The 288,358-nt window shown below is 41.7% G+C and overlaps 2 protein-coding genes across 3 annotated transcripts; both read left to right on the forward strand.

The window, feature by feature from the left end:
- The first annotated feature begins 37,997 nt into the window (after positions 1-37,997).
- EXOC2 (exocyst complex component 2) lies at positions 37,998-235,581 on the forward strand. Of its 2 annotated transcripts, XM_069493556.1 has the most exons (28): positions 37,998-38,015; positions 81,871-82,034; positions 86,894-87,070; positions 89,663-89,789; positions 100,147-100,260; positions 101,798-101,922; positions 111,861-111,941; positions 120,274-120,419; positions 120,538-120,619; positions 121,402-121,504; positions 126,049-126,167; positions 142,862-142,987; positions 149,435-149,559; positions 156,894-156,959; positions 157,117-157,274; positions 157,686-157,807; positions 159,006-159,067; positions 164,039-164,119; positions 164,586-164,645; positions 165,285-165,346; positions 167,388-167,454; positions 172,456-172,572; positions 184,603-184,744; positions 222,027-222,082; positions 224,265-224,387; positions 229,812-229,873; positions 232,088-232,147; positions 233,974-235,581. In XM_069493556.1, exons 2-28 carry the CDS (start codon positions 81,917-81,919, stop codon positions 234,065-234,067), a joined length of 2,775 nt encoding a protein of 924 aa, XP_069349657.1. In that variant the 5' UTR covers positions 37,998-38,015; positions 81,871-81,916; the 3' UTR covers positions 234,068-235,581. The 2 variants fall into 2 exon arrangements, with proteins under 2 accessions (XP_069349657.1, XP_069349658.1); XM_069493557.1 differs by lacking the exon at positions 164,586-164,645.
- Positions 68,295-69,108, forward strand: HUS1B (HUS1 checkpoint clamp component B). Its single transcript, XM_069493275.1, is given in 7 exon segments — positions 68,295-68,439; positions 68,442-68,636; positions 68,639-68,693; positions 68,695-68,763; positions 68,765-68,798; positions 68,801-68,968; positions 68,971-69,108. Coding segments are annotated over 7 exon segments (804 nt in total).
- Positions 235,582-288,358: the final 52,777 nt, after the last annotated feature.

Raw genomic sequence — 288,358 nt, forward strand, 5'->3', positions numbered from 1 at the left:
CCAGAGGGGACCCCAGCCCCACGCGCCGCCACCCCCGGAGAACCGGATGACTCACTGCTCGGCACCACCCTTTCCTGACATGCTCAATGACAAAATCCTAGTGCAGATCCTCAGCACTGGAAAGCAAATTGTTGTGGTTTTTCCTCCTCTGTGTGTAACTTTTGAAGAAATAAAGTTCAGTGGCATTTTTCAGACTGAAAATCCTTTTCTTGTGCTCCAACATCTATCCACAACTCCGTTTTTATGGCAGGCTGGACAGTAAAATAAATATAAATACAACAACCAGTATTTTCTCTTTTAACACACTGGTCTCTTGGCGGTATTCCATCCAGCTATCAATCCAACACACTTTACTGAATTTATGGATGTTGATAGGATATGGACCTGTTTGTGTGGATCTAGGAAATTTCTGTCAGGGGTTAGTTTTTCATCCAGAGTTTGAGTAACTAGCATTATTACATAAACTGGGAAAAGTTCTTCTCTTCTCTTCTGGATTTCCCAGGACAGATGACATTAACCATCACATACTGATCTGCAGAGAGCAGGAAAGCTCTTCTTGCCATTTCTGTCTGATTGGGAAACTGAGCAGTGGTTGGTTAGAAACATCATTTTGTTTTCATTCCACTATGTGTGAATGCCACCCAATACCTGTTCAAACTTGAGGCATTCTCATCCCCCTTTCGTGATTTTTGTCATTTCCATCACATCTATGGACTTGCATTTCTCAACAGTGCTCTTTAAATTCCCTCAATATTTTCCTTTGTAAACCTCCTTTTATTTTTATTGCAAGTAATAAAATCATCAATTTGAGTCATTCATTCATTTAACAAGTATTTAATTGAGCATATACTTTGTGACACATTTTTGGGAGCTGGATACAGCTATGAACAAAGACAAAGACCTTGTCTCAGAGAGGTTTCACTTCAAGGGAGCAAAAAGAGTCAGTAAACAAATATTAATAAATATATAACATTTCTACAAATACAATGTCAGCTAAATGCCATAAAGAAAAGAAAAAAAAAAACAGAGGGAGGTGAAGAGGAAAAAGAAAATGCCATGGACCTAGTGGCCCTCTGAGGGAATGATATTTGAGCAGAGACTTGGGTGCAAGCCCAGGCAGGCCTCGGCTGGGAGCCTGGGAGGGGAAATGCCTCCATGTGAGAATGAGTCCACCATGCCCAGGGAATGGTGGTAGGTGTAGATGGGCCCTGTTGTGGCTGGGCCAGGGGACAGAAGGGCCTGGGGACAAAGCTTCAGAGCCAGGCAGGGACCAGACGAGGTAGGGCTCCTGGGAAGGAGCTTGGACTTCCTCTTGAGTGCAGTGAGAGACCATGGGGAGTTGTCAGCAAGGCCGGCTACAGAGTGTTTTCCAGCTGCCATCATCACTCAGGCCTCTGCGGGAAGAACTGGCCTCAGACTAGCAGTTCTGGAAACCTCGTGGAGGTCCCTGCGGAGATCTGGGGGAGGCAGGTGCTGGCGGCAGTGGAGTTGAAAGAAGGGGATGGACTGGCTGGTTTTCTGTTTTCTAATACACATCAAAATAAATACCAACTATTAAAAACATCTTAAAGTTCCTCCATGTTCTATCTGAAAGCATCGCACACACAGTGTTCTGGGCTGCGTTGTTGATGAGACGCTGGTTCAGTGGTTTGAACTCAGGCTCCAGAGCTGGATGATTTGGTTTGAGTCTGACGCAAACCCAGGCAGTAGCCTGGCAGAACTTTTGCAAGTTATTTCACATTCCAAAGTTTCTCAGTCTTTGTCTAGGCAAGGAGAATGCTGATGGCTCTCTCACAGAATTATTGTAAGTATTCAGTAGGATAATGCATGTGTAGTACTTAGCACAGTATCTGTTGTATAATAATTAATAATCACTATATATCTGTAATCAATACAATTAACGGAGACATCCAATTCTTATTTTGGCTTTTCAGTAACCACAACCAGCACCATGTTAACCTTATAAATATGTTTGCTCATTTTTAGTTACTGCTGTTATTATCCTTAAGAAGAATCAATGTTTTCTTTTTTGTTGGGCATTTAGTAAACAGAATTAATATGTTGCAATCAATATCTATCTATTGTTTTCCAACTAATTGGTGGTGGCAGTGGTGTTTTCCAAATAACTTTAGTGTGTCAGATTGAAAGTTCTAGGAAGTTTTCTCTTTCCTTGCACTCCTACAGGTGAAATAACAGCTGGAAATTACCAGAATTCTACTCGTCAAAGAGTCTGCATGGAGTGGCATAAACCTAACCCAGGTGCCCCAGCGTGCTGACAAAGCATAAATAGAAAGGCATGTTCTAAAAGGCCCACAGCAGTTCACTTCTCAGAATACCACTTACAAAACGTGGCCAGCTTTGTTCTGCAAATTGGCTGACATCTACCACCAAGGAGCTGCTGGTGCCACCTGGATTCCCTTATCTCGTTTATTATTATTAACCATTTCAAAAACACTTTGGAGATTTTAAAGAAAGGGATAGATTGTGATCTCTGCTCTGAGTGTGGTCCTGCTGGGAGGCCAAATGACTTTTTAAAGGTCTCTTTAGTGACATGGTTTGTCTTAACTGATATTTTCCTTTTAAAAACAACCATCCTTTTGGGGGATGCCCAGAAAGGATATTAGGGATTATATTTGAATAAAAATATTGGAACTTGCTTTCCTATCCCAGCCCTTTTTTTCCCAGGGAAGAAATTCTCCTGGAATGTGGAGAAGAAATGAGTTAGCGCATACTAAATCCAAATAACCCAATGTCGATCTCTCTTAGCCTCAAGTCAATACGATAGCAAAAGCCCCAATAATGTTAGACTCGCCTCAGGGACAAGCACGGTGACTGCTGTGCCTGCGTGAGATGGATGGGTGGTCTGGAGGAGGTGGCCCTCCCGTAAAACCGAGGGCATGTACACACACGCTTATAAAACCTTCTTACAGGAGGCCTTCCAAGGAATCTCCATGCCACCCCTCCCCATTCCTCCAACTACAATCTAAGAGTCCTCCAACTGATTTCTCCAAACTTTCACACAGAAATACCAAGTTTCAGGCTTCCCTGTACTTCCCTGACTGCAGACTCACTTGGCTGGCCTAATCAACCCCTATCTGAGAATAGCCTCCCCAGCCTAATACTCCACTTTCTTCCAACCGGTGAAGCTTGGGATGGCCTCCACCCACCGAGGCTCCGGTGTGAATGCCAAGGGCCAAATTTCAGAACAGAGCTGAGCCTGCTGATGGAGTAACCCAGATGACTGGCAAAATCACACACTGCAGCCCAAATCTATGCGAGAGTTCTTGCGAAGTGCAGGCCGAGGTTGACGATGTGCAGCTCTGCAGGGCTGGGCCACGATGAACCCGACAGCTCACACAGGGAGTGAAAGTGCTAGAGAAACCCTAAGGACGGTGCGTCCCACAGCCTTCCAAACACAACAGGAATGTTCCGGGAATCGGTAAAAAGCTAGATTTCTCTACCTGGAGTATTTTCTCTTCTAGACTACTAAGTGAATCATTCTACATATTAAAAAAATGTAATAAGTGCCCTATTTATGGAGAATTTTACAGCTAAAATGTAGAAATAGCATGGTCCGACTATTTTATGAAAGAGAGCCAGAACACAGTAAATTAAGATTGATTTGCATGAAATTTTGCAGACACCCAGATGATAATATTAAAAAAGGAAACAAACTTTGTTTGAACTCTGTAGCTGTTATATTAGATTATCCCCCTTGTCTGTACTCTACTTCTGTTCCTAATTTAACACCTGTAAATTGCCATGGAAATTGTGTATAAAATGTACATTTCATATTGCAAAGGTAGGAAGTTCAAAATTATTAGAAGTTTTTTAGCTCATGCCTTTCCCGAGCCTTGAAAATGTGGGCAATCCATTTTCTATCTTTTTTTGTATCTTGTAGCGTTTGGCAGAATCAACAAAGGTGGTCAGGAGGGCCCAGAGGGCTTGCGGGGCCCATAAACCATGGCAGGGAGATGGAACAGATTGAATTTGGACTTAATAGTCTTCTAATTCACTTTTTCAAAATTAATTTCTTGCCCTTAAACATTCTCCATATGTTTCTGTTGAACAAATGGAAAAATCGGAGCAGGCCCTGGTGCCTCCACTGGTTCTAAACCCTGGAGACAGAGGCAGGGCAAGGCCAGGGAGGGGGCTGGCTCCACCCTAGAGTAATGAGGGGGCTCTGCTGGGATCGTGCTTTGATCACTCATCATATCAGCTTTCTTCTTCCACAAATGGGACTGGCTGATTCACTGCTAAAAGGATCTACAAGCTAAGGTGCCAATCAGAGAAATTCTTTCCTAGGGACACTTACATGTAAATCCCTCTGAAATGTTTCAGAAACTGGTATTTTTCAGCAGGAGTGATAGGTCATATTTTATATCATTCTTGCCAAAGTGCCTTTGATATTTTCTACTTTCTTTCCTGATATCTCTCTCTCTCCCTCTCTCTCTCTCTCCCTCTGCTGATTTGCAAAAGCACAGAATCAGAGTCCCACAAATTGCAGAGGCATGTTTAGGAGTGTTACAAAAAGCTGGCCGGGCAGAGCGGGAGCCTTGAGCCGGGACCCGTGGGGACCCTCCGTGCATCCGGAGAGCAGTCCCTTCACCTGCTCCCTAGTCCTGTGTCTCAGGCTCTGTGATACAGGGGCGGCCCAAGAGAAAACTGTCACTGCCAGACTCCAGGACACACTGTCCTCATTTTCATAAATGCAAGCAATTAACCATGATTTAAATTGGTACCATGGTGAGAGGGCATTCCCTCAGCATATGTGCCAAGCATGCTGTGCCGTTTTTCATCAGTGGACACAGGACTTCACCTTCCTCCTCTCCAAAATTGGCTCTCACTCCAATTCAGCATCTACTGTTACCCTCTTTGTCTCCCTACTGTATCAGTTTGTAGCAGGTTAAGGAGGAGCATAGCACATAATTCACATGAATGTGTTTCGAAAGCTAAATACAATGGAAAGTATTATCATTATTATTATACAAAGTCCCTGTAGCAAAATATACAGTATCTTTCTTCAAAAAATATTGTGAATCTGTTGCTAAGCTAGAGTTAGGATCTAGACTTTCTTAAAACTCCTTGCATCTACATCATAAACTTCCTTGGGTATGAAAGCACTTAAGTTTTCTTTTCTCCGGAGTGCCCCAGGCAGTCAGCAGGTGTGTCATGACGTCAACAGGCAGGTGGGCAACAAAGACTCTGGATAGGTGTGTTTTTGTGAGACTCCAGATGGTGGATTCCTGTATGACACCCTTCCCCATAAATGTGAACTCTCATTCTTTCTTAATTAAAAAAAAAAAATCACAATTTAAATAACAAAACTTTAAGTTCAACCATTATTTTAAAGATCACTTTAAAAATAACTCTTAAGAAGTGAAGGCAGAAATTCTAACTAATTTTTACCTTTTCTTCTATTTTTCTACCAAATGGACCTTCAGTTCAAAACTCTTTTTTCTGGCAATTTGTTGCATCTGTTTGAGCTTCCTGATACCACCTCTCATTGATCAACTCCACTCTGTCTTAGCAGCCATGGGCTGCTCAAAGCTTACTCCGGCTTAAGCTGTTCACCTGGAAGTTCTCAGGTGACTGGAAGGTTGGTTTACATCCTCACAGGCATAGGATTAGAAAGGACAGAAGAAACTGACAAAGGCATCCCATTGAATCAGTCCTCCTTTCTCTAGTTAAAAAGTAGTCATTTCCACCCTACTCTCCTGAGTTCTCACCACTTGTTACTAAACTTTACTAGGCAGCTCTAGGTGCAGCCTGATTTATGTATTTGTGCACAACTTGAACTCACAAACTGCTTAACAAAGAAAAGTCAACCGAAATGTAAACAGCTCTTTAGGACAGGTCTTTATGCACAATTTATCACACGATTCATTAACTGATGCTAATCTTTAACTGAAAATCACCTGGTCTTCCAGAATAAGGTTCTGGTAATATAGTATAGTTTTGGCATAACTTCAGGACGAGAAATCCCAGTGGATCACAGCTATCTACTTATAAATTATAATTTTCCCCTATGTAGAAGAAAATATTCAAGACCTATATAAATCACATACTTAGAAATGAAAACAACTTATTTTTTTTCCCTTTCTCGAATTGCTTGGAGGTGAAAAAAATGTTAAACGGATAATATCTTTCCACACTGAATTGATTTCTCAGCTTAATTTAAGCATAGAAATTATGTGCCAGATGGCATAATCAACATGTTCTGTTGAAAGATTGCAATTTATTCTTATAAGCAAAAATAAAATAAGCGTTTTTCCACGTGGTCTACTCAGCAGGGAAGAGAGTTTATATATGCTCACTCCAACAATGCCATCTTTGAGGAGGAAAAAGACAATAGTGTTGAATGTATCCATGGAACCATTTTGAAGGCAGAAATGGAACTTTGTTTCACGTTGCCACATGTATCACATAAGACCCAGGGTGAATAACTGGAAAGAGATATATTAAAATTAATAGTCATGAATATAGTAAAATTTATCTTTGTGCAGTTGGACATTTAAAGATTTTATGAAGTGCATTTCATTTTCAATCATGAAATAACTATATTCATTCAATATCCTGAACCATGGTGCTATAAAATTTGAATATGCCCTCAGCTCCCTCCTCCCAGGGAGGTCATTAAAAGATCTGCCTATCTTGGGGGAGATGGGAACTGCCTGTTTTCACAACTCATTACATTTTTATGTGACATTTCTATTCCCTACACTTCCATAAAGCACTTTGCCAAAGAACTTGGTCATGAGCTACAGAGAAAAGCACGATGTTTATAAGAGGGAAGAGCCCAAATAGTTAACTGATACAAATATTTGAGTGCTCAGAGTCCCAAGGAGAGACAGGAAAGGAGAGGAGGGGAGGGGGTGGAGAAAGAATGAGCAAGAAACACGAGAGGGCAGGGAGCCACTGGATAACAGAGGAAGACAAACAATGAACTAATGAAATAATGAACTAGTGACCTCGCTCCTGAAAAATGAAGAAGGCCCTCCCTATGACAGACAAGTTACAGATAGCAAAGATGGAGATAATTCTGGTTACTGTAGAACAAAAATTTTAAATGATTATTAAAATAGATACCTTGGAATGAAACAAGTATTCCAGTAAAGTAATAACCTCTCACTCTATACTTTTTGTAAAACAAGAGTAATAATCGTGTTGCTGTGGCAAATATTTTTATTTTCAACTCTAGGTTGAAATGATATCCTCTAGGCTTTAAAAATATCAGTATTTTCAGTCTTAGATATTTCTGGCCCCCAAATGACAAGCCTGCTTGGCAGTATGATGTTAAAATATATTTCTTAACCTCCTCGTATAGAAATACCATTGTTGAAGATGTATACACTCATAATATCAGATAAATTTCAGAAGAATCATACTATAATTTTCAGAAGTCCTCTAAGTCTGGGGTTTTGAATAATCTTTCCAGTATTATTTCCATGATTAAATGCACTTTATTATAATTTCTTACACTGGATTATGCCATGCAATCCTCCTATGTGAAATTCACTGGGAGTCACACAGGTAGCTGTTTATATGTGGTTCAAAATGATAAATCATATTAGTTTGACACATTAATCACTTATTCTGCACTTGGGGTATTGCAAGAAGTGCCACAGCATGTCTGGGGTCAAGGATGAATTTTATAGGTATTCCAGATCTTACTTGTATTCTGATACAAGTGGAAACAATATGAATTAAGAACATTTATTTTTAAATGGTTTGCCTTTTGATTTTTATTCTAAAATAAGGCAACTGAAGATAAATAGCCCAAATAGGTGTAACATGAAAAAAAAAAAAAAGCATTTATAAGAGAAAGTGAAAAGAAAAGTCAAAATTTAGGGGATTTAAGCAAGAAAAAGAAGAATGGTCCCAGAGGTAAAAGAGAGACCACAATGTGTATGTAGGATCAATCAGAATCCAGAGAGAAGCAAGTTTGAGGGAGACATGGGCATTGTCATCAAGTGCAGGACAGATGTCTAGTAAATAAAACTCAAAACGTCCACTGGGTTTGGCCATTCAGAAGTTACCGATCAGGGCTTTCAGTGAAGCAATGGGGTCTGAAGGCAAATCGCAGAGATTTGAGGTATGAACATTCAGTAAGTAAAGAGACTGCAAATAGAGAATCTTCTTTAGAACTTAGAGCAATTGTTTTTCAATTATTTTCATGGAAGGAAAAGTGAATGCTTAGTATACCATTACAACCCTGCCCCATACTTTAAACACTAGTGTGCATCTTGAAATGTTGTGTGAACTTTGCACTCTACTTATTTTACAGTTGTGTGATACTGAATTTTCTGTGTCCTAACTTTGAATTTTCCCCAATGTTGCAGAGCCTAAGAAAAGACTTGGGTGCAGGCAGTTTATCTGAGAGAGAGGGAGCTGGCAGCACGAACAGGGAAGGAAGGAAAGCCATTAGGAGGGTCTAGTTGAGCAGGCTGCCACTGTGGGTGACTGGAGCTGGTCTCTCCAGGAGAACCAAGCGGAATGCACTGCAGAGAACTGTCCCTTGGGAGGACTGGCAGGTGGGGAACTTGTGTACACCAACCAAGAGTTGCTCCCAGGGGCATCAATACTATGGTGGCTCACTGCTGGCTGAGAAGGAACGTCTGCTTTGGAGAAAGGCCCATGGTAGAGGCACCAAGAGACGCCTGGAGCCCCCAGGGAGAGGCACGCATGGAGACTGTCCACCGTGATGCTACAGAGGTGGCATGGGGCAGCACACAGACAGCGTACTAGCTCCACCAACACCTCCAGCTTCGGTAATCCTGGACCCACTGCTCCAGGAAGTGCCAAGCTGGTCCTGTGCCTTCTCATATCCCCTAGCACATGGCAGGGAACACACACACCTGCGTGAGAAGCATAAGTTTAGAGCCACTCAAACAGGTGCGACAAGTCCAGACCTTCTGTGGAAGCTGATTCAGTCCGGGCTCAGCTCCCAAGAGCACAGGCTGAGTGAGAATGAGGCCAGGTGGACTCCACCCGCAGGTGGCCAGCGTAGGTTGCCGCCTGGAGACCGGCACGTGACCACCAGGCCCACCAATCTGTTTTCGTCATGGTCCCTGGTTGCTATTCCAAAGCCAGGACCACACCCACACCTCCAAAAATGAGTAGAGAAATGAACGCTTCCATTGTAGACGTCATTGAGGCAAATACTTTCTTCGTTAAATAGCACAAGTAGTTGATAATTCACACTTTAAACACTGTCGTAGTATTAATAGCACAGGCGATCAGTGAGAAGTGATGCTATACTCGGTTCCAAACAAACGACTTGGCTGTCTCCACACCATCCTCTCTCCACGCCCACGGGTCCTGTTCAATTGACAGGTGTTATGTGTTTTCCTTGCCTCAAAGTGACAGAATGCCCCTCGCCAGGGCTCTCTTTCCATAAGTAGACTGGCCAAAAGGTGACACAGCCACACAGCCGTGTCAGCTCCTCCAGTCTGAATGGAACTCTGCAACAATGCATGTCATTTTCTCCTTTGTGATGCAACTCCTGAGGTTCCAAACCCTGGGGGGGTCTCAAAACTTGGCCCCCAGACCAAGAACATCAGCATCACCTGGAAACTTGTTAGAAATACAGATTCTCCCCCATTCCTCAGACACACTGAATCAGAAGCTCTGGGGGTGGGGCCCAAGGATCTGTATCTTATGGAGCCATCCGTCCGGCAGATTCTGCTGCATGGTGAAGTGTGAGACCCGCTGCTCTGAATGAGACCCTGAGGAGGGGTTCAGACATGGTACAAAGGCAAGGGACTGTACAATGGGGCAGGACAAGAACACAAGGAAAGGCCGGACCTCAACCTCATGACCTCACATCCTAGCGAGGACATTTGTGAGAACGGCACACACCACCGTTCAGAGAACCTGGAGAAGACTGACTAGGGTCTTCAGAGAAACTGCGAACATTTCAGCATCAGATGGTAGCGATTTAAAGATCTGGATTTAAAGTATGGAGTCTATTGTGGCTCTGAAAATCCCACAGGACAGTGGCTAAAATTCTAATTGTCAGGATCAGTTCTGTGGTTCTGAACTGACCTGTGGTTTCACATGAGAAATACCCACAGCTGTAGAGGAAACCACAGAGGTCTGGGAACTGCAGGCAGAGGTAAACAGAACCACAGTATACGCTACAGATGATCACAAGGAACCACAGAAAAGCATCAAAAGGAAGAAAAATGCATTCCTTGGCTGGGAACTTATTGAATGTTTGAAATCAGGGAACAGAGTCGTAAGAAAGGGAGGGAGATCTCCTTGGCTTCCTTTCACAAAGAAATGGCAGTTAGAGGCTTTATATTCGTTTCCCATTGAGGCTGGTTACTGCAGAATATCGCAGAGGGGTTTATTTCAGAATACGTCATTATTCCATTTTGTATTTTGATTTCATTTTTTAATCGCTACAGACTTCAGGAACTTATATGTCTCTGCAAAAGTTTTAAAATAGTCAATTTTTTTTTTAACAGACATGCTTTTGGAAGAGAAATATTCAAATAAGGAGAAAAATTCCATTCTCCAACTTTAGCTTTTTCATCATTACTTTTAAATCCGCTGCCTAGGAGATAAGTAGCAACAAGTAAGCAATAATTGTTACGAAGCAAAATTTGTTTAAATTTCGGTTAACGTTCCCCTGCACAGGAGGAAGGTTCCCTCGCCGGCCTGCACACCCCCTCTGGTGGTGGCTCCTTGGAGCTCAAGAGCAGCAGGTCGTTTCCAAAGTCTGTACAAGAGAATCTAATGCTACTGTTCCAATCCAAAAATTGGTCTATTGCTAATCCCCCCCAAAAAGGACATTTTTCTTAATCTGATATAGGTATATAGCAAAGAGGTGCTACTTTGTGGTAAATTTCTAGTGTAATATTTGAATCGTCATTAAATTCATTAAATTATTCTTTAAAATTATAATTATAATGTTAGTACTTACAGTACATGTCATTTTTATATGTCAATACCAAAGACTGTTTAATATTCAGATTCATAGCATAAAAGATAAAAGCTAATTCTTTTATTATGAATTGTTCATTCTACCAAAATTAGTAGACTATCCACAGACTTAGAAACATATACATTTTTGGAAAGGGTTAAAACATAGTCACCTTTTTAAACAGACATGTTCTTTGCAAGAGAATTTTTAATAATAGGGGAAAATTTCCTCCTATTATCATTAGGAAAAAAACTTCTTTTGATATAATGAGGGGGAAACCCTAATTCTCCAGCTCGGGCGTTTTCAGCATAGTGATTTCCGCTCTGGGCGCCGTCTCGCTCAGCCGTGAAGACCGGGCTCCTCAGGCGGTCCTGCCGCAGCCCCAGCACCAGGCAGACGACTCCTGCCTTTACCCACAGCCCTTCCTCCGACCCTACCCCATTGCTTTACTCCTCTTCCTCAGAAAACTTTCCACTTTCTCGCCTCACATTCTTTCTCTCTCTCTCCCTTTTTTTTTTTTTTTTTTAAGAGTCAGGGTCTTGTTCTGTTGCCCAGGCTGGAGTGCAGTGGTGCAATCAGGGCTCGCTGCAGCCTCAAACTCCTGGGCTCAAGCGATCCTCCCACCTCAGCCCCCCGAGTAGGTGGGACCACAGGCGCATGCCGGCACAAATGGCTAATTTTTCGCATAGATAAGGTATTGCTATGTTGCCCAGGCTGGTCTCAAACTCCTGGGCTCATGTGTTCCTCCTGCCTCGGCCCCCCGAAGTGCTGGGCTCATGGGCGGGAGCCGCCACTGTGCCCGCCTCGCTCCTGAAGGTGCTCCGTGGAAGCAGTTTTCACCCCGTGACTCAGCTAAACTAGCTCTTACCAAAAGCACCAACTCTGTGCAGCTGGCCAAAACCAGTGGTCCCTCTGGGCTCTTTTCTTATTTCCTAAGTGGTATCTGTGGACACATCTGACCTGTCTCCTTTTCTGTAATATCTAATAAAATACAATCATGTGCTGCATAATGAAATTTTGGTTAACAACAGATAGAACATGCATGGCGGTCCCTTAAGATGATAATACCATATTTTTACAGTACTTTTCTACGTTTAGAAACACAAATACTTACGATCGTGTTACAATTGCCTGCAGTCTTCAGTACAGGGCGTGCTGTACAGGTGTGTGTCCCAAGAGCAAGAGGCCACACCACACAGCCCGGGTGTGCATGCAGGTCGGTGCGTGCGCGCAGCGCGTAGGCGGCTCCACGCAGGTCGGTGCGTGCGCGCAGCGCGTAGGCGGCTCCACGCAGGTCTGTGCGTGTGCCCATTGCGTAGGCGGCTCCACGCAGGTCTGTGCGTGTGCCCATTGCGTAGGCGGCTCCATGCAGGTCTGTGCGTGCGCGCAGTGCGTAGGCGGCTCCATGCAGGTCTGTGCGTGTGCCCATTGCGTAGGCGGCTCCATGCGGGTCGGTGCGTGCGCGCAGCGCGTAGGCGGCTCCATGCGGGTCGGTGCGTGCGCGCAGCGCGTAGGCGGCTCCATGCGGGTCTGTGCGTGCGCGCAGTGCGTAGGCGGCTCCATGCGGGTCTGTGCGTGCGCGCAGTGCGTAGGCGGCTCCATGCAGGTCGGTGCACTCTGTGATGCTCGCACACGACAAAATCATCTGTGACGCATTTCTCAGATTCCAGCCCCCTTGCTAAGCGACACGCAGCTGCACCTCAAACTTATCCCAGCTAAATCTTGGCTCTAGGATGATGTCCCAACCTGCTTTTCCCAGTGCAAGGCACCACCATTCCCCAGGGCACTCAGCTCCTCTCTTCCGCTCACAAACATATCCCACCTGACAGCAAGTCCTGGCGGCTGGACCCCTAGAATAAATCCTGGGCCTTCCACCCCCTCACAGCTTGTACTGTGAGCACCCTGGAACCGTCCCCAACACCCCCGCCCTGCGCAGCCTCCGAGCGGCTCCTCATGCGCCGCCTGGCCTGCCCTCTGCAGGCCACCTCCTCACCTCTTCAGATAGAGCCAGAACCCGTCAGCTGCCCTTTCACACCCTCCAGAGGCTGCCAGTCTAAACAGGGTAAAACACAACCCCGCACGGCCAACAAGGCACCGCGTCATCTGGCGTGTCCCAGACCACGACCCCTAAGCACCCTCCGCCCCTGCCCTCGGGCTCCATCCTCAGCCACTTTCACGGGAGCGGTTTCCTTTCTGTCCCCTGCGTTGCCAGCGCCTCTCATCTTTCATGTTCCAGGGGTGCTGTTGCTTCCTCTGTCCACTTCTCTGACCATTCTACTGAAAGTGTCCCTTTCCCGGTCCCACTGCCTTTGCGTGGTCGCCACACACCTCTCCCTCTCTGAAACCATCTCACCGATTCACGTGTGTGTTATGCGTCCCCACCCACCAGGACATACGCTCAACGCAGTCACGGAACTTCTGCTTATTCACCATTAAATGCTGGGAGCCAGGTGCTCATTACATCACCTGTTCGCTGAGCAGACAATGAGTAAGCTGGCGTGCTGCCACGCCCAGTGCCCGTCACCGCCTGGCTGCTGTGGGTCGCTCCTCCCAGGGCGTCTCTGGGCCGATGGCTTGTTTCTGCTTCGCAGGACTCTTGTGGGCTTCAGAGCCTGCACCCCTGGCCAGCACCCTCTTCAGGTTTTCTCCAGGGTTCCGCCGGAGCGGTGCGTTAGAGGGAAGCTCCAACTCCGATTCTGTTCTAGGCTCTGGTCCCGAGACAGATGAATCGGACAGAGCACGGAGGACGACTGATGAGGACGGGAACAAGACCAGTACGGAGACTTTTCAGTCGTCTTAGGAAACGAGCAGTGGGCTTGCTGGACAGGGAGGAGAGCCAAGAGGTTTCGTAGCACTAGCACTGATCGACCAGGCATGTGAGGATGGGAAAGGGATCAGTCAGCACGAGCTGCCGTAACAAAGTCCCACAGGCCAGGCCGCTTAAATGACACAGTCCTGGAGGCTGGACGTCAGAGATCAAGGTGTCAGCAGGTTTGGTTTCTCCTGAGGCTGCTCTCCTCGGCTGGGCCTCCTGCTGTGCTCCCTGCCTTTTCTCTGGGAGTGCATACCAGCACTTACTCACCTGCCTCTCACTCCTTGTGAGGACACTGGTCCTGTCGGAGGATCAACACCCCCGGCCTCATTTAACCGTAACCACCTCCTTACAGGCCCTGTCCCCACACACGGTCACATCGGGGGCTAGGGCTTCAAGGTGTGATGTGGGGAGACAATTCAGTCCATAGCAGGAAGGAGACAGGTTTAGAAGCATCAGCGATGACTTCCACAATTGCATGATTTGTCTAATTGTTCCATTACAGATGTCTTGTTTACTTTGCATATTCATATTAAGCTCTTTATGATCATTTTAGAGGGCAGGAAAGCTTCCTATTACCTGAAGACCATAATCTATAGATTGGTTTTAGGACACAGAATATCTCATTTTCCAAGTTACACTCATACATCTCTTTGTGCCAGTTTGCGCACATTCAGTGAGAGTGTCAGGCAGCATCGCCAGTCGTAAGCAGCAGGACTGTCATGCTGATTCCCAGCCTTCTGGAAAGGACTGGGAGGGAACTGAGAGCCCCACAGGCCTTATGGCAAAGCCAACACGAAAATTAATGGTTTGAAAAGCTCAAACCTGTGTGCACCCAGGCAGACGGACAAGGGGCTGGCGGCTGCCTTTCTCAGGGACTGCTGCACTTCCTCACCTCCCCGCCCTCCAAGGCTCAAGCCATGCAGGTTCTGACCTCACCGCAACACGGAAGCCCTCTTGCCCAAGCTGCCAGAGACCTCCAGCCCACTTGCCTTGACTTCTCAACAGGATCAAACACACTTGGCTGTGGCTCTTTCTCAAAACCCTTCAAAAATGGACTCCTATTTCCCTCCAGTGCAGACGGCTCCTCTGTAACTCCTTTGCTGACTCTTGCCCCTTTGCCCGACCTCTCAGTGCCCGGGATCTCTTCCTGAACCCTGCTTTGAAGGCCCAATCTTATCTCCAGTTCCGACTTTCCCCTCCGACCTCCAGATTCCTATATCCAGCTCCACACCTCTGCTTACAAGTCTAAGAAACATCTTAAACTTAACACTTCCAGAGTAGCATTCCTATTACTTTCCCTAAAACTCACTCCTTCTCCAGTCTTGCCCATCTCAGCAAATGGCACTGAATTCATCTAGTTGCTTAATTCACTAATAATAATAATTAATACATTCAGCTTATGGGAGGCCAAATTCTGTTCTAAGCACATTGTGTGTGTGTATCTCCCGCCTAACCCTCACAATACCCCAGTTGAAGGAGATACTATTATTATCCCCATTTTACAAATGAGCGCAGACAGATTAAATAATTGCCCAAGGTCACACAGCTAGTAAGGAGCAAAGACGGGCTTTAAGTGTATATAGATTGGCTTTAGAGTCTCTGCTGTTAAGCACTACACCGTAATAATTTGTCTTTTCCCTCACCTTCCCCACATGCACTCCATCAGCAAGGCCCCTCAGTCCGACCTGCAAAGTGGGACTCAGATGCAGCCACTTGTCCCATTTGCTCTGCTGCCCTCCTTTCCAAGCCATCACCGTCACATGCCTAGGCTGCAGGGAATTAACTACGCTACCTGCAAAATTTTGGGTCCCTCAGACAGGGGTCATCGCAAAGGAGAGGAAAATAGTAGGAAACAGAAATAAAAATAATACACAGAGCCAAAGAAATAGTTTATAAAGTAAAGATTTACGAAGACAGATAAGGAGGGTGCCCGGAGGATTACATCTCTTCCCGCCAAGACTGAAGTTTTACACAGATATTTATGGTGTACAGAGTTTCGGTTGCCAGGGGTAACAGGGTTTACATAATAACAGGTAGTTTGGTTTAGGGTCAAAGTCTTCTAAAAGGCTTTTACAGATTCCTTAACTAACTCTATCGAGGTGAACAATGGGTTATAAAATCTTTTTAGGGCAAACTTCTAAGTTTTAAGATAAAGCTATCACTTTAGCAAAAACAGAGATATCGTGGCTCTGGTTATTGTGTATTAGAACAGAGATTTCAGAAGTCAAGCATGAGCTGTCCCTTATGCTATTTACTTTAACCGCACGGTTCCATCTGGGCCCGGCTCGGGCTGCATATCTTATGATCAGCTCTCATCTCTGGGGCCTGCCTTTGTTGATCAGCTCTGGCATCCCGTGGCTCTAGGCAAGACCTGCTTTGTCTTTCAAAGCAGGTGAGAGCCACAAGCCTGGACTGCAGCATCACCTTGGAATGCAGCTGCTACTGACCATTGAGATGCTCTCCTGAGGTGAGGCAGCTTTTGATATGTGAACTAACATGTTTACATTTTCCTTCAGGGCAAAGCCTTGCAAGACTCCTGAAATCATTTCTGTCTCTAAAAATATAGGGGGCATTTCTATAAATCAATATTTCTTAGGCTCAACATAGGCCATCACAAAAGCCTCTGAGTTATTCTCCCTGTTTTGGACCCTGGCAACCTTATAATCAATTCTTTATAAACATAAACCACATGACGCCACTCCCCTGCCCACCATCTTCTATGGCTCCCCATCATCCTCAACATGCCATCCAGACTCCTCTCCGCACAGCCCACGGGGCCCAGCAGGACCTGCCTCCTGCACACCTCAGCAACCTCTGCCCCAGCACTCTTGACGGCTCTCATTTGGTGACTGCCAGCAGGACCACTTTGCTCTCCCTGCACCATGCTCATTTATGCCTCAGGGCCTTTGCACTTGCTGCTCTTGTCTGCTTAGAACACTTCCCTCTGCCCCTGCAATTCTCTTGGCTTACTCCCTCACTTCATTTGGTCTTTCTCAAATGCCATCTCTTTGAGAGGTTCCCCTGACCACTCCATGCAAAAGCGCCATCCCCACCTGTCAATTTTTACCTTCTTCCCTTGTTTTCCATTTTCCTGGTAGAATGTGTCCCTATTTGGCAGTACGTTCAATATGTGTGTGTTAGTTATTGCTGTCTCCCTCTAGAACGTCTGCAGTCGGCGGGGGTTGGGGGGGCTTTGGCCTGATTGTTGCTCATCTCCAGAGCCCAGAACTGTGTCAAGCACATAGTTAGAACTCAATAAATACTTACTGGATGAATGAATGTGGTATTAATGCTCAGGGGACCTACTTATTTCTAAGGTTTCACATTTTCTATGTTGGGCTTCCTTTTTGCATCAGTTTCTTAGGAGAGTTTCTCGTGCATGCTGAAAGCACATATTTGAGCTACGTGGTCACTAGCTCTCTGGATCCTGGACTCCCAACCATTCCAGGTGAGACTGTGGATGCTGTACATCCACCTCCTGGCTTCGACAACCCGTAACAACCTTCTCCTCCCAAGCAGATGCCGTGCTGTCTTTTGTGTAGTGAGTATTAGCTAATGATAATAATTATCATGGCTATTGTACAACTAGGATAAAAAGAATTCATGCAGAAGATGTTGCCTTTTAAAATTATAACAAGACAAAGTATTAAAAAGCATGACCACAAGAAAATTGTTTTTCTAAAACCAGAGAGCCTCAAGGTAACGCTAGTACAAGCGGGGCTTCACAATACTCCCGACTACTGCTTCACGTCACCTCCTATTAGCCGTGAAAAGCATACTCTGAAAGACGCCACATTCTCGAGTCAGTCAAGGCATATAACGATTATGGTGAACATGCCCCCGGTGCCTCAGATTTTGGTGGCCATCTCTCACTGAAGGGCTCGGGGCGTGCGGCTCAGTTTCATAAGCAATCCTGAGTCTGGGTAAACATGCTTGACTGATTGATGATAACAGCTCTTAAAACACCACAGACGTTTCCAGCGCCCAGAAATGTTTATTTTTTATACTAAATTAAATTCATTTTCCCTCTCATTCCCTCTAAGGAAAATGGTGACAAATTTAAATTCAGAGTGGACTGCTATATTGAAGATGGCCATGTGCCACAGCCTCTGACTGGGCTATGGTTTCGGGGTGCACTTCATCAGCAGGGTGGTGGGAAGTGGGGGATTTGAGGGCTGGGAAGGAAAAAGGAAGGCCCTAGATGAGCGTTGTGCTGGTTAGCACCGAGCCAACTGCCTTGCTCACGGAAGGAAAGATACATATTTCCCAATTACCCAATGCAGGAATAATCAAAAGCAGTAATAATTTAGCATATTACATCACATGATAAATCCTTATTTATGATCAAAAAAGAGAAGGAAGCAAATACTGAAGGAGTATATCTGCTTGTGCCAGGCACTGCAATGCAGAGAAGTAGAAAACATTACCTCCACTAGACACATTAAAATACTGAAGTTTAGAGGAGTTAGTTTGCCCAAGGTGACACAGGTCAGAGCAGTACATAAGCATCAGCCTCTTGGATTCCAGAGCCCATTTTCTCTCTGTTTATGCATATCTACACTGCCTCCACTGATGAGATCAGCAATAGTAGAACTTATTTATACACAGCATCTATTTATTTTGTTTATATAAACAATTCTGGCCATTTTTATGCTAATGAATTAGTTACCACCTAACAAACGCTATATTAGACTAGACAGTCTTAGCATCCAACTGGTGCAGGGATTTTTTCCATGTTCCCATAATCCTGGTAAATCCCACCAGCTCCATATTACCCAGTGGACACGTTCAGAAGAGCATGTCCTTCCAAGGGACAGCTGTCCGTGGTTTCTAAGGATCACAGCTCTGTAAGAGAAATCCAGATTATGGCAAATATCATTTGAAAACCCTGAGCTGACATAAACAATGGTTTATAAATCAATTTCAAAGGACAATTACACATTGCTTTTTCTAATTTTTAAAAAGTTTCAGTCACAGAGGGATTTATAAAGGCACACGGTCATAGCTGAAACAGGAGGGTGCACAGCACAGCTGTGACCGTCATCCAAAGGGAGACTCTGACTTGCTGTTCAACAAAGGCCATCACACGTGTTGGGCAAATCTGGACGATGATTCTGACTGTTTTTCTACATGTTAAAGACAGGCACATAATTTCTTCACTTCAGAAAGTGGGTGTATTTTCTACACAGTGAGACTGGGGAAGGCTGACAGTGTTTATTCGACAAGTGTTTGTTGCATGCTCGTTTGCGTCAGGAGCTGTGCTGGTCTCAGGATAACAGTTCAGCACGACGCTACCCTTACCCTTGAGTGGCGCAGGGTTCAGGGCAGGGAACACAAAAATAAGCAAATTATCCTAATACATGATTAGGGCCAAAATGTCAGCAAAGTGCCATAAGACATTAGAGAATAAGTAGGCGTGTGTGTGGTGATCAGAGCAACCTCCTCTCCCCTTAAAAAACCAAAACCAAAACCAAAATATTTGACCTAATCTAGTAAATATAATTGTATAGTTAACAGTTAAATCCTTTGGGTTAAGGCTGTGTTCATCTGTTAAAAGGAACATGTTTCTGGAAGAAGTAATAAAAACTGAACTACAAACTTTCTGAAACATTCTAGGTCTTTCTATCATAATGTCTCTGATCACAATGAACCTTTACCGCAAATGGCCATTTCCTGCTATTTCCGAATGGCGAATTCCTATTCATTCTTCAAAGTCCGAGAGAAAAGTCATCTCCAAGAAGACTTTCAGGATGTCCTAAGCTCATATGCTCTGGGCCTACTTTACTGCTTTCTTATAAATACATTCCTTTCTAACCCATGTCATGGTTATTTTTTCTGATTTTTTTTTTTTTTTTTTCCTTTAAGAACACGAGGCTCAGGTTGAGGCCATCTGAAGTTACCAGAGAGAAAGCACACCTTCTTCCTCCTGTTCTGGGGACTCTCTCCCTCCCTCTCGGGCAGCTAACCTGGCGCTGCTGAAACTCAGTTGAACGAAAGCACCGCCAGGTGGGTGTGGACGTGGCTACCATTGGACAGCAGAGGCCGTGGTCTTCAGGGCATGTCCTTTTCCACCCAGGCCCAGCCTCTGAAGAGACCAAAGTGTCCCACGGGGCCCTGGAGCAGAGAAAGTAGAGGTCTTCCCTCCATGAATACACTTTTTGATCTTAGCGTAAAAAATTAGGTCTGCGATGCACAGAAGGACCCTACTGAAGGGTCAACTGTGCAGAATGAGTGGCTGTTCTGTTACATCATAATGCACCAGCCTGCTGAGGCTGTGTTATGCTGCGATAACAAACAACTCTCCAACCTCAGGGGCTCACTGCAGCAGAGTGTGCTCTCTCACTCCTGTCACTTCATCTTGGCTATGGCTTTGCTGTGTGTATTCTCTATCCCAGGGTGTCAGCTGAAGAAGTGGCCTTTGTCCGGAGTGATGCGAATGTCCGGAAGAGGGGAAATGAAGGCGATGGCTTTTGCAGTGAGGTGGGGCACAGGCCACTTCTGCTCCTACTCCATTGCCACAACAAGCCCATGGCCAGGGCTAGTGTCAGTGGAAGAAGCCTGTAGAAGTGGCAGTGAATATTGTAAGGGCCATTTCACCTGCCACAACCAGAGGAAGATCTGGATATTGAAGGAACAGAAAGAGCACTAGATGGACCAGTAGGTTTCTATTGAGTTTTTGTGGAAATATGATCGTGTCAGTTGGCTGGTTCTAGGTCTCAACTTTCTCATCTATGAAATCAGAGGATTGGTCTGCATGCTGGCAGGGTCCCTTCCAGCTCTGGCATTGAGCCCAAAGCCTTGCAGGATGGTGATCTATTTTGGTGTCTTATCCAAAAGGCAAGTGCCAGCATCATTTCTATATTTCTCTGAGACCTCACCAAATATGGTGCTTGGAAACATTTGTTGAATAAATAAGTTAAACCTCAGGAATAACTTACACTTTGATGGGAATTCATTAGGTAATTTTCTGGAAGTAGGTTCAGTGGATGGAATTTGCTAGCAAGTGCCAAGAGCCACGAGGGTGGTGAAGGGGCAGAGAGAAGCCGAGCGACACCCCAGTGGCCAGAGGAGGGCACCCGGGAAGCTGCGGCTGAGCAGTCCCCTCTGGGGACCCCACCTGGGGCCGGCTCTGGGCTGATATTACAGCAGGATATAGTTCTTGATGTCCCTGTGGCTGAAAATTGCTTAACTTACTAAATCCAGAGGCATGTATATTTTGAAACTATTGCAAATGGCAAGAGGCACTTTTTTTCCTATTCCTTATTTTGTATAGAAAAACTAGGTAAAGAACACACTCCCAGACCGATAGAATTCAATTACAGGAAATGCTGCCGTAGTGTACAAAAATGAAATTCCTGATTTCACTGTGAAAAGGAAATTATAGCCTTTTAAACCTAACAACATAGTTGATTTGCCAAGAAAATGCTCTCAACTGGAAGAAACCAGCTAAGGAGAAATAGCTTTTGTTCCCATTTATTCTCTCGTGGTGAGGTGATAAGCCTTTAGGGAAAAACTCCCCTGTGATTACCACAAATACACAGCATTGTTATTTAAATAATTACAATGCACAGTTTGGATTTCATATTTAATCAAGGGGAGTGATGGGTATTTACCTTCTACTTACCCAGACCATTCTTCCTGCCCACATGATTGTAGCTTAGAAAGATCACTTGTGAGTTCTCGTCCTTAACAACTGTGGTCCATGATACCTAGTCAATTATTCCACAGCTTGATTGTGAAAATAAGTAGAATGTGTAGATTCATTTTTGTTTATCTATGCAGTGTGAGGGGGATCAAAAATTAGCCTAGTGTTAGAAATTAATAATTAGACCCATAGCAGATAAAACTCATCCAAAATAACAGTGGCTGCCTGTTTTGAAACAACACCAACCCTTTTTCCACCCTTCCTCTGTTAACTAACTTCAACATGATGAGTTGCAAAATTCCAAATGCTGTAGTGACAATCTGAGAAGTGAAAGAGAAAGCACGTAACAGAATGGGAAAGCCGTGGTCTGGTGTGTGGATCCCTGAAGAATCCATTGTTTTCATCTTTCCTTGTTGACTCTCAAGTGCTACCTTCAAAGTAGCGATTTGAACAGTTCAGAGAAGCAGTCAAGGAAAGGGGTCTCTGCGCCCTGACTCTCAGCTCCCTGGGTACCCTCGCCCCTTCCCTCTCTGGCTGGCCCAGGGCAGGACTGGCGTGCACTCTGGCGACAGAAGACACCTCCTGAGCCTCTTTGCCTCGTGCAAAGTGGCTTCCCTGGTTGGCTACAGCATGTTAATAAGCAATAGCCACTAAGCAGGAAACAATCAGTTCTTAGCTGTGACACTTTAATATCAAAAGCATTTTACACTTTTCACCCACCAGCCAGCATGTTGCCATTTCAGGGGGCTAATGTTCCACACCTGGGGGCACTGGGAATGTTTCTCAAGCTCGTAAGATGGAATGGGAAGTGTCACTAGGACTTTCAAGTGTTACTTCACCACGAAGCATCCAGTCCTGAGGCGCAGCAGTACCCTGGGTCGGAATGTGCAGCCCGCTGGTCTGCTCCAGGAAGCCCCCACCGGCCTGTTAACAGGCAGTTTTCCTTGGAGACGGGCCATCTTCACGCTGGGCCTGCCCCCCTCCCAGCCTCCGTCCCTGCTTCCTACCCATGACCCGGCCTAGGGTGCCTTGGACGGATCTCTTGCCATTTCCTGCATTCTGCAGGAGCACTAATTGAAAATTTGGGTGGCCTTGCTTATTTATTTTCCTGGAATGCAGTGGGTTATATTTTTATGGAATTTTCTCAGCAGTGCAGCATTTCAACTTCAAACTATAACAACGAAGAAAAGCCAGTCCCCATCAGCACGCAAACACACAACAGAAAAAGGCCATCCGGGTGTGACTCACAGTCCTGCCTGTATAAATTGTAACTAAATATAAGCCATCAGAGACGCCTGCTTCTTTCATGAAACTAAAAAGACAAGTTTATTTCTTTGTTGAAAAGGAGAATACACAAGATGTGCTCAGTGCCTGTGAAAAGCAAAAGATAAGTAGGAGGTACCATTAAAAATGATCTGCTACAATTCAGCAATTGACTGTCTTGTGTCTAAATCATCATAAAATACACTAGCTCTAATTTTCTATCAGATTAATATTAAAAAAAGAAATCTACAGAAAAGAACTTGCTTCACCAAGCTGTTGCACTGGGGTTTCATACAAACTACGGAATGCACATGCTTCACAAGCATCTTGCTTCAGGAGTATGACGATGGACTGTGAAATATTTTATTCTCTCAGGATGCTATATACCTACCATGTTGTTTTAATAATCGACCCCTGCTGTAAATTTATTGCCCAACATTCAAAGAGAACTATTTCAATGGATTTGTGTAAAAACATAATTTTGGCAAAAATTAAATATATACACATGGCTTAGAAAATTTACACCTTAAAACTGTCTTTTGATTTCATCCTGGATGTGTGCATCTTTAATTTATAAACAAAAAGAAAGGATCAAGAGTGGATTTTTAACATCTGATACATTTTGCATGAAATATATTAAAGATTGAGAATGGTTAAAAGTATGTACATATGTTTAATGTATTTAGTTATCAAAGATAATAACTTGAATTCAACTTCCTGGAAGAGTGTTCATTGAGGGGTGAATACGTTTCCATCTTTCTTCCTTTAAAATGAGACTGAGTCTAAGTCTACTTTCTTAATCTTGAGAGCTACCTGCCCTTGGTTCATGTGCATTTCTGCCATCGGTGTAATTGATGGGCATGCTAATTGTACATTGATTTACCTCAAAATGGAAAATGACAAGTCCTTTCTGTAGAGCTAAGAGTGGCTGTATTTATGAGCTGGAAGTAAAATTTTAAAAAAACATTGAATTTGTTTTAATTTGGACACATGATTTGATAAATTAAAAAAAACACTTCATATGTACATTTTAATAAAAAATTAATAGTATGAAATCATTGTTCTGAGTTACTTTTTATAAATTGAGATAACACTAAATTGTCAGAAAATCAAATCCTATCTTTACATAAAAAATAAGTATATAAAGGTATCTGACTTTTTAGGTGAAAAAAACTTATGAATGCCTTGCTGTAGTTCATAAATAGAATTTCTTTTTCATATATATATTGTCTTAAAATTAAAGATCTTAAAGAGGGAAAAAAATCTGCTCGAACTATACAAATATTGTCAGCTAAAGTACTTATTTCGAATATACATATGTGAACTAAATAACATAATTATGGTTTTTCACATGATACTGATTATATACTTAAAACTCAATTATAAGAAATGCTGTGAACACAATGGTAACACTTGAAATTTATATAGCTCTTCATAGACTATGAAAGTATTTTTCAACATATATAATTGAGATTCACAATAATTCTCTGAAATTCAGTTTAACAAGTACATTAAACTCAATAAAAAAATGTAAAGGAAACTAAGTCCATATTTATCAAAAATATACACATACTAATAGAACCAAATGTGACAATTAGGAGACATATTTCAGTTTAAGTAGAGAAGGCACTTACCCTCAGAACAGCCACAGTGAATATTTAATCCAGCACAAAACAGGATTATTACCATTCTTTCACTCTTCTGAGAAGTTTAGAAAAAAACAAACTAGAAAACATTCATTAACTTGGTAAATTAAAATATATTTTATTTAGCAGTTTCTCTTTTCATTGGCTTTTTTAAAATAAAAAGTTAAAGGCAAATGACACTATTAGTGTTGGTATCATTTTTTTCCCTAGTAGTGGGCCTCTCACTGCGTCAGCCTCATTATGTTAAATTATATCTTAAGAAAATAAACGATGCCTGGGTTACAGTCCATTCAGATTCTTGTGCTTTTGGAGGTAAGCCTGAACAGATATGGGGAAAGGCACACTTCACGATTTGTATGAAGTCTCAAAATATAAAAATTATACATCTTTAATATTTCCCACCATCATTTCCACTGCACTAGGATTAACAATAAATTTTAGCATGGCTGATGGTTCCCCCACTGCGGTGTCAAACGGCAAAACTTTTTCAGAGAAATGTATGTCACAGAATAAACAAGAGCAAAACCACTTCTTGTGACTTACCCTTTCCTGGGTATAGCAAAGAGCTGCCACGCCATTTCCTTTTAACTAGAGATGAATGACTCCAGAGTATATTTTACAATTTGTGCACAGACACCATTCCCAGCTGAATTTAGGCATTGCCCCAAAGCAATTAATTCCTAAAATTTCAAAACTGTTCGTAATAAAAATACGAAGCCTGGGCTGGAGGGTTTCTGTGACAGAGGACGGGCCCATCCACTGCGGAGCACACAGAGGAGGGACAAGGCTGCTAAGTGGTCTGCAAAAACCAAAACAAAACAGGGGAGCCTAAGCATGAGCAATCTTCTCGTCTTTGCTTGCTCTTGAAACTTAATGACTCAGACAGAAAATTGGAGTATATGTACAATGTCGGATAATGGAATTATTGGATCTATGTATCAGCTTTCTGCGTCTGACATTCAGCTGTAAACAACTGGCGGCTCACCTGATTTGGATTAGTGTATCCAAAGCATAAGGCAAAATACACCAGGCTCTTGATTTTTTTTTCTTGAGGAAATAAGTTGGCTCTTCTGAACACTTTCTTGCAATAGAGTAAAAAGAGGTGCCATGACTGAGAGAGCAGGGCGGCTGACAGCACGCGGGGCCTGTGGCTCAGCCAGGCCAGAGCTGGTCCGCTCGCGCCAAGGCAGGAAAGAAGACCCCTTGTGGCCAGGAAGCCCAGGCTCCCAAACACGGCTCTCCAGTTACTCCACGGATGATCTGAAGAGCTGCTGAAAGCAAAGGACTAGTTAACAATCTTCCTAGGATAAGTGGTCTGGCCACAAAAGAGAAATATGTTAATCAGAGAATTTTTTAAAAATTAGAAGGCCGCTGTCAGCATTCCTTTTACATGGAATTCTGTCAAACTCCTCAATTTACAGAAAAGATCAAAGAGATGTGGGGAAAATAAATATTTAAACTATGATTGATGAGACAGGACGATCCCAGGTGGGTCCAAGTGAGGCTGAGGCACAATGGAATCTAAACATCCCAAAGGCCTGGAGCCCTCACAGCCACTTTCCCCAGGTTCCTGACCCGCATTGTCACTTCCAGCAGGGCCTGTCCCTATGAATCCCACTGCTGAGCTTATCAGTAGTTATGCCTCCAAATTTGCTTTCAGTTTTCAATCTTTTCTGTGGGTCTGGTGTGTGTAGATGTGTGCCTGTGTGTACATATGTATGTGCATGTGTACACATGTGGGTATGTGTATGCATGTGTGCATGTGGATGTGTGTGCATGTGTACACATGCGGGTATGTGTATGCATGTGTGCATGTGGATGTGTGTGCATCTGTGCACATGTGCATGTAAGCATGGGGTGGGGTGTGTGCATGTGTGTCCCCATGCATGTGCATGTGTACATAGGTATGTGGATGTATGCGTGTGTGTGTGTATGTGGGTGAGTATGCATGTGTGCATCTGTGCATGTGTACATGGGAGCGTGGATGTGTATGTATGGGGGGTGTGGGGTGTGCATTTATACGTGTGTGCTTGGATCTGTGCATGGGCATGTGTGTGGTGACCTGCAGAGACTTCTGCTGGCCTGACCACAGCCATCCTTTGGTCTACCTACCAGGCCAGGCTTGCCCATAGACAAGGTGGGAGGCCCCTTCAGCAGAAGACAGTCACCTGCCATTGCAAGAGGCTTGCTTTAATCTGCCACTGCCTTTAGCTTCACCAAATGACAAAGTCATAGGAGTTACTTGCTTGAGAAAAAAGAACTTCTAATTTCTTAGGAAAATTTGTCCTGTTGAAAAACAACAACAACAACAACAAAAAAAAAAAAAATGGAAGGAAGGAGGGATGCAAAGAAAAGGAGAGGGAGTAATTTGTAATCCGTTTACAGACAGCTTTCTTCTCTGTCCACTTCCACTCTTTTTTTTTTGGATCAGTTAACAGTTCTCATTTTCTTGCTGCCAGCCGTTATCGGTTTGACAACGTTTTTCTCCTTGATACCGAAGTGTGACTTTCAGGAAATAAAAGGGCACAGGAGTAATAGTCAATTTCTGTGAATTGAGGCTGAATGTCTCATGCAAAAGGAGTTGTTTAATTAAAGTCAGTTTCTTAATTGACATCTGTCACTACCCTCATCTGCAGACTGAAGCGCTTGCGTCAACCTTGCAGAATGTTCCAGCCACAACCATCTACTGACCACTCCTGAAGTGCGGGCCCTCCTGGGTGAGCCATTAGGATCTCTGTGCAGTATGTTTCCATGGCCTGAGAAGAACTTGGGGTGTGTCCACAATCAAAACAAGATGAGGATTTTAGCACCTGAACTCCCATAAATTTTATACACCAAAGAAAGCTTTTATCTCTAAGTGTTTCTCAGTAATTGAAGACTATTATTAATTATAAATATTATTAGCAATACTATTAATAGTATTATAGATGTACAGAAGGGATAAGTCAGCATAAATTCATTGATCAGAATTACTAAATTTTTTATATTTAGTTATTAAATATTTAAATAAGTTGATGGCTAAGACTTTGTGGAAGTACTTCATTAAATGCTATATGTTTATATGTCACAAAATGCTTCTATAATGAGAAATGTTCTAATTTCCTCTTAAAAATGTAAGAGCTCTTAGGTTTATAAAAGTTCATTTGATCTTGCTATTACTTTATATGCTAAGAAAATACGAAATCTCACTGGATAAAGTAGAAAGCCTTGATTCCATGAAAGAACTATCTGCATTCTATAATTACATTTTACCAAGAAGGTCAGTATTCTAAATTATTTGTGCTCATTAAATGTTGTGAAATATATAACATTTCTAATCATTTGAAACTGTTTAATATGAGGTTATTAGATTCCTAACCAGGCTGTGCATATAGTTTTAAAACAAGTTTGAATCATTTGTTATTGTCATTTTTCAAAAATAATCATTATAATGTGTACTTAATTGTATACTTCTCATTTGAGGCTTACAAATGCCTACACAGTATTTCTATATTTCCAATAGAGGTCTCAATAATGTGCATGTGAATGTACACATATAATGTAAATTATTATATACATATTTTCCAATATGAATAAGTCCACATTAAAAATGGGAATATTGATAAGGTATGGGGCACTTAACATTTTAAAGTAGCGAGTTTATTCATCCTTACATTGTAAAAATTTTAGGTGTGACAACAGCCTGTGTACTGGGACCATTTCTGCCCTCAAAATACTGCTTATGTAACTGTGTTTACACATAAGCCTGACCAATAGAAAAGTCTTTTATTTGGTTCTACTTGAAATTTGCTGATTTAAATATGTTAGAGTGTGCTTGAAAAAATAAGCAGGAAAGACAGATTCTTCAGAATCTTAGTGGCTATTTTCTCCAACAGATTTTCTTATGCAACTGGTTTGCATCAGCCCTAATTTAAACGAGCAAACAAGATCTGAGAACAAAAAATAAAAAGAAGACAAACCTGGATTTTCCATTTATTCTCCTCACCTCTCACCATCCCATGTATGTTTTTCTTACATTGCTTTTGGAAAATTAATATTGCAATAACAATAAAAATCATTTTGATGTCTTTGCCTTAATGGCAGATTAGCTTAAATTTATAGAAAGCAAGAGAGAACATGTAGAAAAATGAACAATGCATTGAGTATAAGAGGCATTATGTCAATATTTGTTGATGTGAAAAAAGTTGAGCTTGAATTACTGCAAGGTACATGTACCGGAGATCTCTCTGCATTAGTGGCTAGTTTGTGCAGAAAATAAACCTTTTTTGTAAGTGCTTTCTAGAATTGCACTGCCTCTAGGATCAACTAAACACAGATTTCTCAGACATCTTTAAAGGAAAGCATTGTTGAATTGTTGTAAACCAAGAAAGGAAAGCAACGTGAAAATTCTATAAATACAGAAGATCGACTAAATATGCAGAAGATTCTCCTCTCTTTTTGATGTGGGAAGCTGACTCGTCTCTTTCTGGAAGAACATCCTAAATTCTTTGAGGATTAATTTATATTTTATTTCTCTGAAAGCATGCCAAAACCCATCTGGGGGGGCAAGGGTTGATACAGCCATGCATTTCATTCCCTTTTCCTGTGGGTGATATCCTATTTTATATTATAGAGTTTCTAGCCTGAAATTATATTTACTAGAAAAAGTGCTGCCAAATTTATAGAGGCAGTAGTTACCAGCATATTTATGTAAAGTAAGAGTTTAGAAAGCTCGATGGTGTTTAATATTTTTCCTGGATATTAATCAGCACGGTGCGTGTCACACCGTGGCTAGTCATCTTCCCATTTGGTGGCGGAAGAGGGTTGGCAATTTGAAGCAAGCCAGAATTACAACCGAGGAAAATGCGGTCTATAAGTTCTAGTTCAAAACTGATTTCCCTAAAGAATGAAACCTCCTTCTAAATGTGTTTTAACAAATTCATGCTTGCAAACAGGAGGCCACTGCACAGCAGTAACAATTACATTTAAACATATCCAAACACAAAGCAACGTGAAGGAGTAAACGGCTGTCACTAACTGCTTTCACAAAACGAAATCTGCAAAAAGATCTCATAACTTTCTACGATTTAGTTCTAATTACATAATCGGAGAGAGAATCTCCATTTGTTCTCAAATAAAACTTTGTTAGGAATCCTCACAAGTCTACAGAGTCCTGAAAAGCTATTATTTATCAGAAAAAAAGCATACATGTGTTTAAATCTATCCTCTGTGTCTGAGCATCCATCTGGGTTCTAATCTACGGCAGTGGAATGACTACGCATCGTGGTAAATATATGTAAAACACAATAATATTGCATATCAGCACAGACATCTAGGATTGGAAAAAGTGTGGCCAAACTTAGGAAGAATTACTTTATGGAAAAGTAGGAATTCAATAAAAATGCAAAATTGAAAATGCAACCCACATATTTAACATCATATTGTTTTTCTCTTTATCACTTCACATTTAAACTACTATGGCTTAGCTTTCTATGACAGACCCCTAGTCCGGGACAAAAAAGCAAAGTAATTAGTTCACAGGGCAAGGGAACCGCTGGGCACCTATGGATGTGATTCAGAACAGAGGAGCAAACAGTTACAGAAACAGAAACGGACCAAGAAGCTGCTTGAAAGTCAGAGAAAGCAACCAAGTTCTCACTTTAAAATGGATTGTCTTATAGGTAACAAATTCAAAGAATGAAGCCTCTGGGGGAAAAAAATCCCTTGAATTGAATAGCAGAACAATTAGCGTGATCCACTCCCGCTGGCACATGGAGTTATTTGGGAAAACTCCATTAACACCACCCATATGTCCGGCTCTACGCAGATGGCCAGATAAAGTCGCCAGAAGAGAAGGCCCCGCAGCACAGCCGAAACTCACTGCAGAAGAATTGTTTATTGAAAAGTGCAGTCATGGGATTTTAGAGCTTACAGGGAATTTAGGCTCTCTCCTATCCAACCATCTTATTTTAAAAATGAGATAACTGGAACTGTCGAGAGGTCAAACAATCAGGGTCAATATCTAGCAGGATCTAGAATGTGCGTTTTTGGATTTTCAATGTAATTTTTTTAACCAACAGTACTATAGTCAACTCTTGAGTTTTCAGGGGCTGTGGATATTTTTGTTTCTTTATTTTGAGTATGTCACTGCAAAAAACTTTTATCCTTCATGAGAGGTAAAAAAAAATATGATTCAAATCAACTGGCAATGCTCTATGTTCTTGTCTTTGTTCCAAGGGTTCGGTCAGGAAAAACAAAGGCTCAGACTGTTAGCTAAAGTGTGGCCTGGAAATTTTCTTTGGCTTTTAATTCTGCATGTACTGCTTATCCCTTAGTGCCATGAAAAAGTATAAAGATGGACTCACAGGAGGCAGGCACCTGAAGGCAGCAGGTCAAGTGCCTGAGGACACACACCTCCTCTCGGCCCGGTCACACCTGTGCTGGGTGAGCAGAGCCGGGCCCTGCACATCCATGCTTGTATTCACCTTTGGAACCCGTGGTCCACACTCTTAGGGGGGAGTGCATCCAAGTTAACAACTTTGGGGAAAGCTACCAAACACAGAGGGCAAGAAACCTGCCTTTATTAAGGAGTTTAAAATAGTTTATTGGGTGTGTGAGAAACCCAGGAGCAATGAAAACAACTCAGGTAAAATTCGTGTCATATTAGAATGAAAAGAAACGAGATATGAAGACAGGCTGGCAAATCATATGCAAGGCAATCCTAAACTTCTGGGAGGCGGGAGGCTTCATAAAAGCGTGTTGGTAGGACCCAGATCCTACATGCAAGTCACGAGGGCAGTGCCACGTGTCCGGCCTGCATGAAGCTGTAGCTGGTACTTTGCTCCCAATGAGGGGACATTCCTCGACAATAGAGGTACAGAGTGACAACCCAGACGACGGCTGCCCTAAGCCTTGGTCTCTACGGGGTACCATCAGATCTGTGGAATAAACTGGGGGTATGGCGCTATTTTTCATGTTTTTTCTATGACTTCTGACCTTACAGACAGAATGGAAATTAGCCCCGTCCCCACTGATTATAGAGGACCTTCAAGTGGACAATTTTAAAAGACAAACCAAACAAGCAAACAAACAAAAAAAACCCTCCGAAACAAAAAAACCACTCACCCACTCCTAGCTAGCAATTTAAAATAAATTAAAATGCTATCTTGTGTTCTGTTATAAATCCTTCATTTAGAACATACAGTGGTCTAAATTCTTCTTCACAGAAAAATCACAGAATCAGGTTATTCCTGCCCTCTGCACACATGGCTGGGTGAGCAGGGACCGGTGAGGCCCTTGTCGGTCACCAAGGGCCACTGCTTTCCCATTCTGACCTGGGGCTTCGCTGTCTCCAGGTTACGTGGCTGTCATTTCTCTCTGGCAGTGAGAGCCTTTCCTCAATTTCTCCTTTCCCTTCTGGACCACCTACAGACACAACTTACTGCCAGAGACGCCCGGATGTAAACACAGGTGTTTGGCACGTCTGCGTTGCTGGGCTGTGTGGCAGCGGGGCCACGTGGTCGGAGTAACACTATTGTAACATCCTGCTATGGAACCAGCTCCATTTACAATTTTCCTATTAAAATATGCAAACAGCAAGTACATAGAAAGCCACAGAGCTCTGTTTTGCAGTAAAATTGATTGGAGGCATTTGACTGTTTTAAGGACTTTTCATATAAAGAGCTCTGAAACTGACAGGAAACGCAGGCGGTTAAGTGCACATAGAGGCGTTTGCGAGGAGCACACAATAGTAAGATAAAGCTAAAACCAAAATGACGCAAGGGGATCGAATCCAGGCATTGCCGAAACAGAGTTGAAAGCTCTTGGGGCCTTGCAGGATTTCAAATTGTCCTGTGATCTCGACACACATAAGACTCCAGGAAAGGATGACAACGCTTGATGATATTTACTGAAATATCTCAATTATCCATTGTCAAGATGGACCTATCAAATTTTCCTGATCTTTTTGTGCCTTTAAGGGGCCATTCAGCATATTTTGAAATAGACAATTGGAAACAGACATCTGTCCCAACTCTGCTACTATAATAACGTCCTGTATTCTTATTTTAATTTTATTTTTTATTTTATTACACACATTTATTGAGCATCTATCATGTGTGAGGTCTGGGTGAACAATACAATGTCTTTACCCTCAAGCTGATGTTCTTGTGGGAAGAGACAACCGAAAAAGTAAACAAATAGATAATAATCTATTTACAGGTTGTGGTTCATGCTGTTCTTGCACAGTCAGCCTGGTGTACCCTGTAACTGTGACATCTACATCAGAGAGTAAAGCAGGAACCTGCCAGCAAGGGGCAGAGTTGGTGAATTAACAGACGATTCTCAGTCTTTGGTAAAAAGGATCAGCAAGGCCTGGCAAACTGCAATTGTTTGAGTTAGGTCCTGCACTAATTCTGGTCCCTTGCAAACTGATGTGCCATGCAGCACAGAACACGTGAAGTATTGATTTAATGTCAAAAAGTATCTAAAGAACAGGGAATGTGTCTCTCCCACTGCTTCCTAAGACTGTTTCCAAAGGGATTTCATGCTTCAAAGTTAGTTATTCTTTCTCTCCAAGTCAAATGAAATCTGAAGCAGAATTGAAAACATACAGCTATACAACGATATTTAATTGCCCTGGTGGCTACTACTGCAATTTTAGGTTTAATGATTTTATTTGCTGCCAACTTCTGCATATACAGCACTAATGCATGCTAGCTGGCTTCAGAATTAGGACCAGAAATTTAAGGAAAAAAGAAAGAAAACAACACCAGTATTCTTTATATTAACAAAAGAGTCTCTTTCCTCTTTTGAGTGTTTTTGTTTCAGGAATACAGTGTTATTTGTTATTTTTTGATCCAGGAAAAATCTGTGAGTTCTCAAGACCCATACGTCCTGGCTTAATGGCAGGATCTAACCTGGGAAACGGCATGTCGCCGAGACCCGCAGGGTTCAGTTTCACTGTGATGGGGGTGTACCGCTGCCAGGGATTTCTCTTTCTTTCCTTTTGACCGCGGCTGCCAAGTCTCTGACTCACATTTCCCAGCTCTCCCCTTGTGCTTTAAAATCGATAACGCCGAGGACTGTCACGTTAGTGCGCAACTAGAGCAGCACTTTGGCACATCCTCTGACGAAAAGGAGAGAAAAATGAAGTCCTGCTAAGTGCCACAACTTAAAGCATCCGTACAAAAATCACCTTCCACCCCCAAGATGTATTTCCCTAAGAAGTATGCGATTCAGCACATTAAGATATTTGAATCACATGTGTAGGCTGTTTTTGGTCTATGGTAATGACAATCTTGGCTGGATTCCCCCAGAAGCCAACCGTGAGATAAGGTTTCCAGGGCTAGCATTTTACATGGGAGGTGATGGTAGGAAACGGCAGGAGAGGAGTGGGGAGGCCAGTAAAGGTGTGTCATGACCACTTCACTGAGGAAGATGGAGCACAGCTCCCTGGGGACTCTGCACGGCCACGGACCACTCGCCTCCAGCTATCCCAGCCAGGCGCTACCACGCCGGGGTCCTTACACACCACCTCCTTGTCTGCTGCGGGTTGAGGCCTGCTTCTGGGGAAATTAACTCTCCAGTGCTTCCAGCTCGTCCTGCTCCAGAAAGAAGGCCCCTTAGGTACAAAGACAGGTGCAGGTGTTCCCAGAAAGCAGCCTCCAGGTGAGGGGATCTGGCTGGGGCACTGGCAGCCTCTGCTGCTGCCCCTTCCCCGCTTGGCTCAGATCACTGGTACCAGTCCCGTCTCTGATGCCTTCTGGTGGTGTCCAGTCACGCTTTACTGGTGCAGCGGGGGGAGGACCCACAGGAGCGCTGGCAGGTCGGGCTGTGGTGTCCACTGCTGCAGCTGGTCCTGAGGCCATGGCGATTCTCACCGTTGTCTTTTTTGATTCTTCTTACTTGCAAGTAGCACTTCCATGGCCCACTTGCTTGTTCCACAATGTGACCCAGACCTTCTTCCCCGTGTGGTCTGACACCCTGGTGGCCATGTCCTTGTTGGGCCAGTGTTGCTGACCCGGGTCAAATTTTGTTGCCTGTATGAGGATCCCAAAGGCGGACCTTTAGATTTAGTGGAACCTTGTGTCTCCTGGGGGAGCACCTTCTGCTCACCCCAGAAGCCAGGACTCTAGCCACTGGGGACGCAGCACCATATCCTGGTATCAGGTTCCAAGTGTATACTGCGTCCCACAGCACAGCGTTCCCACCCCACACACTGCCTTCCCCAGCCAGAGCCTTTGCTGTGGCTTTTTGGGGCATGCTGACATGTTGTCAGGGTGGCAGTTCTGGGTGTGTGATCTATAATGGATCCTGTGGATCCAGTGGTCATGGCCCCTTTGCCTACCTCTTTCACTCTTAGAAGGGTCCCTGGTCCCAGGTGGTATTAAGGGAAAGCCCATGATGATGAAGCATGACACTCTGTAAGCAACTGGGTAGTCTTTCTGCTAGGGCCCTGCAGCCAGGGAGGGCAAACCCAAGCCCAGGATATGCATCTGGGCCTGCAGAGATCACCTCACCACGACCTGGCGGCCTGGTTCCTCGAGGGATGGCACCACACCCTAGGCTGTGCATGGGCCTCTGCAGCTGCCTTGTCACGGGGTCCCTGCAGCCTGCATCCCTCCTGCCTGCCTGCGCTGGTCAGATCAGCCCAGGTGCTTGGCCCCCACTGTGGATGCTGTCTGATGGGTGTTCACACGAGGCACACGGATGGGCCACAGACTGAGTCTGTGTGAGGGGCATATCTGAGTTCTCTGGGTGAGAGGCTGCAAAGTCCACAGCCTGGCCACTCTCCTCTCCACCGTGGTTAGAAGATTCTCCAGCACATCTCCCACCTTTGGGAATTTCTACACACTCTTGGTCACATACAGTTCCGAGGGCAGCCCAGCTCTGCCGAGAACTCCGCCCCATGCTTAGCTCCATCCTGACAGCACCAAGCACAGGCCCACAGACCCTTCAGGTTGGCAACTACTAACCCAGATTAGAACCAGTAATGTGAATCCCCTGAGGGCCTCAAGAGGTGTCTCACCTCACTGGGGGCTTTCTTTATAAGTGGGCAGACTCTAGGGTGACCATATATTACCTAAAAGGAACACTTTTGGCAGTGAAGGGGACACTGTTAATCATTAAGCCAGGATAACAGACACAAACCAGAGTTATCCCAGGCAAAGTGGGACATACGACCACCTAGTCAGCAGCCCTCTTTCTTGCTCCAGGTGGCCAATTTCAGGACAACCAGAAAAAAATCTATCTAAGTACCCTGTCACACCGGCTTAAACGTGCTTCACGGTCCTGTCCAACGTTATTTCTTCGCACAGATTCTCAACTATCTTGCTCCCTCCTCCTGCTGCTGTGTCAAACTACAACCTCAGCTACAACTAATTTCTACTAACTCCCCACTATCCCAGAGCAGCCAAAACACACACAAGCAGGCTGACTGGTTCCATCTTAAATGTAGGGCCACACATCCCACACGGGCTTTCCACCCTGCCTGGCAATCATTACATTTCCTTAGTAAATGCATCTCACAGTATCCAAGATAGCAATCTCACCTCTCGCTCTCAACCCTCCCGTGCCCCATCCCCTGTGCTCACAGATGATCTTGCTAGTTCTTTTGCTAATAAAATAGAAGCAACCAGAAGAGTATTTTCTCATTTTCTCCTTACCATGTCTACCAAACCAGCATGGTAGCCTCATGTTCCCACTCCTCCCGTGATGGCTGAGCTCTGTGGGCTCTTTCCCAGGGATAACTTCTGACCTTGTGCAACAGGGACTTTGTTCTGAATGTGCCCCTGTCTCTCCTGCATCAGCAGTTTCCTCTTTAGCAAATAATTGCTCCCACCTTAAAATAAAATTTTCCAGTGACACCATGTTCCAACAGCAACGACCCCACATCTCTGCTCCCTTTATTGAAAAATTCCTCAAAGTGGTTGTCAAAATTGTCAGATAAAGATACAGAACATCCACTTAAATTTGAATTTAGACAAACAACAAATATTATTATGAGTATGTCCCGTGCAATATTTGGGACATACACTAAAAAAGTACTAAAACAATGTTTTAGTATACATATATCCCAGGCAATGTTAGTATAGGGATATATCTATGCTAAAATCTATGTGGTGTTTATCTGAAATTCAACCTTAACTGGGCATCTTGTATTTTTATTTGCTAAATCTCCCAACCTAGGTTGTCTAAACTTACGTTCTTCCATTTCACTTGATTTTCTCTTCTGCGTCCACTCCGATGAGACTTTGGTACTCCATATTCCTTCGAAACTGCTCTTGTCAAGGATGTCAATGACGGCTGTGTGGCAAACTCAGTTGTCTCCGGAGTCTTGGCCTCGCAGTACTTTTTGGCTTGGTCAATCAGTTCGTCCTTTCTGAAACTCCCCCTTTGGCCCTCATGCACGCCCACTTCCCTGGTTGTCCTTCCTCACTGGCTTCTCTGTCTTGGTTCCTTCCTCTTCCTGAAGTCTCTGACACCCCAGCTCTCAGTCCCAGACCTCTTCTGTCTTCTCTCTATATCCACTCCCCAGATCTCACACACCCACAGCATAAACACCAGCCACCAACTTCTAACTTACAAAGGTATATGTCCAGTGCAGACCTCTCCCCTGAGCTATGGGCCCATATTCCCAAGGGCCTACCCAACAGCTCCACCGGAGTGCTAACTTCATTTTACATTTTAAAAGAGAACTTCCAGCCCTCTTCTCTCACTCTTTTCTATTTTAGTTAGTAGAAGCACCACTCCCCTAATACTTAGATCACTACCTTAAGTCATTTTTCTCTCACAGCTGCGGCAAGTCCTGCCAATTCAAACTGTCAACCCACCCAACTCAGTTTGGTCACTGTCACTGGCTCCCCTTCTGATCGTCCCTAGTGCAGGCCTCGGTCCTTTCCTGGCCAGACTGCTGCAGTCACTCCCCAGTACAGCTCCGATTTCCACTGTGGCTGTGGCTGTCCCAGGCCAGCCAGCTGAGGGTGACTGATCTTGATTCACCTTGTTACCTTCAGAGCCTGCACAGCACCCAGCTGATGGATGTGTTCACTCAATGGCCACCAACACTCAGGGTCCCAGGCAGGAGATACTAGCCACCTCTGAAAGTTCCATGTGCCTGTGGTCTCTGTGTGTCACCTAACTTCCGAGGGCCTCCAAAGGAGCCACAGCGCCCTGACCTGGTGCACGCCCCCCGGACTTGGTGCATGCCTCTGACTCCAATGCACCCCCCTGACCCCAATGCATCCTCCTGACCCAGTGCGGCCACCTGACCAGGTACATCGTCCTGATCCGGTGCGGCCCCTGACGCAGAGCAGTTGTGAATTGTGACCTCACAAACGCACCGGGACCCTGCGGCCTCTTTGAGACGACCCAAGGGCACGGGGATGGACAGTGCACACGGCGCAGCCCCGAGGTTGTATCTTTCTCCACCTCACCCCCCACCCCACGCGAAGCCCTCTCAGCTAAATGCGTTTACTCGCGTGGACGCGCGCAGACGGTCGCTGCCAACCCGAGGCCGACCCGCGCACACCGCGCGAGGACTCCGCCTTCCGCCCGCCGCCCCGCCCTCCCGGACAGGCCCGCCCATCCAGGGCTCGGCGCTCGACTGTCCGGCGGATCGACGCGCTCGGCGCTCGCGGCGGGCGGAAGTAGGGCGCCGACCGCTGGGCGTCAGCGGCCCTGGTTTTCCGCGAGCCTTTCCGGACCCCGTCTGAGGCGGCGGCAGGCAGGCTGAAGGTGAGTGCGGGAGCCCGGGGGTCCCGGCCGAGGGCGAGCGGGCACGCACGTCCCCAGGCCTGGGCCGCGAGGGCAGGAGGCGCGCCGTCCCAGCCCGGCCGCGGGCACCTGCGGGGCGAGGGCTCCGGGGCTGTCCCCGCCGTCCGGGTTGCGGCTGGGCCCTCGCGCCTTGCACCCCCGCGTAGTTGTCACCCTGTCAGGTTTGGGAATTTACTCGCGAAGGGCGCGCGCGAGGCGTCGTTGCCTGCGTGCCTGGGTGGGCACCCTCGCGCGGCGCCGCGCTTGCTGGCGCCCGTCGCTGGTTCCCGGCGTCCCGGTGCCCCGCCGGGTGCTGCTGTGGTAGCCCGTGTTGCGGGCGGGTCGGCGGCTTGGGTGCTTGGCTAGGTGCAGCGCGCGGGTGGTCGTGTCACAGCTGCCGCGCAGAGCGCGCGGACGGCTCCAGGCCTGCACACCTGGCCGCCTCGAAGCCTGGCGATGCGTGACCCTGGACCCTAAGGTTTTGTAAAGAGACGCTTTCTTAGTTCCAATAAGCACTTCTTGAAAGAAGTCGTCCTTAAATGGAAACAAGCAATTTTTAATCTGCTAAAGATCAATGTGCTAATAAATCTGGGAAAATTTAAGTTTGATACCTTTATGAATCTGTGAGTAAACTTACAAGGAAAACTTTGAAAAATATTTTTAAGTCAGCCACACTTAAATTATTTGGGTGCACTGTGCACGGTGGCAATAGAGAATGTGTGCCTGGTACTTAAATGTTCTCTTCTGTTCGATTAAGTAGAAACTTAGTAAATTTAATCAGGGAAGCAGAGAATCCCCCTCTGTAATTTGGGAGCAACTCTTGGAAGTTTTAGAAAATTATTTCTTTTTTCTCATCAAGCATTTAATTTCCTGTACTGAATACTATTTTGAACTACAGTTGACTCTTGAACACCACCAGGGTTAGGGGTGCTGACTTCCAGTAAAGGCAGAAATTTGCATACAGCTTTTGACTTCCCTAAAACTTTACTAATAGCCTACTGTTGACTGGAAGCCTTACAGATAACATAAACAGTCAATTAACATGTATTTTGTATGTTATATGTATTATATATTACAACAATTTGTATTCTTACAATGAAGCTAGAGAAAAATGTTAAGAAAATTGTAAGGCAGAGAAAATATATTTACTGTTCATTAAGTAGAAGTGGATCATCATGAAGGTCTTCATCCTTGCTGTCTTCATCTTGAGCAGGCTGAGGAGGAGGAGGAAGAGGAGGGTTGGTCTTTCTGTCTCAGGAGTGGCAGAAGCAGAAGAGGTGGAAGGGGAGGCAGAGAGGCAGGCATGCTCAGTGTAACTTTTATTGAAAAAATTCCATGTATAAGTGAACCTGCACAGTTCAAACCCACGTTGCACAAGGGTCAACTGTATTACCTTTCTAAAAGATAGTTATTAACCTGCTAGGTAAATTTTCATTCATTCTGCAAATATTTGAGAGCCTATTATATATGACTCTTATGGGAAATGAAATTGGTACTCTAAAAATTTTTGCAAAGGCAATCTTCTAGTAAAGGACTTTGAACTATTTCTAGTGTCAGGAAGCAGCAAGATTAGGCCATATAGGAAATGCTAGTTGCAGAGTTATTCTCGCAATTACTTTTTCACTCGTTCTCCAGTTTACCCAGTTTAATCTAGCCAAGATTCCTAGTACGGCACTTCCCAAATCGTAGATGCCTATATGTTTATTGAATGGATGAGTTTTAGGTTAGTGTTGAGTAGAGAGGATTTTGAAATTGACTGGAACAGGAAATAACACTGATCACTCTGCTAAGCAGTGTGCTAGAATGTTGATTATTCTTAAACCCTGGGCTATGTTCATGTACCCTCTGGACTATCTGCTGAAATCACATGGTAGTAGTGTTTGTTTATAATCATATGCTTTAGAGTATGTTTATGTTTAAAATAATTATTACTAATATGAGTACACAAACTTAAAGTAATTGATGAGACATTGTGAATTTTGAAGTTGTGGACATACCCATAAGGTATCTTTGGATCTCAATTTGAAAATTGCAGAGTTAAGAGGTATTTTTTTTTGGCTTAGGCCTCAAAGCAACCGTTACTGGTCCTCGGGCCACCACTGTCCTGCTACATAGCACTGGCTGAGTGGCTTAGCTGCTTTGGACTGTTTCCTTTTTATGTATTCTGAGAGCACATGAAATTAGACTATTTCTAAAAATCCTTCCTGCTTTGAAATTTTCCAGCTTACTGAATCCTATAACCCCTTAGCACTTGTCTTATCCCTGTGTTGTGTTAGGGGCTATAACTATTATTGGTATTTACATACTAGTCAAAAGACTAAGCTCAGGCTGGATAGGGATTAGTTTTAATAATTTTTGTATCTCCCAGTCTTAGCATGTGCCTGACATACACATTAAAAATGAAATAATATTAGCCTGAATTCAGAAGGGACATTTTTGCCCTATCAATTAAAGAATAGCTAAGAACTAAACTCTGTAGTATTGAATGTAAGTACAGCAGGAGTTCAGAGGAGGGAAGGATCTGCTGGGGTAGAGTGATTGGGAAGCTTCACGGAGGTGAGAGCATGATGAGGGAAGGCATGTGAACACCTGGGCTGCACACCAGGAGCGAAGGCCCAGAGGCCAGGAAGTGAGTGCATTTTGGATTATGGAGTGGCTTGAAGGAGAGACAGAGGAGTTAGGAACTGATTTGTTAGGCAATTTTTTTTTTCTGGAAAATTGCATTAGGGAAGCTCAAGCGCTTTCTGAACGTTCTTTTAACTTAATATTATTGGTAGCATTTACCATTAAAAATAAAACATTCAGTTTGCTTTATTTTTGTTTTTGGGTTTAGCAATTCCTTCTACTTATTATTGCCCTCTTCCAGTAAGTCTTGGTGCTACTAATGGGAAAAAAACAAAACTGGACACCTGGACTTGGGCAGTCTGGATTTCAGGTTCTGAAGTTGTGAGCTGCACGAGGTAGATCCAGGGAGCACCTGGAATAGTGCCCTGCACACAGTGAGCACTCAGTGGTGAGAGTGCGGTGGTGAAGTCTCTCCCTTTGCTACGTGCAAGGCTGGCCCTTAGGTTCATCTCTAAGCTTGGATGAATTTTTAAAGGCCTTTTTCAGTTTTAAAGTTCTGTGATTTTGGAGGGTATATGATTTAACTTTCATCGTATTATAATTTTACTGAAAGACAAAAGAAAACAAACAAAACAAAAATCCAGTAATATTTGGTTTTAGTTTAACTTTAATGTAAGCCCTGTGTGAGTGATATGTATGTCTGTGTAAGTCAGGGTCTCAGCAGGAGTCAGAAGTCATGCCAGATGGTTCAGATGAAGACTTTAATAAAGGGATTACTCGCAGAGGTGTGGGCAGGGTAAGGGAATAGACAAGGGGTGATGAGGCGCAAAGATAGGCTAACAACAATGGGAAGGGACAAAAGGAGAAAGAAGAGCCCGCTGGGAGCTGGGCCGTGGAGGAGGGTGCAGCTGCTGCCAGAGAAGTGGTGCTGGGGGCTGGGAGAGCAGCGCTGAAATGCCCAACCTCGACACTGGTCCACTTCTGAAATCCACAGCTCAGGCCACCCACTATGTGCTTACAGTCTGTCCTCTCTCCCACTCTCACTCACCTCCACTACACCTGCTCTTTTACCTCGTCAGGAGATTTCATGATCATCATCACTCTCATGCCAGTGAGGCTGGTTGTATCCTTGTCTTTCTGTAGTATTTGGCTGACAAATTCTCAGCCCTGGATGATCTCAATGCTTTACCTTCTGTAATGCTTGACCTGGGTTGCTGGGACCAGCTGGGTAAACCACAGTATCCAGATTTGTGCCCCCGTGCGTCTGTTTTCATCAGTCTTATTGGGTCATCAAGGAATCTTCTGGAGTTTTCCTCATTAGCACCTGCTTCTGCTCTCTGCAGAATCTATTTTTAGCATTTTTCACACTTGTCAAACACCTCATCCTTTCACTTCACCTACACTCTTAGCACATGATCTTGTCACCTATTTCATAAATGATAGAGCTGTCTGAGGAGAATCCCATGGTCTTTTCTGCCAAAAAATGTTTCCTCTTTCCTCAGCTCAGTGGAGGAGATTGTGTTTACACTGAGACTAATCCTTGTACCTTGGCTCTGGATCCCATCCACCCCTGCCTTTGTGAGGACTTCACTCAGTGTTCATGTCTTGCTGAAGGCTCCTTCCTGCTGGCCTTTACATATGCTTAGATGCAGACAACAGGAAAGTGAAACAGAGAAACAACAATGAAAAGAGTAGAATCCTCCTTTATTTCACATTCCCTGCTTCTTCCCTTCCCAGCCAAATTTCTTGAAATAGTTGTTTGTAGTCACCTTCTGGTCGCCTATCCCACTGCTCTCTGGTTTCAGCACTCATCAGGCTCCTCAAGGCCAGGGTCATCTGTGATCTCTTTGTTAGGAAGTCTTGTTCCTGTCATTTCCTCAGTGTAGTGCCTGAAACATAGCAAGTGCTTAAATATTTATTTTGACTGAACAAGTCTGAGGGTATTTCCTTTTCTCAATCCTAGTTTCTCTGTATCTCTGTTTGTCTGAGGTATAGGAGTCCAGCATTGTCATCTTTTGAGGTTTTGGTGACTATTCTCTGTATATACCCCAAATCTTCTTGATGGACTGAGAAGATAGAAAGGAACTTTATTTGATAATAACTTATTCAATCTTCTGGGGGAAAAAAAAAGAAACACCTAGACGTTTTTTTCTGAAAAATTACATTTCTTGAAATACCAAAAATTAATGTTTTGTCTATCTGTGTGGATCTGATAAAGGGGGAGTACTAAGGACTTTGGGTACAGCTGGCAATAGGTTCATGAATGAATAATGCTGTGCTTTTATATGAAACTACTTTCTATTAATAGTGTATCTTTGAGGTTTTTGTTTTGTTTGTCGGGGATGGGGATGGATTTGCGCTGGCCTATTTCATTTTTGACATGTCATCAGTTTCCAGTGGCGTCAGTTAGAGGACTGGCCACCTATAGACCTGCAGCTTTTTGCTGTGCAATGTAGTGAAGGTCATTGTCCTCTAGGAGGAGATTTAGCGTGCTGAGGCAGAGGGCTTTGTAGTTCCTGGGGAATAAACGAGTCTTCTAAGTAACTCTTCCAGCTGAGATAGAACCCAGTGCTCGTTTTACGAGAGTAGCTGAGTACTCCAGTATTTATGTAACATCTGTCGTGTGGGGGCTCTGAGAGCCAGGTTGCCAGGCTTTCGTTGTATCCCATCTTGCTTCCAGCATTGATTCTTGGTCACCTCGTGTACTTTCTCTTCGCCTTAACATCTTACCTCCAAACATTGTAGCAGGACGGAAGGTCTTTGTTTCCCATCCCCCAAATGAATGAATGAATCAGTGAATAAAAATTAAGTTCCATTTATCAGTTATTTTGTTTAAATCATTGGATTTTTTCCCCAAAGAATTAAAATACAAACATCTGTGCTTTCATTTAAAACCATAGACAGTATTGTTCAATTATTTATTCTTTGGAAAGGTAAAGAAGGAAAAGAAATACAAAAAGGCCAGGAAAACAGGGTTGTATTATCTCTTATCAAGTGTGTCCTTCCTTTCTGCAAGTGTCCCTTCTGAGACCCAATGAATCTTCTTAGTTAGGGCCTCTTATCAGGCCTTAACCCTATACAATTTGGACCCCATGGGTTCTTTCAGATTTGTGTATGGTTATATTCTTGTTAACCATGATTTTGAGGGGGAGCAGCAGGAGAAAGATAATTAATTAAGAAAACTGGACCACAGAGTTCATGACTCGTTTTAGACTTGTCCCACTCTTTGCTGTTAGGTGGTAAAACTTATGGTCATGCTGATCTACCTTGACGTTTACTCAGGAAGAGTGGAGTGTGAGTTTACAGAGAACTGAGGAAGGAAATTACCATTCTCACAAACTCTTTTCCCAATATCTCTGGGAGATCTTTGAGTCCAGCCCAGCCAGCCTAGTGGGGACCAGTCTGTCCTAGAGTACATTGGGCGCAACTCAAGAAAGGTGTGGTGAATTCTACACTTTGGTTCTGTTGCAGGGTGGCCTGAGAGTCTGGCTGAGTATAATTTTACTGTTGATACTCACTAGGTAGGCAGCTCTGAAACCAGATTTTTTTGGGGTCCTTTAGATCCAGGATGGTTCTGGACTGGGTAAGGCTACCAGTGCTTCTCAAGATGTCAGTGTGCACACCGAGTGCTACAGTGCACTTTCTTATTTGGTAGAGTTGAGCTGGGGTCTGAGACTCTGCTTTTCTGATTTGTTCCCTTGTGATGCTGAGGCTGCTAGCTTGAGTTGTATGTATGTGGAGAAGGATAGACATTTGGGAGGTTTTGTTTGTTTGTTTGTGGGTTTTTCTTTTCTTTTTTTTTTTTTTTTGGAGAAAACATTCACTTTTCTATGGCCTGATCTATTGAGAAAATAGTGCTTTACCATCTTGGGGCTTTTCTTGGGCTGTGTAGTAAAGATTCTCCAAGCCTTCAGTGAGTGGGACTTATAATTTCCAGTTCCTGGTGTTCTCCCTTTAGCTGAGCCGGGTGTCTGGGGATGTGACAGGGTGAGACCTGGGATCACTCAATTTGTTCAGATTTTTTGTGTGTTATTGAAATCAGCAAAACTGTTCTTTACTAAATAGTAAGAAATATTGCTTTTGTAATTTTAAAACTCCTTCTTGGTTGTGGTTTTATATTCTGATTTTTTTCTTCATATTATTGCTACCAGTTAATTTTTTCTGTGTATTTTTAGTCTGAAGTTCTGTAAAAAATTACAAGTTACTGTCTTTTGTTCTACCAGTAAATATTTTGGAAAATTAAGATCGTGGGTAAATTAAAATTTTCTGACCCCTGTTGCAAAAACACTTGAGATCTATCCCCATGTGCTTCATTAAAGGAAAAGAGGCAGATGGGTTAAAACTAATATAGAATATCTATAAAGAAAATGTGGCCTTTTGTCTTTATTTTAATGAAATGCTTTTGTAATAGTAATTTTCTCTTTTGACCTGTGATGGATAGGAGGTTAATAGATGTTAAATGGATGCTTCGTTAATCCTTCATCAGCTCCTAAATTGATGTGTGGGGGAGTACAGGTCAGGACTGCACAAGGCCATGACCAGCTTGTTTTGTCAGGAAGGTGTGTGGGTTCTATCCCTCCCCCTTCTGCAAACCACACAGCACTTTCCAGCTGTACAGAGAAGACCCTCCTGCTCCCATCCCCCCTTGCCTCCCCCCCCATCCCCTCGTCCTCCATCTCTGCTGCTGCCGAGTGACAGCTTGTAGATGTTGCGTGCGAGTGTTCAGCTGGCTCTGTGTGGTCTGAGTGTGTGGTCTCTAGCTCAGCCTGCGAACAGGGTGGATGAGGGAGAGCAATACTGTTTACTTTAATTTATTTCGGATGCCGGAATTGTGCCCAGAGTTTCTCCTAAGCTTGATTCCATAGCTAGCAGCTTCAATCCCTCCCAGCTGTGTGCAGTCTGAACTCTGGGCTGTCCTCTCCCAACAGGCAATTTCCATAGCATCTGCCTGTTTAATCCCTCGTGGCTCAGAAATGTTAAAGGCACTGTTGAGTGCTGTGATTATTTTGCTTTCACTATGTCAAGATTTATGGCCTTCAAAAAGTTTCTTTTGAGATAGAGCTAGAGAAGTAAAGCAGAAATTCTAACTGACATAGTTAGACATCAAGTCTTTTTAGAAATTGGAAAACTATTATACAAAATTTGGATCAAATTAATCCAACTTTGCTCATGTAAAGGAACCTGGGAGTTGGTGACATCCTGTCATATTTAACAATTTTAATGAAATTAAGCAGTTTAAGCTGACAGTGATTTCGTGACCTTTTCTGAAAATCTACATTATCTGGCATGCCTGTTTACTATATTGGCTCATTGCATCCTAACGATTTGACAAGTTGAGACAAATGAAAGTTTGTTTTTATATAATGGTATAAATTTAGGACAGTATCTTTTTATCTAACTCTTTCATTATAAATAGCTTAGTAATATTTTCTTGATTTTGTTCCTGTCTCATTCTTGAACATTCTTGTTGAGATGGTCAAGTACTTTGTTATTTGAATAAACATATGTAGACTCTTGATATCACTTGGGATTTTGCATTGTTTAGCTTCTCATTCCCATCCTCCCGGCAGTCTTGCTGGGATGGGGTAGGTGGTGTTGATATTTGTCGAGGACTGGAAGGGCTAGGTCCCTGACATCTTCCAGAGACGTTGATTTATGGGGCTTGTAGTTCTGCTGCTCTTTTGCTACTCTTAGCTCTGGGTTTCAAAACATGAACTCCGTTTCCAACATCGGGAGGGTAAAGCCTTCTCCCATCCCTCTTCAGTCCTGGCCGTGGTTCTGAAGACTTAAGGAATTTGGTAATGTTGGGTACCTTTTAAAAAACGATATCATCTTATATTTCCTTTTGTGTTCATTTTTTTTGGAATGCTTTGTCTGTGGTGCTCACAGGAATTCTGAAGCACATTATATTCACAAAGTTTTATAACTGTCACCACTAAGTCCGGAACGTTTTCATCACCTGGAAAGAAAACCCCAAATCCATTATCAATCCTTTCCCATACTCCTCCCTCCATCCACCACTAATCTACTTTCTGTGTCTATGGATTTACCTATTCTGAAATTTATATAGGTGAAATCATACAATATAGTGTCAATTATGGCAAAAAAATATGCCTGGTATTAGTCATTACACTATGACTTTCACTAGGAAGTGAAAATTCTACATATAGACACATATATAGAGAAAAAATATTGATAGATAATGGTTATAGTCAAGTAGTTATAAATGGAAATGAACTTGTATTTTGGAAACTCAGAAATATTTAACAGGAACTGTGAAGTACTGTTGGCTTGTATTTGACAGAAATGCCATATGTGTGACTGTCTGTTAGTCACTTGGCACTTTACTGCAGCAGTTGACCCTCCAGGTACCTATTACAAACCGATCTTAAGTTTTACCAATGTCGGTGCTAATCACTTGTTTAAAATTTAGTATAGAACTCTGAATACCTAAATCCCAATTGAACTGAATCCCTCTATTCCTGTTTTAGGAATAAGACTTATACTGGGGTGAATGCTCTGGGAATGAACAGTGAGCAGGAAAAGGACCAAGGTTTTGCTCTGTGGTAACTAAAGTGGGAATTGTCCTAAAGAGCAGTTGATTCTCTTGCAAGGACAGAGCAACAAAGTGTCTGTAGAACTACAGTACCTTGGCAGCATTTTAAACAATAACATTTCGAAATACATTCCTGTTGAAGACATGTTCATCTTTAAATCTAAGAAAAAGATTACCACCTTTATTTGGACTTTTTGTTATTTAGAACTGAAAAGTTGGAATCTTTTTATATATTTTCAGTACTGTCCCACCCTGTTTTATGGGTGAATTTTTTAAATTGAAAAATCAAACTTAAATCCGTTTTGGCCTAGTTTTTGTAGGAATAAAGGATGGTTGAAAAATAAGTTTTTCTTATATAAAGTTTTATAAGAGGTAAAATTGATTTTGGTTTAAACATTTAAAATGTTTTAGGGGAGGAAAAAGGGGACCCAGCATCAAAGATCTGAACCTACAAGTTAGAATTTCTGGTTTTCAGGTAATTCTGCATGAAAGTGGTAATAGAATGTCAAACTTTTCACTTCTTAGGCCTTACAATTGAAGGTCAGGTTTGAAGTGGACCAGTGGTTACCCAGAGGTAACAGATCTCTGTGGCTAATTTGTATTCATCTGACTGTACTGCAGATCAAGAGGAGCTGTCATGGGTTGATTGAGAAACCTTGCAGGTTGTATTTAGGGGACGCTAGTTTCCATTGTAGTTTTTGGTGATTTGCGGCAGAGATTTATTGGCTCAGAAAACAGCGCATGGGACACAGTACAGAATCTGAATGGCACCTGTCATGTCATAGAACAAATCTGGCTGCCACCCTCCTGGAAGGTCTCATCTCATGGTTTCTCATGGCTGGCGTTTCACGTGGCTTTGAGGTCTCTGCTGCTGTCATTTAGGAGCTGAAAGAAGAACCACTCCAGGGAGCCCATGTGTCCCCAGATCTGTTCAGCTCAGCCACCATTTTACTGACTGTCTGGCACTGGGCTGGCTCTGGGCGTGCAAGAAAGAATGTGATGACAGTCCTAGCCAAGCTCGTTGAGGATGACTCTTTATTGTGGATCTTGGTACAATAATTTTTTCTCCCTTTTTCTTTAATGGAGAGGATATTATTAATATTTGCTATAATCACTTTCTTAAGATAGTTGATTTGTAGGAGAAATGAACAGGTCTGAAGATTGAAAAGAGCTTATGAGGCAGAGCTGCAGAGAGGAAACCTCTCAAAGTCACTGTTCCCAAGGAGGCCGTCTGCTGCCTTGGGTCCCTTCTAGGGGACTGTCTGCAGTGGTCTGGAATTGGACTTTTCTGTATGTTCTAAGGCCTAACTACATTTCTAAAATGATTATATGCATGCTTCTTGCCATGTATTTAAAATCATGATTTCCTGACCCCTCCACCCTTCCCAATCTCATTCTCCCCATAATATCAGTCCCAGTGTGCCTCCTTCCCACCCTTTCTCTACATTCACACAGGCTCATACACCTGCACACAGGTAGCTTTTGTTCTGTTCTTCATCTTCTTCTTCTTCTTTTTTTTTTTTTTTAAATAGAACATTGATTTTAACACATCAATTGTAAAATAATTTTTGAGACAATATGGAAAAATTGAACTTGGACTGGGTATAAAGTCCTTTTTAGATAGAGATACAAACTAAGTTATTTATGGATGAAATGATCCAATGTCTGGGGTTTGCTTTAAAACAATGGGTCTGCAGCCTTTTTGGCACCAGGGACCGATTTCATGGAAGACAATTTTTCCACGAATGATGGGGGTAGGGATGGTGGGGTGGTTTGGGGATGATTCAAGCACATTACATTTATTGTGCACTTTATTTCTATTATTACATTGTAACATGTAATTAAGTAATTATACAACTCACCATAATGCAGAATCTAATGCTGCCACAGATCTGACAGAAGAAGGCAGAGCTCAGGCACTGATGCCAGCAATGAGGAGTGGCTGTAAATGCAGGTCTAGCTTCTCTCCCTCACTGGCTCACCTGCCATGCGCCCTAACAGGCCGCAGACCGGTACTGGTAGGCAGCCTGGGGGTTAGGGACCACTGCTTTAAAGTACTCTCTCAAAACATCATAAAAGTGTGTTGAGGAGGAGAATTAGTTGGAACAAGAGATAAAATGTTGAAGCTGGGTCGTAGGAATATGGAGCTTCATTCTGCTAGTCTCTCTTCTGTTTTGTATGATTTCCATAAATAAAAAGTAAAAAAAAAAAAGTCATTGAAAGAATCAGAATAGCATAGAGCTAGGGTCTGGTTTTGAATCCCAGCTCTGCCACTTAGAAGCTGTGACTTTGGATGAGCTGTTTAATCTCTAATAATCCTGCCCCAGTTGGTAAAACCACTTGGCATTTTGTAATACTTCTTTCCAAGAACTTTTTCTATACATCTATCTGTCTATGTGTGTCTGTCTATCTATATAAATTTATGTTTGTTTGTTTTTTTTTACTAATTCATTGTGTTTAGTCTTTCATATTTTTCATAATGTTTCACTTGCTGCATAGTACTTCCTTCACTGGACCATTACATTTTGCTGAAGTCGTTTTCTCAGTTGTTTGGGATGTTTCTCTTTTTCCCCTTGTTGCTATAATAAATTTTTGAAGTTATAGGAATCTTCATGCCTAGTAACAGTCAATCCCTATGGTTTATATTTTTGTCATTGTTCACCTTTCAAGAATATATTCTGAGTCAAAGTATAGAAGTGTAGCTAAAGCTTTAACACATTTTGCCAAATTAGTTTTCAGAGTGCTGGAATGTTTGGACTGCTACCAGCAATGCTTGGGAGAACTACACAGATTCAGTGCACAATCATGGCCTTCTGCATTGTCTTAAATATCTTGTGTTAATAGGCCAAAAGTGGAATCTCAAAGTTTTACTTTGTGTTTCTCTGAGCTAAATTTTTTCCACTTGTTTGTTTTTTGGTTGCATCTCCTCTGTCATGAATTGTCTGCTTATGTCCTTTTCTGTTGTTTTTCGAGGCTCTTAGCGTTCTCTTTATGATCTTTGTGAGCTGTTTGTATCATAAAGCTATTAACATTTTGTCCTTTTGAATATTATCTCAAACTTTGTTTGGCTTTTAAATTTGGTTGTCTTTTTAAAAAAATTTTTTTATTAACCTAAATAAGAAGTACTTTCCTGTATGGCTGAGAAATTAGTGTACTCACTGTTTTGATTCTTCCATCAAGTCCAAATGTAGTCCTCCTGCCCCAACAGTTGTAATGTACACTTACTTTATGTTCCTCTAGTTTTTTTTTTGGTTTAATAAAAATTATATTTATATTTGTCTTTTTAAATAACCAAGAATTGTTTAAGTCTGTAGATTTTTGAAGTAATATAAGCAGGAACATTGTAACATTTTTAGGATTGGAGTTAATATGCTAAAAATTAAGAGACAATAAAATAAAGCAGTTGTTTGTTTAGAATGAAATTAGGCTTAATCTTTGGCTATCCTGACCATGTCTCATAGTCAGCATTCAGAATTTTCCCATCATATTAATATTATGAAGTGCAATACGGCAGCTTTAAAGAAGTAGTGTCCCCATTGGCTGCGTAGTCCATGCACCGTAGTTCCTGGGAGATGATCACAGTTGCATACAGTTGCTATATGGCATCTAACCCTCTCTGCCTTGCTTAAGTTATACAGCATGAATCCCATAATGTTTCCATATTCTGGCTCTTCTTTTTTTTTTTTTTTTGAGACACAGTTTTGCTCTGTCCCCAGGCTAGAGTGTAGTGGCGTCATCATAGCTCACTGCAACCTCAACCTCAAACTTCTGAGCTCAAGCAATCCTCCTGCCTCAACCTTGTGAGTAGCTGGGACTACAGGTGCATGCCACCACACCTGGCTAATTTTTCTAGAGACAAGGGTCTCGAATTCCTGGCCTCAAGCAATCCTCCTGCTTTGGCCTGTCAAAGTGCTAGGATTACAGGTGTGAGCCACCATGTCCGGCCTCTGTTCTCTCTGAATGAAATATTTTGTCTTAAAACAGGTTAAGGCTGTTCTACTGTAAGGTTGCCAACCCAGTCCTCACCATGAGGGCACACTTAATGACCTGCCTAATCCTTTCAGTTGGCTTTTGACGCATGCCTGTAGCAGTGCTTTTATATTAGGCTTTAAAGTTTGCAGAGATCTCATATACACGATTCCATTTAATCCTCTCAGTATACCTGTGAAGTTAGCAATTATTCCTATTTGAAGATTAAAGGGACTTGAATAAATCATATAGTTAGGATTTGAATTTATGTCTTCCGACTCCTAATTGAGTGTGTTTTCTACCACTTTTGTACCTCACCATAGCTGAACAGTTGGTTTGTCTGGTGAAAGTGTGGTGTTAATGATACCGGTGTTCTTTACCCCACAGAAGTCAATTCACTTTGTACTGATCAAAAACTGTTGGGGGTACCCTTAATACTAGTCAGCCTCTCTCCTCGCATGCTCCTGGTCACACTGGAGAGTGAGTCAGGAGGGTAAGCACTTCTGGGAAAACAGTTCTTTTTGGGGGCCCTTTTCATATATGAAGGACAGTATGAAGTGTTCGAATGTGTGTATGTGAGATGTGAGATTACAAGCCACTAGAGCCAAACTGCCCAGGTGTGATTCCTGCTCTGATAAGTATTTGTTGTGGGTTATTGGACAAAATGTTAATGGGCCACTCTCATAGGGGAGTTGTGAGAATTAGAAGTTATTACATGGGGAAAACATAGAAAAGTGCCTGGACACAGTAAGCACTCAATAAATGTGACTTTTGTTACTATTAATTGATGTTTGCTTAATTTCTAAGATATATCATCTGTTGCTTAATAGCTAGTTTCATCTTTTACTAATGTTATTTGTATTATTTCTTATTTTATGTTAAAAATATCTTAAAGGCAAAAGCCATGTTTATTCCTAAATACATGCCTCAAATGCTAACTCTGCACTATACATGAAAACTTCAACCTACTAATTAAGAAGTCAAAAGCCCTCTGATATATAGTATGAGAAAGCACAAAATCACCAGGGGAACCTGTCTTTTCCAGAGTTCAGGAGGCGTGAAGCAATGGGTGATGTGATGCCCATTTTCCTTGGAATGAAGACTGCACCTCATGCACTCCGGAGCAGTCAGGGGTTGGGTGTGCTGTCCATGCGGGAATCCTCCTGTCTGTCCTCTATCACTAACTGTTTTGGATAGATGACCCTAAAAAGCAAAAAACCAAAAAAAAAAACCCCCACAAGAAACCCCCCAAAACCCTCAAACAATGTTACTACTGTGGCCAGATCCCCCTAAAACACTTAAAGTAGTTAAGGATTTCTAAATATTCTTGGCTTGCTTTCTTCCTCCCTGAGCCTGAGAGCCTCTTTCCTTGGTGAATAGGGAGGATTAGCATCAACTTGCAGTGACTCAGAAAAGGTTGAAAGGGGAAGACTGTTTTAAAATGTAGGTTTTGTTATTATCCAGGTATGGTAAGGCCAACAGAGCAGATGATTGCAACTGAAAAGATGGTTTGTTACTCACAGTCCCCTGGAGGGGCACGCCAGGCCACGTGGGGCCCCTCAGGGAGCACTGGGGTAGGTCAGAGGGGAGAAGGAGCGAGGGGAAAACATGGGCCAGAGCCTCTGTTGTGGTTTTCATGGGAAGGAATGGGCTGGGCAGTGTAGGCAAGCTGAACAAGTTTAGGATTGGATAGTTTGAATGATTTTGGAGTGCTCTGGACGATAGGATTGGCCTCTGGTTGTCTGGCACCTAAGGTATGTAGGGCAGAGAGACAGTGTCCTAACTGTAGCAGCTTGATTGAAGATGGGTATGTATGGACGCCCGGTGGGCTGGTTTGTATATCAGAGGTGTGCTCCCAGACAAGGAGTCTGAGATCTCTGGGCATTAGCTAACCCTTAGGGGGGCAAGTTCCTTCTGGTCCACAAGGCCCAAAGTTTAGGGGTCAAAGCATCATAAAGTACTGAAGATAAAAAACACGATTAGTACCAGGACTAGGACTTTGTACCGCAGCTTCAGGATTTGGTAGCAGCGTGGAGAAAAAGGTCAGCAGAGCAGTGACTTTTACTGCTGCTGAGAAGAGGCATAAATTTGACCTAGATAAGAATGTGAATGAAAGCCTTCACAATAGCTAACTTGTTTCTCCCAACTATTTTTGAAATTATCCTTGTTTTACAGATTTTCTTTCTTTCCACCATGGCATAGCCCAGCCTTGTTCTCACTGTTAGGCTTTGAGAAGTGTTCACAGTTCACATTTTGTACAAGGTAATTTTTTTATGCAAGGTATGTGAACTCTTCTGAGGAAACATGACCCAAATGCTAGCTAGCTAAAAGAATAAATAAATAAGTCACTTCCAAGGCTAAACAAAGTCTGTCTTTATTGTTTACAGAATTATTGAGGGAAAGGAAGTAATCATGTCAGCAACCTTTATCATTCATTTGGAACTGCTTGTTCTGTAATTGTCATGGCAATAAAAAACTCATTTTGACCTTAGAGTTATCTATTTGGGTGTAATGATTCAAATGTGGCCAATTACATGTGAATTATGATCAATTTAGTATTTTTGCTTAATTTCTAGGTCAGACTTTGTTAGCTCTGTTACTCTGAACCCGGCGTAGCAATATAAAATTTGATTAAAAGTGATGATAGTGACTCCAGTTTTCTGTTTTTGGATTTTGGAGAGTATGGGCAAACCCTGTTTTATTGCACTTTGCATTATTGTGACTTGCAGATATTGTGTTTTGCAGATACTGTGTTTTTTGCAAATGGGAGGTTTCTGTTGGCACCATTTTTCCAACAGCATGTGCCCACTTCATGTCTCTGTATCACGGTTTGGTAATTCTCACAATATTTTAAGTTCTTTTCTTATATTTTTTAAGCTAAATTATGTTCTCTATATATGTTCTCTATATTGAGAAGGCAATAAAGATTAGAAATATCCCTGCCAAAATAGTAAAAAGTTATATATTTTTTTAAATTTTAAAGTGTAAACCTACCTTATTTGGAAACTTCCTTTAGGCTGAACACGTCATTACTAATGACATCTAGTAAATGAGGCCTTGCTACATTATGTTGTACTTTTGAAAACACAGCTCTCGGTTGGGCACAGTGTCTCACCCCTATGATCCCAGCACTTTGGGGGGCTGAGGTGAGAGGATCACTTGAGCCCAGGAGTTTGAGACCAGCCCGGGCAACATAGCAAGACCCTTGTCTCTACAAATAATTAAAAATTAGCTGGAAGTGGTGGTGTGTGCCTGTAGTCCCAGCTATTTGGGTAGCTGAGGCAGGAGTTGGAGGCTGCAGTAAGCTATGATCATGCCACTGCTCTCCAGCCTGGGTGACAGAGCAAGACCCCATCTCTAAAAAAAAAAAAAAAAAAGAAGAAGAAAGAAAGAAAAAGAAAACACAGCTCTCAAAATCTGTACCACTAGAAAAGTTTCAGCTCCTCCTCACCTCATGGGTTCTGTGAATCCAAGAAATATAAATCTTTTCTGCTTCTAGCAGAAAATTGCATTTTACGCTTCTGAATAAATAAATGTATGACAATACACCTCTGCAGTTTCGTAGATTAACTCTTGTGTTGGCTAAAGCCTTGCATTGTTGAGGCTTAAGTGTACTGATTTAATAGAAAACTAACCAGTACACATAAAAGATAGTTATCTTTTAATTTTTCTTTGATAATTGTGAATTTTAAAACAGAGTCTACAGACTTCTGAATTTTACCATAACTTATAATTTTTATATCACTGTTTATATACCACAGCTCTGAGTAAATTAAGAGATATTTCTTTAATTTTGGGCCAGGTGTGGTGGCTCATGCCTGTAATTCTAGCACTCTGGGAGGCCAAGGTGGGAGGATTCCTTGAGCTCAGGAGTTTGAGACCAGCCTGAGCAAGAGTGAGATCCCATCTGTACTAAAAAAAAAAATAGAAAAAATGAGCTGGGCATGGTGGCGCACCCCTGAAGTCCCCCCTACTCAGGAGGCTGAGACAGGAGGATAGCCTAAGCGCAGGAGATGGAAATTGCAGTGAGCTCCAGTGATGCCACTGTGCTTTAGCCAGGGTGACAGAGCAAGATTCTGTCTCCAAAAAATAAAAAAAATTATTTATTTAATTTTATAATAATGCAATTTTTTAGTAATGTAAATACTAAAACAGATCTCTTAGGGTTTCTGGTCTAACATATAAGGAACTTGGAGGTCACCACCCCTATCCTCACAATAAGAAAAATACTGAACAAACTAAAAATTAACATCTCTTCTTATATCCATTAGAGAATTTTTTTTTTTTTTTTTTTTTTTGAGACAGAGTCTCACTCTGTTGCCCAGGCTAGAGTGAGTGCCGTGGCGTCAGCCTAGCTCACAGCAACCTCAAACTCCTGGGCTCAAGCGATCCTCCTGTCTCAGCCTCCCGAGTAGCTGGGACTACAGGCATGCACCACCATGCCCGGCTAATTTTTTATGTATATATTTTTAGCTGTCCATATAATTTCTTTCTATTTTTAGTAGAGATGGGGTCTCGCTCTTGCTCAGGCTGGTCTCGAACTCCTGAGCTCAAACGATCCGCCCACCTCGGCCTCCCAGAGAGCTAGGATTACAGGCGTGAGCCACCGCGCCCGGCCTCCATTAGAGAATTGAGGTCACAGAGCAGACTGCTGTCCCTCAAATTGAAGAAACAAACAGGCATATACAGAGCATCCCAACGCATTAGCGCAGAAGCTCAGGAACGGAAGTCTCTGTGGGAACCCAATATTGGGCTGCTTAAACCAGTGCGTCATGTCCAGCTTTGAACAAAAAATCACAAGGCGTACTGAAAGACAAAAAACACAGTTTGAAGAAACAGAACAAGCATTAGATCCAGACTCAGATGTGGTGGGGTTGTTAGGATTTAAGACTATATTTATATGCTAAGGGCCCTAATGGAAAAATTGGATAACATGCAACACATGAGTAATGTAAACAGAGAGGTGGAAACTTTAAGAAAGAGTAAAAAAGCAATGGTAGAAATAAAAAAAAAAAAAAAACACTAACAGAAATGAAGAAGAATACCTTTGATGGGCACATCAGTAGACTGGACAAGGCTGGGGAAAGAATCAGTGAACTTAGAAGGAATGTCCATAGAAACTTCAAAAACTAGAATGGAAAAAGAAAAAAGATCGAAGAAAATGGAACAGAACGTTCAAAGTTGTGGGACAGTTACACAAAGCATAACATGTATAATAGGAATATGAGGAGGAGAAGAAAGAGAGAAAGGAACAGAACAAATATGTGTGATAGTAATGGATGGCTGAGAGTTTTCCATAATTAATGATAGACACCAAACCACAGATACAGGAAGCTCCGAGAACAGTAGGCAGGCAAATACCAAAAAAATCTAATACTTTGATATCTCATATTCAAGCTGCGGAAAAATCAAAGACAATCTTGAAAGAAGCTTGTATAAAGAGGGGAAAAGGTGAAAATTACATTAGACTTTTCTTCAGAAACCATGGAAGCAAGGAAAAAAACCAACATAGAATTCCATATCCAGTGAAATTATCCTTCAAAAGTGAAGAAGAAATAAAGATTTTTTTCTTAGGCAAACAACATTGAGGGAATTTGTTGCCAAGACATTTGCCTTAAATATTAAAAAAGTTAAAATGTTCAAAGAAGTTCTTTAGAGAAATAGAAAGTGATATAGGTCAGAAACTTGGATTTAGATAGTGAAAAGAAGAGTGTTAGGGAAGGAATAAATGAAGGGGCTTCTTGGTTTCCTCCCCCGGTGTCCTGGCAGTGTGCCCAGCACCCGCAGCCACGTTCATGCTTAATAGCGTGGACATGGAACACGATGCACTGCTGGCCTGAAAGAGAAATGGAAGACTTATTTTTCTTGTTTTTGAGACTGGGTTTCACTATGTTGCCCAGGCTGGTCTTGAACTGCCGTCCTCAAGTGGTCCCCCAGCGCCTGCCTTCCAAGTCGCTGGGACTGCAGGGCGCACCGCTGCACCCTGCTGAAGAAGGCTTACTTCTTCGGCCCCACAGTTGCAGCCTCTACATTTAAAAGATACCACATGGACTTAGCAAGTTCTCTGGCTCATGGAAGGGAAGAATCTACTCCACAGACTAGGAAGAACTGTAAATAAGAAATGAAAATATGATGAAAGGTGTCTCCCCCTAAACTCTAAAGATGTTAAAAATTGCCTTATTGTGTCTTATGCAATAGAACATTTTCTTACAGTATTGTGATGCCCATTAAGATGTGGCATAATTTTGAGACCTGTCATTCAGAGATCAAAAAGAAAGGAACCAAATATTTTAAGTGTAAAGACATGAGCTCTTTAAATGTCAAAAATTTTTGCAGATTTTCAAACTGGAACTGAAGGGGCCACTGAAATATCCTATGGTTTTTTGTTTTTTACTTTCTTGGTATATATTGATCACTATAACCCATATAAACAAAAAATGTCTATGTCCCTCCTCACTTTTTTTTTTTATTACTAAAAGAGTAAAGAGTTCTTGAGTCCACAAATGAGAAAACCACTCTGGATTTTCCTCAGCTATAATTGGTCCATTTCTTGCTATGACATAAGGAGCCATTGTTGGAGAATTCTAAGCACCTATTTAAGTCCCTAAGCACCTATTTAAGCTTTTTGGCCTTTGGTAAATTCTAGCAGATACTACTACCACCCGAAGGGTATTGTCCACAGGAAACTAAAACACAAAAAAGCGAGACCTAAAGCCAGAGAACCTGCTTTGGATTCTGACATGAATGTCAAGGTTGCAGACTTTGGCATCAGCAGTGAGTTCGCCTTTGGAAACAAGCTAGACACCTTCTGTGGCAGTCCTCTGTATGCTGCCCTGGAACTCTCCAAGGCCAAAAGTACCATGGCCTCACAGTGGATGTGTGGAGCCTGGGAGGCACTGGGTCCCTGCCTTTTAACAGACAAAATTTTGCAGAGCTGCCGAAGCAAGTGTTGAGAGAAATAAGCAGGTGTTGAGAGAAATACGCCACATTCCCTTTTACGTGTCTGTGGAGTATGGAAAACCTCAAGAAATTCTCCATCCTCAACCCCAGAGAGAGAGGCACTTGAGAGGAAATCCCGAGGGACCCGTTACATCAGATAGCCATTCCTGACTGCAAGGACCCCGGCACAGTGACTGGGGCTGTGCGTGGGCTGTGCGTGGGCTGTGCGTGGGCTGTGTGTGGGCTGTGCGTGGGCTGTGCGTGGGCTGTGCGGGCTGTGCGTGGAAGGAATGCTGGTCTCACTAACGGGCTGCGAGATGCCTCAGCTGGAGGCTGCAGCATCACTGGGAAGCCCCTGCCTTAGCTGTCCCCCAACTGTTGTAGTCTTCCTCCATCCTCCCAGGTAAAGCCTAGGGGCTCTGTCGGCCCAAAGCAGCAAGCCTGCCATTTGCACCCTGATTTTGGTCTTTAACACAGAAATTTAGCAGCTTGAGGAAGACAAGGAGTCAGGCCAGAAGGCTGGCAGAACAGTAGAACTGCCTGCCAGTACCTCACAGGCCTGGCAATGAAGACCACCATCACCTCCCCCCATCCCCAACACTGCTCCTGGCATGGCCCTGGGGCCTCCCCCTTCACCCCACAGCTGCCGGCGCAGGGTGGAGTCCCAGACTGAACCAGCTGCCCCCAAGTTGTATTCTCCAAAGGAAACTCCCTCCACCCTGGACAGCTTTGGTTGGGACCAGCAGAATTTGCTGGAAGGTTTGACCCCACCCTCTCCCTCTAGCAAAAGTCAGGGCCAGCAGGGGGCCTCTGGGATGTTCCTCATCTGTATTTGCAGATACCTGTGTTTCAGGTCAGCTGGAAAGATCTGCCATGTAGCTAGAACATGGGAGTTCAAGCCATACTCCCTGCACTTCACATGGAGCAGGAAGATCTTGAGCTCATGGAGCCCAGGGACTTGGTACAGGAAGTCAGCCAGGTGTAGGACGCAGATAGCTGAGGATGAGAGCAGCGGCACAGGCACACACTGCTACTTTCTGTGCACAGCACGCTCAGCCCAGAGGACTTTGTGCAGTGGAAGATGGAGGTTGCAAACTGCCTTGTTTTCTCCATGGGTTCAAATTAAGAGGCTCTCTGGCACCTCATGGCATTCAAACCCATCATGGACGAAAGAGCTGCTGGGCTTAAGTTTAAAGCACTGCCAGGAGTCACCTGGGGGCTAGGAGGGGAGGTGGCAGGTCCTAGCTGTAGGCCAGTCCCTATGCCCTGACCCAGGTGAAACTTTGGACACCAGGCTGTTTTTCCTGGGGCACTTCCCCCTCCCCTGCTATCTTCTCTTCTTCTGTGTTTGTGGGGAGGGGAGACTGCGGGAGGTGACTACTGATTTGAGTGGTTCTCCTTTATGTTTGTCTTAGAGAACACAAGGATGTCACTTCCCTTATTGGTCTGATGACAGTGATGTTAACACCGACAATGACAATGGCATTTACTGTTGATCAGAGACTTTCTATACCATTCCAGTTCATTTTAGCCACACATGCCCATTTAACAGATTGAGAGATGACACTGGAGGCGGTGAGTGGTCTGTTGAGAGTCCTGGAGCTGCTGAGTGCAGAGCTCATGCTCTGAGCGTGTGATCTCACCCCAGCCTCCCTCGGTGCAGGCCTCTGGGCCTCTAGAGTCCTGCTGTTGGCATCCTTCTGGGGTTGGTTATAATGTGTCTCTTAAATGGATGATTCAGAGTCATAGGAGGGATGAGACAGTTGACCGGTTTGTGTGTCACTTTTCAGGGGTCCCGGTAAAGTAATTTGTCTGCAGTCTCCAAAGTCCTTCTCTCCATGAGCAGTTCACAGTCCTGAAGTACAAATTCTGCCTCGAGACTGTGAAAGGAACATGAAGGTTCCAGAGTGCTGGGAACACTGAGGGTGCGTGGGCCGTATTTAGTTGGCAGGATGGAGCCTTGCAGGCCCTATCTTTGGTGCGCAAGTTGACCGCATGATGTTGCAGCTCTAGGAGGAGCCTAACCCAGAGCTAACCTGGAGGGCGGGGGCTGGCAGAGTGGCCTCCCTGTGCTCCCCTGCCTCATGTCAAAATCTTACAAGACAGGTAGCGAATGTGGAGTGATGGATGCCTTCAGGATGACTATCTCTTTTATATTTAAAATTCACTTATTAAACTGGAAGAGCCCCTTTCCCTATCCCAATCAATTTCTATTAATGTACAAGTTAATTCATCCAAGTAGTTGATATTTCAACCCCAGAGGAGATGTTAGGAGCTGGATTTGTACATAATATGTATAAGAAGTATTTGTCAAACAAATGTGTCTATTGGGCAGCTATTAGATGCTTGCATGGTGCTAGAGATAGAAAGATTGAGTAAAATATAATACTTGCCCTTGAGGAACAAACATACATACTGGTTGGAGATTCATTTGTAAGTATTTATTTGGTGCCATTATGTGCCTAACACCAAGCAGGTAATAAAGAAGTCAGCCTTCCATGTCCGTGGGTTCCACATGCACAGATTCAACCAACTATGGATAGAAAATATTTGAAAAAAAATCAAACAATGCAACAATAAAAAATAGTACAAATAAAAAACCAGTGCAGTATAACAGCTCTTTACATTGTATAGAATTTACATTGTGTTAGGTGTTATAAATAAACTAGAGGTGATTTAAAGTATGCAGGAGGATGTGCGTGGGTTATATGCAAATATTATGCCATTTTATGTAAGGAACTTGAGCATCGCATATTTTGGTATTGCTGGGATGTCCTGGACCCAATTTCTCACAGATACTAAGAGACCACCGATTGTCTTTACTTACTGAATGGTGGAGATAAGTACAGAGGGGCAATTAATCCAGCCTGGCAGGAAGTGAGTTGAGGGAAGGGGAGGCTTCCTACAGAAAGTGACAACCGAGTGGGTGGTTGGTGCAAGTTAGCTGGCGAAGGAAGAGCTTGGGACCGGCCTTCAGAGACCTGGCACTAAGGATGACAGCAGAATGCACATTTCAGCAGTGAGCGCAGGGCTGTGTGGATGGTGAAAGAGCACTCCTTTCACCTGGAAAGGTCGAGCAGAGTAATTAAGTTCCAGAGTTGGAGACCAGAGGCAGAAATCATGGTTTACCTACTGTACTGGGTTGTCTGCGGCATACACCCGAATCAAAAAGATCTCAGATACGCAAAGTCAACACTTTTCAGAAGATGTTCTGTAGGATACAAGATGCCTGGTATATTAATAAATGCTGTTGATAAGTAGGTCCCAAGGTTAAATTGATTCAGAAGATACAGATGTCTATTGTGAGCATTAAGAGGGAGAAAGTACACAGTTTTCCAGAACATCTGGGCAGCTTTTCATCTGATCATCTGTAGGAACTAGTGCGGAAAGAAAACCTTGGAAAATGCTGTATCGGCACTCATGTGACCTGGATGCCCCTTGGCTGGTCTAACAGGTCTGAATCTCTCTGAAGATGCGTTAATGATGGGGAGATGCAAAAATAGAGGGTGAAATAAGTTGTCCAGTTGACTGGCTCACAACAGGGACAGTGAGGGGGACAGTTTGGGGCTGCAGGAGACATGATGGAGGCACGGTGTAGGCAAGTCTCCATTGTCCTGTGAATGAGAAGAACATGGAGTAGGATCAAGAGCAAAAAAATCTACCCTCAGATATATCCTGTTCAAACTGCAGGAAATGAGAAACAAAGAGAAACTCTTGAAAGAAGCCAGAGGAAAAAACTAGGGGAGCAAGGATTAGAATTATATGAGATTTCTCTTCAGAAACCATACATGAAAGAGTAGAATGGAGCGAAATATTTGAATTGTGTAAATTAGGGTTCTCCAGAGAAAGAGAACCAGTAGAATATAGAAAGACAGATAGATGGGAGAGTATTTATTAGGGGAGTTGGCTCAGGTGATTATGGAAGCTGAGGAGTCCCCTGGTGTGCTTGCTGTCTGCACGCTGGAGAACCTGAGAAGCCAGTAGCATGCTCAGTCTGAGTCTGAAGGCCTCAGATCCTGGGGGGCTGCTGATGCAGTCTTGGAGTCCAGTGCCACAGAACCTGGGAGTTCTGATATCCCAGGGCAGGAGAAGGTGGGTGTCCCAGCTCCAGAAGAAAGAGAATTCACATTTTCTCTGCCATTTTCTTCCAACTGGGCCCTCAACCAATTGGATGGTACCTGCTTGCAATGAGTAAGGGCAGATTATCCTTACTTATTCAGTCTACTGATTCAAATGCCAATCTCTTCCCAAAACACCTTCACAGACACACTCAGAAATAACACTAGGCTGGGCATAGTGGCGCACACCTGTAATCAGCACTTTGGGAGACCAAGGCAGGTGGATTGCTTGAGGCCAGGAGTTCAAGACCAGTTTGAGCAAGAGGGAGACCCTGTCTCTAAAAGAAATAGAAAAATTATTGGGCATGGTGGTGCATGCCTATAGTCCCAGCAACTTGGGAGGCTGAGGCAGGAGGATCACTTGAGTCCAGGAGTTTGAGGTTGTAGTGAGCTAGGATGACACCACCACACTCTAACCTGGGTGACAGAGTGAGACTCTGTCTCAAAAAAAAAAAAAAGAAAAAAAAAGAAAAGAAAAATGCTTTACCAGTTATCTGGATATCTCTTATTCCAGTCAAGTTGACACACCTGAAATTAACCATCATACCCATCACCATCAAATTTTGTATACCAATTATCCTTCAAAAGTGAATGAGAAATACTTTCTCAGACAAAAAAAAAAAAAAAAAATTGAGACAATTCATCACCTGTAAATCTGTTGTGCAAGAAACACTAAAAAAAATTCTTCAAAAACAGCAACAGAGCAATGATAATGATGTAGGTCAGAAACTCAGATCTGTGTGAAGAAAAGAGGATCATTAGAGAAGAATAAATGAAGGTAAAATACAATTCTTAGTTTTTCTTATTAATTTATTAAAATTGTTCAAAATAATAACAGCAAAAAATATTAGGTGATTATAGCTGATCGATAAGTAAGATGAATGACAGTAATATTGTAAGGATTGGAAGGAGAAAGTGGGAATACTGTTATAAGGTTCTTTCACTACCCATGAAGTGGGATAGTGTTGTTTGAAAGTGAACTTGGTTTAGTTATAAATGTATATTGCAAACTCTAGGATAACCACTGGAAGAAGGTTGAAAAAAAAAAAAGCATAATTGATATGCTAAGAGAGGAGAAAAAGTGGGATTTTTAAGGCAGTAAAAGTATTCTGTATGATACTGTAATGGTAGATACATGAGTTACACATTTGTCAAAACTTAGAATATATAATACAAAGAGCCCTGATGTAAATCAAAAACTATTGGAAATTAGTCAATAATGTACCTATATTGGCTCATCAGTTGTAAACAATGTACCACATCAATGCAAGGTACTAATAACAGAGGAAACTGGGGGGAGGGCTGGTGGTGAAGGAGCATGTGAGGACTCTCTCTACTTCTGACTCATTTTTTCTGTAAACCTAATAAAACTCAAAAAAAAGGAAAAAAAAAAAACCCTGTAAAGTGCCAAAACAAAACAGCAGAGCACCAAATTTCTCAATTCTATACGATAATGTGATTTAATAGACCTTAATTTTTTGAAAGGGATGCTGAAATGATTTTTGAAATTTCCATTGTAAGCGTGAATAATATTTGCATCACTTAGTTTTGCATCCGTGTGACTTCCAGGGGGCAGATGCCTTTATGTATACGAACCAGTGGTTCTGACGTTCTCTCCTGAATATGTATCATGTGAGAATGGTGTCGGGAGAGAGGTTGACCTGCCATCACCTAACAAGGATTGACATACTTTTTCTGCAAAGGGCCAGATAGTATTTAGGCTTTTTTTGGCCATGAGGTCTCTGTTGCTTCTACTCAACTCTGCTGTTACAATGAGAAAATAGCCATACGTGACTTGGAATGGAATGAGCCTGGCTGTGTTTCAATACAACTGTATTTACAGGAACAGGCGCAGACTGGATTTGCCTTGATAGCTGTATTTTGCTGATTGTTGATCTAAAATGTGTATCAGGGAGCTCACTGAGTAAGTAAATATAGGGATTCTACAAAAGAAACCTCAATACATTCCTCAAATTAGGACATTTACAGACCACATTCTTTGACCGCAGTGCCAAAAATGAAGTAAATAACCAATAACCAGGATATAGTAATAAATAAAAACTAGAATTAAATAGCAGAAGTTCAATAACGAACTTAACCATGGGGAATTCTTTAAAGTTTTCTAAAGTTAATCTTGAGTAAAAGGAGCTACCAGAACTGCATTTACAGATCGTTCAGAAATGAACAAACTATTGCATATCAACATCTATAGTATCAAAGAACAAAATTTCAACAAACTGAGTTTTAAAGATCTAATTGGCTTTTATTAGCAGAGCATCCAGTATACAGAATAGACAGGCACCCCACCAGGCAGGCGTAGCAGAATAGTAGCTTTTTGTAAGGCACCTTGAGTAGGAACAAGGAAACAGCATAGTGAAGAAAGTGAACTACTTGACCTCTGGCTGCTTCAGGCTCCTTTCCTTTGTATGGGTTATAGCAGAGGGGACTTTATCACACTCATTCAGGTTGACTTGGCCCCTTCTGATTGGATTGCTGCGACTCTCCTGCTCCTCTTCCTTCCAACACACATCTGGCCTGTTTGGGGATTTAACTACCATCTTACTCCTGGTTTGTTGGAAGGCCCCACAAGTATAAAGCTTAGGTTTTGATTTGGGGACCTGGAAACCTAGCATTTCCATTTTTGGTTGGTCTGTTGGGCCTAGTGCAGGAGCTCAGGCCAAATAATGGCTTCCTGTAAATTGCATTTAACAATGGTACATGACCAATGTTACAGGTAGGAAAAATAGTGGCTTTAAATGTTATTATAAAATGAGAAAGACTGAAACAAATGAACTTAAGTATTCAATCCAGAGAGGTAGAAAGAAATCAGCAAAATGCAAGGAAGAGGAGTTAAGCTGGAAGTGGAGGAAGCTGAAAGTGATGAATTTGATAATGCTTCTGAACAAAGAAGGTAGAATCGACAACTTACATCAAGGACTGTTATTTTAAAGGATCAATAAAACAGTCATCAACAAGCCTAACCTTGAGAAAATAGTTAAACAAGTACTCAAGACAGAATTAAAGGTGATAAAACCACAGTGATGGGAAAAAATAGTATATTCAATTTTGAAATCACGATGAAGTATCTGGTTTTCTCAAAAAATACTAAAATTGTCTTAAGATTTGTAAAATATGGACATATAACCATGAAAGAATTCCTAAATACTCATGCCCAAGAAGGCACTGGAAATAGATGGTTTTATAAGCCACTTACAGGAAACCTACAATACTCCTGAATATTATAGAATATTCCTGTACTATTTAAACTACTATAAGATGACAAGTATAGAAAACTTCAGTCTTTTTTTAAGGTGAGCATACTGCTGTAGATGTAGGAAGTGCTCAGTAACCTTTGTGAACTGCTGAATCCTTCTGGACACCAGCAGCAAAGAATATAATTCTACACCAATTATAAATAAAATTAAAGATATAGAATTCCTAAATAAAATGTTAACAAAGCAAATCCAGAAATTTTAGAGAACTAGAAAATGAAACCAAGTAATGCTTATTTCTATAATATAGACTAATTCAATAATTGGACATTTATTGCCTTTGCTATGTTAATAGATGAAAAATATCTTGAAAGATGCTGAAAACTAATTGTATAAAATTTGATATCCATTCCTAATTTTAAAAATTTACTCCTCATACACAAAGAGAAATATTTTGTGTGTCATAATAAAATGCCAGCTTAATAACAGATGTTATGTTAATGGTGAAATGTTAAAGCATGTGTTCTCAACTGGGAGAATAATTGAAAATTAGTTCTTGAGGGGTCAAAAATCTGAGTGTATAAAGATATACATATAGTACATAATACAGCTATGCAATATATTTATGGTATTAAAATTTCGTGGGTGGTGATTAGGAAAATAAGAACCTAAGAAGACTTCTCAGGGGGCACTAATGACAAACAGTTTGGGAAACATTGCTCTACAGGATTTCCCATTAGTAACAAGACAAAGATGCTTGCTAAATACCACTATCATTCAAAGGTGTTTTGGAAGTTACAGCAAATGCAGTAAGGCAGTTAAAATAAAAGGCATATAAACACTGAAGAGTGAGAGCCAAAATTATAGTATATGAAGGTAGTAAGATTTTCTATGTAAAAACCATAAAAGATCAGTTGAAAAATGATTTCAAGTGAGAGAAGCTTAGTGAATGGACTGACTTCAAGATAATGTGTTACATGAACTTCCCTTGTGAACAGAGCTGAACAATTTACTGACAGTCATAAAAAACGATTTAAGTGGGAAGAGTCAGTGTAAATATTTTAAATATCCTGAAATTATCTAGCAACTTAGACATTTCATACAATTCATAAATTCATTTAGCAAATGTGTATTGAGCATCAGTTATATGCCAGATACATTTCTAAATACTGGGTGTACAGGAGTGTATGGAACAGACAAAAACACCTTCTCTCCTGACACTTATATTCTAGTGGCTAGAGACAGACAATAAACAAACAAGTCTAAGTACGGTATGTCAAGGTAGTGGTAATAATTTCCATCAGACTTCCAGGGGGATTATTTTTAGGATCCGACAAAATATTTTAAAGTTCTGGAATGATACCTGTGAGAGAATGACTAAGAGAACTTGTGAATGCTTAATTGTCCTATCAGGTATTTAAATATAATACAGAAATTAAATCACTGTTACAGGTGCAAGATAGGGCAGTGGGATAAATTACAGGGGTTCCAGAAACAGACTCAGGCAAAAATGGTAAATATTGTTGAAGATAAAAATGACATTTCAGATCAGTGGAGAAAAGTGGACTGTTGAGTGAAATGGCAGTGTGTGTCAACTAGCTAGTCAGCACTCCAAAATGGAGTCCACGAGTCAAATAATTACATTGATAAAAACATAACATTAAGTACCAGAAACATGACTTTGAAACACCCTTGAAGTAGCAAAAAAAAGGTCAATAGTTTTGACATTAAAAGATTCAATATTTCCTAAGGGCAAAGAGCACCATAAACAATGTGAAAAGTCAAATGATAAACTGGAGAAGATATTTTACAGTATATGTAATGGACAAAGTGTTAAATGTTCTTACTAGAGATGTTAAAATCAAGAAAAATAAACCCAATAAAAAGATGCAAAGCCCATGAAAATAGAATTTACACATAATGCAGATTGAAACCATTTATTTTATTTTGCCTATCAGATTGCTACAGATACAAGAGATTACTAATACCCAATGTTGCTCGTGGCTGGAGTGTTGATGCAGCTTTCTGCAGGCCAGTTTGGTGATGCGTACAAGGATTTTAAATGTGCATTCTTTGACCACCACTTCCTCTTTGAATTTAAGGAAAGGAAATAGTTGGGTAAATGGGCAAAAGTATGGTATACAAAAATGTTCATAGTTGTGTTCAAAATAGCAAAAACTGAGAAGTCACCTAAATGTCAATTTTGTTATTAAGTAAATAATTATACATTCATACAGTAGAAAACCAAGCAGCCATGAAAATGATGTAGATTTGTTTGTATTTACCAACATGAAAGATGTCCATTATACAGGGTGTTCCAAAAGTTGCCATACATAGGGAAAATGGGAAATTGTAGCTAAATGTACCTTTATTTACTAAATACTCATTACAAAATTTTTCCTTTGTATGGAGACTTTTGGGATACCCTGTATTATATGTATTGTGTATGTGTAAAAATCAGGTTGTAAAACATGCCTAGTATGCTACAATTTTATAAAGCACGTGTAACTATGCATGTATGTCCTGACTGAAGAAGACATTATCAGTGTATATACCAAAGAGATTATAAGTGATTAGTTATGAGTGATGATTTTAATTGTCTTCATACTGTTTAGAATATTCAGAAGTTTCTGCAGTGGTTTAATGCCTATCCTTCTTATAACCAGAGTGGAAACAGTGAAGCCTTTTAAAGAGAGGGGTGGAGGGAAGGTGAGAATAAGGTGTAGGCCGGCCTTTCTTGGCCCCAGCCAGAGGCGGGCCTGAGGGCAGGTGGAACCCTAGTGCTCTGCTGGGGCCAGAGGGAGGGTGGAGAGGGCAGCACCGCCTAGACCGGAAGGGTGCGCTGCATGCGTTTGCGTTTTCTTCCCTGGGACCGCACCGGAGCTGCCATTGTCGCGGCAGGATGAAGTTTTGTGCCAAGATCACCAGCAAGAGCTTCCTACAGCTCTTCATCCACATCGGCGGCGCCATAGCGAGGCTGGCGAGTCTGCGCGCTCCGTTGTGCTTCCGCCCCGCGGGCTCCGGGGCCGTCCGCGATGCCGGGCTGGGGGCGAGGTGAGGCTGGGAGCCGCCTTCTGCCAGTTTTGCGTGGAAGGCATTTCGGACGAGCTCAGTGAGATTTATCTGGAGCTGACTTCGGAGCACTTGTCCAGAGCAGTGAGAAGTGCGGGGGACGCTGCCCTGAAGCTCCAGCCGACCAACGGGGGTCGGCCCTGCCTCACATTGGCGATGGAGCTGGCGTCGTGCGCAGGTCACATGTGGCAGTCCACGACCTGCCTGTGAGGGTGCTTCCCAGAAGACTGCAAAGATTGCGCAGAGCCCAGCGTCCGAACCTCGGATGTGAGTGTTCGTCTGCCAGCTTTGAAGACCCTGAATTGTGGAAAGGATGGCAAACATGGGTGATCACGTGTGCTGGTGGAAGCAAATCTAAATGGCCAAATGAACTTGAGTATAGAAACTGATGTAGTGTGTATTAAAAGTTATTTAAAAAATCTTGGAAACCCTCCAAAGTCTGCTTTGGATATGCCTCAAAACCAAGACTGGGAGAACATGGTGCAAGTATGGGTAGATAATAGGAAACGAAGCTTCTGTAGTTTTTCCAGGGACAGCAAATAAATCCTACAACGGCCTTTTGTAATATTTTGAGCAAAACTCTTCTTCATCTTGTTTTGGTTCATGAAGCTGTCTCTCTTCAGTATTTCATTCCTGCCTCATAAAAATTCAGCCAACCTGGATTTTTTTTTTTTAAAGCTTATGATCTTTTCAAAACTGAAACAGACCCTGAGTTTATTGGGTTGAAAGTTTACACCCTCGCTGATTTACGCAGGGCATGTATTTTGTTGAGCCTTTCTTCCTTTGCAAAAATTATATTAAAACATCATTGGTGAAATAGTTGGATAGTTCAGCTTTTTGTTTATAGGATTTATTAATATTTTTCAAGCTGTTTAAGATTTCAACAAGATTATTTTCAATGCCTTTTTTTGGGAAAAAGAATTATAACTAAATAAAAATATCTTCAAATACTGAAACAATTGCACTAGTATTTCATTATAAAATGCTACTGTGTAAAGTGGGAAATTTCTCCTTTTAAAATAGATAAAAACATTTTCTGATAGGGCTTTTCTTAATTTAGAAAGCTCAGTATATCTGAAAGATGTAAGATATTTACTTAGCATTTGTGTGTATCACATATTCTTTGTTAAGCTGTGTGTGTTTCCTCAAAGGACATAATGAAGAATATATAAGAGTACATAGTTTTAGACTTACCATCTACAAAGTTTGAATTGATTATTAGGTTCATTTTCATGTGTATCATACTCACATAAGGAGTCAAGGAAATACAGGCATACCCTGGAGATATTGTGGGTTCAGTTCCAGACCATCACAATAAAGCAAATATTGCAATAAAGCCAGTCACACAAATTTTTTGGTTTCCCAGTACATATAAAAGTTGTTTGCACTATACTGTAGTCTGTTAAGTGCGGAATAGCATTATGGTTAACAAAAATGTACACATTCTCATTAAAAAATATTGCCAGAAAATGCTACTGATCATTGGAGTCCTCAGTGAGTGTTGGTGGAGGGTCTTGCCTCACTGTTGATGAATGCTGACTGATCAGGGTGGCTGTGGCAGTTCTTAAAATAAGACAATAATGACGTTTGCTGCATCAGTTGACTCTTCCTTTCTGAAAGATTTCCCTGTAGCATGGGATGTTGTGGGTATTTTACTCACAGTGGAACTTATTTTGAAATGGAGTCAATCCTCTCAAACTCTACTGCTGCTCTATCAACCAAGTTTATATAACAAGTTTATATGATAATCTTTGTTGTTACTTCAACAGTGTTCACAGCATCTTCAACAAGAGTAGACTCCATCTCAAGAAACCACTGTCTTTGTTCATCCCTAAGAAGCAACTCCTCATTTGTTCAAGTTTGATCATGAGATTCTAGCAATTCAGTCACATCTTCAGGCTCCACTTCTAATTCTACTTCTCTTGCTATTTCTACCACTTCTGCAGTTAACTTCCTCCGCTGAAGTCTTGAACCCCTCAAAGTCATCCAGAAGGGTTGAAAATAAACTTCCAAAACCCTGTTAATGTTGATATTTTGACTTCCCATGAATGGCATCTAGAATATCAAATCCTTTGCCTATATCAGAGGAATCACTGTGGAAGCTATACCTATATGAAATGTATTTCTGAAGTAATAAGATTTAAAAGTCTAAATTGCTCCTTGATCCATGGGCTGCAGAATAGTTGTTGTGTTAGCAGGCATCAAAACATTTCATTGCGTATCTCCATCAGAGTTCTTAGGTAACCAGGTGCATTGTTCATGAACAGTAATATTTTGAAAGAAATCTTTTTTCTGAGCAGTAGGTTTCAATAATGGGCATAAAATATTCAGTAAACATGTTGTAAACAGATGTGCTGTCCTCCAGGCTTTTCTTCCCCCCCCCCCCCCCCCATTTCTAGAGCACAGGAAGAGGAGATTTAGCATAATTCTTAAGGGCCCTAGGATTTTCAGAATGGCAAATGAACATTGGCTTCACCTTAAAGTTACCAGCTATATTATCCCCTAATAAGAGAGTCAGCCTGTTCTTTGAAGCTTTGAAGCCAGGCATTGCCTTTTCTCTAGCCATGAAAGTTCTAGATGGCATCTTCTTCCAATAGAGGCCTGTTTTGTCTACACTGAAAATCTTTTGTTTAGTGTAGCCACCTTCATTAATGATCTTAGATCTTTTGGATAACTTGCTACAGCTTCCACGTCAGCACTTGCTGTTCCACCTTGCACCTTTATGTTACAGAAACAGCTTTTTTCCATAAACTTTGTGAATCATCCTCTGCTAGCTTTGACCTTTTCTTCTGCAGCTTCCTCACCTGTCTCAGCCTTCACAGATTGAAGAGAGTTAGAGCCTTGTTCTGGATTAGGCACTGGCTTAAGGAAATGTTGTGGTTGGTTTGATCATCCATCCAGATCACTCAAACTTTCTCCATGTTAGCAATAAGGCTGTTTTGCTTTCTTATCTCTCTCAGGTTCTCTGGAGTAGCACTTTTAATTCTTTCAGGAGATTTTCCTTTGCATTCGCAGTTTGGCTAACTGTTTGGCACAAGAGGCCTATCTGGACATTTGACATGTCTTTCTCACTGAGCTCAGTTATTTCTAGCTTTTGATTTAGAGAGATGTGTGACTCTTCCTTAAGATTATTAATTGGCCTGATTTTAATATTGTTTTTGTGTCTCAGGGAATAGGGAGGTCTGAGGAATGGCAGGTGGGTGGAGCAGTCAGCACCCATTACTGACCAAGTTCACTGTCTTATATGGTCGTGGTTTGTGGTGCCCCAACACCATTATAATAGTGACATCAAAGATCCCTGATCACAGATCCCTATAACAGATATAAATTTGAGACAATGCAAGAATTACCAAAATGTGACACAGGGATGTGAAGCAAGCACATGCTGTTGGAAAAATGGTGTCAGTAGACTTGTTGGACATAGGGTTGCCAAAAACCTTCAGTTTGTAAAAACTGTAATATCTGTGAAGTGCAATAAAAGGAGATAATCTGTGGTCAAATTTAGGTTGATGAAAATGTTCCTTATGGGTAATTGTTGGATAAACTAGGTTTCTGTTTTTTGCCTCCCCCAATATTCCTTTCCTCCACTTAGAAAATAATTCTTAATCTCATTATTTTGAGAAAAAGGATGTATAGATGTACCAAAAGATGGTACAGTGATGAACAATCTCAGGGCGAAAAGTAAGTTCATTTTCTTTCATACCAAATTTTAGTTTAGTTTTTTAATGGCGTGTGCAGTAAGATAAGCCATTAACTTGAAAACCTTTATATTTGCATTCCTAGTAAATTCTCCTAACTACATTTTTATCAGTAATGAATAATTTCCTACTAGATTTTGTGATAAAACACTTAAACTTGTTAATTTATTTTGTTTTGCTGACTTTTAAATTCCATCTCTGGTGATGTGGAAAGAACACACAAACATTGGACCTACGCAAGTCGCTTGAACTCTCTGGCTTGTTAAGATCTCTTTCAGTTTGAATAGATTCTGACTTAATATTATTAAAGTTATAATATGGCAAGATTAAACAGTTGTTTTCAAAAGTATTTTAAATGCAGCCTTTTAAAATTATTAATGGATAACCACTTTGGAGTTAATTGTTTAAGCTTTGCGGAACTATTTACTAACTTCTGAGTTACATACAAAAATGTATGTATATTTTGTTTGGTGAATATTTTCAAAGTGTTTTGTGCAGGTTTCTTAAAAAGCTATTTTTTTGGTTCATTTTATAAATATTTTGCTCTCATCAGCATTTTTGCAGACTTTAAATGCAAGATAAATATGGAAAATGCATGCCTTACCACACTGAGGAAATTATAAGATCTGTAGGCTTTGTTTCTGTGGTATAACACAAAAAAATGCCTTATCATGTTTGTTTTAGGCATCTCTTCCAAATTTTTTGTTTTTGTTTTTAATTAAATGAGAAGTTTCAAGCTATTAAACAAGAATTTTTACCTGTTGTATCCTTTCTCCTCTTCCTCTTTCTCCCCGTCATCTGTCTCTAGTTCTGTTTCTTCCTTTTTATATATTTAATAAAATGAGGGGAAATGAAAAATCTTATGGTTTGCTTTGGAACATAAATAATTGTGCAGTTTCATTTTGGCGAATTATCATGGTTTGCTTTAGGTAATTCATTAACAAAGATTTTTATCTGTCAAAAGTTTTATAGCTTAGTTTTTGTAGTATAACTTTTGAAAATGAGAAGGATAATTTATTCCTCTACTTAGATTATTCACTAATCTGTAGATATATTGCCTATGATAGTGAAGAAAAATCAGTAGGCCAGGAAAATGTCTTAATTGAGACTCTTCTAATGGTAGAATAGAAACATTTTATAATAAATACAGAAATTTTACAATGAATAACATGCTTTTATTATAGTTTTCAGTTTAATTATGAAAAGCTAGGGCGTGCCACGTTCTATAGTTGTAACAAAGTTACTGAATTTAAAAACTTTATTCTATAGGACTCTCCTAGAAATGAGAACTAAAAGGTGCCTGAGAGATGATTTCATCCAACCACCTTGTTTGTACATGAGAAAACAGTTTCAGGGAGGATCTGAGTAAATAAGCATTTTTATTTGTCAATGCCAGACCAAATTTAGATCTCAGATTCCAAACTATTCATAAATTTTAAGTTTTTGAGCTTGTTCTATCAAGGCCTAATTCAGAGCCTTATAGCCTGGATATACTTTTGTTCATTAAAATAAATCCAGAGTACCATGTGAATGCATTACTTAAAAAACTAAAATTTAAATTAAAAAAAATCTAAAACTTTGTTAAAAGTCATTGTCATTGTCCTTGTTTGAAGATGTCCTTTGTTCTTGCAGGTAGAAAGGAATTTATTTATTTCTAACAAAATGATAATTTTTTGAAAGCCAAGCCTCACTTTGAAAAAATCAAGGCAGCAAGTTAATGAGACAGGTTAATCATCCAAATTTTTCTTAGTATTTGTTTTCCCTGCAGTGTTATGGTATCTTTGGGGCAATATGGTGTCTGTTTATTAAAGCAGTTGTAGGAACTTTGTGTTGAAATATGTCTTTGCTTCCCTGTAAGTTTTTATTAATATGTATTACCATACTAAATTTTATGTTATCAATTTATAATAGTTTTCACTCACATTCTCAAAATAAGCTTTCTACTCTTATCTGCATGTAGAAGCATGTCTAAAGAGCTAACAGTGGTCTGTTCCATGTAATTTTATGTAAATTTAACTATTAAATCACCTAGGGTGTCTATTTAATATCAGTTTATTTATTGCTCATTTGTATGTTTTGCAAATGTCAGATGTGAAAATAAATATTTATCTTTTGATTTTGACTAACAGTGGGCCTTATCTATTGATAAGCAGGAGAATGTTCGTGTGATGTATTTGTGCTTTATTTCAAAATATTATCAGAGCATTATATTTGATAACTTTTTATTTTGATATAACTTCAAACCTACAGAAAACTTTCAAGAATAGTAAAAGTAACTCCTGTAAATCTCTTGCTTTTTCATTTTGGTCAGTAACAAATCCTGTAAACCCTTCAGCCATACCCACCAGTGACTTGCTTTTTGCCCTGTTTGCTTTATCATTCTGTCCATCTGTCTGTGTATTTTTTGAACCCTGTGAAAATAAGATGCAATATCATTCCTTTACTCCTAAAAAATTCCCCGTGTGTAGTTATGCAGAGGAAGGGCATTCTCTTGTATTACCACAGTACAGTTATCAAAACCAGAAGATTTAACATTAATACCGTGCTGTCTAATCCAAAGTTCAAATACAGATGGAGACAATTTTTCCAAGTATGTACATTCTAGAAACATTTTTTTCTGTTCTAGAATCCATCCAGTATCATATATTACATTTAGTTGTAAGTGTCCTTTAATATAGAATAGTTATAAGGCCTTTTTAAAATTTTTCTTGATCTTGATATTTTCAGAGTACAGGTTATTTTGTAGAATGTCTATTAATTTAGTTTTGTCTGATGATTCTTACTGATTTATGTATTTTTGACAGGGCCTTCACAGACATGATGTTAGATCCTTCTCAGTGTATCATATCAAGAAACATTCGTATTTGTCTTATCATTGGTGACTTCAGTTGTGTTCATATGGTTAAGGTGATGTCTGTCAGTTATTTCCTTTATAAAATTACTGTTATCCCCTTTGTAGTTAATTACCTACAGGAAGATGCTTTGAGACTGTGTTAATATTCTTGTTTTTAAATCAGACACTCACTAGTTTTAGCACCCATTGATAATTTCTAGTGGTATAATTATTTCTGTATATATTAGTTGACATTCTATAGTAAGGGAGAGCTTTTTCTCCCTTACATATTTGTTCATTGACTTATTAGGATAGACTCCTTTTTTTTAAATGAATATATTATGATCTATTACCGTCATTAATTTTTTGGTGTTCAAATTGTCTCAGATGTGAAGAGTGGAAGCCCCTCCAGCCTGGTCCCCTGTACCCTTTTGACGTGCACCCACCCTTCTTTGAGTACTTCCTTGCTGGGGCAGCAGAGTGTTTCCGGCTTATCTTGTCTTTGTCCTGCCTCAGCCCTAGAGTCAGCTGCAGTCAGGTCAGCCAAGGATGTCAGGGATACTCTTCCTTCCTTTGTGACTTTCCCCTCTCCAGGATTTTGTTCCCCTCTCTCTAGCCACTCTGTTAGCCCCAGGCTCCATCCTCTGACCCCCAGGCTGTAAGTCTGTGGCTTTCTGACTGTGTAGCTGCCCTGCGCCGGTGGCCTGGGGTGTTCTCTCAGATGAAACCGAGTGTTCACTGCTGAGCCAGCGATTTTGAAGTTCTCTAAAATAGAGTTTTAAAGTATCGTAACTTTTACATTCCTCTCTAAACGTATTTAAAGGATTTTTTTCAAGTCAGCTTTTTTTTAAACAGCTTTATTCACAGACCGTACAATTTGCTCATTTAAAGCATACAATTCAGGGTTTTCCAGTGTTTTCACATAGTTGTGCAGCCATCACCACAATCAGTTTTAGAGCTTTCATCATGACAGAAAGATCCTGTACTCAATACCAGTCACTCTCCATTTCCTCCCAACCTCCACTCCACTTGCTTCAGTCCTTGGCAACCACGAATCTACTTTCTGTTTGTAGATTTGCCTATTCTAGACTTTTATATGTAAATGGATTATACAGGATGTGGTCCTTTCTGACTGGCTTTTTTCATTTAGCATAATGTTTTCAAGGTTCATCCATTGTGTAGCATGTGTCAGTTCAGTACTTCATCCCTTTTTAATGCCAAATAATTTTCCATTTTATGGATATATCACATTTTATTTATCATTCATCAGTTGATGGACCGTTGGGTTGGTCTCACTTTTTGGTTATTACTAATACTGCTATGAACATTCATGGACAAGTTTTATGTGGTCATATATTTTCATTTCTCTTGGTTGTATGCCTGGGCGTGGAATTGATGGATCATATAGTATCTCTATGTTTAACCTTTTAAGGAACTGCCACACTGTTTCCTAAAGTAGTTGCACCTTTTACATTCCCATCAGCAATGTATAAGGTTCCAATTTTTCCATATCCTTGCCAACACACTACTATTTGCCTTTTTGATTATTGCCAGCCTAGTGGATATGAAATGGTATCTCATTGTGGTTTTGATTTGCATGTCCTTGACTGTCAATAATATTTGGCATCTTTTCATGTACCTTTTGTCCATTTCTTTATCTTCTTTGGAGAAATGTCTATTCAAATCCTTTGCCCGTTTTTACATTGGGTTATTTGTTTTTACTACTGAATTATTGAGTTATAAAAGTTCATTATATATTCTGAATTCAAGTGTCTCATATATGATTCACAAATATTTTCTCTTATTCTGTGGTTTATCTTTTTACTTTCTAAGTGGTAGCCTTTGAAGCACAGAAGTTTTAAATTTTGATCAAGTGCAATTATGTTTTTTCTTTTGTTACCGTACTTTTGGTGGTGTATTTAAGAAGGGTTTGCCTAACCAAGATTAGACAGATTTACCCCATGTCTTTGAAGAGTTTTAAGTTTTAGCTTCCATGCTTAGATTAATTTTTGTGAGTGGTATAAGGAGGAGTTCCAGCACCAATCTTTTGCATGTGAATATTGAGTTGTCCTGGCACCATTTGTTGAAAAGTTATGTTTTTCTGTTGTTCAAAAATCTATTGACTTTGCATGTCATTAAAATAAATGGGTTCATTTCTGGACTCTCAGTTTTATGCCATTGATCTGTGTCTGTCCTTATGCCAGGGCCATGCTTTCTTGATTATATAGCTTAGTAGTAAATTTTGAAATTGGGAAGGGTGAATCCTCCAACTTTGTTTCTCTTTCTCAAGATGATTCTAGCTATTCTGTATCCTTCTCATTTCCATAGAATTTTAGGAATAGCTTGTCAATTTCTACAAAAGGCAGCTGGAAATTTGATAGGAATTGCATTGAATCTGTAAATCAACGTGGGAGTAGAGCCATCTTAGCAATATTTAAGTCTTCCTGTCCACATCTATCCATTTATTGGGCCCTCTATAATGTCTTTCAACATATTTTGTAGTTTTCAAAGTACAAGTTTTGCACTTCTTTTGTAAAATTTAATCTTAAGTATTTTATTTGTTTTGATGCTGTAGCATTCACTTGTCTTTTATTCATGACTGTTTCTTGCATGTCTATCCCGATCCCACTCCTTTTCCCATCGCTACTCCCCATCCATTCCTCTACATCTGTACTGTCACCTGTGCTCTTTATCCTATTTTAATTCCAGTGTTCCTTTGGCACCGTGAAACATTCAGAAAGCATTTGTCTGGCTTCTCTCAGCAGTCATATGGCGTGCTTATTTTGTGTCACATACTGTACAACAGGTGCTGGGAATAGAGAATTGATTAAACAACTATTTCGAAAGAGGAAACACAAACACAATATCAAAAATTTAACACGGGGAATATTAAAATTATGTAGTGGAAGCTCAATAGAAGGAGGGATCAGGGAAATTTACTAGGGAAGGTAATATTTAAGCTTGATTTGAAATATTGGCAAAGATTTAACAAACTTGGAAAGACTTTGTATTTTGTGGAAAGAGGGTAAATGATATGGTTAAAAGTATTTGGCAGATTCATAAGAGGTAAATGGGGGCTTATGAGGTGAGTGTCAGGTGAGTGAGTGGAAGTGAGATGAAGTAGGAAGTGTAGAAGAGTCTAGTTTTGACAGATTTTGAGCACGATGCTAAGGAGTATGTGAGCAGTGGATGTCATAAAAGATTTTTTTAAAAAGCAGGGACGATATTGATTAGATCTGTATTTTGGAGAACTAACTCCAATGTTTGCTGAGGGTGGATTGCAGCGAGGAGATAACAGAGTAGCATAACCAGGTGAAGTCTGTTGCAGTGTCCAGGGGGAGAAGATGAAGGTCTTAACTGGAAGAGCAATAATAGAATTCAGAGGAATAGTTGACTTCTGATTCTGACAGAAAGATTCTGATTGTGTAATTCAGGGCTGCCGTGGGGAAGGAGAGGAATGAATGCAGGATAACTTTTGCATTGTCTCATTGGGTTTGTTGGATGGGTGATAATGTCTTTCTGGACCTTCTTTTGTTTTGTCATTTCATTTGTATTAAATAATGATGTAGGCATGATGAATTAAATAATTGCCCAGGTGATTCAATTCCATCTCTAGCCCCTCTCCGGAGGAGGTTGGTTTGATAGAGCTTTGCTCAGGCCCCCGCCCTCTAATCATTTGGTCTTTCTGGCATGGCCAGTCCTGATACTGGGTCATCCTGTTGGCTAACCTCAGGTATGGTCTGGAGGCTCATGAATAACAAAGACACTCCTGTTACTGGGGAATTTCCAAGGATTTAGGAGTCTCTTTCCTAGAAACCAGGGATAGAGGCCAGTCTGATACTTCATTGTACAATATACTCGAGACTAATTTAGCTCTCTCCTGCCATCTGCCTCCATGTTTCCAGATTCTTCATCTCATCTGACATTTCCTGATAGTCAGTTTTAGACATTAGCTATCAATCTCCCATTATGGGAGATAAAAGGTGATCATTCCCCTTTTCACCCCCCTCCTCTGCTCCCCAAACACATATCCGCCTTTTGTGGCCTTATTGCAGCTTTGGTTCAACCAATGGTCAGTTCCTACTTTATTAGGACTATATAAATCTTGTTTCTTTTGACATTTAGAAACTTTCAAGAGCTTTTATTCTGGCATCCAGTTCTTTTAGGGGTAAAAAATTTCTCTCTGTGTACATATTAATTTGGGATCAAAGTTTGTAAGACTGTTGAAGTTTTTTTTCTGTTACTTGTTGTATTTCCTAGGGGTGCCATGCCAAAGTACCCTAGACTGTGTGGCTTAAACCACAGAAACTTATTTTTTATGATTCTGGAGGCTGGAAGTGTGAGATCAAGATGTCAGCAGGCTGGTATCTTTTGAGGGCCATGAGGGAAGGATCTGTTCCAAGCCTTTCTCTCTGGCTCGTAGGTGGCCGTCTTCTCCCTGTGTCTCCATGTGGCCTTCCCTCTGGGGATATCTGTGTCCAAATACCTCTTCTAATAAGGACACTAGTCAGATTAGGGCCCACCCATATGACCTCATTTTACCTTTACCTCTTTAAAGCCCTATCTCCAAATAGAGTCACATTCTGAGGTCCTGGGGGTGAGGACTTCAACATATGAAATTTGGCAGCTGGAGAGGGGCAGGGCATAATTCAACCGATATAATACCTGGAATATCTCTTTATTCTGGATTTTCTTCTTGTTTGTCTGTCTTCCATCTCTGTCTTACATATTTTTTTTTTTTTACTCTTTTTGGCTGTCCAGTGTTGGGGTTCAGAAAATGATACTCTAATACGGTTTTTAACATGCTGAACTAAAGAAGCAGCCCCAAGGTCTCTCTGACCTCCCCCACCCCTCCTGTCTCTCTCAAAGCACAGGATGAGGCTGCTCTCTGAAGTCTCCTTACCTGCCTAGAGACTGGACCTATCAAAGAGGAACACTATTGCCTTTGATCTCTTCCCTGAAATTTCATTAACCAGAGAAGATTAAAACTCATATCACAAAGAAAGAGATTGAAAATCAAGCTCCACCGCGGGAGCCCATATGGACTTTGTCCAAACAGTTGTCTATTTGCAGATCCCATTCAACTAAAGAGGATTACTTACTATTATCTGAGCAAAGGGCCCATTTTTCCCTCTTAAAAATTATTTACTACCTCTCACAATAGCCACATTCCCCCATCCGCCCTTCCCCTGTCAAGCAGGGGATATAAGCATCTGGACCTCACTGGGTTATTATTAGGCAATCATCCTTCTGCGATTCCCCCACGCTTATGCACGTTAAATCAATTTGTATGCCTTTTTCTCCTATTAGTCTGCCTCGGGTCACTTTCAGAGAGCCTTTAGAAAGTAGCAGGGAAGCTTTCGCACATGCCCCTACCCCTTCTGCGGTTTAGCATGGGGCTTTGAAGGCGGATCTGATTTAGTTTGTGTGTGGGCAGAGTTTGCCTCTATGTAGCTTTTCCAGCCGGTGGTATGAGGGCCAGCAGCCCTTCCTTTTTGGGGGGACACTTACGTATCAGGATCTTTGGGCCTTTTTCCCCTAGGACTCTTTGGTTCCTCTGGAGGTAACGTTGTAGTTGTCTGGACAGTGTGGTGTAGGCTGGCAGTGCTGTGAGGGCAGGAGGGGTGGAGGCCTGAGGGGCCCTGGGGCTCGCTGCCCAGGTTTACCCGGAGTCCCTGTGTTTAGCCAGCCCCCAGCCCTCCAACACCCCTGCTGTGTGAGGCTCTCTGAGGCCTGGTCCTCTTGTTTGGTTTCTTCAGAGATAAAACATTTTTTTTTGGAACGGAGTCTCGCTCTGTCACCTGGGCTAGAGTACCGTGGCGTCAGCCTAGCTCACAGCAACCTCAGAGTGCTAGGATTACAGGTGTGAGCCACGTGCCAGGCCCAGAGACTAAACTTCTGATCTCCCGCCTGACTGTTGAAGGTGGAGGTGGGGCCCAGGTGTCTGACTTCATGGTCTGTAAGATTCTCACTGTTCTGCTCTGAGCCTCACTGCTGCCTTCTGGGGCACCTGAATCCCTGAGCACTTGGGCTCTGCAGGGCTTATTAGTGAGGTTTTATTGTTTATTGGTTGCCTACTCTATGCTAGGTACTGTGCTTTCCAAGGATTATCCTACATAATCTTTACAATAACCTTATGAAATGGGTGCTATTGTTAACACTGTTTTACATACAAAAAGGCAGATATTTAGTCTAGTATTAGTAAATTGGAGCATCAGTATTTGAACACAAGTCTGTTGACCTTAGAAACTACACTTTTACCCACTCTGCTATACTCACAACAGTGAGCAAATTCATGCTGGTGTCTGTACATCTACATTCTAGGTTTTGTAGAAATATCATTGTACTGCACTGATTCGAGCATATTAAAAAGAAGAGTTGCTATACTACATAAATACAATGTGAGGTGAGATTCAATACACCTATGGGAATATAAATGTATTTTAATTTTTCGGCATACAGTTAATCAGAGTATCTTCCTTAAATTACTTTGAGAGTAGAATAGTAAAATATTAATAGTTCCTAGTATCTATTTAGGATTCAGCAGAGGTAGGCATGAAGCTAAATGGTGACATTAGGTCGTATCTGCCATTATACAGAAAGTTTTTAGAACCAAGGGCTTAGTTTTCTGTTATTCTTTTATATTTCTCCCAACACTAACTAGAGTGTTAGTACTTAACACTTAGTAACTTAAGTAACTTAGTAACCTAATGTTCAGCAGATATTGGCTGATTGGCTAAATGACAGCTAAAAAATTCAGAACTATGTGTTTAAGCATACTCTTTATATTTAGGTACTGAATGTCTAGCATTCTTATATTTTTAGTCCATGTTTATCTCAGCTGGCATTAATCCTTTTTTTCCTTTCTTTTTTAGCAGGTTACTTCTATAACTGGATTATCAGTTTGTTCCGGGAAGCACAATGTCTCGATTACGGCAACCCCCCCTTGTGACAGGCATCTCTCCAAATGAAGGAATACCATGGACGAAGGTCACAATCAGAGGAGAAAACCTGGGCACTGGCCCCACCGACCTCATAGGTAAGGGCAAGGACTCTGCCATGCATCCTGGCAAACGTATTTTTATGTTGGGCAAGTGAGACAAGATATCTTACTTTGAAATAGTGAAGTGCCTTTTAAGTCCTTTAGAAAAACATAATTGTGATCAATACAGAACAATCTGAAAAAAAAAAATGAAGGAATTATGTGGTTGTCTGATTTTTTTCTTTTATCAAATCTTATCTATATTGCTTTTTTTTTTTTTTGAGACAAGGTCTCACTCTGTCGCCCTGGGTAGAGTGCAGTAGCATCACACTGCAACCTCTCACTGCTGGGCTTAAGCCATCCTCCTGCCTCAGCCTCCTGAGTAGCTGGGACTACAGGCATGTGCCACCATGCCCGGCTAATTTTTAGTAGAGATGAGGTCTCGCTCTTGCTCAGGCTGATCTCGAACTCCAGAACTCAAGCGATCCTCCCATCTCAGCCTCCCAGAGTGCTGGGATTATAGGTGTGAGCCACCGCGCCCAGCCTATATTGCCTTTTAAGTCCTTTGGAAAGTTTCTCATGGCTGAGATTCACCTCCGATTCCTCAGGTTGGATCCCTTACATTGCCAAAACAGCCACCTCTGTATTTTTGCTCTCTTTGGTTTTCCTTCCCGTATACAATTGTTTTTTCTCGAGTGTTCTGTGAATTATGCCTCTTCTGTTCCTTATTGCCCCTCAAAGCAAATCTGAACCCCATCTCTTGGTGAGGTGGGCGCCACTTGGCTCTTATCTTTGTGCCACTTGCCAGGAGATCTTCACTGTGACCTGTGCATCCCATTTATAGCAAACCATAGTTAGTTTTTAGGATCAGTTTGTGTTTTTTATCTTTTCTAGTAGAGTTTAAGCTCAAGGACATGGGTGATAGAACACCATGTATCCAGTTGGCACGGTGTAAATGTTTTTAGATGTTGGCTTGCATGGCGTGCTTCCCCCCGCTCCGTGACTTGGGGACCTTTGCTGCCGGCCTGTTCTTGAAGCATTCATGTCTGTCAGTGCTTCTCAGCCCTGGCTTGTCTGAATCTCTCCAGTACTTTAAAAATAAATTTTCTGGCCTGCTTAGTCTTAGTCTCTGAAGATGGAACCTAAACATTGCTTTCTAAAATGTAAATGGGCATCAGGGACACCCAGGGTGGAGAACAAATTTTAAATGTGATTTTATGGTCAGTTAGGATTGTATGCCTGTGAACTCCCCCTGTGGATATACCGGTGCATTCGGATCGGGAAGGGAAGAACTCATGTGTGCTACTGAATGCATAGTCCGGGTTCCCATGTAAATTTATTCTGGACTCATTTCTGAACTGATGAGGGACCCATTGGTAGAGTACTTGAGATTATGAGTTGGAACTTGCTTTTCCTGAATTATAGCTGCTGGTTGATAGATTGGGTTTTGGCTATCCAGAAAACCCTTTAAAAAAAAAATGAATTGGGTCTCAGAACTATGTTTGGTAATTGAGTTTTGCACTTCCCAGCTATTTCTTTTTGCTAGTGTTAAGTACATCTCATTTTATATTGTTTTCTCTAACTATGGTTTTTGATTCTTTAGTAAACATTGCTCAAATTTATTCTTGCAAATGTAGTCTATATAATCCTATGTCTTAGTTTTTGACATAGCTCATTCCAGATGTTTCTTTACCCAAGTGGAAAAATTCCCCAGAATTCATGGAAATCTATTATACAGGTGGAGGTTAGGTCCAAAATTTTTTTTTTATTTCTGCATATTATGGGGGTACAAATGTTTAGGTTACGTATGTTGCCCTTGCCTCCCCCCCCACCCCCGACCCCGAGTCAGGGCTTCAAGCGTGTTCATCCCCCAGATGGTGTGCATTGCACTCGTTATGTGTGAATATACCCATCCCCTCCCCCCGTCCCATCTGCCCAACGCCCGATAAATGTTACTCCTATGTGTGCACTTAGGTGTTGATCAGTGAAACCAATTTGATGTTGAGTACATGTGGTGCTTATTTTTCCATTCTTGGGATACTTCACTTAGTAGAATGGGTTCCAGTTCTATCCAGGAAAACTCAAGAGGTGCTATATCCCCATTGTTTCTTATAGCTGAATATTACTCCTTCGTATACATATACCACATTTTAGTAATCCACTCATGTATTGATGGGCACTTGGGTTGTTTCCACATCTTTGCAATTGTGAATTGTGCTGCTATAAACATTTGAGTACAGATGTCTTTTTTATAGAATGTCTTTTGCTCTTTTGGGTGGATGCCCAATAATGGAATTGCTGGATCAAATGGTAGGTCTACTTGTATCTCTTTATGGTATCTCCATATTGCTTTCCACAGGGGTTACACTAGTTTGCAGTCCCACCAGCAGTGTATGAGTGTTCCTGTCTCTCCGCATCCACGCCAACATGTATTGTTATGGGACTTTTTGATAAAGTACGCCCAAAATTGTAACTGGCAGTCGTTGTGAGCTCCCAAACATGACAGTTACTAGTCTATGTAAATTTTAATCGTGTTTTAGCTTCAGACAATAGTATTCTTACTTGACTAAATATGTATTACTTTTACCTTGCTAGTTCACCTTACAACCTGCCTCATGTATTGCCAAGAAACTGGTTTTTTTTTAAAAAAAAAAACTTAATCTGCTGAATAATTTAAGTGTTTTAAACTCAGATGATATCTACAATAGCCAAGCAAAATATTATAAAAAGTACTTTACTTGGAATTCTACAAGTTACTTTTAAAAAAAGGGACTATTATTAGTAATATACTTCATGAAGCAGATTTCTTAGTGTTAAGTAACTTAGCAAAAATATACTTAAGACATCAAGAAATAGGTGTTATGATTTTATTTTCATGACATTTAAAATGATATATTTGAATTTGTTTGTGTTATTTGCTGATTATTAAGTTTTTAGAGTAAAAATGCAGATAAGATATGAGACCAGAGGAATCTTGAAAGCAGCTTTGACCAGATGAACAAACAATTATTCTAGGATGGTTTGTGCCAACTTGTACCTTCATGGGTATCGTTCATGTTTGCTAATGTGAACATGTTTTTAAGACTTTATGTCTATGTATATCTGAACTCTGCTCCTACACCTTGGTTTTAATCTTAGGATAGTTCTCTTGCAAGGAACTTATATTAGGAATGACTTCTTTCTTTTTAATGAAGATACTATTTGTATCTTTACATTATGCCCTGACATTAATTGTTGAGTTATTTTTCTGAAGTGACTTTATATTTAAAATCACAAGAATCTTTTTGATATTAAAAAATTTAAAAATATTGAATCTATTGACCTGGAGTGATATCAAAATATCCACCATCTGTGGTTAAGCAGGTTACATATTAAAACATTTATTTAAAAAATATATAGACTGGTTTATGTATGCATAAAATTACTTGAGCAAATGTGCATTGAAGTGTTAGCAGTATTTCTCTTGGGAGGTGGGATTTGGAGAGCCTTTCAGGCTCTTAAATTGTTTAAATTTTTTATAACAAAAATTGGTTATCAGAAAAGATATCAAAGATACTCCCATTTTGAAAAAGTAATTTTAAATTATGAATGCATCTAAAAATGTGTTGTACACATTAAAAAAATACCAATGATGACTTAGTCCCAAAGGAACCTTTAAATGCTATTATTGAAAAAGGTTACATACACGAATAAACAATAGATGTTTTAGGAAAACCCCTAAAATTCATTATTTCAAGCAGTGTAAATGTATCTTAAACATGTAGTTGTTTTTATTCCTTTCTGGTTAGTATAACAATCTTACTAAATAGTACTTTACGTTGGAATAAAAGATGACTTGAATCTCTCCCTCCATTTAAAAAATCAGATTTGGCATTAGTTGAGGTGTTTCTGGTGTCTGAAAAAAAAACATTGCACTTGCCAAACTTGACTGCTGAGCAATATGCAAAGTCAAATACAGAGGAAAGAAAGTGTGAAGTGTCTGGGTCCATGCCACATACATTCTAGTTTATTTTCTCCATAAATATTTATTACATTGGTCTTTGATTTACAGAAATGGAAAATGCAAAAGAAATAAGTTAGAAGATTAGCTGGCCAGTATGGTGGAATACTGGTGTTCTGCCTGGGGGACATGCCTTACTCACTACAACATTTCAGTGCCTCCCTGTTGGTTATTGCCTAAATTTTAATTTACATGCTATGGGTGAGGTGACATCATGATTTGACATTTTGGGAGTGTGAGTTTATGGTAAGAGCAGAATGTAGTGTAGTGACAGTTTCATTAGGAAAATACTAAGGCAGCAGGAACTACCATTCTAGGAACTCATATACAGATATAAAAAACGAGATAATCCAATAATGCCTGAGAACATTTCACTGTATTTACCATAGGCTATGCTTAACATACATAAAGTGTCTACTTTAGTTCATTCTCTAATGCCATGTATAATCGAACACTAGAAAAAGTACATACAGATTATTTTCAGGAAGATGGATGAATATAGAATGTTTTTAGGGAATAATATATAAATTTTATTAATACACTTTAAAATTCTAGCTTTAATAACTTAGACTGCTAATAATGGAAATCACTTTCCTTCCAATACCTCTTAAAGCAATTTAAGATTCTCATAGTCAAAGTAATCTGGAATGCCTACACATAATTATTGTGGTCAGTTATTTTCTTATTCCACTGATGTTTCAATAAACTTTACGTATAAAAGAAGTCTTAAATATAAGAGAAAAAAATTTAAAAAATCAATAAAGACAGTATATTTACAAATAATATTGGGTCTATTTAATAATACAACTATTGAACAAGGAAATGTTATTCTGGATTATTAGTATAATACACACATTTATGGTCTTATTATTGTTCTTACCTTTGAACTTTGTTGTGTGCATGCTTTCATTTTCAGGCTTGACGATTTGTGGACATAATTGCCTCCTGACGGCAGAATGGATGTCTGCGAGTAAAATAGTGTGTCGAGTGGGACAAGCTAAAAATGACAAAGGAGACATTATCGTCACAACCAAGTCAGGTGGCAAAGGAACCTCAACGGTCTCTTTCAAGCTACTCAAACCTGAAAAAATAGGTAAATCCTTTCATGACTTTATTCTAAAGAAGAAAGTAAAAATGAGTTTCTTTTAAAATGTACAACTGGTAGATTCATATGAAATTTACCTACTCTCTTATCTCAACTTAGATTCAGTTTGTGTTTATTTCGACAGGAGTGGGACGTCAGTTAATACTTGTATTACTGTTGAAAAGGCAGTTTGTTGAGCTCACAGTCAGGAAGACCTAAGGCTGATGATCATAAGAGGACTGTCTTTCTAAGTTCTTAAAATCTGTTCATGTAGCATTTTGATATACCAATTTTGGTTCCTTGATCTAGACTATAATGGCATTGCTTTTAAACTGTTATACAATTAAGATTTGAGGTGAAATATCCTTTTAATTTGGCCAATTTAGCAATAATATTATCTAAATAATGTTCCCTTTTCCTTTCTTTTCTCCATCCTTCGAGGCTCGGGTGAGATGTTGCCTGGCTTAGATCTGCTTTTAGCCCCCAACACAGTAATAATCAGTCTTCCCTGAACCCCATGGTGCTTTGTGTTTTCCTGTTTTGTGCACTTACCTCCTTGTGTCTGCAGCGTTAGAAACTTGGTCTGAGGGGCTAACCTGGGCTCTCATCGCGACCAGCTGTGTGGCTTTGCTGCCTCGTTTGTTTGGGGATGAAAGTGGAATAAGAACATTGCCTACTTCATAATACTGGATGAGTTAGAACAAAAAGTGCTTAGCATAGTCCTTTACACAATAAATTAATGATTTCTCATTATTTTCCTATACCTATTTCTGTGCTCGCCTGTCTCCCCTACTAAAATAAAAGCAATGGTCAGATTCATCTTTGTGGTCCTGTAATGTCTTGCATGTGGTCAGTACTTGTAAGGTAGGACTATCATGGGCATAATTAAACCCAGGCAGTACTTCTCTTTGCATAAAAAAGTAAATAATTTTGCAAATTGTTTTTTTTTTAATCTCAGAGCATAGAGCCTTTCTACAGCATTATTCTCTACAAATTCCTAGAATTTTTTTCAATAAATAAAAATTTAAGGAATTTAAGGGAAAATTCAAAGTGGAATTTTGTATATGTATATGCTTACATATGTACATATATAAATATAATATTTTCATTTTTATTCTTTTTTATTTAATATTTTCAAAAACTGAACTGTGAAATGAAAGCAGGAAGTTGTACAGTTTTGTGGAGGAAATGAAACATTTTGATAACATTTATATCTTCTTATAATATGTTTATACAGCAGGTAAAGAAAACTTCTGTGAATATAATAATTTTATTCTAAAACACCCAGCCCAGGACCTAGCACATAGTAGGCTCAGTGAAGATTTTTTGAAGTGAACTCAAAGTGTCTGGACTTGAGCATTGCTTTTGACAGAGCCCCCTGTCACATGCTGGCAGAACCGTGGGTGCTGCGAGAATTAGTGGGTTCACAGAGGATTGTGCAGCTGCAAGTTGCCTGGTATTCAGTTAACCTCCTTCCAGGAAGCCTTCCCAAGCTCCCCCTCAGAGGTGGGCACACGTCCTCGGTGCTCCCTGGCACTTGGCCCCTGTTCTGTAGCGGCCAGGGTCCTGGAGGTGGTAGCTGGTAAGTGCTGTGCTGAGTTGAACGATGAAGAGCTCAGTCACCTAAAGGAAGATGCTATTTTTAGAGATCGTCTTGTTCTTTTGGTCCACACTCAGTCAGTTTTCCCTGAATTACCTAGTCATTTCCATTACTCAAGCCATGCATTCCTTGAAAGGTATTTGACTGATTTAATTGTTGAGTACTTTATTTAACTTACCAAATTGATTTCAGCATAATATGGAAAAAACCTGCTATTTCTAATGTCTAGGACATTTCTAGCATTAGTAATAGTAAAAAGAATAAGAAATAGCAAGGGGTATGTTATTTTGTATAACTGTTCATGAAAATATGTGAATGTTTGTGGAGGAAAAGAAAATGAAAGATATTTCTTAAGAATTTCCAAGAACCGTTTAAAAAATATTTGGTTTTCATCTGTACTGTAATATCTTCGGTAGCATATGGAACCCAGAAGAAGAAACTCAAATTATTAAATATAAAATCATGTACGCAAAATGATTTTTCAGCAGTAATCATAAACAAGACGACTTCCAGTGAACTAATGTTTAACTTGAATGTTTTGTGCTTAGGTATTTCCCGGCCAAAAGTTTACACAATTTTGTAATACTCTCTTAAATAAACAGATGTTATAGGTCATATCATTGTATCTTATATGCTAACTTTCTAAATTTGTTTTACCAATTTAATCAATTATATTTACCCATGTATATGTAATTGTTATTATTTATTATTTGTAAAGTACATTTGTTTTAGCAGAACATTTTCTCAAAGGCTTAATTTGTCTTCTTTATTGAATAACATACAGTGAAATCATAAGCCAGTTGGTGTTATTTTACCTTTTTTTATAGATTCTTGGTGTTTTAACAATTAAGCCACTAGTCATTAAAAAGAAATTCTAAGCTGTAAAATCAGCTCACAGGCATTTTGTGTTAGGTCTTTAGGAAGCAAAGCGAAAGGGCAAGACCGAGCAGGTGGCTGAGGGCTGCTTGTCTCACTGAGGCTGTGCTCCTCCTTGTTTGCAGGCATTTTGGACCAGTCTGCTGTGTGGGTTGATGAGATGAATTACTACGATATGCGTACTGACAGGAATAAAGGAATTCCGCCCTTGTCCCTGCGTCCTGCTAATCCTCTTGGCATTGAGATTGAAAAGTAAGTACTGTCTTGCTTTCAGTTTTATTTTTCAGTTGCCAAAAAGTTTTATGTGTGTACAGTAAAGGGACTCAAAATACAGAAACACCCTAGGAAGTACAACTGAAGACACCTCAATTGTTTGGAGAGGGTGTTATTTCTGAAGCCTGGTCAATCAGCTTTGCTGTAGGTGAATGTCGCGATCAGTTAAAACTTTTGGTAAAAGCTGCTTAACCTCTTTAGTTTTTTGAGTTTGCATTTTGTGGAAAAAAAAAAGTCTTGAAATATTAATAACTAATACTTTTAACGATTTGAGCATTAATATGTTACATGGAGTTAGCAGTATTAATATTTAGGTGGTACATGAAGTCAAAATAGAATTTATAATATATTGCTTATAGAATTTATAATATATTGCTTGATTTTTCTAGAAATATTTTTAGAATAATTAGGTTCAATCTGGTCTTTAATTTTGTTTATAACTCCTGCCCATAATCCTTACTTAGTCCAGAAATGTTTAGCTTTAATCATTGAAATTGATGCCAGGTAAATGATATCTTATATCCAAATCTGGAGTTTTGGTTTTTTAATCCTTAGTATAGTGTTTCAGTAACTTTTACAATTAGTACCTTCATACTTAAACTATTTATCTAACATATTAATTATGCCTATAATTTATTTTCTGGCCTTAGTGATTGATTCTGCTTATGGAGTTATATACTGAGTGCTGCTCCATAAACACTGACTGAGTGAGGGCGATAAATTAATTCAACTAATATTTTAATCATAGTTTTATTTTAGGCTTTTCTACAAATGGAGAAAATTCTCCACTAATCTTTATATGTATGATCTTCAAGCTTGTGCTTGAAGATCATTAGTAATTCAATTAGCGAGTTTCTTTTCCACCTACTGCAGTTTACTGGTGGCTGAGAGAGAGGTAGCCCATTTGTCTTGAGAAGGTATCGTGTGTTGAAAAAGTCCTGGGGCTTAGCAGCTTTTAGTGAGCTTGGACTGTCCTAGGTAACATCTTTGAAGCGCTTTGGCACTATGAATCACTCTAGAGCTGTTTTAAGGATTTGGGTGCCTTATAAATTAAGGGTTTAAAGACCAAGAAAGTCCAGAGAAGAATGGTAATAGCTAGGTATTTATCAGAGCACAGTTCAATCATGAATAGGCTTTGCAGTGACAGGAAACCCTTTCAGCCTGCTGCAGTGCTCCTGAGCTGCTTTCTAAGGCTGTCACAGAAGTGTGGGGCGGGAGGGCGCCTTGGACTGTTCTGCCAAGAGCCAGGAGCCAGTTCTGTACACGAGCAGAAGGAGCGTGGGGGTACTGTGTGCGTTTTGTATGAGACATTTTGTAGACGAAATGATCAAAGTTAGGGTTCATTCTGATATTTGTTATCGTAAAATTGATTTCCTCAACTTTTATTCTGGCATATAACCCACCCCCCTTGTTTTCTCTGCCTGCTCCTGTCCGTCCAGCCTTTGACTGTCTTCATTTTTCCCCCTGTTGCTGCCACCCCCACGGAGGTGTGGCTTGAGCTGTCTAAGGGCAGTATGTGTTTCACGATCATCCGTTGGTAACGTTGGTAACAGCAGCGAGGAGTAATGGTGCTAAACGTGTTGAGTGTTCTTAAAATTTTCTTTTTTTCTCTCTGAGAGGTAGTTAGTTCGATCTGGAGCCACCCTCTCTCAGTCAGAGGCTGGGCTCCACCACTTAACTAGCCCCGCGACTTTGAGTGAGTTACTTAACTACTCCTTGCCTCGGTTTCCTCAGGTGTAAAATGGAGCACCCATTTCTTAGGGTTGTGAGGGTTCAGTGAGTGCATATAGGTAACCACTTGGAACATGGCAAATATCTGATAAAAGTTCATCATTTTTATTAGGATTCTTTGCTCTTCTTGTATATCTACTATTCATTGCTCTGCCACTTAGGAAAAGTTTTTTTTAATGACTTAAGGGTACAGGATAATTAATTATATTAAAAATTAAAAATAATACATTTATTCAAGAAGTACTTACATGGGAATAAAATTAAATTTTTCTTTCCAGCTGTTTCAGAACTATTTGCTCACACATGGGATAATGTAAAATGTTAAAGGATAATTTTTGAAAAAGGGAAATTCATGATTCTCCTACAAATATAAAATGAATAGATTTCAGAGCTTTTAGTTAACTCATTAAATAGTGGGAGAACAAATACAGTATAAAACCAGTTCAAAGGAAAGTCCAGGGCAGGGACATAATAGGCAGTGAGTGCTGGAAGGTGGAAAGCCGCCACTTCTGCTGCGTGGGGGTCAGGCGCATCCGCACCTGCCGTGCGTTTCTGCGAACAGCAAGCCTGGCAGCAGCACCGGCCCTCCAGAGGCTGGCTGCTGTGTCACCGGCACAGAGGCAGGGCGGGCATCGACGAGAAAGGCACGGCTCCTGCAGCATCAGGGAGCACGGGGAGGGCCCTGTGGACAGAGAGAGGACATCCAGTCATCTTTTTGTCCATTTAAAAGTCTTTTCCAATTTTTCCTGTCAAAAGAAAGAGAAGATAGAGATACTGGAAAGCAAGAAAATGAATGATGAAGGTAGGAAGAGGTTTAGAACCCAAGAGAAGAGAAATGTTTTTGGCTAGAAAAGTGCTTTTCCAGGTTTCTTTCTTTTTTTTTTTTTTTTTAAGATACTGTCATGAAAGCTGCATTTATCTTATTGAATTCTTTGACCTCAGAGAAATCTTATTTTAGAGAAAGAAAAAGGGAAAGGAAAAGCAGATTGTAACATATTGGTGTGGGTTTTATTTCTCTGACTCACTTAATATTTTTTAGATAAATGCTTTGGTCTCCTTAGAGAATGGTGTTGTATTCAGATTAGAATCCTTAGTGTCTGTCTTTTATTTCTGTTTATTAATGTCCTTTGGGGATTTCTTTTATAATTAAAAGTCTATAGAGAGGATCTATTTTTTTAAAAATGTCATTAGAGAAGGATAATTGGGTTTAATATTATTTGTTTGTTGAAAGATATTAAGAAAGTTTGAAGAATTATGAGTGCATGTCATAAAATGCTCTGGTCCTAATGGATTATGAGACTACAGTGGCGAGGCCACGTTTGGAAGATGAATCAGCTTCTGGTGTTTGCAGTGTGAATGTTCATGGAAATTCTCTGCAGCTAACAGTCCAGTGTACAAACTGGAACAGTGAGGGGCCCTGTAGTGTTGTGGCCAGTGCAGCTGAATATGAAAAAGCAAGTGAGAGTAACACAATATAGTTTCCTTCTTGCTCTTTGGTGTGAGTCAGAGTTTAATAAATATTTTATTGGTGGACCCAGCTGGCATACTGTCATTTTTCAGCCCACAAGTTTAACAACTGGCATTTATGGGTTGCCTTTTCACTGTTAAAATCCTTCATATCCTAAATTTTTAACTGATGTTTTTGCACATGTGGTGCTATGATACTTGTAAAAATGTTATAATTACTCAGAAAAATAACTTCACTTTGAATTGAGACTAGCATTTGCTTGTAAAAGGTCTATATTTCTGAGTCATGATGATTGTCACAAATGTATGTATTCTTTGCATGACTTAAATTATAATGGAGACAAACTATTTAAAGCAAAAAAGAAGGTAAAACATACTAAGTGAAAGCTTCACTAGATTTTGTTTCTTGAAATTAATACTCAATTGCTTAACAACATATTTCTAGGTAATGTTTTGGGGGCAGTACGTATATTGGAGCAGGGGCAGAAGAATGGAACTTTGCCTCGTTTTTATAGATGATCTGCAACTTTTTTGGTGAATTACTACTTGGGAATGGCTGCCTAAGTAGTCCATTGATGCACCACTAATAATCTGTTTTATTCCTACGTGGGTTTTATGAGCAATGCAATTGTCATCTAATCAGTTTGGCTTTCCAACAAAAAAAGGTAGCTGTTTTCCCACTACATTTAGAAAAGGGAAAAGGGGCTTTTTTTTTTTTGCTTTTTTTTTTTTTTTTTTTTTTTAAAGAGACAGCATTTTGCTCTGTCATCCAGTCTGGAGTGCAGTGGCACGATCATAGCTCACTGCAGCCTCGAATTCCTGGGCACAAGTTACCCTCCTGCTTCAGCCTCCCGAGTGGATGGGACTACAGGCACACGCCACCACGCCTGGCTGTTTTTTTAAATTTTTGTAGAGGTGGGGTCTCGCTTTGATGCACAGGCTGGTCTTGAACGTCTGGCTCCAAATGATCCTTCTGTTTCGGTCTCCAAAGTACTGGGATTACAGACGTGAGCCACTGGGCCCAGCCTCCTTTAGAATTATTGTAAAAATAGATAAGTGGGCTGCGATAGTGCCTAAGTCCAGAAAGTGTGTCAAATAGAACAAAAAAGAAACAACCAAAAACAAACTTATAATATTTAATACAACACTGTAAACAGTGTTGCTAAAAGTTTAAAGCCAAAAGAAATGAGTACAGCATGAACACACTCAAAAGAACTCCCAACACCCACTTTCACTGTATTGGTGTCCCCGCTTCTGTCTTCTATCTGCCAAATCAAGGAAATGTGTTCCCGTCGATGCAAATAGAGTAACTGCAACCCCTCTCTGTACGTGGGGTGGTGAGAATGTTCTCGGAATGATTCCCGTTGATTTGCGTGCTGCATGGGTCATTGTTGCAAACTGTTCTCATACTGGAAAGCAAGTGCTGAGGTGTTAAGACCATTCCTGTTAGTTTTGTGTCTCTCCACTCAAACTACAGGCCTGGGTCTTCCTGTGGCTTGGGGCTAGCCCTTTTTAGAAGGTTTAAATCTGACCTTACACTGCCACCTAATGGAAAGTGTATTTTTTTAGGGGTAGCGGGAGTTGTCAGTGACTACAATTAGTGTTTTGGTTCCTTGATGACAATATTTCGTGGGTTTACACAGTAAAGTACATGTCACTTTTAGTCTCTAAGTCCGTGCTAGTGGAGTTAAAGTGTGCAGACTTGGTTTGGATTGCTTAGAGTGTATATCTTGCTTTTACTGATGTGTTTGAGCCATCACTTCTCTTGGAAGGTTAGAAAATCCAGTTACTCTGAACTAACATTTAAGTCTTAACTATTAGTGCTTCGTTAGCTATGGTGACGTAGAGCTGCTTCCTTTCCTATTACTGATGTGAAGATCATTAGCATTTTCTTCATGATAAATCAATTCCACCTACATTTTTGTCTTTATAGAGTTGTAGTTGTGATTTTATTTCATAGTTAAGATTCTCTGGTTCTTTATTTGGTAATAGATGCATCAGGTTCAAATCTTGTCTAAGTGTTTATATGTAACCTCTCTGAGGCTACTTCTTTACCTGTAATATGGGAATATGTAACTCGTTGTTATGAGACTCAAATAAAGTGATACTTAGGAAAATAGCCTGTAAGAAATCAAGAATTATCTAAGTGTAAAGAAGCAACAGCAAGTAACATTTTTGAGCATTTACTGTATGTCAGAGACTGCTGAGCCTTCCACAAGCATTATCTACTTTGATCCTCAAAACATTCCTAAGAGGAGGATATTATTATCCCATTATCCTCATGAGTAGTGAGGTCTGAGAGAAGTTAAATAACTTCCCCCACATTGTACAGACAGACTGAGCAAACTTCGACATTGGACCCAGACTGAACTTCTCCTTCCAGCTCCTGCCTCCGCGCTCAACACGGAGGTGAGTCGTCTGGGCTTTTGCAGCTGTGCTCCCACGGAGCTGCACTGACACTTGGCATTGTTATTTGTTTTTTCCAGATCATCTATTTCACATTTTTGAGGTGTTTGCACTAAAAGATCAGTATATTTAGGCATCTATTTTGGGATAGAATATTCAATTGGGATGCCTTCAGCTGCAAGTAACAGAAAATGAAAATTCATTTGGCTTAAACAAAATAGACATTTTTTTCATAATATACAATATCCAGAGATGGTAGACTCGAAGGTTGGTTGAGTCAGTGACTCAGTCATGTCACCAAGATGTGAGAAGCCTGGGTTTGCTGTTCTGCTGCCCTTAGCATAAAACTTAGCAATTCCTGGTGTTCAGTGGCAGAAAGATGCTCTCTCTTCTTATTTCTTTTTCTTAAAAGTATGGAGACCTCTCCCAGAAATGCTCCAGCAGATATTTCCTCAGACATCACCAGTCAAAGCAAGTCCCCCAGCTAAGAGCAAGGGCGGTATGACAGGTGTGGCTGGCTTGGGAGGGCCCCTCCCTCGTGAAGGGGCGAACGGGGCTGTGTGGGACTCTCGGCAGCGAGGGCCCAGAGTGGTGGCTGGGCTAAAAATGGGCTCTGTGTCTCTGTGCTGGGTTAGTGCTGGACTTGATTGTGTAATTGGGGAAAATTATTTGACATCCCTGTGTTAGAATTTTGCCATTTTGAAAATAATACCTGTCTTACGAATCTGATTCCTAGTGTATGTCTCAATTAGTTTCTTCCAATTAGTTAAGATTGGTGAAGAGTTTTAATGTTTTTAGTAAGAAATAACTGAATAATAAACCCAGTCTTAGGGGTGAGTATGAGGGTTTGGGGACTAGGAGATAGTGTTTTGACCAAGAGATACAGTACTTCCAAATTCTGCCTGGCTCATTTAGGTGCCTGAAGGAGCTTCATGTATGGAAGATGAAATACCAGCCTGATGCTTCAGATCTCAGCATGGGGCTCTCTGCAGAGCGCATGGCCTCCTCACCACTCACTCTAAAGCCAAAGCTCAGTTTCAGGATCTGCCACCCCCCTTTCTTCCACCCTTGCCCTGCCAGAGGCATGGTATGTCCGTGTTGGAAGAGGTAGGGTGCTGAGCCTGCGCGGGCCTCACTGTGCCCGTGGGCTTCTCTTTGTAGCAGGAACTGCGCTCCGCTGCTGGTGACTGTGGCCAGGCCCACCCCTGTCCCTCTGAGGGTGCGGGAGACAGGGAGGGACTCCTCCGGGGCTAGGACAGTTTCTTAACAGTTCTTTTCCTAGAGCCCTCACTAGACATCAGACCTTTGTCTTTTGCTATAACTGAGATCTATTTATATTTGTAAAAATAACAATTTAGTACATCATAAATGTTACTAAAGTTTAAGAATCAGGTGAATTTTAAATATTGAGTACAGAATGGAAAGTTCTGGATAGCTGCAGGTTTATCTCTTTCCAGTTTGAGCATTTAAACCGTTAAGGGTGTAACTCTTTTTTATATGTGCCATGTACATCCCGTTTTTTTAAATTTTAGCTAAATATGTTGAGCATAATTTAGTCGTCAGACCTCTGGGAACTGTGTAGTCTTAACCATTTTGCCATGGCATTGTATTTTTGAGTTTTGTGTCTGTATTTTATACGTCTTTGCTTTACTTGCTATCATTGTGTCACAGATTCCTTCTTAGCGTTGTCAACTCCTAATGCCAGCAACCCCTCTGCACCCTCTGCCTCCATTACGGGCAGGAGATGCACAATTGGAACAAAACTCCACAGGGCAGGCGTGGGGGACACAGAAGCTCCTGACATCTCAGAGTCACTTGGTGCATCTTTTTTCTAAGCTGTGTCCTTAATATGTGAGCTTGGAATTGATCTTTTTTAGATGAGGATTTTTCTTTTTTTCTTTCTTTTTCTTCTTTTTTTTAAGGGACAGAATCTTGCTGTGTTGTCCAGGCTGGAGTGCAGTGGCATGATCAGAGCTGTAGAAGCAGGGTTGACAAAAACATGGTCCACAGCGACCATGTACTTGTGCACACCGATGACAGGCCTTATTGATTTGTCATGTCGTTCCTTCCAGCCAGCCACGGGGTCCCTCATAGAATGCTGCAGAAAAGCACTGCCCACCAGTGAGAGTGGGACTGCAGAAGGCAGCCCGCGGCGTGTCAGAAGGAAGGGTTTCTGGGTTACTTAGCTGGGCTGAGCACATCATGGCTTAGCCTAAATCTCCACTAAGTCATTGTATTCCCCAAAAGTTCTAACTTAGAGGCGTGGTGTACAAATAAATAAAATGAGAAAAACTTTCCAAGGTGACAGGATTTTCTTACTAAGTATCAGAACCAACATGAAGAATCCAAACCAAAATAAACTTCTAAAACTTCAGCAGCATTCACCACCTCCCCCTCAGACACTGCTGGCTGGTGAAAATGACCAGCAAGATAATGCATGCCACACACACCTGCCCAGGAGATTCGGGCCGGGGCTTTTTTAACTTCTGAAGGTGGCGAGAAAAGAAGCAAGATTGAGTCAGTCTCAGAGGTACTAAGCAGAGGTGATACTAACCCTCCTAAAATTTCATCTCTTTTCCGTTGTCACAATTCTAATCAAGGGTTTCCCCCTCCCCCTGCCATTAAAAAAAGAACACGTCATAGTGAAGAAGGCCAGTGCAAAGTGGGACCCTCTCTTATACTCTGGTTTCTCTTCAGATCGTATAAATCTTTTGCAAAGTGGGACCCTCTCGCTCCCTTGACTGCGGTGCTCAGGCAGTAGCACTTGATTCCTGAGTAGAGCGGTGTCTCACTGTGCAGGATTTACAAAGGAAATCCTTCAAAGCTGGCTTTGCTGCTTGCATCCCTTGTCCTTTCAGTGAGCGTGAAGGGAGAGGATACGCATAGAGGTGAGGAGGATTTGTGTGGAGAATCCTTGGGGAGAGCAGGGCTGCACCTGAGAGGGGAGGATGGAAAATGTGTCACTGTCTCCACTTGGGCCTGGCGAGTGGGACCTCTGTGGGGGCCCCAGGTGCGAATGTTCCCTGCAGCTGTGAGACACAGAGCTCCTTCATGGAGAGGGGTGTTTCCTGTGACCAGATGAGCACCTTGCTGGAGAGAATGGGCTCCAGGCCCTCCGGGCCCCTGGAAGTTGCAGCTAAGAGGACGGGTCACCTGCAGGTGGAGAGGCTCCACCCGGGAGTCTGTGCAGTAAGATTGGGGACACCTCGAGGCTGAGGAGCGGCAGCAGGAAGTGAATGCATCCCAGATCCATGGTTGGAGGAGTTCTCTGAGCAGCCTTCATGGAACCCGTGAAAATGCGCACCAGACTCAAGTCAGCTTTAATATCTGGTAGGCAGGGACATAGCCCACCTGTGACAGCACCAGGCGCAGGCCCAAAAGGACATTCCTTTCTTACCTCTCTATCCATCCTGCCCTTAGCAGCTGCTGTCTGAGACAGTGACCAGCAGAGGAAAGATACAGACCTGTCCATTTCCCCACAGTGAGCAGCCTATCAACTATTGATCTTAGCTGAGGAGAGGGAAGGAAAGGTATTACCTCTGGGTGAAGATTGAGTGTTAATCTTGGACTAAGCTGCCTAATTTCTTAATTGAGACTGTTTGTGATAATGGGAAAGCAAGACTCTTCCGGATAAGAGTAAGTAGAAAAGTCACTGGACCTGCCCACATTTTCTTCTGCAGTAGGGGTAATTCCCCCATTAAAAAATGCTAAGAAATACTGGGCTGTCAGATGATATCATGTCCTGTTTATACCTTATAAGTTGAGCTTGTCCAGGGTTTTGAGATGGGGGACACATCTTAGCGGAGACAGCAAACCAGAGGAACAAAGTAAAAACCAACCTGGTGTGTACAGGAAAGTATTGTCTGAGCTTGTCGAAGCTTCGGGTTTGAGGCCTAGGGTAGCAGAAGGGAACCCCAAGAGACAGGCAGATTCAGCTCCTGGAGATGTGTGGGCTTTACCCTGCAGATGGGGTAGGACAGCAGCCAGGGCTGCCGGGTTGTGAGCCCTGCGTGGGCAGGGCCAGCTGCTGTGTTTCAGCACCCAGGCATGTCTGCCGTCCAGCATGGAGCCTGACCTGTACTATTACATATACTTCATTAATATTTGAATGGATACATAAAAGAGTTGATCTGAAAAATGTGGGTGAGATAAGGGAGTTGCAGATAATGTATAGCCTGTTGTTATCACAAGCTTTTCTTAAAATATTCTAGACATGGACGTGTAAATATGAGTGCTGTGTAGTTAGATCTAGTTTTCTTAGTGCTCTGATAACTTTCTTAGACATTGTATTTCTTAAAACAACCTCCATAGAGGTCTTTAACAAAAAACATTTTAGCAAAGTGATTTAATGTTTTTAAATTTTACTGTATCCAAATTTTTATTTTTATCTATTGGGTGGGCAGTGATTTTATATTTTGATAGATTTCATGAAATTCAACTCAGCCTGATGTTTTAAACCCTCTTTAAATCTTATGTTCTTTTACTGATATAATTTCTGTATTTCAACTAATTTGCTATCTTTTATATATAAAATCAAAGTTTACATGATAAAAAATCAACCATGATATAAGAGATGTATTTCGTACATGTATATAAACATATTCTTGATAATGTGTTATAAATAATTATAATGATTTGTATTCATGTTTATTACTCTAAGTACTCAGTAATGTCTGTTACATTTTTATAGTAGTAATAGTTGAAATGTATTTTAAACCTTTTTTCCCATCAGAAGCAAGTTTCCCCAGAAGGACTTAGAAATGCTGTTCCATGGGCTGAGTGCTGATTTCACAAGTGAGAATTTCTCAGCTGCCTGGTACCTCATAGAGAACCACTCCACCACCAGGTGAGTGGCTGCCCACCGTCAGCCAGGAAGGGTTTCACTCACATGCGATGATAGGATCATACCTCAACTTGAGTTTAGATCTGGCTCTGCATTACAGTAACATGGTCTTAGGCCCATGAACCTTTGACTTTTGGTGAGTCTGTGAACATCTCAGGGTATCTATTTCTTTGTCTGTAAAATGAGATTGTCTCTTATTTCTTATTGTCATTTTACATTTCTGTATGTTTCATTATGCGTGCAACTCATGGAGACTGTGGAGTTGTAGCTGGGCACATAAACTGATGTGTTCAGCTATGATCTCCTCCTATTCAAATAGCAGAAAAGTTTTCAGTTCTGGTGTAGACTGTGGAACACACTGCTTTCCCTGACCATAGAATAAAGGAGGATGACTTTGTTATTATATGAAGACCTGGCTTAAAATTAACCAAAAAGTAGACAAGGTTGTATATGTAAAAGAAATCGATCTTTTTGTCTACTAATTACATTTTACCCACTTTATGAGAGCAGATTTGTAACTTACTTGCAAGATTGACTTAAAACAATTATAATCAGTGAAAAAAAGTTTGGATAAATGAATGGTTTATCGCTTAAATTTAAATTCTTGTTAATCAACTTGTTAAAATATACCTTAATATAATTTTTTTCATTCACACATTAGGATGAAAACCATTATTAGAAAATATAAGGAAAAGCTAATATTTTAGTATTATCATATAGAGGAAATTTGGCTTGATAAAAATCTTTAAAGGAAATGTCTGAAATGAATTTTTTTATTGTAGAAGATGGTTCCAGTTTTACATTACAGATGTGCTTTTCGTATTCTTATAAGTTAGATTTGATCTCTGTTTTTTTGTGTAGGGCTATATCAGGGTACTTGAGAATATATTTAAAGTTTGATAGCCAGTTTTTCTTAGCTCACATGGAAATAAAACTTCTGAAATACAGAGGCCTACTTTTCTTTGTTTCTCTGCTTGAGGTATAGAGATAATGTATTGTAGTCTTCTTAGTTATTTAAATTGTGAATTGACCCACAGGTTTTATGTAATTTTATTGTTAAGGACAGAGGACTGGGTATTGATGTGATGAATATCATGTTATGCTCAATGTTTCAAAATACTTAAGTGAGTATACAGAGGAGTTCTACCTTTGGAATATTGCCCATCACTTGACAATCTATGTCTTCTTATCAGATGTAGAGGATATTTAAAACTCTTTATCTGGAAAATCATATATATTATAGGTTGTAAAAATATCTGCATATACATTTACTTCTTAAGGGTCTAACATATTTAGAATTACCATTTGAGGGCTATAAAATTCTTTTGCAGCTGTTGTAATTTAAACATTCATAATGAATAAAAGGCTTGGATCTAGATAAGAATTTGAAAGCTTTTTGTTTTGATCTGGTTTTGTATCGTATTAATCTGTATGCTTCTTAGCACAGGTTTTAGCATTCCTGGTATTTTACACCTAATGAATTATTTCTTTTCTTGCATGTTAGGTGTCTCAAACCTTTGGTTTCTTTATTTCATTTCAGTTTTGAACAGCTCAAGATGGCAGTCACCAACCTCAAGAGACAGGCTAACAAGAAGAGCGAAGGCAGTCTGGCATATGTGAAGGGGGGTCTCAGTACATTCTTTGAAGCACAGGATGCCCTTTCAGGTAAGGCGATCCTCAGAGCCATCTGCCCGCCCGTCCACAGTGGAAACCCGACACGCACTTGCAGGGTGTTTACAGGGTGTGACATTCGTTCTGTATTTATTAAGTAGAGATCTAAAATGTGCCATAAATATTTGTTGCAGACTAGGCTGGCATCTCTTTGAAGGCTTGGTACTTTAAAAATTTATCTCTGAGGCTTTCACTGACCCATCTTGCATGTGTGAAATGGGAGACTACATTACCCTTCTGTGATGTCCAATCTCCAGGGTTGATAAGAAATTAAATCTCACTGGGTAAAATTCTAGAATTTTTAAAAATTCTTTTGTAGCCATCAATATCTTACATATGTGACTAATTCTGTAAATGTGGCCCATTGTGTATTCAGTTTGGAAAGGACTAATGACAAGGTATCATTCTTCTCAGCTCTTACCCCAGAAGCCCCACACATACACACATACACACATACACACAGGTAGCTGTCGCCCTGCTGTGCCATCCTGTTTATATGGGAGGGAAGTTGTATCAAGTGCAAATGTCATAGCTTTAGACATTTCAGTGAAAGGTGTCAGTAGGCTTTTTTTTAAACCACCTTTAATTAATAAAAGTTTAATTATTATTTATCTAGTAAAAAGCAAAACATATTAATAAAAGTTAACCCAATTCTTTTTAAGCTAAGATACTATAACTATGTACCTATATAGCTAAGTATCTATAACTCTATATGTTAAGAGGATGCACCTTCTTCAATTCAGAAAGACAAATTTAAAAAATTAATTTGGGCCGGGCGCGGTGGCTCACGCCTGTAATCCTAGCACTCTGGGAGGCCGAGGTGGGCGGATCGTTTGAGCTCAGGAGTTCAAGACCAGCCTGAGCAAGAGCGAGACCCCATCTCTACTAAAAATAGAAAGAAATTATATGGACAGCTAAAAATATATATAGAAAAAATTAGCCGGGCATGGTGGTGCATGCCTGTAGTCCCAGCTACTCGGGAGGCTGAGACAGGAGGATCGCTTGAGCTCAGGAGTTTGAGGTTGCTGTGAGCTAGGCTGACGCCACGGCACTCACTCTAGCCTGGGCAACAGAGTGAGATTCTGTCTCAAAAAAAAAAAAAAATAAAATAAAAAATTAATTTGTATTCTTAAAGTACAGAAATCCTTTTATTGTTTTTAAAACCCCTGTCCTCATGTACCAAATATGCTTAATTGACTTCTGACACATTAAATACAGCTCTTTCTTTGCAGGTAGAGGTTAGGTTTTTGAAGGGGTAAAATGTCAATGCCTAGGAGGGAACAGAGAAGCCAGGTCCTCATCTTTGGTAAATGCCATATACCAATGTTTCTTGATGGTGTGCCTTTCTTTGTTTGTGCTTACTGCTGTTCTGAGTTACCAATATTAATCTTAACCATGTCAGGAAGAGAAATATGAGCATATGTGAATAGAGTTTAGTATAATTCAAGTAACGGTGGTTATTCATATGCCTAGTAGCTACACAAATGATTCTCATAAATTATTATAATTAAAGTGATTTCGCATAGCAAAAAGATGGATTTGACTTTTCTCTCCGCTCTTTTTAAAAAACATATTTACATATACATGTATATTTGTATTTATTTATGCTTTTTGCTTCTATAAATGGCTTTACTGTTGGCAGATTTCAAGAAGTTTTATTTGGTAATTATTAAATTTATGTAGTCTTATTTATTAGACATTCACTGTAGAAGCATGTTATTTGGTACATTAAATTTTATAGTCTCATTTATTAGACATTTGCTCTAAAAGTGTGTTGGCAACTTAAAGTTTAACAAAGATAATGCTCACCAACTACTAATAAGTGAATGACTGTATGACATATAGAAATTGTTATGGTAGTAAATTTTAAAACTTTAGACACATGCACATATATCTAGTTTTTCTGTTTTTTGATGTAAAAGAAATGGACATTATAGAAAATATTAAACAGATAAATAATTAGCAAGAACTACTTCCATTGTAGAGATAATCACATTAACATTTTGATGTTTTTCTTTGTTTTGATTTTTTTTCTTAGCTTATATGAGTACATATTATAAAATTGGGATTATATTGTATATAGAATTGTGTACGTTAGAAACCTGTTTTATTCTTTGGAGAAAACCTGTTCATCTGGGTAATTATGTTAGTTTACTATAGCATTTGATTTGTTAGTAGGTTTTTATAACTTTTTCCAACTATAGTCTTAAATGAAATTAATCTATAGTTTTTAAAAATGCTTTTCTGGTCAGGTTGCAGTGTTAATGTTATACAGAATCATATGAATGTATTTGTATGTGTTCGTGTATGTACTCTCAATGGGCTATGTAGATTAGAAATTGCATGTTTGAAATTTAAAAGAGCTGTTACATAAAATAGCTCATTTTAATCAAACATACTAAAATAGAGATGATAGTATTAATATAATGAACTCCTATATACCTATCACCTAGGTTTAACACTTACTATATTTTTTTCATACTTGTTTTATCAGTATTTTTTGAAGTTGGTTTATTTGTGTTTTGCTGATATATTTTAAAGCAAATCTCAGCCACATGACATTTCTCTCCTATGTACCTTAGTATGAATCCCTCAAGTAAAGACATTTATGTACCTAATCATAATACCATTATCATAGCTAACAAAATTAGCAATAATTCTTCAATATCATCTAATTCCTAGTTCATATTCAGTTTTCTCCAATTATCCCCAAACTTTCTTTTTATATATATATGTATATATATATACACATACATATATATATTTGTCTAAATCAAGATCCAAATAAAATTCAGGCATTTAATTTGATTTTTAAATCTCTTAAGCCTCTTTTAAGCTATAAGAATCCCCTCACCTTCCCTACCTGGTTTTGTTTTTTCATGCCATTGATTGGTTGAAGAAACAAGGTTATTTGTCCTATAAGATATCCCATACTCTGGATTTGATTGATCACTTCCTCACAGTGTCATTTAACTTATTTTTCTCTCCAGTGTGCTAGGACTTATCTAATTGGACATTAGATAAGATTCAGTTTCAACATTTTTGGCCACAAGTAAGTGCTGTGTGCTTCCTATTTTATCATGCGGGGAGTGCATTAGTGTCTGGTTGTCCCTCCTGTAGAGACACCGTAATGTATATGTGGCTTAAGGTGTGGGCACCAGCCGTTGATATATATGTGTACTTTTAAAACCTCTACTTTTTGTGTTTTATTTATTTTGGTTTGGTTTTCCCCTGAAATTCTCTATTTCATCAAGATTTTCATATTTTTTTAGCCATTGCATTGTAATTTTTAAATCATTTAAAATTAATGTTATAGGCCCTTTCATTATCTGTTTAATGTGTACTACTTCCTTTTTTAAAACATTGATTCTTTAGTGATACCCTTTTTGTGTTTTTAAAATTTGTAATTTTAATTTTCCTCCTTAACCTAGTAGTTTCTAGTAAATTTTTGTTTTTAAAGTTAGTCTCTAGTCTTATAGTATTGTGAACAAAAAATGTTTCTTAATATTTATCAATTTTTTGTAAATGTGCCAAAGATTAAAAAAAAAGGAGATTGGCATGTTCCCTTCAGGGTACACTGTTTGATATTTTAGCAATACCTGATTAATTACATTATTTAATTCTAGTTTATTTGTAATAAACATGATAGACAAATCTCCCTCTTTAATTTTGATTTTGTCAGTTTTTCTTTGTATGTAAAACATGTTTACTTGGTAACTTTTGATGGCTTGGATTTCGTTAATATCATATTATAACATAATAATAGTAACTAAAGTTCTTGGCAGTCCCCAAGATCACCCTCAGGTTTAGTAATTTGCTAGAACTCAGTGAACGCTGTTATACTCACAGTTATGGGTTATTACAGGAAGAATACACAGATGACAGTCAGCCAAAGGAAGAGAGGCATGGAGCAGGGGTCAGGAAAATTCCAGGCATGGAGCTTCCAGTTGTCGGCCAGTGGAATCGTGGACAGCACTGACCTTTCTGGTCACAATTTGTGACAACACACATGGAAGACTGCCATCCAAGGAAGCCACCCAAGCCCAGGTGTCCAGATGCAGTCTTTCCTGGGGCTTCATCACACAGAGATGCTCAGCAGCCCCTTGTCCCACCGCAGGCTCCAGCCCGTCGGGGTTCAGGCTGACACTGAGCAACCAGAGTCCTCACCACAAATGACATTGTTAGACTCTCTGATGTGGCTCAAGGCCCCAGGTAAACAAGACACTTTTATCAGGCAGAGCATTCCTAGAGTTTAGAGAGTTACCTCCCAGGAGCTGAGGGGAAAGGCCACACCTTTTTGGGGGCAAGATTAAATTCTTTACTGCACAATAACATAATGGTAACATTTTATACCCTTATTTTTACTACATTTGCTTAATATATTATTCATAATATATTTTGTAACCATTTAGAAATTTTGTTTTTGGCATGTGTCTTATAAGCAACATGTGGCAGGATTTTTATTATTTAAATACCATTCTGATGCCTTTACCCTTTAATAGAAAAATTTAAGCTGTTTACATTTATCATAATGAAATTTTTGTCCTATTTTCTTTCTCTTTGGTTTACTTTTTGTTCTTCATTTTTCCCTCTTTGCTACATAGGCCATGTTGTTTGCAGATTCGAGAGAAATGTTTTAAAATTGTTATAGGTTGTCTTTTAACTTCTCTTATATATGGTAACAGTTTAGCACATCTTTGTTTCCCATGCTTTCCCTTTTCTTAGTCTTAATTTAATATGAAATTATAGACACAGTTTGTTTTGCCTTTTCTTTTCCATTTCAGTATTCTGTTTTTAGGTTTATTTTTGTCTCTTGCATTTAATTTTATAAAATATTTACCACAGTTATCTGATAAATATGTATATTATTTGCTTTGACATTTATTTAATTTGCTTTACTGTTTATTACCAGTCCCTTTATGTTTCCTCTTTCCTATCATTGAATTTTATTTATTTATTTATTATTTTTTTTTTTATTTCAGCTTATTATGAGGGTACAAAAGTTCAGGTTATATATATTGCCCATGTCCCGCCCATCCCCCCGAGTCAGAACTTCAAGCATGTCATTGAATTTTTTATTCTGAACATTGTGGTATATTTTTTGTGCTCTATCTTTTGAGCCTTTGTGTGTCTGGAAATGTCTCTTGCCTTCATACATGAACAGACACTTGGCTGTAAGAGAATAATTTTATGAAGACATTGATCCAGTGACTTTTAGTGTTGCAGAGACAAAATCCTGACCAACATAATTTTTTATTAGTTGTAGATAAATTGCTTGTTTTTCTGTCTAGCTAAATGCTTAAAAGATGTATCTGTTTAGCCTTGAATAAGCAAAAACAACAACAAAAATGGAAAGACACCTTTGTGTGATATACTGGAATTCTTTGGAATCTATAGACTTATATCTTCAGTTCTTAAAACTTCTCTTTTGTTATTTCAGATGTCATTTATAGCTTGTCTCTGAATGGTCTCGTGTAAAAGTGTCCCTCCTTCCCTTCCGCGGCCTGTGGGTCCCCTCTCTGCTTTCCGTGGGCTGGTGCAGTGCCCAGCAGGAGTCTGCCTGTCGCCAGTTTCCTTCTGTTTGCTGCATGCTGCCTGTGGGGAAAGTGGTCTCTAAATGGTTGTCAAAGGAAAGGAGTTGTTGGAGGTGAGAAATGCGGGGGAGTAGAACGATAGTGCTGAAGTGGTTATGGAAAGACGTGACGATGTTCTGGTCTGTGCCATCCGTGTTACAGAGCTAGGCGCAGGTGGGCATGCGTGTAAGTCAGAGGCTTTCTCCGCTCTGCTCCACATCATCTGTGTTCTTCTCTTTGACTGAGTGCGCTGCTCATGCCCTGTCTGTCCAGTGTGCTCTTAGTAGCCTTTGTTTTTCTTTAAGTTTTTATGCCATTGTCAGTTTTGATTTTTCCTGTGTGTACTCATAAGTATTTTAGCTAGAACTTAGGGAGAAGTGTGCCTGGCTTAACTTTTTTTAGCTGCCAGTGTTACCCTCGGTGTGTTTAGTATGGTTTTTTCCTTTACTATTAATATATCCTGCAGGAATATTCCAGCACCACACTGCACTTTTCCATGGCCATCGCTCTGTCATCCCCGTCCACTCCCTTGACGTGGTGAGGCGCCGTGGGCTCTCTGCCGCTGCGGGTGCCAGTCCTCCAGGCGGCGGCGTCTGTGGAGCTCCCGGGGTGGTAAAGGCCTTCCTGCGCTCCTCGGTGCCTTCTGGCCACCTCCCGTGTGCCAGCGACCACTTCCCCGGGGGCCCTGGAGCTTGCGTACTCAGTAACCTGTGCAGCCACTTGTTTTTAGTGGCAAGTCTGACATTATCACTTGCTCCTTTCCAGAACAGCTGTGGGCCCACACTGTGCAAACGCACATTCTTTATGGTGCTCTGGAGGAGAAAGGCCAAAGCAGAGGAAGCCACACGTGTGGCTCCCTGTTCTGCCTGTGCTCCCACCCGTGTTCCTGTTACTGCTGCCATTCTGCGCCGCGTGAGCCGTGGTTGATTTTTTGACACATTTGGTTTAGTGACTGTTGATGTATGAAGATAATGTTATCTAGGATGATTATCTCAGTGAGAATTGTTTTTACCTGTTAGTCTTCTAAATAGTTGCAATTATTTTATTATTTATTGGTTTTCTTCATTATAACTAGAGAAAGAAAGGAATCACAGATTACTTAACCCATTCAAATATATGATTTATCTACTCTGACAAAAGTTTGGTAGAATAAAAAGTAGAAACTAAATGTTTGAAAGGCTCTTTATAAATTTAAGTTATTTATTCATCTTACCCTAATGCTTCTTAATCTCCTACTTCAGTAAGCATAATCGCCAGAGATGGCATGTAAACCAAACTAGGCCCATCTTTATACCGCCCATGGCTTTGTTTTTAAGCGTTGTTTAAAAGAAAGAAGAGGAAAAAGAATATGTGATAGAGGGTGTATCTGGCTACAAAGCCTAAAATATTTATTGTCTGGCTCTTTATAGAAATAGTTTGCCAATCCCTGATCTGGTTTGAATATTCCTATCTCACGCAGGCCAGCGGTAACATACAGTGGTTAGAGCCTGTGCATCAGTTTGTACATGGATCCTGGATCCTGCCTGTGCATACACATCATTTCTTAATGCCTTAATAATAGCATTTATATAAATGTATGGGCAGGTAATATGATTCTTTTATTGAAATTGCAAATTTGACTTCCACATTTTATTGGAGAGTAAAATAAAAGAATCAAATAATTATAGGCAATCTTTCTATAACCCTGATTTTTCTTTGAATAGTACTTTTATATATACTTTTTTGTTTCCCGTACAAAAACTTACGATGTTCAACTGCTTCACATATTTAAGTTTTAATAGATTAGAAACAGTAACAAACTTGTGATCATGTACCAAGTTGCTTATTGAGTTGTTCTACTTAAAAATGTTTTCAGAGAAAATAAAAGGTCAAGTGAACCAGACATAGGGTTATTTGGTTTAATTTCCTGGAAAATAGGATTGCCTTTATCAGATCCCAGTGTCTCTGGGTCCTCATGCTCGGCTGACAGCTTGACAGTGGCTCTGCTGTGGTGGAGATGGGTGGGAAGGAGTTGCCTTGTCAGCAGAAAGGACTGTAAACTGAGCCGCGGGACCAGGGTCACCTCATCTTGACCTGCTGATCAGTGATGGGTTTTGTCAGCATCAGTAAACATGGCTACATGACTTCCTTTAACGCTGACTTTGACTTAGCAAGTAACATTTGAGGCAGGGCTACTGCAGGAGGCAGTGCCTGGACGAACCACACACAGCCCACGCAGTAAAACTGCTGGCGTGCCAGGTGTTCCTTTGTAACCAGGATTGTCACAGAGTCACAGCAGCATGTAAATAAAGAATGTGAGCAGGTTTGCTTATACACAACAGGCAAGTCTTTCTAGTTTAGCTTTTTAATACTTAGGCCTAGTCTGTCCCCTTTCTTAAAGAGAGGCCAGGAAGTTCTTTTCCATTTAACAAGTTGAACTTAAGTGTAAGTTTTCATATGTGGAAACATTTTATGTCATTGTTACCCCATAATCTAAATTTGAGATATTAAAGAAATTACTTTCTCTTCACTCTGAATCAGCCAAGACAATTAAAAATATAGTGGCTGATTTTTTTTCCAAATATATTTCTTTTTCTTTCTATGAATGTGTTTCCTCACAGAGGAGCAGTCTGTTTATTTTATAATTTCAAACAAAATTTGAGGTAGCTTTATAAAATAAAGGATGAAAAACAATAAGCTCAGAATTAAAAACTAATTAAAAGGAGCAGAAAAATAGATGTTATTAGGCACTGAGAATGTGTTCATAGTACATTTGAGCAGTGAATTTGTCTCAGAGTTTTTTGACCAAAGAGTCGAGGGAAATACATTGAACTACATAGTTTTGAGTAAAAGAAATACACGTCTTTTTGTTTGTTTGTTTGTTTTAGCATAAATCTGCCACCTGTGACTGGTGGGTTAAGCAGAACCCATAGTTCCTTTTAAGAAATTGTTCTAACTCACTATTTGAATGTTAGACAATAGCTAATACATAAGGGTGATGTTCATTCCAGTGTACTAGTTGTGAAGGCCATAGAGTTAAACATCGTGCATTTGGGTTTTTGCTAAAACAAGTTATATGAAAAGTTAAAAATCCTGGATGTTTTAGCAGCTTTTATTTTGGGAAGGAGAAGCCTCTTTTGTTTTCAACTGAATGCATTTCCCAGTTGGCATAATAAGTGTATTATTCTCATTCTACAGATGTGAAAACAGAAGCTTAGACAGTGGAAGTTGCTTGCCCTTACTATATGGGGAGTGTGGGATGAGGTTTTATGTACTGGGATCAGACTGCTCAAATGCACACTTTGACTTTGGCTTTGTGAGCTTGGACAACTTGTTTTAATTTCATGGAGCCATGGTTTTCCCGTCTGTAAACTAGAAATAATATTGGAAGCTACATCACTGGCTTCTTTAAAAGATGACATATGTATACACACACACATATATATATATATGTGTGTGTGTGTGTGTGTGTGTATATATATAAGAGGCTTAGCTTATATGTTCATTGCTCAATTAATGTTTGCCTTGCTATTTTTTTATTTTTTATATTACACTTTTGAATTTGAAATTGTATTTGACCATTTTGTTTTGGAATTTTTCTTAGTTCTTCACCTAGATAAGCCCGATTTGCTCTGTTTAAAACCTCTTCTCTTCAGTAGGTAAAACCGTTTTTAGATATAAATTACTAAATGATTTCCTCGTAATCTTTATCAGATTCAGGCAGACATAAATCACTAACAGCAAAAAACTCCAATGCAGTTTGTACATCCACAGTTAATGTATTGGTAGATGTTGCTAGGTATTCCTTGGGAATCCCCAGAGAAATAACTTATCTTAATAGAATATGAATAATATGTATTTTTCTGTGTTATATTTTAAGGCTGAAATGAAATGTTTTGAGGTTGGTAAACTCCAAATAGTAGTATTCCTATTTTCCAGATGGTGAAACTGAAGAATAAGAATGACTTCCTGTGGCCAACTATCAAAGACAGTACAGGTTTAGTGTCCCTTATCTGAAATGCTTGGGACCTGGAGCGTTTCATGTTTTGGATTTTTGGCTTGGGGATGCTCAACCTATAGTAATAAGACCTAGAACACCTTGAGTATTGCTTTTCTTTTTTAATTCAACTGTCTTTACCACTCACTCTTGAGGTTCAGATGATTGAGTATGTGCATTATGGACTATTTTAATAGTGTTAAACTGTGAATAACTTAGGCTGGTGTCTGCTGGGTACATTGCAAAGTATGGCATATTTGTGCTCCTTTCCAGCAGAGAAAATAATGTGACCATTTTTTAAAGCTGTTTAAAAATGTCATTTTGATGTAATATATCCCCACCCATTAAAATGGCCTGCATTTTGACCAGATGTTTTTTTCTAGCCATCCATCAAAAACTAGAAGCGGATGGAACGGAAAAAGTAGAAGGATCCATGACGCAAAAACTGGAGAATGTTCTGAACCGTAAGTTTTGTCCTGCTACCACAAACTATTTATGGACTTTATAACAAGCCTTAATGTAGTTCTTGGGACCAAGAACTTTTACCGGACAAGGCTGTTAGTTGCATTTTAGTATTTATTTCTAAACAATAGTGATTATTAAATTCCTGCTGAATGGATATTAAGGGGAATAGAAATACTGAAATGAATATTCTGTTTGTGTTTACATTTTATTTATGAGAAGTCATAATTTGAAAACAAGGCAATATACTTCTTAAGAGATAAAATTTGCTACCATAAAAAAGACCAGTGTCTAAAAAGCATCATCAAAGACAGGAAAGCACTGAGGCAGTAGCCAGGATTGACATTGACCAAAAACCTGGAAAAGCCATTGTCAGGTGTCTGTCAGTGTTATGCAAATAACCTTGGCTATTAGAATAGCAGATACTGGGGTGTCATTTATTTGTTTATACCTTGCCTTTTTCCAAAAAGAATTTAAGGTAGCTGGATATTTAAGAGTATATCTATCTGAGAAATTTTGTGAAAATTATAGGCCCAGGAAAAACTGATATATTGAAAGTTTTGGATCTGTCCACCTTTCTTTATGTCCTTTTTCTGACATCCGAGGCTCTAGTTACTTATCCTACCGATTTAGAAGAAACTCATCAGGTGAATTAATCCTTATTGTACCAATTAGTGCCTTAAAAATAAGTTATTCTCGTTCACTTATACAGTTAATATTTGATATGATGCAATAATACCAATAGGAATCTCCTTTTGAAATGTAACATATGATTTCATCTTGAAGTAAAGTTAAAAATAACTGAAAAAATTAAGAAAACACATCAGATATCTAAAGATTCTATGAATGCAGGTCTGTGATAGGAAGTTACTTTTGTGCTTCTAGCTTAATGTAGTCTCATGAGGAGAACTTCTTGAGTCTTTATGTAAATATCTGCTCCAAAACCTGGAGAATCCTTAATAAGAAAGTATTTTCTAGAATGAAGCTTTAATTTGGTGTCGGCTTTCCTTGGTGGAAGACTTTGAGTACTTGGATTTCATTCTAAATTTCTGAATTTAACAGCATTTAAAAATATTTTCTTCTGTTATTATTACTGTTATTACTACTTGCCTTGAGATTTTGCCTTATTTTTATCTTTGAGAACCAGGTCACCAACTTTGTTAAAATGGATATTTTTTTAATTCAACTCAAATTTATTGAAGCTATTTTCTGAATGGTATTTTCTACTCAGGGATGTTATTTGCACTGGAGAAGTTGTCATCAAACTAAGATACCTATACAACAAACCAAGATTACTTCAGTAACTTTAAAAAGGTGACTTGTAGGAACAGCGCCCTTAGGGACATAGTAATATATCATTGTATCAGTAAAAGAGATACTTGCTAAGGTTTGGGAAATACTAAGATCTCTTTCATGTGTTAGGCTTAGTATAATGTGGTAATGTAATTTTTTTTCTCTAAGGAGTAGTTTGGGAAATCCTCCCTTGAGACTTATGGTATTAAAAATTGTAAAACAAAAATTGTTTTACTTAATATTCCTTTATAACCATGAATTTTTTCCAGAAATATATTAACTTATTATTGAAGTTTGCTCTTTTTGAATAAAGTTGGCCTTGACATAAATGGTCACTTCTTTATGAGATCTTCCTTCAGGACTTTATGGTGTTAAAACTTCCCTAAAATATATTCCTTTATAACAATCCTCATTTTTCCAGAAACATTCTTTATCCACATGATGTCGATGTTTGCTATTTTAGGAAAAGGTCCTGCTAATTCAGGTCAGCTTGACATTCATTCGTCACTGGTTGTGTAAAATGTGGTGTTGAACCAGGCTGGGATACAGAGCTGGGAGAGACGAGGTTCTGGTTCCACAAGCGAGTCTTCTGCCCAGACGAGGGCTTCACAGTTGTCCAGGACTTTAGTACTGTAGAACTGGTAAAAAAAAAAAAAAAAAAACAACAACAACAACATAAAAATTAACGTCAGGAAAAATTCAATCAGTACTATTAGAAATTCAGTTTCTTTCTTTTGGGAAGGAAGGAAAGAATAAATGAAATGTATGTAGTTTAGTTTGCTTAAATTATTACTAATACTTTTATTGTAGGTATAATTATATACTAATTCATATGGATTTTTCTTTAGTTTTTTAAAATGAGAGTTTTTAAGAATTTGGGCAGTCTTTCTCACTTTAAGCTAAGTTTCCAAGGGATGGCATTGGCTGCAAGAAAGTTAGCCCCTTTTATTCGCAGTTTGTCAGTGTTGACACCTTTTATTGAAATTGTTTTATTTTCATTGACATGTGTTTCTCATGTTTGTCTTTGAACTTAATAATTCTGTCTTGATTTTAAGCCAGCAACTAGTTTATTTATATCAAATTCACATATATTCCAAGAGTATAGAACAGCACTGTCCAATAGAACTTCTGCAGTGATGAAAATGTAGCTGTTGAGCACTTCACATGTGGTTAGTACAGCTGAAGAACTGAATTTTAAATTTTTATTTAATTTTAATTAATTTAGCTTTGAATTGAAACGGCCCCCTGTGGCTAGTAGCTACTGTGTTAGTGCAGGTATAGACAATGCTGTGGAAGTATTTGTCATCGTATTTGCGGTAGTAACAGCTAAAACGTGTGTAGAGTCTCTTAAAGGTCAGGTGTTGCTCTGAATAGTCTGTATATTTAGTCCTCACAACAACCCCTTGAGGTCTGTGCTATTCTCTTCATTTTATTGGTGAAAAAAATAAAGCCCAGAAGGTTAAATGAGCTACATACATAAGGTCACACAGTAGTAAGTGGCAGAGCTGGGCACTATGTCCAGAAATCAGACTCCAAACTGGTGCTTGGACTTACAGGCAGTCCTTGCTATGTGTGGTTTGGATAGGCAGGGATTTCAGTTACCACGATATATTTGCCTAACTGCATAAAGTACAAACTTCCCCGCTAGCTCTTCAGTCCTCAGATCACTATAGAAATAACACACGTGCAGGATGAACCGCTCCTTCCTTCAGAGTCCGTCAGGGACTAGTCACTGTGGGTCTGCTACCTGTTTGCACGCGGGCCGCAAAGAGTGTAGCTGTGCTGCCCTCATCTCCAAGTGATGAACCCACGTGACGTTTTACAAACATGGATAATCAAAAGAAAGGATTGGCCCATAAAGATGAAAGTGCATCAAAACCCAAAAAGTGATAGCACTGTACATGAAATTCAAATCCAGCACAGATGGAATTAGAAAAAGTAGCCCATGGTGGGAAGGCAGAGCCTGCTGCTGTGCGAGACTCGGGGGGAGCTCGGGGAGGGGGGCGACATGGGGGGACGTCCCCGAGGAAGTGGTGCTCAGGGGAACCCGCAGAGATATGTCACAACATTGGAAGTGCAAAGATAAAATGTCAGAAGCTGATTCACACTTAGAAAGGTGTACGATGATTTGTCAAAGCATAGAAAAGATGCTTGATAGATACTGTAAATTTTGTGAAAAAAAGAAGGCAAATACTCTTGACAAGTTTTTCTCCAAAGAAATACTCTAATTTTTAATGTGTCTGATGTTTTAAGTGATAGTGTACTAAATATATAACTTTACTATTTTTAAATTTTCCTATTCATTTATTAATATAACCAACAGTAAGTGAGTTTTTAACGTTTCAACAAAAATTTTTAGAAGGCACGGAATGACTGTAATTTTCCCGTTGATTATTGAGATGGCTTTTCTGGGTGTCAGCTAATACAGCCATTGTCACAGTCACGCATGCCATGCAAGGCAGGGCTTGGGTGTGCTGCACTGCACCCCCTCTCTGAGTGGAATAAACACTGTCATTGATTCACAGACCAGTTTTCAGTCCCTGTTCTGTGATCATTTTTGAGTACATGTTTGTCTTATCCTAGGAATATAAAGACAAAACTTGCACTTCCCATCTAACAAATTATAGCCTAATGGAAAATGGGGACACGTAAGCAGGTGATTGAATTGGGTGTGATCATACTCTGCTGCCAGTATTCTTGGGCAGCTAACCAACACTGGAGTGGAGGGAGTATCAGGGAGGGTCTTGGGAGCCTTAGCAGCGGAGCAAGAAGTAGCCAGAGAAGTAGAGGTTGGTGGTGGGCAGCTGGGTGGAGGGACGCAGTGTGTCGGGCAGGGCTGGGAGCGTGCGGGGGATGCGCAGCGTTGGAGGAGAGATGGCTGCAGCCCTGCAAGCAGCATCCGGGGGGCCCGATGTGCACACGTGAGGGCTGAGGCTGTGAGGTGTGACAGACTTGCTCGGCAACAACCATTGGAGCAGGGTGAGTAAGAGACTGGTATTATGAGATTCCTGAAGAACAGCCCGCCGTCTGTAGAGAGAATGGGTGCGAGGGAGGCCCACGAGAGGCAAGAGGAGAGACAGAAGTGCCCAGTAATAATGTGAGTCGTGTCAGTAGCAGCGCATGTGGTAACGGAATGAGGTCATGGAAGGGCGACGTGGTAAGGACTTTAGCCAAAACAGCTGGTGAAGGCAGAGCTGGCAGGTCAGAAATGTTAAGGAAATGAGGAAGGTAGTACCTGGTCACTGGTTTGATGTGAGATGTAAGAAAAAGGAGATAGTCAATGATGACTTCCAGATTTCTGACCTGAAATGAGGAAGAAGTAGCACGTTTGGGGCGTGAGGAGAGTAGAGAAGACGTTTAGCTGAGTTTGTAAGATGCTGAGTTTGAGATGCTGAGGGTACGACCAGTGACGCCTTTCTGGCTGTCACTGCTTCCTGGCTGGCACGGTGGCACATGGAGGAGCCTCCCTTTGTGTCAGTGTCCTCCTCCCCAAATGGAGGCAAAGTGGCACCTGTCTTGTAAGCAAGCGCCAATGCCCTAATGCATGTAGAGTTTTTAGAATAGCCCCTAGCACAGAGTAAGTGCTCAATATATTAGCTGTCACTATTGTATGTCTAGTGAAAATATTTTTAAAGATTAGTTTTAAGCTCGGAGACACATCTTGTGATATAGATTTGGGAGTCACCAGCATACAGATGGTAGTGGAATTAACAGGATTGAATGATGCAGCCAAGTACTGTGTGTAAAATTGAAATAAGAAAGCCACGGCTTTAGAACACTGAGGAATATTAGTGTGAGTCAAGCATGTGAAAAAGAAACTGACTTCTGCTCAGCGGTTGGCTAGTAAATATTTAACAACTGGCATGCAAAAGAGAAAGCAAGAAGAGAGAGAGAGAGAAAGAGAAAACTCTAATATTAGTATTTCACGATTTCTAAGGTCCAAGTTCCCCACTGTGGTCGATTGCAATTTGAGGAGCAATGCCAGCAATTGGCTGCTGAGAGCGGGGAGAGCCGACTTCAGCTCCCTCCTCGTCCCTAGACTCCGGTTCTGTGTCTTTACGCACAGCTACAGGATTCCGGTGTCAGGCACGGTGTTGTAAACATTAAATGTTGCTAATGATACCGTTCATGTAACATCATTCTGGTATAGATAGCAGCCTATCTAGTCATTTTCTAGAATCTATTAAAACTGAGACACATACAGCAGGTTGTTAGGTCTCTTTGGGGTCCTGGTTTTGCTATACATTTGAGTATACATTTTAATTACCTGAATTTTCCAGATGCCCTAATGTTTCATTTCCTGATCTCATTTGGCTTACCTGTTCCTGGGATAAACTGTGTTGTGTGGGTCAGGTGGGGAGCTCCTCTGTTCTACCCCTGACCCCTGCAATTCCAATCAGGCAGAGAGCACAGATTAAAATCACTTCTGTGACCTATTGTCTCAAGGGTTGGTACCAAGGAAGGGACCAATAAGGTCACTTTGAAAGAAGAGAAAGCATAATGTTTACTTTAAATAAACATGCTTGAAATTATAAGACACCATTAGAATTCCAGGACTAGGTTTTGTAGATGACAGGAGTTCCTGGCACACTTAAAATGGTTTTTTTTGGTTGTTGTTGCTAAGGATGTAAGATCCCTGGGCAGGTGTGAGTCCCACGGGTTAGTGTGCTGTGCCGCAGTGACTTTTCTTCCCATCTTGCACTCTCAGGAAATTTTGCTGCTCTACAAGCCCAGCAATGGTGGCAGCCGCCCTATGTTATAACAGTATTGCTGTTAGTTCTTGGGGTTCGTGTGTGACTGATACAGTGACAGTCACTGTCCAGGTTAACGTGTTGAGACCATCTTCAGGTGAGAAGGGACCAAATTTCAGGTCTAGGCTTGCCCAGGGCTGGTAAGTGTAGATTCAGGTTTATTCTGCAGCCTGGGCCAAAGCCATGGTTTCCACGGCCAGCTAGTCCAGGTAGATTTGTTTGATGGTTGCACACGGGACGCCCAAAGCCCTGCCAGCTGCCTCACACTGGATGTTCTTCGTGTGCGGAAATGGGGGAGAATGTTGTGGATTAGTGCGAGGAGGGGATTTCCTTCCAGATGACTTTGTGGATGCCTTCCCCATGGCCTTATCTGCAGCACCAGCCTCACGCGGGACGAACGCAGAGTAGTAGCTTTGTTTTTTATTAGTAGCTCTGAAGAAGAAACCCGTTTGTGAGCTGCTGGTGATTTTTATCTGTTTGCACAAATCTTGGTTTCATAGCTCTCTTGTGTTTTATTACTAGATATATCATCCAGTTATCAAAGTTATGAACTGTAATTTTATTGTGAATACAGTAAATTTATAGACAGAATAATAATTTATAGTTAGAAGTTGTCTATATATTAAAGTTATAATTTAATAATTTATTTCTCTGTATTTGCATAAATTAAAGTTCTCCATATATAGATATATATAGTTTGGCATAAATAAAATTATAATTTTATAGTTTATAATTTGTCTATAAATTTTTCTCCGTAAAGTATTTATGTTTTGTTTGGTTGTAAGTGGGTTTTCTCCCTGTACTTGTTTTCATGCTTTTTAGAAAAGCTAAAAATTAGTTGGTAATTTTTTACTACTTTAAAAATATGATAAGAAAAATCTAATTTTGAACTCTTATACTTTTTGCCCCGAATTCCTTTATTATACCAAAAAAAGAAAAGTGCTTGGTGATTTAACATTTAAACACTGTACATAAGTGATTACCCTTTTTGAAAGATTCAGTCCCCTTATTCGTGTTCGTATTTATTCATTTATGAAGCCTCAGTTTACGAAATTTATATTTTTAAAATGACAAATACTTTAAAATAATTTTCTTTAAGGGGAAAAACGTTTTAACCCTAGTCAGATTTCAAATATTCATTTAGCTTCCCTTATGTGGTTTGGTGGCAAGAAGGAAATATATTTTTTCTCATCTTATAGTAGAAATTTAGTATTCTACATTAAATAGCATGTAATGAAAACAGCTATCTTGACAAAGCAAAGTTTTTATATCAGGCCTTTAAAATTTCAACAGAATTCAAACATTATTTAGATAAAACAATCATGTTACAAAGACGACTTTTAACACGCTCAGGCCACCCACGGTGTGGACCAGAGAATACGGCATGTGAGCCACCCAGTGAGACTGAGGCCGTTTTTTTCATCTTTGCTTAAAGTATCGTCACTAGACCAGATAATGTAGAAACTTTTTACAAGCAGTGATCAAATAACTGAAAACAGTTTATCCTTTTTCTCCCCTTTTCTTGTGGCTTATTAAAAATAATTCACAAGTTACAAAATTTAAACTATTTTTGTACACAGCAAATTTTACTTTAGATAAAGCATCTCTTTCATTACACTGATTCATATAGTTTCAGTTGTTTTAGATAAAAAAAAAAACCTTATGAATTGTCCAGTTCATATATAATTTTATAAGAATTAGTGATTTAAGAAATATTAATGATGCCGTGTTCAAGTTTGTCATTTTAAATTGCTTGTGTAATTTTCTGTATCTGCTACCTAAAGAGATAATTCCACCAAGAAATAGGATTACTTTTAAAATATTTTTTTGGGCAACTTTTCCAAAACCTGTTTTCTTTATTTTGTTTATTACTCCATATGTAGATATTGAACCCATGGAATTTAATGTACGTGTGTGCACGTGTGCGTGTGTGTGTGTGTGTGTGTGTGTTTACCCTATTGTCTGAAGTAATGAAATAACCTAAGGGCCTATCATTGCTATAAAATTTAGAAGAGTAACTAAAATAAATGTAGGTTCATGTTAGAGAATTTATTTGTGTTGTTTTTATATTGGATAGCATTCTTAACATATGAAAAGACTTAGGCAAAATGGAAATTTTATTTTAGCAAACTGTAAAAGATTTCCAATATAGCTAACTTTAAAAACATAGTCTATTGAGTTTTAATGTAAAGCTACAATAGTGGTCTAACATTTTGTTTCTAGTGCCCTGTTACACATTTTCTGATTAAAATCAGCTTTCATCTAAGCTTCCTTTTCTCTTTTAAAATAGGAGCAAGTAATACTGCGGACACATTATTTCAAGAAGTATTAGGTCGAAAGGACAAGGCAGATTCTACTAGAAACGCACTCAATGTGCTTCAGCGATTTAAGTTTCTTTTCAACCTTCCTCTAAATATTGAAAGGAATATTCAAAAGGTAGAGCATATATTTATTTATGTACATGTGGTTATAGATGTCATAAATTTTAAAGATTTGTTAAGATGTTTTTTATATTCACCCAGTGTCTCCAAAATGTTATTTTTTTATTTTAAAGGGTGATTATGATGTGGTTATTAATGATTATGAAAAGGCCAAGTCACTCTTTGGGAAAACGGAGGTGCAAGTTTTCAAGAAATGTAAGATTTGTTTTATTAATTTTAGATCTTCTACTTTCCTTTTATAGGAAGACTATGGAATGTATTCTGCAAAGAATGTTATGTGGGCTTTAGTTTTTGTTTATATGGTGCTGTCTTTAAAATTTAAAACAATTACTTCAAAAATAACATTATGACTTTTCTTATTTGAGATGTATTGAAAACGAGCAAGTAGGGTAATAGGTTAGTCTTGGACGTTCTTTGCCGTTTGTTAACCGCAGACTATAAAAAATCTTTTTTACTAGAAAGAATCAATGACAAGTATTTATAGAGATGGAAGCCTATGTTTTAATCTTCCCTCTTCAGAAAGACCAATATATTTAAGCATACTGACCTCATTTAAAGCAAATGCAACAACTTTTGAAATTATCTCTAATACCAGAGATACAGAAAATAAGAAAAGCTTAAAATGCCCTGTGGTAGGTAAAGCCTTATCAACTAGGAGAAATATCACAGGGTTTTAATAAATTCAAAAATGAAATCCATAAGGCCTCAGAAAACTTAATTTATTTTTTATTGTGGTAAAATTTACATGCAGTGAAATGCACAGACCTTACATGTTCTAGGTCAGTGAGTTTTGACAAATGCACACACCCACGTAACCTACACCCGAGACAGAGTGTTTTGATCACTCTAGAAAGGTCCCTTGTGCCTCTTCTCAGTCAACCTTCACCCCACCAAAAGCAACCGCTGTTCTGCTGTCTGAAATTTGGTTTTAAATTTCCACTCTACAAATCCTTGTATATGCTTTTCTTTTTTAATAGATTATGCTGAAGTAGAAACACGGATTGAAGCTTTAAGAGAATTACTTCTGGATAAATTGCTTGAGACACCTTCGACCTTGCATGACCAAAAACGTTATATAAGGTAAATCTTCTGCAAGAATTTTGATGAGTCTCATTTATCTGTTTGGTACTGGATGCGTTATGTAACCTTTAAAGCTAATTTGGGGGAAATTAGGAGATTGATGAAGTGGTAAAAGGTAAGACACAAATAGAAATGTAGGGGTGTGTAGTGTAGAACACCAGGATTCTCATGAATACAAACAAATTTGGGAGCAGTTATGGAGTACTCACTTCCTAAGGACAGGAAAATCCTGCTGGTTTGGTGAAAGGAAAGGCAGCCGCGATGCTCAGTCGCCTCCTCCTCCTGCTGAGCAGTGCGTTATCTAACCTTCTGGGACCTTCTGGGATGGTGTGGGCGCGGCACCCTGTTGGTGCTCCTCATCCGTGAAGTAGGGGCTCCTACTTCAGAGCAGAATGCTGTACACTGGGTGGGAAGTCCTGCATTGCCACAGGAATGTGCCATGTCTCAGTAGAGAAAGTTCTGGAAGGTTTTAGCCTTGACTAGCTGGTTTACAAGCCTTTTGTGATCAATGAAAGAGAAATATATTACTGAGTGGGAATACTTAAAAAAAATAGCTGTAATATTAAAAGAGGTGGACACCACAGGATATGAAGAGGAGGAGGAGCCAGTATCATCACACGTGGGACTGGCTGTTCGCTGTGGGCAGCTCACATGAGTGCTGGTCTTCAGTGTCCTCATCTGTGAGTTGGACGTGATGGCGTGGTCTGCGTCTCAGTGGCTGCAAAGATAATCAGGGTGCATTAAGGATTTCACAGCACCTGGCACATAATGAGTAGTCAGCAAATTTTGTATATATGTAGTTTATACCAGGACTTGAGACAAAGCATATAAATTATAAGCTATTCATATCTGTAATTAAAAAATATTAACTTTATTTTCTGCTGGAATATTTTGAACGTGGCCTTTGTTCTCAGAATAAGGTGTTATTTTCCAAATTTACTGGTTTCTGTTCTTCGATTAGTGAAGTTTACTGAATATTCAGTAGTTATAAAATGATAATAGATCATATATATGTTTATACATTTGGCTGTGGTCACCATGTGACCACTGAAAATAATCTCTAGGATGGAAGGAGGGTCTGCCCTGAAAGCTGCTGTGTGTGCAGCTGTGGCGGGGACGAGGGCCCACACCCAGACCTGTGTCCTAGTGACTGGGCACACGGTGGCACTGGAGCCGTCGTCACTGGCAGCGCACTCGTGTTGCCCAAGAGGGATCGAGCAGAGGCTCTGGCAGTGGGACAGAGAGCGCTAAACTGCTTGCTGCCACTACCGTGCATTGCAGTGTATGCATGTCCTCTCTGATCCTGGCGGCCGCACGAAAGGACACCAGTATGGTGCCCGTTTTACAGGGAGGGCAGCAAAGCTTGCCCGGCACACTGGTGAGGAGGAAGACACCTGTGTTTTCTGGTCCCAGAGCCTACCCTTGCTTCTCTCTCCGCTGCCGCCATAAAGAAAGGGTATATATGGGGGATTTTCCTAGCTTGTAGAGTCCTAGAAATTTAAAGCTCAAAATAAACTACATTAATAATTCAAATGCTTTATTTTCTGCATATAAAGAAACAGGGTTCCAGGGAGGTCGAGCATCTTGTCTAGGACCTGCAGCTGCCTGGTGTCAGTTGTCCTGATTCCCGCGCTCTGTGCTCCTCCCTGCTGCTTCACTGTTCGTGCTTCACGTGTTTCCTTACCTGTTTACATTTGCTGTATTAAATTTGCCTATGGTAGCGTGTTAAAACTTACTATTAAGTGTGCAGTTTCTTTAGGTAGTGAATTACCATCTATGTGGATAACTGATGTGTAGTTCCTATGGCTAGTTAACTTACTGGATATCATTTAAAAGATGGTAATATTAAAAAGGATGCTTTTAAAGGGCCTATTTAACTGCCTTTTTTCTTGTCATTTTAAAGGGAAAAGAGCAAGAATGTCAACAGTTTGTTTTTTAATGATTATTTTATTTCTGATGCTTTGAGAAGATACAGGGCAGTTCTATTACCTTTTTAAATTAAATTTTTAGTCAATAGCAAATAGAAAAATAAGATCAGAACCAGTCAAATATCTGTTGGATTTTGAAATCTATGGTGATAGGCTAGGTACTGTGAACACCAAGTGGGCACAGAGACAGTTTTATCATCAACAAAAATATATCTGTATTAGTTTTCTTATATAATCTGAGTTATGTGTGGTAGGAGTGAAAATCAGATTACTCCTATACTATCTTACTTTTGTTCACTATTTTATCTAATTAAAAACTTCCTGGCTACTTTCACTCTATTCTGTCCCGATGCCGGCAGACGACATATTAGTGACTTTAGCAAGAAGCAAAGCTCCGTGTGCTCCTTTCCGTGTCGGCATGATCCTGGCCCTGGTAATTGTTAAATATCATGTCAGAATAAAAACTTCTTTAAGTTTTAAACTTTAAAATATTGAGATGATGTTCATAATGAACATTCTTTACTTTGTTTTTCCTCTAAAAATTCTTTTTAGAAGTATTTTTAATACTTAAATAGCAATAACATGTATTCTAAACAGTGATCTTTGAAATGAAACTACTTATTTTTAAGCTGCATACTAAAAGGAAGAAACTTTTTGGAAGAGACTAGCACAAGTTGTACTTTTGAACTGAAATACTCTAGAATTCCTAAGAGAACAACTTTATTTTTCTTTATAAAACTCTTTTATTTCAATACCCATTAACAGGATGATAGAAAAAGAATTTTGCCAGGACATGGTAAACATACTAAAAAGACTTATAGTTTAAAAAATTACTGAGCAAACAAGCTTATTGATTTCTCTTGCCGTACCTCTGGAGAAAGAGCCCTGTACTGAACCATCTACATTCCTATTCAGTAGTTTAAAAAAAGGAAGTAGCTTCACTAAAAGAATATTCCTATATTTTACCACTGACACCATATCTGAGAGTTCTGTGAACGAAAGTGTTAGGAGAAAGCACTGGAGCATTAGGAGGCAAAACAAGTCTGTCTGGGACGGATGCTGAAACACCTTATCCCCAGCAAGGGGGAATGAAATCCCATGTTCTTTGGGAAGAAAAGGCACAGTGTACTATTTGTTATATTTATATTTTAGATAACAAAAGAAGAAATCCTTGTGTGAGAAAAAGAAATCAGACTGGATTTGGAAGCTTTGAAATGAATTCCCTATGCCAAGGTCAATGTGATTTAATATCCCATTGTAGTTTTCTTCTCAGGATACTATCCTCGTATGTGAGGAGTCGTCCTAGGCAACTCCCTAATATGAGTAAAGTTCTTTCTTTTAATTGACTTGTCACTTTCTCGACACAGAGACACCACCTATTTGCAACCTGTAAATAGACAGTCATGGCGAGGAGGCGATGGCAGCTCTCGGGCAGCTCTTGCAGCCCGTGCGGCGTGAGCCGCTGTGCGGGGCCGGAGGCCTGCCCTCCTCAGCAGCCCAGGGGCAGCAGGAGCGTTGCTAAATGTGACGTCGGATATCTTCACAGCATCGCATTTGTTGCTAACTTACTGCAATATGGATTTGTTTCTCTTCCAATTAGCTGCTAATTTAGATGTCTGAGTAGTAAATGCGTACTACTAGAGAAACGTGGGAGGGAAGCGCCAAGCGTATCCCTGAGTGATTAAGATTTGGCTCCAGGTCACAGCTTGTAACCATTAATGACAATTTACTGTTGAATAAAAATCTTTAAATTCAAGACAAAGGATAGCTTATGGTTTAAGAATCATTTTAAGGCAATAAATTCATTTGGACATGCTTTTGGAGTTGATTTAATTGTATTTGACTTGTTATATTTATATATTTTGTGAGGACTGAGGGCCAAATGTTGAATAATATTTGATAGAGATTTTCAACTGATATATATTTAGATTGTATATACGGGTTTGAGTATTTTATGCACAAAGAAGACTTTAAATATTTTAAGGAATATTTAAAAATTAAGAAAAACACCCCTCTGTACTACATTTTCCAGAGAAATATTTTCTCAAACAGTCATGAATGAGCGTAGACCTTGCAGGTGAGTGTACATGTACAAATCTCTTCGTGTGGAGAAAGCGGCCAAGGGTTCAGGCAGCCATGGGCCAGCTCACCGTAGAAAGCAGTGTCACACTGCCATCTCCTGGCTGCGATTCATACCAGAAAGGAATAAAAAACAGTTGAAATTTTTAAAATGCTGGCCCAGTGTCCTCCGCTGGCTTCCACCTGTGTTTAGTGTAATGACTCTGAGCTAAGTAGGAACACTCTGAAATAAATGTAAGTATTGTAAAGAAAAGTGCTCTCCAACTAGATAGGATCACTACAAGTTGTCTTTGTCTTTTTAATTGTCTTTTTCCAAAGAGCTAATTAAAAAAGTTCTATCATTAACTGCATAAAAAGAATATATTTCATTGAGAACTAAATATTAAAGGCTAGTATTGACAAATGTTTTACTAATTGATAAATTTTAGCTTTTCTTTTTTTTAAAAAAAGTAATGATTTTAAAATGTGCAAGCTTTTCCTTTGGCCTCGTGTGTAACAGAGGAAGCCTGCTTCATCAAGCTTGGACTTGCCTTGCAGGTATCTGTCTGACCTCCACGCCCCGGGTGACCCTGCCTGGCAGTGCATCGGGGCCCAGCACGAGTGGATCCTCCAGCTCATGCACACCTGCAAAGACAGCTTCGTGAAGGACCTGAAAGGCAAGGGCTTCTCTTCCCACGTACTGTGCTGTTCCTTCATGACATTAACGCACTTGGCAAATGCTTAATAATTAAGGGCATGGTTACCTAATTTTCTCAGTACCAGTTCTTGTTTTTTGTTTGTTTTCTGGTTTTGTTTTTTTTTTTTTTTGGCCACTGGCTAGCATTGTACGTAAGAGTGAGTAACAGAACAAGGATGGGCAAAAACTCTTTCGCTATCTCTTATTTTTATGCTTGGCTAGCAGTGTTGACAAAGGTTTGCTTGAGGGGGAACAGTTAACATTTCATGGGAGGCAGCATGAGGTTGTAGAAATGATACTAGTCCTTGGTAAATAACAGTCCGCTCATTGTTTCATCAAGTGTATGTTGAGCCCCTGCTGTGTACCAGGCACTGTGCCAAGTACCAGAGAGACAGTGGTGCCTAAAACAGATGCAGTCCCTGCCTCATGGAGGTAGAAAAAGGGAAAGGCATTAACATGTAACTAACCAAATTAAATGTTGAGGCAAATGATGAAAGGAAAAACAGCAGGGTATTCTGAAGGAAATAACTGAGGAGAATGCTTTAGATGGCTGTGCTGGAAAAGTATCTCAGAGAAGGCCCCGTGTTAGCAAAGGACTGGAAGGATGAGAAGTAGTTTACTGGCAGACTCTGGCCTGAGAAGGGGAACCACATGTGCAAAGGCCCTGCGGTAAGCTGGAAGTGAGAAGTCAGAGCTGTATTTGCATGCAGGTTTATTGACTTTCATTTGTATAATCCTATCATCAAACAAATACTGAATGTATCCAATGCCTTCCACCCTCCAGACAGTTGGGGCCTGGCTCAGCAAGCTCACAGAATAGTGTGGAGACGGGGAACTGACTGCTGGGATATGATGTGCCACTTCCTAATATGGGGGAGGTTCTGAGTGCTGCGGTGGCACTTAGGAACAACAGCTTATCCGGGGTTTTGAGGTCAGGAAAGGAAGGATGTCGGTATTGGCTGGTTGGGATAGCAGAAGAAAGGCTCACAGACCACTGTAGGAAGAGCAGGGAGAATGTGCACAAGGTCTCCAGCAAGAGGAGGCTGCTGACCTGTGTGGCTGGAGCCTAGAGCGGGGCCAGAGCGGTAAGTGTTGAGGCTGGAGTTGGGAGGCGCCGAAGTCTGAAGGGCTTTGTTGGCCGCTCTGAGGGGTTCAGACTTTTCCCAGAAGGCAGTGGGGGAGCCACGGGAGGATCTAAGCTGGGGAAAGACAGAAGCAGACTTGTTTTTCTAAGACTTCCATGTCACCAGTAGGTGAGAGGGAACAAGCCCAGAGCAGTAGAGCCTAGGAAGCTGGCACGTTGAGCAGGCGTCTGCCCTGGCATGGAGGTGCTGGGGCTGTAGAGAGGCCCTTGGGCCCCAGGGCTGTTCAGAAAGAACTGATGGGACTAGGCGATGGAAGAATGAGGAGGAAGAAGGATGAAGGGTGATTCCCAGAGATCTGACTGTGGCAGCTAGTTAAGATGGTTATGTCCTCCAGTTAGGGAACATTGGGGAGAAAAATGATCCCCCCTCTTTTTGTTTGGACAAGTTGATTTGGAGTTGCCTGACATGCAAGTAGAGATATCCAGTAGGTAGTTGGATTTAAAGAATGAGAGATTTGGGTGTGGTCTGTATACAGATGGTCCCCAAGAGTTGATGTATTGACCCAAGAAGAGGAACAAAGAAGAATACCTAGGACAGAGTCCTGAGGAGCCATGTTTAAATGGCTGGTAGAAGATGAGAAGCCTGCAAAGGAGATGAAGAAGGGTGGACATGGGACGGGAGGGAAACAGGAAGGCATAGTATCACCGAACCAGAGAAGGGAGTGGTCAGTGAGGTCACTGAGGTGAAGTGGAAGGTAGGAGAGGTGTGTCCTTTAAAGTGTACACTGAGGCTCTTGGCAGGGATCCTGGAATGTAGTCAGTAGCCTGAAACCCTAACTGGATGGCATAAATAAGGAGTAGTTCCTTATCAGGTCCCCACGAGGGTTAGGGGATGTAACATGACAACTGTCCTGGCACAGAAGGAAGAACAACAGAGAGGTCACCATTATTTATTTATAGCATAGTTTTGTCATGAGTTCATTGGCTTGGGTTTGAGTTCTTTCTAGCTCTGATTCTGTTCTTTTCTATGCTTGATATTTAAGAAAACCCAAATATCTCTTTATTGGGGCCATGTCAAAATTCCTATTAATATTGTTAACTATTTTATGTTTTTAGCAAAGGAAAATGATAGTAAATGATATACATAATCTGTAGTCTTTGGGAATAGAGTGCCTTACATATTTATTTCTGTGTTGATTTAACAAAGAATTTTTTAGTCTTCTTTGTTTGGCAGGGCTCTCAACCTTGACTGCCTAATCAGAATTTGCTGAGTCTGTTTATTAAATAACAACTATGAAGTCCTGGCCTCCACCCTCTCCATGCTGGTTACGTTAGAATCTCTGGAGGTGGGGTCCGGGCATCGGGATCTTTCAAGCTCCCAGGTAATTCGGGCGCGGCCAGGGCTGGTCATCAGCGTGCTAGGTGCTGTGCCGGGAGCTGGAAGTGCAATGGGTCAGGAGGCCTTTCAGAGCTTGTGGTCTAGTGAGAGAAATTTGTCATTTTACAAATCACATAGGTATGTATTTAATTATAATTGTGAGAAGTGTCATGAAGTGGGGAGTACAAAATTTTATGAAAACCTGACAGGAGGACCCAGTCTGGTTGTGGGGGAAGTCCAAGGAAGTTTCCTAGAGGAGGTGATATCTTAGTTGAACCTAATTCAGTTCAGTTGACTTTCAGTTCTCTAGATGGGTGTGGAGAAGATTCTAGACACCTGGCAGGTACTCAGCAAATGTCACTGCCCTTCTCCATAGGTGATGATGAATATGGTAACCATATTCACCAGACACAAACAACGTATATGGTCTGCCAAAGGATTTTCCTTCTTGTGCTTATAGCAAACAATTTCAATACATAATTCGGTATGAAAATATTTGAAGTTTTGGGATGTGTGTGTAATTTATGAAGATAACATAAAGACTTTTTAAAATTAGAAAAATTCCAGAAAATTTCATGTATCTTACTGTTATATCTTTACCTGAAATATCTAATGACCAATGTTTCATCACCAAAGGTCTGAAGCTTTCTTGAAGATAAAGGGAGTTATATCTTTATTCTTCCTTCCCTACCTTCTTAATGTTCTGTATTGCTGTATGTATTCATCCAAAACTGCTTAAAATCAGCATTTCTGGGGGGAAAAAAAGATTATGTGTAATTTATTCACTCTGAGCAAGCTTGTTGCAGAACTTTCTCATCACTTGTGAAAGAATGTACATGAAATGGGTCTGTTCACTAGTGATACGCTTTACCTGAAGTTACTTTCATAAAATGGTCTTTGGATTATAAAGTAAAATTCTTAGTACAGTACAACTCTTTGAACTTTATAATTTTTATGACAATGCAACATAACTTTCCTAAATTCATTAGTCAGGTATTTATGGGTTATATTTTAATGTTTCCTTTGACGTTCAGAACATGGCTAACTGTTCGGTTTTTCATTGTTAGGAAATACTACTTATCTAAATGTAGGTAATCCTGACACATAGGAGCCTTTTCATTGGAATATTGGTGTAGTGTTCTGAGCTTTGGTTGGAAGCAGCTCGTATTTCATGTTGGAGAATCCCACACATATTTAACGGCAGGAAGGCTAATACAGCAGCCTCCCATGTAGTCACCCTAGCCTCAGCAGTTACCAGCTCACGGCCATTCTTATTTCGTCTATACCCTCCTCTGTTTCTTTCCTCTTCCTCACCCTGGATTATTTTGAAGCAGGTCACATCCTGTCATCCATAATTAACTCAGTATGTAATTTTCAGAGATAAGGAGTTTTTGAAAACTGTAACCAAAATACCATTATCATTACCTAAAATGCTATTAGTAGTTTCTTAATGTTAAATATTCTGTTAATTTTAAAATTCAGAAGCAGTTTAATGATATCTTTTTTTTTAACTGATAGTGATACACGAATGATAAATGTGGCATAAATGCAGGCAGAATATGTGTTTCCTAGACTGGAAGAATTAGCCATTAGTAAAATATGGTCTGTCATGGCCAGCTTGTACTTAGATATTTTTCTATTTGTGATCATTAGGATATGTATATGTCATTGGACACCTCTTAGCTCTTTAATATATACTTATCTACATTTACATCTATAGATAATGTAATTATTAATATATAGTATATGTATGTGTGTGAGTGTGTGTGTGTGTGTGTATATATATATATATATATAATATATATAATATTTGCCTTAAGTATAAGTTTGCTAGGAATAACCACAATTTTTCTTTTACATAACCTATAACTGTCGATGATGGACTCTGAAGGGATATTTTATGATTGTCGTAATCATGTGTAACATAAATGTAAGGTAATATGGGGGAAGGTCTACTAAATATTATTTGGAATTTCCATTGGACATTCCCTCATAATTGTGGCATTTTAGATTCAGAAGAAATCTGGTAATTTGTCTTATTCAATAGATGATTTTAGTGCTATTTTACACGTGAGGAAGGTGTCTCAGAGAAGCCAGGGGACGGACCCAAGGCCTCCGTGTGCTGAGCAGGGTGGAATGAGCATGTCCAGGTTTCTCCCGGCCCGCTAGGCTGCACTCTCTGCAGAGCAGTGCGTCAGGGCAGCCCGTTACGCGGCACCGCCCCACGGCACGTTGCTGGAGCTGATACTGTATCAAACAGGGTTTCTGAACGTGGTGTCAAAGCAGAGCAGCATTTCACTGGCCAGGGAAGGCCCACTGGCATGTGGGGACTCAGGCGGAGCTGGGCCTGAAACTTGCCAAGCTAGACAAACTGTTTCGGATCTCGGTGGCTATCTTTCTGTAAGTAGGTGAATTCTAGTAAAGAAACTTTATGTAGACCTAATTACTAACCTCTAAAATTATATATTCAGTATAAATAAATGCTCTGAGAATGAACAAGTTAAGGAAATGGAGAGAGTGAGAAGGCATCCAGTCCCGCAGGAGGGATTCTAGAAGCGTGTCCCTGGGAGGGCCGTGCGTCCCCCAGCGCTGACGGGACTTTGGTGCCAGGGATGTGTGAAGAGGCAGTGCCAGCAGGCCTCTGCGGATGCCACTCTCTGTCTGGATCCGGGCACGGCTGGGTTTTGTCTGACCGTCTGTGCTCAGTGACTGGGCCTTGCTTGCTTGCGTGGCTCCCGCTGGATTCCGTGCATTGGTGGGAGCTGTCCACTGGAGGCTGCGGCACTTGAAAAGGTGATGACTGCTCACCGTAAGAAATTGCTTAGAAATGATTTGCCCTGTAAAGACTACCTACGTTTCGTCTGGTACTTTGTTATAAAGCTACTTTGTTTTTATTCAGTTATTCTTGGGAATCTACTTTGAAAATGAAAGCTTGTTGTGTTCCAAATCTAAAGAAAGTGAGTTTTAAGAAGTTCTACTATAATATCTGTATTTGGACTATTCACACTGCAGAAGAGAAATGGTTGTAATTGTTTAAGTAAACCCACAGGCAGAAAAATGGATAAGAACTGAGACAGTTTTGTGGGATAAAATACAGTTTTAAATGGATAAACTATAAATATTTCAAACAGGGAAAGAATTCTTGGTGTCTTTTTAAGTAAATCTGGTTTTTATGCATGAATCTAAGAATCTAATTAACATATAATTTTTTTTTAAGTCTTTGTGTAGTGGTTTGGGGGAAAAATGTAAATTGTATTTAGTCCTGTGGTCTTCAGAGAAAATGTCACGGGTAAAGATGGTGATAGATGTTCAGAGACAGCGGTCCTGCATACAAAACTGCCTTTTTCCAAGAAAGCTTCTTTTGTAGATGAAGCGTTTGGCAGCAGAGGTGGTCATAAGGTTGATGTTCTTAGGAGCACTGCATTAGCTCCTTCTCCGGACTCCAGTTTTTATAGTAATAATATCCACAGGTCCTCGCAGATGGTGCCCTTCAGTGCAACATGCAGACCAGGAGCAGGAGGTCACCCTTGCCCCTCACGACACCTGGCCGTTTTTCCCCAGACATTCCGCACTTCTCTTCTGTGGCCTACCTCTGCCCCAAATGTGGTCTTTTGGTTTTTCTAAGGGCAGAAAAAGATGGGGAAAAAACAAGAATAAAAGCGAGGATAACATTTATAGAACTCTTGTTTAAGTATAAATACTGGTGGAAGAATTTGTTGTGTTTTTCCAGTCTGAACTGGTTCACCACGTTGCTTCTGTCCCCCTGTATTCAAAGCAGCCCTGTGTCCTGAATTGTTGCACATGTTATGCTTTTACCGTCTTAGGAGAAGTGTCACTCGTCTCTTAAAGTTTCTGTGAAATAGGTCCAAAATTAGACTAAGTCTTCAGGTTTCCTGCCAGGAAAAGCCTTTGGTTAACCCCCTACGGACAGTTTTAAACAGGATTTTTAAAGGTGGCCTTCAAAGATATTTTTTTCTTTGTTCTTTAAGCGAGTTTCAGTTTAACTCTTAAAATATATGCTGGCTGTGTCTAATAACTTGAGGGAAAATGCATCAGGCTGCTCATAGAGTAATTATCCCCTTCTTTCAGATACATAATGAGAACCTCTCAGAAGGAGATATTAGACTCCGGACTCAACAGAGGACAGTTAGAACAGCAGCCATAGTTTAAGTAAACAATAAAGCCTTAAGAATAGTCGCAGTGCAGGAGAGAGATTCATACGTAGTGCAGATTCCCTTTGAAAACTTAGAGATTCTATGTCATACCTGAATGGTTTATTTTGAATCATCACAATGGTGGAGCTATTATAGAAAGAAAACTCTTAGGAATAGAGGATATGCTGAATATCTGCCCCTTCAATCATTTCAAATATTCAGTAGAGTATTAATTACTTGCTTTTAAAAGAAATAAAAATGTTTATGTTAGTCCAAGGACCTTAAGATACAAAAAGGTCTGTTTTCAACACAAGCTTATAAAATATGTTCATAAATTATATTACTACAATTTATCCACAATCTTGTGAATTTATACAGTATAACTAAACTATATTTTTTCTTACTAAAAAATACAGGTATGACCTTTATGTACATATTTTACATAGGTTTTTTTTTTTTTTAATTAATGGGGTTAATACTACATATAATTCTGGTATTACCACAGTGCAGGGTTAGGTAGACTTCCTGTATGCTAGATTAAATTGCAAACTCCATTAGGAAACTTTCAGCAGATTCATTAAATTTTCTTTGGAACTATAAAATATTTACATGGTTAAAAAGTCAGTATAATTGTGTTGTTATACATATATTACATTTTAAAATATAATTTCTGTTTTAAAGTTATTATAATGAGGTTGTGCATTAGGAAGTTTCTTTTAGGGAGTTTATTTTCTGGAGATTTAAAAAATCGTTTCCCTCCTGAATGTTTATGTATGAATAGTATAAACCTAGAATGATAGAGGTTGGTTTAAGAAGAAAAAAAGGAAAGGCACAACTGCGGCAGGCACAGATATGAGATGCTAATTTCCATCTTCTCCTTGTAGTACTGGGGGTGGAGCCCACGGGCAGCTGCTGGGGGGCTGGCCCTGGGGCTTCAGTTGTACACCTGTTCTTTTGCCTGTTGTGACAACAAAGTCTTTTTAAAATTGTCTTTAGAAGATGAAATGCTTAGTGGGGTTTTATTTACCTGCTTTAAGACTTAGAAGCTATATCATATATATATATATATATATATATATAGTGTGTGTATATTAATATATAACACACATATATGTTAGATATATATGAGAAAGTAGATTCAGGAGAAAAAAGTAGAGAAAAAGTACCAGTTTATGATTGCAGTCACAATTATCCTCCTTCCATCAAAGTAGAAGTCTGCTTTTCCTTTCCTTTTTGTTCTTTTTTGAGAGAAAAAAAACAAAAAACCCAGGTTACATTTAATATACCACAAATTAGATTTGAACTATATGCCATTAGAAATTGTCACTGTTGTTTGTAAATAGTATATATTTAAATAAACAATTTTAATTACCAGAATGTCAGTCAGCGGATTTTTGCATCATGAGTATAGATTTGTTTTCAAATCTAATTTGAAAAGACAGTTTTTCCTTTCAAATTAAAATTAAGACTAATAATTAATACTAGTATTTTAAACAGTTCTTTTGAAGTCAATAACCTAGGACTTGAGAATTTGATTTGCTTTTGGAATAACATAGCATTCATTTTTCGATCCTGTGTAGTAAAATAACAGCTGTTGAACATCATAGGAAAGGGTTGGATTAAGGTCTCTTGTTTCTCCTATTTTTTAATTCTATTCACCTTACAACGGGTGATCTATCTTTTTTAGATCAGACAGGCCAAAAAGGCTATGTCAAAGGACCTTTCCAATTTGTTATTGTAGCAGCTGGTTCTTTTCTCCTGCCTTGGCTTACTGTACATCTGGAAGAGGACTTCTGGCAGCTGGGAGCCATTTCTTGTCTAAACTTGTCCCCCATCCTTAATAGAAAAAAATTTTTGATGATGAATGTCAGCTACACGTTGAATGCTAGCATTACTTGGTACTTTAAGAAGTGATTATTACAAGTATTTTAATTCTTTATTCTGTCGTTTTTATAATTATTTTACTTATATATTCTAATCATGTTTTCTCTGTGTAAATCTGTATGTAACTGCCAAAAAGTATAGGACTTTAATAAAAACATAAATAATTTTGTTTTGGTTATTCACTTATCTAGCTTACTTATTACAAATATATGGTTCTTGCTTAATTAGCCAATGTTAGCTAATATGTACTTCTTCAAAGTTCACACCTGTAGTTTTGCTTTTAATATATGTTGCCTTTTTTTAACTCTTATTTTGAATGCTGTTGAAGTACTTTATCAGAAATGTTGCCTGGAACCTGCTGAGGACAATCCGAGTGTTAACAAAGAGGTTTGTTAACTGTGACTCCCTTTAAATTGAGGAAATGTCTCTGTCAGAGCTTTAAAAACATTACATATGTATATATATCTGTACGTATATGATATGCATATATATACATATATATCAGAAGATCATAAAGAGCATTTTTATCTGTTGACACAGGTCTAATTTGTGAGGAATTTGCAATTCTGCCTTGATACGCCCGCCCCACCCCCACCCCAGCTTTGGCATTGAAATTCTTGTGTGTGGTGTGCTTGAAAGGAATCCCACCCTGCCTGTGTCTGCAGAGGCTCCTGCCTGCGTGTTTGGTCAACAAGCAACAGTGGGTGGTCGGGCTGCAGCGCAGGACAAGGGCCCGCTGTGCGCAGGAGAATGTGTTCAAAGGTGTCTAAGGGCGGTAAGGAAGTCGGCCACCCTTCTGAGAGTCCCGGCTCTGGGTCCGTGTTCTCCGCCCTATTGTAGACTGTGAGAAACTCGCTGTAAGAGGCACGAGGATGAGAAAATACAGTAAATGTATTCACCTGGCTCCACATCTGCAGGCTTCCCTTAAGAAAGGTCTCTTCTGCCCTTTATGGTGTATGGAGTCTGTTAGAAAAATATTGACTACTATTTGCATTTAAAATTGGAAAGACTTGCACAGCTTGAGTTGAAAGGATTTGACTGATACATGATAAGGTTTCCGGGAAGTCTTACAGAATTCTAGGTTTAATAAGCATTTTCTATAAAGTCTTCTTAAAGGGCTTACCAGTTTTTTGCAGCATTGTGGGATTCAGAGTTTTCATATAAGCCCTTAAGTTTCTGAGCTTTGTGAAAGATCTTTCCAGATCCGTAATTCAGAGTAAAGCTGAATCCTTTATCTAGTAGAAATTTCACAGTTGTTGGAAAAAAATAGCAAATGTTTTAACTCGTTCATAGAAAATTGTGAAAGATTGTTTATTTTCTTTTAGAAAAGCTATACATTTTAAACTTTTATTTCTGTGCTACAGCTTTTATTCTTTTAGTGAAGTTGCTAGGATTATTTCATTAGTGTTCTAAAGAAAATAACTTCTGCAACTTCTGAAAACAAATTTTCCAGCTGTTTTTTTTGTTTGTTTGTTTGAGACAGAGTCTCGCTCTGTTATCCCGGCTACAGTGCCGTGGTGTCAGCCTAGCTCACAGCAACTTCACGCTCCTGGGCTTAAGCAATCCTTCTGCCTCAGCCTCCTGAGTAGCTGTGACTACAGGCATGTGCCACCATGCCCAGCTAATTTTTTTTCTATATATATTTTTAGCCATCCAGGTCATTTCTTTCTGTTTTTAATAGAGACGAGGTCTTGCTCTTGCTCAGGCTGGTCTTGAACTCCTGAGCCTCGACCTCCCAGAGTGCTAGGATTACAGGCGTGAGCCACTGCGCCCGGCCCCAACTGTTTTAATAAAATAAAATTTCTATTCTTTGTTTATGTAGTTTTCCAAAAGTGATTTTTCCTAATTTTATGTTTGTTTATAATTTGTTTAGTGTATCTGCATACTCACAATTAGAATAAGAATTCCTTTTGAGAATGTTGCTAACATACGTTACAGAGCTTTATTTAACTAGAAAAACAAAATAGTGACTTTTGACTTCCATTAATTAAGAAACTTAGTTGTGTCTTCTTTTTTTAATGTTAAGTGTTTAAAGGATTTTTTTCCTTCCAAGATGCTTCCTCCGAGCATTTGTAGATAACATATGTATCTTTTCTTTGATATATTGGTAAAATTGTAACTCTAACACTAGTGTGTGGAAGATAAAAGATATAGCTAGACCTAAGAATATTTACTAATAGAATTTTGTTGTAGCGTTTTTCCTACAAGTATCACATAGCATTTTAGAGCTAGAAATACTATAGTGATAATATCTAGTGCTGCAGGGCTGTGTGCCTATTTGCAGTTTGGCTGCAGAGTAATCTTCATCCTGTAGTTACTCTTCAGATAACTTTGACAGATTACAGCCAAATAATTTTGATCTTATAAGTGCTTACTCCTTTGAGAATATTTATTGGTTACTGTGCTTAGTGTCTTTAAAATAGCCAAACTGTAAAGTCCATAACAAATGTTACAAAGTTCTGATAAAGTTTTCCTGGTTTTTGTTGTTGTTGCCTTTAGTATTTTCATGATGTAACTTTTTAAGGCATAATTTTCACATTTGCTCTATGTGTAGAAGCAAACTTTTTATACATTTAAAATGTTAACACCACTGATCAGTGTCCTAAATTGGAATAGTGAGCAGAATCTTTTCCATTTTGTTCTTAGTGGTGATTTAAAGTTTTGGTTTCAAACCAAATCATAGAGTCAGAATTTTACACCTAAAAAAGATTTTAGAATTTTACAGCTAAAAAAAGATTTTAGAATTTTACAGATAAAAAAGACGTTACACATTTGTAGTTTATAAAACCTTGATTTTCACAGGTCTGTTTCACAGATAAGCCCACGACTCCATGAGCTGCTGCAAAACCCCACACCAGTTGCATAGCCATGAGAATCTTCACTAGAATTAATCCCTGCTCCAATTGCAAATACGGGGAACAGTTCGTTAGTTATTGGCTCGGGTGAAGGCATAAAATTACAACCTTTTCATCGAGGCTAAAAGTAATAACTTCCTACTTGACAAAAGGCTTTTTAAAAATTTCCATCCAGAAAAAATCCTAGGAACAGTTCATTTCTAGAGAAAATGTATTGCCAGAAAACAATTGACCTCTCAAAACTCATATTAATGCAGTATCCATTTGAAAAGGACAGAGTCCACTGCAGTTTTACAAAACTTGAGTCTTTGTCACCTGTAGAATGTTCCATGGCAAGCTAGCATTCTGATGAAAACTGAAGTTGTGTGTGTACAGTTGAACAGTGACTCCAGCAGTATCTCAAGGGGCAAGTAGTTTAGGTTTTCAGGGAATATATACTAAGTACCATCTTGCAGTTGCATACGATCTGCAGATCAGTGAGAGAGTGATAATAATGAAACTTCATAATAGTTTTGCTGTATTCTCATTTATAACCATATGCTTCGTATAATGTATATATTTATCTTAAACACATCATAAGAAAATGCTATCATACTATGAGGTAAAACAAGCAAGTGGGAATAGGCTGATTTCTTGTGAAATATTCAAAGCCTTTTGCTGATTTTATATTTTATAGAATTTTTTTTATCTTTGTTCTTTTATATAGTAATGCTTACTTACTGTTAAAGCCATTTTATATTTGTAATAATTTTGTGGGTTAGAAATATTGTTATATAATTTAAGTTTAAAAGCAGTGTTAAAATCCTCAAGGTTTTTTTACATTTGATAGTAAATAATTTTTGACAACTGATATTTAAAATGTTTTCATTAATTTTCTCTTCAAAGCAAACTCTTTCTAAGTCTCTGTAAAATAATTTATTGTAAGATCATTTTGTTGGTAGAAAAAAAGTGCAAAATGTTAGGGAGAAAAATGCAATTCTACATTAGTGCCCACGCTCTTTTTGCAGGGCTTTTGCATTTGTGTGAAGCGCCACCTTCTGGTCACTCAGCAAAATACATCTTACTAATGCATTCCAGATGCTGAACAGCCCTGAGGGGCACGTGCTGTTCTAGCTCCCTGCTGCTGTGTTATACTTGCTGGCAATGCTAGACCACAAATTAAGAAATTAGTTCATGTTTAACTTTCTTTTCCTGGTATCATAGAAAACTGACGATGTGGTTTCTAATAGAACAAAAGTGTATACTTAATACAGTTTTTGTTATTAAAGGAAAAGATAAACCTTTTATCTGTTTCGAAATTTAAGATTTACTAAAACTATACAAATGAATTACTATTGAACCATTTTTAAAGTTGTAAAAATATCACTTATGGGGAGAAAACTTTTTCTGGGTATCTGTTTAAGTGATAATTGTATTATTTGCAGGAATGATATATAGTGTGTTTTCCTTCTTAATCATAAATTTAAGTCCTGAAACCTTCAAGAGTAACATGTAACATTTTAAATGGAAGCATTCTCTGCTTGTACTTTTATAAACATTTTATTATAAATTATAAATTTTTATTTTTTTTAATGCAGTGCTAAGTTTGGGCCTCTTTATGTTTCCTTTTAAAGTATGTCAAAAATTCATATTTTGATATTAATTTCCTGAATTCTAAAATTAATAGCAGTGGCAACTATGTAAACTTCAAGCAAAAATGTCATAAATCATTAAGACTTCCACACACAAACTTTCTCTTTAACATAGGAAAAAAATCAATCACAAAAAAATATTGTTTCTTCACTATTTGAATTTTTTTACTCTGTATCAAATATATCATTTTTTCTCTTTTAACATATTGTATTATACAAATCTTCTTATGTTAGATGTAATATTTTCCAAAGTAGAAATGCATGCACAGTATTTATTTAGCACAGTAGCCAAAACATGGTAGGTCTTCAAAAAAATTAATTCCATTAAAAAATCTGTTCAAATGATTCGATTTCCACTTCTTTAAAACCTACCAGGCAGAATTTGAGAGAAGCTGAGGAGATAGCTGATGCTTTCATGTGCACATGATAGGAGGGCCCATGGAGTCAGACCTTCTCTTATCACACACTCACTATATAGGTAGATTCTCTGCTTAGCCCTTTTTACTATATTTTTATGGTTGATTTATTTATTGGTTTATTTTCTACCTCCACTACCAAAATGTCAGCACCTTGGGAGTAGGGTCTTACCTGTGTCATCCACCTTCTCCCCAGGGCCTACAGTTCCTGCCACTTAGGAGGTACCCACTAAATACTTGTCAATTGTTATTGAATAGCTAGCATCATCAATGGCACAAAATTATTATTTTAATTTATTAGGTTGGTGCAAAAGTAATTGTGGTTTCATACCATGAATTTTAAATCATTATAACTAGGCTCAAACACATCTTTATTAATCAAAATAGCAACCATTACAATCAACACATTGTTGCCAATGAGAAATAAGTTTGTTTATTCCTATAGCATAAAAATCCATGCTTCGGGATTGGATGAACTCTTGGAAAGCATTTTTTGCATCCTGCTGGTTGTGGAAGCGTTTTCCCTGCAAAAAGTTGTCGAGATGCTTGGAGAAGTTGTAGTCGGTTGGCGAGAGGTCAGGTGAATATGGCGGATGAGGCAAAACTTCGAAGCCCAGTTCATTCAACTTTTGAAGCTTTGGTTGTGCAACGTGCAGTCGGGTGTTGTCATGGAGAAGAAGAATTGGGCCCTTTCTGTTGACCAACGCCGGCTGCAGGCGTTGCAGTTTTCGGTGCATCTCATTGATTTGCTGCGCAGACTTCTGAGATGCAATGGTTTCGCCGGGACTCAGAAAGCTGTAGTGGATCAGGCTGGTAGCAGACCACCAAACAGTGACCATGGCCTTTGTTGGTGCAAGTTTGGCTTTGGGAAGGGCTTTGGAGCTGCTTCTCGGTCCAGCCACTGAGCTGGTCATCACCTGTTGTCATAGGAAATCCACTTTTCGTTACGTCACAATCCGATCTAGAAATGGTTCACTGTTGCGTACAAGAAGAGAAGATGACATTTCAAAACAACGACCTTTTATGATTTTCGGTCCGCTCATGGGGCACCCACTTACTGAGCTTTTTCATCTTTCCAATTTGCTTCAAATGCTGAACAACATAGAATGGTCGACGTTGAGTCCTGCAGCAACTTCTCCTGTAGTTGTAAGAGGATCAGCTTCGATGATTGCTCTCAATGGGTCATTGTCAACTTCCGATGGCCGCCACTGCGCTCCTCATCTTCAAGGCTCTCATCTCCTTTGCAAAACTTCTTGAACCACCGCTGCACTGTGCGTTCTCGTTAGCAGTTCCTGGGCCAAATGCGTTGTTGATGTTGCGAGTTGTCTCCACTGACTCATGTTGAACTCGAATAAGAAAGTATCTCGAATTTGCGTTTTGTCTAACATAATTTCCATAGTCTAAAAGAAATATAAAATAAACAGCAAGTAATAAGTCATTAGCAAAAAAACATTAAGTGAGAAATGTGCACTAAAATGATGTATAACATAATCACATTTATTTAAGAATGTATTCCAATATCAAATGGCAAATGTCGACAATGCTAAAACCGCAATTACTTTTTCACCAGCCTAATACAAATGTGTTTTTTAGCAGCTAAAAACAAATCTATAAGCTTTTAATATTCTATTAAGTTGTAAAATAAGGAATATAATTTTTAGTGAATTATTCTTAGTGAATAATATCAGTCACTTATATTGATATAGATGGAGTTATCTGCGGAAGGTTTGATGACTGTGGGAAACATGGAGACAGAATATTTAGCTCTTAGTCCGGAGAGCCTAGTGGTCTGTCATGGGGATAGGCAATTTGTACCTGTTAACAGACAGCAGTTCACTGCAAGTCAAATCAAGCACGAAGTTAACTAAACCATGTCCATTCGAACTGTTGTCAGAGAGCAGAACGACAGCGCTTTAGGGTAGGTAACGGTCAGGGGTGACTTTGTGCGGTAGCTGTGATTCAAGTTGAACCTTTAAAGATGCAGGTTTAATGGATGAAGAGGAAAGATGAACGAGGCCTTTCCAGTGAAGAGGATAGCCAATAAGGCAGGAGAATGTAAGGTGTACTTTTGTATGGAGAATGTTTAAGTGTCCTATGCACAGTGCTCTAAATTACCTGTAAATTTTCAGTGAAATTCAGTTTATTTTGAAGATCTTTGGATGCTCAACTAAAGAGCTGAGAATCGTGTTTATAGACTGATGTTACCACTTCAACCCAACGTCCTTACTACTTTAGCAATATAGAATTCCATTTCTAATAGCTCTTGAGATCCATTTTAGAAAAATTGTTTTCCAGTTCTCAGCATAATTTGGATTGGAAAACATTGGTGTGGACTTTATCCTGAGGGTTTTCTGCAGGACTTCTAACATCAAGAAAGTAGTATTTGAGTGTGAGATTAATCCAGGACAACCAAGATAATTTCTTTTTTTTTTTTTTTTGAGACAGAGTCTCGCTCTGTTGCCCTGGCTAGAGTGAGTGCCGTGGCGTCAGCCTAGCTCACAGCAACCTCAAACTCCTGGGCTTAAGCAATCCTCCTGCCTCAGCCTCCCGAGTAGCTGGGACTACAGGCATGTGCCACCATGCCCGGCTAATTTTTTCTATATATATTTTAGCTGTCCATATAATTTCTTTCTATTTTTAGTAGAGATGGGGTCTCGCTCTTGCTCAGGCTGGTCTCGAACTCCTGAGCTCAAACGATCCGCCCACCTCGGCCTCCCAGAGTGCTAGGATTACAGGCGTGAGCCACCGCGCCCGGCCCAAGATAATTTCTTGACAACAGTAAAATGTTTTGGCTTCTGGAATATTAGTGGTGGGAGTTGAAAAGGATCCAAACTAGGTTACCGGCATCGGGAATAGAACAGGGACTCAAGTCCCACACTCCAAAGAAAGGAATGATGGGATTTGAATGTAAAGTGTGGCGTCAGAGAAGATTTGTGCTATAGAAATTTGTTGTAAATCAGCTCCATTAAAAGAAATAGAAGAGTGAGAACTCGATGACTTCCTTCCCAAGTGCCAGTAGGTTGGTTAACCAAATGTGACTGCGCCTAGTTTTTATGTTCACAGCATCGCCCACCCTTCCCCCCCACCCCAGGTTTTGCTGAACTGGGGATGACATTTAAAATCTATTTAGAGAAAATACTTTTTATTTTACTTAGTAAATGTTTTATTTAAGAGTGGAGCAACTGAGCAAGATACAGCCTCAGAGAAGCCTTCCGTTACATGAACTGGGTAAGCCTGTATAGAGCACCTGTGAGGTCTCCTCTCTCTTGCAGGTACCCCAGGCCTGCACAGCCCCATGCTGGATCCTGATGCTGACGTCCGGCCCTCGGTGTTGGGCCATCTCGGCCAGACAGCGTCACTGAAGAGGGGCAGCAGCTTTCAGTCTGGCCGCGATGACAGTGAGTATCTCCCCACTTCCGCGTGGTGTTTTAAATTTGTACTCGTGTCATTTCAAACATTCTTCTCTTGGAAAATCCCCAAATTTGTGTTGTTCCTTGTGCTAAATATTACTAGCCATCATCTCTTGTGCTTATTAAAGTACCTACCTGGTAATTAAACTTAAATAATTAAAATATATTGTACATTTTACCTTAAAGAAATGCTATTTGATTTTTTTAAAAAATGGTCAGTGTTTATTCAACATATTTAGTTAAAGTCTAGTTTTATTTTTTCTGTGGTTGAATATTTTTAAAGAAATGCTACAGAAAAAAGTCTATGAGAACTTCTTTAAGATGAAGTTTGCAACAAAGTAATGTCTATAGTCAGTATTACTTTTTCAAGGAAATTTAAACTGTGGTTTGGAAAGAAGGATTGGTTGTTAATTAACCATAAATTAATCACTAATCAGTTTTTCCGAAGATAAAGCATCTAAAATTGTAACTTTATTGCATTTCTTAACTTTCTGAAGAAGATATTTACCTATTATGAGACATAAAATGTATGGGCTATAATGCATTCATATATCAAATTAGGTGCAACTAGTCACTACAATCGCAATAACAGATATTTCACATAAGAAACTCAAACAGGGTAATAGAAATACCTCACCTTATATTAAATTCAAATGTCTCTAAAGTTTATTTTAAAGTATTTCATATTTCTTATAAGTATTAGAGTAGGGAATTTTTCTAGAGTTTTATTAATAAATATGAATGTCCATCATAAGAATACCCTACAATTAGATGATTCATTTGTGCTAAGTAAAGGGCTTCCGTAACTGTCAGCCCTCTTTCCTGTTGTCCTGCCCCCACTCCCCGCCCAGCCCAGCAGCATCAGCACAGGCGGCCACAGAGCAGAACTGTCTCCTGCAGCCTGCGCCACAGTGTCGGCGTGAGCCCACGAGGCTCAGACGGCCTCTCACTCTGGAGTGCAGACCACGCAGTTTTTAAAAACATTTGCTTCTCTTAGGTAATATAGTAGGACAGTGTATCAGGTTCAAAAACTCCCCACCCAGCTCCTTCCCTGTCCTCACGGCATTTCCTACCCTCAGTTCTCACAGCAGCAGGCTTGGATTCACCGGAAGCTGCGCTGGAGGCTGACTGTGATGAATCGCATCATCTTGAACCGTTCACATTCATCCTGCCTGGGTTTTACCAAGCTACTCGGACCTATCTTGTTATCAGTCTTTGGAAATATTCGTTAAGTTTGTGAAATGTTCAGCCATGATTTTCTCGTGTGTATTTCTGCCTGCTCCCTCCTGGGGACTCTGATTACATGTGTTTTGTCAGTAGATTATTCCATGAATTGCTGAGGCCCTGTCTCTTCAAGGCCTGTTGTTAATCTTTGCTAGAGCTGGTCTAGCATGGCCTTAATTCTAGGGATACTTCAGCCCAACTACCAAGGCATGACCCCTTGTGTCTCTACTGACTGACTGGTCTAGGTTATTGATAAGAACAAGTTTCCCTGGCTGTTTGGAGCTAGAAAGCCTCACTGCCATGTGTGATCTCTGGGAATTATTGAGCTTAAAGTTCCCTGGCCATTCTTTGTCTAGGTTTGTGAAGTTGTGCTCCACATATATGTGGCCTAGCCTTCAACAAAGACTGAAGAAGACCCCTCTGCGTATCTCTGGAGCTTTTTTCCTACAAAGCTCCCTCCCGTCCTGAACTCTTCCCTGCAGTTTCCCACCACCTCAGCCTCCTTGAACTCCAGTCCCCATCCTTCCAACTCAGAAAGGCCACCGAGCCTTGCTGTGGTTCCTCCTACTTTGCATCTATTGTCCAGAAAGGGGCAGAAAGCCTGGGTGGCTGTGGAGCTGGCCACCTGTGTCCCCTCCCTCAGATCACAGCCTGTGCTGCCTTCTGTCCAGTGTCTGAAAACAGTTGTTTCATCGAGTTTTCCAGTTTTATAGTTGTTTGTGGCTGGATGTTAAATTCAAGCCTTGTTACTCCAGCATGGCCAGAAGTGGAAGTCAAATAAATCAAGTTTACTTTCCCCCAAATTATTGCTTGTGTTTGGCACATTATGAAGGATTGCCTACAGTAAACCATGGGTGTGAATAGAGTTGAGAATGCTCATTCACAACTTTGTGATCAAAGCAAAATTCATGAGCCTACATACTTTCTGATTTCTGTTGAAAAAAGTTGGACATTCCTGCCATATCCCTTTAGTTCCTTTCATCATTCTTAGGAAATTGCTCTTGATTATTCTGTCAGTGATATGTCATGTTGGTCTTTAGGACATGTTGGATTCAGTTAGAAAAAAGCAAAACTCATTTTTTAATTATAATGTACAGAATTTGGGTAAAGTAGACTTGGAATGGGCGGAAAGGACTCTCACACATATGTGCATACATACACACATGTAAAGAATTTGCAAGCAATAAAAAGATACGATACAATACAATACAATACAACGCCATGCTGAGAATTGTTCTCTGCCACTGGGCAGGAGATGGCAGGAGCCCAGCTGTTTTCTAAGAGCCTTGATAATTGAGCAGCGATGCCTTGAGTGACTACAGGACCTCCAGCTTAGTGGGTTATCTGGCTGCACTGTGTAGTGGCTGTGCTAACACACTACACTATGGTGAACCGAAATGAAATAATTTTACTGATTAATCTGCCATAAAAAGATTTAGCTGAAGGAATCTCTTGGAAGCCTTTTGGAATTGGTTTGCTATATTATTATTTATAATTGTCTGAAGACTTTTCCTATCATAAAATCATTTCAGTTAGAATACTTAGTAATCAATGGATTTAACAAGAGAGAAACTGAGTTTACTTTCTGTTTACTTTGTGAGTTTTAGAAAGGAATTTTTCTTTTAAAGCAGGGAAAAGGCAATGTTTTCTCTCTGTTTTTCTTGGAGTGGGGAGTAATCTCCACGATGTGCTCCTTGGCACCCAGTAGTGTCTATCTGTAGAAGAGATGTGCATATGTAGAGATATAGATAAATATAGACAGATAGATAGATAATGGTCCTCTACCTATGAAGGGGTTATGTGCCAATAAATCCATCTTAAGTTGAAAATACCATAAGTTTGAACGTACACTTAATATACCTAACCCACCAAACACCATCACCTCCCTTAAATGTGCTCAAAACACTTACGTTAGCCTACATTTGGGCAAAATCATCTAACCACAAAGCTATTTTATATTAAAGTGTTGAATATCTCATATAATTTATTGAATACTGTACTGAAAGTGGAAAACAGAATGCTTGTATTCTACTGACTGTACATTGCCTTCATATCATCTTAAAGTCAGAGTCCGAAGTCGAACCATCATAAGTCAGGGCACCGTTTGTATAAGTGGAACATAGTAATGTGTGGCATAATGACATTTCCATCAATGATGGACTGCATCTATGGTGGCAGTCCCGTAAGATTATAATGGAGCTGAAAAATTCCTAATGCCCATTGATGTCATGGCCGTCCTAATCTCTTAGTGCAGTTACTTTATTTTTTATAAATTTAATGTAGCCTGAATATACAGTGTTCGTATAATATAAAGTCTTCAGCAGTGTACAGTAATGTTCTAGGCCCTCACATTCACTCACCAACTCACCCAGAGCAACTCCCAGTCCTGCAAGCTCCATTCATGGTAAGTGCCCTATACAGGGGCCTCATTTTTTATCTTTTATACCATATTTTTACTGTACTTCTTCTGTGTTTAGATAGTTTAGATACATAAATACACTATGGTAGTGTTGTGTTAAAGTTGCCTATGGTATTCAGTAGAGTAACATGCTGTACAGGTTTGTAGCCTAGCAGCAGTGGGCTGTACCATACAGCCCAGGTGTGTAGTAGGCTATGCCATCTAGGTATGTCTGAGTACACTCCATGATGTTGTACAGCGAAATCACCTAATGAGGCATTTCGCAGGATGTGTTCCTGTCCTTGAGCGATACCTGGCTGTACGTGGCTGCACAGTGTGCCAGGCCGGGTCACACAGAGCTGGTCCAGGTGCAGTGCTACCAGGGACTTGAGTTCCACTTAGGTTGCTTTCACTCTAATTTACCAGCAAAACAAGCCTTGCAAATGATTTATGAGATAAGGGTATAGATGAGCTTCTCAAAGTTGGGGCATACAAAATAGTGTTCAATATAGCTGCTCAGAGGACCTGAGATCTTTTGAAATATTATTTTGGGTCTATTTGCTACCATGTAAGGTAGATATTTTAATGCTTGAATTTTTAGATTTCCTTGTCTTATTTTTCACTTTGTCATTGGACCCCAGGACACTTGTGGTCATGGCCTATCCTCTTTTGCATGCTGCTTGCCACTTGGAAAGCAGTCTTTATCAACTATTGGGAAAGAGTCCATACCAGCTCTGTCTCCAGATGAAATCTACTTGTCTCATATTACCATTATGAAGTGTTTAATCGGCTGTTCTGTTAGATAATAAACCCTGTGAAGGCAGAGACCTACCTTGTTCAGCATTTAGATCTTGGGTACAGCCACACGATGAGCACACAGTTGATACTCACTAAATATTAGTTGAATGAACAAATAAAATTTACAATGTGCCCTTAAAGAACCATGCTTTTCACATGTGTGAAAACTGAATTTAAAACATTTTCCCATGACTGACAGCATAGACAAAGGACTAATTTGCCTAATAAGTAAAGAGGTTCTGTGGGCACAGGAGGACGTCTCAGTGGGTCTTACGCACGTGAGCCAGGTGTGCAGCCTCACTCACCATGATGGTAGCACAAGGCAAAGTAGCAATTCAGTGAGGAATCAGTTTGCCAAAAACTCCAAGTGTTTATTGTTTTGTTTTGGGTTTTGTGTGTTGGATTGTTCATTGGTGAGGTTATAATGGAGCTGCTACTTTCATGTGTTGCTGATAGGAGTGTAAATAACCCCTCTGGAGGACAATTCAGTAATATCTGTCAAAATTGACAACTACATGTGCTCTTTGACCCAGCAATTCTCATTCTGGGAATTTACACTTACATGTGTACTGAGTGATACAGGTATACAGTTATTGGTTGAAGCATTAATTTTAATTGCAAAAGACTGGAAACTGTCTTGTCCATTAGAAGGAAACTTTACTAAAGTATGATAAATCCAAAATATGAACTGCTTTGTAACTATGGGAGAAAAAGAGAAAGTGCTGTCTTTGTGAATATGGGAGAACTCCAGGATCCACTGCTAAATGGAAAAAGAGTGTGTGTGTTTAGTCTACGTTCATTTTTGTAAAAAACAAAAACATGTAAAGAACATTTGGGAGGGGAGAATGAATACATATGTATATTTACTTGCACACATAAAAAACATTTTAGGAAGAGTCACAAGAAGCTGGTCACAGGAGTTTCCATGGCTGTGCTGGGGACTGGGCAGATGGGGGCAAAAGGTGGACTTTTCACGCTGTACCTTTTAAGTGTTATTTTCTAACCAGGAATTACCTAGGCAGAAAATTATTAAACATTTTCAAATAAATAAAATTTACCCTCCCTCACTGGAATTACAATAACAGCAAAACCTCTCACCCAGAGGTGTTTTGAAACGAAGCTAGTCGTTGGCCAGGAGTTAAAGAAAGTCCTCACCGGAGGCTGACCTGTCTCTGCAGTTGCTGGGTGGGAGTCAGAGCTTGGCGGAGGGCAGGGCTGACCGCGACTGCGTCATGGGACCGCGGGACCATGGGACCGCGGGACGGGCAGCTCCCAAGTGAGCGGGGGTGGGGCATGACCCTCGGTAAAGAAGGAGGGGGAGAGCCTGGAAATGGCTAGTAGGCCCCAAGTTTCCACATTTGTTTTTATTCCCACAAACTTATTCTTCCCACAGGAAGTCTAAGTCCTTATTTCTCAGTTACTGCAGTACTGCCTTAAATGATGAGTAACTGAAGAGGTTTCAATACTTCTCTTTTTTTCTTAAGTTTCTGTATTATAAAAGAAGTTGTTCATTATGTGATTGCACTGAAGTATATTCCTTTATGACCACTGGCTTGCCTACTGAATGTCCACCACCTGGGGTGCATAGTGGCATTTCTAACAGACTGATATTAGCCTTGAATTTCACTGCTGCCTGCAGAGCAGCCCTGGCTTTGCCTTCCTTTGCTGTTTGAAGGCGTTTTGAAGAGACCTATGGCATCCTGAGGACAAAGTTGAAAAGCCTGGGTATCCTCCTTTCTGAAGCAGAAGGAGCTCTCCCTTCTGAGAGGGAACCGAGAAAAGCAGGGACCTCGTCAGGCCTGTGCCACTGCGCTGGGGCGCCCCCGGGCACGGGACACAGTGTGAGGGAAGACCTGCTGCCTGGTGGGGAGTTACGGCCCCCACAGGCTCCACACCCACCTGGGCTGCTTAAGTGTGTGTTTGGTTTTCATTGGAGACTGCAGCAGTATGTTCTAATAGATGACTATTCTTGATTCAAAAGTGTATTCTTAATATGTTATTCTTTTCCCCCTCAGCATGGAGATACAAAACTCCGCACAGGGTGGCATTTGTTGAAAAATTGACCAAGCTTGTCTTAAGTCAGCTGCCTAACTTCTGGAAACTCTGGATTTCATACGTTAATGGAAGCCTTTTCAGTGAGGTATGTATACGAATTTGACTATAGGTGGAGCTAAGACCTTGTGAATTTCTAGTCTTAAAAGTGTTAGATTTTGAAGTGATATTTTCAAACCTTAGAGGCCCAGCATCTATAACCATAGTCACATATTTTAAGATTAGTTACAAGCATTATAAAATCCTAATACTTAGCAGCCATGTGACCTTGAACAAGTTACTTGATTGTTCTGGGACTTAGTTTTCTCATCTGTGAAAAGAAAATAGTAAGGGTATCTATTTCAGTAGGTGGTTGTGAGGATTAAATGAGATAGTCAATTAAAGAAAAAAGAAAACTTGAAATATATTCAAGGATTCAGAATTGAGTATAATGCCAGTCAGGCCAAATTATGGGTGAAATTAGGTTCAGTAGACTACGAACAAACAAGGATAAAAGAGGCAAACAAGGATAAAATGTTTGCCTCTTGTACACAGGTCTAAAATAATCCGTATACTTATGAAGTTTCCTAGTTGGGAAGACTTTAAGGATCATGTAATCTAGCCCCATTATTATCAGCCTACAGCAGTTTTTGCATTTTCGTGAGTTGCACATTTATTTAATGTGTTAATTTTAATATATAATTGGTAGCATAGAAAGTATGACTCTGACTTTTGTTTGTAGCACATGGAAATCAGACTCATCACTTCATAATCTTCATTCAAGTGCTCCATAAAGGCCTCCCGTTCCTGGAATATAGATTCTGATGCCCTCTGCCCTGAGCTTCTACCTGTAAGACCAAGACAGCTCTGTCTCCCGCGTCCATAGGAGGGCTCTGTACAGCCCTGGGAGCTGGGACAGGTAGAGGTCTTCCTGAGGGTAAAGCTATTTCCTGCTTATCCTGGACTTGGCAACATAGAAAGTAGACAGACAAAAGCTAAAACCATTTTGTTTTTTGGCAAAGGGGTATATACACTCTTTGTGGTTTAAGACAATCCCCTCCTCCTCAGTGGAAAGTGATTAGTGTCTGGGTGCTCCAGGGGTCCATTGAGTTTGGTTTGACCATGGACATAAATTCACACTTGTATTGAAGAAATGGGCTTGTGCTCTGGAAGGATTTTTTTCCCCTGTGTATATTTAAATTCTGTGTGCCCACTATCTCTTTTGTTTTAAACCTACTAGATCCCTTGATCCTTGTTTTATATAAATGGTTGGTTATCTAACTCATGAAATTTATTTAGTGCATGAAAACAAACTCCTCAGGGCAGAAAAACCAATCTCATAAGCATGACTTATCAGTGCATTTTTTCCCTTTAATTTCACCAGTGTATTGATTACCAAACTTTATAAGTGAACATTCAAATATTAAAGCAATAAATAATTTCATTTTCTTTTTGTATCACTTGGTTATACAGAAACTGTATTGAAAAGTTAACTACCAGAGGAAGTCCTTCTTCCATAAAACAGATGTCAGGTTTGGCTGGTCTTCGCAAATGCAGAGTTGCTTATTGCTGGCTTAGGAAGAGAATGCTTTAATTTCAGTTTTGCAAGTGTCCTGAAAAAATTTTCCCAGTACCCTATTTTTGTACCCATCACACGTTAGTTTGTTTCTCTGTAACTCTCCACCGGGTGAGGGCCATGTGGCTCTTTGTGCTGAGGACGGGTTTTGGTGCCTGGCCGTCTGCATAGTGGAGGACAGCGGCACCTGGGCACTGCCACCCCCCTCCACGTCTGCTCAGCCTCTGAACCAAGTCACCATGTGGATGGGAAGTTTAGATGGTGCCTTTGGACAGACTGTGTTCATAGATTTTCTCGCAGAGCGCTAGTATCAGAATGGAAACGTCCAGTGTACATCACTCACTAGCTGTGGCCTTAGGTGATTACTTCTCTGTGTCTATTTGCTTCCACAGGGCTGGTTAGAGAATTCAGTGAGTTAACAAAAGTGAAGTGCTTATAACAGTGTCTGGCAGATGAATAAGAGTTCACTCTTATTATTTGGAATGAAATTTATTCCAGTATTTGAAATTGTATCAGCCTGGCACAAAATACATGTTCAGTGAACAAAATTTTGTAACATTTAAAAATACTAGACTGATGAACTGCTAAAGTAGAATTGAAAGATGTCAAGATGTGTTAAATCATATAAAGAATTAGTCCCTTAGGAGATGAATTTTAAACCATATTATTTGTTTGCAGCCAAATGTTTTTCCTGTCCTTTGCATTAGTTCCTGCAGGTGGCCCACCACACAGGGACAGTAGTTGGCTTACCTTGAATCTTTTTGGAGTCCTAAAATTCCTAAGGGTTTTTGATCTGGGATATTTTAGTGAAAGGGGAATATATTTTACTTTCTTACAGGTTATACCTAGTTATGGTAAGTATGTAAATGAAATATTTGGTTGCAGATGAAAAATAAATGACCTACTTCATGAACAATATTAATGCGTGGAAATTAATCACATATAATTCACTGTACAGGGCATTTAGGCATGTTTTTAAGCCATTTCCCCTCTGCTGAGAAGTGAGAAAGATACACAGAGAAGTGGGAGAGATGTAGGAGCCAGGCATATGCACAGTCGGCCCAGATGGTGCCAGGCCAGTGTTGGGAAGCCTTCTTTGGCAGTTCACATTTAGTCTCATACAAGAAAGCTTTATAATATTTAAACACAATTTACTTCAAATTTCTTATTTTTCTTGTTATGGAACTATATTGTTTTATTAAGAGCCCATCTGTTAATGATTTAGAAGAAGTTTCCAACAGTTTAAAAAATAGTCACTTCTTCAAGCCAGCGAGGCCAATGTGAACTAACATATGTGAAATGTGAATCAAAACAGTGAGATCCAGCCGTTGGGCTTACCACAAAGTAGTTTTGGTCTGTGTGTGCAGGAAAGAGTTAAGGTTTCTAGTTAACGAAATGGTTAATAGTAGGTTAAGATCTCACCTTTAGATATATTTTATGTATAATGTATTTGTGGATGAAAATATTTAGAACATTCAAAGAATTGTTAAATATTAGGAATCTGCATTTTTAAAAAGTCACATAACACATAGTATATAAATTAAAATGTGCTGTGTGTTCCAGCATTAGATTTTCTTTAAAAAATAGGGCAAACCTTACATAATTCATTGTGTTGGAGATGTTCAACTCTTCATCAGATTAAAACAGTAAGTAACTGTGGTTTCATTAACAATTGCAAGGGGCCTGCCTGATACCTAATTCCCGTCCTCCCTTTGCTGTCCATGTATTTCGGAGACAAGTCCTTGAATTTCACAAAAGACTTGTCCAGTAGATGTCATCATGCAATCATGAGCACTTTCTTGTTGGGCAAAATTGTTCTGGCAAAATTTAGCCTTAATTCTGATATGTTGCTTGCCTTTTAACAACAGACTTCCACTTTTTCTTCTATTTAAAAATATTTAACAGAACAAGTGACTATGAAGTAAGCTTACAATTGAACAGTCCCAACATGCATGAAGTATTAGTTATGTCATAGAGAATGCAGTTAAAGAAGATACCCCCTGACAATCAGTACACTTAGAATTTTATACTGGCATGTCCTTTCCTCTGCAGCACACGAGACCAGGTCTGCATGAGTTGGGGTTCTCCAGAGAAACAGAACCAGTGGGCTGTGTGTACACACACAGACACACACCACACACACACATACATAAAGAGATTTATTATAAGGAATTGGCTCATGTCATGATGGGGACTGACAATCCCAAGGTCTGCAGGGTGACTTGGCAAGCTGGAGACCAGGAGAGGCAATGTGTCAGTTCCAGTTCAAATGCCAGCAGAACTGAGACCTAAAGAGAGCAGATGTTTAAGTTCAAGTAAGAAGGCAGAGAAAACCCCACAACATCCCAGCCCAAAGGCAGTTAGACAGGAGGAGTTCCCTCTTACTCATAGGAGGATCAGCCTTTTTGTTCTAGTCAGGCCTTCAACTAATTGGGTGAGGCCCACCCACAGCAGGGAGGCAGTCTGGTCACTCTGTGTACTGATGTAGATGTTAATCTCATCCAGAAACACCCTCACAGACATAGTAACCAAATACTTGACTAAATGTGTGGGTACCCTGTGGCCCAGTGAGATTGACACACAAAATAACCATCATGAGGCCCTTAACAAAGATTTGGCAGCGGGGGACCCCAGTGTCACCTGTGCCTCCTGATGCTCCAGCAGGCGCCAGGCCCCTCAGCAGCATCCGAGCTCACCACCTGCAGTCTCCTCCCAAGCCCCAGTCTGCACGCAGGACTCTCACACCTCTGCTCATCCTTTTGTTGTCACCTTAAATCTCTAGGATAACCGAGTCTTTTGGGCTTTTCAGAAGCGTATCGTAGGGTTATGCCTGGCAGACCTACCTCCAAGGGTCAGTCTGTCACGTTGAGACCCAGGACTTCAGGCTTTTTAAAAAAGGTCTTCAGTTAGCCCAGTCGTGTTCAGGGCTGTCATGCGTTCTTAAATATATTCAAGGAGGTTCTGAAGAGTACTCGCTTTAGGTGCTCATTTATTTACCAAGTGTCAGATACTGATAAACACATATACAGAAACATACATACACATGCACAGGCATAATACACATGTATACATTCATGCATATGCATACATTTGTGTGCACACCATAGATGCATGTACATACATACATGTACACATGTATATGTAAACTTGTAGCATATACACACACGCATATACATGTGTGCACTCAAAATATATGCACACACACACACACACATCTTAAAATACATATATGCAATGTAAATAAAACAGTGACCAGGATAAACATGACCTCTCCCTTCCTAGAAAGACTGAACCAAAATGTTGTTTTAAAAAAATATCCTAAATTCTGGTAAAAACTATAAAAGAAATAAATATGGTCCTACGATAAAGAATGTCAGTGGGATGGAGGTCAGGGAACGTCTCTCTGTGGAGATGACATTTAAGCTGACACTCAGCATATGAGAAGGAAACATCCACACAAAGGGTCAGGAAAGCAGGTATCGGGCAGCGATAATGACACACAGTGCTGGCATAGGAGCCTGGTGTATGTGAGGAAGGGGAAGAAAGCACAGTGTGTGCGGAGCTTCCTGAGCAGTGGAAGCTGGTGTTCTGGATGAAGGCTTTGTCAGTGGAGTTGGAGAGAAATTGCTAGGCCTGATGTGCACTTTGGAGGTGGTGTCGATCAGTCTTGCTGATGGATCAGATGAGGGCGAGGAGGGCAGGGGTTCACACAGCTCCCAGACGGGCTGCTGAGTGAGTAGGTATGCCATTCACAAAGTCGGGGCTCTTGAGGAAGAGCATGCTGGGAGGAAACATGTCAGACCTGCATTCCAATGTGTTAAATTGAGTTATCCAAGAAGAGACAGCAAGCAGGCAATTTGAGATTCAAATCTGGGTTTCAGGAGATATGTAGGCTGGATATACACATTTCGAAGGCATTAGATAGAAATGATTTTCGAAGCTGTGGGAATCAATTAGTGAGAGAGTATAGAGAGAAAAGGGAAAAAAGCGCCCAAGACTAAGACCTGCCAGACCACACCGTTTAGAGAATAGCTAGTTCCCACCTCAGCGAGCAGGGCGTTCACTCTTCTGCATGTGGCCCCATGTCACCAGCAGTGTTCTTTTGACTCCTAACATCACGCTGGACAAAACCAGAAAGCAGGTGAGCAGACATTCAGAGCCACTGGACTGGCCTGAGTGGGCGTGACTTTTAATCGACGTAGAATAATCTTGCACACATTCCTGTAGGGAACTGGGAGTCCTCTGGGTGTGTCGCCTTCCTCACTGCAACACCCAGGGCAGCCTGAGCCAACCACCCGGGCTCACCTGCCCACCTGCTGCTGAGCTGTGGCCACGCTCACCTGGACAACGGCAGCGTCCCGCTGACTGGTCAGGCTCCTACACTGGACCCTGTCATCCTTTCTTCTCACTTTAGACCTAATCACATCACTCCCCTGCCTAAAACCCTTCAATTCCTTCTCATTTGTCTTAAAAGAAAAAAAATCAATTTCTGAGTTATATACTGGTGTACAAAGAATTTTGAGTGTCACTGACCAATGAACACTGGAGTTAGCTTTTTGAATGATTATTGAGGTGAATTTGGGGCTTAGTTTTTTCTGTATACCTTTAATTCTTTCAAAGCAAAAGTACATTTCTACAAAAAAAAATGATAAAAAACTATATAATTTAATATAAAATTTAAAAATACATGTAGAGGTTGAACATTGTGTATTTATGCTATGTGTGTGCTGACCATTTTTTATTAGGCTTGTCTGATATTTTTGTTGAAAACACTCAACAATCCTATTCTTTTACTGATTCATGTCCATGTGTTCATTATGTAGACCAACTCTACAAGCGGTTTCTCTAGCTTATATGTCAATATATATATACACACACACATATATAGGTATGTCACATTACTTATTTAAAAATTAACTTGAAGTCAATACCATAATCATTTATAATGCAACTTTTCTTAACTTGAAAGGTCCCTTGACGTGTTTCTAACCAATAATACGTGAGATTGGAGTTTTAACTTTAAGGGATAAATTTTGTACTAAGTCAGGAAAGTGTCAGACTTTTCCTTTACATTGTATAATTTTGCTATTGCATCTTTATTTGGAAAGTTTCCTAAGCTTACCCTTCTAGAGCATTTTATACAATAATATTTGGTTGTTAGAAAATTTGTTAATAAAAAGTTAACAGAAATCCAATTGAACAGATTTCTCTTTTAATCAGTATAAAGTTGTCTTCCACATGTTACTTTAAGGAGAAAGAGAAATAATGATAGGTAGAGAGTTATATCAAGAAACAGATAAAAAATTAATTCTAGAATGGCACGATGTATTCTCTCCTAAATTGTACTGTAAAATCCCTGAAGGAAGGGCAATGATTTATAATATTTTAAAAATAAAATGATAGATATAGTGCTTGAATTCATAAATATTGACCAAGGGAATGGAATGGATGCCCTACGATTACTATACATTAATTCAGAAGTTAGTTTTCTTTTTATTTCTGTACTAGTGAATGAGAAATGATGTTGAGAATGTTATAATGGGTATGATACTTTATGGTTTAACCATAAGAAATTGTTGATGACATGGCATATGAAAATCACCTATAAAATCAGTAGTTTCAACTTAATTCTTAGGTTTATTTATGGAAATTATACCTAAAGGTTTTAGAAAGATAAATAACTTCCTGTTGGAATAAGAAAGGTTTTATAATTAATCATCCTTTAATCAGAAACTTGGATTATGTCTTAAGCATTCCTTTTAATCAAGTTAGAACCATATTTCTTGTTCTCTTCTTATAGAAATATTAAAGCACTTATTTTTATGCATTACTTCTAATATATTTTATTTTGGTTTTTCATTTTTAAGACTGCTGAGAAGTCAGGCCAGATTGAAAGATCAAAGAACGTAAGGCAAAGACAAAATGATTTTAAGGTAAGTTAAGGAAAAGTATATAGACTTTTTAACAGGGTAGGGTTTTCTCATCCAAAGTTACTAGGAGACTTTACGTTCAAGATGCTCATTATTGCTTAGTTAATTTAATCAGATTAGTGACATTTTAATGCGGTTTTGCTTGTCCATCGTTTTGTAGAGAATGATTCAGGAAGTGACGCACTCGCTTGTGAAGCTGATCCGCGGGGCCTTGCTCCCGCTCAGCATCTGGGACAGCGAGGCCCGGCAGTACGGGGGCTGGGAGGTGAAGTCTGAGCTCTCCGGACAGTGGTTCACGCACGTCATCCAGACCATCAGGTGAATATGGACACATTCTCATGAAAAGGAGTACTTTTTTTTTCTTGCTTTTTGAAAAAAATGCTTAGCATGGGATATGACTTTTGATACATTTAACAAAGAAGGAATTTTACTTTTCCTTCTCTCTGTTTTTTTGCCTCCATGGTTTTCTGTTTATCATCTAACAAGGAAGCCCTTAAATATTCCTGGTGTGTATGTTGGATGAGAGTGTCATACTGTTTGTGCATCTTTTTAATTGCTTGTCCTGGTATTACGGACACGGTGCAATCCCTGTCATGGTCTTGCTTTCTGTTTTCAACCTAGTGCCGCAGCTTGTAAGCTGTATGAGGAATGATTGTAGCACTGCAAAAGCCATGGCACCAATTGCGGTGGGATCCCACTTTGCTCACTTTTGTTGTGTTTGTTTCACAGGCTTACTTATGAATCGTTGACTGCCCTTGAAATTCCCAACGACATGTTACAGACAATCCAGGATCTCATTTTGGATCTCCGAGTACGTTGTGTAATGGTCACATTGCAACACACAGCAGAAGGTGTGTTTAGAAAAGCTGATTACATTTACTGAACAACAGTTATCTGAATATGCCACCTCCTTTCAGCTTACAAATCTTTGAAAATAAGAGAAAATTTGTCTTATGGAAATTTTAATATATTAGTTCATTTTATATCTAGCTGCTCAATAGAATTTTTTTCTTTTTTTGATGTCTTTTCAAATCAATCTTATTGAGAAGCAAGACCATTGCAGAAATTAGAATGAATATACTTGAAAATATTTAAGGATATAAGAACATACTTATGGCAAATGTTAACTAGAAAACATAGGATATAAAACTTATATAAAGTAAGATCCCAGATTTGAAAATATATAAGATTTATACATTTGTATGTATTTAAGATTTAGAAAAATCAATGCATAATCAGAGGAAAGACTGTTAGCAATGGTTAGCAATGGTTCTTTAGATTCTAGAAATTACATGTGATTTTTATTTTCTTTATACTTTTAAAAATTTTCAGGATTTTATACATAAAATCAAAAAGCAATGAAGGTTTTCTTTCAAAGAAGGCTTTGGGATATTAAATATTTCCCAAACAATCAAAAACATTGTTATAAATGGTGCAAGCCATTACTGTCTGCCATCAGGCTTTTTAGGTAGGAAGGTTACAGAATTGGTGGCAAGTACACTGTGTAAATGGAAAGGGAGTGGAATCCAGGTGAGAAACTGAACATTCCTCTCTTAATTCATCACCTCCCTCCCACTGGGAACCTGAGCCCCCAACGTGGGCAGGTGGCATTCCTTTAGCCAGGTGAGAATCCTACTGCCATTGTCAAGAATGTGTAGGATTCACACAGAATCCAAATTCACGCATAAGAAATTTTAGGGAAAAAAATATTATATGGCTCATTTTGTACATGTCTAGTATTATCAAGAATACTGAATATGTAATAAATCATTGCCTCAAGTTGTCATTAAACCTAGCCTAGAATTCTCCAAATTAGGCTATACGGTAAAAAATTTTATTTACATTAATATTTTATTGGAAAAATCCAGTGTATAATACATATTTAAAATCTCAAGTCTATCATAATGACATTCTTTCCCCGGCTTTCAGCAAGTTTTTACAAGCCTATATAAAACAATGAAAAACCCTAACATGTATAGATTTTTATCTCTATAAAGATCAGTGAGATAATTATAATGAATAGTGCTTGTGCACTTGTTTTCCATGTAGAGATAAAGAAATTAGCTGAAAAGGAAGACTGGATTGTTGACAATGAAGGCCTTACTTCTCTAGTGAGTACACATTCTTTTTAATTATTAGTCATTAATGTATATTCAAAATAAATGGTTTATTATATTGATAAGGAGCATAAGCTCTTTACATTGCCACCCTAAATAGTTTCTGTAAATAGAAATAATAAGCTTCTTAAAGCTTTCCTTGTCAGAGTCATTTTTGCTTAACACTAAACTACAAATATTAAGAAATTAATGAAAAGAGTGGGCTTCTTTTGGAGTGACCTTTCTTCATCCTATATAACTTACTATTTTTGTTTTTGTTACTTTTTTAAAAAGTAGAGTATGCTTAATTCCAAGTTATTCAGCAACTTGAATTTTTTAGAAAAGCAGGACAGAAAAAACGCTATTGCTGGCTCCTGAACAAACACCGACCAACCAACCAAACAAATGAAAACAGCCGCCACAAACCTCTGCAGATACATTCACAGGTCGGGCAGGCAACTATAACCTGTTCATTCTAGAATCATCATCTTTTCAGATGCGACTTTTAGTTTCAGATACCTTTGAAAATAGTTTTCCTGATTTATCGTGTTTTTACGCTTATCTCATGGATCCCGCATTGCCAGCCAGCTGCTAGCACATCCCAGTGGCTTCAACAAGACAGGGTCTTCCTGTTTCCCTCACATTGACCTGGTAGCCCAATGGTGCGGTCAGTGCCCAGGGCTCCTTCCCTGTGACCCTGCACGGCGGCTTCTACTCGGGAGGACCTCGTGGTCACTCATGATCTCACTGCTGTCTGAAGAAAGCCCGGCCTTCTCCCAGGAGCCACAGCCAGCACCTGTTCTCACACCTGCTTGGCCAGAATCCACTCATATGCCTGTCCCTGTCAGCAGCAAAGGCTGGGAAAATGGAGTTTTTTAGCAGAGTACCTGGCTGTTCCCAACAATTTCTGTCTGTCTTTAGTAAGAAATAAGGAGAAAATAAATCCCGGAGAGGCAACCAGCAGTTTCTGCCTTAGATAAGGAAAGCAGAATAAAATGGTCTTGACTTGCCCAGATTTACAAACCAGTGATGAGTCAGCCTGTTGAGAAGCAGTGATATAATAACATTTCCATTTCCTCGAATTTCTGTGCAGTTGTCCCCCAGTATCCATGGCGGGGCATGGGGGGATTGGTTCCAGGACCCCCTCAGGATACCCAAATCTGAAGATGTTCAAGCCCTTAACGTTGGCGCTCTGCATCTCAGGTTCCACGTCCGGCTGGTTCCGCCACTGGCTGGATCCGGGGACGCGGGCCCCGCGGGTGTGGAGGGCTGGCTGCACTTCCTATCAACTGTCTTCCCTCGGGGAGTGGGGAATTTGTGGACTCATTTCATTCCTCCAAATTTCAAGATCCTATCTTAAGTGAATATAAATATATACAGTTGTAGCATACTTTATGTAACAATGTGGTTTAGAAAAGCAGCGTTTACTGATAATTTTTTTCAAGTTAAATCATGCTTGAAATGAATTAGGGACATTTATAATTTTAGTAAAAACATTATAATTCTATTTTAAAGGATTTGTGTTTTATAAGAATATTCTAATTGGCTGGGTTTGTCACAATTATCCTCTGTAAGTACAAACTAGTCTGAAGCTAGCTCTCCCTCACACCCAACCTTTAGAGAAAGGTGGGCAGACCTGCGCCACCCAGGACGAAGCCACATGAGACTCACAAAAAGACAGAATGTAAAACATCTTAGCTTTGTATATTGATTACATGTTGAAATAATATTTGGATATACTATATTAAATAAATTATATTAGAATTAGCTTTATTTCTTTTTAGCTTTTTAAATGTGATTACTAGAAAACCTGAAATGTGGCTTGTGTTTGTGGCTCACATTATATTTCTGTTGAACAGCACTGGTACAGAGGGAAAAATGCATTGCACTCAATGTGGAATCAAAACCTAGTTTAGTCCTCCATGCAATCCTAACGAAGTCACGTAACCTGTGTGACCCTAGTGTCTTCATTTGTAAAGAAGAAGCAAGACAGTGCTTCACAGTGTTGTGTGTTAGGATTAAATGAGATACTGTGGATTAGAGCACTTTGTAAACCACAAAGCTTTAGCCAAACATAAAGGATTTTTATTTGTTTAATTAATAACATATAATAACTGGGGCCACTATGATAAGAATACCTTAAGCTTACATTACCTCTCACTATAGACACAGAGGTGCAGGTGGATCAACCACTGAGTCACCTTGACGCCTGGTTCATGACACCTGCTCGAATCAGTCTTATGCAAAGGAAAAAAAAATTATATGCTCAATTTGAGAAAACTGTCAAGGTTCTGTTTCATTTTTCAAAACTGTCACACATTTAGTAACTCAGCTCTGAGCCATAAAATAGGTAATGGCTGTAGGTCCTTCTCCAGGCTGGTGCTTCTGCATTTGTGGCCAGCCCACGTGTGCCTCCATGTGGCGGCCGTACCGCGGGCTGGCTGTGTGGTCACCGTAGAGCAGCCCCTGTGAAGATGCTCTGAAGTGGTTACTACAGAAATTTGTGTGTAGTTTATTTTTAAAGTTCAATTATACTAGTGCAATTGTAACCAAAAAATAACTAATTTCATGTTTGATCTCACACGTGACAAGCTACGTAACTCTGCGCAGGGCTGAAAGCACTGACCCTCGGTACACCTTGGGAATGAGTGACCCGCAGGAAGTAGCTCATCTGGACAGTCTCTCGTCAAATATCAGTGAAGGAATATGCTAACGTGACAGACTTGATAACGCTGAGTAAAGTTTTTAGTTATTCAGCATGGATCTCTCTTAAGAGAAGAGGTGAATCAACACTTAGAGCTCAAGTCTAGAGTCCAGCTTTGAATATTAGTGTTTTGATCTAATGTGTGTGGAAAATTCTTAGACTTTGAACAATGACAAATTTTATCAAAGCTTATCACATACTTCTAATTTATACTTTCTTAATATTTCCACAGTACCAATCCCATTTGTTTGAGATGAGAGTACTTTTTCTTTCCCTGTAGCTGGGAAAGGAAAATGTTACTTGTCACATTAAAGAAATGAACATAAGCTTTGCCTCATTATGACTGTTTTCTTCAGCTGAAGTATTATCTCTAATTAGAACTTCTCTTCAGTGCCCTGAAACAGCTCATTGAAAGCATCCTGTTTTCTTCTCAATGTTGAAAATAATGTCTGCCTTTTTTCAATTTGGATAATTCTGAGAATTTTCTTCTTTCAGAAGAACTGGAATGATGTGTTACAGTCAGCTAAATCGGATGATTCACTGACGATACACAGAGATAGTACTATTTCTTTTTTCTAAAAATGTTTGGACTGTAACTTACTCCCAATATAACTGAGACACACTGAGCCTTCTAGTAGTTTCTATCCACTTATATTAATATAGATATAAAAATAAAATTAATAAGAAAGTCTAGTTCAAATTTTAATATGAGAAATATAAATAACCACACATGAACATTGACATTTAACTGCCCACAGATGAATGTTAGATAATTCTCAATATCATAATTATTATTTTAACATATTAAATTTTCTTTCCAAGGCAGGTAGGTCAGATGAATAAGGTCAGTCATCTAACATATGTTTTGACTCTTTACATGCTTTCTGTGCCATTGGTATTTCATCCTACATTCCTTAACTTTTTATTATTTTTTCTGTACTTCCACTTTTAAGTATTCTTTGTGGTGCCCCCTGGTGGTTTCAAAGTGCTGTAATAAAATTACACTAAAGCTGAGTAATTTTATTATCATTTTATCAATTTTATTTTAGCTTTCATTAAGTCTTGCCTTTAGGTAAGAAAATACACATCTTTTTTTTTTTTTTTTTACTATTTATGAAGGTGTCACTTCCTTTCTTCGGTTCAGTTTTTTTCCAAAACTCTTAAAAATTGATGTGTGTATTAAGGAGCGGTTCTCACTGCAGATTTTTGCATAGATCTAACAGGTTAAGCATTGAGCTTTCCATGGCTCGCTGCCTGTTGAATGAAACCCAAACCCTTGTCCCATTTCTCGAGACCGTGCTGGTGCCCAGTGGTTTCACATGCTGCTCTTCCTGTGTCCCTCAACCCTGGCAGTGTCTTGCCCACCCTGGGCCATGAATGCTGTCCTTCTGCGAGGACTTGCTCCCTCCTTCACTGTCCTCTCCAGGGGCCCGTCCCTCTTGTGCGTTGGCCCTCAGCTTCAGTGCCCTCACTGGCCCGGGGGAGTCACTTCAGAGAAGATCCTCCTCCCTCACAGTTCTCTAAGTTTTACATGTGTTATTCACGGTGCTTAGTATAGCTTACGAATGCAATTATTTTAACCATTTTCTTGACAGTGACTTTAACGGTAGTGTCTCCTGGCTGGAATATGCTCTAATGAGAACTCTGTCTTACTCCTGTGTCTCTGTCACCTAGAGTAGTTCCCGGCACAAAGTAAAATCTTAAACACTCTTAGGAGCTAAGATGTCAGGATCCATTCACACTTATCTTGAAATGCTACTGCTTGGACTTATTTCCAAGTTTCATTTTCTGACTTAATGTATATAGAAATGATTATAATGACTTATCTGATTTAAAGGTCTTGTACCTCCTCCGATTGTTAGTATTAACATTAAATTTTGTTGAACAGTACCAGAGATGTGGAAGATCTAAGAACTTGAGCTCATCCCTGAATATACCTGGGAAATAGCATTTAAAATATATACTCATTATGTCTGCTACTTATTATGTCATTTGCCTCTCACAAGAATAGAGTCTTGAAGAATGTCTTAGTTATGCCTGACTTCTGCTCTGGTTGCATTAGATGTACTTTAGAGTCTCAAGATTTACCCATTTTTAAATATTAAGTGCAAAACATGCCAAACGTGAAAACTCAATGACTAGGAGATTACTTTTCAGATATTTATGTCTCTGTTCCTTTCCATAAATCTGGAAAATTTAGAGCTTTTGGCTGTACACTTATTTTCTTAATAACCTAACCAGTGCATGTTTTTTAATTTTAAGATACGCATTTTTTCCTTCAGCCATGTCAGTTTGAACAGTGCATCGTGCATTCCCTGCAGTCGCTGAAGGGTGTTCTCGAGTGCAAGCCTGGAGAGACCAGTGTAAGTTCTCTGCTCAGTTCCACCTTTACTTCAGAACTTCCCGAGGAGCCGTTGGCAGTCACAGCTGTACGTTTTTGAGTCCTTGGAGCACAAGAGCTTTTCTCCCTCATCGCTTGCTTGTTTCATTTAGTTTAACTACATAGGCATGCTGATTCCTGTTCCAAGATAGCTAATGAAAGTTAAAATGTGGTAGAGTGATTGCAGTGATAGCACTTTGTGAGCAGAGTGAATAGTTGACCTGGATATTGTCCCTCAGCCCAGTACTTCATGGTCTTCTCAAGCCAGAGCCACCACAGCTACAAAAACCACCTCTAGGCCAGCTCTTCACCCACGTCCCCTTTCAGAGTAGAGAGATCCCTGCCTAAAGCAGTTTTCCATATTTTAACTGTTATGTCTAACTTCATAAAGAAAAAATTTTGTTGTATTAACAAAGTGCAAAATTTTTAATGAAGATTCTTCTGCATAGGTCTTTCAACAACCTACAACACAGGAGGAGGTTTGCCAGCTAAGCATCAGTATCATGCAGGTAGTGTGAAGCCCAAAGCCAGAAGTGGTGCTCGCCAGCCCCTCCTATTTATGATAAGTGTGTAACATGTATCAGATGTGTATTCTTGTTTCCTCTTGTCTGTGTACGTAATAGTTTAGCGTAACTAGGACAACAAAATAAAGTTTAATATAGGATTAATTCCAACTTATTATAGCAATGACCAAACTTTTCATTTATATTATGCTCCCCTTTTTTGTGTTCTCTTGGTGCTTTATATATATTTCTATTACAGCACAGAGTAAATTAAATGGTAATCATTTACATTATATCTAGAGTGTAAAGTTTTTTGATTGGGACCAGTGCTCTGTAACACATAAACAAAGTTGAACATTCGAGTGAGTGGGAAAAGGTCTTTTTCCTAAAATATATTCAAGAACTTAATAATTGATCAAAACATCAGTGCTTTTAATTTTCTATTATTTATATGATATGTATTGATGGGATATATACTTCTATCATTAACAGGATATATATATAAAATATATTGCTATATACACAACTCTCCCCCTACCACACTACTTATGGGATATATACTTCTACTTTAATTTATGTAAAGTTACTTTTATGTCCAAATAGATTAATATCTGAGAGTTCTGAAACTTACTATTTTTGACTTAGGTTTTTATATACTGTCTGGAACAATTGAGCACCAAGCCTGATGCAGATACAGATACTACACAGTAAGTGAAAATGAAATTAATCTCATTAATGCATTTAGGAGAATTAAAAATATAGACTCAAGTTTTTATGTTTGGTCATATATCCCAAGACTTCCAGTAAGAGAGATAGATTGTTCACATTAAAGTCAGTTTTATATATTTGATCTATATTCTTTCCATAATTTCTTTATCTTCTGAACACAGCCTTATTAAAGACATATTAATTAACTTAAACACATGATTAGCTTATTGTTGAACAGATTTTATAATTAATAAAGTAGAAATTTTAAATATATAACTCCTACTTGATTATTTTTACAATCCCGACATTAGGGGAGCACACTAGTACTCTTGTTAGAGACTATACACATGTTGGTAGCAGTAAGTCTGGGTCAGGCTTAGTTATTTGAGCTCTTAGATCTGTGGTCCCCAAGCCCCAGGCCATAGACCAGTATCCATCAATGGCCTGTTAAGAACCAGGAGGGCCACACAGCAGGAGGTGAGCAGCGGGTGGGCGAGTGAAGCTTCACCTGTACTTACAGCCGCTCCCATCACTGCATCACCGCCTGAGCTCCGCCTCCTGTCAGACCAGCAGCGGCATTAGGTTCTCACGGGAGCGTGAACTGTACTGTAAACTGCACGTGCGTGGGATCTAGGTTGTGGCTCCTTGTGAGAATCTACTGCCTGATGACCTGAGGTGGAGCTGAGGCGGTGACGAGCTGCTGGGGAGCGGCTGCAAATGCAGATCATCAGCAGAGAAGTCTGACTGCACAATAAATGTGATGTGCTTGAATCATCCTGAAACCATCCCCCCCACCCCAAGTCCGTGGAAAAATTGTCTTCCATGAAACCAGTCTCTGGTGCCAAAAAGGTTGAGGACCGCTGTTCTAGAGGACACATCTTAACTCTTGATGTTTACAAATCCATGTGGTCATCCATGTTCTATTGGACAGCACTGTAAAATGCTGTGATTTTTTTTTAAATCTAGTATTTCTGAACTATACTTGGCATGAGTAACTTCTGTGCACCTATGATTTATGCTGACATGGGTAATACTGAAATAAATGCCTCTTAAATCTTTAATTCACAATTTGAGAATTTTTCCATGTTAGTCTATTTATTGGTATTGGTTTTTGCTTCTCAGTATATGAAACTATTACCTCTCTAAAGACCTAATAAGTTTTTAATTCTTCTAGATTTTCTTTGATTTGATTTCATATTTTTAGCTCACTATTTCACCAGGAATTTGTATTCTTAGATCCCTGATATTATTAACTAATTATTATTAATGTCTTTCCTTATTTTGTTAATTTCTGTTTCATCTATCATTGAATTTTGATGTATAGTGCAGTATATTTCTAAACTTTATTTTTTGTTCAAACACATTTTGTTTCAGTTGGTGCTGTTTTAATTATCACTAGTTTATGTTTTGTTTTTCAGATTGGTATCCTTTTTTTAGCCTCTCAATTTTGAAATATTATTATATATTTTCATCATTTTAGTCTTCCATATGAATTCTAAAATCAGTTGGTCAGGCTTAAAAAAAATAAGTCCTGCAGGGGTGTTTATTATGATTCTGTTCTGTCTACAAATTAGTCCGTGGGGTTATGATCCCCCCATTTTATATTTCTGATCACTTGCAAGTTATCAACTAATTTCCTAACTCACCTCACCCTGTAAGGGATTTACTATGAAAATGAGTTTGAAAAAGCCCCCCGGATATTCTGATGGGTAGAAACATTTTAATTATGTAAGTATATACTTAGGATAATTAGAATTATTTGACATTTTTCCCCTTAGTGATTTATTTTGAAGTTTAATTAAATCAAAGCCCTAAGACTTTGGGAAGACCCAAAAACAAATTTCATATGGCCCGTGTTAAAATATAGCCCATCATGCCTTCTTTGAGCTGTTAATTGTTAAATATAAAAAAAACTTGTACAAGATTATATGATTTTTAATCAAAATTAAAATTCAAATTGGTATATATTTAATAGTTCATTGCATTTTTAAATTTTAGTGCTTTAATTGTAACTATTTGCTTACTTACTTCTGTATTCAGTCTTTCCATTGACGTGTCTTCTCCTGATTTGTTTGGAAGTATCCATGAAGACTTCAGTTTGGCCTCTGTGAGTAAGATTATAAATAGAAAGTAAAACATTTTAAAACTATTTAATGCCTATTTCATAATCAGCCTAAATCACGTTGAATGTTACTGCATCACTGCTGTAGAATGTACCAATAGTATAGAACTGCGGTCCCCACACCCCAGGCCACGGAGGTACCAGTCTGACGTCTGTTAGGAGCCAGGCCACACAGCAGGAGGTGAGCAGGGGGCAAGTGAGCGAAGCTTCATCTGTATTTACAGCCTCTCCCCGTCACTCCCATCGCCCCCTTCCCCCAGTCCATGGAAAAATTATCTTCCACGAAACCAGCCCCTGATGCCAAAAAGATTGGGGACCACTGGTGTAGGACATTGCTCTATACTTTGGAGCTATGTCATAGTATGTGAAAATTTTACTAAATATAATTTATATGAATTTCACACTTAAAACTTTTTACTTGGAATTGCAACTTAAATAGTTCCATATACTGCATCTGTGCAGTTCCTGAGTGTTAAGTGGGCACCCCAGTGGTGCCCTGGTGCACGAGAGTTGTTGGAATTGGCCGAGGAGGACAAGGGTACCCATTTCCTTCACACTTTTGGCCTCTTCAGCCAGAAAAGTTCTGCTTTTCTCTGTATAATTTCCATTCGTGCCCTAATAGCATTTTATTTGAACACAGGTTCAAATAAAACATATATATGTATATGTAAATACACATATACATACCCATACATATTATTTTTAACATATATACATATTTAGGGAGAATTCACATACATGAATTATCACACATGTAAATTCAGCTATCAAAATTCGAACTCCAGCTGTCTTAAAGAAAACAACCCTCTCTGGTTTGCTGGTTTCTCATGAGCTTGAAGGGGGGGGTGGGGGTGTGTATCTCAAGAAAAAAAAAAAAAAACCTGAATTCTACCCTATGTCATTTCCATAATTACTATATTTTTAAACATGAATTCCTAAATAGGGAGCTTGGTATTTTAGGAAAAGTATAGTTTCAAAGTAATTAAAAAAATATTCTAGGTTTAATTACTTGGATGACTAGATAGAGAGTGATAGCATTTACTGAGACAAAGAATGCAGGAAGAAAACCGATTCTAAAGAAAGATTAAAAACTCAGTTTGGGACCAGATTTGTTGAGTGGATGACATTCAGGTAGAGGTCTCTAATGGGTGATGAGCTGTACTTGTCTGGATCCCAGGAGAGAAATCTGGGTGTAGATTTGTGAATCAGCTGTACATGAACAACATGAGGCCTGGGAGTAGATGAAAATACTAAGGAAAATACTAGTTGTTTCTTCCAGCAAGACTCGCAGCTGGAGTCACCCCAAAACTGGCAGGAGGGGCAATCCTGTAGAGCGCTGCCCCAGACTGTCCCAACAGATGGGTCAGTTGGATTCCAAAGAAAGAACCGCTAAACGCCAGGTGATCAGTTCACAGCATTAGGGGAACTTACGTGTGGAGAGGCCGCAGGCTGTCCTCTCAGGAGACAGCCTGAAGAGATGTTCTACCTGGGTAGGTCAGCAACAAGGGGATCAGGTTATGGGGTTTATATGAGGGTTCAAGGAATTTGGCTCAGGGCAGGGCTGGTTTCCACCTATTTAGCAACATGGTTGCTCTCTCTGTGTTCTCAGGCAACAGCCCAAAGAGCTTTACCAGTGCCTGGAATTGTTCAAGGCCCGGGCCTGGGTGCAAGCCTGCCAGGGAAAGCAGGCAGCGAGCCAGAGCACTCTGCCGCTCAGTTAGGAGAGAGAAAGAAAGTGGGGGGCCTGGGGAACCCTATACTGGTTGAATGAGAGAAGGGCCAAATATATAATACAAAAGTAATATTGGGGTGTCAGTATTTAAGGGGTAGCTAGAAACAGAGCCTCGACGTGTCAGAGTGATGGGAGGAAACCAGACGGAGCTGCACCCTGAGACGGATGGGAAGAGCACGCAGACAGGGTGCTTGCAGTGTGAGGGCCGAGGAGGCTGGGGGTCAGCAGGTGGGGCCTCTGGCTTGGCAGCAGGAGCGAGGCCTCGGCCTGCTTGGGAAAGGAGAGAGAAAGGGGCAGGGGGTTCCGGGGTTCAAGGGGATCCCCCAGCATGGAGAAGGGCCTGGCGAGTTCTCTGGCACTTTTTTCTTCCCTCTTTCAGAACGAGCCTGATTGCCATGTGAATACCTTCCCAGTGTTTGGGAACCTTGGCTGTGTGCACTGAGTCTTCTCTTCTCCTAGCAGACACCCTAAATCCTTAGGCCTTGCCCTGCAGGGTGCTTGTGCCCCTTGAGTGGCGGTGGCGATGGCCGTGTTGATGGTGGTGGACCTTCCAGCCTGCCGCCTGCCCTTCGTGGGGCAGCGCGGGAGTCAGTGCCAGGCCCCCCTGCTGGACTCAGGTCGCGCCTTCTGCCCGCTGCCCCCGCGCTCCACGCTCCACACGTGCACTGCTAGGCACAGGGCCTCGTCTTACTCTCCAGTGTTACTTGTGACCAAACTCAGTTCCTGCTTCCCCCTCTGGAAGGTATCTGGATAGATTTGGCCCTTCCTCTCAGATTACTGAACTCTCCTTAGGTCTTGTTCTATTACCCAGAAGGGAGACAGTTATGAAAAGATCTAGATTTGGGGTCAGACACAAAACACTGGCTGGCGTCCTGGGTGCTCCTCACTAACTGCACAGCCCCGGGCATCCAGGCCATGTTCTCCAGACAAACTGGGACGGTGTTGCCTGCGCCACAGAGATGCCCTGAGGAATGGCTGGGATGACACCGAGGACTTACTCCTTCATCCACAGGTGTGACATTGGATGGCTATTTTAAAATCTACATCACCATCTAAGTGGTTAATAAGCTTTTGATCAGTCCTCCAAGTTTAAGGATTTGTTTGTGGTGTTCACTTGTTCTTCCCATTTGCATTGCATCTGATTGGTTAGATTTGAGAAGCAAAGGCACTTACTAAGACTTTAAACCACTCAAATAGTTCTTCTGTTTTTGAAGAACCATGTGTAGCACAGTGGGAAAGAATCAAGCAAAGATAGTTAATTTGCAGGGCAGAGAGGATGTGCCAGGCTCAGGTCTGCTAGATAAGGAGGTTGATTCTGGAGGAAAAAGTAATTAAAGATTGATTTTGAAACTGAGAAACCAGTTGAGAATTCTGAGGAGTGCAGCATGTTTGGAGCGGCTGATGCAACATTTACTTTATTCCATGTCTTTACCAGGAGCGCACGGTGGTGACGCCAGGCGTGGCGGGAGGGAAGCCTGGCCTCACCATGCGAGTTTCCGGGCTTGTTCACTGCTTTCTTTCTAGTGTCTTTACTCACAAATTGTGGAAAATGAGTATTATACATAATATAGCCCTATTTACCTTGTTTTTGTATTCCATTTCCCATCCATAAATTAATTCAGGGCTATAAGCAACCTTTCATTTGTTTGAAGGTTCCTTAATAATTCCTCAGCCTTTTACTTATATTTGTTGATAACCAAAAAAGGCAGTGAATAGCCTATGTTCTGCCAGAAATAAAGATAGGAACATTTTAAATAAAGAAATCTAGGCCGGGCGTGGTGGCTCACGCCTGTAATCCTAGCACTCTGGGAGGCCGAGGCGGGCGGATCCTTTGAGCTCAGGAGTTCGAGACCAGCCTGAGCAAGAGCGAGACCCCGTCTCTACTAAAAATAGAAAGAAATTATCTGGCCAACTAAAATATATATATAGAAAAAATTAGCCGGGCATGGTGGCGCATGCCTGTAGTCCCAGCTACTTGGGAGGCTGAGGCAGTAGGATTGCTTAAGCCCAGGAGTTTGAGGTTGCTGTGAGCTAGGCTGACGCCACGGCACTCACTCTAGCCTGGGCAACAAAGCGAGACTCTGTCTCAAAAAAAAAAAAAAAAAAAGAAATCTAGAAAGCTTTTAGAAATTTGACTGGGCTAGGTGAAATTATTGGGAGATATTATATATGCCTGGCAATTGAGTTCCAAGACTATAGTTCATCTTTGGTGCACGTACCTTGAAGAATAGGAACCTGTTTGTTTCCACAGTTATTATATTGAATTCCTTTATTGTTAAGTTATTCTGACTATATACACAAAGAGTAAGCAAAGTCTGGGTGAGGACTTTTCCTGGAAAGTGGTTTTTGCCATAGTTTTAGTCAAGGGATCTAAGTCAGGGCCCTCGATGAGTCCCAGTTGTTCCAGAGAATGGTACAATGCCCTCACACCTGCGGGAGCACAGGGCAGGGAGCCTCAGTGAACCGCAGCACCGCAGCAAGGGCCATTCGGAATTTTATTTACAAAAATAGTTCTTCTGAACTATTGTATTCAGGACATTGTATTCATCAGCATTTGGGTCTGGTAATTTTTGTAAGAAATTGCTTTAAGTGGACAGAGCCCTGGAGAATGTAGAAGTAGGTGGTTTCTCCCCCTTCTCCTTGGATGACACTGACCATCTCCTCCAGAGGTGTCCCCTGGCCTTGGTGACCCCCTCCCCATTAGAGGGAGACCATTCTCGGTGTTCTCCTACATACACAAAAATTTCTTAAAGGCCTAAGTTTTTTGAAGGAGCTTATCATATAGAATATAGGGCAGTATAATTCTCTTCCAAGTTATGAAAAATTTATAAACTATTTTCTGATAGTTTCTACATTTTTAATATAATTATTTAAAATATCCATTCCTATAGCCTTTGGTGTACACAAAGTATTAAGTAGAATAAAGTGGAACCCCTTTCATAAGGACAGCCGATCCTGGTTAAATGGATTTTATCAATTTATTTTTCCATACAGCCATTACATTTCAAAGGAAATGTTATTTGACTCTGAGTATACTATGTAATAATGAGCAAATAGTAGAACTGTAGGATTGTATTATGTTTCTCTTCATATTGTGATACTGGGAAAGAAGCAGTGAAGAGAAGCAAAGCATTGAATATTGATGCTAAAGAATAAGAGATTATAATTAAACTTAAGAAGTGATAGGTATTATCTGTTATATTCTCAATTTGTTACTATAAATGTAATTTTATAAAAATTTGTTTTGCTTTTAGGAACAGCGAATTTTGATAGTCCTAAGTAACTGCTGCTATCTAGAACGCCACACCTTCCTAAACATAGCAGAACATTTTGAGAAGCACAACTTCCAGGGAATAGAAAAAATAACACAGGTAAACAAGTTAATGTTAAATGGACAAATCTGTTGTTTTGCCAGCTTAGTTTACAAACTGTTTTCTCGGCACCATTTTCTTTTGCTTTCCTGTCTTGTTCCTCTACTTGCCCTCCCCCCTGCTCCTCCCCGCCTCAGCCCACTGCGTTTGAATGATTCCCTTCCTCCTCACAGCTCACCTTCAATCCTTCATTTCATACTCTTTGTTTTTCTCTAGGGCAAAGCTCTCTCAAGATTAGAGCTGGTGTACTCCCCACCTAAAGTGTTCCAAGGTGAGGGAAGGAAATAAGGAGAGAAAGGGAGCAAACCCAAATCTTTAAGAATGATCTCAGATTAGACTCCTTGTGGGTGAAAGCCTTTAGACACAGCCTACAGTAAACTCCCTGAGCCTGCAGAAAAACCTCTTCCTGCTTATTCACGTCTCTGCTTCCTCTCTTCCTTTCCATATGACCACAAGGATGCTTTGCTTTACTTCGCAGCACGCAGTGCGCGCACACACATCCAGCGTACAAAAGCTGTAGGATGCTAGACATGTTACCTGACAGATACGTGCTCCCCCGGTCTCCAATCACTGCATAGAGAAAGGTCAGGCAAAAATGAGTCCTGTAGAAATTAATGGAGTGGTTTTTTTTTAATGTTGTACTTTGTTGTTTATATTTTTTTTCAAGTAAGCAGAAAAGGGAAAAATGAAGTAACCTGGTTATTAAACGTTGGTTGGTTCCTGGGCAAACGTTTATCAGATTTCTAAGTAAAACTATGCTAGAACCACTTTTTAATGTCATTTACAGTTTTCTCATTGCAAAGATTAAGAAAGATAATGATCTTGTTAATCTTATAATCAACATGTACTCTTAATGGATTATATATTTTTTACAGTGATGGTTCCAGTTCATGAACTACATTGGGATTTTTTTTTCAAAGAATGAAAATGTCAAAGTGGGCGGCTCTGTCTTGTTTTCCTGCCTTTTCGTAAAGATTAATCATCCTGATGAGAAATGCTGTGACTTAATAAGGCTTTGGGGCAGATGTCTAGTTTATTTCCAGAAATTTTTGTGTTGAGAATTGCAAGGTGCTGTTTTGCAGTAAAAAGTTATTATTGTATTATAGAAAGTAGGCACTTTGTTTTTGCACACCACTACAAATATATTTATTGGGGAAATTTTATTTATCATATGAAATGATTAGGAATTGCCTATAAGAGAAACAATAAATTTGGTTTCTCTAGGTTTTTGTGAAGTAATAAGTAGGAACTGTCTGTTGCTTCAGCTTGTATCATTAAGAATTAGAATCAAATTGACATTAAAAAAAGGTTGTTGATGTTCTTCCTAGACTTTGTCTGGATTATTTTGATACCAAGATAATATGAAGGATGTTGGGGTGCAACTTAGAATAAGTGATGGACTCTTTTTTCACTCAAAATTTGAACTTTTTTAAATTGACTATGTTGAATATTTTGAAATTATTCAGTTGTGTTTAAAATGAATAGACAGTAAACTAGATTTAGATTATAGCATGGGCATTGATTCTATTAATTTATGAATCTATTGTGTGAATCTATTAACTTCATGATGCAACCAAGTAAAATACATTTCTTGCATTAAAGAAAAAAGGCCACTGTCTGCCATTATTTTTCATAGTTTCCTTTTCAAATATCAGATAACTCTAGAGGCATAGATTCCAGAAAAATCACAGGACACAGGTAACAATGGAAGGTATATCCGTTCTCCCTGTGTTTCTGCTCTTGGTGGTAGTGGTCCGTCACAGGCCTTCTTGTGCAGTGTCAATGGACACTGGATGCCTCTCAGCCTCCTACTGCTGTGGCCCTGTGGTCGGCCAGGTGTTCCTTCCAGGTATATTTCCTCCTGCTTTCTCATTGGTAGGAGAAGGGCAAAAATGGCTAGTTTTTAATTCTCTTCACTTGTTTCTCACCTTCAAAAATAGAGTTGCATTAATCTTAATATAGGCAGAATATACCAAAATAACCATGTTTTTTAGTTTATTATAATTTAATGATCAATCAAAATTTAATGATCAATGACATTAGTCCTAGAAATATTTTTTCTAGTTATTCATTTTTCCTTCTTATGAGAGTAAGACCCAACCATTATTTTTAAAAAGAAAAAATACTGAGAAGCCTAATAAAAAATAAAAATCACCACCATTTATTGAATGAGGTGCTGATTTTTATTTTTTATTAGGCTTCTCAGTATTTTTTTCTTTTGGACCCACAGCTTTTACCTCTCACAAAAATCAAATCCCAGTGGATAATAGACTTAAACCTTAGGTGCGAAACTATTAGAATTCTAGAAGAAAATGTAGGAAAGACTCTTACAGACATTGGCGTAGGCAAAGAATTTATGAAGAAGACCCCAAAGGCAATCACAGCAACAACAAAAATAAATAAATGAGACCTGATTAAATTAAAAAGCTTCTGCACAGCCAAAGAAACAGTCACGAGAACAAACAGACAACCTACAGAATGGGAAAAAAATTTTGCATACTACACATCAGATAAAGGACTGATAAGAAGAATCTATTTAGAACTCAGGAAAATCAGTAAGAAAAAATCGAACAACCCTATCAAAAAGTGGGCAAAGGACATGAATAGAAATTTTTCAAAAGAAGATATAAGAATGGCTAACAAACATATGAAAAAATGCTCAACATCTCTAATCATCAGGAAAATGCAAATCAAAACCACTGTGAGATATCACTTAACTCCAGTGAGAATGGCCTTTATCAAAGAGTCCCAAAACAACACATGTTGGCGTGGATGCGGAGAGACAGGAACACTCATACACTGCTGGTGGGACTGCAAACTAGTGCAACCCCTGTGGAAAGCATTATGGAGATACTTTAAACAGATTCAAGTAGACCTACCATTTGATCCAGCAATCCCATTATTGGGCATCTACCCAAAACAAAAGTCATTCTATAAAAAAGACACCTGCACCCAAATGTTTATAGCAACACAATTCACAATTGCAAAGATGTGGAAACAACCCAAATGCCCATCAATTCATGAGTGGATTAGTAAATTGTGGTATATGTATACCATGGAGTATTACTCAGCTATAAGAAATAACAGTGATATAGAATCCTTTTTGTTCTCCTGGAGAGAGTGGGAACCCATTCTATTAAGTGAAGTATCCCAAGAATGGAAAAATAAGCACCACATGTACTCACCAGCAGATTGGTTTCCCTGATCATCACCTAAGTGCACATTTGGGAATAACACCAATTGGGTGTCGGACACAGGTGGGGGATCGGGGAGGGGATGGGTGTATACCTACATGATGAGTGCGATGTGCACTGTCTGAGGAATGGACACGCTTGAAGCTCTGACTCGGGGGGATGGGGGGGATGGACAATATATATAACCTAAACTTTTGTACCCCCATCATAAGCTGAAATAAAAAAAATTAATAATAAAATAAAAATTACCTATAATGTACCAGCCAAAGATAACACTACTATTTTAGTATTTATAATAATCAATATTTCATATACCATATGTCTATATCAATATATGTTATATAAATACAAAACATTTTTCTGAATTCAATTTACATTGAATTATTTTTTCTATTGAATATTTCATTACTTTTCCATTTTTAAATATTTTTTGTAAAATACGAATTTAATAACTTTATAATATTTGTTAATGTGGATATACCATTTTTTTACCCTCTCCCTTACCTAGAACCTTAAGGTTATTTTCAATTTGTTGTTGTTGTCATTATTGAGAGATGAAGATAATCTTTGATCACATGTGTAATTACTTCCTCACAACAGACTCCTAGAGGCAGACTCACAGTGCCAAAGACTCTCGGTAGATGTTGCCAGTTTGTTTTTAGGAAGCTGATCTCGTCATATTTTTGCCATCGGTTTTAATAACAGTTTCTAATTTGATAGGTAAAAATACTCTTTCATTGTATTTTAATTTGCATGCCTTTCACTATTTAGGAGGTTAGCACTTTTTCTTCTGTTTATTGACTATTTATATTCTAAAAGAGCTAAGTTTGAAGGCACTTAGTTAAGAAGTACAGAGTTTTGCAATTTTAGTGTGCAAACCAAATATGCTACCAGTCAAATTTTTTGAGGCCCTTTAGAAGGGAAAACCAGAACTGTATAGTTAATAAGCCTTAACATATAATTTTATTGTGGTTGCTGTAATGATATAATTCTGGGGAATTTTTTTATATGTATAAAATGCTTTCTTTTAACCCATCCTAGTCTTTAAAAAAAAAAAAAAAACTTCTAATTTAGAGTTTGCATAATTGCAGATTTTCAACTGACTTGGGAGTGTAGACATTAAACACATCTGATGTTAAATTCTTGATAGAAGTTTTCTTTTAAGTCTTTAAACTCTTTTACAAACTCCAACATGAAGGGTGTGGAGAGGGCAGATTCTTTTTCTCGTGTGTCCAGGGGTGATCCTTACATACAGGTTACAATCAATCTTCAAGAGTTTTGTGTTGATTGAACCATATGTACCATATTTTGCCTATTTGATTATTTTTAGCTTAATAGAATACAGTTCTTAAATTTGATATTTTTTAATTTAATTCAATATAATTCTTAAATTTCAAGTTTGAAACCATTTGAATTCATAGATGCCAGTGAGTACTGCTTTGCGTCCCTACCCTTATTATCTGTGTGTATATTTGTTTCATTTTTCCCATCTCTTCATAAATATATTAATAATTTAGCTAATTTTTGTCTAGCAGCTATTTTTATGTAATAAATTAGTTATTAGGGACAAAAAAATGACAAATTAGTTGTAAGTTAATCCATTTTGGAGTTTAAGATCTAATAGACCGAAATTATAAGTTGATCAGATGAGCCCCTGCCTGCTAAACAGCTTAATTTTGGACTCTGTTTAGCTGCCTCAAGTTCCTTGTGCAAACCAGAAGGTAAAAAGAAACATACATAGAGAGATACAGTAGTCAGGATTCCAGGACCTTTTAGTTTATAAAGTATCACGTGGCTTCCCCAGTACAGAAAGTAACGCAGAAAAGCTTTTACAAGTAAGAAAGGATGCTAGATGCCACGTCTCTTTGGAAAGTTGAAGAGGTGCAGGAAATAAACGAGGGAAACAGCCCGTTCTCCAGTTGGGTTGGGTGTGGCGTTCCTAAATCACAAACCCCAAACCCTAGCAGTAAGATTCCACATAAACAGCCGTCTGTCACTGTCCCCTTCGCACTGCCGCTCTCTGGCATGTGATCTGCGTTTCCTCTTCCCACTCGTGCGGTGTCTGGGGGTGCTTCCATCTGCCTGCAGGTTTGGCCCTCGCCGACGCCCTCATTCCCAAATCCTGCATCTTTATCACTCTGTGACCTTAGACACGTTTCCCACCAGACATCTTCACTAGAAGTTTCCTTTGGGATTTCAAATCAACATGCCCAAACCAAAGCCACCTTCCTCCTAACCAGCTTCTCTTATAAACCAACCTAATTAACACACCCATCACCTCACCAACTTAACAGATTTTTTTGTGTGTGTGGTGAGAATGTTAAAAATCTATTCTTTTAGCAATTTTGAAAATACATTATTATTAATTGTGGTCCTCATGTTGTACAGTTCATCACTAAAACTTACTTGTCCAGTCTGAGACTTGGTGCCCTGTGATCAGCATCTCCCCTTTCCCCATCCTCTCTGGTAGCCACCCTCCACTCTCTGTTTCTGTGAGAGGGACTTTCTTAGATTCCCATGTGCATGAAATCACACGGTGTTTGTCTTTCTGTGCCTGGCCTTTTTCACTTAACGTCATGTCTCCTGGGTCCATCCATGTTGTTAAGAGTGATAGAATTTCCTTTTTTTTAAGCATTCCGTGTGGCTTTCGTCCCCCAACCCCCACCGTCATCGACCTTGGACACCCACTCATCATTCCTTGAACATGTCATATAATTTGTCCCTTCAGTAATTTCAACAAACATTTAGCACCAGCTTATCATGTTATATTTTAAGAACATTTACCTGTATCTTGTGTCACACGGTCTGTCTGAAAACCTTTTTCTCAATCTAGACTTGACAAAATCTCACCATTCTTCAAAGCCCGATTCAGATGCAGATGTCTCATCCTGAATGAAGCCTTTGATGGCCTCTCCTCATCGTTCTCCCAAAGTGCAAACTGGGCCATATCCCCTTCTTCTTCCTGTGGTGCTTTGCTCCTACCGCTAGAATAGCATTGAACACATCGCATAGAGTTGGTTTCATGTAAACGTACTTCTTTTCTAGATTGTAAATTCTTCTCAAATATTTTTATGTTAAATATTTTATGCCTATAAAAGAATAGATACTGTGAAAATGTGAGCTGTAAAAGAGGAATGAAATGAACACATGCCCCCTAAGCTGAAAAAATAGCCCATCCACAGGCCCCTTTTAGGCCCTATTTTGTGCCTCTGTACAATTGCATCGCCCTTCTTCCCTGTAGAGCATCACTTCTGAATTTTGTGGTTTCTAAACAATATGCTGTTTAAAATTACCTGTTTTTGACTTTTACAGAGTGTAAACAGGATTATATGGCATGTATTTTTCTGTGGTTTTCTTTTCCTACCTCATATTATTTTTGAGATTTGCCCGTGAGGCTGTATGTAGGTCATGCTAGTTTGTAAAATGAATTAAAGAGTGAAACCATAAAAATCCTAGAAGAAAATGTAGGAAAAACTCTCCTGGACATAGGCCTAGGCAAAGATTTTATGTCTAAGACCCCAAAGGCAAATATAGTAACAACAAAAATAAATAAATGGACTTAACTAAATATGAAAAATATTCACAGCAAAGGAAATAATCAACAGAGTAAATAGACAACCTACAGAATGGGAGAAAGTATTTTCAAACTATACATTCAACAAAGGACTAATATCCAGAGTCCACAAAGCACTCAAACAAATCAGCAAGGAAAAAAAAAGTGTACAAGAGACATGAACAGATTTTTTTCAAAAGAAGGTAGACAGATGGCCAAGAAACATATGAAAAACATGTTCAACATCACCTGTCATCAGGGAAATGCAAATTAAAACAATGAGATACCACCTTATCCCCATCAGAATGGCCCTTATTAAAAAATCAAAAAACAATAGATGCTGGTGTGGATGCAGACAAAAAGGAACACTTATGCACTGTTGGTGGACTGCAAATTAGTACAACCTTTATGGAAAACAGTATGGAGATTCCTCAAAGAAATTAAAGTAGACCTACCATTCAATGTAGCAGTCCCACTACTGGGTATCTACCCAAAGGAAAAGAAGTTATTTTATCAAAAAAACCCTGTACTTGAATGTTTATCACGATACAGTTCACAATTGCAAAGATATGGAATTAATCTAAGTGCCCATCAATTCATGAATGAAGAAAGAAAATGTGGTGTGTATGTATATATACCATGGAGCACTATTCAGCCATAAAAAGGAATGAAGTAATGTCATTTGCAGTAACTTGGATGGAACTGGAGACCATTATCCTAAGTGAAGTATCTCAGGAATGGAAAAACAAACACCACATGTTCTCACTAATAAGTGGGAGCTAAACGATGGGTATGATGGGTACACGTGGGCACAAAGAGATATAAAGGACATTGGAAACCAGAAGTGGGGAGGATAGGAAGGGTGTGGGATAAAAACTTACCTGCTGGGTACAATGAAAACTATTCTGGTGGCAGGAACACCAAAAGCCCTGACTTCAGCATTATACAGTGTATCTGTGTAACAAAAACATTTGTACTCCCTTAATATTTTGAAATTAAAAAAAAAAAAAGTATCTCCCTTCTTCCTTGAAAGAGTTCGTATAAGACTGGAATGATTTGGTATGTTCAGCAGCCAGTCTGAACAGGGTATTAGTGAAATAGGGCAGTTGAGATAATAGTAACAGCTGGTAGCATTTATTAATGCACTTTCATTGTGCTACAAAAGTTTTGTGACGTATCTGTTTAAATTCTCACAACAAAACTTAGGAGGTGAGTACTTGTGACCTTTGCCATTCCTTGGCACACGTTAGTACTGCCACCCTATGCTCTTTTTGTTGCATTTGCCTAAAATCTATTTGTTCATCCGTTTATTTTCAACCCTTCTTTTTCCCCTTTTAAAAAGAGTTATTTATATACAGTAAAATGTGTAAATCTTAAGTGTATGGATTGGTGGCTGCTTACATAATGTGCACATTCTAGCATCTACCACCCAGATGAAGCTGCAAAACGTGCCCTGTTCCCCGTTCCAGTCAGTAGGCTCCCCTGCATCGTTGTTCTGACTCCTATCAGAAGAGAGCGGTTTTGCCTGTTCTGGAACTTCATATGAGAGGCAGCCATACAGTTTGTAGTCTTTTGTATCTGGCTTCTTTTGCTCCAACTTAATTTTTTAAGATTCATCCACATTATGTGTCTATCAAAAATTCAGTTTCTTTTGTTGCTGAGTTTGGATAACCAAGTTTAATCATTCTCATAGTGATGGACATTGAGTCGTATCCAGTTTTAGGCTTTTGTGAATAAAGTTACTGTGAACATTCTTGTGAAAATCTGTTTGTGACATTTGTACTGCCTTATCTTGGATGTATGTCTTGAAATGGAATTGCTGGTCATGGCACAAGCTGATTAGAAACTCTGAATAGTTTTCTAAAATGGGCATCTCATTGTACACTTGTTCTTTGTAAACATGTAAGTATACCAGTTTCTCCATGTCCTTGCCAACACTTAGTGTTATTCTTTTTCACTTTAGCCAATCTCATTGTTGCTTTAATTGGCTTTCCCTGATAAATGATATTAAGCACCTTTTCTTATGCATTCAGATGATTGCTTTCAGAAAGCTTCTTTTTTTTTTTTTTTTTTTTTTTTTTTTTTTTTGTTGAGACAGAGTCTCACTTTGTTGCCCAGGCTAGAGTGAGTGCCGTGGCGTCAGCTTAGCTCACAGCAACCTCAGACTCCTCGGCTCAAGCGATCCTACTGCCTCAGCCTCCCGAGTAGCTGGGACTACAGGCATGCGCCACCATGCCCGGCTAATTTTTTCTATATAGATTTTTAGTTGTCCATATAATGTCTTTCTATTTTTAGTAGAGACGGGGTCTCACTCAGGCTGGTCTCGAACTCCTGACCTTGAGCGATCCACCCGCCTCGGCCTCCCAGAGTGCTAGGATTACAGGCGTGAGCCACCGCGCCCGGCCAGAAAGCTGCTTTTTTGAAGTACCTGTTTAACTCTTCAGCTCATTTTTTATTTGGGTCAGTCATCTCTCCATTAATGATTTTTAGAAGTCTTTATATACATCCTCTGCCACATATGTGTGTTTTTTTTTCTCCCAGTCCATGGCTTGCTGTTTTGTCCTTACAATGATATTTTTTGAGTAGAATTTATGAGATCCATTGATGAGATCCAATTTTACAATTTTTAAAAACGTTTAATGCTTTTCATATCCCGTCAAAATCTTTACCTGCTCCAATGTCCTGAATATTTTTTTCCAGAAGCTTTGTAATATTAACTTTTATGTTTAAAGCTATGACCTACCTTTTATTAAGTTTCTCTGTATTAAATGAGGTAGGGGATGTTCATATTTTTTTCATACGAATATAATAACACATCATTCCAGCAAAATTTCCTGAAAAGTCTTTCTTTTGTCATTGAATTTCATTGGTGCCTTTTCAAAACATCAAAGATCATCTATAAGTGGCTTGTGTCCAGACTCTTTTTTCTTTTCCATTGATTTATTTGTCCATCCTTACACCAACATCACACTGTGTTATTTATTATACATTTATAGTCAATCTTGAAATCATGTAGTATGAGTCCTCCAACTTTGTTCTTCTTTTCCAATTGTTTTGGCTATTCTAGATCCTTTCCATTTGAATATAAATTGCAGAATTAACCTGTGAATTTTTACCAAAAAGGCCTTTTAGAAGTCCATTGAATTTGGAGGTGATCAACAATATTGATTCTTCCTGCTTATTTGTTTAGGTCATCTTTAATTTCTTTCAGCAAAATTTTGTAGTTTTCAGTAGAGACTTTTCACATCTTTTGTTAAATTCATTCCTAGGTATTTTTATGCTAATGTGAATGATACTATCTTTCTTCTGTGTCTAATATATAGAAACACAATTGATTTTTGTTACTGACTTTGTATACTGCCTCTATAAATGTATTCATTCCATTAATTTGCTTTTCAACTTATTTGGATTTTCTAAATATATAATCATGTCTTCTGTGAATAAAGACAATTTTACTTCTTTTCTGGCATTTTTTTCTTGCCATATCCCATGGACTCCAGGACTTGTAATATAATCTTAAAAATAAGTGGTGAAAGGGGACATCCTTGCCTTATTTTTGATGTTATGGAGATAGTATTCTGTATTTGTACCATTTTACTGATACTCTTTATCACCAGGGTCCCCAACCCCTGGGCCGCAGACACCAGTCCTTGGCCTGTTAGGAACCAGGTGGCACAGCAGGAGGTGAGCAGCGCGTGAGCAGCGGGTGAGCAGGGGAAGCTTCCTCTGTGTTCTCTGTGTTCCTAGCTGCTCCCCATCGCTCCCATCACCGCCTGAGCTCCGCCTCCTGTCAGATCAGTCACTGTCTCCCGTCACCCCCGGATGGGACCGTCTAGTCGCAGCAAAACAAGCTCAGGGTTCCCACTGATTCTGCATTATGGGGAGTTGTATGATTATTTCATTATACATTACAATGTAATAATAATAGAAATAAAATACACAATAAATGTAATGAACTTGAATCATCCCCAAACCATCCCCCCCACCCTGCCTTCTGTAGGAAAATTGTCTTCCATGAAACTGGTCCCTGGTGCCAAGAAGGTTGCGGATCGCTGCTTTATAAGATTGATTTTTTTCTCTATTCCTTGTTTACTGAGAATTTTTATCATGAAAGTATGTTGAATGTTATCAGGTGCTTTTTCTTCATCTATTAAAATAATGCCATTTCTGTGTGACATATTTTTATTTATTTATAGGTTCAATTTGCCAATTTGTCAGGGTTTTTATGTCTTTATTCCTAAGGCCCATTTGTGTATAATTTTCTTTTCTTGTAATATCTTTGTCAGCTTTTGGTATTAGGGTTATACTGGCCTCATTAAACAAAATAGGAAAAGCTCGCAGCCTCTATTCCATGAAAGAGTTTGTGTGTGATATAATTTTTTCCTTAAATGCTTAGCAGAATTCACCAGTGAAATCATCTAGGCCTGAAGTTTTCTTTGTACAAACTCTTTAAAATAATGGATTCAATTAGTCTAATATAGGACCACTCATACCATTTTTTGAAAGTTGTGTTTTTTAGGAGATTATTAATTTCCTCTGTGTTGTCCAACGCACTGTCACAAAACAGTAATGACCCTCTACTGTCCTTTTAACATCTTTAGTGTTTACTTTTTCATTTCTGTTATTGGCAATTTATGTTATTTCTCTTTATTTCTTAATCAGTCTTGTCTGGGAACTTGTTTTTATTATTCTTTTCCAAGAACATACTTTTGGCATTAGTGGTTTTCTATAATATTCATCTTTTTAAAAGTTTAATTGATTTCTGTTCTTATTCTTATCTTTTTCTTCTATTCTCTTTGGATTTAATTTTCTCTTTCTAGCTACTTGGGGTAGAAGATTAGAGCATTATTAATTTTAAGCTTTTCTACTTTCAAACCTTTCTTTTAAAACATTTATGCCTGCAAATTTCTTTCTACCCACTGCTGTGTCTCCATCAACAGATTTTGATATGTTGTATCTTCACTGCCCTCCTAAGATTCTTACTGTAATAGTGTTTCCCTTTTGGATGCCTCGTCTCTTTAGTATTTGTAACCTTTGCTCTGCTTGTAGCAATGAAAGTTCAGTATTCTTAAAGATAACCTGTAGTCCATACATGGGGATTATTTCTTATCCTGTAAAATCTCTATACTAAGAATGGTCTTTATTACTCAAAATAGATAAAGCAAGGGCTTTTGTGGGAAAATTGATAAGTGCTTTTAAAATACACTAACGTATTCATTATTAACATGATTTTACTTTTCATCCTTAAATAGACAACTCATACTCTTTACTGTGTGTTCATAGGTTAGCATGGCATCGTTGAAAGAACTAGACCAAAGGCTCTTTGAAAATTACATTGAGTTGAAAGCAGATCCCATTGTTGGCTCCTTAGAACCTGGAATTTATGCAGGCTATTTTGATTGGAAAGATTGCCTGCCTCCAACAGGTAAGTAAAGTTACTGGACTTTTCTAAAAGTAATCTGATGCATCTAGAGTGATAGATGTGGATACATTTTTATCAGTTAATAAATGCTTTTCTTTTTATTCACATTTTTCTCTTACCCACAGAGGGTGGGAGATTAGTTTGATTTTAACTTTTGTTAGCTTGAACCTATTTCTTGGTTAGTTTGAAATTTAGTACACTTTTTATTATTACTACTCAGTGGCTTAAAGTTATTCTTAAATTCCAGAGAATAATTAATTATACCTTATAATAATTGATCATTTTAGTAATGCATACTTCCTATGATCCTTTTTTGCATAGATTAGAATAACTTTGAGTGACAGTTTTATGCACGGACCTTGTGACCGTCATCAAAAAATTTATTTAAGAAATCTGGTTACTTCTGTGTAAGACCTAATTATTGATGCTGAAAAGGTGAAAGATAGCAGGAAAATGTGTAGGAGTAAGATTATTATAGTAATTTAGCAAAGAAAATTAAGCCACAGAAAGATGACTGCCACAGTTCCAGTATTCGCTTTGTGATATCAAATGAAAGTGACTTAAATCACTTTATAATACGTATTTTAAAGTAACTATTGCTTTCTGAATCAAATAAAATTTTTGATCGAATAGTTATTTCTTTGTATGAAATAGAACACATAAAACCAAGCTACCTGTTAACATTTTTATATAGAAGTGGTCTTATATAGAACTGGTCATGCTCACATTAGACATAGATCCTTTTTGGATGTATATATGTAGATGTACCGATGAATAGTTAACAGATTTGGCTTAATCTTCATTCTTTTAACTGATCACTTTAATCACCATTGGTTTTTATTGCATAATGCTTTTATTAGATGTTGACAAAATTGTTAACTGTTTAAACACCTTTGATTTTTATTGTATAGTGTTCACATATAGTAATGCCAAAAGTCTAAAAACCAGAATCATTAAATTAACCACAGTTGCTTAATGTGACCACAGTTATTTACTTTTCTGAAATCACAGTCACTGTAGTCATATGAGTCCTTATTCCTCCAGCTGGCCATAATTGATCTTTTTTCCCTTAGACTCCATTACTTTTCTCTATATACACTTTACTGTGTCCAAACTGGATTGTAGTTCATGCCCCAAGTATATCTTTTTAAAGTCTAAATCAGATCCCATCATATCTTGCTCAAAATTCGTACACAGTCCTCCCATCACAGTAAAACCTGGGAAGCTGTGCTGTGTGGGCCTCTGCCCTGAGGTGCTGCCAGAGGCCTCTCTCCAGCTGAACTCCGCCCCTGCCTTTCTGAAAAGCTCATCCTTCTAAAATATCAATTGGATTCTGTCAGTCCCCTGCTTAAAACTCTCCAGGGTGACTCATTCTGCCTCAGGCTAACCCCAGACTTCTCAGGCAGTGCTAAGGCTGACGGCCCTCGGTGTCCGTGGGGCATTGCTTCCAGTGCCCCCGCAGACACCGGAATCCACTGATGCTCAAGTTCCTCGTGTAAACTGATGTGGTGTTTGCATGTAACCTAAGTACATCCTCCTGTATACTGTCAATCATCTCTAGATTACTTGTAATACCTAATGTAAATGCCATGTAAATAGTTGTTATACTGTATCATTTAGGGAATGATAACAAGGGGAAAAAGCTTGTATTAGTAAATGTTCAGTACGGATGCAACCAGTTTGTTTCCTCAAATCTTTCCCATCCTCGGTTGGTTGAATCACAGGCAGGGAGGGTGGCCCGCCCACTGTGCTTGCGCCTCCCTCGCCTCATGCCTCCTCCAGCAGCAGGCAGGCTGGGCACCCATGCACTGCGCGCTGGGCGCCCACCCCCTGGCACCTCCACCCGCTCTCCTGCCCTTCACTGCCCTCCCGGGCGCTGCACCCTTGGGGTTCTCCCTGACCACCTCCTGTGTGCTCCAGGCCAGGTGGGCACACCTCCACCTGCTGTGCTCCTGGAGCAGTTTCCATGCACACAGGAAACGTTTTGTCCTCTTCTGCTTTCTTGTTGGACAGCCTCAGCGCAGGGGCTGTCATTTCGACTGTGTTCCCGGTGTTTTTAGCATAGTCCTGACACACAGATGCTGTGTGTGTGTGTTGAATGAATGAAGATTGGTAGTTTATTAATAGATCATCTTTGTTTTTTTTTTTTTTTTTTGAGACAGAGTCTCACTCTGTTGCCCAGGCTAGAGTGAGTGCCGTGGCGTCAGCCTAGCTCACAGCAACCTCAAACTCCTGAGCTCAAGCGATCCTCCTGTCTCAGCCTCCCGAGTAGCTGAGACTACAGGCATGCACCACCATGCCCGGCTAATTTTTTCTCTATATATTTTTAGCTGTCCATATAATTTCTTTCTATTTTTAGTAGAGATGGGGTCTCGCTCTTGCTCAGACTGGTCTCGAACTCCTGAGCTCAAACGATCCGCCCACCTCGGCCTCCCAGAGTGCTAGGATTACAGGCGTGAGCCACCGCGCCCGGCCCAGAGACCATCTTTCTAAATGTCCCAATTACTCCTTCTCTTCCAAGTGTGTACTATATGGTTTTGCAGTGATTTTTCTCAAAATTTGTTTTTGATAGGAAAGCATATCATACAATGTTCTAGTTTCCATTCTTCTCATTCAACTTTTAGTAAATAGTACACAGTGGATATACATATTGGTTGAATTAAAATGAACATTTTAGCACTCATTTTTCTGTCTTCTGTGAATTCTCATATTGTAGCTGTGTGCACTCCCTAAATTTGAACAGTTGCATTTCAATTAAAGTGCAACTATCAAGTGTTTCTAACACATCAGCAAATGTATGTGGCATCACCATGCACAAAATAATACTCAGTGATAATTTAAATGAATTTTGCTAAAATTTATATTTTCCTCAGTGACTAGCATGTCAGGACACTTACTGTTAGCCCTGAAATTATTCTTATATTATTTGGTATATGTTCAAGATTATTAAATTGCCTGTGATGTTTTTGTGAGAATAGGAAAAATCATGACACAGCCACTGCAAGTTTCCTGCACTTTAATGATGACTTCAACAAATTCAAATTGGCCACCAAGTTTCAGTCTCCACAAACAGTAGTTCACATCTGTCTTCATCGAAACCTGTAATTGTTACTGAGAAACAGGATTTACTTGGCCCTGATGCGGAGGAAGACCTTCTTTTCTTTGCCAGCCTTCTCTCAGACTCTGCTTCTCTCAGCAAACAATAGGGCCGGCCTTTCGCAAAGGAACGCTGGCAAGGGCAGTAGGAATGCCCGTCGGGCAGAGGAAGGCAGGGCTTCTTTCTCATCCATCCAGCTCTGTAAGAGGTGTCTTTGGAAAAGGGACATCCCTGAAGGGCATTGGGAGGTGACAATACTTCAAATGCGGTGACTGCTGGCTATTATTGTTTGATGGTGGATCCTGTAACAACACTTCAATGAGAATTAACAAAAAGGCAAAGTTTGTATGAACGGCAGTGCTGTGTGCCAGGCCAGAGGGGATCTTAGGTTTCCACTGCTTCCAGCTAGAGAATGATGACTTAGAATTTCTACATCCTCCATAGGAATATTTACGGAAGGTACCAGATGCTTTCTCTATTATCTTCATATCTTTTCAGCCATGACATTGAACTAACACAAGCCTCTGATGTGAATTAGGATTAGAGTCTCAAAATAACCATGAGATTGATCTTAATAGTAGTTTGTAACCTCGGGTAATTTTTTTACACAAAATTAAGATTCTGCTGGCTGTGTGATATTAAATAATATGGCCTTTATTTTACATAACTCAATTTTTTGTTTTTAGTTTTTCTTAAGATAAACTTTCTTTCATAAGCAAATGGTACATGGCCCCATAATGTCAACAATTTATTTACTCTTTCTCAGATTCCAAAAACACTTAGAAGTAGTTGGTGTTTGTTTCACTTTTACAAACTGTGTTTAGTTCTGTTCTTTGTGTAGTTTTGACTTCATGATTGCTAACTGAACCTCAGTCTTCATAGTCATCCAGTGATTGTTAGTTTGTTGAAAGTTGACTTAAGTTGAGACCTTGTATAAAGTGAATAGCCAAAGTAATTTGACTATTAATCTTCTATAATAATTTCAATTAATAACTTTACTATTATCTTTAGAGCTTTCATCTCCAAAAACTAGATTTTACAAGTCATATAGGTAACTGATTACTTATTGCTGTAGTTAGCAATAAATTTAGTTTCCGATACTATAGATAGTGATTAAAAAAAATCCAGTTGATTAATTTCACGATTCAAGAAGAGATATCCGTTAAAGTCATAGCTATGTTTTTCTAACCTGACAGTTGGATATTTAAATTGTTGCTACCTCTTTCTTTGTGTATATGTCAGTAAAGATTATTCTGGTTAGTTTTGAGTCACAAAACTGTTCTTAAGATTTTAATTGTTCTGTTATCCATGATTATTAAGAGTTCCGAGTAACTGATTTTTATAAATTTTAACTAAATTAAGAATATTTTTGCTCTTCATTTACAAATACACATGGAAGTTCACATCTTTAAAACATATTAAATAAGAAAAAAATATTTCTTTAAATTTTCTCTTAAATATTGGTGGTTTTAACTATTTTTTTCCATCCAAAAGGCATACAAATTTAAATTTATTCACATTCTTTAAAGGCATTTAATAAGTGAATTTAAACTTAACCATTTTTATATAGACAAAGTACTGAACTGATTTTTAATTCCAATGCTTATATTTTAATTCTAATTGAAATTATAATGGGTAGGGGAAGACTTTATATAGTTCATGACATGAATATGTCTAGTACCATTCTAAAAACTAATAGCATAGTTGATTGCATCTGCGTGTGATGCATGTAATTCAGAGCAGACTAGTTTCCCACATGTCAGTGACACGTCAGGTCACAGGCCCTGTGGTGCCCGGTTCCTCAGTCAGCAAGAGTCACTGGATGTCTGTTGTCAACGCAGTGTGCTAAGCAGCATATTTAAACAAGTGGAAGAGAGAAAATGTAAATCTAACTATGGAGACAAAAGCAAAGGGGTAGCTCTTCTTAAGCCCGTATTTACTTTACCCAAGAGAATTTCAATTTTATTTTAAGATATGTACCTTTTAGAATCAATCTTGCAGATAAGAGACATTGCACAATTAGATTTTCTCTTGCATCTTGTAACTTAAATAATTCAAAGCTCAGGACCAGTTTAGAATTTCTAGAAAATAAGAAAGATGCTACAAAAGTAGAAATAAAGAAAAATTATATTTTTTATTTGATTTTCAAAAAATGGAGAACTGCAGACCTTAAAGCTTGATGTTGCTCTCTGAAAAGATGGATTATTAAAATGTCTGTGAGCTCTTATAAAGTTTTTTGTTATATGTGAATTTATACACACACGTATTACATATACATTTGAACACACACATTGCTATGTATGCATAGTAACACAGTTAGCATGTATTACACATATACCCTGTGCCAGGCAGAGGGATTTACATAGACTGATTTAATCTTCAGCAGCAGCACCTCAAAAAGTAAGCAACATTTTTGTCCTTGTTTTATAAATTAAGCCACTGAGCACAAAGAGGGTAAGCAGTTTGCCTGAGGTCATGTAGCTATGAAGTACTGGGGCCGGGGTTCAGAGTTCAAATCTAGGCAGCTCCTACTTTTAGGCACTATGCTGTGTTGCCAGACAAAGAGCTAATAATCTCCATTAAAAATCTATAAAGAAAAAGGCAGATACCCTGACAGAAGAATAGGCACAAGTTATGAAATTCACAAAGAACTATTAATGGCCAATGAACATGAAAAGATACAAAAACTCATCAATTCTCAAAGAATGCAGATTAAAATAGCATTACGTATCATTTTTAAAAAACCCTCTGGATTGGCAAATATTAAAAAGCTTGATAATACATGTTTTTTGGCAGAGGTACAGAGAAACAGACAATCCTACCACCTTTCTAGGAGGGTAAATTGGTCCAGCTACACACACACACACACACACACATATGTGTGAGTGTGTGTGTGTGTGTGTATCTCATTAACTTAGGAATTCTAAGAATCCATCTTAAGGAAAATATCAGACAAGTAAGGAACAATGTGCAGTGATATTTATTGAAACACTTTTTAATATAAGCAAAATCTGTGAAATAACCTAAATGCCCATCAGTAATGAATTAGTTAAATAAATTATGGTATACCCAAGCAAATCTATGCATCCTTTATAATGGATGAGATGGAGATATACATACACATACACAGAGAGAGAGAGATGTCCATATATTGGTAGAAAATGTTGGTTAAGAAATCATGCATTAATTATTCTCTCATATTTCTTAAAAAAGACAATATATCAATTCACATGTACAGTTTAAGTACAAATGCATCTTCCAAGGGGGTGGGAAGTATAATCACAGAAAACTTTAATTTTCTACTTTAAACTTTTGTGTTTTTGAACAATTGGGAAGAACATACATTTTTATTTCTTTTTTTAATTCTCTATTAAAAAAATGAAGACACCCATCCATGGAGACTGCATACTGATGAAGAAAGGCACATGTGACACTAACTTGTTTTCTTCACAGACACACAGTTTGATAGAGTAATTATATGCAGGGTGAATCTGGGCTTCGGCAAGTCATTTGACATTTTTCCTCATCCTCTTTGGAATCGTATTGCTGGCTTATAGCCAGTGTGTCTTTGTGTGAGTCTAGAGGGAAGCCGCTAGTCACTGCAAGAGGATTTTTTAAACAATGTTCAATATTTTATTAGACATTTGAAAATGGGGAATAAAAACTACTTTAGCTAAATTAGTAAAGTTAGCTTATCTCGCACTATCTTACACTTACATTATACCTACAAAGTTTCTCCAATGCTTTTATGTAAACCTGTGATGGAAATATCCTAAAATTAATGACGAAAGTTAGCATGCTTTGTTAATTAGTACTACCACAGAATCAAAAATAAAAGCTTCATTGGAATTCTTGTTCCAGTAATAGTGGAAGAACTTGTTATGAGATTAATTCTTCCACAGTTAAAAATTGCAGACTCTGCACAGAACATGGAAGCCCGGCTCCCAGAAGCACTGCAGAGCTGTCACAAGCAGAGACTGGAGGGAACTGGCGCCGGCCGAGGTCTGCCTTTCCACAGCTCTCGGGGCGCCTGGGCAGCAGCGCCCGGTGGCCAGCACTGCAGCAGAAAGCCACAGACTGCAGCCTGGGAGTGCAGCCACAGAGAGTAGCACTAGGGGGAAACTTGAATCTAAAGGAAAGAATCAAAAGCACTAGAAATGGTAGGTTTTTGGGTAAATATAAAGGGGAAACTCTGGTTTTCTTTTTTGGTTTTTATTTTTTTAAGACAATTGATACAAGAAAAATCCCTATATGTATTAAATTGAATTCACAGTCAAAAGTCTTTCTTTGTATAAAATTTCACGTCCAAATGATTTTACTGATAAATTCTATAAGATATTTAAGGAAGAAATAATATCATTTTTATGCAGACTTTATCAGAAAATAGAGGAGGAAACATATCAATCTCATTTTATGAAGACTTACATAACCCTAAGCCAAAAATCTGGCAAGAGCATTACAAGGAAAGAAAATTACAGACTAGTATCCCTCATGAACATAGGAACAAAAAATGTTAACAATTATTTTTAGCAAATCAAATAAAGCAATGTTATTCATGCAATGGAGTACTAATACATTAAGACCAAGTAGGGCTTATTTCAGGTATGCAAGGTTAGTGCAACATTTGAAAATTCATTACCATGACAGTATTCTGAGGGGGAAAAAAAACACATAATCACCTCAGCAGATGCAAATAAAGCACTTAATGAAATTCAGCATCCATTCCTGATTAAAAAAAAAAAAAAAAAAAACTCAGCCAAATAGAAATAGAAAGAAGTTTCTAAACTGGATAAGAAGGACCTACAAAAATCCTATGGCTAATATCATATGGTGGTAAAATACACAATCTTTGCTTCTAGGATTGCAAAAGAGACAAGGATGTCTGCTCTCCTTCAATATTGTACTGGAGGTTTTAACTATTTTCATCATGTAAGGAAAAGAAAGAAGATGGGGCACAAAAAATAAGTGTGTAGACGATATCATGATGTAATGTAGAAAGTCCTAAGGAATGTAGAAAATTCCTGTAATTAATAAGTGAATTTATTAAGATCTCAGGGTGAGAATCAATATACAAAAATCAATTGTATTTAACATACACTAATATATACCAAAAAATGGAAAATAAACTTTAAAAATTCCATTTACAATAGCATCAAAACATATAAACAATAAGGAACAAATTGAACAAATGACCTCTTCACTGAAAACTAGAAATCACTGCTGAATGAAATTAAAGAAAAACCAAAACAAATGAGGAGCTAGGCCATCTTTTTGTATTGTGACTCTCAATATTGTTAAGAAATCAGTCTCCCAATAGATTCAGTGCATTCCCAATCAAAACCCCAACAGGATTTTTTTTAGAAATTACAAGGTGCTTCTAACTTCTCACTTTGGAGAAGTGAAGGACTTTGAATAGCCCAGGCAATCTTGAAGAAGAGCAGGAAAGTTGATGTACTCATACTAACTGATTTAAAGACTTTCTAAAGCTACTGTGATATAGTGTGTATTAGTATAAAGATAGACAAATAGATCAATGGAACAAAATAGACCCACACATATGTAATCAGTTAATTTTTGACAAAGGCACCAAGACATGTCCATGACAAAAGGAAAAGTCTTCTCAACAGATGTGTTGAAACAGGTAGATAAATATGTAAACAAGATTCTCACAAAAGAAGGATACTCAGTGGCCGGCAACAAATGAAAGGTATGCAATATCATCTGTCGTCAGGGAAGTGCAGATAAACCCATAGTGAGACACTACCCCAGACCCACTATTAGAGCCGAAAGTAAACAGGCCGGCAGGACCACATGTTGACAAGTGACGTGGAGCGACTGGAACTCACGAGTTGCTGGTGAGCATGTGAAATGGCACACCCACTTTAGAAACAGCTTCCGATAAAGTTAAATACAACCCACCAATTCTTCTAGGTATTTTCCCAAGAGAAACGAAAAATACATCCACAAATAGACTTATACAGTGTGGTCATGGCAGCTTTTTTTCATAATAGTGAAAAACTGGAAACAGCCTAAGTGTCCATCAAGAAGAGAATGTATCAAATTGTGATTCATACAGTGCAACAGTATCCATAGGGTGGAGTTGTTGTGACTGATACCTACAAATGTGGATGGATCTCAAAAACATTATGTTTAAGCGCAAAAAGCCAAATATAAAAGAGCACATACCTAGAATTCCATCTAAGTGCAGTTCAAGGACAGGCTGCCTGATGACTGTCAGTGGTGGCTGTCTGTGGGAGGGTGGCACAGCTTTAAGGGCTAATGTGTGAATTCTGAAGGTCCTAGGCTAATTTGCAAGCCCACTCTAAGTGCTCCGGCACTTGGCTGCTTCAAAGTAGCGAGGGAAATGACAGCTGCAGTCATAACAGTGCAGTGTCGAAAGGTAGGAGGTGCCAATTCCTGTGTTCTGGACTCATCACATCTGGTCTTAAAACCAGGCTGTATGAGAAAATGATTGTCAGAATAGACTATATTCTGGAGAAAGGATTAAGGACACATCACACATCTAATAGTTATCTCTAAATATTTGTGTGTGTGTGTGTGTGTGTGTGTGTGTTTAAGACGTTCTGTATAGTGACAGACGGCAGAATTACAATCAAACCGATAGGAGTTATAGTTAGAATTTTCAAAAACTGGTGAGCCTTATAAGAACTGTTCATATGTTTTCTGTGGCTGCCAGTACTGACGCTGGCCAGCTGACAGCCCGATGTGTTTTTGTCGGGACTCCTGCCTGACCTGAATGGCCTCTAAAGACTCGAAAACCCCAAGATTCTGCCACTTCTAGGATGATCTAACCTGGCATCGTGTGGTGTCTTGAGGAACACGTAGGATTTGGGAAACTTCCCAAAAATTAGAATGGCGGGGCATTCCAAGCTCCTGAAGGTTTCAGAAATAATACAGTTGATGTGATGCTTGAAAGGAAACTATTAATGTGGTAATGGCGAGACGGCCTGGTTGGAGATGAGGAGATGCAGGCGGGGATTGTCATCCTGCTGACAGGGAGACCGGGGCGGAGGCTACTCAGGAAGGCGTGGCGAAAGGTGAGTGAACAGACTGCCAGGGGAAACCGTCCATGACTTTTCTGTATGAGAAGTTGTGGGTTTATGACAATTACCATGATTAAACATAGTGAGATGTATTTACTTGGGGGAAACTGTCAAGCATTTACATATCTCAGCACTGTTATCTAACTGCTTTTCACTTAGAAGAAACAGTTAAATTTAAAATTAAGTATGTAAAACTGCTTTTCAGAGTAAGGATGGAGTCTCATATATGTTTAGAAATGAAAAGGAAGACATCAATTCTTTGAATTCTCCATGTCAGCATACGTCACTGCTCTGCCATGTGTGTCAGAGACTCCGTGGCTGTGCAACAAGGAAGCCAGTCACCGCTGCGAAGCAGCTTGGCCGCCACCTGGGCTCTGTGAGCGGCAGGGGAGGGTGGGGGGCCTGCCTCGGTAGTCGTGAGATGACACCCTACGTAATTACAGTCATTATCGAGTCTGATAGTTTTTCCCCCGATACTTAAATGTCCTAATGAGTGACCAAATAAGGACTTTAAGAAATTTTTCTTTTCACTGATTTTGCTTTTCTATCAATAAAAATATAAAATTGTGAGCAAATTTATCTCCTCTGTTTAACTTAATTAAACTTCAAGTTCTCTTCCTTTAGCTTCCTTTTCAGTTTTGGTTAAAACACTTGGATAAACTTTCACTGCGGTTTCCTAGTTCTAATCAGTTTGGCACCCCCCACATACAAACAACCCCCAAACATTACCTTCAAATAATAGCACTTTATTCAGGATATAAATTCAGTGGAAAATCGAAATAGTTTTCTAGTCTAAATAGCACATTTTTTTTTTTTTTTTTTTTTTGAGACAGAGTCTCACTCTGTTGCCCAGGCTAGAGTGAGTGCCGTGGCGTTAGTCTAGCTCACAGCAACCTCAAACTCCTGAGTTCAAGCGATCCTCCTGTCTCAGCCTCCCGAGTAGCTGGGACTACAGGCATGCACCACCATGCCCGGCTAATTTTTTCTCTATATATTTTTAGCTGTCCATATAATTTCTTTCTATTTTTAGTAGAGATGGGGTCTCGCTCTTGCTCAGGCTGGTCTCGAACTCCTGAGCTCAAAGGATCCGCCCACCTCGGCCTCCCAGAGTGCTAGGATTACAGGCGTGAGCCACCGCGCCCGGCCTAAATAGCACATTTTTAAAAGGAATTTAGAAAGTTGCATTTTCATTCATATAAGTGAGTGATATCACCAATAAGATTTTAAAGACCTAATTATACTTTGCGCAGTGGCCAAAGAAAACTACACATTTGTTACTGTGTTCATACTTAGCCTAAGTTGAATTCACAGATATGGAAATATGCATATTTGGAAGAGCAAGGCTAGAATAAAGTGAAATAGTCTGTTAGTCTGTATACTCAAAGTCTGTAAAATATTCACCTCGTGTACAAATAGAAAATACATTTGGTTTTCATCCACAAATTTAGCAAGTAGTACCAAGTCTGTTCTATACAAGGTACTCTGTAGGTTTTCCAAGTTGTTCAAGATAGCAGCTCCTGATTTCCAAGTTTAAAGTGTAAGTGGGGAAGCTGATAGCATGTGTACCGAACGGAAGCATTGCGATTCTTCCTTATGTAAGTTATTAACGGTAAGCATTTATATCCTCCTTCAGCATCCGTGGAAACCAGAGTGCTGACCTCAAGAGTGTCCCCCTGAATGTTCTCCACACTCTGGAACATCCTTAAAATAAGCATTGCTAGAGAAGGCTCCTGAAACAGTTTCTTCATCTTATTAGTATCTTTATCTGTGCTGGGTGCTTCTCTTTTTATTGGTTGGTTCATTTGTTACTGATCAGTTGTTGGGGAACGGTGTGTATGTGCACGCGGGAGACAGGTGTTTTGGTGAAAAATATTAAGTGGAAAAAAAGTTAAATAATTTTATATCCATTTATTTTTTAAATCATATCTTCTTGGAGTACTTAAGGTGTTTTTCCCTCCTTTAAAATTAAAATCCAATGAGTTTTGTGAGGAGTAAATGTGAAACACAACATTCCTGGTGTGTTTAGTTTGTTTCTGTTTTTTTGTTATTTTGTTTTAAATTTTCATCATTTCTTTGTAGTTGTCTAAGGAAAATATATTTCCACTGCCATGTGAAGAATATCTTGGTTAGCTATTGTATGGTTTTTCCAACACTTTTCTCTTAATACTCTTTTGTAATTTAACTAGATTTTTGTACTTCAGGGAATTAATGACACTTACCTTAGCATGCAGAACTTTTGAGGTAGTGGCTAGGCTGCTTGCCCATTTGTGTCATTAAATTTTCACCGCCATTTAAACATTAATCTCATCAGTTGTTAAACTTTAACCATCCATAGGGAAAATCTTTCTCTGAAATTTTTTGGGGAGTTCACTAAAATGCATTTTAGGGCCAGTACAGGGTCTACACAGGGTGGTTGTAATGTTGCTGTCTGACTTATCCTTTGTCTCTGTCCATTTGTGCTACTATAACAAAATACCACAGACCGGGTAATTTATAAAGAACAGAAATTTGTTTCTCACAGTTCTGGAGGCAGGGAAGTCTAAGGTCAGGGTGCCAGCAGATCCAGTGTCTGGTGAGGGCTGCCCTCTGCTTCTGGGGCGGTGCCTGTTGCTGTGTCTTCTGGAGCTGAATGCTAAATCTTCACGTGGTGGGAGGGATGGAAGGGGGTGGACTTCACGGCCTTTTATAAGGCAATAATCCATTCATGATGGTGGAGCCCTCATGGCCTAATGACATCTTAATACCACCACAATTGGGATTAAGTTTCAGTATAAATTTTGGAGGGGACACATTCAAACTGTAGCATCCTTATAGATTAACTGTAGTAGTGATGTCCGGTATCATAGAAGAGCAAAAGATAGGGACTCTCCTACTCCATTAGCATCTCATCCTAAACAGAAAAATAGGAGGGGAGAGAGGGAGACGAGGGGAAAGGGGAAGGGAAGGAAGGAAGGAAAGGGAAAAAAAAAAAACCAAAGCCTCTGTTGGAATCTTTGGGGATGGGGAACCAGTAAATAACCCTCTTCTCAGCCCAAGTTTCAAACCAATTGAAGAGTAAGACCAAAGAGCCAGCAGATAATAAAGCTGGTATTGAAGAAAATAGTTTGCAGAGCCAAATGGGCTCCCTAGCCTTTGACCTTGACCTTGAAACAGGCCACCAAAGAGAAAGGCTAAAACTGCCAAGCAGATACCCTGACCCAGGTCTCTGCCTCACACGGGTCCAGGGTGGAGAGGAAAGAAGGAAGAGACCAAACTTCTGTGTTCAAGATTTTACTATATTAGATTCGCTCAACCCAGTGAAAAAGTGGACTGAGGGTGTCATGCACCGGTGGGGAAATACTGCTCTGGGGGAGAGGAGTAGGGAAGTGGGTGAGAAGCCATGAATGTTAGGGGAAAATCCTGCCTCACAGAAACCAGAAGAGTAGGAGACACCATTCCCCTTTTTAAAAACCAAACACAGTAAATAAAACCTTTATATTTCAAATTATTACACTGTTTCCAGGATGGGTGGAAGGATACTTTTGTTGCTTACACTTTTCCTTTCCAAATGATGTTAATATCAGTTTGTATTAATTATAATTAATGGTATAATATGTTATATTATAATTAATGATATAGGTATAATTACTGAAGGAATAATATAATATATACTTACAGCAAGAGATAGATCTAGATGTATAGGCAAAGGATAGGAGCTGATTGCAGCAAATAAAAACAGAGGTGTCCCATTGATATACAAAGAAAGCAGAATTATTTTAGAATTCATTATTTCAAATACCTCAGCCAGCAGTTCAAGGATCAGCTATAAAGGTGATTTGTAAAACTGTAAGTTGACTCGGTGTTTTTCTCTCTGTGTCCACTCCTGGTTTTCTGGATGATGGAATCCAGCAGTCAACACCTGCTCCTTTGCCTCCCTCTCCTTTGAAGGGTGTGTCCCTCCTTCTGCCATCAGGGCGGAGGAGGTGCCTGGAGCTGACTGCTCCTGCTTCCAGATCCACCCTGCACTCCCATGGGAGCTCACCCCATCCCCTCTTCTCTTTCTCCAGCCTTTGACATCTTCTCACAGCCTTTTTCTTACCAGCATTGAAAATCACTCAAGTCTCTGGGGGGTGGGGGGAAGCCCTTGCTTCCTCACCTCCAGCTAGGTATCTAGATCCCCCTTCACCTGCAGTCAAGCTGCTTAAGAGAGCTGCCCCTGCTCACCCCCTCCCTTCCTGCCTCAGCTCCCTGGCTCCCTGGGCAGACCTGTTCTTCAGCATCTCTGGCCCCTCTCCTGTCCTCTCCGCAGCTACCCAGCCCCCTACCCAGTGCCTCCCTTGGTGCCCCTGTGTCCGCATCCACCCCCAGCCCTTTGTCCTTTGTTCACAACAGGCCCTCGGCTACCTGCTGCACACCCTCACTGGGCTGCCCTCACCCGCATCCCAAATGCTCATTCCGCAGAGGCCCACGCACAGCCGCCCCGCTGTGTCTGGAGCTCTGTGTCCTTATCGGGCACTGCCCCACAGGCTTGTCCCCTTGACCCTCCGAGGCTATTCATATCACTCCAGTCCATCCCTCCCTTCAGATTCTTTGATCTTACCTATCAGATTTTGATTTTCAGGTATCACCTATCAGGTTAGATTTTTTTTCCCTATCTGATCTCTTCCTCCCTGGCTCACCCCCCTCAAATCCTGCTGGCACAGAATGCAGGATTGTTTGTGTCCAGGTTCTGTCCTCTGCTCACACTCCTTCAGTGCTTCCCTGGTCTTCAGGGGAATAGCTGTGGTATCGATCGGGCTCGGCCCGCTTGACTCTCCGACCCCACCACTGCGCACCCACCTGGCCCTCTGTGCTCGCCCCATACTGGGCCAGAGCTGGTCCTCGAGACGTTCCCTTCCCCAGACGCCCTCACCCACACTCCTCCCTTCTCTTCATCCTCTGTCACCTTGAGGACCTGGCTGAGGCCTCCAGACACTGCTGGTCCCTCGGCCCTGAGCATGACGGCGTCTTTCACAATGCTCACCCGCGCCGTCCCGCTGGCCCGGGCTCTCCTGCCCTTGGCCTCTCTGTATCCATGACTACCTGCTGCCTGGCCCGCAGTGAGCATTTAGTAACAGAGTTATTCAATAATTAGTTGATGAGTTAATGAGAAACACTTTGGTAAAGGTTACTCAAGCCAGAGATGATAGGAAAAATAAACATTAAAGTATCAATTTATCATTTAGTTTTTGAGATTAATAAATATTTTCAACAGAATGTCAGATTGAGTAAACTACTTTTTACTCAATAAATGTCCAAAAAGGGAACTTTGTTTGATTACATAGGATAACTTTAACCAAAATTAACATATGGCCAACCCATATAGAAAGAATTAGAATGTTGTAAAATAGTTGTAACACCAAAGATCTCCTAAATGTAGTTCCACTTATCCACAATCATTCTGAAGACTCTGAGCCTTACAGAAATTTTAAGGGCACCATTAAGAACCTCACATTCCTGGCGGTGGCTGTTGGGACACTTTTCCAAGTCTGTTTTGCTCTCTGGGTGCAGACTGTGGGCTGGCGCTCAGTGAAGCTGTCCCTTCCCCGTCACCCACCCAGCCCACACAGGGCCCCTGCGCCCTTGTCATTGGCAGTAGCTTGGCACTTTAGGAGTTCTGCTTTTGATTGAAACAGATACCAATTGAGTGGACGTCATTTTCGAAGAGAGAAGGCTAAGTCAGTAATTTTTCCCTTTGCTGAATTCTGAAGGGAAAACTTTATGAATTCCTGGGACTATTCTTAATTACATTTAAAATTTTTATGAAGTAGATGCTAATAGTCTTATATTTGATCTTTTATTAGCAAAACATTAATTTTACATTTTCTAAAAAAGGATAATTGTAGCCGGTCACCTTTTTTTGAAATCACAATTTCATTAAGCTCACTATTTTTTCAGACATTTTCTCCTTCTTTATATAAGCATTTTGATATATTAGAGTCAGTGCTGTAAAAACATTTGTACAATGCTTTGAACATTTGGTTATAATTTCTTTGTCTGCCAAGTATTTTTCAATAAAGCTAAATTTTGGCTCTAATCATCTCAAATGTGAAATTTATTAACCTTCAGATGATCTGTGGCCTACATACTTTCTTCATTGCATGCCTTATCTGCTAGAGTATTTATTTTGTATATTAAATTGATCGCTATAAACTATGTTATTTGGCCTCAGAGTAAACTAACATGCTATTGGGCAAGTCAATAGTCGAAGTCATTTTTAGAACTTTTTGTTATGGAAATTTTCGGACATGTATCAAAATAGAACAGTGTGACAAATCCTGATTGACCTATCAGCCAGTGTCAGCAGCTCTTGGCGTGTGGCCAGTCGTGTTTGGTTTGCACCCCTGGGCTCCCCACTACCTCTGGGACCTGTTATTTTCAAGTAAATCCCAGATATTAGATCATTTCATCTATACACAGATAAGGACTGATTTGTTTTTTAAGAAATGTAACCATACCACCAATATCATATCTGGAAAAAATTAACAATAATTGCTTAATTTCATCAAATATCTAGTCAGGGTTCAAATTCTCATAGAAGCTTTCCAGACAGGTAGTTTGTTCAAATCAGGATTCAGTCAGGGTCTCCATGTTGCTTTTGGTTGAAATGTTTCTTAATTTTTTTAAAAAACTCTCTAGAGTCTATGTTCAGTTCATTTGTTACATAAATCAGGTTCTTTGTTCTGGAGGCCTCACATTTAACATGTTCTTCTGTCCCTGGTGTTTCCTATAAATTTGTGGTTAATAAAGAAGCTTTATCAATTTTAGGTTTGATTTTTTTTTTTTTTATGTTGTTTCCTTCCACTAGGAGGTACATTGTGTTTGGTTGTCTCTCTTATAATGTTAAGATTGAAAATTGGATTCAAGTGTTATCAGGTTAGTTCACCATTTACAAGTTGACCAGAAACTTCTCATCTACTGGTTTTAACACCACTGGTAATTGTTTTCATGATCTATTAATATTTCTTATTAGGGATTGTGAAATAATGATTGTTAGCTAGAACACTAAATAAATTTTTAAAGCTTTTTGATCAACTACTTGGTTACTCTGTAGTATAGTTTATACAGGAATGTCAGGAAAATAATTGACTCTGTATTTAACAGTTTTCAGAATGAGTTGTTTTCTTAGCATTTTTCAAAGGTCATCAGTGAGATATATTTTATTTTTTTAAGTATGTTTATGAGGTCATACATGAACATATTTGATGAGTTTTAATGCATTATAATAGTTCTTATTTTTTTAATCAAATTGTGCCCTCTTGGCTGGGAGAATCTCTTCGACCAGGCTCTGGGTCCTGAAGGGGCAGCCTCCCGTCAGTGCCATGTTGCACACTTGTCACGGCGTCCTTGGTTCAGTGGAATCGCTGTGGGGCCCAGGCTGGAGGGCAGTGGCTGTTCACAGGCGCCACCATAGCTCACTGTACCCTTGAGCCCGTGGGCTCAAATGATCCTCTTGCCTCAGTCTCCCAAGTAGCTGGGACTACAGGCATGAGCTACCATGCCCAGCAGCTGTTAGAAGGGAATGAGAAAATATGAAATATAAATATCTTCTTCTCTCTTAACTCTCTTTTACTCTTACCACGCTGTGTCTCTGTTCTTTCTATCTACTCCCTGGATTTTTATAACCCCTTCGCTCTCGTTAAATCTCACGCAGAAGTCTGTTCTGCAGTTGGATGAGCTGTTTTAGCAGCAGTCACATTACCTGGTGTTTTTGCTCAGAAGTGAACACCAGCTAAGCCTGTTCCTGAATGTCACTATTCCTGCCAGACAGGTGAGGAAAGACTACATCCCTGCCCTCTAAAGTGGTCTTTTTGAGTCATAAGGCTTTGGAGAAGGTGTGCATGTGTGTTCTGCAGTGATTTTATGTCTGTATTATGAATCTGTGGAACTTAATGCTTCTAAGGTGCTATGGAAAGCATTAGGGATTTTTTCCCTCACTTTACTTGATTTTGTTTGTCTAATTATAGATGTAAGAGTCTCTTTCCAAAACTAATTTACACATTTTACAACTGTGTGCACCATGGTAATAAATGATAGATACTTGTATATATTCTAATGTTTTAGCATTCTTTTTTCCACTCTCGCTATTTTATTATTTCCTTATGGCCTTGACTACATTTGTTGTTAATGTTAGCCGTGAATTTAATAAGTGTTTGTCTTAAACAGCTCTGCCTGAAAACTTCTGAAGGGCATTGGGGGGCCTGCCTTTGTTTCGAACCCTGTGGCTTAGGGCATGCCCTGAAGAGCCTGTGGCGGTCTCTGGTGTCGCTCATGTGATGAGCAGAGGGAGCTCAGCTTAGGCAGCCGCGCGCACCGCGCCGTTTGGCTGGGGGGAGTCTGGTGCTAGAACTATACAAGCTCTATGTTTGGGAACAATGAAAGTTTATGGCAAATGTCGAAATTTGGATCATCATTTTCATGTAAGCTTAGCTTGGCAGTTACCTTATCTCCACCCAGATACATCCTCAAAACAAAAGCTTTGGCTCATATTTAGAAATTTTTATTCTTCTAGCATTAGTAAGGAAGATGGCCTGCTATAACAAAATTGTTTGATTAATTTTGATATCTTTGCACTCTAATCAAACATTTTTAGGTTTATTGTAGTATTTGGCTGGATGGAGCACATTGGACTAGTATAGTGAGATAGACAATTCCAAATTATTACTTTGAACTGCAAAACTGTGAAAAAATGTTGTGCTTTCCTAGTTATTTACAAAATGCATTGCAATAGAAAGCTGAGGTTCAGATGATTTCCAAATGTTATTGTTGGATTTCTTAACAAATTTCAAGTCACCATGTGCTTTGATAGTTTAGTCACTTGCTAGTAGAACCTACAGGATTGAAGTGACAATGCTGAAACTACAGATATTCAAGTTTTCCAAAAGAAGCCCCATAATGTCCACTCTGTGCTCGCTGCAGATAGCTACAGGCTGTGTGTGTGTATGTGTGTGTTTGTGTGTACACAGTCGCCTTGTTTATTGGAAATCATTATTTAATTGCAGTCATGCTTGCTAGTTCCTCCTCCCCAGGGCTGTGTGGCGCCCTGTCCGCCAGCACACCTGGCATCCCACTGGCTGCACTTCAGCCCTGAAGCTCCTGTTGGTGCCGAGGCGGACCAGGGCGTAGCTCTCTGGTCACCTTGCCTCCAGCTGTGCTGGCGACATTCTTCTTCTTCTTCTTTTTTATTTTTTTTTTGTTGTTGTTGATAAGATTTTATTGTATTATATTGTATTTTTTATTTATTTTTAATTCAGGATATTATGGGGGTACACACATTTTGGTTACATGTAATGCGTTTGCCTCACCCAAGCCAGGGCTACAAGCATGCTCTTCCCCCATACAGTCCCCCCACCCTCCCACCTCCCCACCCCGCCACCTGACCGGCACCCAGTGAATATTACTTCCATGTGGGCACCTTAGTGTTGCTATGTTAGTACCAATTTGATGGTGAGTACATGTGGTGCTTGTTTTTCCATTCTTGTGATACTTCACTTTGAAGGATGGGCTCAACCTCTATATCCAGGATAATACAAGAGATGCTAGATCACCGTTGTTTTTTTGTAGTTGAGTAGTATTCCATGGTATACATATACCACATTTTATTAATCCACTCATGATTTGATGCACACTTGGATTATTTCCAGATCTTTGCAATTGTGAATTGTGCTGCTGTAAACATTCGAGTGCTGGGGATTTCAACACCCCACTGACTGAACTGGACAGATCCTCCAAACAAAAAATAAGCAAAGAAATAATGGACTTAAACAGAGTTCTAGAACAAATGGATCTAACAGACATCTACAGAACATTCTACCCCCCAAAAACCGAATATACATTCTTCTTATCGGTTCATGGAACTTTCTCCAAAATCAATGACATCCTAGGCCACAAATCAGACCTCAACAAATTTAAAAAAATAGAAATTGTACCATGTATCTTCTCAGACCACAGTGGTATAAAATAGAGATCACTTCCAACAGAAACACTCCCACTTCACAAAGTCATGGAAATTAATCTATTGCTGAATGACTACTGGGTCAAGGAAGAGATCCAGATGGAGATCAAAAATTCTTTTAATTAAATGAGAACGGGAACACAGTTATCAGAATCTGTGGGATACAGCAAAAGCATTCTTGAGAGGAAAACTGATAGCATTAAATGCTCACATCAAAAAGACAGCTCACAAATCAACAAAGTAATAAACCATCTCAAGGAACTGGAAAAGGAAGAGCAAATCAATACTAAACCTAGCAGAAGAAAAGAAATAACTAAGACAAGAGCAGAACTAAATGAAATCGAGAATAAAAGAACTATACAGAAGATCAGTGAAACCAAAAGTTGGTTATTCGAAAAGATAAACAAAATCAACAGCCCTCTTGGTACATTGACAAGAACTAGAAAGGAAAGGACTTTAATAAACTCAATCGGAAATGAAAAAGGAGAGGTCACTTCAGACATCATGGAAATACAAAACATTATCTTTGAATGCTATAAAAATCTATAAGCCCAAAAAGCTGGCGACGTTCTTCTGATCACAAAGAGAGTAAGAGTGATGACACAAAGGCCTGGGAGAGATAGGGAGGACAGAAGACTGTGTGGAAAGGACAGAAGGAAGTTAAGAAATGAATTTTTTTCATGTTTTTTTATCTGCTTCCAGTGCCCACATTTCCTAACCTGCCTCCCTGACTTTGTTTGTTTGTTTTTAAGTTACTTTGTGTTTCCAGGGGTGGGCTGGAGTGGTGTAGGGTAGCAGCAGGCTGTAGTTCTTAGTTGCCAACTTTGGGCAACGGAAAATTAATTCCTAGAGCTGAGCTGAAAAATGTGTATTTCAAGTGTTCTCTCCTTTCTACCATAAGAATGTTATAAATTTGTCTCTGGCATGATACTGTATAAAAGCCAACATCTTTATGGTTTCATCAAAAGCAACATAATTGAAATGTTTTTATTGTGGCTAGAACTGAAAGAGAAAAGTTTTGAGAACTGTTAAGTTTAGAGCCAAGCCACCAGTGCTTATCATTCTCTTTTAAGTTTTCTGTGTGCACAGATCTGGTCACACTCCTGCAACTTCATCCAAGACTCCTTCAAGGACTCCTCTTTGCCCTCCCACGGCCCCACCTCCCTCCTACCCTCCCTCACTGCCTTCCTCCCAGGGGGCCTGATTCTGGGTGCTTCCCTGGCTCCCTGTCCCTTGGGCTCCTCCCGCAGAGGTCCTCTCCCAGGGGCTGCTCCTCCCCGGCCTTCTCTGTCCCTGGGGCTTCCTGGAGCCGTTGAACACCTGTGGCCTTTGCCTCCACTCCTCTTGAAGCTCCTAAGGAAGCGTCAGGTACATACCAAGCACTCAGAACCATGTGCTCAGGGAATGGGAAGGGCAAGTGGATTCAATCATTTTAGTAGAAAATCAACACCTGATGTAATTTGGTAAGAAAGCCAAACCACAGAGTAATGCTTTGTATGTTTCATCTTTTCTACTTTGAGATCAGAAATGCCATCTCTGTGTCTCTCCCAAAACCAGGATAGAAACTCAGAGATTAAAGGCACTTTGTAAATATTTATTGGGTTAATCATGTCCAACTTTCTTAAGCACCTTCTCTTAATACGCAGCAAATGCCAACCCCAAAGTACTTCTAGAACAGATTGATAGCTAGCCATTTTGATTACTCTTTATTCTAAACATCAGCGTAGAAAACTTTTGAGTATTTTTAAAATAGCAACGTCTTGAACATTTCCTAAGAGTCCACAATCAAAGGGTTACTGACAGGCCAGAAAGGAGCTGAGAGACCTAACACGCCCTTCCTTTTGTCGTTGAGGAAACTAGGTCCAGGTGCAATGTTATCCAAGGCCACAGACGAACGTTTGATTGACAAAACTGGGACTCGTTTGTCTGCCTCCTGAGTACTTTCCAAAAATATATCATTTATCAGTAAGCTAATTAATGTGCCTAAACTCTACATTGTATAGACAGTCCAAAAATGGTGCAGCTGAAATAAAAACTCATTTTTTGGCTAAGTTTTAAGGGTTTGAAGCAAGAGACATAAACAAAGCAGTTTATATCTATCAGAGCAAATTAAAGACAATGTTAATAAAATCTTTATATTGTACAGAATATTTACTTGGGATAGGGATACTTTTTTGGATCCGTTTACTTCAATTTTCTGATAATATCTCATAGTAATAATGAATGTTTGAGTGACAACCGAAGTAAATTCATAAATATGATATATTTGAAACGCATTTTTCTTTTGTGAAAGTGCTGTCATTTCTGGTTGCAAATGGTGTGACAGCCTATGATTACAGTAACAAGGGCCTTCAGAATTGTATGTAGAATGCATATAACTTTTAGCAAGTTTGTGTATTGAAGGAATTTAATAAGAGGTTTTATGAAATCACAGAAGCCACCTTCATGGACTTTAAATATGATGGGTATGAAAGAAATTAATATTCTTGTACTCCACGGTTGGGTTGTATTAATGAAAAGAAAAATTGATGTATATTGTGCTTTTTTTTCCCTCTTTTTTGGTTTGTGCTATGACTGACTTTTTTATATTCTGCTAAGGAAAACAGGTAGATCCTTTTTTTTTAAGCTAGAGCTAGTGCTGTTTATGGACCTGTGGGCCCACGTGGAGCAGCGCTGCACATAACTGCGGGTGACAGTGATGTGCTTCTGGTGGGGGTGCAGTCACACTCTTCTCCCCTAAGGGGACACTGGCTTTGTGCACTCAAGGTAAATATGCATATTTATGACCCAATTCCATTCCAGCATATCAACTAGGAGAAATGAGTGCTTATGCTCACCAAAAGACATGAACAACAATATTCATAAAACTCTATTTGAAATAGCTAGAAATTGGAAACAAATGTCTGTCCGCAGTGGAACAGATGAGTAAATTGTGGTATGGTTATACTGTAAAATTCTGTGCAGCACTGAGGGTGACCAGACTCTCCTACGTGCAGCAGCCTGAACCATGCTCACTGACACAGCGTTGAGAGGAAGAAGCAGGTGCAAAAGAATGCCTGCTGTCTGCTTCCGCTGTCATTGCTCCCTTTGCAGGAAGCCAGCACAGCCCCTCTGTGGAGAGGAAGGTCAGAGTACCGATCGCATCTTGCGTAGGGAACAGGTACAGCAGAGTCTGCCTGGGTGCTAGAAATAGACATTCTGTATCCTGATCTGGGTGGTGGTTATGTGTGTATCTGAATGTAAAGGAATCATCCAGCCCTTTTATACACATGGAATATTTATGTACTTCACTATATGTAAGTTATACCTAACTTTAAAAGAGGGGGGAAATTGATTTTGCAAACTTAAAAATCTTGACAACAGAGTGATTATGATTTAGTAAGTACAGCCCATTACATACCTCTTCCAAATACGTCTGCGTACCTTCATGTAATAGTTCCTCGGTCATGAAAGCCACTAAAGCCAAGTATCAACATAAAATGAGCTTAGAGTTAGACCTTCAAATCATGTTAATTTCAATTCTAAAACACTTTTATATTGTTAAATGAAAATTCCACCACAAACAATTGCAGTAGATTGTATTAATGTTTGCCAAAGTCCCTTTGTCTCCCTGGGAGAGGGTTCTCCTGCCCTGCCCGTTGGCGTCAGACCTGGCCCTGGGGAGGCAGCGTGGACAGCCTCCAGCCAGAGCCCGAGTGCCAGCAAGCTCCTGGCTCTTCTCCCCTTTTCCCTCTGCTGTGATCTCAGAAGCACATGTTAAGGTGAAACTTCCATAAACCTAGATCCCTGAGTGACCACAGTGATCAGACCCCATGACCCACAAGCAGACATACCACATCAGCTGTTGTTTTAAGCTGCTGATAATTTGGGGTTTTTTTTTTTTTAACTTTAGCATAAGCTAGCTTATATGGACTAATAAAATAGTCCTCTTTATCTCTTCCTTTTCTTTTTTTTTTTTTTTTTTTTTTTGAGACAGAGTCTCGCTCTGTTGCCCGGGCTAGAGTGAGTGCCGTGGCGTCAGTCTAGCTCACGGCAACTTCAAACTCCTGGGCTTAAGCGATCCTACTGCCTCAGCCTCCCGAGTAGCTGGGACTACAGGCATGTGCCACCATGCCCGGCTAATTTTTTGTGTATATATATTTTAGTTGTCCATATAATTTCTTTCTATTTTTAGTAGAGACGGGGTCTCGCTCTTGCTCAGGCTGGTCTCGAACTCCTGACCTCGAGCGATCCACCCGCCTCGGCCTCCCAGAGTGCTAGGATTACAGGCGTGAGCCACCGCGCCCGGCCTATCTCTTCCTTTTCTAATTTGTTTTTCTTAATTTATAATGTATAGACTAAATAATGTATGTATTTATATTTATAAGTTGTGTTTTATAAATGAATATATCATAAATCGTATATATTTTTCTAATATACAGAATGTAGTCACATTGTGTTATATATATTTATAAATCAGAGGGTATATGTTTCTATCATATATTATCATCTTCTGTGTATTTATATGTAAGTATACATGTATCAAGAGGACTCAAATTCTTTTACCTAAGATTTGCACAATCAAAAAAAAGTTTCAAGACTCCTCTCCCAGTCTATGCCTCCTGGTGGCAGGCTCCGGGCCAGTCATCTCTGAGGTCCCTTTCTATACTGGGTTGTCAGCATATGTTTGAACAAAGGCATGCTTGAGTAAATGAAAGAGTAAATAGTTTCCCAGTCTGAAAGTCACTCTAAGTCTTAACATTTTCTCCTGATGAAAAACTGAAAGTTGGAAATGCGTACGATCCAGCAGTCTCTCTGCTGGGTGTCCATCCGTAGAGGAATTCAGTATGTCAAAGAGGACATCTGCGCTCCCGTGTTGATGGCAGCGTTGTTCACAACAGCTGAGATGCAGACTCAGCCTGAGTGCCTGATGGACGAGCGGATGAGGCAAAGGTGGTGTGCACATACTGGGGAATACTGTTCGGCCACAAAATCCTGTCACTTGTGGAACATGGATGAGCTTGGAGGACATTATGTTGAATGAAATAAGCCAGGCACAGAAAGACAAATATCACATGTTCTCACTCATATGTGAGAGCTAAAAAGAAAAAAAAAAAAACAAAAAGAACTCATGGAGATAGGCAGTGGAACGGTGCCCAGGGGTCGGTTAGCGTAGTGGGGAGGGAGGGGTAAGAGGGAGGGTAACGGTGCAAAAGCCCAGTCAGGAGGAATAAGACATAGTAGCTGGTAGCACGATAGGGCAACTATAGTTAATAATTTATTATATACCTTAAAATAAAAGAGTGGAATTGGAATGGAATTTACCATGATATATTCACATGATAAACACTTCAGGTGATGGATACTCCAGTTACCTAGATTTGATCATTATATATTGTATGCCTATATCAAAATATCACATGTACCACATAAATATGTATAGCTATTATATATCCATAATAATTAAAAATAAGTAACTAAAGATAAGTAAACCAGAAAAAAGCCATTTCACACTGGCTTGCCTGTAGAAACCTAGTTGATGTCCACGTGTGCACTGCTTTAGAAACTGTGAATGAGAGAGGACCAAGCACGTTGTACAGCGTCGCTGGCTGGAAACAGACTTGGAGAGTTGGCCTGTTTTTGTGGTTTTAGGCTTGTAGTGCTGAAAGTAAAATACCAAACATCATTTTGCTTTGATTCATATTGAAAACCTGATAGATTTATTATGATACTTCATTTGGTCCATTTTAAAATAAAAATATTTTAGTCTAACTTCTTTTTACATACATCATTGCATTTTATCCTCACCACAGCTCTGTTGGTGTAAAATATTGTTTTCCCCATGTGGCAAATTTTTCAATTTGAAGAATCAGTACAGACTGTGACTCGTGCGAGGTGATAGAACTAGGCCCAATTCTTTTGTCTCCAAATTCTACCTTTATCACTCTTACCACGTGACATGTATCGGGTATGGAAAACAGGTCAGGCCGTAGGGGTAACAGTGCCGTGTAATTTTGTGTATCCTAAGGATTTGTCAATACAGCTGCCCCTGCACAACACTAGGGTTAGGAGCGCTGACCCCATGCACGATTGAAAATCCCCATGTAACTTTTGACTTCCCAGAACTTAACTACTCATAGCCTACTGTTGACTGGAAGCCTTAGCAATAACATAAACAGCTGGTTAACACATGCTTTGTATTTTATATGTATTATATTCTCCCTGAGCAGGGCTCAAGGACCATGGTCTCGCAGCGTGCTCCCGCTGACAAGAGTGGTGGCTTAGCTCCAAGGAGAAAGACAGCATGTGTATGTCCAGTTTGCCTTTCTTCTGACAGACAGTGGCTTATGACAGATAGTTTCCAAGTGTGGCAAAGTTGTAAATGAACAATGAAGACATCAGGAAGAGTAAAGGGTTGCATTTATATTTGGATTAAAAATCTGCACAAAAGTGTACCACGGCACTAAGCAACAAATTTGCTAGAATGTTAAAAGCAAGTGTTGATACTGGAGATGGAAGAGTAGCTGAGTAATTGTCAATAAAATTCTCAAGAGAAATAGTAAATATAGTAAGTTGGAATTCAGATATTTGAATGAAGATTTTCTTATAAAAAGTCAGAGGAACAAAATCCTGTCGATGAAATGCAGTGTTGCTTCCACCTCCTCTTCCTGCTCTTGGTGCTGGTGGTGGTGGCCGCCTCGGAGCACGTGCTGAAGCTGGCCTTGCCACTCGGAACGCGGACTCCTGCAGGCAGGCAGCGGGCGGGCTGGACAGTGCCATCAGCCCCAGGGCTTCTGAAAGCTGCATATTCCTTCCTGCATTTCTTACTATGTAGATGAGACTTTAAACTCCCCATTAGCAACAGGCTTTTCATATTTTTCTCTGCCTTCAATTTTATCATGACTCAAAATTGTTTTGAATTTCAAAGTCATTCCTTTTTGAAAGGCTTAATGGCAGAAACTTGTGATTGGATTTTATTTTTTGAATTGTGTATGGAACCGTATTCTGAGCATAGGGACTACACCTTATTACTTCTTTCCTATGCTCCACAGTAATCATTCCGGTCACAGGGATGCAATAGTAATGGGACCGCCTGGCATTTTTGCACCGTCTACAGAGTGTCAGGCAATGGCAGAAGCATTTCCCAGCATTCACTGATGTAAGTCACAGAGGCCACACAGCTAAATAGCAGAGCCAGGATCCCAACCCACTTCACAGCCCTGTTTCTCTCATAAGCATTAATTGGTTTTGATTTCATTGAAATCATTCTTATTTAAAAAAAAAAAAAAAAAGACTCCTTGAGATTTTGAAAATTGAACAGATACTCGAACCCTGTTTGTGAAATGTTATGTCCAGAAGTAATACCTGGTAGTATAAAACAGATACACTCATTTACATGTGTAGAATGAATCCTATTTTCTTCTCACTTTCACTTTGCTAATTGAAGTTGCCTTCTAATGAAAAAAAAATTTTTTTTTTGGCCAAAAGACTAAATTGAAACAAATGAGTTTAATTTGTCAGTTTATGTTAAAGTAATTAACTTTCTGCTTTTAAGGCTGAAATTCCATGTACCAGGTTTATGAACAATATGAAACTGATACTCTGTGCCAAACATACCATGTATTCTGTAACATTTTATATTAGTTTTACACAGCCCACTTTAACTTGGAATGGGAGGGGGGATTGTGTTTCTCTTGCCTATATTTTTGTCTTAAAAGCTATTTGTGAAGTTTATGAATGCTAAACTCTTGTGAATATAAATCCTTTCTTACAGATGGAAAAAATAAGCCATGAAACCATTTCACTGTTATTTTCACTGCTGGGAATGTTTTCTGTTTTCAAAAGGAAAGTTTTCCTATTCAGATGGATCATATTGCTCAATAGGAGATCATATTGATTAAAGAAAAAAAAAAAGATCCTGGGATGGAAGATAGAAAGCTGTAGGGACTGAAGTTATTCATTCAGACACTGCACATGAAGGGTGTCCTTCCCGCAAATAGTCATTTTTTTAAAATCCATCATACGGCAAAAGACATTTATCAGTTTGGGAATGAGTACACTGAAGTGTAGTCCGTAACCCTCAGGCCGCCGACTGGTACTGCTCATGCCTGTCAGGAACCGGCCACACGGCAGGAGGTGAGCGGCAGGCCAGCCAGTGAAGCTTCCTCTGCATTCACAGCCCCTGGCCATCTCACCCTGCCCCTGTTCGTGGAAAAGTTGTCTTCCATGAAACCCGTCCCTGGTGTCAAAATGTTGGGGACTGCTGCAACTAAAACACTAAGACCTAGGACTTAGAAAACCCTTTCTCAATTCCAACAAAAGCTAATTTTGTTGCAGAATATTTAGCCCTTTCTATCTGTTCTGTCAGTATTGATACAGTTTCTGGTTATCTTTTTTTTAAATTAGGCAGTAATTTTGATAATGTGTCTTCAGAGTATAATTGAATAATTTATTTGAAAAAAAATACTCCATAGTTCTTTCATGTAGTGTTTCAGTTTGACAATTTAAAAAAGTACATTGTGGGATATTTATAGTATTTTTCAATCTATTTTTATCAGTAGACTAGGAGTGATAACTGATTTAAGGCAAAAGGGTTTAAAAACAGGAAATGTGGTTTGTAAAGTAGGTAGTATCTCCAGAGTTTCCAGAGTTTGATTCTTATAGTATCGTCTGAAGAGTGTCATGTTTCAAAACAACATTAGGCTCAGTACCTTGAAATCAGTCTGTGTTTAAAGGAAATGCTTCATGGAAAAGTTTGCATTCTTGGTATAGGTTCAAATGGTATAGCAGTTGTTTTCTGTAATTACAGCATGTTCTTCCTCTCTCTTTTTTATACAGTCAGATTAAGTGTTGTGTAATTTTTAGTAAATTTCCTTTGACCTTTGTATTTGGCTTAAAATTTATTGTTTTAATGAAGAGTTCTGTCAAATAGCTATTTAAAGAATGTTTTAAAAGGGACTTTCATAGTTGAGGAGGTGCATATAGTAGGGATACTATTAGTTATAGTAATCAGAGAATCCAAGTTAAGAAGATAAAAAGGCATGAAAAAATAGGAGTACAATTTTGTGTGGCCTTTTCATTGACAGCTAAGCAAAATTCATGAAAACTGAAAGAAGCCCTTTTGACTGAGCAATTCCACTTCTAGGAAGATACCATACTTAAATTATTCTATTAGAAAATAAGAATCTAAGTCCATTACAGCATTATCTATAGTAGTAAATACTGAAAGGCAACATAACTGTCCATCAGTAGGAGAATGGGTAAATGAATCATGGCACAGCCATGCTACAGAATACTAGGCAGCCATTGAAAATTATAAGATAGATATATATGCATGGAAGAACAAAAAACCCAGTTAGGAAATGGGTCAAAGACCTTAACAGACACCTCATCGGAGTAAATATGCAGGTGGAAAACAAACACATGAAAAGATGCTCCATTTCATATGCCATCGGGGAATTGCAAATTACAACAGCAGTGAGATACCACTGCACACGTATTAAAATGATGAAAATCCAGAATAGTGAAAACACCTAATGCTGATGAGGATGTGGGGCAATAGGAACTCTTGTTCATTGCTGGTAGAAATGAAAAATGGTACAGCCACTTTGGAAGACAGTTTGGCAATCTCTTACAAAACTGAACACACTCTTACCATATGATCCAGCAGTGGCACTACATGATATTTACCCAAAGGAATTGAAACCTTATGTCCTCACAAAAACCTGCACAAGAATGTTTATAGCAGCTTTATTCATAATTGCCAAAACTTGAAAGTAACCAAGTAGTCCTTCAGTAGGTGAATGGATAAATAAACTATGGCACATCCAGGAAATGGAATGTTACTGAGCACTAAAAAGAAATGACCTATCAAGCCATGAAAGGACATGGAGGAATCTAAAGTGCATATTACTGAGTGAAACAAGCTAATCTGAAAAGGCTAGATACTATATATGATTCCAACTGCATGGCATTATGGGAGAGGCAAAACTATAGAAACAGTAAAAACATCAGTGCTTGTCAGGGGCTGGGGAAGGAGGAATCACAGAGGATTTTTAGCACAGTGAAAATACTCTGTATATGATGATATTACAGTAGTGGAGACCTCTCAGTTAAACATTTGTCCAAACTCATAGAAGTGGACACTACCAATAGTGAACTTAAAACTGTTCCAAAAAATAAAGTCTAGTTTTAAAAAAAAGATTGCAATAGGATGAAATAAGCTTCAAGAAGAGAATATGTAATATAATCTCTTTTTAGGAAAACAATTTATATTCATAGGAAAAGATCTGGAAGAATATACACCAAACTATCAATAGTTATTCCTAGGGAGAAGGATGAAAGAGGATCTTATTGGACTTTCACTTATTATTATGTAAATTTATATTTCTATGTTTTATTTCTTTTCAATGAGCATTTAATTTTTTAATTTTCTAGATAAAGAATTAAGAACAAAGGCTTGATCAATCCAAAATGTTCAGTATTCTGTTCTTTACTGTGGATGTTCTCTATAGAAGTTTGTCCAAATTATTAATAGTAATCAAATGTGCCTACATAACATTTTTTAAGTTACAAAGCATTTTCCCATACACCAAAGAAAATCAGAAGCGCAAATGAATTAAGTGACTTTACTGCTAAGATTTAAATCCAGGTCATTCTAATACTCAGCTTTGCACTGTCTATTTCAGGTTCTTACTAGGTATTATTCCCTAGGGATTGGCACAAAAGGAGCACTACCATCCTTTTGACATGTGAAGGGGACCATTTTTTCACAAATGGTGATGAAGATTCCTATCAAACAGAAGCCTTCCCCTTGCCAATGTGGGTTTTATTGATTACCTCAACAATTTCATTTCACTCAATTGCTTTCTTGTGCTATTTGGAAACAATATAAGTCTCCTCTCTCCCAAGTGCAAAATGGTCATTTATTTTATTAAATCAGGGTGTGTCTCCACTAGAATGTAAGCCACTTGAGTGCAGGCGCTTTCTGTGTATGTGTGTGTGTATGCGTGTGTATTTAGTCACTAATGTTAATATATCCCCAGCACCTGGCATAGTGTCTGGCATGTAATAATAACGGGCACTCAACACGTATTTTTAATAGCATGCCTATTCTAAAATCAAGTGACCTCCGTACTTGATTAAAAGAAGAAACTGACAAATATACCAAAAAAGAAGGCTGCTTTTCTATTTTGATGCATGAAAACAAGATGCTCGTTGGAAAAGCTTGACCGGCTGACTTACTGGAAGCCCCCCATGCGAGAAGCTGCCTACAAGTCCTTGCTCAGAGCAGAGATGAGCTTTGTTTTCTCCATGGGGAATTTCCACACTGGGCTACTAGATTAATTGCTAAGTGATAGTCTAGGTTGATACTGCGTGGGTGGGGACACTTTTTTTGTCAAATATCATGACACATTCTAATTTCATATTCAGAGAGTAGAGAAGATACATATTGTAAATGCTTAGAAGCTGTTTCTCATTCCTTTGCTTAAATAGCATGGAAAATTGTGGGGGTTTATCTAGGGGAACCTTTTTAAAAACAATACTTATTACTACATCAAAATAATGTAGCATGTATCCGTAGATCCAAGAAGCAAGTTAGTTTGCCTTATTTTTCCTATACACACTGTCACACTGACGATTCCTTCCCTAATATTGTGTGTACTGTAAGTCTGACATGTCGTGGCTCACTACTGTTGGCGTGCAGACTAAAACTCAGGTTTCCTAACACACTTATTAGGCGTTCACAATGTCCTACTATTTCTGGATATATTCCTAAGTATCCAGCACATAGTGAGTCTTCAGCAAATACTTAATGATTTATTATTTGAAGTAAGCTATTAGCTTAAGTATATAACCCAAAAAATAAAACATATTTGGAAAGCAAATAGATTCAGTCTCAGCAGCATTCTATTCTACTATACTTACTTTATTCAACTTGTATTTTTCACATGGATCCTCATGCTTAATTTCAGAAGAACTGTCTTTGCTTTCCCTAATCCTAGGAGAAGTGAGAAATGCATGCTCTACCACAGAGTACCTGCTTCTTACGTAAACTGAGGCCCGCACTTACCTTTGTAGGGAATGGCTCAAGTATCTCTTGACTGTGGATGTTATAGAATCCAACATCTATTGAAGTTTTTCTCTTATGTATGTATTCATTCATTTATGCATTCACTTAGCAGTTCATTTAGATGGTTAAGTCCTAAGAACTTAGTAGTGAGCAAGACAGACACAGTCTTTGCTGCCTTTTATTCCTTCATTAATATTTTTGAACATATTTTTGAGCATTCATGAATATTTTGAACATAAGTATTTTTAAGCATGAATATTTTTTGAACTATGTGCACATCTGTGTGATGAGTACTGAGGCTACAAAGATAAAACGGCAGATTGTCCCTACTCTGGTGGAGTGTACAGTCCAGTAGGGGAGACAGATGTTAATTGAGTAGTCACACAAATAATAGTAAAGCTGCTACAATGTTCCAGGGACACAGTGCTCCAAAAGGATATGAGGGGTGATCCACGTGCCACACCTAGGAATACAGGGCTGGGGCAGGATCAGTCCTATCACTTCCCGTTTGTTGACTGCCTGCTGTCTGGCCTAGCCTCTTAAAAAGTATTTCATTTAATAAATGTTATCTCTGTTTTATAAAGGAAAAAGCTACCAATCAGAGCAGTTCGGAAACTTGCCCCAAGGTGACTGATTAGTTAGCAATGTGTGTGAGGTCACCGTCTAATTCTGCCTGTGTCCCCCTTGGTCCTTCATTCAGGGCATGGCTCAGGTATGACCACAGGAGCAAGGTCTTCCCCGACCATCACTGACGTGTGATATTCAGCCATTCTTTTCAAAACAGTGCAAAGTATGACAAGAGAATTCCACGAGAATTCCAACTTCCAAGAACTTTGCTTGAAACCAGCGAAATAGTGCTGTCAAAAACAAACCTTTCCAATTATAGCACATCGCAGTTGTATCCGGGCTTTTTGCTGTTGTCATGTTCTTATATGCAAATTCAATTGTTAAGCAATTCCTTGTGCCACTCAAAGTGAACCTGCAATTAAGGTCTGCTGCAACTAGAGGACAGTCATGGCAGGACTGATTGTTGAAACTTATGTGCCATGTGTTTTTTCTAGTTATCTTGCCTTTTAGTCAACTACTATGTCTTTAAGAAAGTAACACCTCCATTAAGTGCACTGCTTTAGAATTGACAAAGTGCTCCTTCCCACTAAGCTGTGAGCTCCTCAGGGTGCGGGGTCGTATCTGTCTTGCTCACTTTCATATACCACCAGTGCCGAGCACATGACAGATACACAGCAAACGTGGGCAGAATGAGGGACTACATACACAGGACATTTTCATAACAGTTGTGGTGGCAAAGCAGGTATGGTCATCTGTGTCGCAGAGGAGGCAATTATCTGAAAGGTGAAGTTGGCTGTGTGAGGGAAGCCAGGATTTAGCTCCTAAGTGTTCTTTCCATCCACCTCAATGAACTTAAAAGGAATTATCAACCGTTAATGTTAATAATAGTAAAGTTAGAATAAAATTTAGTGGGAAGAGAACATGTACCATTAAAATTAACTGCGGCATGGTTCCTTTGTCATAGTCATGGACTTGAAAATGGTGCTATAACCAAAAACTGAATTCTGATCCTGCCCCCAGGCGCCACAACCTAGGTCCTGTGGAACTCATCCTGTGCTTCCTTCCTGCCGCCGTGCGGCCTGGGCTGTTCGGGCCACGCACGTACAAACCGCTCTTCCCAGACAGCTCCGGGCTCCTCCTCCGGCCTGTCTCGCCTCCTCATCCAGCCCTCCTGGTAAAGGAAGAGACCGTGAGGCCACAGGCAAGACCCAGCTCGCGCTTCCCGGCGCGGGCGCGGTGCGGTCGCCCGCGGTGTGTGGCCCTCCGCAGGCTCTGGGTGCCGGCGTTTGAAAGAGCGGACCTCCTCCCACACTTGGGACTTCGGGCAACATTTTAGAACAGAAAACTCGGCAGGCGGTTCAAACCAGGAAGCGTGTCGAGTGCGGTGCTCTGAAGGGCGAGTCTGAAAGCCTCGCTGTGCGCCCAGCGCCCGCAGGCCGAGCCGCCGCTCTGCGGACCAGCCAAGGGAGAAAGGCATTGAAATTCTGAACTGGGGAGACCACAGCGACTTCATCAGTTTCCTAGGCATGAACCCACCTAGTCTCTAGGCCCTTTGCCCTGACTTTGCCCACCCTTTGCCCAAGTGCTGTTCTTCAACCATTGAGCGATTTCACAAAACAAAGATAAGCAACTGAATGTTTCACAAATTATCTTAAATTGAAGTAAAAAGATTTCGTTTACGTATGTAATCCTTTTATATAGCCATCCGGCGCATATTTGCAGGTCAGACTTGCAATGACTGAGTACTCTGGGGTCTTACCCGGACCGGGCTCCGCACATGCAGAGCTGGTTGGAGACCTAGCGCCCGGCCCCCGCTGACGGTGCTGGCGGTGCCCGCCGCGTAGCAGGGCCGCAAAATAAATGTGTGTTAAAAGAATGAATGAGAACTTTTATCCATTTCCTTGCTTCTGTATTTAACTCAGTGAGTCGATTTTGGGGGAGAGGCAATCAATGATTTATTTTCATGTTTTAAGTTGTAACTCCAGGACGCGCATTGCTTGGGGAGGCTGGAATAGTATTGCAGGGAGCCCCGCCTCCAGCCGGCAGCTGCTTCGCTGTGTCCAGTTTCACACCCGCTCCTTCACCCTCTGGCCTGACGTGTGGTTTGACCAAGAGCCCTATTTCTGTCCACCCCTAGCACCACAGTTTCTTCCCTTCTCTTTTTCCAGCATTACCACAGTTTTTGGTATGAAGCAGTTATTTTTTATTTTGGTGGGAAAAGAAGGCAATTATTTCCTTTTTTTTTTTTTCTGTTCATAAAGGCAAAATCTCCTAGAAATACAAAATTTTCTTTCTTGTCCAAAGTTAAGCCCTTTAGGTCCTTACAGTATATTATCCATGCAAAACCTGTGGTCCACCTAAAATAGGAAGCTTGCTTTTTTTCCAAGTTTTCTATCAACAAAAATATAGTTCTTTTGGTTGAAAGTATCCTGTGCTTTTATTCTTACTATTCACAGCTTAGTCTCTAGAATCGCGTTGAGTGATTCAGATCTGTCTCCTTTACAGGGTGTTTTGCTAGCAATGCTCAGGCTGAGGGCTCTCGCCAGGAAATGCTTTTCCTCTCGGGTCAGAGTGGGAGTCGAGTTTACAGCACACTGCCACCGAGCATGTGACACTGCCCTGCTTCATTCTAAGTTTAATTTTCTGCTTTTTAGTCAGCACTCTGTCCCCCTCTGCTCTTTTACATTGAGGAATTCTCAAAGTTAGAAACTGCCCTCACATTTCCAGTCATCACTGCTAGAACATTGTTAGAACCCAAACTCCCGACACTTGTTCTTATAGTAAAATTGATAGGACCCGGTTCTCGCTGAGGGCAGAGGCTGCTGGATTTTTTATTCTTAGATCCTCAGAGCATCATTGGCCTACTGTTGTGTTTTTGTTTTTAGTGTTTAGTGTATTTAGCATATATTTTATGTTACCTGTATATCCACATGGCTGATCTTCCATGGGATTGCAGTCCGGGGGCTCTTGGCCCAGGCACAGCGATGGCGTGCCCCTGCCCCTGCTGCCTGCGCCCGCGGCAGAGGAGCCCTGGCTGCAGCGGGAGCAGTCGGGGGACATTGCTGTGGTGTGGCTTTCCTCCTACAGGAAGAGAGCTGCTCTGGTCCCCAGCACAAGTCAGTTCTTTTCACTTTCGCTTGTAATAGGCTCCTTCTGTTCTCTCCTACCTGCCAGGTAAGACTTCTTACCTTGCAATTATCCTTTCTCAGGAAGAACCAGTTCATTTCCGGATTATAATTCATTACCCTTCACTCAGCTTTCTCAGCGAATTCCATCAGCAAAATAGGATTAATAACATCTAAACCTTTGTATCCCAAATGAATGTATTTAAGAAATGGGCTGGCCGGGCGCGGTGGCTCACGCCTGTAATCCTAGCATTCTGGGAGGCCGAGGCGGGTGGATTGCTGGAGGTCAGGAGTTCGAGACCAGCCTGAGCAAGAGCGAGACCCCGTCTCTACTAAAAATAGAAAGAAATTATCTGGCCAACTAAAAATATATATAGAAAAAATTAGCCAGGCATGGTGGCGCATGCCTGTAGTCCCAGCTACTCGAGAGGCTGAGGCAGTAGGATCGCTTAAGCCCAGGCGTTTGAGGTTGCTCTGAGCTAGGCTGACGCCATGGCACTCAAAAAAAAAAAAAGAAATGGGCTTCTCGAAAGAAAAACAATATACTTATTTATACACCATAGTATGTGATAGAATCAGAAACTAGTCAAATATTTAGAATCTGCAAGTGCCAGTTCAAAGAGTTAATTATAGTGCTTGGTCTCTGTCTTAACTTTCCTAAAGAATCAGTAGCGAAGATGAGATTCTGGGAGAAGGTTATCCTTAACATTATTACTGTTGACATTCCATGATTTTACAATACAGATTTTTTTCTGTTCTATAGAAAAGGTATTCTAAGCGTGTGTAGTTAATTCTAGAAGGCATTCTGAAATGTTCCACTCCAAGTGAAAGTTATTGTTTTGGCATTACAATAAAGCAGCATTTTGATTTTATGTTTTTTTCCTTGCAAAATAATGATGATGAAGGCTCCTAATGAGCTTCGTGAATACCGGGCCTATCGCATGCTTCCTCTCCTTTCATCTTCACTGCCACCCCGCAAGATGGATATGATTATTATACTCATTTGATAGGTGAGAAAACAGAGATGCGCAGCCTTCTTGCCAAAAGGCACAACGAGTAGATATATATTATTGTATATTTCATGTGTATATATATGAAGAAATTGAAAGATTTTAAAATGTTCATTTTGAGGCCAACTGAACACCAGTTATAGACAGCATAAACAGTGATGGAAATGACAAACAGTGAAAGAAAACTCCTAACTAATTCAACATTTTTTTTTTTTTTTGACCTGTATGAAAATAGTCCTTTCACCATTTGGTTCTCAAAAGGAAATAGGTAGTGGTGGTGTTACTTTCTGTTTCTCCTCAGAAAACTCAGGCAATGCACTGGGTACAGCAGTGCCAGCAGAGGGGGTAGCTTGTGTTTCCACTAAATGCCTGTTTCCCTCCCCCATCTCAATTTCAGGTGTCAGAAACTATTTAAAAGAAGCATTGGTGAATATAATTGCCGTGCATGCAGAGGTAAGCTATCATTAGATGTTCCTAAGAGATATACATAACTGGAAAAAAAGACACAAATTTGATGGTTTTTATGGTGGTCTTTTCTTCCCTTCTGAATATGTCTTGGATACAAATAAAACACAACTTGGCTGGCTCTCGAGCATGTGCGTGCCAGCTCTCCCTCCCTCCCTCTCTCTCATGTGTGTTTAACTGTGAGTGTTTTTTCTGAAATTGTACATGTTTCTCTGATAGCTAAAACTAAATTCATTAATATTTGAGAGGTAAAGAGAAAGTACATTGAAAGGATGTTTTTCCTTTAAAGAGTGTGAAATCCCTTACCTTGGAAAAGGCATTAACCTCTTTTTAGCCAGTACACGAGTAAGCACTGGTGTCTCATTCCTGTAGCAGTGCGGTGTCACACAGCGGTTGGGATTCCAGAAAGGTAGAAGCTGGTTAGAAAGAGAGGCTCGAGGGCAGACTGCAGCTGGGAAGCAGATGCATGGTTTCCTGTCAGTGGTTTACTTAGGTTCATGTAGATGTTGCTGCTTCTGGTTCATGTGAAAACGTGCCCCCACTTGAAGCGTTTATCATCTTAAGCTTCATATTAACATCATTAGTTGACACCCTGGTTAGGGGACTCTTCTGAGGAACACTGAAAGAAGAGTCCAGAGCTGCCACCATAATCCCCACGGTGACTACCTGTTTTCATTCAGTAATTTCACAATCCATTACTCACTGCTTTGCCAGTGCTTTCAGCGTAGCTGTGGCCCACAGACTGATGGGTGACCAGATAAAATGGGGCAGAGCCAAGGGGCTACCGTTAGTCACTTTCCACTGTTGCTCAGAGCGCCTCTTGAGCGCTGTGCGTCTAACAGAGGTGTTTTTAGGATTATGCCGCCTCCTGCTTCCCAGAGTGTCTGAGCCCATCAAGGTAAACTGAAAAAACATGGACAGTTAAAACTAAAACAGCAGAGTGACCAAAGAAACAAAGATAATGCGACCTGGTTCCTGAATTTAGCTCTAAGTTTGAAGCACCTAGAGCAGAAAGAAAAAATATAGTATGTTACAGTTTTCAGTTCTTAGAAAAGGGAAGCATATACATTCTTCTATAAAAATAAAGTTTTTATATGATTTAACTTGGGTAGGAGTTTATCGCATAGCTCTTTTTATAATCAATATTTTAAACTGTGATTTTTATCAAAAATATTAAAAAGCTATTCTGTTAGGTTCCTATACAGTTAGAGCCTAAAATGAATCTTCAGTCAGTGGAGCATTTCGGTGGCAGGTGGGCAGAGGCCTGTGAGGTCTGCGGGAATCGTTACGGTGACGCTGCTTCCTAATGAGGCAGCTTTTATTAATGTCTGTTATCAATCACCATGAGATTATTTATAAATATTAGGCTTTTCAAGCCCCCTAAATGAAAAGTTAGTTTAGCCCAATGTCGGAAAGCAGAACTCCATTCATAATGTTTACTACTTACTATTTGCCACATGATGTTAAATTGCCAGAAATTTTCTCGAACACTCAAATTATGTTTGTGTCTGCCCAAATGTTTAATACTAGCGGCTCAATCTGAAAAAATGGAAAAGCTTAAAAAGAAAATATGATTGACTTTAATTTATAAATCAAGAGAGTGAAATATTTCACTACATCTCCAACTATAATCTCAGTTTGAAAGTGTCAGACTTTAAAGTTTGAAATTAATTTTGTAAGTCAAATAAAATGCAATATATATTTAGTACATCATACAGTGAAATTGGGAAGCTTGTTATCCAATACAGAATTGTGTACGCCATAAGAAATAATGTTTGTCATATTATGGTAAAATAATGACCCAGTATGTTTTTATTTCTGTAATTTCCTCTTTAGAAATCATGTTTCTTTCTGTGAAAGGGGCAAGAGGAGGAAGAATCTTTAAAATAGTTTTTATTCCATTAATATCAACAATGCCTTTCCAAATTTTATTTGCCAATATTGGATTTTTAGGAGAGTTATTTTTTGTTATTAATCAGTTAATACAATTTAAGTATGTGTTAAATTGTATTTAATTTCTTCTTTCCTTTCACTTGTAACTTTGGTCTTTTAAAAGTGTGACTTAGAAAACCTGTGAATTCTTTATTTTGAATGTTACTCTGTTTTTAACAAATTCGAGTCAGTAAAAAGCCCCATACAGCACCATTTCTTCTTTCAAACCTTGCATCAGGTGTTCACTATTTCCAAAGAACTGGTGCCTCGGGTGCTGTCCAGAGTGGTGGAAGCGGTTTCGGAAGAGCTCAGCCGGCTGATGCAGTGCGTTTCAGCCTTCAGCAGAAACGGAGCCTTACAGGTACCAGAATCATTCCATTTCTTGTTGGACTTCTATTTGTATTTAAAACATATAAATGTATTTTAGTCATCAATCTTATGATACACAGACAGATTTTTTTAAATGGATCTACTGCTTAGAGATGTACATATTCCTTCTTGCATAAGCTATACCCATGACTCATTGTCTACTAGTTCCAGAGTTTGTTTCTTTAAAGTAGAGCAAGACCTTAAAAATTCCTGTGAAATTATCTGAATGCAGATTCCTTCAAAACTTTTGTGGTTTTTCTTTTTATTTTACAGTCATCTTCACTACGTTCAATTCCACAGGAAATGTTTAGCATCTTACTTTTAGTAAGTCTTTCCAAAGCATTCAGTGCCATCTGCATAGAAACAACAAATACCTATCTCTTTTGTTTTAGCTGCGTAATTCCAACAGGTGTAACTCCTATAACCTGTTGCTTATTGGCACACATGTAAGCCAACGGGTAGGCACCACGGCACGCAGGCACGTGCAAGAGTCGCCTCCCACCGTGGACTCTCCATGCACTGGGAGCATTGCGAGTGTGTTTATAAAGCCGTGGCAGCTCTGCTTCCGGTGATGGCTGAGGAAGCTCCTATAAGTCTCTCCTTCCACAGATACCTATAAACTTGAATAATATCTAAAAATAAAATATTCCAAATTGATTTTAAAAAACCCTGAAGACATCACCACCTATTAGTGGGCAGATTCTGGAGGAAATGGCACTTGGGTAAATCTCCTGCTTTCTGTGGGTTTTAGCCTGAAGGCAGGCCCAGGGGGACCTAAAACCCTGACAACAAACCTGTTTTCTTTCTGGCTTGAAGACTAGGTTTCGGGGCAGTCACTGCAGGAAAATGAGGGAGGCGTCCCAGAGAGCAGAGGGCAAGAGCCACATACTCTGTGTGTACACTGGTTGGCCTCTTAAAACATATGCATGGTCATACTGCACTGCAGCCAGCCCAGCTGTGGCTACAAGAACTGAAGAAAGAATCGAGCTGCAGCCCAAGGGCCAGGAGTTTTCAGCTTGAGTCGAAATAAGTGCATTCCTTGCTAAAACAAACAAAACAAAAATCAACAGTCCTTAGAGGCATATCACAACCCAGAGTCTCCACAACATCACATTCATAATGTCCAGGTTACAAATTTAATTTAATTGAAATGCACAAACGGAACAGGAAAACGTGATGCACTCTTAACAGAAAAGACAATCAATCAACTGAGACCAACCTTAAGATGACCCAGTTGTTGGAGTTAGCAGGCAAGGATTTTAACACAGATGTGTTCAGTGATGTAAAGGGGACTATGCTCCTAATGGATCAATGGGGGGAAATCTTACCACAGAAATATTAGTAGAAACCCTGAAAAAAAGGAACTAAATGGAAATTCTGGAATGGAAAAATACAGTGTATGAATTTTTTAAAATCTACTAGATGGTAACAATAGCAGAATAGAGAAGACAAAGGAAAAGTCAGTTAACTTGCAGACCGATAGAAATTATCCTACATGAAGAACGGAGGGAATAATTGGTAAAAATAAATAAACAGAGCTCCAGGGACTCCTGGGACTATGTCAGAAGGTCTAGCGTACGTGTTAACTAGATTCCAAAAGAGTAAGAATGGCCAATCAGCACATGGAAGGATGGTCAGCATCATTAGTTAGTAGTGAAATGAAAATGAACACTATGGTAGGATAAGATACACATCTAACAGGATAAAAAAAATTAAAGACTGACAGTACCAAATGTTGGCAAGAATCTGGAGGAACTGGAGCTACCACACATTTTGGGGAATGTAAAATAGTACAGTTGTTCTGGGAAAAGCTTTTGCAGTTTCTTTTAAAACTAAACATACACATACATACCCTATAACCCAGCCGTTCCAATCCTAGTTATTTAACCAAGAGAACTGAAAACATATGTTCACACACACAAATAAAGAAAATTTGTAAGAATGCTCACAGCGGTTTTATTCATAATAGCCAAAAACTGGAAACAGCCCAGGTGTCGATCAATAGAGTAAACAAACTATAATATATTCACACAACTGTTTCAGCATTAAAGAGAACCAAGCACCGACTCAGCATGGTGAACCTGGGAAGCATCATGCCAGAGTGAAGGAGCCTTACACAGAACACACATAGACCACGTAGGTTCATTTCTATAGGTTCTAGAATAGATAAAACAACCAGTAGTGGGAAAACTCAGAACAGTGGTTTCCTCTGCGTGTTTGGGATTAACTGGGAAGGGCACGAGAGAGCTTCGCGGGGGTAGCGGTGCACCTCGATAGGGGTTTCCATCACTCAGGTGTATGCATCAGCCAAACTCATCAGACGGTACCCTTTGAAATTTGTCTATTGGGTAGTGTGTAAATGTTAACTCACAACAAAAAAAAAGAACTGACACAAATGGTCCACTCTAGCTAATAATATGCATGCTGAAATACATCAAAGCAATATGATGGATGGACTGATGGATGGATGAAGTGGTTATGCAAATAAATGTTAATGGCAGAGTCGGTGGGTATATAGGTGTTCACTGCAAAATTGTTTTGAAGTCTCTATACATTTGAAAATTTTCATAATAAAATACGTATTAGAAGAAAAAGGAATCTGATTTATCAGACCTTTGGTATTATAGTTTAAGTTGAAAGGTCATGATTCCATCAGAGGAGATCAGTAGTGTAAATTGTACAATGAGGAAGATGAATTAAAGGAAGTTACAGTAGCTACAATGGGCCTCAGCAATCTTGGAATTATAACAAAAATCTACCCTCTCTGAAAATTACCTTTGTAACCCATTTATCTGATGGCTAAATCCCTCTCAAAGCTAGCAGGGAAAGGTTGAAAAGAGATATCAGAATCAGCTGGAGAGCTTTTTCAATATACGTATGTCCAAGAGACTATTGGCCTTCATAACTGTGCCAACCTCCAATATTCTGATACCTCCAAGGGACTAGGCAGGCATTTGTTTCAGAAAAGTTCAGCTCAGTCTAAGCCTCCACTGTCACCCTCTCCCTTTGAGAATGACTGTAAGAGTGTCATTCTTTGGAGAGGTAACCAAGAAGGACAGCAGGTTAATCTTTGATAGTGTAAAATGCCAATCCCCAGAACCTTCCTGAGAGCCAATTTACAGAGGACGAGAGTGACAGTTTGGTGATTTTAGCTGATCTTTTAGCATGATATTTTCTGGATTACAATTTTATGTGTACTGTATAAATAACCACAGCTTTTATAATTGGCATAATTCATAGGTTAATTAAAATACTCTCTAACTTTGATTAAATAAAATTTCTACCTGAAGATTGGTTTTACAGTGATTTAGTTTTTCTCCTGAAATATTCAGCTAAAAGTTCTGCCTTATTTTTCTCTCTTGGATGTTTTCTTTGCTGGTCTATTTGTATCTATCCTAGAATACAAACAGTCGGGACAGAAATTGTCTCACTTTGTAGCATGTGTAACTTTCTAGTTACAAACTATTTTTCAGCCTTTAAAGCAGTGAAAAAATGGAACCAAACAATTGCTTTCCAACCAGAGAAGGTCAGTGAATATACTGTATCTGATGTAAATCAGCTTTTATCTAAATTGCTTACAGAACTTCTAATGAGCAGTAACAACCAGCTATATCCTTTGTCATTGCTTACATTTGGTCCACTCCTTGAGAATAGGGCAGTTCTTTTAAACACTCTCTGGGCACCTCCTCAAAGAGCCAAGCACTGTACGCGGATGCATCCTCCTCGAGGCTCTGCCCGAGCTCCATGGAAACTGCTGTGTATGTCTGAGCACTCTTTTTCAAGCTTCATAAAAGTGAAAGCTTTAGGCTAGCTTTGTTTTCTTAAAAATTCTGTGCGGATTTATTTTATGTACCATACAATTTGCCTCTAATATAAAAGGGGTGTACAATTCAGTAATTTGTAGTATGTTCACAGAGCTGTCCGGTCATCAACATTTCATCACCCCAAAAAGAGATCTCTGACCTATTAGTAGTCACTCTGACCTCCACCCCTGCTGTCCCTGCTAAAGACAACCACTAATCAGCTTTCTACCTCTATGATTTGTGTACTCTGAAAATTTCATATAAATTGAATCATACAAATGTGGCCTTTTATAACTGGCTTCTTTCACTGAGCATAAGGTTTCAAGATTCATCCATGCTGTAGCATGTACTAGTACATCATTCCTTTTTATGAATGAATGATATACCATTGTATAAAATACCACATTTTATTTATTCATTCATCAGTTAATGGAAATTTGAGTTTTTTCCACTTTTTGGCTAATATAAATGCTTGTGAGCATTCCTGGGGACGTATGTTTTCATGTCTCTTGGGTATACACCAAGGAGTGGAATTGATAGGTCAGGTGATTACTCTGTGTTTAATCTTCTGAGGAACTACCAGGCTGTTTCCAAAGTGACTGCCTCATTTGACATTCCCACCAGCAGTTTATGAGGGTTCCATTTTCTCCACATCCTAACCAATACTTGTTATTGTCTGTCTTATTGATTATGGCTATCCTATATAGTTTTATCCCTTACATTTAGATCTGTGATCCATTTAAAGTTAATTTTTGTGTTAAGGAATGAATCCAACTTCCTTCTTCTGCATGTGGATATCCAGTTGTCTCAGCACCATTTGTTGAAGAGACTATTCTTTCCCCATTGAATGATCTTGGCACCATTGTTGAAAATCAATTGATTATAAATGTAAGGGTTTATTTCTGGACTCCCAATTCTGTTCCAGTAATGTATATATCTGTCCATATGCCAGTACCACACTGTATTGATTATTGTGGCTTTGTAGTAGTGAGTTTGAAATCAGAAAGTGTGAGTCCTCTGAATGTGTTGTTCTTTTTCAAGATTGTTTTGGCTATTCTGCTTCCCTCGCATTTCCATGTGAATGGAAAATGTGTCGATTTGTCAATTTCCATTAAAGAAAAGCTGGCTATGATTGTAATAGGGATTGCATTGAATCTGTAGAGAGTAGTTTAGCTTTTGAGATTAAGGCAGTGTGCCTGGAAGGGCGTAGGAGTGAAGAAGCAAGCCACACCAAGTCCTTAACTCATGGGGAAGTGGACCTTTCGGGGGCAGTGTTTCAGAGTTTCATTCCTCTCACAGCCAGACTAAATGAAACATTACTGGGTAGATGATAAACACAGATTGCTGGCAAGTCATCGCACAGTTTGTATTTCTCATGGCGAGATCTCTAGCTCCCTGCAGTCACACAGTCATCCTTGCCTGCAATTTAACTCTCAGTAAAAGGAAATTTTGTGGTAGCCAATTTCTTTGGCCTGTTTACAACTCATAGTCACCATGGTGGTATTATGCCAACCCTGTCCTATGAGAAGCAGGCTGGAGACTGTTGCCCTCAGCACTTGTTTACATTTGGTAACTGACATATTTTCCTGCTGTCACTTTGTCCTTATCTTCAGGCGAGACTCGAAATCTGTGCTTTGAGGGATACTGTGGCTCTTTACCTGACTCCTGAAAGCAAGTAAGATACAGTGTTCTTTAGTTCCGAGTGCTTTATTAAAAATAAAGGTCGTCTTGTATATTATGTCTTTTGTAAAGATAACTTATCAGAGTAATGCTCATGAATTTGTGATGGGATAAAGTTTATATTTGCTCAAATTTTAGCTAAAAACCATAAACCTGAAATAAACTAGCAACTCTCAAGGATGCTTTTTTGTAGCACAATATAAAGGAAAAGGGATTTAATATCATTTTGTTTTTCATTCACTACTGATAAATCTTAGCCTTACAAATAATGTAGCAAAGCATTACATACTTCTTTAAAAAAGGAGAGAGTAAGAATTGAGTCTTAATCTATTCATAGCAGACTTTGAAGGACAGTTCCAGTGTTGTAAATATCAGTATAAGAGGAAGCCTTGTGGTTTCTCTGCAAAATTTTGTAGTGGAAATTTGATGATAATTTTTAGCTGTTTTGAATGAAAGTCAGGATTTCCTACCATTGAAATGAATCAGAACTACTATTTGCCTATGCAGAATTATTTACTACATTGGCAATATTACCTAGGAAATACTGGTTTATATTGTTAATGTGCCTGAGAAGCCAAGTGTACAAATAAAATGTTTAAGGACAGGCACTGTAGAATATACTTAATTCTTTTATTTCCAGCATCTGATAGCATGGCTCATGTCATCATTCTTACTGTCTTCATTGCAACTGGAAAGACTTTAAATTTTTCCTCAACAAATGCGGTTGGCTTCTCAGTCCTGGTCATGGCCAGAGCCATTTCTGGGAGGCTCCGATGCTCACTGCGTAGCCACATGTTTCCCAACCATCACTGTCCTGCACAAGGTGCTACGTAGAGGACACACAGCACCCAGTCCACGCCTGGTGTGTGTGCGCTTTGTGTGCCCGTGTGTTTCTTCCCAATAACTTAAACTTTCAGAGCCTAGGTTCCTCATTTATTTACGGAGGACAAAAATACCTTCTTGGCAAAGTTTTGAGGCGATTAAGTGAGAAAATGTGTCAAGTCACCTTCTCAACTGTTGGTGCCCTACAAGTAATAAGTAGTAAAATCTTTATCATCATTATTGTCATAATGTCAAAGTAAAGGACAGGAGTATCACATTTCTTTCATTTAATGGGGAAGGGGTTCATAGCAAACCAGAGGATGTGACTTCCCTCCACCTTAGGAAGGGGAGAGCCAGGAGGATGTGGGGAAGGGACCTAAGTGTGCCAACAAGCCACCCGTCCCTGTGCCCCTCCCACCTCTCCCAGGAGCAACTGGAGATTCCCAAAGCCAATTTTATGACTCTGTTGGGACTTCTCAGTTTCTCTACATGTTGTCATGACACCTGCCCCTACTTTGAGGACCAGTGTTCAAAACTGTATTTCCTGAGGCTGTTTTCACAGTACAACATGAAAGACCACCTTACAGTCACGAGTAGTTACCGTTACTTCTTCACCTCAGTCAGCCATTCATACAGGAGAAGAAAGGCAGTGACTGTTCCTTAGTGACGGCCCAGCACGAGTTGTCACCAGATCATTGCCCTGTGAGGCCTTTCGAGTTCAGTAATTCTGTTGCTTCTTACTTGTAAAAGTTAAACATCCCAAATAAGTTTCGAATTCGTTCCTTTTACCTTTTTTTGAATTCATTTCCTTTTACCTTTGTTTAAATAACAACTGATGTTGAATTTTTAAAGTATATATACATCTCTTCATTTTCTCATAAATTTTAAATAGCTGAATTGTGCAGAGACTGTCTTCCGGCACCCCGAGAGCGGGGCTGCGAGCCGGGCCTGTCCGCCGGCTGTCGCTTCCCAGCGCGGCCTCGGTCTCTTCCTTTCTTGCCAGTTGCTTTATCTGCAGTTCTGTTTTGTTTTGAAGACATTTTAAGTAAATATTTCTATCTTAAGCTCTCATCTGTCGTGAGTAGCGTCCTTTCTTGTTGTCGGTCAGTCAGTTTCTCCTTTAGCTTTTCAAGCTGCGTGTCGTTTCCTAGTTGAGTTTTTCTGACCCCACTCCCACAGAGCCTCCTCCTGGTAACCAGGACCTCACTTTTGCTTTTACTTTTTCTATTGCTTTTCACTTTTACTTTTTCCTCATATTTCCACTTGCTTCACTGGCTTATGTTGGTTTCTTTATAGTTAAGATATGCTTAAGAATTTTTTTGTGATCCTCTTAATTCCCCTCAGAACCATGAATGTCCCTGCTTACGTGCTGCTGTTTCTGTTCCAGGTCTAGTTTTAAACAGGCTTTGGAAGCCCTGCCTCAGCTTTCCAGCGGAGCAGATAAAAAGTAAGTTCTGTGTGCCACCGTCAGGAACCAGCTAGTTGTGCTGAACAAGGTTTTGTTACCTAAAGTACCTTTAAAAATAATACTACTGATTTGGATTTAAGGAAGAGCCCTACTGACTGGCCCTAAATAGGTATGTCATGTCACCGGTACCTTGCCTATCTTCCAAATGACAGAATAAAATAAAGTAAAACATTTCTTCTGGGTTCAGGATAATTTAGAAATCAGTTCTTTTCTTGTTTTAAATGACTGGTCCAGACTTTTTCGGTAAACTATATTAATAGATTATATATTTGAGAAGATCGTGTAAAAAAGAGGACAGCCTAGTAAAACGCAGGACTCAGGAGTTTTTTCTCTTTGAGTAACTTAGTGATAAACATTTTGTGCTTTATAAAATGTAAAGTATTAAGAAAGAGGAGATGTCTACATACGGCATAATAAAGTCATGTACATTTCATTACACCACATTCATGATCTCGACCTGAGCTTAAGCTTCACTACCCATGTAATAGGGAACTGACCCGAGAGAGAATCTGGGCCAGGTCATTTCCTACATGCCCAGCCTGCCCTCAGCGAGGGGCGGAAGCAGTGTAGACGTTTGCTCTTTCTGCACTTCCCTCTGCGTGTGGCCAGCGGAGCCGCCCACGCAGGCCGTGCGCGGGCAGTGCTGGTCCCTGGGATCGAGCGCTGGGGTCACCGCGGGAGCCCAGAGGGCAGCGAGCACGTGGGCTGGCCAGAGTGAGGACACTGCCGGGCAGCGGTGGCCACGGGCAGCAGGCCAGCCTGCGTCAGGTGTGATCCTCACACAGCCCCTGCCTCCACTTCCCTGCTGCTTTCTTCCCTCACTGACTTTCACCCTCTCTCTGAATTGGTTCCAAACTCTGTTCGTTTCTTTAAAATAAATATGATAAATGATTAAAACAACCACTGTTACTTTTAACATGTGGACCAAAGTTCGTGGAGTCGAGAACAGACCCCCTGAAATAGCCTTGGGCCAGGACTGAGTTTTCGGTATGCTGGGGGCCAGTGTTCCGGCGTGAGCGTGTGGAACCGCGGCCTGGTCTCCTGACCTCAGTCCTGTTCAGCCCGTGCTTGCTGCTCTGTCGGAACCAAGCGAGTGCTAGGATCCCTTCTACCTTTAGAGCTATATGAACATGTCAGACCAGTTGTAAGTGGAGACACCAAGCAGCAGAATGATTTGCCCAGAGGAGTCAGAACTGACCCTGCTTACCCTGGCGATTAACTCACCACTTTCTCCCACCACTCAGTATTTGTTAAAGACAAAACACAAAATTAGAGGAAGGGAAAGCAAGCAGGGCTGCTGAGGCTGGGGCAGAGGGCGAGGCCGGCTGCAGAGGGCGAGGCCGGCTGCAGAGGGGTGGCGGGAGAGGCTGCGACACCGCAGCTGCCCTGCATCCGCCTGCAGACCCTGTCACGCTGCCTCACCAGTGTGTCAGCACTCAGGACTGCGTGACAAAAAGAGTGGATTGTAGTGTTTGTAAGTGTTTTAGAGTGAATTTTAAAAAAAGAATAGACCCAAATATCAGTCTGATTTAGGGAGTAATAATTTAATCTGGGGGAGGGGACAGGAAGGAGATTTTCATATACAAATATAAATATGTGTGTCAACATATCCCTTTTGATCAGCTTCTTTGATTGACTTATTTCTGTTATTGAGTTAAGAATCCATAGATAGTAACTTTTCAGCTACCTTCTAAAAACAGCAAGCACAGGCGGAGCCAGGCCCCGATTCCCTGGTGTGTCTTGTGTTGCCAGGGCCACCGGGCCACCCACCTGTCAGGCTGTAAAACACTGTCTCCTCCCTGCAGGTTGCTGGAAGAGCTTCTGAACAAGTTCAAGAGCAGCATGCACCTGCAGCTCACCTGCTTCCAAGCAGCTTCTTCAACCATGATGAAAACATAAATATTTGCCAATAAGGGCAGTCCAGAAAGATAACAAGTAACAAACTATTCACTTTTCTAAGTGCCCTAAAGGTATTGGTTATCAAAACATTGGGTTTGCAATTTCTGTGTCTCCCTCTTTTTTGTTTTTTTCCCTTTTCCTCATTTGGTAGCTTAGAAAGATATTAGTATAAGTTTTATTTCAACCAAAATGACCTTATTTGAAATGCCCAAGCAGTATTTGTTTCACCATTTTTATTAAATTAGATCCTGTATGACTGTTTAAAATCCCTTTTAAAATATATTTTGCATCTTAGCTAAGCGTTGCATGGCAAGTGCTGCAGGAGGAGCTGCCCTGCAGGGGTGTTTGAGGTGGTGTGGTGTGCGCTGGACCATTTCTAGGCATCTCGTTTACTGGATGTTAGTGGAGGGAGCTCTCAGGACACGTGGGGAGATTGATAAGAAGAGAGAGATTTGGGAAGTTATGTTCAGGTATCTTTGGAGCTTTAGCTGTCCTAAACTGTACAGCTGTATTTAAAAACTTTATTTCATAGAAATGGCCCTAAGTCTCCTAATTCAAGTAGGTTTTTAGAAAAATTGGTGGTCTGCATTTTTTAAAAATGTTATAATTGGGGTAGATTATTTGTGGTTCAGATGTCCATGAATTAAGTTTTCATTTTGCTCTCTAATTTTTGTTTTTCCCAGTGAGAAACACTAAGCACCTTCTCAGTGCAGCTTGCCCAGTTTTCACTCTTGATGTGTGTCACTTCACATCAGTGTGTGGTGGCCCCGAGGCCCTGTGTGTCTCTGCTGTGGCGTGTGGGTGCTGGGCGGTGTGCTCACTCACACACTGGCGGGCCCCCAGAGAGCAGGCCAGGCCCCTGGGAATGGACGGCCCCTCCCGGCCCCTGTCTGCACCTTCCCCGGGCGGTTGATATTCTCTCTGCCACTTCACACCCTTTGAACTGTGTCGCTCAGTGGCCGAAAGAATGCCCCTCTGGCATAGTCTGTGTTTTCTGAAGATTGGAGACACCCTTGGTCACCAGGCAGTGGGCTCTGCAGACCAGCCGTGTGCATTTGTCCCACATGCACTGATGACTGGGCACACTGGGATAGGGACATGTCATGGTGACCTCTCTCAAAGTCATCTTCCCTACCTTGCTCCGACGTGCCATTTGCATCTGAAAACTGAGCACTTCTCCATTGGTAGTCAGCTTGGCAGCGTTCTGAAATTTTTCTGTGGGTATTACAGAATCTCTTTGAAGTTAATGTCTTTATTAATACAAGTAATTTTGGAGCACAGTATCTAAAGTATTAGCCACATACAGTATCCACTATTTGAAATAAGTAAACTTTGTTGTGTTTGTTCCTTTGGTGTACAAGGGAGAAATCGTAGTAACTGGAAGTGAAAGTTTTACAAATGTGCTTGATAAAGCTATTAAATATACAGAATATGGTCTCTCCTAAGGGTGTTAACTATTGTAACTAACATGACTATAAACTAAATTACAAAACTGCAATCCTGAATGTTTGTATCATTTTAAATATCTAATATAGCACTGTCAGCAATAAAGAATCCATTCTTAATGTGACATGTCATTTAGTTGACCTTTTTTCCCTAAGTGCTTTTACTTCAACATTTTCATTAGCTATATAACTAACTTTTCATATGTCCAGTTTTAACAATCAAAGTAAATACTTAAATTCCGGTTAACTCTGTATTTGTTGAGTCATTGTCAGACAGCATTTATCAGATCCTTCTGCTTGTGTTTGTTGGGGGCTTGGCACGTGCTAGGCATCGCACTGATGTGCCTTCTGTGACACCTGAGGGCTAGGTCATGCCCCTGTGTTGACTGAGCAGGTGAGGAAATCAGGGCCTAGAGCTGGGAGACTCCTGGAAGACCGCAGGGCCGGTCAGTGGCAGCCCGTGCTCACACTCACAGCTCACACTCACAGCTCACACTCACAGCTCACACTCTGTCCCTCCCTCCAGTGGAGCGTGCGTTCTGACACCCCTTGGCTGGGGACACAGCGCAAGGAAAGCTCATCAGTGCCAGAGGCCGATAAGCTTTAGCAACATAGGAGCCAGTGCGTGCTTTTAGGGCTCAGAGTGGAGGGCAGAGGTATAAAAACCCCGTACCCAAATGAGGAAGTTCAAGGACTACTCTTCCAACAAGTCAAGGGGACTTCTTGGAAGAAAGGGGGATTTCAAGAGCTACTGGAGGTCCAGAAGATTGACTTAGTGGTTAAGAGGAGATGGATAAATATGACATGCGTTAGAAGAAAGCTGAGAGATAAGTCGGGCCTTGGAGAAAGTTTAACAAAGAGGGAGCTGAGGAAAAGAATTGAGGAGGTCCCATGGCACTTTCCTTCTCAGGTAGCATTTTGGTTTTAGCACGTCCGTGTCTGTGTGGCTCAGCATGGCTTCATGGGAGTCAGCTAAGTTGGCCTCACTTTAAATGCAAAGGAGCTATTAGAAATGATTTGGTTTTACTAAGACTTTCTATATCAGTGTGCTATGAAAGTGGCATGTTCTAGAAATGATTTGGGCATTGCAGAGCAAGTATCATAGCTGTAGACCCAGCTCACTGACTCATTCTCTTGTCTCTGTCATCCTTGCTTACGGTTTTTTTAAAAGGAATAAACAGAAAAGATTACATTTTTATTCTGGATTTTATTCTGGTACAAGGTGGTGTAGTGGGTATTTCTATTTTGATCACATGCTGTGGGATAGTCTGCTATTAGTTGCATAAGAGTGTTATAATGTATTTTCTGAAAAGTTATAAATTTCAACTAGTTTTTAAATCAAGATTAGGTTTCTAAAATAGTCAAATATATTTTATTTAATATGCACAAAATAATTATGCATAACTATAGACTAAACTTGCATACCTTTGTCTCTGGTACTATTATAAAGATTTTTATGTGGATCTGTGAACTGCTCTGACCCTCTAGAAGATATATTGAATATTTGATAACATACCTCAACTAGAGCAGCAGCTGTAATGATTTTATTAGGTCATTAAATATGACATGTCCAATTTTGTCTCGAACTCCTGACCTCGAGCGATCCTCCCACCTCGGCCTCCCAGAATGCTAGGATTACAGACATGAGCCACCACGCCCGGCCGAAATGTCCAATTTTGAATCAAAAAACTTAGTTTATTGCATCTCAAACAAGAAGCAATACAATTAATCAAAGTATGCACCAGAACTTTCAACACAGTGTTGCCATCTCAACGGTAGCTTGTTTATGCCAGCAGCGAAGAGCCCGGAGAGAAAGTGGTGATGAAATCACGAAAGGCATTTTCCACAGTTTGTTGCGAATCAAATATTTTTCCTTGCAGGAAGTGGTCCAAAGCCTGGAAGAAGCGAGAGTCAGTTGGTGCAAGGTCTGGTGAATACAGTGGATGACAGAGTTTCAAAGTCCAGCTTCTGTAGTTTGAGCAGTGTTGTTTGTGCAACATGTGGTTGAGAGTTATCTTACAAGAGGATTGGCCTGTCTCTGGTGACCAATATCGGCTGCCTCATCACAAGCATCCTCATCATTCTGTCCAGTGGTTGCAGTAGACACCCACTGTCATCGACTGACCTTGGACTGTGTTCCTGCACTTTATCTTTATCCAACCATTGTGCTGAATGCTTGCAATTGTCAAAAAGAATCCATTTTTCATCACATGTGAAAATACTGTGTAGAAAAGGTTCACCTTATGTCGTGACAGCAACGGCAAGCTTCAAGACGGTTTCTCTTCTGACGCTTGTTTAATTCACGAGGTACCCATCTATCCAGCTTCTTTACCTTGCTGATTTGTTTCAAATGGTCCAGTACTATTGGAATAGTAACACCAAACCTTGCTGCTAATTCACGTGTAGGTTGAGATGCTGCTATAGCTTTCAGCTCATCCTTATCCACCTTGGTCTCAGGCTGCTCACATGGCTCATGTTTAAGAGTAAAATCACCAGAATGGAACTTCTGAAACCACCCACGTACTGTGCGTTCTTTAGCCACATCCTTCCCAAAAACTTCATTGATATTTCAAGGTGTCTGTGCTGCATTGGTTCCACGATGGAACTCACATTTGAAAATAACATGAGCTTTTGATTTATCCATGGTTTCACAAAAATTGCTCTAAAAATATTTGAAAGATAATCACAAGCCAAACCATGTGTTTGGTAGAATGAGGATGTACCTGCACAATAAAAATAAAACAAGAAGGGTCAAAGTGAAATGTCAGAGATACCAACTGTCAAACTTAGTGCGTAAGGAAATCGGCCGTTTCATACCTGATAACCTAATAGCTTGGTTTAACTGCAGTTGTGCACTGTTCTGTATCAGGGCTGTCAGGCATTTTGTGTGCTGACCTCATCTCATTTCTGTTCACCGTTGTTTTATCATATGTATCACAGGAAAGCCTTTTCTAACCTGGCCAGGTTAGAAATACATAACAATAAACATCCTATGAACAGGACCTAGGTCTTCAATTCCTGTTTGTAGTTTGGCTGATGAAAGCCAATAAGATGTCAGAATGTCTTTCTCCTGCCTAGGCACATAAACTCTAAGGTGACCACTGAGCTAGTCTTGTCTCCATCAGTATTTTAACTGTGACTGGTATGCCACTGGTTTTGTCGTGGTGGTCATTGTTGACATTGTTATGGTTGTTATCATTATTATCTCTTCACTTTTTTTTTTTAGTATTCCTGTCCCACCTGCCTACCAGCCATCTAGCTAGGCACAAATCCCTGAGAAGCAAGGCCACTACCTGAACTCTGACTGCCAAGGAAGGCCCCTAAAGGACTCATCATAGAGATGGGAGGAAAACCAGGAAAGAGTGGGGTCATGGGGTCGCGGAAATCAAGGAGAGAGCAAGAACTACGATAAGGACAAAGACATTATCAGCAAAGTCAAATGGCACAGATGTCAAAGGGTGAACACTAAGACATGGTTGCTGAACTTGGCATTTAGAAAATCATGAATGAGCAGGTAGAGAGTAGTAAGGAGGGAACCAGAGAAACTTCATACTGTAGATTTGTTCTCTTAACTCACAGCCTGGGCTCTCAAGAGAGCTGCTGCTTCTTTGAAGATCAGAGCATCCTGGCCTCAAGGACAAAAGTGAAACTATTCTTTAAAGATCTTTCCTCAGCTTCCTTCTCTTCTTAAATTCTCTTCTCTGGCCAGGTGATCAATTCCTGCTGCCCCTGGTTTTTTGTGTATTAGAATGTCTTAAAAATATCTGTACCCAGCCCTTTCTTTTCTTGAAATGCTTACTGAGTTTCTCTGGAACGAGGCCTCACCTGGGGAGGTGCAGATGTCACATGGCCTTGGAGTTGTTTTCTGCGGTGCTTTTCTCCCACCCCTGCTCCCGACTGACCCTGGAGCCCGTGTGCAGACTGTGCAAGTGAGTTCCAGGAGCCATGAGCCAGCCTTAGCATGGGAACTGCAGGTCCTCGGCCGATACCGGGTACTGAGTAACCCCTTAGGAAATAGTTGTTGAGTGTTATTGATGAAATTATGTTAGCCAATGTATCAGATTATCTTTTTATATTTTTTAATTGAATACATAGTCAAATGGTTCCATAGAGCTGGTTGTGGAAATGAAGAGTCCCCCTATAAGTTATGATTTATGATCTTTTCCTGCTCTGTAAGTCCCCCTTTGCTTGCTCCTTAAAGCCACCCACTTTCAAATCTTCTAGCTGATCTGGTTCTTATAGGAGCTACCTTGCTGTCTCTAACAGGTGTGTACTGACACTTCTAGATTCTTTGGTTTGGGGCATCCGGGGTTCCTACAATGGAACGTGAGGATTTCGTGCTCTCCTCCATCCCCTCTACCGCGCGCGCAGTTCCCTCACCCCCTCCTCAGCGCGTTCCTTCTGGTCAGGGCCACTCGGTGCCCGCGTTGTGAGACACGGATGTGCCACGCGTGCTGAGCTCGCCGTGGACTGTGGCGCTTTTCCTCTGTACTGTGTCATCCATGTTGCTTATGTCATTTTCACTCATCCCAAAACTCCCTGCATCCACGTTGTGCAAATACCCTTGCAGTGTATTCACACGCACAGATATTTTATCAAGTTCATCCTGAACAACTCCCCGCAGGTTTCTGGCCCATCCCAGTCTGGGCGGGGTGCTTGCTGGGCCGGCCTCACACTGGGCACCTGCTTTCGTGATAGTCAGCCTCGAGTTCCGCTTTGCCTCTTCTGCGTCGGACCCACCGGTTCTGGGCACTGTGTCTTCGTTTTTCTTGATTTGCTCTCTCACGTGGTACAACTCGGCCTCTGGTAACTTCCCGAGGAAAGGGCATATTGGAGGTAAATCTTTTGAGACTTTGAATTTCTAAAGAAAATCTTTATTGATAGCTTAGCTGGCTATACAATTCTAGGTTGGAAATAACTTTTCCTCAGAATTCTGAAGCCTTTGCCCTTTTATCTCTGCCTTTGTCTCTCTGCTTTTGTCTCTCTCCATAGAATCTTCTCTTTCTCCTAGTTTTCTGAAAGATCATAATATTGTACTGGTTTTGATGCTCTTTTATTCCTATTGGTGAGTCAAATGTCTTTAGAGTCTGGGAAATTTTCTTGAATTATTTTTTTGAATCCCTTCTGTCCCTCTGCTCTCGGGAACCAAAAGTTATATCCAAGAAATTGCAGCTACTGGACAAAGAGGAGAATTTTGGGAAAAAAAAAGAACCAGAGAAGATATCTCCAAATTAGGTCTGTTTAAATCACTGGCTGACCCCTGAACAATATCTGCATAAAGCAGGCAGAATAGTTCAGCTAAAGACAAAGATTTTAACTGAGATTAAAGCTACTATTCAAGAAATACTCAAGAAACTGAGTTTGCAGTTCAAGTCCAAGCAAGATAATTACCTGCTAAATCAAAAGAAAATACTATCCATATTATCCATAATTCATCATTTATAATGTCAAGGGTAAAATCCAAAATTTTCTGGGCTATGAAGAACAAAGAAAATGGAACACATTTTCAAGAGAATAGAAAATCAGCTGACACATGAGATTATCCAAATGTTGGAATTAGCACACAAGGATTTTAATGCACCTCTTATAACTATCCACAATGATGTAAAAGAAAATACGATAGCCACAAATTAATAGAAAATCTCAGTAGAAACATAGAAACAAATAAGACTGAGGAAAGAGTAAGTGAACTTGAAGACAAATCAGTGAATATTATCCAATGTGAAGAATGAGAGGTAAATGTTTGGGCAAAAGTGAACATGTACTTTTATAAGGACCTGTTTGATATAATCAAATGGTCTAATGTGTGTGTTGCTCTAGGAGAACAACAAGTGAATCAGGCAGAAAAAACATTTGAAGAAATAATGGCTGTTTCCCAAATGTAGTGGCAGACATGAACCTACAAATTCAAGATGCTTAATGAACAGCAAAAAGGATAAGCACAAAGAATGCCACACTGTTGAAAGTCAAAGCTAAAAACAAATCTAGTAGGCAGAGGTAGAAAAACAACATATTACATACAGGGAAACACCATTTGAATTGACTTCTAACTTAATGTCAGAAACTATAGAAGCCAAAGAAAGTAAAATAGAAATATTTAAAGTGATAGGAAAAAAAAAACTGTCAAGCTAGAATTTTATTTCAAATGAAAATATTCTTCCAGCAAAATAAAGGCATTTTCAGATAAAAGAAAATTTAAGAAAACTGGTTGCCAACACACCTGCACTATAAGAAATGCTAAAGGAAGTTCTTCAAACTGAGAGGAAATGATACCTGATGGAAACTCAGGTCCTTAGAAAGCAGCGAAGGTCATCAGAGATGGTGAATAGCTGGGTAAATACAGAGTTTGTTCCCTTTGCTTTTTCTCCTAAAGCTTTTTAAATATATATGACTGAGTAAATGTTATAGCATTGCCATGGTGGTGGATAGCCTCTGTATGTCACATGAAAGAAGGGGGAGGTGGACCTATATGGTTACAAGATTTCTACATTTTACATGAAGTGGTAATATAACTGTTAATGGACTGTGAAAAATTAAGGACATATGTTGTAATCCCCAGAACAATCACTAAAACAGTAATGTGAAGTGTAGCTAAAAGGCCAACAGGAAAATTATAATTAAATTTTTAAAGTATTTATATAATTTTTAAAAGGCATGAAAGGAAGAACAGGAAACAAAAAGAACAGATAGAAAACAAATAATCGAATGATACACCCAAACACAACCATACCAATAATTTCATTAAACATGAATAGATTAAATATTTCAAGTAAAAGACAAGGTTGTCAGAATAAAAAAGCATGACCCAACTATATGCTATATACAAGAGATGAACTTTATTTAAAGGCACTGATAGGCTGAAAGTAACTGGATAGGAAAAAATACACCATGCAAGTAGTAAGCATAAAGAAGCCTGGAGTGGCTATTTTCACTTGAGAAAAAAGGAGATTTTAAGAAAAAACATGTCATAACAGACACGGACAGACTTTTCATAGTTATAAAATGGTCACTCAGAAGATATAACAGTCATATGTGTCTCTGGCCTAACAGAGTATGCAAAACATTAAAATACATGAGACAGAAATTGACAGGATTAAAGGAAGAAATAGTTCCATTATTCTCACATTTGGAAGAGTTTTAAGCTCCTCTCTCAGCAGTTGTTAGAACATCGAGATTAAAAAATAAGCAAAGACAGAAGATCCAAGTAATGATTGATATTTATAAAATAATACACTAAACAACTGAGGAATGCACATTTCTTTTTTTTTTTTTTTTTTTGAGACAGAGTCTCACTCTGTTGCCCAGGCTAGAGTGAGTGCCGTGGCGTCAGCCTAGCTCACAGCAACCTCAAACTCCTGAGCTCAAGTGATCCTCCTGTCTCAGCCTCCCGAGTAGCTGGGACTACAGGCATGTACCACCATGCCCGGCTAATTTTTTTTCTATATATATTTTTTAGCTGTCCATATAATTTCTTTCTATTTTTAGTAGAGATGGGGTCTCGCTCTTGCTCAGGCTGGTCTCGAACTCCTGAGCTCAAACGATCCGCCCACCTCGGCCTCCCAGAGTGCTAGGATTACAGGCGTGAGCCACCGCGCCCGGCCATGGAATGCACATTTCTTGTAAGTTACATGGTGCATTCACCAGGATAGACCATGCTATGCCCTGAAACAAATCTCAGAAACAATAAAAAATTTTCAGATCACACAAAGTTTGTTGTCTGACCACAGTGGAATTAAATTAGAAATCAATAACAATAAAATATTTAGAAAACCCCTAAATATTTTTAGTAACTTCTGAATAACTCATGAGTCAAAAAGGAAAACACCAGAGAAATTAGAAAATATTTGAACTACATGAAAAGTAAAATAAAAAATATCAAAAATTCAGGGATGCCACTGCAGAGGGCTGAAAGGGAAAACTTACATTGCATGCTTATGTGAGAAAAGAAAACAGATCTACAATCGATGCTTTAGGCTCCATCTTAAGAAATTAACAAAGAACAGCAGATTAAACCCAACCCCCAGCGATAATAAAGGTAAGGGCAGATATCAACAAAATAGAAAAATGTATAAGCAGTAGAGAAAATGAAATCAAAAGACACTACGCTGGTTTCTTCTTTCAGCCGTCCCCAGCTCTGCACAGCACTGGCAACGTGACTTGGCCTTTGGCTGCGTCTGGTTACTCGTCTGTATAAAGGGCGATTGGACTTAAGTGATACACAGAGTGCGCTAAGTTGGTGCTTGCTGGAGGCAGAAGAGCAATCATAGCAGAATTGTTTAAATAAGCACGTACTGCCAGTTGCTCAGTGAATACCCTAAGTAAATAAAGCCTGAAAGAAGATGCGATCACTTCTCCAAGTATTGCCTTGTACATGTACAACACTGATCAATTTGTATTCTGTTTTCATACTCAAGGAATATATACCACGAACACAGACACGACTCACAAACAGCGTTGTTCTACATTAAGCAAGAGGTTCAAGCAGTTAGACTGCAGACCAGAGGTTGGGGACCCCAGGCTTGAGTTCTGTTTGACTTGCTCCTGGGAAATCATTGTCTTTGTTCTGTGGGTCTATTTCCCGATATTGAGTTTTCTGCATTATTTTTAAGATTTAATCAGACACCAAAGCCACATTGTTTGCTGCCACAAAATAAGTTCTGATAAGACTGCTACAAAGAAGCATTCTTGATGTGCCTCTTAAATTAGTTTTCTTTCTTTTTTTTTTTTATTTCAAGATATTATGGGAGTACAAACATTTTGGTTACAAGTAATGACTTTGCCTTGCCCAAGCCAGGGCTAGAGGTGTCCCCTTCCCCTGTACAGTGCACATCACATCGATTAGTTGTGAGTTTACCCACCCCCCCCCACCTGACCAATACCCAGTAAGTATTACTACCATGTGGGCACCTTAGTGTTGATCAGTTAGTACCAATTTGATGGTGAGCAACATGTGGTGCATGTTTTTCCATTCTTGTGATACCTCACTTCGAAGGATGGGCTCAAGCTCTATCCAGGATAATATAGGGGTGCTAGATCACCATTGTTTTTTGTAGTTGAGTAGTATTCCATAGTATACATATACCATATTTTATTAATCCACTCATGTATTGATGGGCACTTGGGTTGTTCCCGCATCTTTGCAGTAGTCAATTGTGCTGCCATAAACGTTCAAGTGCAGATGTCTTTTGTTGCTTTGGATAGATGCCCAGTAATGGGATTGCTGGATCAAATGGTATTTCTATTTTTAGCTCTTTGAAGTATCTCCAAATTATTTTCCACAGGGGTTGTACCAATCTGCAGTCCCACCAGTAGTGTAAGAGTGTTCCAGTCTCTCCACATCCATGCCAGCATTTGTTGTTTTGGGACTTTCTGATAAAGGCTATTCTCACTGGAGTTAAGTGATATCTCATTGTGATTTTGATTTGCATTTCCCTGATGATTAGAGATGTTGAGCATTTTTTTATATGTTTGCTGGTCACTGGTCTGTCTTCTTTTGAAAAGTTTCTGTTCATGTCCTTTGCCTATTTATTGATGGAGTTGTCTGATTTTTTCTTGTTGATTTTTTTAAGTTCTATATAGATTCTTGTTATCAGCCCTTTATTAGATGTGGAGAAAACAAATATTTTCTTCCATTCTGTAGGTTGTCTATTCGCTCTAATGATAGTTTCCTTGGCTATACAGAAGCTTTTTAATTTGATCAAGTCCCATTTATTTATTTTTGTTGCCACTGTGATTGCTTTGGGGGTCTTCTTCATAAATTCTTTGCCTAGGCCAATGTCTAAAAGAGTATTCCCAACATTTTCTTCTAGAATTCTCAAGGTTTCATGCCTTGGGTTTAAGTCTGTTATCCATCGTGACTTAATTTTTGTAAGAGGTGAGAGGTAGGGATCCAGTTTCAATCTTCTGCCTGTGGATATCCAGTTTTCCCAGCACCATTTATTGAATAGAGATTCTTTTCCCCAGTGTATGTTTTTGTCTGCTTTGTCAAAGATTAGATGACGCTATGTGGATGGTTTCATATCTGGGTTCTCAGCCCTGTTCCAAATGTCTATATCTCTGTGCTTGTGCCAGTACCATGCTACGGCCATACCACCTTGAACGTGCCTGATCTCGGAAGCTAAGCAGGGCTGGGCCTGGTTAGTACTTGGATGGGGGACAAGGTTTCTTTCTTAAAGTTGCTCAGATTCTTAGAATGATAGTTCAGAATATGGTTTTTGGGTCTAGGAGGAAGCACATCACCAAAATCCTAGACTTTAAAGCCACTGTTCCTTCCAGGTAGTATTAGACAGAATATCAATTATATGTGCCCTGGAGCAGTTCCCAAGAGTCCCCACTCTTGGCTGTCCCCAGCAGCTCTCAAGGGGCTCTGCCCCTGGGCTGTTGGCACTCCTGCCCCAGGACTTCCTCTTGACGGTCAGCAGGCTTCCTGGATCTGAGTCTTCTCCTGCCGTGAGTTAGGAGATTTGAGACAGAAGAGCGGGATGTGGTGAGCACAGTTTCTGGGGGAGAAGGCAACTGGACCTGGAACATTGCCAGTTTTCTGATATTCCACTCTTCTAAAACAGGCAGCATTAACTACATTTTTGGCAAAAATACCAGAGTAGTGATGCTTATAACTCGAATTGAATCACAAAGAAATGTTAAAGAAGCACAGTTGAAGGACATTCTCATATATTCCTGAGCAGTACTCTTCAGAAGCGTCGAGGTCATGACAGACAAAGACTTGAGGAACTGCCCCGGGTAGGGGGTTGTGTGGTCCTCGGTCGGATCTTGAGCCAGAAGAAGGACACGAGTGGGACAGCCCGGCAAACTTGAAGGAGATCCGTGGATTAGTCCATAGTGTCGTGTCAGTGTTAATCTCCTGGCTTTGATATTTACTGTGACAATGTGAGATACTCATATTTAGAGAAGTTGGGTGAAGAGATGGAATATGGAAATTTTTTATCCAGTTGTTAAAACATTTTTGTATCTGAAATTATTTTAAAATGTAAAGTCTTTTAAAAGAATAGATGTAGAATAGAAAACTTTCAAAGCAGTGTGTATTGGTAGAGAATTAAAAAATAAACCAATGGAAGTAACTAATATGGGGAAGAGGGTGTTAGTGAAGCCCAGAAAAAGAGAGAAAATAGAAAATGCAAACTAAGGCCTGGCGAGGTGGCTCCCACCTATAATCCCAGCACTCTGGGAGGCCGAGGCAGGAAGATCGCTCAAAGTCAGGAGTTTGAGACCAGCCTAAGCAAGAGTGAAATCCCATCTCTACCAAAAGTAGAAAAATTAGCAGGGCGTGGGTGGTGCATGCCTGTAGTCCCAGCTACTCACTCGGGAGGCTGAGGCAGGAGGATTGCTAGAATCCAGGAGTTTGAGGCTGCAGTGAGCTATGACAACGCCACAGCACTCTAGCCTGGGCGACAGAGCAAGACTCTGTCTCAAAAAAACAAACAAAAAAAAAAAAGCAAACTAAGAGGGTAAAGATATTTTTAAATGAATTAGCACAGTAATGTCAATGAACTAATGTTTTCAGATAAAATAGATCCTCAGATTAGAGCCACCCCCCAAAATCCATCTACGTGGTGTTCCTGAACCCTAAAATATAAGGACGCATAAAGATTGAAAGCTAAAGAATCCCTTCCACCAGCAAAAAAAAGGGTACCAGGAAAATATTCGTGAAAAGAAAGCTAACAGGGCTGAGTTGGTATCACACAAAAGGTGTTTGAAGGCAGAATGCGTCTGAGGAGAAAGGCTGCTGCATGAAATTAATGATTTGCCTGGAAGGTGAAACGATTCTTTTTTGTTTAGGTTCACTTAACATAACTTCAAGATATGTAACTTTAAAATTGCTGGAATTTACAGTCAGTAATCATATTACTACATTATTGATGCACTTTTCTCAGTATTGGTGGATTAAGCAGGCAAGATAATTCTCAAACTTAAAGAAAAGTTGAAAAGCAAGCTTACTCTGGCAGCAATTTGTAGAACCCTCCAAACTTAATCAGAGAATTGACCACATTCTAGTCACAAAGCAAGCCTCACGAAATAACAAAGAATTCTCTGTTCTCTGATTACAATAAAATTATATTAGAGATCAGTAGCAAGAAGAAAACTTTTAAAACCCTGCATATGTTTGGAAATTTAAAACTGACTTCTAAATAACACATAGGTCAAAAAAGAAGCCATCACAAAAATTGGAAAAATTGAGAGCTGACCAATAATAATAAAAAAAAAATGACATCGAAATGTGGGATGCAGCTAAAGAAATACTTCCAGGGAAATGCAGAGCTTCCAGTGCTTACACTGAAGAGAAAAAGAGATGGAATATGAGCCATGCAGCAAAGTAGAAAGTTAAAAAAAAGAGAGAGAGAGAGAGAGAGAGCCCAAAGAAAGTCGACGGAAGGTGACAATAAAAACCAGAAATGAAGAAAACAGAAAATGCAAGTGCAGCAGTGACGATGCGATCGGCAAGGTCGAGAGCTGGTTCTCTGAGACGCTGTGAAAGGGGAACCCTGGCAGGTGGCTCAAAAGGCAAAAAGAAGAGAGAGAGCAGGAATGTTAGGCATGAAGAGGGAACCATCCTGAAACAGACGTCTGCCCCTTGAAGACATTTCTGTGGTAAAACAGTTCCTGGACAGGCCGAGGGGGCTCCCTGCGCCCCAGCCCACCCGGCCCCGCAGGACAGGCCCTCCCAGGAAAGGAGGCTGCTTTTGAGAAGGAGAAAACTAGCACAGAGGATATTTTTAAGGTATATCATCTTCGGTCTGGCAGTACCAAGTCACAACATGAAATCCCACTGTGTGTAGGCTGATGGGTGATACATTATCCAAATGACATCTTGAATGACAAATAGGTTTTGAAAATCCTAATCGGGTTCCTGAGCGGGTTCCTCATCAGAACCTTTGAAAAATGCCACCGTGTTTAAGAGTGACACTGCCACCTTCCCGTGGCACTGACACACCATGGCAGTGTCCCAGGAGCGGGCTGGGGACTGGCACGGCCCCCCGCAGACTCGCGCTGAGGAAGAGCACTGAGGGCAGAGTGCCTTGGAGACTTCCCTTTGCTTCGCTTTTCAAAGACGGAGACGCGGCTGTCCTGCTGCTCTGCAGGGCCCTGCGGAAGGGGCGCGGGTCGCTGCCGTCCAGGCCACGAGGGCGCCCGCGCAGGCTCGGAGAGGAGGAGCCCAGACCGGCGCGAGCCCACTTCATTTCAGGAAACCTCAATGTTGTTTCATTTGCAAGAAATCCTATAAATACTTTCATTCAGGGAAAAAAAAAAAAAAAAAAAAAAGCTGTTTCTTTATAAAAATAGACCATACCTTTGATAACTCACCTCACAAATGAAACTAATTTTGGATATTTTAAAAACATGGAGATACTCATTTAAAGAACACACAGTAATGACATACCCAGAAGTCGTTGGGTATGAAAACTTTCTAAGCAGGTTCAGAGTTTTACGAAACTCTCCAAGTCAGTGTCCCTGAGCACATGGCCTTAGATCAATGTAAGTTAAAATCCCACGTTCCAAGGCCAGGAATGTCCTGACTTCCTTCTTGGCTCCAAACAGAGCTTCCTCTGCTCTCCAGACTGGCCTGCTCGGGGGGCCGCGGTGTGAAGCCTCACCTTGCTGCTGGAAGAGACGGAGCGCAGGCCACCTCATTCTGTTGTCTCGGTGTGAGTGTCACCTCTCCCGCTGGTGCTCTGCAGGCCGGGTGAGCACGTGCCCGAGCCGAGCACACGTGGGGCGGAAGTCAGAGGCTGCTGTCTCCCCCACCGCCCCGCATCTCGGGCCCAGGCTGCCCCCTCTGCGGGGGTCCCATGGCCCTGGCAGCTGAAGCTCACCCAGCGCAGATTCTGGACACCCGTTAGTCATTTGGTGAAGACGTTTGTAAACTGTATGTAAACTGTAAAGTGCTCCAGACCATTCTCTCTCTATCAAGTGGTGGTTCTCTTCCCACAGGAACCCATGGTAGAACTGGGGTGCTGGTACTTTCACCCTCTGGGTGGGGAGGCGAGAGGGGGGCAGAGGTGTCTGCCGGGCACTCCTGTGCTGCCCCCCCCCCCAGCGCCTCCAGCCTTCATTCCCCAAGGCAGACCCAAGGCCCTCAGTTTCCCCTCTCCACCCCAGCGAGCTGCGAATGGAACTTCAGAAGTTGAGAGCTGCCTTGGCCTTCTGGTTTGGTGTGCGCTAGACAGGCTCTTGCTGCAACTGTTGACAGCACGTGGCTCCCTGCAGACAGCACAGTAACAGCTTTCGTTAAAATTTCATTCACATTTGAATAAAAATCTGTTTTCGTAATATTAGTTTCACAGCTTTATCATGATGCCACATCTGTGCAAAATGGTAACATCAGGGGAACCAGGTGAAGGGCATGTGGACACTCCGCACTGTCTTTGCAACTCTTCTATAAGTCTAAAACATTTTTCAAAATAAATAATTGGAAAAGAAATTGAGGGCCATCTTCTAGACCTGGTGGAAGTTCAGGTAGCACCCAAGCAGCTCTTACCCCTGCCGCCCACCGAGGCTGAGAGGGGCGGGTCCGCTGTGTGCAGCAGGCTGACAGCGAGGGAAGTGGTTGGAAAGAGTCAGAACTGAAGACGGCTCGTGCCTTTCCAGTTAGCTCTGGGGACTTCACTGAAAGGCGCGTGCCCCTGTTCCAGTGCACTCTGTCACCTCTGCCACCAAACCGACCCGGAGCCCTCACTGCCCCGTCCTCACTGGCGGATGGTCTCCAGGTGGGACTGGGATAGGGCAATTCCCAGACTCGAGGACAGGTACCGTGTTTCCCGCTCACAGGCAGCGCTGTGCCCCCAGTCAGAGTCTTACCAGGGGATACCCCCAAAGCCTTGGAGGGAAGCGATTCACTTCTATTCCTGTTTCCGTCCATTTTTCTCAACAACTATTTTTCAGTACCTAGTGTAGGTAAAGCGTTACGCTGTCGGGACAAAGAGCAGATCCAGAGCCACACCGTCTCGGGGGCTCCTGGCTGTGGGCGCATGTTGGAGCGCTCACTCCGGTTCCTTCCCACCACCCCTGACCACAGGCACTTCCCTGGGACTCAGAGCCATTTGCCCCTGGGTGAACTCCTTGTCCCCAAGACACAGGTGAACGTGTGGGAGATCAAATTCACACAAGTGCTGCGTGATGTCTGCACTGCCAGCCAGGACGTGGCATCTTCGAACGACAGAGCCAAGCTCCGCAGCCCCGGAGTCGTTTCTCTCCTCTCCTCATTTTCCTGGCGCCACCAACACCATCATCCTTCAAAGATTCCCAGCTCTTATCCTGGAATGTTCTTTAATCCTTCTGTCACCTCCCTGCGCCTCCTCCCCCCGCCTCCCCGCCGGGCCAGTCTCCTGTCCTGCCTTGCCTTCCACACACGGTCGCCTGGAGCCACCCCCTCAACCACCGTCTCTCGCCTGGCCCCGCAAGAATAACGTTCTAAAGGGAAGTCTAACTATACATCAACACGGAAAGCGTGGTGACTTGGCACACGCCCACGTGAAAGTCCAGCGTGGTGCTCCTGGTCAGGGGCCCCGGCAGGCGGCTGCTTCCCTGGCCGGCTCTGCCGAGGGCTGGGCTTTGGAGAGCGTCCCTTCCATTCAGGACTCGAGGGACAGTGGGAAACACCGAGGCTCGCCCTGCTGTCTGTAGGCCCAGCCTGCTGCTCCGTCCTTGTGTCTCCATAAACCTCAGCCCTCTGTAATTGGCCCCTTGACCAAACCGTTGCTGAATCCTCTGGGTTGGTGGGCACCACCTGACCCCCTGGGGGATGCCGTCTGGGACTTCCTGGGTCCTGTTGGTCCCCTGGACGTGCAGGCCCACACCAGCCCGTCCCTGCCTGCTTCTGCTCTGCCCCCGTGACGGCCAAGTCAACCTTCACCCCTGTCTTCAGACCACGTGATCAGCCTTCATCTTCATTTTCAGATAACCTTTTTATTGAGAAGTGCAGGTCCTCAGGCGTGATTCCTCTGACTCCGGCTTTAGGTGCACAAACATTAGGGGCCGGTGGGCCGCTCCGGCCACTGGTGAGTTTCTCTCGTTCTCGCCTCAGTTCGATTTGTTTCACAAAGGATGACACCCCCCTGGCCCTCCTTTGTCACCTACAACTGTCTTCTTAGTGCCCTGCAGTCTGAATGCCACTCCTGCGCACTAATGAAACTGTCCTAAGATGACCAGTAGCTTCCAAATAGCCAGATCATATCTACATTTTCAAATCTTATTTAATGGGGCATTTTGACATTTTGATCACTCCTTCAAATAAATTTTCATTACCTAAGTACTTTTGTTGAATGTTGAAAAAAAATGCTAATATAAAGATAAGCCCCCCAAAAAAGATTTGTAGTCCTATCTAGCTACAACCATTAACATTTTACTGTATGGCCTTCCAGACGCTTCTGTGCATATATATTAAATGGATCATGTAAGGAATTAATAACACGTAACATTTAGTAGCCATCTTTAAAATATGGTCATCTTTCCTTGTCAAAAATACAAAGACACGTTCATTTGAATGGCTACATTGGATTCCACTGCATGGAATTGTTTGTTTACATTTGAAAATGTTGGTTGTTGCCAATTTTTCCTTATTAAAGAACAACCTTGTGATGAATGGGCTTCTTGGTGCGCCATATTTTTATTCATTCTAATTGTTTTCTTAGAGTAAGTTGTTAGAAGTCACAGCCCCGCTGCCAGCTCTCGGCCCCCACACCGGCCGCACTGTGTCCTCAACACAGACAAGCAGGGACCAGCCGGGCTGGGGCCGGGGACGGCACTGGGGGCGCCAGCGCCCGGCAGGTAACGCTTCCCCACCTTGGAAACAATGGAACATTCCATAAGCTGCCTGAAGGCATCTCTCAAACCTGCTCTGTCTACCTCATAATCGCAGTCACGTTCTGCTAAATTCTGGCGTCGTTACCTGTAAGTCTTCGTTGTTGTGAGACTTTTTCTCCCGACCAGCATTTTAATAAGATTTCAGACAAAGCCATCGACATCTTGAACATGAAGCCCATGGGTTTGCTGCTTCCTGAGTTTAATATACATTAATCCCCTTGGCTTCCGCGAAACCACACCCTCCTGTTTCTCTTTGAACACTTTTTCTTTCCTTTTTTTATCTCCTTTGGCTTCTCTTCCTCCACGTGGCCCGTAAGCTCAGCAGTTCCCAGGCTTCTACCCGAGCAGCGTCGCCGCGCGGAGACCCCTCGGCCTCTCCTCCCAGACGTCAGACACCACGCACGGTAACGTGGGGCTCTCAAAGCTGTGAGGTTCGAAGCGGTTTCACCCCCTGCCCCTCGGTGGGGCCTGCGCGGCCGCCGCCCGGCGCGGGATCCAGAAACGGCCGCCCCGCAGACGCGCTCTCCTCCCCGCCGCGCGCCCCGGGCCGGCCACCAGGCCACCGCGCACCACCGGCCTCACCCTGGAGGAGTTGGTGCAGTCGGCTGCTGCTTCATCCGTGCTCCCAGGTCCGAGGCAGGCCCTGGCCGTCTCCCACGGGAAAGTCCAGAGTGGCATCTCCTAAAAAACCTAACCGGCCTCTCTCTTTCCGCCGCTCTTGTCCTACCCAAATGCAGACTGCTCCGCAGCCGGCGTGAACTGCACTCCTGTGTAGGTGCTACGAGCTGTGCCCCGCGCTATCTCCTGCCGGGACTCCTACGTGCTCTTACCGAACGTAGGGTACGGCACACACAGCCCTCTGTGGCGTGGTCCCAGGCCGCCTCTCCTGCTTCAGCTCACGCCACGCCTTTTCTTGGGTACCACAACCCTCGCCCGGATCCCTTGCACTTCCAGGACGCACAGCTCCGAGCCTTTGCCAACAGTGCTTACTGCCTGCCCTGTGCTTCCTCCCCCGTGTGCCTAACTCTGACCTCGAAAGTCTCAGCTCGCCCAGGCAGCCATTCCTAACATTTTGTCTGTGTTCCCAAAATGTTCTGTGCTAATTTATGTCCTTTCTCTTACCACATTGCATTACATTTATTTGTTTTTACCACTAGACTTTGAAATCCTGGAAAGCAAGAACTATGCCTTTTTATGTCTGATTCGCTAGTTTCTCTTATATTAATAGTACCAGGCACCTTGGCACTCAATAAATTTTTTGAATTAATATATTCAAATAATTGTCTTTAAATATTTTAAGAGAGCTGTCATCAGAACATGCATTATACTTACATTTGGCCAAAGAGGGAGGTTTGAGTGGAAATTATGGGATGACCAATTATAGCTCAACAAAAGAGAGATCTTCTGGCACTCCGAGCTATCCAGAGATAGAGCAGGCCACCCTGAATGTTATGTGGCTGGGCAATCAAATGGTCAGACAATGTGGATGAATAATTAGACCAGCTTGCCTTAAAGTTCTCCTCAGGAACCCTTATATACCGTTTGTGGGAATGTGAATTGCTACAGCCATCATGGAGAACAGTATGGAGGTTACTCAAAAAATTCAAAATGGAACTACCATATGATCCAGCAATCTCACTTCTTTCTGGGTGAATATCCAGAGGAAATAAGATCACTATCTTGAAGCAATATCTTCACTCCCATTTTGTTGCAGCATTTTCACAATAGCCACGTTAGGGAGACAACCCACGTGTTCATCAGCAGGTGAATGGATAAAGAAGCTCTGCTGTATGTACACAATGGAATACTATTCTGCTGTAAAAAAGAAGGGAATTCTGCCATTTGCAACAACGTAGATGAACCTGGAAGACATTATGCTTAAGTGAAATAAGCCAGACACAGACAAATACTGTGTGATCTCACTTATACGTGGAATCTAAAATTGTCGAACTCATAGAAACACAGAGTGGAAGGATGGTTACCATGGATTGGTGTTGGAGTGGAGCAAAGGGGGAGGTGCTGGTCAAAGGATACAAACTTGTAGCTATAAGAAGAATAGGTTCTGGAGACCCAATGCACAGCATGGTGACCAATAATGGCCTGTATACTTGCAGTTTGCTGTGAGAGTAGATCTTAAGTACTCTTGCCACAGAAAGGGTAACTGTGAGGTGATGGATGTGTTCATTAGCTTGGTTGTGGAAATCACTCCACAGCATGTATGTATATCAAAACATCACATTGTATACATTGAATATATATAATTTTTAATTGTCAATTATACCTCAGTAAAGCTGAAAAATATTTTTAAAAAAGCTCTGAGAGCCTAATTCTAAGAATTAACTAAATCCTTAATAAAGATAGGTTTGGGGGTATTAACAGAGACAGGAGAGAGAGAGAAAAGTACGCTGGTAGGCCCCATTCTCGATGCCCGGGTGCACAGGTCCTGCCTGAGACCGAGGCAGGACCTGGAGAACTGAGGCTCCTTGTTAACATCATTGATGTTAGGCTCGAGATGAGCCCAACATCAGGGACCGTCAGACCCCGTTGGGCAGCGGCACAAGCCTGCAGACAGACCCCTGGGCACAGACATGCAGGGACTGCTGGAAGCTGAGGATCAAGCTCTCTAGCACCCAGGATCCCCCCGACCAACAAAAATGTGCAGAAGCCCACTGCTAGAGGATTTTACAGGCACTAAAGATAATGAAAGCAAAAAACAAAACTCAAATCTAGCTCAACTCCGGACTGGGTAGGCTCGACCCTCCACATTAATGAAGAGCCTGCATGTTTCCAAGTGTGTATGCTTTTTACCTCAGTCTCCACTTTTCTACACGTGATGTTTGCAATTCAATCAAAAATTGAGAAACAATAAGGATTTAAGAGAAAAAAATGTCGAGGAATCAACAGACCACACACAGAGATGACCAAATGTTGGAAATATCAGGTAGGACTTTAAGATGACTATAATCAGTCTATGAAAGAACCTCATGGAGAAAGTAGACAACATGTATGAACAGATGGGAAATTTCAGCACAGAGATGGAAATAATAAAAAGTCAAATGGAAATGTTAGAAATAAACATAGTATCAGATATAAAGTATTTTTGTATAAAGCAGATATGATTATTTTTATTTTATAAATTTGTGACACAGAAACTCAAAAGGTATTAGTAACTTGATCAAGGTTATAAAACTAGTAAAATGCATTCTGGGATTAGAACCCAGGTCTGTCTGAATCTGAAACGGCAGTCACTCTGTAGGGCTGCTTCTGGACACGAACCGTTCCCTCAGTGGGCTCTTAGCAGAATGGATATCACTGAGCAAACAGGTCAGTAGAAATTATCCAAAAGAGGGAAGGGGGGGTGGCAAGCACTGAATGGAGCATCCCAAAGATGTCAAACAATATCAAATGGTCTGACGTATTCTTCTTTGGACCTCCAGAAACAAATAAACAAAAGGAGGCAAAAATCTTTGAAGAGATAGTAGCTGAAAATTTCCCAAAACTAATGAAAGACAGCAAACCACAGAGCCAAGAGGCTCTGGGAGTCTCAAGCAGGATAAAACAACCACACACACACACACACACACACACACACACATGCGCGCCCCGCGCGCGCCCTAATCAGTCTAATTAGCATGTTCCATAGATAGAGAAAATCTTCACGTGGCCAGAGGAAAAGAAACGTTACATAGAGAACCACGGATGGCTTCATCTCCCAAACCATGCAAGCCAAAGACAGTGGAGCAACGTCTTTAAGTACTGTTGTACCCCTCATCCATGGTTTTGTTCTCTGCGGTTTCAGTTACCCACAGTCAATTGCAGTCCTAAAACATTACATGGAAAATTCCAGAAATAAACAACTTATAAGTTACAAGTTTTAAATTGTATGCCATTCTGAGTAGTGTGATAGAGTGGCCGGCGCACTCCATTCCTTTGTCGTCACAAGGATGAGTACAGTACAATGAGAGATTTTGAGAGAGAGGCCACATTTACATAACTTTCATTATAGTATATTGTTATAATTGTTCTATTTTATTATTAGTCATTGTTTATCTATTTCTGTGCTTAACTTGTAAATTAAACCTTGTCATAGGTATATATAGGAAAATCATATTAATATATATGTAGGATTCAGTAATATTCACGGTTTCAGGCATCCACTGGGAGTCTTGGAACGTATCCCCCACAGATAAGGGGGGACCACCGTACCAAGAGAACAAACTGCCTACCTAGAATTCTATACCAAATGAAATTATCTTTCAAAAATGAAGGTCAAATACAGATTTCTTTAGATAAACTGCGTCTGTGACAATTTGTTTCCAGCAAACAGGAACAGAGAGAATTCATTTACACAGACCTACACTGGAATATGACACTAGGTGGAAGTTAGTGTCTACATACACACACCAAAAAACACACATTAAAAATAAAAGAACAAGAAAGATACAAACACTAATCAAAAGACGGAGCGGCTACACTAGCAAAGACTGTTGGCGATGAAGGAAGGGAACATCACAACGACAAAGGAGCCAAGTCATCAGGAAGGCAGAACAAGTGTCCATGTGTGCCCACAACAAAACAGCTTCAATTTATAAAACAAAAATGCTAAGACTGAAAGCAGAAATAAACAAATCCACAATTCTAGTTAGGTATTCCAACATTTCTTTCTCAATAACTGATAGAATAGACATAAAATCAATGAGGATACAGTGGGTCCTCAAACAACATTGTTTTGTTATAAAGTTTGATAAGGTCACTGTGCAGAGTTGACACTTTCTCCCCACGTCTGCGTGAGTTTTCGCCAGGTACTATAGTTGCCTCCCACATCCCAAAGATGTGCATGTTCAGGGAATTTGTGTGTCTGCCTGGACCCGGCCTGAGTGAGCGCGGGTGTGTGTGTGTGCGTAGGCGCACCCTGCCCTGGGGCGGCTCCTGTCCAGGGTGGGTTCTGGCCGCCTTCCCCAAGCTGCTGCGGTGGGCTCTAGCCACCCACGACCCTGAACTGGAATAACTGGGCTGGAAAATGGATGTATGAATGAGTACAAATTATTGTAAAATGGAAATTCATAAAATCTACAGTAATCACACAAATGCTTGACGATGCATGATGCAATACGAAGGCACTCACAAACCCACCGTATTTGATCTTGTTTGTTGTTGAACTGGCAGATGGTAGGGAGTGTTCCTTACGATGGTCACTTTGCAAAGGTTTATCCCTTGGTTTAACCTGCTGCAACGAGCACTAACAGCACGCTGTGCACCCCTGATGTCTGTGGCCACAGAAAGCAGAGAAAAAGTGTGACAATAGAAACAAAGGTATTAACCAAAGTTTTAAAGAGGTTTGAGGATGGACAGGTGAGGCGTGGACGTCGGAAGACTCGCCTGTACCCTTCACCAGTGATGAGGGCTGAGCTTCCCTCCCCACACCGCCAGCACCACGCCAGCCGCCATGCACCGAGTCACCGGAAATGGGGCTACTAATTGCCATGCTTGTTTTCATTCCTTCTTAAATGTACGTACAGCTCACATGTATTTCACTGGTTAGTATTCGAAGTGTTTGGGGTCGTTATGAGCATATTTAGAAGTTTGGTGATATTTTTGTGACCAGAACTATGCCATAGACTCTTAACTCTTATTTATATCAGCAGCCTCTGGTGAAACTGGTTTCATTACATGTCGTTTCACCTAAAATCACAGTTTCCAAGAATCTAATCAATGACATTGAGGACTGTACTGTATAGAAAACCTAAGCAATATCTCAGCCAGTGTCACGTAACCGAGACCCACGGGGCGCTGCACCGCATCACGCCGTGTGCACTATGCTCAGATGCGCGCGGAGCATCCGCCACGATGGGCCGTGAAACATTTGCTGGCCATTAAACAAGCCTGATCAAATTTAAAAGAATTGAACTGATATAAAGTTTTTTTCTCTGGCCACAATAGAATTAAACTAGAAATCACAAACAGAAAGCCATCTGGAAAATCCCTAAATATTTGGAAATTAACACATTTCTAAATATCCCATGAGTCGATAAAGAAATCACAAGATGACTTAGAAAATATTCTGAAGTGAGTGAAGCACAATGTATCACAGACTGTGAGACACGCCTAGCACAGCGCGGACAGGGAGAGGGGGGCGCCGGATGCTTTTATCAGAAAACAGGAACGGCCTCAATCAGTACTCCAAGTTCCACCTTAAGAAAATAGGAAAAGAACAGCAAAAAATCCAGAGCAAGCACAACAAGGAGAGTAATAATAGGAGAGCAGAAATGAATTACATCAAAAAATAACAAAAGTGATAGAAAAAGAATCTATAAAACCAAGATCCAGTTCTTTGAAAAAATCAATAAAATTGGTAAAGCCTGAGTGATACGGAAAAAAGGGAGAAAGCATGAATGACTGAGAGCCGGGATGAGGAGCCGCAGACGTTACAAGGACAGTAAGGGGGCGTCATGAACAACTTTATGCCCATAGATTTGCTATCAGGGACAAGATGGACAAGCTTGAAACACAAACCACCAGACCTCACTCGAGAAGAATTAGACAAACCTGAGTAGCTCCACATTACAGAAATTGAGTTCATGGTTAAAAATCCTCCCCTAAAGAAACCTCCAGGCTACATGTCTTTAGTGGTGAATTCTACTAAACATTTAAAGAATATTTAAATTATATTTTAGAATATTGCTCTCTTTCAGAATATGGGAGCGGACACTCCCCAATTCATTTTCTAATTCCAATATTATCCTAATACCAAAACCAGACAGATACCTTATGAGAAAAGAAAACTACTGACCCATGTCCCTCACGAACATAGACAGGAAGGTCCTGAGTGTGACAGTGGCAAATGGCAACCAGCAATATGTAGAAGGGATGAAATATCATGACCAAGTGGGGTTTGCTCCAGAGGTGAAAGGTTGGTTCAGTGTTTGAAAAGTAATCAAAGCAATTCATCGTCTGAAAAGATGAAAAAGAAGAGCCATAGAATCATCTAATAGATGCAGAAAAAGTGCGCTGGCTTTGGCGTCGAGCGCAGCTGCGAAGCTGCTCACCAGCCGCAGCCTTTGCCAGCGGCCCACCGTCCCTGAGCAGCCCCGCCCTCACCTGGCGACTGGGCCGTCGTCCCTCCTCCCAGGGCTGGGGCGAGGGCGAGTGAGGGTGCTGGCTTTGTTGCCTTGAGCCTGGAGAAACCAGGGAGCCGGCGCCGTCCAGCTCCTGGTGGAAGCAGCAGCCTCCCAGCTGCCCCTGGAGCCGCAGCGGAGTCTGTGCCAGAGACAGCTGGGCCGGCGGCTGCCGCTCAGGGCTCTGCGCACAGGGCAGGACACTGTGCCTCCCGCCCCGCCAGAGGCAGCTGCCTCACCAGTTGCGGATGTACGAAGGCTGCACTTCACTCTGTGAGCCGCAGGCGCAACCGCAGGAGTGCGGGAGCTGCTGTCGGAAGTCTGGACTGTACTCATGCCAGCTGTGGCTCTGACCAAGGCGACAAAGATGCTCCCCCTGGAGCGCTGCCCAGGAACACGTGTACGTGCCGCAGGACCGGCCCTGGGTCCCCTGTGACCTGGCCGGGGCCCTGCATGACCTTTCGCCGTGGCGGGCTAAGGCATCGGCTCGGTTTTCTTTCCCAGGCCTGTCTGACCATCTGGGGCAAGAGGCTCCCCCACAGTCTTCAGGCAAGAGCAGCTCTGGGTCTGTCTCCCCTCCCGCGCTGGAGTTGTCAGAGCCCCTGCAGCTCCAGGGTGGCGCGAGGGAAGAAGCCTTGGGTCTCCCACGGGACATCCAGCCGTGGCCAGAGCAGTGTCTTCCAGGACGTCAGCTGCGGCACTTGTGTCTTTGTTGAAGCTGAGCCAGGCGACTGTACCTTTCTCTGACGCTGGGAGTCTCTGGAGAAACTGGTCCACAGACAACGACATTTGCGTGCGTCACGGCTGATAACAGGCCTCAGAAGACAATGACCAAGTTGGGTTAATGAGAGAACATTTATCAAACACATTGTGTGATGCACGGCCCATCCTGAGTGTTCAGTAAATTTTAGTGATTTTTAATCTTAATTTCTTCCAATGAGAACATTGGTCACAGGCCAATTATAATGGTAGCTAACACTTAAAGCACCCACTCTGCACCAGGCACTGTTTACGCTGCTTTGCTCGTGGGGGTCCACTCAAACCACAGGCGAACTCTGTGAGGCAGGTACCGTCAGTGGCTCCATTGTGCTTTCAAGGAAACCAAGGCCCGGGGAAGCTGAGTGACCAGCCCCTGTCCTACTGAAGGGACCCAGAAGACACCCTGCACACCTCCGCACCGCAGACACTCTGGCCGTGGCTCAGGGCTGCCTGTGCCTCGGCGCGGCTGTCCCCTGAGTGCACGTCGGGGTCTGTGAGCCCCCACAGGCCCGCACGCCTGCTGCCCCCGACGGCTGTGACTGACTTCGGAACAGCTCATGTGTTTCTAGGTTGAGCTGAAAACTTCTGTTCCTGTCTGCCAAGAACAAACCGAAACCCAGACACTGACGTGCTGGGGAGAGCAATGACATTGGCTAGTTCACGTAGGGAGAAGGCCGGGGTGACTGTCAGTGGCCCAGTGACCTTAGAAACCCAGGCACTGCCATGCTCAGCTCGTAGGCTTTTTCTCTTAATGGCCCCATTGAGATCCCAAGACAGCTACTACAAGCAGAAGGAAAGTCCAGAGGCAGGAAAAAGAGGACGTTCCTGTCTTGTCTTCCTTTATAGGTGAGGGGTCCCTCCCGGAACCCCATGAGTTCCCTGTGTCACAGTGAGCTCACCCTCGCTGGCTAGACCCAGCAACACTCACTGTGTGGGCCTCCCCAAATGTCGTGGCCGCTTGGAAGGGTGAACACAGTCCGGGTCCCTTGAGCAAGGATGCAGTAGCGAGTGGCTTGGGGGCAGCCCTGTCACCGTGGACAAGCCCTTTCGCCCTATCCCCTCTGTCTTTCCAGGGACAGCCGCTGGGCATGTGTCCCCACTCTGTCCTCGCACTAACAGACTTTCCCTCTGTACTGCATCATTCTCACCAGCACGCAGACAAGCTGTGCCAGCTGCCATCTTTGCGACATCCCCCTCCCACGGTGACCTCCTTTGCAGAGAGCAGAGAGACGCAGCGCCCACACGCACTCCGTTAACTCGGACTTCCCTCTCTCCGTCTCCGCCCAGACAGCTCCTGCCAAGGCCACAGAGCCAAAGCCCATGGCCTGTCCTCAGGGCCTGTGTCACTCGGGATTTCAGCAGCAAACCCGTATCTGAGCACGCGCTCCTCGAGATGAGTCCCTTCCCAGTGCGTGCTGCCCCCGGGGGCCAGGCCCGGGCGCCAGCGGCTCCTGCTTGCAGGGCCACTCATGGAGGCACAGGACCTGCGCCCCCCCCCCTGTGATGGCCCCTCCCAGGACTCCCCGTCTCCAGCCACAGCTCCTCCCCATCAGGCTGCCAGCCCGCGGTGGCTCCCCAGCATCTGACAGATGCCCCCGTGCCCAGCAGGGTCCTGTCGGTTCACCCCCTGCCCGTCTGTCCCTCACTTGGCCCAGACTCTTGGAATCTTCTTGCCTCTTCTTTCTCTCTTACACCACACACCTAACCTAGCAACAAATATTGTTAACTCTACCTTAACAATAAATCCTGAATTTGCGCCCTGCTGCAACCCTGAGTCCTCATCTGAGCCTGCGGGGCCTCTGACTGCTCTCTGCCCAGCCCCTCCCTCCCGAGGTGGGTGGAAATCAGATCCTGTAGCCTCTTCCCCCGGTGCCGCCAACCCTTCCCGGCTGTGGGACGCCCCAGGACACCGCCCAGCTTGCTTTTCCTCCCTGGCACTTGCCAGCCCCTCACGGCGCTGGTGCCGAGCTGGCGGCAGGACGCGGCTCCTCAAAGGCCGGGCTTTGCCACTGCCCATCGTCCCGCGGCAGCCTCCACCGACCTCCACCGACCTCCACCGACCTCCACCGACCTCCCCCGACCTCCACCGACCTCCCCCGACCTCCACTGACCTCCACCGACCTCCACCGACCTCCACCGACCTCCACTGACCTCCACCGACCTCCACCGACCTCCCCCGACGCCAGCACCTGCGGGCTGCTCAGGAAGTGCCGGTTGGCTGCTGTTGAGCTGGGCAACTTCCATGGCGGGGCCCTCGGTTTGCTCAGCTGTGAAATCAGGGGGCTCAATGACTTCCAAGCTTCTGTTTTAAGAAGAGTCTCTAGAAAGACGCTCTGGCTGCCATGACAAATACAACAGGCTGAGACCTTAAACAACACACGTTCACTCTCGCACAGTCCTGGGGGCTGGAGTGTGAGATCAGGGTGAGGGCGGGGTTGACCCCTTCTGAGGCTCCTCTCCTTGGCGTGTAGACGCCACCTCCTCACGGTGTCCTCGCCTGGCCCTGCCTCTGTGGCTGTGTCCTCATCCCCTCTTCTTACAGGGACACCAGCCCTGTTGGCCTAGGCCCCCGCCTTCATGACCCCGTCCTAACGCATTTACATCGCTAAAGGCCTGGTCTCTGAACACGACCGCATTCCGAGGTACCTGCGTCTCTTAGTCCATTCTCTGTTGTTTTTACCTGAGACTGGGGAGTTAATAAAGAAAAGGCATTTATTTTTTACAGCTGTCTAGGCTAAGCCCAAGGTCGAGGGGGGTGCGTCTGCTGAGGGCCTTCTTGCTGGGGGCCCTGCAGAGTCGGGGCTGGCCCAGGGCATCGCGTGGCGGGGGGCTGAGCTGCTGGCACGGGTCTCTCGTCCTCGTCTCATGAAGCCCGGGCCACTCCCGCCACAGCACCTTAGCCAGTGCGTGGATTAGCCACTCGCCAGGTCTGAGACCCAGTCGCCTCTTAGAGGCCCGCCTCTCCGCCCTGCCACCCTGGGGACCAGGTTTCAATGCAAGTTTTGGAGGGGACAAACATTCAAACCATAGCATGGTGGTTAGGACTTCAACATGCGAATTTCGAGAGGAGGCATAAGTCAGCCCACAGCAGATAATGTCACAGCCTGGTGTGGAGCCTCATGGCCTTGGGGGACGTTGGCCCAGGCCTTCGTGGCATCTGCCTGAGGACAGAGGCAGCTCTGAAAATAACAGCTGGGTGACGCAAAGCTGGTTTCAGGGTTGCTGTGCTTGTCCTTCGACTCTGATGTGACAGGCTTTCCAGGACACCTCCTCGTGAGGACGTGGGATTCTGCCTCCCATCTGCCCCCCAGCAGGTGAGCGAGCGGGAGTTGGTCTCCCGTCTGCTCTGCGCCTGCAGTCCCGGTGCGCCCTTTCAGCTGGCTCGTTTTCTTTGACTTGGCTTAGATACAGAAACGAGCCCCCGAACTATGACTTCACGGGCAGCTTCCTCTCTGGGGCTGCTTGGATGGGGCGGCCCCGGTGGAGGAGAGAAGAGCCTGCGCCGTGGCCTGGGCCGTTTGCGTCCTGGGCCCTCTCGGGAGCTTCCTTCGAGAAGGCCACACTGCTCTCCTGCCCTGCAGAACCGCGGAGCTGTCCCCAGGATATTGCTGTCCCCTGCTGCACACGGGAATTCTGGTCGCAGGGTGCTGCCCCGCATGGGCACGGTGCCTGCAGAAGACCTTCAGGAGGGGCCTCCGTGGCCCCAGCCCCTAGGGCGAGGCTGTGTGCGGGGTGGCCGGGTGCTCCGAGGCCACCGAGGCACTTGCTGCGGTGAACCCAGCCCTCTCCCTGGCCTGGACACTCAGCCCCATCTACCACACCCGCTGGGTGCACCCACACCCGGTTTGCGGAAGGAGGCGGCTCGGGACACAAGCTGGGAAGAGCCAGCTGGGCAGAGGAGGGTCCCCGGGTTTCCATCCCTGAAATGGGATGACAGAGAGCGGCCAGTGCGGCTGGGCCCCCTCCCTTCCCGGCCCGGAGCCCTCGGGTTTCCCCAGCCCCTGCCCTGTTCCATTGGGGGCTTCTTGGTTTCTTGTAAAAGATGCGATTAGAGTAACCCTGAAGCCTCATTCCCACCTCGTCTCATAAACACAACAGGGAAATGCCAGTGACACACAAGCCTTCCTCAAACCACCTTGTTTTTAAGCTCTGCAGTGGAAACACACCACTTCCTCCCCTGAGTCAGGCGCCTCCCGCCGGCGGCCCCTCCCCGCCGCCCGGGCCAGCCCTGGGGGCTCCGTCACTCTTTCCACCAAAACGCTGCTCTCCCGGTGGAGCGCGGCCATGTCGGGGGCTGTGGGCTGGTGGGTTTTTTTTTTTTTTTTTTTCTTGCTGTTGTTGTTTGGTTTTTGGTTTTTCTTAAATTGCATAAGTCACTAACTAGGTTAAAAGCAGTGAGGTGGGCGTGTTCACCTGCCCCTCCCCGCCCCGTGCCCAGCACCCGCTGCCGGGGGTCCCCACGAGGGGCCCTGAAGCACAAGCAGGGGGTGGCCAGTAGACGGGCACCTTCTTGTCCTTGTCACTCACACCTGCCGCCCTCCTGGCTGCTGAATTCTGTCTGTTCTAGAACGGTCTGGGTGCTGCATCTGGAAGAGCTTCTCCCCTGGCGGCCCCCACTCAGTGCCCCTCAGAGCCCTCCGCCCTGCCTGTGAATGGACAGGTGACACCTGCCTCGACGTCCCCTGCAGGAGCTCCCAGCCTGCCCTGCTCTCACTCCTGCAGGGAGCCAGGAGGGGCTGGGCTGGGGAGGGCCCACCGGCAGGCAGGCCCAGAGCCCAAGGAAGCAACGAGAATTATAATCTGGGGCTGGATGGAGTCTGAGGGACAGGCTCCAGAAATTTCTGTAGAAAATGTGACTTAGCACTGAGCCAGGACCCTGGCAGTCAGGGACCCTGGGGGCTTCCTGCACAGGTCAGAGCTGGGCTCCGTGCCAGCCGGGTGGGATGGCAGCTCCGAGGGGTCCGCCAGGGCTGCCTGCCCCACTCCCTCTCCCAGCGTTGTCCCTCGTCCTCCTGCCTGGCCACCCACACTTCTGCCCACCACAGTCTCCGCCCCGACCCCAGCCCTTTGAAAGCCCACGGCAACCCCAGTCTTTTCATTCCCCAGCGCACACAGAGAGCATTGCTTTATTTGGAGATCCCTGTTGTCCTCTTTTGGGGGGTGGACCCACTAAAGACCGTATTTACCCTTTAGTACGAATCCCAAAGATCTGCTCTTGCCCCAGCTTGCTGCAGTGCTGGGGGCCCAGAGTCACAGGCCTGGAGCTGGGAGGAAACTGCCCATCGCAACGGCCGGCACGGAGCAGCCGCATCCCAGACACAGGCCAGCGGCTCCCAGGGGAGGCTCCTGCATTCTGGGGTCCGTCTTCTGCGCCCCAACTGCCCACGCCCTGTGAGTTCCCACCTGGCTCTCTGACTCAGCGAAGGGCTGGACGTTGTTTCGTGTGAGACATTTCTGTCATTCAGGGGCCTGTGTGCCACTGTGCCTGCATTTTTCTATAAACCGTTTCTTGAACAGATCCTATGACAGCTTCTGGAAAGGCCCAAACCTGAGCTCTTTAATCCTTTGACCTGTTTTTGTTCCAGACTTGATTTCATAACACCAAAGCTAAGCACCTCGGAAACCTACGTTGCCAGCGCGGGTTTGTTTACGGTGATTCTGATACGTGCTCTTAACTCGCACTTCAAACTCTGAAAAACAGAGGAGGAAAAAAATGCACACACAGTCACATTGTCATCTGAAAAGCAAGGACAAGGATGACTCTGAGCACACTTCACACACTCTGGGGTTTCCACCGTCTGCCGCGTAACCCTCGCCCTCTCTGGAACCATCGACCCATCCTCTTGCCTCCTCCTCGCCGGTGTTGTGGTTTGGTCTTTGATTTCAAACTCATTCAACATCCATTCAGCAAAATTCTGATGAGCCTGTTATCAAACTGATTCACCAAATACCAGACGTCTGCCTGGCTCCCAGCGGCCCTGCACTCTCTGCCCAGCCCCGCGGCCACCGGGGTCCCCCGGGGCGGGAACGGCTACTGGGGTCATATCTTAGGCCCTAAGGGAGTCTTTGTTCCGGGGATGGAGCCTGAGAGGCCCGAGGACACAGCTGCCCCCGATGGGCATTTGCCACGTGCCGGCCCGCTGCACACGTCCTTGTGCTCACTCAGGCCGCTCTCAGCGGCCCTGTGGCCGTGTGCTGCCACTGTCCCCAGTTAACAGACGGTGGCGGCCGAGGCCTCCCACGCACCCAGCCGGTCAGTGGCAGGACTTGGACGATATTAAGACACAAAGGCTCCACTACGACATCAGGGAGGGGGTGCACACGGGAAGCGTGCAGACTGCAGAGGTGAAATCAAAACCACCCACCGTGGTGGGGTTCCAAGTGCTAAAAGCAGCGTTCGGTTTTGGTTTCTAAGACAGTATCTGGGTAACCAGGAGCATTTCACGTGGGAGGGAGATGACTCGGGTCCAGGGTGTCGAAAGTGTAGGAAAAAGTGGATTTCAGTTCAAGAAAAGGAGACATTCGCTGATGGTTGGGTGGTCCCATGAGAGAAGGGTTGTCCCAGATGGAGTGGCATGTGCTCCCCGTCCCTGAACAGGGTGAGTGGAGGGCAGAGGGTCCCAGGGCAGACAGAGACCCACAGCCCTGGCCGCCTTCTGTGCTGATTGCTAGTACTTGAAGGGTCACCTCCTGGTGGCTCCTGCCCCCTCCCCGTGCCCGAGTGTCCCCTGAGAGCCTGCCCCCAGGCTCTCTGGGCAGTCCTGTGCTGGGGAGGGTCTGGGCCACGAGGGTCGCCCCCACCGCACACCCGCTCCTGCCTCCCTCCCGCTTCCCGGGACTCACGGCCACCCTAATGACCTTGTGTCCACTCCCCGGCTGACCGTAGAGGGCCACCCCGGATGAGAGGGGAGCGCGCCAAGGGCCCAGGCAGGGCGGGGGCTCCGCCCTTGCGCCCTCCCCTCACTCCTACCCTGGAGTTTCTTGCACCCCCGTTTTCCATCACGCCCTTTTCAAGCTGCTCACTGAAACACCGAGTGCAGCTCAGCTCCCTCCTTCTTGTGCCCTCACCCTGCTGGGTCCCTGCCTCGCTCGCTCTCACATGGCTGCTCTTGCCTTTACACCCAGCCAAACGCTCCCACGGAGTCGCTCCTCCTTCCCGGCTTTCCCGGCAGGGTCAGTGCCCGCGGGGACCCCCGCCCCACGTGCAAGCTCTGCCGCCCGCCTCGCCCCGGGGGCGCTGGCCTTCCTCCAGCGGTTGCTGGTGTCCCCATTTGCAGACGGGCTGACACCACGAGGCCCAGCCATGGGCTCGGCCACACTCGCGGCCAAACGTTCTTTCCAAAAGAGGCGCAGAATTGCCTTTATGTTCCCTTCACGCCTCTTCGCAGCACACACTTTTTCTCTTCACAAATTCAAACACAACCTCCCAGCTTAAAATTTTTTAATCTTTTTGTTAAGGAAAAATTTTTAAACATACTTGAAAGCGACTGGAAGTAGTATCATGCCCCGTCACCCAGTCTTGATAATTGTCCAAATTTGGCCATTCCTGTCTCATCCCCACTCCCATTTATACCTTTTTTTGTTTGTTTGTTTTAGACAGAGTCTCCCTCTGTCACCCAGGTAGAGTGCAGTGGCATCATCGTAGCTCACAGCAACCTCAAACTCCTGGGCTCAAGCGATGCCCCTGTCTCAGCCTGCGAGTAGCTGGGATTACAGGTGCGCGCCACCACGCCCAGCTAATTTTTCTTCATTTTGTAGAGACGGGGTCTCACTCTTGCTCAGGCTGGTCTCGAACTCCTGACCTCAAGTGATCCTCCCACCGTGGCCTCCCAGAGTGCTAGGATTACACGTGTCAGCCACCGCACCTGGCCTTTTTACTGTATTTTTAATAGTCATTGATTTATAAAATATGAGACAAGGAGCTTTAGATGAATTCAATAGCGTGCGTGAATGAATTTGCATCTGGTTGATCACAGCAGAACACGCACACGTGGACACGGTCGCGGCGCCTAGGCACACGGGCGCTGCCCAGCCAGCCTCCCCCGCCCGGTGCTCACGTGGCCCATGGGACTGTGCAGCAGCTGTACAGCCACGGGCCCAGCTCTTTCTTGTTGTTCTTTAACATTTTTTTTTTGAAATAATTTAGACTTACAAAAGTTGCCAAAATATTACAAAGAATTCCCTGTATGCCCTCCACCAGCTTCCCCAGTGTTGAGACTTTACCACTTACTTTCGTATTCTCTCTCCAGCTGTACATTTTTCCTGAGCTATGGGAGCATTCGTTGCATGCATTGTACCCTCCACCGCTAAATTCTTCAGTGTGTGTTTCCTAAAATCAAAGACAAAGGCATTTCTCACGTAGCCACGGTATGATCATCTGCGTTAAAAATGAACATGGGTAGGTCCTGTCACACTCCAGACAGCATCGCAGCTTCACCCGGTGACCCACTACTGTGCTTTATAGAAAAGAAGAAAATTGCTTTTTTTGGACCAGGGTGCCATGGAGGCATTCAGGAGGCGTTCGCCTCCCACGGCTTGGGACAGCTCTGTGCTCCGGCTGTCCTTTGTGCCCTTGAACTCCTCGTTATTACCGACCTATTATTAGCTGGAAATCCAGCAAGGAAGCCATGTTATTTTACTTGCAAATTCTTCTCTAAAAGACAGGCTCCATTTTCGGCAGCCCCAGAGCACTGGAGAAAGCTGGCCCCCAAGGGTGGGGTCCCCGGCATGAGTCCGAGAGTCTGCAGCAGCCTGTGGCCTCGTGGGGCCGCCTGCCTGCGCATCTCCGACGCCCCGGGAAGATGGCGAACACGACAGGCGTCGTGAAGGCCCTTTCTCTTCCCTTGGATCATCTTCCCCTGGCTCGTCTTCCCCACTTCTCTGCTTTAGTTTGGGCTCCCAGCTAGAAGGTTAGGAACTCAAAGAAAGCGAAAAGCTATGCAAGAAAGGAAATGTCACCAGAACACCCTGCTGGACCCTGCTGGGCTCTTCCGGCTCTGCTCTTGGGATCTTCGCAGAACCCACTTCCAGACACAGCCCAGAAGCCTCGGTCGTGAGCGCTGAGCAGAAAGCCCACGTCATCAAATTCCCTTTGGTCACAGACAGACCTACACGTATGGAGTTGCATCCCTCGAGAGCGACCTTGCCACTGACGGGAAGGGCCAGGGGAGCTGGTGCAGAGGATGGAGTGAAGGGACAGCCACCAGGAGGGCTGGGGACAGCTGTGCCACCGTCGGAGCCCAGAGGCCAGACGGCTGCAGAGGGCGACCTTGTGCGTTCCCTGGTGAAATCCCAAGATTCCACTGGAAATAGCAAGCCCAGGCACAGGGTGTGCGCACACCCTGGGTGACACAGAGCCACCTGCAGAGGCACAGGTGGAAGGACCCATACGCTGGCTCTGGGCAGGGAGTGTGGCTGGGACCTTGTTCCCACGCCTTGCTGTACACCACAGGTGGCATTGCCTTGATACTTTTTTTTAAAGACCAGTGAACTCAGAGGAGTTGGATCCTCGCCTTGGTTTCTTGTCTGGGGGTAGCTCCCTGCTTCCTGGATGATGAGTATGTGCCTCACCTGCTCCCATGCCCTGCAGAGCTGCTGCGAGGCTCAAAGAACATATTTAGTATTTGCTAATCTCTGTGTTGCAAGTGGTAGCAATAGTGCTAGTATTGCATTATCATTCTTAAAACAGTGCAAAAATAAACATACATTAAGACACTAATGAGAGCCATGTGACGTCACTGAAACAGAGAGAGAATTTTATTAGGGAAAATTTGGGGTGGGCTGAGATAAGGTGAGGTGTGTATTCACAAAGGTGCTAGCCACAGTGAGGTCGCACACCAGCAATACGTGGACAACATTATTCAAAGGGTCACGCCCTTGACCCACTGCCTCCATTTCTGAAAATGTATTCCCTGGAAATAATTATTGATGTACAAGAGTACATCTAATGGAGCCAACCGAGAGGTCAACAACAGAGAACCAAGTAATAAAATGTGGTAGTTAATCGTGCTGTCCTACCTGCAGTAACATGGGAAATGTTCATTCTGCTGCAAGCAGACAATGAAAGTACATTTACACTACATAGTAGCCATGTAAAAAATGATGTGCACAAGAACAATGGGAGATCACCTTCTAGGTTTTCACTCATTTCTTTATTCAACAACCATTTGCACTCAACGATGTCCCAGGCCCTGTGGGGAGCCCAAGAGAGATAGCTTGGTGCCACCGTGCCCAGGCAGTTGTCACTGCACAAGAGAAATGATGATGATGCCCAGAATTTTCTCCCCAGTAACTTGTTTTAAGGGGAGTAATCTCCGATCAGGAAACGTGAAGGCAGATGTCTGTCCCTGCAGTCAGGAAGCCACGGAGGTGGACACCATGAAGCTGGAAGCGGTGGATTTAGGAAGGACTGTTTTGCCAAATATGCAATGAATCTGTGACCTTTGTTTGCCCCGAGAGTTGTAAAAATGAATACACCAATAGGTTCCCAAAGCTTTAAGTGTACCGACCGATGCCAGATCTGTCAAGTGGTGGCTGGGGGAACATGTGTGGTTGTCCCCATTGTGAGCAAGCGAGCCCTTGGGTCACAGAGGCCCACCCACCACCGGAAGCCAGGAGGCCAAGGGCCTTTGTCCTCCACTCGTCTGCACCCTTGCCTGAGGGCTGCTGCCAGAGGTCCCTCCCCACCCTTCCCTGCACACAGGTGGACCTGGGGCTGGGGGGACACGGGCAGACATGGATGTGTCCTTGAACCTGGATGTTGACAGCAAAGAGGATGGTTCTGCATCTTTGGGAGTTTCCCTGGCCTGCTGGGTTCCTGAGCTTGGGGGCAACCCCCAGGGCAGGTGCGTCCAGAGAGGGGCTCCTTCCTCAGAGTTCGTAGCCCCCCTAGGCAGGCTCCTGCTCACTGGCATTTTCCATCAGGTGGTGCTAGTAGGGGGTGGAATTTTGCTGAAGCAGGTTCCATCCCCTTCTATGTACTGCCCTCATCACGTGGCCTCCTTAGAGATGGGCACATCTGGAAAGAGAGCTATGAGAACTCACCCGGGTAAGGCACAAGGGAAAATCAGGAACACCTGTTCTTGCCAGCCCAACACATGTCCTGGGCCTGACCCTCCCAGGAGGGCAGCCAGGTACACATGCAGGAATCTCCTCTGTCGATTCTGAACCTGCATCCCACCTGCGCCCTAAATAGGAGGTGACTCAGGGGGTAGCCCCTTCTGACAGCCCATCCTTCCACCAGAACCACAGGTGCTGGGCAATGAGGAGGCCACTCTCCTTGAGACTAGAGACACTGGAAGGATCTGGGAGGGAGCAGAATAAGTGCAGGGACCCTTCTATGGGTCCAGGGTGAGCCAGGATGGTCAGCCACCCTACCCTCATGAGAGGTCCTCATGTCACATGTCCTGGTGTGGACTAAGTGCCCACAGGGAATGAAGGCCTGCCTGGGGAAGGCTGCAGTGGGTGCCCCATGCCAGAGCACAAAGGGGGTCACCTGCAGCATCCACCCTGCCTTTCCAGTCAGCCCCACCCACCCTTTTAAGCCTCACATACATGACAATGGTGCCTGAGTGTGGTGGTGTGAAGTGCAAGGCCTGTTTGTAACTAGAGCTGCACACAGCCCCAGGTGAGAGTCCCGTGGGCAGGGCATCGGGGCTGGGAGGAGGGGAGAGGCAGGAATGCCTGGGCACTGGCACTGGGCACACAACTCCATCGTGTCCTTGGGAGGGGATATTAGAAATTGGCGATCAGTGTACTGGTTCTTAACATGTCCACCTGGAGGTGACAGGATCACTTCCTCTCATATTTCATCTACGGAAGTAGGTAACGTGGCCAAGCTTATCTGCAAAGAAGGAAAGGGACTACAATCTTGGAATGTTTGTGAACAGCCTGATGCTTTCCATAAAGGGAAATGGATTTTGTCTTCAGCATTGGGAAGGGTGTGCCAAAAAGTAAAGACAGAGCCTCAGTGCAATAAATAATGACCCAGCTTCTCCAGGCAGCTGCGGAACAGGAAGGAATGGGATAGGTTGGGTTGTGGTTGGGATGAGATGGGATGGGATGGGTTGGGTTGGGATAGGATACATTGGGATGGGATGGGTTTGAATGGGTTGGGATGAGATAAGATGGATGGATGAGATGGATGGGATGGGATGGGATGGGATGGGATGGGATGAGCTGAGATGGGAAGGGATGGGATGGATGGGATGGGATGGGATGGATGGGATGGATGGATGGGATGGATGGGATGGGATGGATGGGATGGGATGGATGGGATGGATGGGATGGATGGATGGGAGGGATGGATGGGATGGGATGGATGGGATGGATGGATGGGATGGAAGGATGGGATGGGATGTATGGGATGGGATGGGATGTATGGGATGGGATGGGTGGGAGGGATGGATGGGATGGGATGGAGGGATGAAAGGATGGATGGATGGGATGGGATGGGATGGGATGGATGGGATGGGATGGGATGGATGGGAGGGATAGATGGGATGGGATGGATGGATAGGAGGGATGGATGGGATGGGATTAGATGGGAGGGATGGATGGGATAGGATGGGATGGATGGATGGGATGGGATGGATGGGATGGGATGGATGGGATGGGATGGATGGATGGGATGGATGGATGGGATAGGATGGATGGGATGGGATGGGAAGGATGGATGGGATGGATGGGAGGGATGGATGGATGGGATGGGATGGGATGGATGGGATGGGATGGATGGGATGGGATGGATGGATGGGATGGATGGATGGGATGGATGGGAGGGATGGATGGATGGGATGGGATGGATGGGATGGGATGGATGGGATGGGATGGATGGATGGGATGGATGGATGGGATAGGATGGATGGGATGGGATGGGAAGGATGGATGGGATGGATGGGAGGGATGGATGGATGGGATGGGATGGGATGGATGGATGGGATGGATGGGAGGGATGGATGGATGGGATGGGATGGGATGGACAGGATGGGATGGATGGACAGGATGGGATGGATGGGATGGGATGGATGGGATGGGATGGATGGACAGGATGAAATGCCTGAAGCCATCTCCACCCAGCTCCCAGGCCAGCTATGACACGCTGGGCTGGACTGGCGATATGCACAGCCCCACACTCCACCCCAGGAGGAAAAAGGCCACTCTCTGGCTGCACAGGGGGCTTGAGTAAAGATAGTTCTGTAAGAAGCTGTAATACAAAAGGACTCTCTCAGCAGAGGGAACAGGATACACTCAGACAGGCAAGTTTAAAGCCAAATGTGCCATACTGCCAGGGCTGTTGTTTGGTATAGGATTTGTCCTGTGAACCTCAAGGGATGTAGATAGAGATGCTCAGTGGGCTGATGTAAGTGGAAGTGTTTTGCTGACTGGAAAGTGCTGGACGAACGCTAGCTCCTTCAGTATCGCCAGCGCCACGTCACAGGTGGCCGGTTACGGAGTGCCGATTATTAGAAAAGACTTGGCTCACAGCTGCATTTCATGTGGCTGCATACGCCAAGCTCATTGGAGCTGTCTTTTCAGAAGAGCTGCTGCAAAACCCTTTCCTTAGTTTCCTTCAGTTTCCACAGCTTTGCTGCCAGGGAATGATTTTGTTCCACCCTTATCAGCAGATCAATAGGGCTCTCCTGGGAAATTAAAATTTCCTATGTTTTCTAATATTGTGTGATACTCTTCTTTTTTGGCCATTCTATTTGGACACTGAATATGCATGGAAAAATCTGATTTTCAATGCAACTAGATCAGTAAATTGTACATGGTGCATTTATATCAGGAAATATTGAGGGGGTGTTTTTCCTGGTAAATCCAGATGTATTTAAATAATGCAAAATGATACAATCCTTAATTTATTTGCATTATATGTCTATGTTAAATAAAAGTTTTCTAAGACATACATGCTTTTAAAATTAATTTGTTTCTTGGCATGATGTCTGGGATTTATTTCAAAATAATCCCAGGGGAGGGGCGGTGGACAGGTCACAGATGAAACAAGACCAGAGCTGGCAATGAGCACACGGCACCCTATTCTCTGTGGCAGCGTGTGCTTGCAGTATAATACGTGGTTTGAAAGTCACTTTATTTATGCTTGGAGCAGACAGGTTCACCTGAGGCATCAGAGCAATTCCTGGTGCTACTGCTGACAATGAAAAATGTTTAATGAGGTCAAATACAGTATCATAGACGTAAGAATAGTTTTCACATTTTTGTAAAGGTTGAAAAGAATATCAAATGCAATGGACTGGGTTTGCCCCATGGTGTGTAGTTTGCAGACCCCTGAAATGATGTCAGGTAGAGGTGAGCACAGAGAAGAAGGGAAGGCCGGGTTCCCTGAGTCAGCCCCCAGCCCCTTCTGGCAGCCCTGCCTCACCAAGCGTGACAACTTCAGTGTCTGTAAATAAAGTCTCGTTGGAGCCACACTGATTCCATCGCAGGAAAAGATTGCCTCCTCCTGTGCCACGTCATGTAAGTTTGTGCTTATTTGTTTGCTTATCATCTGTATCCCCAGCTACAGCGCAAACACCCGGGGGCAGGCGTCTGCTGTTTAATGCTCTTCCCTCTGCGGGGAGACCCTGTGCAGCCAGACGGTCTAGAGCTCAATCCCAGGTCCCCCTTGCAAGCTGTGTGACCTTGGGCATCTTATTGACCTCTCTGTACCATATCTGCAAAATGGGATGATCACAGTACCTTTCTCATAGAGCTCTTTTAATGAGTCAATAAGTCAATATTGATAAATGACAGCTAATTATACGTCCCTATGGTTATTACTCTCATGGCAGTCAGAATTCCTGCCAGCAGAGTTCCTTTGTCTTGCATCTATATAGCTGTGTCCCTTTAGCTGGTTTTCCTAGATCTACCGTCCTTGCCAAAGGAAAAAAATATCCACTCTGTCCTAAAGGACTATTGACCTCCCCACTCTTACCAGGGTTAAACTGCGGCAGCTTTCATAGCATGGCATTTCCCCCCCTTTACCATCAAGGATTTGGGGGTCGCTGGTTGCTCAGGCTCCCAGGACACAGCACAGGGACCCCTGGCCGTGCACAGCCCTGGGAACTTCAGACAGGCACCTGTGTTCTCACCCCTGTGCCCAGTGGAAACACCGTCCTTCAGTGCTTGGCTAAGGACGCATCTCTTTGAAGAAGCCTGCCCTGAGGATGCCCAAAGGTGGTTGCCTGTCCCTGGCTCCTGCTGCTGCCTGGCACGGGCTCTGTTCTGTTAAAATCATGTCTCCACGCCTCCGTAAAATGGGGCAGCTACTGTGGGAAACAGCACGGTGGTCCTCAAAAGGTTAAATGAAATTACCATATGATCCAGCAATCCCAAATCTGGGTGGAATTCTCAAAGAAATGAAAGCAAGGTCTTAGACACGTGCACACCCATGTTCAGAGCAGCAGTGTCACCGCGGCCCAAAGGGTGGAAGCAGCGGGTGAACACAATGAGTGCGCACATACATGGAATGTCACTCAGCTGTAGGAAGGAACGGCATCCTGACACATGCCGTAACGCGGATGAACCTTGAGGACATCGTGCTCAGGGACAAGTACTGTAGGAGTCTACTTATTGAGGTTCCCAGGGGAGTCGGAGTCATAGAGACAGAAAGTAGAATGGAGGTTGCGGGTGCTGGGGAGGGGGACGGGGGCTTGGTGTTAATGGGGACGGAGTTTCGGTTTGGGGAGATGAGACACCCGCAGACAGACGGGGGCAAGTGGAGCACAACGATGTGAACGCACTTAATGCTACTGAACCACGCGCTTGAAAATGGCGACGATGGTAAAGTTTACGTTATGTGCACATAAATAATTGAAGTCTGTGTCTCCTTCATCTTTCTGTTCCCGGCACCAAGCCAAGAGCCTGGGCTCTCTCCTGGGCTCGTGGCAGAGCAGAATGAAACACATTCTCTTGAACATTCACAATAGTTTCCAGTGAAACTGATTAGGGAAATAGCCAACTATTACTCAGGGTCCAGTCAACAGATAGCGTTCGCTCCAGAGGTTGCGCGCGGCCGCGGACGGATGTGACTGCCCGCAAAGCCCGGAACACACGCTTCACGCGTGACCACCACGCGGTGTCTGCCAGCAGCGCCGCGCTCGCGCCGCAGGGTGTCGGGCCCAGAGCAGGGCCAGGCCCCGGCGGGGCAGAGAGGACGCAGGGCGCAGGCTGTCCCCGGAGAGCTGGCCCGTCCGTCCGCGACCGGGATGCAGCGCGGGCCCGACCCGCCAGGCGACTGCCCGGCAGGACCACGCTCACCACGACGCCAGGTGGCAGCGGCAGCGTCCGTCCCGCCGGTGCTCTGCCCCGGGCACACCCCGCGGAGCCCCGGGCCAGACACCCGCCCCGCAGCTCTGCAGGCCGCCTCCTCCACCCCGCCTGCCCTTGCAAAGGTCGCCTCTCTCCCGCTTTAGCACGTCCTAATCAAAACCAAATGAGGACAGCTTGCGGGCAAATCGCCTGGTGTTTCAGTTCACACCGGTGGCTGAGGCCAAGGATTTGGGGGAAACCACACAGCATTTCTAATAACTGAAGAACTGCGTTTGACCTGGGCGTTCTCCCTGTGAGAGCTGACAGTTGATCAGGCCTGCGGAGAGTGAAAGATGAGCGTCGGTGGGGAGATGAGTCACAGCCGGCCCTGGCCCTCCTGCAGCCCTGTGGCCCGCGGTCGCTGCCTTTCCCTGTGCCTGTCTTTGCTGCCCAGCAGGACCGTAAGGGTCTCCGGCACTGGCAGCCCCCTTTGTAAAGAGTGGACAGAGCCGATGCACAGAGGCGCCTGTGTGCTCCTGCTGCGCCAAAGCAAGCTGAGCTTACTTCCTTCAAAAATCGCTCTGCCAGTTACGCAATTAAGGTAATTCTCACTGCAATCATGAAATGCGTATCCCGAGTGTGTGACATCTGAGGTTCTATGTAAATGATCCATCTAAGATTAGTTAACTTCTCCCCCAGAATATGACATCTTTTATGTGTCTGGAGTTCTCACCCCTTCCTTCTAGAGGTGGAGCTGGGGGCAGCGTCCAAGCCGGTTACCCTGAACTTAGAGTCACCGGTGATATCCAAGCCGTCTGCCGGTCCCTGGGAATGCAGAATGGGCACGACACAACCCAGGGCCCCTACGGCATCCTCAGAGCATGGGCTCCATGGCCCCACAACCTCTCGGTCGGGTCGGGAGGGCCCAGGAAAGTGGGGGCCTGGGATTGTGCCTCTCCTGTGCCAAGGGTGCCCAGGTGCAGCTGCTGACGACCGCTGGGGTCCTGGCATTTTGAGCCATGCCCAGAAAAGAGAAATGCTAAAGGAAAAGAAAGAGCCGTGGAGAGTTTGGTGACAGACGCAGAAAAACATCGACGATGCCCCCCACCCTCCCTCCCCAGCTCTCCCCTCAGCGGGCCACCTGGCTAGTTGCTACAGCTCCGGACCCTTGTACCAGGCCAGCGGGGACACGTCACCCACCGAGCAGAGGGAAACGCTTGAGAGGAAACAGGATTTTATGGAAATGAGAGGAAAGATAGCAGAAGATGTAGGCAACGGAGCCTGGGACTGTCCCCAGGATTACGAGCTTGTTTTCCCCCGGTAGAGTCATGCCTGGCAGGGCTGCTGGTCAGGCCCCACTGTGTGCAGACGGCTAAGACCATGAGCGCCTGACCCGGGAGCGGCTGCTGGCCCAGGCCTGCACAGTCGCCAGGGGCCTCTGCCAGCCTGCTCTCTCCTCCGATCCCTTCTCGACCCTGAGCAAAGTGTTGAGACTCTAAAAGTTGTCAGTGACATCAGCTTCTTTCTTTCCTTTGTTATTCTTTCTTAAGCTTAGGTTTGGCTCTTCTAGGAACATTATCTATTAGAAAAATACAATACTATGGCATTCCTCAGAGGGAATATGATTTTTCTCGGATCTAAAGCTACCAGAAATACCTACCTTCAATGTAGGTTTTTTAAAAGAAAATTACATGCAGTAAAATTCACTCTTTCTGGTGTAAAGTTTTATAAATTTGACAAATGCATCTCCTTGCGCAACCACAGCCACCACCAGGAAGACTGGAGATCCCACCCCGCCCCCGAGACTTCTCCGTGCTGCCCGAGTAGACCAGCCACCGGCCCCCCCCCCACCCCCATCACGGCATCTGTTCTTCATCCCTGTAGATTTTTGCCTTTTCTGGAATATCAGATGCGTTGGAACCATACACAAAGCAGGTTTTTGAGTCTGGCCTCTTTTACTTAAAAAAACACATGTAAGATTCATTCATGTTCGTGTGAAGATAAGTTTTCATCTTTCTTGATTAAATACCTAGCAGCAGGATATTTTGATCACATGGTAAGTGTATGTTTAACTTTATAGGAAACCACCAAACTATTTCCCAAACTCATTTAGCATTTTTCACTTTCACCAGCAACATATGAGAGTTTTGTCATTCTGCATCCTCACTGACAATGGGTATTGCCAGATTTTATCTTTTGTTCGTATTTTGTCTGTTCTGATGGGACTGTAGAGCTCATTGTAGTTTGAATTTTAATTTCTGAAATGATTAATGATATTGAACATCTTCTCACGTGCCATCCAGATACCTTCCTGGGTGGAGGTTTGGTTGCTAATGAAATACTCCAACCACACAGGTCTAACAGGCCCTCGCCTGCCCGCTCACCACGAGAGCCCGGGGTTCGGTCACTGCCCTGAAGTTGCTGTGCATCGCCCCCTGAATGCTTTTGTTCATTCGCTACTAACCCAGGAAGCTAGAGAGGTGTAAGGAAAATAGAATGTTTCTGGAAAATACATCGTGGAAATGGAGATGGCCGCCAATCTCCAAGACCCGAGCGTCGTGCCCACATGTCCAGCAGGCTCTGCAGGTTCGGGGCTGGCTGCATCTTTCTGTTGGGTGGCAGCTCTGCCCTCCCTCTTGTGGTCTCTCTAGCTACAGGGTTGGCTGGGATGTGAGTGTAACCTCTGGTGGATGTGCTCACACCCAACTGTCTCTTCTCAGCGCTTTCCAAAGCCGTGACTGCTCCTCCGAGAGCGTGGTTTGACGGAGCTGCTGGATGTGACCCTGACTTCAAGAAGCTAAAGGCAGAGCACCTGTGGGGACTGTCCTCCCCACTGCGCAGCCCACGGGAAGGACATGCATGTGGAGCGTCGCCCACCCCACCCCACAGCCCGCCCGGCAGCTCAGTGGGAAAGACTCGTGGGGAAGTGGGCGGTCGCGGGAGCCTCCGTGGATCTGAGGCTGAGTTGGCCGATCTGTCTAGCGAACAGGGCCCAGAAGCCCATGTCATGACACTGAGACCAGCAGATACCACCCAGGAGTCAGCCATCTTTAAAATTTGTATTTCCAGGGGCACCCAGGCAGAGGTGGGCTGGGTGAACCCAAAGGCACCCCACACTGGGAAACGCTGTGCCCGAGCCCGGGTGCTGGCGTGTCCATGGCAGTGAGCCATCTCGCTGGGGAGCAGAGCGTGTGTCAAAGCTGTTTAAGGTGGTGGTGACACCTCGCTTAGAGAGAAGACTCATTTCTTGGCACACATGTTGCCTGGGAGAGTTACGAAGCTTAACGGCATGTCTGATCTTCGCAAGGCCACGTGGTTGCAGTGGGTATCCCCAGGGCTTACACACAGCCCAGAAGCACATCAGCAGCTACTCGACGCACAGCAACAGCAACGCCAGACGTGGCAGAGTCACAGTGGGCTGAGCAGGGCGGAACGGGCGTGTGACACACTCCACTTGCCTAAGTTTCCCCTCCTTTCCTGACCACTTCCATTTATATTTCTTCCCAGGCTGAGTTCCTTGTTTATCCTCTGCTTTCTCATGTTCCTTGTTGTTTGTTTTTTCCCTGCGATTGGACGTGTTTCATCTTGCCTTTTAGTCTAGTAACTAATCCGTGTGTCTGCTTCCCCCAGTAGACTGAGGGTAAAGAGGGCTGCTGTGCACTGTTGCACAGGTTTTACACTGCACAACTCCAGGACACCATTCACATCATAGTCACTGTATGTGCATTTATAAGAGCATACAAATATAATATGTATAGATTTTTATTACAACCTCCTGGTTGTTGGCAATAAGATTGCTTTAAGAAAGAGATACAGGCTGGGCATGGTGGCTCATGCCTGTAATCCTAGGACTCGGGGAGGCTGAGGTGGGCAGATCGTTTGAGCACAGGAGTTTGAGACCAGCCTGAGCAAGAGTGAGACCCCATCTCTACTAAAAAAATAGAAAGAAATTAGCTGGACAACTAAATATATAGATAAAAAATTAGCCGGGCATGGTGGTGCATGCCTGTAGTCCCAGCTACTCGGGAGACTGAGGCAGGAGGATCACTTGAGCCCAGGAGTTTGAGGTTGCTGTGAGCTAGGCTGACGCCACGGCACTCACTCTAGCCCGGGCAGCAGAGTGAGACTCTGTCCCAAAAAAAAAAAAAAAAAAAAAAAGAAGGAAGAAAGAAAGAGGTATGAAGATGCAGTCAGGCTACTTATGGACCATGTCCCTTTAAAATATATAAAGGTTTTGTTTTAGCTTTATGGTAAAATTGAGTAAATAGTACAGAGAGTTCCCAAAGGCTTCCCTCCCCCCATCCACCCAAAGAACCATGTCTTTTTAAACATCAAGCTTCCAGAAGGTTTTCAATATATGTTTTGTAAAAAATTGAATCCAGTTACTCACCACTGGTGATCTCTATCAGAGCGTGGTCCTGAATTACCCCAGATAATGAGCTGAGAAGGGATGTATTTCCCAGAACCCCTGAAAGGACTTTACCTAATGACGGTGACAGATTCAGGTACTCCACCGTGTGCCGAGCACCAAGCAAGATACTTTCTGGACGTCTAGGACTTTCTGGGATTAAGCAGTCCTCACAAATCAGTGGAATAGGTATTCACGTGTCCATCTGAGGCTGGAGGAAACTCAGGCTAGGGTAGGACATCATTTGAAGTCACACCTGAGAGAAGCGGCAGCATCAGGACGCAGGGCCCGGACCCCTGACCTGGGGCTGTGCCCAACACCACAGCCACTGGCCACAGGTGGCCACTGACTGCTCGAGGGGCGGCTGGTCTGTACTGAGATAATGCAGGAAGTGTGAAATACATACCCTCATTAGTGCACAAAAGAAAGTAAACATTCTCATGAGCAATTGTTTCACATTGAGTACAAACATGTTGAAAGGATAATAATATTGGATTATACAAAAGACAGTATTAAAATTAATTCCACCTGTTTCTTTTTATTCTTTCTAAATGTGGCTACTAGGAATTCACAGACATGGTCCCCATTTGCAGGCCGCACGGTGTCCCTACAGGGCGCTCTCGCTGCCAGGAGGAACTGAGAGACACGTCCACATTCTGAGTGGGAAGAGCCCGACAGGGACACTGAAGACCTGGGTGGTCTCAGCTTGGTCAGCTGTCCTGCCCTGGGAAGGCCCCTGCCCACTCTGTGCCTCAGTTTCCCTCTTTAGGGAAGTGAAAGGACTGGCCTGGGTACGTGTCGGGAAACGCTCCCGATGCTGGTTTTACGCCAGCCAGAGGGACACTGGGCCCTGTTTCCGGTCCTTCCCAAGAACACAGCAGATTACCCTGGGGTCTGTGGTTCAGGGACTTCACTGCCCAGGAGACGGAATAATCATCCCCTCAGGGGTGGAGGAAATTGCTGTGATGCTGTTGCTTAACGGCCACTTAGCTCTTTCACTTGGAGGACTTGTGGGGGCCAAGGGGAGTCCACTAGCTTTAGTCCTCAGCAGCTCTCAGGGTGTCCCCCCTCCCCCCTTTCTCTCTTACGGTTTATGTCATGCACAGAGGGCCTTGATGTCACTGTTTCCCTGTAATTTGTAGATAACATCTGTTTCAGGAGACACAGAATACTGCCTCTATCAGCGCATTTTACAAGGAAGCCCTATCTTGCATGGAAATTAAACAAGAAATTAGAATTACTAATAATGACCTAAGTTGAACTTAAGATAGCTAAATGAGAATAACCTCATTGGAATAAAGGTATAGAACAACAAAGTGTACCCATTGCGACACTTTGCACTTGGTTCCAGTCACACCCGTCCCCGGCAGGCACCCTCCGTGGGCACGGCGCTCCCCGTCCCCAGCAGGCACCCTCCGTGGGCACGGTGCTCACCGTCCCCAGCGGGCACCCTCCGTGGGCACAGCGCTCCCCGTCCCCAGCAGGCACCCTCCGTGGGCACAGTGCTCTGTACATTACTTGGGCTGCTCTCGAGAAGAGGGTGTGAAGGAGCAAGGTGCTTGGCCCTCCCCATCTGCTCTGCTCAGTTACTGCCTGGAGAATTATGTTTGATGTTCAAGGGCTTAAGAACAGGCTAAGGGAAAGAAGACAGCACCTGTTTCACTCCTATCTTGGGATAATGGATGGACTAGGAGACAGTCACCACCCCCACGGTTATGCCACTCACCTCGGTGCCTCCTTTCCATGTGACTTCTATGGTGTTAAAGGAATTCTTTTCAAGCCTGGTGACATGCATGAGAAAAAGCATGAACAGATAAGCTACTGAAGCCAGGTGGAGAGGGTTTAATGGAACCAGGTGTGATGCAGCGTCAAAGGGGTAGGGGATGGAGCCTACACTGGCCACATTTCACCTGGATTTATTCACTCTGCCCCACCCCCAATGAAGTTAAATGTTGGGTTTGGAGAAGAGCAGCCTCCGCCAGGACGAAAGAGCAGGGGTGTGTGTCTGACGGGCAGTGGAGAGCCGGGCTGGCTGCCTCCCCTCTGGCAGCTGGTCTTCCCTAACCAGGGGAAGCGGGTAGAGCTCTTGAGTCCCTCCTGCCCTCCAACCTCACCCAGCGCCCTCGACTGTCACAGTTGTTCCACAGGTGATGCGTCGGGACAGGTGAGGTCAGCTTGGGCCCCCTCCTGTAGGGCTGCTGGGGCTGCGGGAATGTGCTCACACCTGCCAGGGGTACATGAGCGTGTGCGTGGAGGGCAGGTGGGCCTTTCACCCAGGCTGTGTGGCAGGGTGGTCCCCGAGGGACAACTCCCTCCCTGCGACAAGGGACAGAGACGTCCATGTGAGCCTGCAGAGCATCTCTGCCCTCTGAGTGGAGCTGCCCAAACGTGGTGACCTCGGGTGCCCTTTTCCAATAGTGAACATGGCTACCATTTATTGAACACTTGCTATGTGCCAGGCAGGGGCGAAGGGCTTCTCGTTTATTCTCTTGGCTAAGCCTGTGGCAGAAGCACTTTGTACCAGTGTCCTTATTCACTTGCCTGAGTCCTGTGCCATTGTCGGTCCCCCTCCAGCACTGACGAGACCCTGGAGGCAGGGGCGGCCCTCACAGGAGCAAGTGCACCCGCACCCCTGCGTCCCTTCTGTATTCATGGGGAGCAGGCCTGAGTGCCAGGCCCCCTCCTGGTTCAGCCACACAGAAGCCTGGTGCAGGTTGTGTGTGTGTGGGGGGGGGTGCTGCTCGGAGACCCTCGCAGGAGGGAGAGGCCCAAGGGCCCTGGGGAGAGTGCCATAAGTGGGGTGGGCCACCTCTCCTATGCCATCGCCGCCAAAGGAGGGGTGCTCCAAGACACAACGCAGGGACTGTGCACACAGGAGGGCCACACAGCTTATCACCCTGGCTGCTGACCTTTCTGAGAAGTGGGGGAGGAAGCCTGGAGAGAGAGGGCGAGGAGACAGACAGATGCAGCCAGCCCTGCTCAGTGTGGCACGAGTGGACATGCAGAAGTCCCCAGGCCCGGCTTGGCCTGCAAGGCTGGGTGTTCCAAGGGCTTTCTTCTGGTCCATATGAGCCAAAGTCCTCAGTGGCTTTCCCGCGTCACCTAGGACTCGTGCATGAGAGCAGCATGTGGACACCCCCGCTGGCAGAATCCTCCTAGAAAAGGCTGAACCATCACAGCACCAGGGAGGGGAGACCCCAGTTCCTTCCCATCTCTGCTGTCCCTCCTCCTCCCCGTACCCCCAGAGCAGCTAAAACCAGATGTGGGAGAAGTGGGGAGTGAGAGATCAAACCCTAATCCACCGAGGTGTGGGTGGCACGCTGAGGACACGGGGCTTCCCGAAGGCCTGGAGGAGGAGGCGGAGGGGAGGCCCTGACTGCAGGGTCCTCGGATCCCTGCGGTGTGGACAGTCTCTTTGGCTGCAAGCTGCCAGCACGGCTCTGCTGAACACAAGGCTGAAAAGTGTGGCAGGACACCCTTCACCCCACAGGTGGGATGTACACGCTCAAAAGCAGAAATACTAGTAAAATGGAGTCAAAGAATTAGGAAATCAGTATTTTTAGTATTGTTACCTTTGTATCTAACATAATTCATTGTACGTGTACATAATTTAGTTTTTATGACGGCTGTGTTGAATGACCACTAAAAAGTGGACATTCGGCCCCAGGCACGTTCTAGTGGGGAGGGCAGGAGGCGAGATGGGTCCAGTGATGCCCGGCATGTTGGCTTAGGACACTGTGCCTGGCCTGTGCCCTGCAGCCACACACAGCCCAGGGGTTGCCACGCCCTGGACTCACAGGAAAACCCATTGTGCCCTGTCTCTTTCTGCAAGCAGGCACCGGGGACAGCGGCCACCACAAGATGCCCCTGAGGAAGCAGATCCGGGGGTTTTCCGGAGCTGCGCACACTGGCAACGCTTCCTCAGTAGGGTCCACTCTGTGGCCTCCCAGGGACACTCCCCACAGCCCCGCTCCAGTCCCTCTGCCGAGCTGCCTCTGCCCTCTCCATAGGCCCTTCATTGGCCCCTCATGCCCAGGCGGGCGGCAGCTCCCCTCTGCCCAGCTGCAACCCCAGAAAGCTGCCAGCCGTTGGATTGTGAGGGTCGCTGGAGGGGGGCGCAGGCCCCAGGAAGCGCCAGGTGGAAGCCCAGTCCCCCTCAGGCCTCGCACCCCCCAGGAGGAGGCCGGCTGACCCCGGCGGGCGCGGGGATGGGGCAGCTGCAGGACGGACGCTTGTCCCCACGAGCGGGGCGGGAGGAGCCCGGATTGGTCTCCGAGGAGAGGAGTGCCTCCCCTGACCAGAGGTTTTGCTTTCGTTGCCGGTGTTGGGTTCCCATCGCGATGCAGTTTTTCCTCACTGCGGACTGCAGGGACTTGCAGGGCTGCGGGACAGGCGGCACGATTCACGCGGTCCCCCAGGCCCGCAGCGCAGCCCGCCAGCCTCCCCGCCGCGCTCGGGACTGCGGGACTGTGCGCCGCACCGCACCGTCGCCACGATCCGGACCCGCCCGCGGGACCCCAGCCCCGGCTACCACTTCCAGCCCCCACCAACTGCGCACGCGGGAGGGTCCCCCGGACTCGGGATGGAGCTGGAGGCCCACGGATCTCGCCTCTGCGCCCCCGACCCGCGCCCGCCCCGCTCTCCACCCGGGCCGTGGCCGCCCACCCTCCGGGGCTCCTCCCTCGATGTCGCGGGTTTGGGATCCAGCCCATTCTCATTCCGACTCTCCGGTCGCCCAAGCCCTTTCCGTTCTCTGCACTGCGGGCTCAGCTGGGCGCCCCAGCACGGGGCCGCCCGCCGGGGCTGTCCCCCGTGTCCGGAGCCTCGAAGGCCGCCCTGGCAGGCCACGAGCGCAGCCCCGCCCCCCTCCCTGCCTCCCTCCGCGGGGAACAGCTCGCCAGGAAAGCGCCTCCCTCTGTCCCTTTTGGTCACCGTGGGGACGAGCTGGAGGTTGTTCCCGCTGGAAGGAGCCACAGATTGCCCAGGGCAGCAGCCAGCAGGACGGGTGACCTGACCTGCCAGGTGCACGCAGCCACCTCATCGGGGCAGTTCACGCCTAGCAAGGACATGGGCTTGCTCTGGTTATCCTCCCCCGTCCCCTTTTCTTCACAAGTGGACGATAAATAATGTATTTTTAAAAATCTCAATCTAAATATTTTTATAAGTTTAATGTTTTGCGAAACGACTGGAGTCCTAAGTGTCAGAAAACCCCGAATTTTGCCTTGCAGTACTTATGAACATGATGGAAAGCAGCCTGCTTGGTGGCATTTGGAACCTTGAGAACACTGGGCAGGAGGCGGTCACAAAATGACACCCCGGTGCAGGTCGTCCACAGCCACAGGGATGATGAAACGTTTGAGCTCCTCTGAATTGAGTGTCTCAGCTTTAGTTGTTCATGCTTCTTGCTCTGTTTTTTCAGGAAAAAACTACAGCATGTAATCATTTTCAAAGAGTCATGTTTTAGCAACATGAAAAAAATGTCTGTGAGACTGATGCAGAGCTTTGACTTTATGTTCCTTATCCAGGGGGAAGGCAGAGTTTCCCAGCAAGTCTGTGACATTGGTCGAAGGGATCCAGTCATCAGGTTTCAAAGAGGGATTTGCTTATTGGAGGTTGATGGTTGGTCGGAGGAAATGTTTCCTGAAGAGGAAACTCCCTGTCTGTAACTTGAGTGCTCCCGGAGGGCCACAGAGTGGAGGGCGCTGGGACTAGCAAGCGCTCTAGGTGGGTTCCGACTTGATCCTTCACAAGGCAGGTTCTCTTTAGGATCTGCATCTTTTGTTTCTGCAAATTTAATCTTTAAAACGTCTTTAAAAGTTTCTTCTTTAAAAAAAAAAAGCAAACCTTTTTAAATGCATTACACTATTTTCAATAGATTAAAGTTACAGGGTAAAAATGGAAAATATTTCCCATGAAGCCAATAATCAATCAAGAAATTAATTTTTCTTAATTAAGCAAATTTTCTATTCCTTTGATAAACACTACGCCCAAAAAGTGCCCTATAGTCAGCCAGGGAACACAGGAGTTTGGTGTCTCTCCAAGGAGTGGCATGCCTGCCACAGATGGAGTCAAAGGGACTTGGGGCGGTGCACCAACGGCCATCTTTACTTCAATCGTTATTTATTTTAAATGAATAACGGGAAATAGATACATTACTGGCACATCAAATGGGTGGCTTTTTGCAAATTTTTATTGCTTAGCATGATGCTAAAGTAGATATTTACTTTTTTTTTTTTTTTTTTTTTTTGAGACAGAGTCTTGCTCTGTTGCCCGGGCTAGAGTGAGTGCCGTGGCGTCAGCCTAGCTCACAGCAACCTCAAACTCCTGGGCTCAAGTGATCCTTCTGCCTCAGCCTCCCGAGTAGCTGGGACTACAGGCATGCGCCACCATGCCCGGCTCATTTTTTCTATATATATTTTTAGCTGTCCATATAATTTCTTTCTATTTTTAGTAGAGACGGGGTCTCGCTCTTGCTCAGGCTAGTCTCGAACTCCTGACCTCGAGCGATCCACCCGCCTCGGCCTCCCAGAGTGCTAGGATTACAGGCGTGAGCCACCACGCCCGGCCGATATTTACATTTAAACAGTGAGTTAAGCTAAAGGTTTTAAGAAAATAACAATACTTTTAAAAGTATTTTAAGAAACATTTTAAATAGATAGTCTATTAAATAACTAATAGTCATCCTAAATTTTAACTAAGTATTTAAATAATCGTAATCAAAAAATTTGAAAGTGGTGTAAATATGACTGAAATTTAGGAAACACTGAACCAAGGTATTGCCCTCCTCTCAAAGGAGCTTATAATGAATACCAGGTTTATAATATAATAGTAGCTGCTACGGTTTGAATGTATCCCCTGAATTTTATGTTTTCGAAACTTAACCCTCCAATTCATATGTTGATGGTGTTTGGAGGTGGGACCTTTGGAAGGCAATTAGGATTAGATGAGGTCATGAGGGGCCCCTATGATGAGACTGGTGGCTTTATAAGACGAGGAAAAGAGACCTGAGCTGACACACTCTGTGTCCTTGCCATGTGATGCCCTCGGACATGTGACATTAGGATACAGCAAGAAGGCCCTTACCAGACATACTGGTGCCATGCTCTTGTACTTCCCAGTTTCCAGAACTGTAAGAAATAAATTTCTTTTCTTTATAAATTGCCCAGTCTATGGTGTTCTGTTATAGCAACAGAAAACAAACTAAGATGATAGCCAACGTTTACATAGCATTAAATGCTCCAGACATTGCTCTCAGCACTTTATCCACTAATCCTCACAACACCCCTATGAATCAGGTGCCCCATTTTGCAGCAGAGAGCTTTATAGCAGGAACATGGAGCACCTGGGTAGGACCAGCTGGGATTATCTTTCTTCCCTGACACTTGCAACCCTCATGAGGTACTTACATCCCTGCCCTCGGTGCCCCCATCTACAGGGTGGGAAACGCATGCCTGTCTCCTAGGGGGACTCAAGGATTACGGGAGCTGATGCGTGTCGA

The sequence above is a fragment of the Eulemur rufifrons genome, chromosome 18 (assembly GCF_041146395.1).
Source record: "Eulemur rufifrons isolate Redbay chromosome 18, OSU_ERuf_1, whole genome shotgun sequence".
NCBI lineage: Eukaryota > Metazoa > Chordata > Mammalia > Primates > Lemuridae > Eulemur > Eulemur rufifrons.

Coding starts and splice junctions, on each gene's coding strand:
- EXOC2 (XM_069493556.1), top strand. CDS start 81,917: ATGTCTCGATTACGGCAACCCCCCCTTGTGACAGGCATCTCTCCAAAT. Junction 157,808..159,005: donor ATTGCAACACACAGCAGAAG/GTGTGTTTAGAA, acceptor TTTTCCATGTAG/AGATAAAGAAATTAGCTGAA. Junction 229,874..232,087: donor TACCTGACTCCTGAAAGCAA/GTAAGATACAGT, acceptor TTTCTGTTCCAG/GTCTAGTTTTAAACAGGCTT.